General features: G+C 40.5%; 4 protein-coding genes and 1 long non-coding RNA gene across 16 annotated transcripts; 2 read left to right on the top strand and 3 right to left on the bottom strand.

Annotated features, from left to right (window-relative positions):
* Positions 1–12137: 12137 nt before the first annotated feature.
* Ccng2 (cyclin G2) lies at positions 12138–20277 on the bottom strand. Of its 2 annotated transcripts, none has more exons than XM_020186787.2 (8): positions 19968–20277; positions 18836–18973; positions 18072–18209; positions 17189–17439; positions 16928–17006; positions 16751–16849; positions 14422–14627; positions 12138–13562 (listed from the first exon to the last, which is right to left on the bottom strand). In XM_020186787.2, exons 2-8 carry the CDS (start codon positions 18971–18973, stop codon positions 13439–13441), a joined length of 1035 nt encoding a protein of 344 aa, XP_020042376.1. In that variant the 5' UTR covers positions 19968–20277; the 3' UTR covers positions 12138–13438. The 2 variants fall into 2 exon arrangements, with proteins under 2 accessions (XP_020042376.1, XP_073898035.1); XM_074041934.1 differs by lacking the exon at positions 19968–20277 and adding an exon at positions 19053–19918.
* Positions 20278–85361: 65084 nt separating this feature from the next.
* On the top strand, positions 85362–109968 carry Ccni (cyclin I). 4 transcript variants are annotated; one of them, XM_074041944.1, is made up of 8 exons: positions 85364–85890; positions 89569–89732; positions 98379–98507; positions 100526–100558; positions 101619–101693; positions 101838–101978; positions 102357–102587; positions 108478–109968. In XM_074041944.1, exons 2-8 carry the CDS (start codon positions 89619–89621, stop codon positions 108916–108918), a joined length of 1164 nt encoding a protein of 387 aa, XP_073898045.1. In that variant the 5' UTR covers positions 85364–85890; positions 89569–89618; the 3' UTR covers positions 108919–109968. The 4 variants fall into 4 exon arrangements, with proteins under 4 accessions (XP_020035184.1, XP_073898045.1, XP_073898044.1 ...); XM_074041943.1 differs by having other exon boundaries at positions 89576–89732; XM_020179595.2 differs by lacking the exons at positions 89569–89732; positions 100526–100558 and adding an exon at positions 98110–98118 and having other exon boundaries at positions 85362–85890.
* Septin11 (septin 11) lies at positions 107897–208230 on the bottom strand. Of its 8 annotated transcripts, none has more exons than XM_074041941.1 (11): positions 207964–208230; positions 164125–164239; positions 155546–155741; positions 149019–149205; positions 146245–146406; positions 135128–135224; positions 133924–134092; positions 126211–126343; positions 124459–124646; positions 118688–118752; positions 107897–108157 (listed from the first exon to the last, which is right to left on the bottom strand). In XM_074041941.1, the coding sequence occupies exons 1-10, from the start codon at positions 208213–208215 to the stop codon at positions 118731–118733; spliced, it is 1521 nt and encodes a 506-aa protein (XP_073898042.1). In that variant the 5' UTR covers positions 208216–208230; the 3' UTR covers positions 107897–108157; positions 118688–118730. The 8 variants fall into 8 exon arrangements, 7 of the variants coding, with proteins under 7 accessions (XP_073898042.1, XP_073898039.1, XP_073898041.1 ...); XM_074041938.1 differs by having other exon boundaries at positions 118688–118755; XR_012435754.1 differs by lacking the exon at positions 107897–108157 and adding an exon at positions 109152–116804 and having other exon boundaries at positions 118688–120982.
* A 15457-nt stretch (positions 208231–223687) lies between these two features.
* Positions 223688–249906, bottom strand: LOC141410946 (uncharacterized). The gene is made up of 3 exons (XR_012435756.1): positions 249615–249906; positions 225187–228196; positions 223688–224584 (listed from the first exon to the last, which is right to left on the bottom strand). It is a non-coding gene; the product is annotated as an uncharacterized lncRNA (long non-coding RNA).
* Positions 249907–249927: 21 nt separating this feature from the next.
* On the top strand, positions 249928–265962 carry Sowahb (sosondowah ankyrin repeat domain family member B). The gene has a single exon (XM_074041935.1). The coding sequence runs from the start codon at positions 250205–250207 to the stop codon at positions 252584–252586; it is 2382 nt and encodes a 793-aa protein (XP_073898036.1). The 5' UTR covers positions 249928–250204; the 3' UTR covers positions 252587–265962.
* Positions 265963–288358: the final 22396 nt, after the last annotated feature.

The raw sequence follows: 288358 nt of genomic DNA on the forward strand, positions 1-288358 counted from the left end.
GAAATCCATCCAAATGGCTAAAACACACATGAAAATATGCTTACCATCCCTTGCCATAAAGAAATTGTGAATCAAAACCACATTAAGATCGTACTGTATTCCTTTAGAATAGCTACGATCAAGAACACAAACAACAACAAATGTTGGTGAGGATTCAGGGAAAAAGGAACCCTCATATACTGCTGGTGGGAATGTAAATTAGTACAACCACTATGGAAAACAATATGGAAGCTCCTTAAAAAACTAAAAATAGACCTGCCATACAATCCAGCAATACCACCCTTAGGGATATACCTGAAGGATTGTGAGTCAACTTACAACAAAACACCTGTACACCCATGTTTATTACAGCACTATTCACAGTAGCTAAGATATGGAAATGGTCAAGATGCCCCACTACTGATGAATGGATTAAGAAAATGTGGTATTTATATACAGTGGAATTTTACTCAGCCGCAAAGGATGAAATTTTGTCATTCGCAGGTAAATGGGTGGAACTGGAAAATATCATCTTCAGTGAAGTTAGCCAGGCTCAGAAGGACAAAAGTTAGATGTTCTCCCTCATTTGCAGATTATAGACCTAAAACAAATGTAGCGATATTATAAAACACTGGTCACAAAAAGGGGAGGTCATATACAAGAAGGGTAAGGAAACTAAGAACTTGAATACGGTTAACATACCCACTATACAAGAATAAATATAGAAATCTTAAACTGACTGTAACTACCATAAGAAAGGGACTAAGGTAGAATGAAGAAAATTAGAGGAGATAAGACAAGTGGAGTTATAATACATACAAACATGGAAATATCACAAGAAAACTCCCTGTGTAGCTACCTTTATCTCAAACTAAAATGTCATGGTTTTTTTGTTTTATGTTTTCTCTTACAAAATTGGAGAACAGCAGTGCAAAACAAGTCCTGCCCAGGGTGGAGGGCTGCCCAGGGTGAGAGGAGGAAAGTGTTGAGGAAAGGGAGTAGAAGCATAAATACAGTGCAAGAGAACTTGTATGCATGTAAGTAAATGCAAAAATGACACCTGTTGATACTGCTCCAGGAATCGGGGTAAGGGCAGGAAGGAGAATGGTTGAGGAGGTGAATTCATGTATGATATATTTGGTACATTGTAATAACCTTTGTAAATGCCACAATAAAGGAAGAAAAAGAAATTGATATGTACAGAAGAACACCAACTTAACAAGACTTACTACATGGGAACTTCTATATAACTTATGGGAATGGAGCAATAAATGTGGTATCAGCTAGCTGCAAGCAATGGAAAACACAAGGCAATGCGTTAAATCATAAGAGCATCACTTTTTGTTTATTTAACAAGAAGAAAGTAGTCTCATCAATATCACCAAGGACTTATATCTTCTAACCTGTGTGCTTATGGCCTCATAGCTACAAAGTGGCTTTGCCTTTTTATTCAGCTAGCTTCAGAAACCCCATTAGCCAGAACCAGGACACGTATCCATTCCAATTGCCAGGGAGGCTGGGAAGGCTACAATCGGAATCTCCAGCCACAGTTGTATGGAATAAAAAGTTTGGAAACAGCGACTGTGAGATGAGCTACACAGATAACCCTTCAAAAAAGGACTTGGTGAGCAGTAAGTAGTGGGATTGGCTGGCAGACTATAGGTGCAGGGCCTTCAGATTATGCCATCCTCCTCCTGAGTGTCCCCACCAATATCACTTAAGCTGGGAGCACCAACGGCTGGTCATATCTGCCCATGTGAGGCTCCTCTGAAAAGCGAGCTTCTTTCCAGAGCTTGGTAGACATGTGTGTAGATCCACACACAGATTGAGGCTCTCTCTGTCCAATCCTGCTTTCTTCTTTTCTTTTTCCAGATGTCAGATCTTCATTGTGGTGTGAGGGCTTCCCTGTCCAGTCCTTTATCCTCCCCCCATGTCGTTCGTGGTCACTACGCCCTGATTAACCTCTTGTCCTCCTAACTCCATCTCAACATCTGTCTCTTAGAGATGCTGGACTGACAGCAAAGGAGATGTCATCCTACTTCCTTCCTATAAAGACATCTCTGTGGAAATCAAATGAGACTTATGCTAAGAGAATGCGGCATGGGAACACACTAAGAGGGTGGGAGACATCCTAATCCCTCTCACTGTGGTTAGGATGGTCACAATCTGGTGTGCATCTCTAACTTCAGGAAGGACCTTATGTCCCAGCCTCCCTCCACTGCCACACAGTGGCGATGTTCCTCTCACATCCTGACTCCTGATTTTCTGTTTCCACTCAAGTCAGCCCTCTTCTTCAAGTCAGCCTAGGCTGGCTTAGTCACGCTAATTCCAGAGTATGCTATAGCTGAGCTGGGTTTTCCCACCTTGGGGCCTAGAAGACATTCCATTTTGTTCCTGTTCAGTTGTTTGTTTATTTTGTGTTGCTTTAAGGATCCATCTCCAAATAGCTGTGCAAACCGCCCCCCCCCCACCATTGTTTATTGATTGCTCAATTTCAGTTCTCAGAGGAAAGGCTTTTAAAATGGCATCAATTCTGGAACACAGTGTTCCTTGGGACCGTTGAGTAGCTTCGTTTGTTTACTTGTTTATTAAGCATCTACTCTGTGACAGGCATTCAGGTAGTTGATTGGCACCCAGCAAGAAAGAGACACACATGCTCTCTCAGAAGTTCACAGAAGCTGTTTATAAGTTAAAATAAACCATGAAGTCAGAAGAGGTGAGATTTAAGCTAAAAGTAGAGTGACTCACTCATCAGCTCCTCCCTGTAACCTGTAGATTTTAACCTTTCCATCCTCCATGAAACAGCTTCAGAGATTTTCAGACCAGCATAGCCTCTCCACATGCACAAGACATCACATATGGACGTGGAATTGTCTTTCAATCTCTGCTGCTTGTCCCTGTCTGGCGCCACCCTCAGATCCCCTCTGCTGATAGCTGCCTGGCTAAGATGATGTCATTCTCAGCAAGTCCTGGAAAATAGTAGAGCTGCCTCAGAGGTGACCGCTCTGTACCAGGCACACATGCGGTGCATCTGCAAGACTGTCCGTGTTCAGGTTCAGTCTTGTCTTGATTTCAGAATGTATTTGTGCTGAATGTGCTTCTTCTCATTTATGGATGCCTGCCCTTCCATTTGCCCATTTATGCGATCATTTATCAGTTCTCGCCTCCTAAGTAAGAATTCACAAAGCTCAAGACAGACTTGCCCAGATCACAGACTGGCTGCAATCCTTAAAAAGATTACAACTGGAAATAATGACAGTCCTCTAGTCTGGCATTTAAGAAACCCTTTCCCAGAAGGCAGGGGACTTAGATGCTTTAATAGTTTTTCCTAAGTTTTGGAGTGAGAATGACAAGGCTACAGTGGGCCTCAGACCTAGCCCAAGCCCCTCGTTTATAAAGAGCAGCATGAACTCCAGCGCAGTGAAACAACTTTCTTACATCAGAAAGCTGCTGGCAGATCAGAAACTAAGTCCCAAGACCCTTCCTCGCAGCCCAGCTGTGTTTTACAACAGCTGTCCCACCCTGGGCCCACCTGCTCCCTCTGGCTCCCCAGCTAGTTTTGCCTTTGCATAAGGTAATCCCCACCATGTTCCTTTCTTTCATCCTCTGTCCCCCCAGCTTCCTTCCCTGGCCTCTTCTCCCTCTGCAGTTTTTACATTCCTGTCGGTCTGTTCCCCTTTCTGCATCCTTGTACCAAGCATACCATTTACTGTTCTCCTTTACATCCCATATTATTAAATGATGATGGATATGGAAATTCTGAACTGTCTTCAAAATTTCATTCTATGAATGTACTACTGGTTGAGTAGCCCTTATCCAAAATGCTTGGATTTGAGACTTTTTTTGGGGGGTGGAGTTTGGATTATATACATAATCATAGCTTGGAGGTGGAATAAACACCAAATCATTTATGTTCCACATACACCTTACACACACTTAAGTAATACTAATAATTTTGTGCATCAAACAAAGTTTCTTGGTGTGAAATTTTCCTCGTGTGGTGCCATATCAGCACTCAAAATGTTTTGGATTGTGGAGCATTTCAGATTTCAGATTTTGGGATTAGAATGCTCAATGTGTACAAAGTCTACTAGAAAAAACAATGCTACCAAATTCCCAGGGCTTAATACCAAAGCACTTCTGAATGGCAGAGTTTTAGAGTGGCTGCCTAAGGGCCTTCAGGACTTTAAGATGTGCAGTTTCTGGGTCATCTCTACTTTCTGCAAGTTAATAAAATAACAAGTATCTGTAGAGCTTAATTGCATGGCCTTGAATATGGCAGATATTTGCCCTCTGGGAACAGACAATCTGGTTGGCTTCAACACACCAGGGGTGGAGGACACAGATGACTAGACTGCTCCCCAGTCTGCCATTTTTCCTAATGTTTTCTCACAGCACCACGAGAGAAAGGAAAGCAGCCTTTTCTGGGCTGGGCTGGCCCTGGGTGAGCAAACCCAGTTATCTTTGTTCCTTTTTTTGGTTCATTTCATTTCTTGCTTGAGTAGCTGTGTTTTTTCTTAGGACTTGGCATCCTGAAAACTGCATAGAGGAGCTATAACATTGGACCCCAGACAGAACTCCTGTCCTAAATCCAGGCAACAGCTGTGAAGCAGCTGCACCATTGTGCTCTAAAGCTACTTTGTGTAAGACACACAGGATGGAGAGAGAAGTCCTCCAAAGCTATGTGAGAAATGCAGAGCTCTGTGACAACAGCTGGCAGGTGGCACATACATCATGAAGACATTTGTACGTTAGAATGACTGTTTAGTCATTCTAATGACCAGGTGTGCTGGTGCATCCTGCAATCCCAGCCACTCAGGAGGCAGAGGCAGGAGAATCATTAGTTCAAGACTAGTATGGGAAAAATTTAGCAAGACCCTATCTCAAAAACAAAACTAACAACAAGCGGGCTGGCAACATAGCTTAAATTGTGGAGAACTTGCAAGTACAACATCCTTGGTTCAATCCCCTGGACTACAAAAAAGAATGAATGCATAGTAGACATGATTTAGAGCAGTATTTTAAGGATTTTTCCCAATGAAAGTTACATTCTCAAAACTTTTCAATTTTTGACAAATTAATTTTTAAGCTGGGTGGCTGGAAGTGTGGCTTAGGTGGCATAACACCTGCCTAACAGAATTTGACCCTGAGTTCAAACACCAGTTCCGCCAGAAAAAAAATTTTTTCAGTTGAATGCAGTGACTCACACCCCTAATCCAAGCTACTCAGGAGATCAGGAGGATTGGGGTTCAAGGCCAGCTCAGGAAAAAAACTCAAGACGCTGTCTGAAAAATATCTAAAGCAAAAAGGGCTGAGAGCATGGATCAAGTGACAGAGTGCCTGCTTAGTAAGCAAGGGGCCCTGAGTTCAAACCCCAGTACCACCGCCATAAAAGAAAGGAAAAGAAACCAAAAAGTTAGTTTTTAATAAAGGAAAGGGAGAACTATGACTGCTAGTATAACATATCATAGCGGCAGGTAAAATGTGACTCCCTGTCATCCTCACCTCCTTCCCTTGCCTCAATGCCCCACCCAAAATAGCATGAAATATTTCCCTAGGGCAACCAAGATGAATGTCTGCTGCTGGAGCCAGGCCCCCAGTTCAGGCACAGAACCATTCCTTAGAGTTGGCAGCCTGACTAGCCTTTGATCTGCTTTCCTCGAGTCAACTTTGCTCCTGTGATGTGCAAGACAGGACAAGAGCCAGGCCAGGCAGGGATGGCTGCAGGCAGGGTTTTCTCCAATGCTGCTCAGGAAGGCTGTGGCCTGCTCAGGCTGGAGTACAGCTGCTGGCTGCAATGGCTTGTGTGCTACATCCTCTGGGAAGGAGTGTGGGTGCTCTGGTGCCATAGGATGCATGGTGACCAATAGGGGACTAAATGAAAGGCAGTCATAGGTTATTTTCTGAACCTAGCTTTTTCCTCCCATCCTTTTTAGTGACACCTTCCTCCGAGTCCTTTAGGACTCTAATGACTTCCTGTGCTTTTCTGAGCCCTCCTCCTCCATTCCTGCCACAATTCTCTGTCAGGAAAGGACCACTGATATGCATTGTTGATGAAAGCATAAATCCATATTCCTCTTCTAAAGATGTCTATGATATATAAATTTTAAATGTGCATTCTCTTACACCCAGGAATTTCACTTCTGGAAATGTATCCTAAATGATGCCACAGGTAAGCAGAAATGTATATACAAGAATATTGACTGCCACTTTGATTAAAAATATTGAACAGTTAGAAATAACAGACATCCATCAGCAGGGGATCAGTTAAACAAATGATCACATAAGCAAACCATGAAACACTCTCCATTAAAGTAGCTCCACACCTGTTGACACTAACATGTGCCTCTGGTAGATTGTATAAAGAGAAAAATAAGTTATAAAGGAGTACAGAGTGGGACCCCGCATAAGTGAAGAAAGAAAATTTAGGGATTTATACTTCCATAAAAGAGTGAAAAGATAGTCTGTTGAGAGTAATATCTGAGGAGTAACATTTTAGTCATTATCTACTTTCTCTATATTTTTGTTTTTTTACAAAGGAGCTATGCTAACAGAAAAAACATTTTGATAGGTTTTAAAATCTCTCAGGAAAACATACATGATGCCTTCACACAGAATGCATATATACAAACTTTGCAATTTTATTTTCTCCATTAAGTTGTTCATCCTTCCCAGTCCTATGGGGCAGGAAAGGAAGAGCTCAGTATTGTCAAAATAAACACAGGCTTACAATCACTAAATTGGGGATAGCAGACCTTGTTCAGTAACTACTCACAGGAGGAGGAAGAGCTGTGCTCCATTCTGATTTGTGCAGAGGTGAAGGGACCTTTTAAAAGGGGAAGCATGGCATGATGGCTCACATCTGTAATCCCAGCTGCTCTATAATCCTAGCTGCTCAGAATGAAGAGGTAGGAGGATCACAATCTGAGGCCAGCCCAGCAAAAGTGCAAGACCCTACCTAAAAAATAACCTAAAGAGCAAAAAGGGCTGGGAGCATGGCTCAAATGGTAGAGCAGTTGCCTAGTAAATACAAAGTCCTGAGTTCAAACCCTAGCACACCCAAAGAAATGTTTTTTTAAATAACCGGGAGTAAAGAGAAGAGCAAGCAAGGACTCAAGGGAATGATTACAAAGGACTGGTCAGTATAATGTGATTAAGCCAGCTATGTGTGTGAGCTGACAACCGGAAACTAGGATTTTATCCTCCCACAGAGGTTGGAGAGAGAGGCCTGTCCTTCCTGATGGTAACATTTCAAAGGAATGGCTTTTAGGTTCTTGAGAAAGACACTCATTGACAGGAGATACATATATTTCTCAAAAGGACAGAGAAAGAATTCAGTGTTAAACTCTTTTTAGTAAATGTCTTAGTAAAGGAAGGTGCTGGGCTTTCCCAGACGGGAATTCCAGGGACTAGGTCGTCTCAGGAAAACAACCTGAGGCTGCTAGAAGCCATGCTAAGGTACGGCCGAGTGTCTTTAGCATAGTTGTTTGAACAGAGTGTTAGTGCTATACTCTGTAACCCTTTTTACATTAAACATCTAGTTCTCTATCTGGCATAGGAATCACACCTATAATCCTACTACTCAGGAAGTTGAGATTAGGAATATTGTGGTTCAAGGCCAGCCTAGGCAAAAAGTTCTCAAGACCCCATCTCAACCAATGAAAATTGGCTCTCAGAGACATTCTGTAGTGTCACATGTTGGAGGTGTGTCACATGGATCAGTCTCCCACAAAGAACTTGTCAACACACTGCGAGAAGGGCAGTGGCTGACAGCCTCCAACTACAGCACCTCCAACTCCACTCAGCATTTGAGTTGCGGATAAGCTCTTCTGGGTAGGACAGAGCACGTGGGAGCCCTTCGCCTGGCCAGTTCTTCCATCCATGGATGACCCAAATGGGCAACTTGTGCTCCAAGGTCTTGTCAGCTGAACGCTTTGTTCCCATTGTTTCCCACACCTCTTTAAACTGCATCTCTTATCCAAGATTCACCTCTGTCATTGCTCCCCTTACAGGATCAACAAACTTCTTGTACTTCTGACTGTAACTCTGTATCTGCTTCCTGGGTACCAGAACTGATTTAAAAAAAAAAATAGTTTGCCCAAAACTACATTCACAGTTGATCGGTTCAAACCCTGCAGCAAACCAAAGTTTGTAGATCCCATGAAAGCGTAAATCCTGTTGGAGATACTTACACACTAACCAGGCTGAAAGTGTTTAGCTAAAAGACACACTGAGACATAAACACTTTACTTTACCCTCTGCCTGGTCAGAGAGTTAGTGGCCAGAGTCAGACTCAAATGCTGATGGCTGGTGCCAGCTGTGTTCTTCATTGTTGTGCCTTGTATTTAAATAAGGTGCACATACTTATAGCAATGAGCTGTGGCCTCCTGCATGCCCTACTGATGATGTGAAGTCCTAGCTTTGGAGGAGGGTGACTTTGTCCATGCATGCACCAAAGTTTAACTTTACAAACTACGTATCCCCACAACCAAGAATGGAAAAGACATGGTCAGGCATGATGATCAGCACATAAAAAGGTTGACATGTTTTTACCCAACATTATACAAGGCCCCTGGAAGGACATAAAGAAAGCAGAACACATGGTCTCTTCCCACAAGAAACTTACAGTTTAGGCAAGAGGATAAAGCAGACATATTAAATAATTATTGGAAGAACACTAGAGCCTAAATAAGTAAGTGTGAGATGATTGCTATATTGATAAAAGTGGAAAAAAAGGCAAAGGGCAAGCAAGCCCTGGAAAACAAAGGTCTTCTACTGTTATAAAGGTCCACTCCCATTAACGCTGAAGGACTTTAGGTCTTGGAACCCAGAATAATGATGAAGTATAAACTCCCACCTACATGTAAAAAGGACTAACTGTAGAGGCCCAGAAGGCCTACAGGCATGAGTACAAAGTTTCCAGTGCAAATTAAAATTCCCTGGAATCTCTGGCTCAGGAGTGGCTCCGTGGTAGAGTGCATGTTTAGCATGCACAAGACTCTGGGTTCCATCTCCAGCATTAAAAAAAAGTACAAAAAATTCCCCACTTTTGATGAGTCTCCCTGTCACTAGACTGCCTTGGATTTTCACATTCTGTCCTAATCTGGCTAAGTAAGGGCATTTTAACTCTCAGTCTTCGCCACTTTTTATGTGGGTGAAAGTACCTAAAAATAGAGCAGGTGAATACTGATTTATATTGAATATGATTTTCTTCATTGAAATTTCTGTTATTCAACAACTGTTTGAATATCATCAGCTTTGGAGTGTTGTTTAGCATTGTGGTTAAGAGCATAGTGTTTATCAGGAAGACTTTTACTGCAGCCCCATCACTTACTAGATCTGTGTCAAGGTAGTTAGCTTCTCTAATCCCTATCCTTTTCATAAGTAAGATGAGACTAATACCAGGACTTGCCAAATAGTATTGTGATGAGGATTAAATAATTGATGTCAAGTACCCGGGAAATAATGGTCAGTAAAGTCACTTGTTACCCAAAATAAAGAAGCAGCAGCAGCCACAGCTGGAGGAGTGTGGGCTAGATATTATACCAGACACTAAGCATTCAACAAAGAACAAGAGAGAGAAACAGCTCCCACCTTCACTGGAGAGATAGGTAAGGTAAGCAGGCAAGAAGGACAAACAAGGGAGTAACAGCTAGGATAAGAAAAAACATAGTTTTATGGAAACATGTAACACTGACAAGGAGAGAAAAGTCAGAAAGGTCCTGAAAATTTCTTGGAAGAAAACACCATCACATCCTTTAAAAGTTATGCTATTTGCTAGGAATTTTGGGGTCCCGCCAGTAGACTTAGTTCCCTAAAGGGAAGGATAGGTTTGGGGTTATGTGCTTCACACATAAGAGGCATTCAAATACCCAGTGAGTGAATGAACAAGTGAATGAATGGGTGAGGGAATTCTTAGGTGATTAGGTAGTAGTTTGCCATTTACTGGGGCGATAAGGTGTTCTGTTCAGAGGAAGGTGTGCACGAAGTTGCTGAAGTAAGCAAAAGCATACCAGTGGAAGGAGCTGAAATGCAATGAGGCCATAACATATGCCTATGTGGACATCATGAAAGGAGACTGAGAAGGGAGCAGGGACCAACCAAGAAAGGTCTGGTAAGTCATGGTAGTAAGTGTGAACTTGATACTTGCAACAGCAAGAAACAATTAAGGATTTTCAGCAAAGGAAGTATGTAATCGTGTGGTTTTTACAACTCATTCTTGCTCTGTTAAAACACCAATACTTCAAATCCATGTTAAGAAGAAACTCCAGATAGGCATTGCTTTTTTTTTAAAGAATTCTCTGTAATCTCACCACTTGACCATGAATAAGAAGTAATCTGTATCCATTTTCTAAAGCTGTGTAAAACACCCCAAAACCTAGGGGTGTGTAATGACTTATTTCTCATGTGTCTGTGGATTGACTGGGATCAGGTCTTTCCTCCATTCTGTGTGGTATAGTTGAGGAGACAGCTACCAGTTTACCTTTACAAACTATGAATTGCCACAACCAAGAATGGAAAAGACAAGGTCAGACATGATTATCAACACAGAAAAATGGTGACATTCGGGGGGGGGAAGGGTACATTTGCTGACACGATGAGGACACAATACAGAAAAATGTCTGGAAACTGACCACCCAAGTTGGTCTCTTCTACTTGAGTCTCTCCACCATGGCCTCTTTCAGTAAACCAGCCATGGACTTGTCCGTATAACCCCTAATTCTTAAGAGAAAGGACTGTACATCTCGGTTTCCACCCATCTCCTCATCCCCACCACCACTTCCTTTGTTCAGTCCTTCATTACCACTGTTGTACTTTTGCAGGACTCCTGACCAATCTCCATGTCACTCATCCCTACCTTTTCCAGTCTACCTTTCACGTAGCTGCCAGCTATCTCTCTAAATGCTTTTTTTTTTTTTTCCTCTAGGAAATGGCAAAGAATAGGCCAAAGATTATTTAGAGATTTGTATGTCATGATGTATTTTTTCCTTGAGGGGGACCTATTGAACAACTTTTCAAGGGAGTCAAATTTGCTTGTTTTTAAAGGCTATGGTAGCAAGGTAGAGATCAGAAGCCTGGAATGAGAAATCACTAAGACATGGCTGTACCCTGCTGACTGCAGGTCTGAACCAAACCACTGACAGAAAGAGACTGAAAGAATATAAATGAGGCTGGCGACTATCCTGGAAACAAGTGGAAGGAGATGAGGATATTGTCTAAGTTTCCAACTTGATAGAAGTCTTATTCAGTGAGGCAGATGTTCAGGCAGAGCAAGTTTAGGAGTAATCAGACTTCTGAGTAGGATGGACAGTGAGGAAACACGCTGGAAGCTAAGTAAAAGGGCTAGACTAGACATACTGCAAACCAGAATTGAGAACTCAGAAAGCTGTGGACAGATTCACCCAGAAATGTACAGTTAAGGAAAGCAGTATGACCTTGGAGGAACTGAAGAGGGCCACAAGATTTGGAAAGTCACAAGTAATTTCACATTTTAACAAATCAAAATGTGAAAGCTAAATTTCTTGCCCACAATTTGCCAAAATTATTCAGTAAGAGGGTCATCCCAAACAGTCTCCCCTAGGATAGGAAACCATGCCCAGATCTCCAGGGTGAAAGAGCTGGTCCATGAAAACCAGGTTTGGTAAACCTGAATTCTAAGTAAAGAAAGTAAGTCTACAAAATCAAAGTAGATAGTTTATGAAAAAAAAAAAGACGGGGGAGGGGTAGAAACCTAAAAAGCCAGAGGTTAATAGGATTCCATCACCACTAACACCCCATGCTTACTCACCAAGTAACTATTCTGATTTGAATTCGGTTCATCTCCAGAAAGTATATTCTATGTGTCAGTCTGGACATTCTAGCCGACTTTACATCTACTGCTTGCACTACAAATTAATTGGCATTCAAGTTACCACAATAGCTTCTGAGAGCTTGCTTAATATGACTCTGCCCCAGAGAGGGGTCAATTCTCATGTGACAGATTCCCTTTCAGAATTTCAGAGGCTAAGGGTCACTTTGGTGACAAACTGAGAGGACTTCTGGTAGCTAGTCACAAGGCTGTCTATGGAAGTGCTCCAGTCTCACTTCAGGGCTTCTCATTGAAATTCAGCAACAACTTTTACCAAAAGATTAAAAACTGGGATATGATTGCAAACAAGGAGAATTCATTAATGTTTTTATTTTCAATTGTAACCTATTATCCCTTCAAAAAGCTCTACCTCAGAAAACATCCCATGGATTTTGACTTACCAGTACAAACAAAAGTAAGTCATCCATGTCTGATTATAATACAGAATACACAATAAATTATATTTACATGCAATGACTAGATTATCACAAACACAAGGTAAAAAAATACAGCATTTTTATGTACATTTTTAAAGATTTACATTTTCATACACAGCTTATAAAGTTTAAAATTCTCTGTACAAAATCTTAGGTGTACAGAGTTGATACACCCCCATTCTTATGGCTGCATCACCACACAGATTTGCTTAAAACTGTAATACTACAAATACTTGAGCTCTTTTTACTTCATATTCAAGTCTTGGCACCCATGTACTAATACATTATTTTTGAAATGTGAATTACAAAGGAAGTAAAATGTAATCGTGCAGACATTTTAATATAAAAATGAGATAAAATGTGCTACTAGACCAACATCTATCAACTCCATAGTTACCTAGCTCTGTTCAACTTCCTGTACCGCTTTCATACAGGTGCATGCAAAACTACCAAATTATGGATTCTTTAAACATTCAAATAATACTATAGTCTGACAATACGTAGGCATTAATAATGCAACTAAGAGCCCTAGCCTGACAATTATTTCTGCTTTAGCAGAAACCCCAATGAAGACTTTACAAACTAAAATTCACAGAAATGTCAATATTATAATTCCTAAAGTTACAGCATCTGCATCAGAGTACACGATCATTTGAAAAGCAAAACAACAAAATAGGTGTTTGACATCCCAGAGTACTGATTAGCCTCTGTTGTGAGGATGGGGAGAGGAAATCTTGGATAAACCATTCAAGGATTACCCATTGGCCCTGCTAAGGAAGCGCTTGCACACTCCCAATCTGTTAAATAAAGACACCTGATGGCTTTATAAAATTTCAAGGTAAGCTACACTATTCATCATTAAAAATCTTCTTGAAAAGTAACAAAGGTTTCAGCACCTTCCCTTCTCCCCGAAGTAGCTAAAGATCAACGAGGAAAATAAAGTGCCAATGTCTAAAGTATTGTTAATTGTTTAAGAGGCACTAACCCATTTGATGGCTTAGGATTAAATATGAAAATAGGCCAGATCTGATCTGAATAATAAACAGAAGGCAGGTAGTCCAGTCTATGTAATTCCTGCCTACATGGAGGCTGGATCAGAAAACTACCTACTCCCCATTTATTGCTTTGAAACTGTTACACACACTTTAAATTCTGACACAGAACCTGGAGAGTTCTAAGAGGGAAAGCACAGTGTCTGCGCCACTTTGAAGTCGAAGAAGAACGTGCAGTCTTGATCACTGGGAGGAGAACTGCTCAGGCTCTCTTCTCCACAGCTCATGTCTTCACAAGAGTCCTCACTGAAGAGGAAAGAGACAAAAATGAGGCGTCACTGATTAAAACGCACAAGTGTTTATAAGCAAGATAAAAACCAAGTCTACATGAGTATCTCTAGTCTTAGGGTTTTGTATTCAGAAGCTAACCTTTATTTTACAGGGGCAAATTTAACTTCCAAGGACTTCCTAAAGTGAAGTTTATTGTAATCTTGTCAATTGACTTTTTTTTAAGAGGCTTACACAAACTACTAGTTGCCAAACTATTATGCTGTACTAAATAATAACTGCAACAGCAACTAACTGTAGAATCCTAAGTATTTTAAATCCAATAAATGTGAACTGAAAACTACCTCCCACCCCTCAGTCTTAGTCTTGTTTCAATAATTCCAGTACTGTCCCTCTCAAATACCAAAGCAAGATACAAAGGAACCACGAATATGGAACTTCTGGTCTTTATAGCATAAAACAATAAAATTTAGTAAAATTAAATAATTTGTAGATGTCTGCCCTATTACTGGTGGTGGTTCCCTTTATTTTTTCATCACCTACCCCCAGTCTCCTTCTGTAACACCTTATTAATATTAAAAAGCCCAGTTGTTACTGCTGCTGTTTTAAAAAGTGGAACTGTATTTCAAAGACCAAGGGAAATGAGAAGACAAAATGGGTTTTTTTAAGGTGGAGATTTTATCAGTCATTATCTATTTTAATGCAACTATGATTATCAATTTTCTCACCTGAAGAAGTGATGCCATGACAGTAAGGTCTTTCTTTGATGCCTTATTTTACAGTATGCCTACTATTTTGAATAAATACATGATTTTTTTGTCTAAAAATCAGTAATATTTAGTCTGCAGAAGTCTAATTAGCCAAGATCCCTGCTCACCTTTCACTTTCGTCAAAGCAGCCCCCCTCTGGGATTGTGGGCAGGTCAGGAACACTGTAGTAGCTGTTGTGGAGGTTCTGGGCTGTGCGCCTCGAAACAATCCAAACCAACTTCTTAAGATCTGGTTTGCAACACTCAGGAGAAGAGTATTCAGCCAGGCATTTAGAAACCAATTCCCTCCAGTAAAAGAACTCAGTGTCATTAATCTAAAAAAAAATAAAAACACATTTTAAGAAGCTACAGCAGTAGTTTACAAACCTTGCTGCACCTTGGAATCACCAAATGATCTATAAAAAATACTGATGGCTAAGCTCCCACATCCAGATATTTAATTGTTATGTTGTATGACCTGGGTGGCAAGAATTTTTAAAGTCCTCTAAGTGATTGTAATCTGCAGCTTAAATTTGGAAACCACTGATTTAGAACACTGTAAGTATAATTTAGATAGTATTGAACAAATGGAAAGGTTTGCCTACTTTTTAAAAAAACATACTGATCTAAATACCCCAAGTTTGTTAACAAAGCAACTACCTAATACATTCTGACAGATTTCATGACATCAATTTTCACTAAATATTTTTCCACATATCACTATCAGTATAAAGTTCAGACGAAAACTAGTAAAACTGACTGGAACAAAAGCTAGATGTTTAAAACACAATGATTTCCATCACATGTAATTCCACCACAAATGGAAGAGTTTTCTTTTTTGAGACAGTATCTTGCTTAGTCCAGGCTGGCCTCCAACTCAGTCCCCTGCCTCAGCCTCCAAATGTTTGGATTACAAAAGTGTACCACAATGCCCAGCTCCAACAAAATTATTTTATATCATCTTGGCCTCCTTTCCACCCAATCCAGCTATAGCTTATCCCCCTTGTGATCTAGCTTCAACCACTCCCTTCTCACTACTCTATCACTCCTGAGGTTTCCAATGACCTCCTTCAATTTCCATTATACTGGACCTCCTATCAAAATTCAATACTCTTGGTCACCTCTTTCTTAAAAATCTCTTTCCAACACAACAGTGTTTTTACTTACCAGGACCTGATATTCTGTCACTTGGCTCCTAAAAGGCCAATGCTAAAAACATCACAACTTCAACTAATCCCTACACAAAGGACTCCACAAGTTTCTTATGTTTTCCACAATCAATTCTTGGACTAGAAACATGGCTCAAGTGGTAGAGCACCTGCTAAGCAAGCACAAGGCCCTGAGTTCAAACCCCAACACTGCAAAACAAACAAAACAAAACCCAAACTCAACTCACACTTCTTCATGAGAAATTCCAAATCTCAACCATGGTTGCGATCTTACTGTCTCATCCATCTCTAACTATGGTTTATCGTCTGCGTTTTTATTCCAGACTGCCAAACACATGCAAGACATGTACCTGAGTATACAAGCATGTACTCTTTCATCACAAATTCACTTTTCCCAAGTGTCTGCCAATGATGCCAATATTCTCTCCATCATTGGCTCCAAATCACGGCCATGCATGATTGCTTCACTTCCAAGCCTATTGTTTGAGTTGGTTATCCTTATTCCCGCTTGTGACTATGGCCTAGACATTCCATCTGCAAGCCTGCCCTAATGACTACCCAAACCCATCCAATCCACCAGTTGCATAGCCACCAGCATTTGCTATCCAAACCTTCACTCTTGAAGATTCAAGATGGCTCCAACCAGGCTCCTAGTCACAGTGCCTCTCCTGATCTGCCCCATTTCTTTGCTAACAACTTCAAAGGACTTCTTACAGTCACTATTACCTGGCACAAAAATAAATAACACACACCATCACTCATGTCAAATTTCATATTTCACCAACTAGACTATTAGTTTAAGAAAAAGTACTGTGCCTTTGTTTCATACTCTTTTATGACTGCAAAAACACTGAGCCGGCCTGCCTAAGGGGTTTAAAAAGAAACATTGCTGATGTTATTTTAGTAATGAAACTAATGAGATAACGACTCAGCCTTACAGATGTGAGCGGATGCCTTCCTACCCCATTAGAGTACGCTTAGGTCTGCTCCTGGTATGCAGTTTAGAACAGTGTGCATGGCATGGGGCAATGTATGCGACTACCACCATCTGGCATGAATACTACAGAAGGGACACCTGCCTGCAGAAAAAAGCTGGGCTTAGTGACCAGTGTCCCCTTCCAACTAATACAGTCTGGGTCAAAGCTGCATTCTGAGAATTGTGACATTTGGGATATAAGAAATAAGTGAATTTTAGAAGTTTAGAACCTCATGAAGTATTACGTTTAAGGCACCACAGAGCAAAATGAAACTTGCTTAAAAAAAAAAAAATAAGTACTGATGATATTTACCTTGGAATGTTTTTTAACATGCAGAAGAATTTCCAGTAATTCAACAGATTTTAAAGTTTCTACTTCCAAATTGAGAAGGCACAAAGCTAATATAGATGGCTACAAAAAAAAAATGAAATTTTTTTTAAAAGTCAGAACAGAAACTGTGAGATAAACATGAACAAGAAATAGGCTTACTTTTGCTTTTGAAAAGACAAGTCGGCAGTTGCAAGCCTTCAGCTGAGCTTCCAGTTTATCAAGGCTCAGTATTTCTTTTCTATAGGATGCAAAGAAAAGACAAAGATTCATCAAATTTTCAAACCTTTAAAGATCTTAAGGACTTGACATTAAAAGTCCAAGTTGAAAATGTAAAGGAAATAAAAATGCACATTTACTAACATTCTGATGTTTTACTGTTATTTGTCACAGTGCAGAACTTTAATTTTTAATCCCACTCACCTTTCTGAAGTATGACAGAGTACAATGGTGTGGTATAAGTGCAGAAAGTTTAAGGCAGTAGTAGCTTCCAGTTCATAGTGCAATTTTTCCGAAATTATTTTTTCCATCCGTTTTATATCAGAAGCGGTACATTTACACTGACTAATCCGAATCACATCATGAATGGATGGAATATTACATTCTTCTTCAACTATTCTAGCAGCCAGCAAGAAACAACAGACTCCAATGCAAGACAAATGTTTAGGTTTCACCTAAAACAACAAAAAACAAAAGGGTTTTAAAAAAAAACTGTCACTTTGATTTAGCATAGCAGACACTTGAAAGAATGTTGCAATGATGCCCCTATTTTTTTTTCATTGCTGGGGACTGAGCCCATGGCTCTGTGCATGCTGGGCAAGTTACTCTACCACCTGGGCTATCCCCTCTGCCCCTGTTAAGACAGGGTTATACTTCTATTTCAGACCTAACAAATTCAGAATAGTATATTTTCTGTCAAAATTAATTAAGCTTTTTAATATACACAGAAAAAGCTATTACTTCTTTGGACATTAAAAAAAATACTTTCTATATCTTGTCTTTTCCTGTAAAAATCTTTAGCAACCATCCCAATTCTTTAATATATTTTGTTCAAGAGAAGTATGACATCAGTTTGCACACTGTGTGAGACATACACAAATGCTTCCACGGGCAGATGACTGCCCTTTTCTTCTCAGTGCCCTGAAAACTGACCCAGCAGCTGACAGTGATCCTATTGACTGAAGAATTTCCACTTTTTTCTAACGGTCGCTGCTGATAATAAGACTGTGTCTTCCTGCTTGGAAAAGATTTACGGGGGTCATTTTTAATACACTGCTGTACTTAATTTATAAAAATGATTAAATACCTTCATGAGAGCCAAGAATCTGTCCAGAATATTGACAGCCAGGACAAAAGTTTCAGTGCAAGATCCAAAAAAGTTAGTTAAGCTCTTTAAATCTTTTACTTTGGCATTTCTCAATCTTGAACATAAAGTGTTATCATTCTGCAACAGAAACCAACAGTCAAAGTGTATTACTTTCTAAGTATTAGATGGATAATACACATTCAAAGAATAAGGTCATTTTCCTTAATTTGCAACAATACGGGTGGAAAGAGTGGTATCAACTCCTAAAGCTATACACTTTCAGATAATATGCGTATCACTGCCTTTTAAAAATATACAACATAGAACAGCTTTACCAATTCAACATCAGGTGAGCGATTACCACATTCCAGAAAGCTACAGGAAACACAGTATAATTTGGTGCCTTAGAATAGACATACAGGATTTCTTGTTTTAGTTTTTGTAAAATTATTTAAGGTCCTACTATAAATATTTCATAAGCAGAGGGTATAATGTGAACCGTGGGCCACCATTTGAAGAGGTATTTTTCAAGCGCCAAGACTCACAGAATAACCTCTACACTTGGTATTACTTCCATTTTTGCTAAGAAACAAAAGCATAACCCTGTACAATATTAAGGTTTATCTTAGTACCCCAGGAAGACCAGTTTTCAGCTTAAGAAATTATGCAGCCTTTAGTCTTAATTCAACTGGGGTGAATAAAGAAAGTTACCTCCCCAGGCCCTATGAGCTGCTTGAGCAAATCATCTTTTCCTGCAAACTTACCTCTGGGGTGGCCTCGATCAAGCTCAGCCCTTTCTCTCGAGGTTGGAATCTCTGTTCTTGTTCCAGGTAGAAGCTCAACAACCCGAGAAGCTGGACTCCTTCATCACCTGCCAAATGCTGTGCCCCCAAATCCTTCATCTGCAGCAAACATACCACAAACGGTTAAGTGTAACCAGAGGGTGATGGGGAGTGGGGCAGAAAAGGCCGGTGGCAGTACCTCCAGAGAGGGGCGCCCCAACGCACAGCAGCGAGGAAGGGGTGAGGGGATCGGTCACGTCTGCCAGATCCCCATGGGAAACCCTCCCCCCCACCGCCAAGGAGGTGTGGCGGGGGAGGAATCTGGTCACGTCCGCTGCCCAGCGCTGGGTCAAACCGGCCAGCTCCGGCCGGCCGAGGGCTTTTCGCAAACAGGAAACTGTCCGCCCCACCTGCAGCTGCAAGGGACCGGGTGGGGGAAACGGTGGGTGGGGGGGCGCGAGGGGGTAGGATTGCCCAGGGTACGACGACTAGCAGTGACTGAAGCGGGTCTGGGGTGGGGCTTTGCACAATAGGGAGGAAGAGAGAAAAAGTCTCGCGACTGAACAAAGAACCGGAGGGAGGAGACTCCCGAGCCCCGCCCAGAACCCAGCTCGGGAGACCCTAAGGCTGGAGCCCAGCCCCCAAGCTTTCCCTGTCGACTTCCTACTCTCCAGCATCTACTCTCCACGTACCCAAGTGGCAGACACCCCTATTTGAGTGGGGGGCGTGGCCGACCTGGCTGGGGTCGGGAGACGGAAATCCTGACCCCCTGCGCCCCGGACATCCCGGCGTATCCACCAGGATAACCCGGTCCGCGACTGTGTGGAGCCCTGGGGCTGTCAATCCAAGAAGCACCAACCCAGTGAGCCCCCGGACAAAACCAGGTGGGGGCACCGAAGCGAAGAACTGCCTTTAGCTTTGTCGCCCCCGCCATCCACCCCGCCAGCATCTCTCCATTACCAGCTCCCCAGGGTCTGAGGGGTAGGACCTGGGTCGCTCCCAGAGGTGAAGGGTGGGGAGCAATCGAGGCACTCTGATCGCTCTCCCCCACCCCCCACTGCAATCCCCACCACGAACAAAGAAACCCTGAGCCTTTCCGGGGGACCCCACTCACCGTGCCGGAGATGCACCTCCACCGGCCCCAGCGTCGCGGTCCGGAGTGGACAGGCGCGGCAAGGGGGTCCGGTCCTGTCTCCGAGGTCGGGGACCTGCCGCCTCAGCGGTGATCCGGGACCAGCATCCGACTCTTCCCCTGCCACCACCGCCCCTTCGGCCTCACAGCACCGGCCTCATCCCGCTGCCCGAGCGCCCAGCCTCCGCCCGGGCCCTCCGCCGGCGCCCCAAAACGTCTGTGTTCACCCGCACCGCTGCAGCCTCAGCGATGCCCCAGTAAACCCCTTGTTTTTGTTTTGAGTTTTCGACGCCCCCAAGGGGGCGGGGCACGTGACTCCCCGCGGAGGGATCCTTCACTTCAACAGCAGACTTTGAAAAAGAGTCCCGCCTCTGAGTCTCTGTGTCCACCCTCTCTTTGGCCACCAGGGCTCTCCTTGGCTTTATTGAGCCAGCTCCTGCCCAGTTCCACGGCCACAGGATGGAACCTGGACGTCGGGCTTATTCCACGATGGACCCGGAGCGGGAAGGAAAGAGGAGCGAGTGGATTAAGTGGCGGAAGGAGATCGTTTCTGGTTGCATTGCACCTTTTAAAGGTCCCCGATTTGTTTTGTTTTCGCTGTTTTGAAAAGTCCGCCCAAAGTAGCTGACTCTGTGATTGGACACGGGTGGGGCTTGCAGGCTGCTGAGGACTTGATTCAACCCTAAATCTGGATTGGCTGGTCGATAGGCTTTTGAGCCCTCTGATTGGCTCTCAGCGTGTACTGTTCTTCCATCTTCCTCCGGGCCTTAGCAACTCCGAAGTCTTGATTGCGCATGCTTGGGTAGGTGGCTTTGATGGCATTCAGCTACCTGTCCTCGGGTTCTACACCTCTTCTTCCACGCTCTCGATGGCATCTCCCCGCCCCCCCCCGCCACCAAAGAGATGCCACATAAGCTTTGTGACAACCGCTTCTACCAAAGGAAAGTTTTCTACGTCCCTTTATTTGTCCTGCAAATCTATTTTGCAGTAGGCAATCGAGTTACAACATTTTTGGAGAGCTTACTGAAATATTCACAAGTAACATGCTATCATGCTTTGGTATTTATTTAAAATTTTTTCCTACCCATAAGATAAAAGCGAGCTAGACTCACCCAGAGGGGTAAAAAGCTGCGTAGAAGTTGGGCGATAGTTCACACGAGGTTTCGTTACACTATTGTTTCTGCCTTTGTGTACCTTAAAATTTTTCTATAATTAAAAAAGTTCAAAGGAGGGACTTTTCAAATAAAAACTTCATTGATGAGAGCATATAAACTTCTAATAATTATAATAGGGTTCCTCCACAGGTTGTAGCTATGCTGTTGTTTTAATGAAGACTCCCACAGCCTCTTGGTTCTTAGTCGCCCATAAATTACCATTTATTGTCCATTATAATTAGCGTTGTTATTAAGGTTGACACCTTTCCCGAAGCGGGGCAAAGAGCAAAACCAACTGTGTGCCTTAGACCGGAGAAACTTTCACACGGAATATCTTTGAAGGATGAAGGAGACTCCCTTAGAACATTTGTAAGTTTTTTACTTTCTACCTCCTCAATCCCTACCTCTCATCAAACATACAAATGGACATGTTCCTAAAATCAAATCGAAGTAACAGCCCCCTCTTCTTGTGTTTGTTTTCTGTGAATTATTTTGTTGCTTGTGAAATAGGGGGAGGCACATAGTGTAGTTTCAACAGCAGCTCTCTTTTTTTTCTAGAAGAGCTAAGGAATTTTAGAAATAGATCGCTTTATATATTAGCTGAAACTAGACACAGACATCTGTCTGAAACACAGAGCAACTAGAGGGGAAGGGATCCCAAAAGAGTTAGCAGGCTTTTCTTCAAAGAGGTGTGGCCTTCTTAAGGATTTGGGAAAGTGGAATGAAATTAGCACACTACTTTTAAATGATTTAATTACTCAATGCTTGTTTGATCTTTTAAGCATTATTTAAACTATTACTTTTATTTGACCAAATCATCTCACTGGAAATGCATGCTAACAAACTTTAACAGGAACATGCAACTAATTTAGAAAATAGAGCTAAGATTAGAATTTAGATGACAATTCTTGTACAAGGATAAAAAGGTCCAGTGAACAGTGTATAGATAGAAGCAGCTGGACAAAAACACACACCATGAGAGAAAAGAGAGTTTGTAACCAGAACTTACAACAGACTAGAGACTTTGTTTTAAGAAGGCAAAGGTAGAAAAGGAACCTAAGATATAAAATAATTGATATGAAAGAGGAAACGTAAAAGTAAGTGGTAGGAGATACTAAAAGTAATACAATATATAAGACAAAAGATCTAGAAGTTGTTCTTTGCTTAGACCACTAAATGGTATAAAGTTATACAAAATGTGTGCTATATTTTGTAACTGGTATTTTATGTATCTGTTTCCAGACATCCTTTTAATGATGGAAGCAGCTCTCTTAAGAGTAAAACCATAAAGCTTTGTAAATGGTGTTGAATTTCCTGCTGTTTGTAGTACCTCCTCGGCACAGAAAGACTGGTCAACATGTCCAATATGGAGCCTTTTTCCATTTAATCCACTTATCTCTATCAGATTAAAGGAGAGCAATCATTAAAAATATTGGTCCAATCATTACATCATCTTGTTTTTTTTCAAAACACCTCTTTTTAACAATGTTGGTAATTTAGGAGGAGGAAAGTATTGTGCAGGTTTTCTGTTTACTTTTTTTTGATCATTTATCCTATTTTTAATAGTCCTTCCAGACTCTCTGTGTCCTCATCACCTTGACTTTCTGTGCTACCGCCATGTTATTTATTAAAAAGATATTCTCCCTAGACGCCATGTTATTTATTAAAAAGATATTCTCCCTAGACTAATCAAGCTTTACCCATTAGCTACTTTTTAGCCTTTCCTAGACAATTTTTTTTCTCCATGCCACCGTGTTGGTGTTAAGCAATTCTTGAAGGCAACTTTTCTGCAACATACACCCCTACAAAATAAGGAACTCAAAAACTTTGTGGTCCCCAAGAAAGGCTTTGTGGGGACTTTTATCATAAGATACTTGGTCTTCTACAGACACTGACAGTGGTGTGATAGAGGTGGGTGATACTCTGCCCTCAGTGAAAGCCTGACAGAGCCTGTTGTTCTTAGAGACATCAGAGAATAGAAGGTGGGGACAAAACTGGAAATGAGCAGTGAAGCACCCACACAGAAACAATGCCTGCATTCAGGGAATCCCTGACTCTGTCAGGTGTGTCCTTCAATCCTACTCAACTTCGGCTTCCAGCTGAAAAGAAAATAGGGCATCCCCAGGGCTACTGCCACCTCCCTAACTGATTTATCTCTAGACCTCTATGGACTAAGTGACGCATCAAAACCCCACAACTTTCCAAACAGCATCTTTCTCCTCAGAAATGATTCCTTGTGACGGCAAATCCTAGATTTTTTTGTAAGAGGTTTTTTTTTTCCCCTGTGCTTTGGGTCAAACCCAGCCAGTGTTGCACATGCCAGACAAATGCACTACTTTCGAGCCACCCCAGCCCCTATGCAACAACATTTAATGAGTACACTAAGTGCTAGGCATTGTACAAGGCCTCAGGGATACCAAAATAGATTACTAAAACAATATGCCCTAGTATATCTGCAGTAGGACAGAAGTGCTGGTTGTGAGATCAGAATGGCTTTGAGCCCCAGCTTTCCTACTCACCAGAAATAGTACCTTGAATATCCTGAATGATTTGATTGTACTGAGCTCAGCTTTCTAACCTAAAAACCAACAAACGGGTTGCTATGTCTACTTCCTACGGAACAATTAAATACAAATGTTTGTGAAAGCAATTTGCTGTACAAAATAAACTGAAAGAATTTTCACATTCTGTGACTTCTTGAAGGGGAAACACTGGATCATTCTGAACCTCATTGAAAGGAAAGAGATTCAGGATCCGGGTTATAAAGCAGACAGGAGGCCACTTCCGCTCCCCTTTTCCTTACTATTCCTGGCTCCCTGTTTTCTTCCATCTGGACTGTTTTCTGTCATCGAAGGTGGTTTGCAACCCCAATTTCCTGTTTAGATTCACTCTGCTAGCAGAACCCACAAAGGAGACAAGAATGCCTGTCTCAGGGAGAGGAATGGGGAAGTTACAGCCCAACCCAGATGCCATCTTGAAGTGATTCAGATTTGTCAAATACAGCTCATATTTTTAATCTGAACTTGGGGAAATGAGGCAATCTTTATATTAGACAATTCATCCCTTTCATTAAGTGATCAGCAGAATAAATCTCTGACATTATCAAATCTGAAATCAGCAAGCCCAACATTTTATGATCTATTTAACATAGAGATATTTTGTTGTTGTTATGACAGGAGCACGCCGTATCTTTCTGGGGAATGTTTATATATGTATGCAAGGATTGCTGATAATCTCAACACAGCCAATTCCCAGATGTTGATGTGTGGGTTCCAGAATTGTAGGAATTATCCACACCTTAGAGACCATCTGAATGTCTACAACTGGAGGACCAGCTTTTCTAGCCAGCCACTTTAGCTCCTTCCAGTTCTACTAACTTACAAGTGAGTTAGCTTTGGGTAAACTATCTCTGAAACCCCAGAACTCAATGTTCATTTGACTCTGCAGCCAACATATTACTTGATTATGCAAAGATCTTTCTGCTGTACTAAAAGTCAACTGAAATAAATGAAGAAGTTTGACATGATGTGGAAAGGCTGGCAAAAGAGAGGGCAAGTAAGAATATGGTGGTTCTTGAAGTCAAAGCTGAATATTTCAAAATGGTGGGTCTGTTCCAAAGTAAATATTTTTCTTTCTTTCTTACTAAGAGATCAAGTCTCACTTTGTTGTCCAGTCTGGCACTGAACTCCTGTGCTCAAGCAGTCCTCAGGCCTTAGCTCCCCAGGTAGCTGGGATTACAAACTTGTGACACTGTGCCAACTTCCAAAGTAAATATGTATTTAAAGTGGCCCAGACTGCATTTTGGGACATCATATGTTATTGTTTACATAACACATTCTTCTTTTATAATTTGTTCCAAGAACCATAACATAAATCAGGTATTTCCTGTCTTGACATCACAGTGCTATGTGAAGTTGACACTTTCAGCAAAGAGCCATTTAGGAGACATCTGCTGAATATATCATCTTCCTCCCAAAGAAGTTGTAATGTCTGTGAAAGTAATGATCTCTTATTTTGATCTCAAATGAAAAGGCAGTTGACATTTAAAGTGATGTGAATTTTGCTTTTGTTAACATTTAAAAGTGTTTTCAAAAATGAAGGGCTTTTTCAACTTCTAAGAAGGATTGCTTTATATTAAAGATTCACAAGTCTGTTCAATTACATATATTATGTTTTCAAGCACAGTCTGCATAAGAAATTGTGGCTACATGCAGGAACGAAACCAGATTTTGGGCAGGAGGGGAGAGTTGAAGCTTGACAACTTGGAGGGGTTTTCTCTACAAAAAAAGAGGATTTACAAATACAAAATTATGTATGAAGGTGAAGATTTATTTAAAATGAATCAAGATAAGTTGTAAATTTTTAAAGGTTGGCATCTACTCACCATTCCAGCTATCTTTTGCTGTGCAATGAATCACAAATAAAGTTGGTGACTTTAAAACAATAATAGCTTTGTCATTGTGTCATTGTGTCATTGTACCCATAGATGGGGGAGGGATTGGCTGAGCTTTGGCTGAACTCAGCTGGGCAGTTTTTACTCAAGGCACCTCTCTCTCTCTCTCTCTCTCTCTCTCTCTCTCTCTCTCTCTCTCTCTCTCTCCTGAACAGGGTCTTGCTACGTAGCTAGGCCTGGAATCCATGATCCTCATGCCTCAAATTTCCAAGTGCTGGGATTACAGGCATGTAGCACCATGTCAGGCTGTCTTACGACAGTGCAGTCAAATAGTGTGTGGAGCTGCAGTACTCTGTGGCTCACTTGCTTACTGTCTAAGTCAATGCTGATTGTGGGCTGGGACCTCAGCTGAAACTGGTGGCTAGAATACTTTTATATGTGTCCTTTCCATGTGATCTTTCCACTTCCTCATGTCATGGTAACAGAGCTTGAAGAAAATCAGGTGAATGCTCTATCTCCTTTTATGAAATAGCTTTGGCAAGCACATATCATCTGTATTAACTTCACATTCTGCTGTAACAAATCACCACAAACCTGAAGGCTTAAAACAATACACACTTAGTCTCTTATAATCTAGAGGTCAGAAGTCCAAAATGGTTCTCCATGGGCTAAAATCAAGGCGCAGGCAGAGCTGTGTTCCTTCTGCAGGCTCTAGGGAGGATACCATTCCTTGCCTTCTCTGGTATGTACAGGCCATTTCCATTCCTTGGCTGGTGACCCTCTTCTCCATATTCAAAGCCAGCATTATACCACTGCATCTTGAAATCTTTCCTGACCCTGATTCTTCTACCTTGTTCCTTCACTTATGAGGCCTTTGTGGTTACACTGGGCCCGCCTGCATAATCATGAATTATCTCTACTTTAAGATTAGCTGACTAGCAGCTTTTTTGTTTGTTTGTTTGTTTGTGCCACATAACATCACAGGTTGTAGAGATTAAGACGTGGGCATTTTGAGGAGGCTTTTATTCTGCCAACTACAGAATCTTTTTAGCCACAAAATCTGCTCAGGTTCAATGAGAGGCTTATTGATCACCTTATAACAAAAGTATGGAAGATGAGGGATAATGTAGTACCCACCTATGGAAAATTAAATGTTCATACCACCAACATCAAAAAATCTGGGAAATGAACTAGCGGTGTGGCTTCAGTGGTACAGCACCTGCCTAACAAGTGCAGTACCACCCCCCAAAAAAATCTGGAAAATATTATGATTATTTTTATTAATAAATTGCCTGACACATGGCTATAAAACTTTTTGCTGATATATTTGCCTGCATACTCTCTGATCTATCTTCATATGATAATATTATAATTCCCTACAGAGAACATTTTCTAAAATGTAATTATTCTTCTAATATGGATGATCAAATTTTTGGTTTTTAAAAATTGTGTTTTAATCCACCTCACCCCTGTTAGAATAGCCATCATCAGCAACACCACAAACAACAGGTGTTGGTGAGGATGTGGGGAAAAAGGAACCCTCTTACACTGCTGGTGGGGATGTAAACTAGTACAACCACTCTGGAAAAAAATTTGGAGGCTACTTAAAAAGCTAACCATTGATCTACCATTTGATCCAGCAATACCACTCTTGGGGATATACCCAAAAGACTGTGACACAGGTTATTCCAGAGGCACCTGCACACCCATTTTTATTGCAGCACTATTCGCAATAGCCAAGTTATGGAAACAGCCAAGATGCCCCACCACTGACAAATGGATTAAGAAAATGTGGTATCTATACACAATGGAATTTTATGCAGCCATGAAGAAGAACGAAATGTTATCATTCGCTGGTAAATGGATGGAATTGGAGAACATCATTCTGAGTGAGGTTAGCCTGGCCCAAAAGACCAAAAATCGTATGTTCTCCCTCATATGTGGACATTAGATCAAGGGCAAACACAACAAGGGGATTGGACTTTGAGCACATGATAAAAGCGAGAGCACACAGGGAGGGGTGAGGAAAGGTAAGACACCTAAAAAACTAGCTAGCATTTGTTGCCCTTAACGCAGAGAAACTAAAGCAGATACCTTAAAAGCAACTGAGGCCAATAGGAAAAGGGGACCAGGAACTAGAGAAAAGGTTAGATCAAAAAGAATTAACCTAGAAGGTAACACCCACGCACAGGAAATTAATGTAAGTCAACTCCCTGTATAGCTATCCTTATCTCAACCAGCAAAAACCCTTGGTCCTTCCTACTATTGCTTATACTCTCTCTACAACAAAATTAGAGATAAGGGCAAAATAGTTTCTGCTGGGTGTTGAGGGGGTAGGAGGAAGAGGGAGGGGGTGGAGTGGGTGGTAAGGGAGGGGGTGGGGGCAAGGGGGAGAAATGACCCAAGCATTATATGCACATATGAATAATAAAACAAGAAAAGAATTGTATTTTAAAAGGTTTATCTCCATTTGGAGATTCATTATTAGTTTCATATTTTAGAGTTGATGTGTGATCTGGAAAAACCCATATTAAGGGTGTTTTTCTTGAATGAGCTATAAAAATACAAGGCATCAATGAAAACTGACCACACTCATCATTTAGCTTATCATTGGTTTCCTTGTTGCAGAAATAAATTTTGAGTTTTATGTCATTTTTGTCAATATCAGTATTTTGTATCAAATCATCAAGAAATTCTCCAATATGATCTTCTGACTTCTTCCTCTTTGTTCATTACGGTCCCAGTTGGCATGTGGTGCACACCTGCAATCCCAGCTACTCAGGAGGCTAAGGCAGGGAAGATGCTGAGTTTGAGGTCAACCCAGGCAAAGGTAGTGGTGAGACCCTGTGTCAAAAATCAAAATCAAAACCAAAAGTGCTGGAGGCATGGTTTAAGCACTACAGCACTTGCCTAGCACGTGCAAGGCCCTGAAGAATCTTAAGAACCTATCCATTACTTCTATTAAAAATTTCCCTTTTTTTAAAAAAGTCTGGTTGTGTTGCCTAGGTCAGTCCTGAGCTCCTGGGTTGAAGCAGTCCTCCCAGCTCAACCTCCCAAGTGCTGGGTGCTGGGATTACAGGCATGAGCTAACATGTCAGGTTTATCTCTTTTCTTTTTAAGGAAGTTCTGCTTTTGGCATTACCCACAAAAGCAATGGTTACAATTTATTTCTTCATGTATGAACACACGCTACCAATTTCATCATGCATTTTTATTACTTTGACTTCATAACCCATTCATTTTTACCTGCATTATCTTTTAGTTCTTTAATAAGAGTACTTGTAGATGACAAGAGGGTACTTTGGGGCAGAGGATTTGGTTCAGTGGTAGAGCACTTGCCTAACATGTATGAGGCCCTGGGTTCAATCCCCGCACCACAAAAAGAAAAGGAAAAAACCTTAGAAAAACATATTCGTGAACTATTAGTCATGTTCTCCAGTGAAACACAATCAATAGAATATATGGAGAGAAACTTGCAGAGGAAAACCTGTCGTGAGGCAATGGTGGGATCAATAGCTAAACCCAGACAGTTGGAAGCCAGCACCCTTACTTTTAATCACTATTTTACATTAGTGATTCTGGTACTCAGGAAAAAGACAAAACTTTGATTTGAACATAGCCTATTCGACTATATTGTCTATTAAATTCACTCAAAATGTTTTTGCATCTAACCAAGGTAATTTGGATTGATATTTTATTAGAAAATTTAATCAATAAACCATTTACCTACATACCTACTTATACGTGGTCTTCCTTTTTCCTTTAATTGACAATTTTAAATTTATCTCTACCAAACTAATCTGAAAATAAACTGTCTCCATTCATCAGGTCTTCCAGGATCAAGTGCCCTTGCCCTGAAGTGCTGAAGTCATGTATTTCTAACAAAGCAAGCCAATTGTTTCAGCACAGACCTAGGAAAGTCCAGAGGGGAAGAAGAGAAAGGCCCTTCTTGTCAGTATGAGGAGATGTCTAAAGACTAAGACATCATGTGAGAGGTATTATCAGTATTTTGCAAATGTTTAGGTTGAAGGAGGGAAATTGCTACTTTGCTCCAATGGGTCCTGATAAGGATTATTTTGCAGACTTTTGGGCTGTTTGCTATCTTAGGACAAGGAAGTGATTTCTAATTCTTTATAACAGAAGTCTGCAATCAGCAATTTCTCTGGTTGCCCTTCCATGGCTGGTTCTGCCATCATATGCTCTGAATCTGCATCCCATGGTTCTAAGAGGAAGTCAAGGTCCCCTGATAAAAAATAGCAAGCTTGAGTTTTACAGCCTGTCCTAGACAGTAGGAGGAGAAAGATGGTGAGGGTGGCACAAATAGAGTATGTGGAAGTCGGAAGTTACCAATGTATAATGACTATTATGTTGTGTAGTGTTTTGAAGTTTTTATAATGGACATAATATATTATCTCAAGATCTTAAATTTAGATATAATAGAAATGTATTGACTGCATGAAAATTAGCATTTTAGAATATTCAGCTTTCTCCACCATGCAGCTCCCACTACATTTGAAATCTCTATTGCTTCTTTTGTTTAGCTTAATAAACCTGTGGGTAACTATCCTACTGTAGGCACAATGTGTATCTCTGGTGGAAACAGACACAAAGTGACTATAGTTTAGACTGTGCCCTCAGAGATCTCAGAGCCTAGTGGGAAAGAATTGAGTCAACAAATAATACACCATGGGATTTGTGCAAATATGAGTATGCACAAACTATAGCAGCCAGAGAAGGAGAGCATAGTTTAATCTCAGGAGGTGAGGGAGGTTAGGTAAATCTTTAGAGAAAAGGAGATCTAAAAAACTACTTCTATTGTGTGACTTTTTCTTCTCTCTTCAACTCAGAATGTCATATTTGTTTAGGAGTGAGCAGCTTCCTCCCCCAAAACAGATTAACAGCATCCAAGCTATTCAGGAGTACTTGTTAGGACTGGGCTGAGTAGCTCAATCCTATAATCCTAGCTACTGGGGTAGGAGGCAGAGATGGGGAGGATTGTGGTTCAAGGCCCAACCAGAGGGGTGAGGATAGGTAAGACACCTAAAAAACTAGCTAGCATTTGTTGCCCTTAATGCAGAGAAACTAAAGCAGATACCTTAAAGCAACTGAGGCCAATAGGAAAAGGGGACCAGGAACTAGAGAAAAGGTTAGATCAAAAAGAATTAACCTAGAAGGTAACACCCACGCACAGGAAATCAATGTGAGTCAATGCCCTGTATAGCTATCCTTATCTCAACCAGCAAAACCCCTTGTTCCTTCCTATTATTGCTTATACTCTCTCTACAACAAAATTAGAGATAAGGGCAAAATAGTTTCTGCTGGGTATTGAGGGGGGGGAGCGGGAGGGGGTGGAGTGGGTGGTAAGGGAGAGGGTGGGGGCAGGGGGGAGAAATGAACCAAGCCTTGTATGCACATATGAATAATAAAAGAAAAATGAAAAAAAAAAAAAAAAAAAGGCCCAACCAGGCAAAAAGTTTGTGAGACCCTATCTCAACCAATGGCTGGGTGTAGTGGTGCACACCTGTCATCCCAGCTACAGCAGGAAGCATAAACAGGAGGATGGTGGTCCAGCTCAGCCCAGACATAAAGTGAAACCCTATGTCAAAAATACCCAAACCAAAAAGGGGTAGTGGTATAGCTCTTGTGGTAGAGTGCTTGCCTAGCAAGTGTGAGACCCTGAGTTCAATCCTCAGTAATGCCAAAAAGAAGAAAGAAAGAGTATATGTCTATTGACAGGTATAGTGGTGCACATCTGTAATTCCAACTACTGAGGAGGCAGAGAGCAGAAGATCACCAGCTTGAAGCCATCCAGAATTCAGCCTCTACGAAGGAAGCAGCAAGACCCTGTCTTGAAAACAAAAATAAAGGCAAAAAAGGGCTGGGAGTGTGGCTTGGGTGGTGGAATGCTTGCCTAACAAACACAGAGGTGATTCAATCCCTCCCCCCTCCCCACCACCATTAAAAAAACAGTGCATGTTGGTAGAACTTCCTCCTTCAGGATGTTTTTTCTTTCTTAGCGCTGATACTACCTAGATATTTGTGAAATTCATGGTCTTAAATAAAACTACTTAAAGTTATACTTTGTGACTTATTTAGGCTAAGTCAAAATGTTGTTTCTCTGTAAGTGGTTTACTTGTTTTTAATTATGGAAGTAATAAAATCACATTACAGAACATGTAGAAAGAGAAAAAAGAAGTCATCCATAAGCAAATAATCTATACAACTAGTGTTATTGTGGTAAATTCTGGTCTTTTTTCTAATATATTTGTTAAATGCATATTTTAAACTATAAAGCAGCATATATGATACATGTACAGTTAAAAGGCCACTAAAAACAAGAAACTGTATATCCACCAGCCAAGGTCATAAATAGTTCATAAATGCAATCTGAAACTTTTAGATGCCCTACTTGGATAACACCCTTTACTCTCACCCATAAAGGCAGCCCTGGGGATATACCCAAAAGACTGTGACACAGGTTACTCCAGAGGCACCTGCATACCCATGTTTATTGCAGCACTATTCACAATAGCCAAGTTATGGAAACAGCCAAGATGCCCCACCACTGACAAATGGATTAAGAAAATGTGGTATCTATACACAATGGAATTTTATGCAGCCATGAAGAAGAACGAAATGTTATCATTCGCTGGTAAATGGATGGAATTGGAGAACATCATTCTGAGTGAGGTTAGCCTGGCCCAAAAGACCAAAAATCATATGTTCTCCCTCATATGTGGACATTAGATCAAGGGCAAACACAACAAGGGGATTGGACTTTGAGCACATGATAAAAGTGAGAGCACACAGGGAGGGGTGAGGATAGGTAAGACACCTAAAAAATTAGCTAGCATTTGTTGCCCTCAACGCAGAGAAACTAAAGCAGATACCTTAAAAGCAACTGAGGCCAACAGGAGAAGGGGACCAGGAACTAGAGAAAAGGTTAGATCAAGAAGAATTAACCTAGAAGGTAACACACATGCACAGGAAATCAATGTGCGCCACCTCCCTGTATAGCTATCCTTATCTCAACCAGCAAAAACCCTTGTTCCTTCCTATTATTGCTTATACTCTCTCTTCAACAAAATTAGAGATAAGGGCAAAATAGTTTCTGCTGGGTATTGAGGGGTGGTGGGGAGAGGGAGGGGGCGGAGTGGGTGGTAAGGGAGGGGGTGGGGGCAGGGGGGAGAAATGACCCAAGCCTTGTATGCACATATGAATAATAAAACAATAAAAAAAAAGGCAGCCCTGGTCCAAATACCCAGTTAATCATTCCCTTCCTTTTTAAAATAGATCACGTTAGGTTGGGGATGTAGCTTAGTGGTAGAGCACATGCCTGGCACGTGCAAGGATCTGGGTTTCATTCCCTAGTACCATACAAATGAAAAAATAGATTATATGCGTACGTAATACATTACGTACTCTCTCTATATAATCTACATATAAACTATAAATCTATCTTGTATAAGTATATATAAAATGCTCAGTTTTTGAACTTTATGCAAGTGGAATCATACTGACAGTATACTCACCATATTTTTCTGGTTTTTTCCAAATTATGCTTTAGAGCTTCATTTATATTCTCCAATAGCCATAGCAATTTTTATATCTGTATAATCCCATTGTATAAAAATACCATTCTCCATTCAAACATTCTACTCTGGACTGTCTTTGGGTATTTTTCTACTTTATCGCTATTACAAAACAGAATGTTGAGTTCGTGCTTTTTCTTCTATACATTTGTATATACATCCAAGAGATTTTTAGTACATACCCAGAAACGGCACTGCTGGGTCTTGAGGCTTTTGCATCCCATGTCTTTGATAGGTAGCATCAACTGGTTTCCAGAACCATTGCACCAGTTTCCACTGTCATCAACACTCTGTGAGAGTTCCTGCACTGCTACATCCTCACCAACACATGTTGCCTATTTTTATAACACTTAAAAACAAGGGCCAGAATGGCTTCTACTCTGTATCCTCTTCATACACAGCTAAACACAGAAGAGATTAAAAATATTTTCTGGTTACTTGATTTAGGGGAATATATTCTTTTAAGTTAGAGACAACTGTATTTAGATGCACAGTGATTATTTACATATGTAGACCAAAGCTTTGATTTTGCTTTTAAGTGCATACATAGATAAACACATATTCAGACACACATATGTACATAGAAACACATGAATGCATAGTGTTTATTACCACTGAAAGTGGGAAGCAAGCATATTAATTTGTGGGGATCATAGAGCATGTATCAGTTACTTTCTCATCACTGTGACAGAATACCTGACATAAACAAAAGGAGAAAAGACTTATTGTGGCTCACAGTTTCAGAGGGTTCAGTCCATGGTTTGTTGGCCCCATGTACTTGGGCAGAACATCATGGTGTCAGGGGTGCATAGCACTCTACCTCATAGAAGACAGGAAACAGCAGCCACAGGAAGGGTCCCGGGCAAAATGTAGCCCCCCAAGGCCGTGCCGCCAGTGACCTATCTTCTCCTACCAAGCAGGAATTCCCACCACCTCCCAATAGTCCATTCAGATCTTGAGTCTGTTGATGGAAACCATTCCTTAGGTCAGAGCCCTCATGATCTAATCATCCAGGAAACACCAAGGTAGACACATCTAGGTATGTGCTACTAATCTCCCAGGTGTTTCTCACTCCCATCAGGTTGGCAATGGAGACTAGTCATCACATTTAGATACTTTGGGATTACATTGCTTGCATGTGAGTTTGCATTTGTGCCTGTGTGAATGGATATGTGCACCTCCTTGCATTTTATGTCTGTGGATAAAATGGGTTCTAAAATACTGTCATTTGAATTTAGTAATCCTTTTCACTAGCTCATCATTTGGAACCACTGACTAGAAATTCAAGATTACCAATTTGTATTAAAATCAAGTTAACCAGATATCACTTAAAGTAAGCATAAAGACTGGCTCAAGCAGTAGAGCGCCTGCCTAGCGAGCATGAAGCTCTGAGTTCAAACCCTAGTATCACCAAAAAATAAACAAAGTAACCTTAAATGTGCACCATTCAAGCAGGAATACAGCTTCAGTAAATTACTTGAAACTAATTTTTTTTTCTATAACAGATTGTCATCCTCATATTACTCCCACAAATTTAAAACCAGCTCTGGGGCTTTTTTTTTTATTGTTGCTGGGGGGAAGTCTTTTTGTTTGTTTGTTTGTTGATGAAACTGGGGTTTGAACTTAGGGCCTCTCACTTGCTAGGCAGGCCCTATACCATTTGCGCTATGCTCTGGCTGGTTGTTTTAAAATATAAAACTCTTATTTACCTGTTAAGGAAATTTCAAGACAGATTTTGGGATTTTAAGGCTAAAAAAACTGTATTTGTGTAATTTCAACAATCAGCAAAAGGTGAAAATTTAAATTATAGTTCTAAAAAATGAAAGTCATTTCTTACTAGTCAAATACATAATTTTTTATCAAAATTAAAATTGTTACTAAACTATTAATACATTAAAAAGAATATGACAAATGTATTTGTTATCTAGTAATTTTGAAGGAGAAAAAAATACTTTTCAGATAGTTCAATTGCACAATTTTGTTCCACCAATTAGAAAATGTAATGGAGTAAGTAGCAGGGAATATTAGCTTTTAAGTATCACCCCTGAGATTTTGCCTATGGATCTAATATTTAAAATATTATATTTGCTTCATTAGTAACATTTCATCCATATTTTTATTTTCATTAAGCAAAATGAAGTGGCTAAATTCTGTGGGGCCTGAGCTAATCTGGATAATTATTTTAAAAAACTACAATTTAAGCCAGGCTGGTGGCTCACACATGTAACCCTAGCTACTCAGGAGGCAGAGGTCAGGAGGATAACAGTTCAAAGCTAACCCCAGCAAGTAGTTCGTGAGACCTGATCTCAAAAAAACACTTCACAAAAACGGGCTGGTGGAGTGGCTCAAGGTGTAGGACCTGAGTTCAAAACCCAGTACAAAAAAATCTACATTTTATTTTGTACTATACAGACTTTAGCTTCATAATAAATATATATATATATTTTTTGACCTTGACTGTCTAATAATTGAGAGAGCCTTAAACCTGGCTTTCAGTGCTAGCCCAGACACCTGCTAGCTGAGTGACCTCTCAAAGCCTTCAATCCTACATTTGGAAAAATGGGGTAATAACTCCTGCCTCTCAAAAGGCCATCTGGGAAAATGAAATGGGGGAATGTACAGAAATGAAATTAGCAAACCAGGAAATGCTAAACAGATATAAATTATTATCTTGTGTTCAAATTTCAGTCATACTGTTTACTATCTATATAATTTATATGGTAAGTTATTTAACTTTTTGATGCCTATTTCCTTACCTAAAAATGGCAGTTTTATGAGGATTTGGTGGGGTTGTTTTTTTATTCTAGTGCATTAATTATATACAGATATTTGACTGTGGTATTTCCATACATATATTGTACTTAACAATTGCTCTTTCTTTCACTGCTCCCCCACCCAGTGTTTTTTAAACAGTTTTAATGGGTTTCGTTATGCCATTTCATACATAGACACAATGCACTTTGATATTATTCACCCTTCATCATTCTGTCTCCCCTTTTCACTCACCCCCAAACAGTCCCACATTAAATTCATGTTATATGCATGTATATGCATATTTATGTACATATATACATATATTATATATATTTAGGTTTAGATTCCACCTGTGAGAAAAACATGACATTTATCTTTCTGAGGCAGACTTATTTCACTTACCATGATAATCTCCAGTTCCATCCATTTTCCTACAAACAATATAATTTCATTCTTCTTTATGGCTGAATAATACTCCATTGTATCCATATACCATGTTTTCTTTATTATCTGTTGAAGAGCACTTAGGCTGATTCCACAGTAAGATTATTGTGCATAGTGCTGCAATAAACATGGGTGTGCAAGTGTCTGTACTGTATACTGGCTTATATTCTCTCAGATAGGTTCCCAAGAGTAGTATCACTCTTGGATCATATGGTAGCTCTATTTTTAGTTTTTTGATGTGCCTCAATACTAATTTCCATAGTGGCTGCACTAATGTACTCTCCCATCAACAGTGTGTAAGGGTTCCTTTTTTCCACATCCTCACTAGCAATTGTTGTGTTCCTGATGATCGCCATTCTGATTGGGGTGAGATGAAATCTCAGTGTCATTTTGATTTGCTTTTCCTTTACAGCCATGGATGCTGAACATTTCTTCATGTATTTATTGGTCATTTGTACTTCTTCAAAGAACTGTCTGTTCAATTCATTTGCCCCTTTATTAATTTGGATTATTGGCTCTTTTGGAGTTTAGTTTTTGAGCTCTTTGTAGATTCTTGTTATCAATCCCTTGTCAGATGAATAACTAACAAAGATTTTTCTCTCATTCTGCATGCTGTTTCATTATTCTAGTAACTATGTCCTTTGCTGTATAGAAGCTTTTTTGTAGGATGCAATCCCATTTGTCAAAACTTGTTCTTAATTCCTAAACTACTAAAGTCCTATTCAGGAAGTTGTTTCCTATGCCTGTATTTTCCAGGGTTTTCCCTTAATTTTCCTGTAGTAGTTTAAGAGTTTCAGGTCTTACATTAATAAAAGTTTTGATCCATTTTCAAGTGTACAGAGTGAAATACAGGGATCTAGTTTCAGTCTTCTACATATGGATATCCAGGTTTCCCAGTACCATTTGTTTCAGAGGCTATCTTTTCTCCAATGTATGCTTTTGGCTCCTTTGTCAAAAGCAGATGGCTGTAACTGTGTGGGCTTATTTTTGGGTCCTCTCATCTATTCCATTGTCTATATGTCTATTTGGGGACCAGGACCATGCTGGGTATTTTTCCCTTTACCATGGCTCTGTAGTATAATTTAAAGTCTGGTATTGTGATACCTCCAGCATCTCTCTTTTTGTTCAAGATTGCTTTGCCTATTTGCGGTCTTTTTACTTCCATATGAATTTTATGATTGAGTTTTTCTAGTTCTGTGAAGAATGTCATTGGAATTTCTATGGGGATTTCATGAAATCTGTAGATCGCTTTTGATAGTATAGTCATTTTCACAATATTGATTCTGCTGATCTGTAAATATGGGAGGTCTTTCCATCTTTGAGTGTCTCTTTGATTTCTTTCTTCAATGTTTTGTAGTTTTCATTGTACAGGCCTTTCACCTCTTTAAATAAAGTAGATGAAACAATACGTGTAGACAGCTTAAAGACAGTGTAGGTGGTAATAAGGGCTTATTCAGGGTAATTAGCTTGGTTTTGTTTTGTTTTCTGATTCTGGGGATTGAACCCAAGCCTCACACATGCTAGGCAAGCACTCTACCCAGCCCTTTTGCTTTTTTTATTTTTTAAGATAGGGTTTTGCTACCTTTACCTGGACTGGCCCTGAACTTTCAATCTTCTTGCCTCTGCCTTCCAACTAGCTGGAATTACAGATGAGCACCACCGTGCCCAGCTAGAACAACTAACTAGTATTTCTTATTGTTACTGATTATCCTTATCAAGAAAGAAACTGCTTTGAGTTGTCCCAATAATATATTCAACTATATTAAGTTATTCATACAAACAGTGACCCATGCTTGGGCAAGACCCAAATTGGATAGCATATAAGCTATAGCAAAGGGACAGATCTTTCCTCTATATATAGCTACCTAGCCAACATGGTAACTGAACCTTTCTTTGTTAGGTAACTGTGTGAACCAGCCTGGATACAAACGATCTAAACAGATTTCACATGTGAAGAATATTGCTGTAAAGCCCAAGGATTATCATCAGTACGATTTGATGAATAATACACTTGTAAAATGTTTGGATAAGAATGAATATTGCTTGTTTATTTCTTATAATGGCACTTTAGTAATGACCTACTTCTTTCTCTTTGCTTTTGTTTTTATAATGCCCTGTCCTTGCAAGCCTATACTCTGTACTTCCTCATATTTGGCTATGTTTCTATAACCAAATGGCTTTGGCCATCACCACCAAGCTGTCTTTTTTTCCATGTCATTTTGAGAGGTGGACAAAGTAGGTCACCATGGAGAAAAGCCATGTGCTACCTCTCACAGGTTTAATTCACATTCCCCTACAGCTCTTGAGGTCTGACGTCTCCGAGCTGTTGATGACCCAAATTCAGATCTGCCACATTGCAAGGAAACTAGATAGCTGTATGAGACAATTCTAGCTCAAAATGACATTAATTCTTTATGTGACTCCATTATAAAAAGAAAACTCGGTGGACAGTCATGTGAAAAGTATAGATTTTTGGTAGTATGTGGCAGGTAGAACCACAGTAATGGAAACCAAGTACTTACTACTTTATTTCTCTACAAGTGTAGAGCACTGTGCATTCTCAGAAGCTACTGAATCATGGTAACTCTGATCTTATCCCAACCTGTTGCACAAAGACTGGGAACCAAACACCTCTTTATTTGTTAATGCAACTGAGAGAACTTGATCCTTAGGTTTTAATGACTCTATAATATGCACACATATTCTATTTCAGACCAAATGATATATTTCCTTTCATATAGGTTGATTGTGATAATCAATTCCATATTTGAAAAAAATGTGATTCATATACTTTGCCTCACTATTGATAATTTACTGTTTTTGTTCTCAGGAAATAATGTAAAACTACTATATGAATATTATTGGTCAAATTTAAGTTTTAGGAATTGTACATAGTGGTGATAAATGACTTAGCATTCCTTTGAGATGCAAGACAATCATTTACATGCATTTACATCACATCACATTCTAATATAAGAACTATAATTTTAGTGCTTAGGATGATGTTCAGTGATAGAATGCCTGCCTTGCATGGGCAAGGCCCTGGGTTCCATCCCCAGCACTGCAAAAAAGCAACAAAACCAAAAAGAAATGTAATATTAGCATATACTCTATAAATTAATTATAGGCACTAATCACTCCACTTTTCACTGGGGAGAGTGTTTGGCCCAGTGCCAAATGATAGCTTTATTGAAATTTGTTAGGTACAGGGCCAGAATTCAAAATGCACTTACTAGTCTGTTGGTTACAGATCGGCTGTCACAACACCCCTTCTGGAAGTGTTTCCTAAAAGTGCACAAGAACACTGACGAAGGAAAGAACATTCACTTTAACTCAAGTAGAACTCTTAGTGAACTAAGTAGAACTCTTAGTGAGTACTACTAGTTACCACAACGGGCACTCTAGGGGGGAAAAAGTCCTTTACAGTCTAGTCAAAAAGCAAGTGCATAAATGGATCTTTCAAAGAAAACATAGTAGATACTATGATACAGCAATGCACAGAGCCCCAGAAGTATGGAGGAGGAGCTCGAATCTTCCTTTCTGAATGTCAAAATCATTAATCCAACACCCTTTGGATGTCATTCACTTTTTCAACATATTCATGACAAAACTGAAAAACTGTCCCATCCAAATAACTGAAGCAGATGTTGTTAATCTTCTCTGTCCTCCAGAGTATGTTCTGAGTGTTTGCGAGAACAGCCCTCAAATGGTAACTGACTGGTTGGATATGTAGTCCACCCTCACTCAGGTAGGATAACACAGATTGAATAATTCTATTATATATTTCACAGTTGTAGAATTGAATCTTTGCTCACAGAAGACCATTCTGGTAAAAATGAGTCAAGTGGAAGCCCTTGGAAATTTCTATTATTATCAGGATTGTAAAGCATAAACAATACTGTATCCATGCTGGAGCTTTAGAGATTAACTCCACTATCAAATATTTGACAAAAAGAAATGGTAGTGGTACTCATCACATCCCCATTCAATCTGCATGTCTGGCTTACACAGAAGGTGGATGGATTTTGGAGAATCACCGTATTATTGTAAGCTTAAATAGATGACTCCAATTGCAGCTTCTGTTCAGATATGGTCTCCTTTCTGGAACAGATCATTTGCTACTGATCTGCAAATGCTTCTTTTTCCATATTAATTTATAAAGACCACTAAAAACAATTTGCTATTATATGATATAATCTCGGACCATGGCAACTCCTGCGTTCTGCCATAACATACATAAAAGTTACGAGAAACTTGACAGTTGCCATAAAAGCACACTGGTCCACTGTATATGATAACATTATACTTGTTGGATCTGATCAGGACGTGGACAGGAAGTAGCCAGTATTTTAGAAGACTTAGTAAGATGTGAGAACCAGTGAAGGAGATAAACCCATGAAAATTCAGGGGACTCATTACCTAAGTGACGTTTCTGGAAGTCACATGATATGGAATGTCTCAAGATAGCGCTTCCCAAGGAAAACATGAGGTGTTTCACTTTCAGAGTATGCCGTCAAGGTATTCTGTCACGGCAATGAGAAAGGTAACTAATACAAGGGACTTCCTAGCCATAGGCTGGGTGTTCAGGGAAGCAGTGTATCATGAAGTAGAAATGGTATATAAGAATTTGGCATCAAGTAGCTCCAGAAGACACAGCTATATTACCTAAGCAGGCGGCTTATACTCCTTCAGTGTGACTCTGGATCATCTCCTTCTATCCGTACCTAGGCTATTATGGGGGAGTTGCTTCTTGCCAGAAGTTTTGCCTCTCATACTTTAAAGTTTCACTTCTGTTGATTATGAGGTCTTGGTTCCCAAGGACAGAATGTTTTTGCCAGGAGACACAACAATGGCTCCATTGAATTGGAAGTTGAGAAGGACATCTGACCCTTTTTTGGCTCGATGTACTACTGGTTGGGATGATTGCTCCAAATTACAGAGGAAAATTGAGTTGCTGCTACACAAGGAGGACAGGGAGGACTATGTCTGGAACCCATGGGATTCTCTGAGGAGCCTTTTAGTACTTCTGTGTACAATAATGAAACTTAATGGAAAAGTTCAGCAGTAAAAAAAGAGTCAGGACAAGCAAATATTCAGATACTCTAGTATGAAAGGCTCGATCACACTGCCAGGCCAAAAAAAAAAAAAAAAAAAACCCAACCACCTGGGGGACAATTGAAACAGAAAGAGAGAAAGAAGTACACCAATGTAGACTGTAGCAGCTTTGTACATTTTCTTCCTAGCTTACTTATATGTATTTGCGTATATATAGAAACAGGTAGATACACTGATAAATTATTTTCTTCTCTCTCCTCATTATTTTGCTGAGTAATAACTTTTTTACAACTAAATCTTCAGTAGGAGAATACTCAGTAAGACTAAATTTGAACTGGAGGGGTAGTTGATGTTGCCCAAAGAAGGATAGAATGACTGTTTCCCAGATAGGGATTCAATGATCATTAGCACTTTGTATGTTCTTATTTTGAGGGAAGATAAAAAAATGTCTTCATTCATACAAAGGGCAATGGAATCTTGTTGGGCAGAAATATAGAGTACTTTTTGTTGGTGGTTAGAAGAAGGAATTGGGCTGGTGGGTCATGCCTGTAATCCTAGCTACTCAGGAGGCTGAGATTGGGAGGAATGAGGTTTGAGGCTGGTTCAGGCAAATAAGTCTTGAGATCCCTATCTCCAAAATAACTAGAGCAAAATGGACTGTCATAGTGGCTCTAGCAGTAGAATGCCTGCTTTGCAAGTGTGAAGCCCTGAGTTCGAACCTCAGTTCAACCAAAAAAAAAAAAAGAAGATGGAATTAGTATAATAGGGCAAGTATGGCTGCCGAGTAGCTAAAAAGTAGACTGTGTCTATTACTAAGCTCTTATCTGTCAGCTGCAAGTACACCCACCCCTACCCTGTTTGGTGATGCTGGCACAGCAACCACATTTGTGTTCCAAACCACATTACACCAGCTACCTTCCTGTTAAGCACTGCTAAAGGAGTGTTCTAGAAAGACTACTGCAAAGGGAGGTTGTATGAAGGGACTTTCCATGTGTTTCCTTCTGCCCACTTTGTGTGCTTGTGAACCTTACCCTGGCATCATTTCTTCACACTAGCAGCACCATTGTTTGTCCTCCCCTAGCAGAAGTTTAATTCAGTTTGCAGTTTTTTCTATACCTGCAGAATCTCCACCTCAGAGAAAACAGCACCAGGCTGAGCAATGCCTCATCCTTTAATTGTCTGGATTTCAGCTCCATGGCTCTCTAATGTATCAAGCTTCTTTATTTTAATCATTCCAATTTCTTCTATTTATTCCACCACCTCAAAGTGGTAGCTGCTTCCTGCAACTGCTACCTCCATAATAACTTAGTATTTTCCCTTTGTCTTTTGGTAATGTAGGCGACAATCTTTTTTGTTTTGTTTTGTTTTGTTTGTGTTTTGTCAGTATTGGAGTTTGAACTCAGGGCCTCACGCATGCTAGGCAGATGCTCTACCACTTGAGCCACTCCACAAGCCCTTTTTTGTGTTGGGTATTTTTTAGACAGGGCTGGCTTCAAACCTCAATCCTCCTAATAGTCTTGCATTCAGTAAACAATTCCTTGTGTTCAGTTTTCTTAGTGTGATTCACGGTTTCTACCAAGATGCTGACTGCTGCAGACACCTTTCTAGGATCCCCTCATCTATCATGCCCCTGTCCAGGTTGGAGAGTTCTCTCCCTTTGTATTTCCTTTAACAACTCCTAGCACAACAATGATCACATACCCCACTAAATAGAGAACTCTGTAATGACAGATATATTTTTAAATTAATCATCTGTCCACTCCATTTCCCAGCATAATGCCTAGAAAACAGACATTCAATGAATATTTACTGAACAGATAAAAAAAATGATTTGGAAGTTTCCCCAGGGGCAGGTAACAGAGTTAGAGGTAGCCATGAGTCTAGTGTTTTGCCATTATTTTGATCACAGGATTCCTTTACAGAATGATATTTTGGTGTATGTTTAATAACAACTTTTTTTGAAAAGCTGACTTGCAGCATTTGCTGACCTCTGTTTAGTAAACACTTCCTCTGTGCTCAATCTCAAATCACCAGCATGATGCCCCCGAGTGCAGAGCTGGAGAGAGATGCACAAGAACTTGAGCCAGTGCCGGCCAGCCCCGGCACACACTCCTTACACTCTTTTCTACTTGATGTTATGTTATTCTATTTTATCGTTTTTACATTTACTCACACATGTATGCATTGTTTGGGCCACCCCCCCAGCCCCCCCCCCAACCTCCATCCGGCAGAACCTGTTCCATCCTCTTGTATCCAATTTTGTTGAAGAGATAACATAAGAGATAGTAAGAAAGACAGTGTTTTTGCTAGTTTGAGATAAAGATAGCTAAATAGAGAGATTCCTAGCATTGCTTCCAAGCAGTTGTGTATTGCAACCCACATTGGTTCATCTCTGCCAGACCTTTTCACTACTTCCTGGTTCCCTTCCCATAGTGATCTCTGTCAGTTTAAGATTACTTTATTTGATCCTCTACAGTGGGCACAGCAAACACTTTCAAGTTTTAGGTTTCCTTCCTTTTCCCTATTCCTTCCGTATGTGTTCTTCCTTTAGTGTGTGACCCATGTCCAATAATATTACTGCATTTGTTTTAGGTCCATAACCCACATATGAGGGAGAACATGCGATTTTTGGTCTTCTGAGCCTGGCTAACTTCGCTTAAGATAATGTTCTCCAGTTCCATCCATTTACTTGTGAATGACAAAATTTCATTTTTCTTTGTGGCTAAGTAAAATTCCACGCATATAAATACCACAATTTCTTAATCCGTTTATCGGTAGTGGGGCATCTTGGCTGTTTCCATAGCTTGGCTATTGTGAATAGTGCTGCAATAAACATGGGTGTGCAGGTGCCTTTGGAATAACCTCAGTCTCATTCCTTCAGGTATTTTATATCCCTAGGAGTGGTATTGGCTGGATCATATGGCAGATCTAGGTTTAGATTTTTAAGAAGACAGGATCTCACTATATAGCCCAGGCTGACCTAAAGCTGGCAATTCTCCTGCCTCATGCTGGGATTACAAATGTATGAGTATGAATAAAATACGTTACAGATAAATTTTTTAGTAAAGGAGGCATAGAGCCATGTGTGGTGGTGTGTACCTGTTCTCCCAGTATTCCCGAAGCAGAGGAAGGAGAATTTCAAGTTCAAGGCCAACATGGGTGACATAGTGAAACCCTGTCTCAAGAAAAAAGAAAAAAAAAGAAGCCAGGTGCTGGTGGCTCACACCTGTAACCCTGGCTCAAGCAGTAAGAATACCTGCCTAGCAAGTGTGAGGCCCTGAGTTCCAACCCCAGTGCCACCCAGAAGAAAAAAAAGAGGAACCAGTGGAGTGGCTCAAGTGGTAGAGTGCCACCAAAAAGGGCGGTGGGGGGAGGGGAAGAGATATATTTTTAGTAGCCTTTTCAGATAGTCCTGGGTATTTTTCTTTGACACCACACTAAAATTCAAAAAGTGGTATTTTGTTAAAGATTAGCTATAAATCTGAAGACATGTAATGAGCATTTAGAAACCTGTTATAACGTCTACTAGTCTATCTTGCATTTTGAGTGATCTTTTTACTCAGGCATGATCTTGTAACATATATTGCTCAGTTGTAGAATACTGGTTCACTGAGTTGTGTGGGTCTTCCAGTGTTGACATATTTCACTATATATCACCACCAATCTCATCAGCAATTTTTTTTTCTTGGTGGTACTGGGTTCAACTCAGGGCCTTCTGCTTGCTAGGCTGGCACTCTACCACTTGGGCCATACCCACATCAGCAATTCTTAAAGTAATAGGAAACTATCAATCTAACAGTGGTGTGTACAAGTTCCCTACTATTCTAATATTCACTCAACTTTTATCACTGGCAATAAGTCATTTGTTTTTCTTAACGTGACAAGTTCACTTCATGCATTTTTTTGAGGCTATGACTATCAAATATACAAGTCTGAATAGCCATGGTTTTTCTGTCATTCTCTCAAGTAAAAACAGAGTATTCCATGACAAAAACAGCTAGTTTGGCTTGTATCTCAAACAACTGCTGAGGAGTTTGCCTCAAGATAACCATTGTGCTCTTGTATGCAGCAGAAGTGCTTCAAGCATACATTCCAGAACAACCTACCCTCTGTATATTACACCCAGTCCAAGGGGCCCTGAGACCAACGAAAGGCAGGCAGACAGATCTAGTATTGCACAGAGTGCAACTTGTTTGGGCACTAATTGACAGAAGCATAGTCCCGAACAAAAACAAGACAGTTGGGTCCCTGCAATTTGGTGCAGAAAGAGGGTCAAGTGTGTGAATTAAGATAAAAGTGACTAGCTGGTATATACCTGGTTTATCTTAAATTAGTATTAAAGTCAGACACATTCCTGGGGCCAACATCTGGTTTCAAGGCTCTATATACCCATTCTAATGGCTCTGTCTATTTATAGTTGTTGGGAAACTCTGCAGAAAAGACTGACTAGGATTTTTCTAAGGCAATTCTAATGGTGATGACTCAAGATGGCTATAGTCATGTCAAGCTGAATCCATGAAGCACATTTCCCATGTTTTATGTGAAATGTTTTAAAATGTGTAGTCGAGATTGAAATAAAATAAATAACTTGTGAGTGCACTATTGAGAAAATAGAATGAATCCAGTACAGCTGAGTACCACTGCCTTGAGGTGTGCTCAGATGCCAGCAATTTTAACCACCACTAGTGAAAATGTCAGCACAGTGAAGCAATATTAAAAACCATAGCATCTTAGTATTATAACAAAAATAATTTTGACCTCGTAAACTCCAAGAAGGAACTCCCCAGACTTTCATAGACCACACTTTGAGAATTGCTGCAAAAGACAACTGAAAAAGTATCTAGCTACAAGTGGTCTCTGGGAAATTTGTGTTTATGTAAGGACCACATAAATATGAAGATTGGACATTTCTTCCCTCCTCTAGAAAGATGTTTCCCCAGGTTACTAGACTGAATTCTAAAAAAGGGAGTGGGGAGCAGTCACTGGGCACTGATGACTCAAGCCTATAATTCTAGCTACTTTGGAGGCTGAAATCAGGAGGATCACAGTTCAAGGCTAACCCAGGCAAATAGTTCTTGAGATCCCCATCTCCAAAATAACCAGAGAAAAATAGACTAGAGGTGTGGTGCAAGTGATAGAGCACTTCCTTTGCAAGCGTGAAGCCCTAAATTCAATCTCTAGTCCCACTAAAAAAAAAAAGTGGGGGGAGAAGGACTTGTTGAGAGCTGTATCAAACAAGTCAATCATGCTACAGCCTCTCTCAAGGAGGCACTCTAGACTGCCAAAAGACCATATGCATCCCACAAAACCCCCACTATTCCCATCATCACCCAGCCAGAATTTAAGACTGAGGATGTCCAATGCAAAGCCTCGTAGAAACCAGGATATTATGAGGACATTAATGCACTGAAACAGATATTAACTAGAGAAATCAGACTCCTCTCCAACAATTAAAAGGGGAAATACAAAAAAGAATTGGCCCAGTGTAAATGGCATAGAAGCTGGGAAAGGGAAAAATAACCCAGAGAGAAGGATGGAGAAGGCAAATTCAACTATGATATATTAGAAGAACTGTTGTAAATATCACAATGTAAAAAAATGATTTTTTAAAAATCAAAGAAAAGAAAACCACCCAGAAAAGAAATGGGGTAGTCAAACTATGATAGATTGGGTCAAGAACATATAATAGTTACAAGCTAACACTACAAGAAAAGAGACACAATAAGTTAGGAAAAACAGGTAGAGAAAACAGCTGAAGAAAGAGTATATGGAGGGAGGACTGTCATGGGTTGAGCGAGCAGTCGAGGCAGAAGCAATAAAAGCACAAAGAGGAGACAAGTCACCTTAATAATGGAAGGTCAGCAAACTTCTGTTACTGGATGGCTAAATCCAAGACTTAGCGTGGCTGTGCCAGTCCTCAGCTCTTTGCTGAGATTCTTTTGTCAATGTATATCTTGGAAAAACCTCAATAATTAAAAATATATATATATAACTTGAGTGAGCCTGTGTTCCCTGTATCCAATGAAACCAAATTAACTCATATTTATCCTGCTAGGTGCTTTTACATCACCTCTATTTTATTTTATTTATTTTTTGTGGTACTGGGGTTTGAACTCAGGGCCTTATGCTTGCTAAGCAGGCACTCTACCACTTGAGTCACACCCCCAATCTTTGCTTTTAGTGCTTTTGAAATAGTATCTCCCTGACTTTATGCCTGGACTGATCTTGAACTGTGATCTTTCTGTCTTCACCTCCTGAGTAGCTAGGATTACAGACAACAGCACCTCAATTTTAAAATGCTATTTCTCAATTTAGGCAAATGTACTACTAATGCTTCCAGACATCAAGTGCCATGGGAGAAAACAAAGTTGACGTGATTTTTACATCCCATAAGTCATACAGAGGCCACAAGCCCAAAGGAAATGGCCATTTGAAGAACTTGCTATTTTATTCCTGGTTTTAGGAGAGAAAAATAATTGGAGGACTATTAGAGTGATTAGAGAAAAAGTTGTATCCAGTTAGGAGTCTTTTAATTACAGAAAAACAAATCTAGTTGAATTCAGTTACACAAGCAAGGAGAAGTTATTACATAACTACAGGAGTAGACTCTAAAGGCAAAAGGAGTACGTGGGCCTGAAAAAGAGCCAGTACTGGTTTCCTTCCTTCCTGTCTGTACTTGTTTCCACGTAACATTTCTTCTCTAGGTTATGTTTTTGTTTTTTGCTCTGTTACATTATTTTGTTTTCTGCTCCCAGCTTTTATGTCACCTATACCTGGCTGATCCTTTTTTCTATTTCCCTTGTTGAACATTGGAGAGAAGTCCAATTTTTTCTGTCCACACGCCCCAGCTTACTGTTTCCCTGGATGCCTGGCATAGTAAGGCCATCCATAGCTCCTGAGTTCACGGGTCACTGGTCTACTTCATAGGAGAATTAAGTCCAATCCATCTTTCTCCTTCCCTTCCTTCTTCCTTCTCTCTATTCTTCTTCCACCTCTAATCCAATTTGTAGGGAAAGTTCTCTGATTGGTCAAACAGTCACTCTTGGTATAATTAATGGCAGCTCAAAGAACCTCTCAAGGAAGTCAAAGAACCACCTTATGCAAAATGAAAATGATGGTGGAGTAGTGTTGGGTTGGGCAGTGGTAGAGCTTGTCACCCTGAATCATCATGTGGGGGCAGTTAATTGGGGGTGGAGGAGTCATTATCAGTTGACTGATCCCAAAAGATACCCTCTGTATAGCTGGGTATAGCTCGGGGCTAGCGTACTTGCCTAGCATGCCCAAGGCCCTGTAGCTGATTCCCCAGCACCACAAAACAATAAAAATGTCTCCTGCAAGGAATGACCTTTAATCTCCACCACATTAGGCAAAACAACACTTAAGTTAGGCGCCAGTGGCTCATGCCTGTAATCCTAGTTACTCAAAAGGCAGAGATCAGTCCCAGACAAATAGTTCTTGAGACCCTTTCTTGAAAATACCCAACACAAAAAAGGGCTGGCAGAGTGGCTCAAGTGGTAGAGCACCTGCCTAGCAAGCACGAGGCCCTGAGTTCAAATCCCAGTAATACAAAAAAAAAAAAAAACACTTAAGTGATCCCAAATTGATGAGGCTCTATCTCACAACCTGGAAAGAGGATATTCCAGATCTACCTCCAGAGAGAGACAGAGAGAGAGAGAGAGAGAGAGAAACTTACTAACTAGGCTATAACGTCAAAATGTGTTTTGAGAAAGTGCTTCCTTTTCAGATCTTTTTACCATGTACTTTGTGCTTCTCAGAGTTCACTTTCATCACCCCTCCTGGGCCTGCCATCCTCCATGCAGACCTGCTCCTTTCCTTCACTTACATAAAATATATCTGTTCTATTTCACACCTTTTTCTCCATGAAACCTATGTTAGACCTTCAGTGATCTGGTACTACTGAGCATTCTAAGATGAATTTCTCATTTTATTTATTCATTTTTATTTACTTTTGAGTCAGACAATAGCCAGGATTCAAACTCCTGGGTTCAAGTGACCTCTGCCCCATCCTCCCAAGCTCTGAAAACTACAGGCATGAACCACCGTGCCCAACTTATAATTTCTTATTCAATTTAATATTACTTTGTGGTGGTGCTGGGGTTTGAATTCAGGGCCTCACACTTGCTAGGCAGGCACTCTACCACTCAAGCCACTCCATCAGCCCCTTATAATTTCTTATTCTGATGGAAGTTGCAACCTTGAGCCAATTTTTTAAAAGGATACATTAAGTTAGACTGTCCTTCATTGCATGTCAACTGACAGTGCAAACCATTTCTCCAAATGTGTAACATTTGGCCTTCTGTTTTCATTTCAAATTGGCAATCTTGTTTTCCAGATCTACATTGTAACACTGTCTCTGTGTTTGCACACTTTAACCAACATAGCATGTTCTCTTCATAATAAGCAATATTATAAATCAGAAGCAAGACATACAAAATCCTAAGCAGTCTGATTTATGCAACACCACCCAACTCCCCAAAGAATGAATAAATTTAATTTCATTTTCAGTGATCTGTAAGGGAATTTTCAAAGAGTTTTTTTTTTTAATTTCACAGTTTCTATCCTCTTAAAATGCAAATACACAAACATCCAGTAAGAACTCAGTTTTCCTAAAAAGGAAGCATTGGTGTTTACATACATTTTAATGAATAACATCCACACTTTCAACACCCTTTTCATTTAAGGGACTACAAATCATCCTAGAAACTGACCTACTTAATCTAAAATTCTGTCTTTAACTATAGTACAGTAACATGGATGAAATGATAAATTATTCTGTCAGACTCTGCAGTTCACTGTAAAAGCTATACCTTGAAAATTCCAAATTTCATTTCCACCCAAAAGGGAGGTATATCTTAGTAGTTAGACTTTACACTTTATATTCAGACTTTTTGGCTCTGAATCCTTTAGTTGCTTACAGGCTCTGTGCCTCAGTTTCCTTACCTGTAAAATGCAGATGATGTTTTTCTATCCAAATGGTCATTGTGAACATTGAACAATATTGCAAAGCTCTTAGAGCAGTAGCTAAATTAGCTATTGCTTTAACTTTGGGTGGGTGAATGGATTGTTTGTTTTGGGGGGAGTTTTCAGGTTTGTTTTTTTTTTTGCAGTACCAGGGTTTGAACTCAGGGCCTCACGCTTGCCAGTCAGGTGTTCTACCACTTGAGCCACTCCACCAGCCCTCCCAGTTGGGTATTTTTTGGGATAGTGTCTTGAGAACTATTTGCCTAGGCTGGCTTTGAACTGTGATCCTCCTGATCTTCTGCTCCTGAGTAGCTAGGACTACAGATGTGAGCCATGTGGCGGTTTGTTTCTTTTTGAGGCAGGTTCTCACTCTGTAGCCCAGGTTGGCATCAAATTTGCTACATAAGACTGGCAGGCCTTAAACTCATAATCCTGTTTTCCCCTCCTGAGTGCTAGCATTACAATTGTGCACCACCACACCTGACTCTTACTATAATTTGTAACCTCCACTGACTCTTGGTTACTGTCCTGTCTTTGTCTCTAAATAATCAATCTCTCTTAAGGGTTGGGAAAAGAGGTAGATTTAGGAGATAGCTCTGACATTTAATATTGACTCTAAAATTTTAACCTAATATATCAATATTTAAGATGATAATGGAATGTTTATGCTTTAACTACATAGGAAACTCCAAGAAGAGGGTATGATTATTTAGCAGGGACTAGCCTCTGATGGTAAGAAGAATGACAGCAGAATTACCTCTGCAAATAAGAAAATTCCCATTGATATTGCTCGTTATCAAGCAGTCACAAACTCATTTGTTGAGAAGCATGAATAAGGGACACAATAGCTGAATCTCTCTACATCTTGTTAGAACTTTACAAAGTTATGATCACGTCCACTAGAAGGCTACCAGTTCCCCCTACATAGCTTATTCTATACTTCTGTAGGTTGTATGAAACTTTTTAAAATTATTTTAATTGAAATTGTTTTCAAGGGCCACACACAATTGTACATCATACATTCATGTAGGTGTTACATATTTACTTTTCAGTTGTGTTAGTGCATTCCCAAGAGATCGTTCTTATTTTTTTCTTTCATCATTTTATTTTATTTGCATCCAAGGGATAGTTCTTAAGTACTGAAAAATTCTAACTCAGAGGTCACTTTGGAAAACTGTTCAGTCTTAAAGAGAAAAAAACAGGGTGGAGGAGGGTGTGGTGAAACTCAGTCATGTGAAATATCCTATAGATACAAGGAAATGTTGGGCTCTGTTACAACATTTACAGCCTGCATCTTGCTACTATCCTTCCCTGAACAATGTATCTAGGAGACTGCTCTGAAACCTGCAGAAACACTGGAATTGGGTTAGGTGTTGGGCAGAGCCCGAAGAAGGGTTCTGACGTGTACTGATTGAATGTTCTTTAGGAAAAATCTCTAAGGAAGGCAGAGAGCAGGATAGGAAGGAGCTGAGTAAGATACGGTTCCAGGTAAAATCTGGGGTGGAAATGATTCAGTCTTTGGTCATCTTTGGGGACAGAGAGGAATAACGTCTAAAGAGTCTTCAATGACATGGTTCTATTTAACCAAGGTCAAGTCTTGGGAGAAAGTCACAGCTATGAGCTATTAGCCAGGACACTCAGCAGCACAAAGGTGGCTGCCCAGGCCTAGAAAAGGGATTGAGGCTGGACAAAAACTATGACCACTACAGCTTCTCGGTGTTCAGTGATGATTTGGAAACTTTATTCTGTGCATCCTTTGGTACTTATCACAGTGCATAGTATATGATAGGTTTTTAATAAATTGTTTCATTCATTTAAATTATGTATTAAGAGCTGCTTGTCAATTTTACAAAACAATTTCTTAAAAGGTCATCCAAATTCTGCTTTTATTTCATGCCCATGCTAAGTAACATCGTGACATTTTCCTTTTATACCCTGTGTCGCCACCCCAGCTGCTATGTATATTTTATATTCTTCTCTGCATATCAGTTGTGAGAGAGGAAGGAAGTGCGGTCATGTGGTTTGAAGAGTAGCTCGAGGGCCCAGAGGTCCTCACCTTCCGCTCTTTTATTAGGGACCCAAAGCAAGTCGCTGGACCCTAGGAGCCTGCAGTGTTGGGAAAGGAGAATAACAAGTCCATAAACTTTCCAGTTTTCTTGAGATTAACTACACCTTTTATACTTTTTATACTAAGCCTTTTTATAGTAAACATTGTGCTTGAGAACTATCTAAGGTACCTTCCTGTTGGGGAGAAGAGTCCAGAAGTTCTGGTGTTAAAGAGAGCACGTTTGTGAGATCTTAGAATTTTTAATGCTCCTTCAAGTTTCATCAAAACTTCTCCTAGGCTTAGAGAAACTGTCAGGTAGCTACTTTCTTGCTGTCTGCCATCATTAAACCATGCATGACCACAGGGCTGAGGATTTGGGAGCTGAATTATGTACAAGAAGCCCTATTTTTTGTGGAGGGGTAGAGATTGGTTGCCCAAAATATTATGGAATTAAAATTATGTGTCCAAAAGCCAAAAAAAGAAGAAGAAGAAGAAGAAGAAGAAGAAGAAGAAGAAGAAGAAGAAGAAGAAGAAGAAGAAAAAGCTGTATCTGAAGACATTAAACCATGGGAAGTACAAAGATTGTTTTGCATAGCACATGTAAACCCAAACACTCAACACTCTGAGGGATTAATAGCCTAACTAAAACTTTGCTTATATATTACATCTTGATTAAATTATGAATTAATAAATGCTTTTATAACCACACATTATGCCTTATGAATAATCATCTGCTTTTACCACAACTGAGGAAAGTTTCACTTGGGGAGAAAAGAGTTGGAATTTTGTAGACTGATTTAGAGACGAAAGTTCTGAAGTTGACTGTGTATGTGTGTGTGTGTGTATGTTCACTTTGAGTGTAAATAACTGAGTATGTGAAATGGGAAGGAAAGCTTGAGGAAGAGGGAAGCAGAAATTTAAAAACACAGCATATTATGTAAACAAGTTGAAAGTTCATAGATCTTTAAGAGTAATCTTACCCACCCAAAAACTTATCCCACATTGTTCTCTGTTCTTCCCTTGGGGACTAGACATAAATCAGATTCCCCTCTTTGGACATTAAGGCTAAAAAGATGACATGAGTTGGTAAGGGTGTGGATAAAAGGGAACTCTTATACACTGTTGGTGGGAATGTAAATTAGTACAGACATTATAGAAAACAGGATGTAGTCTCCTCAGAAAATAAAAAATAGAATTATGCTATGACCTGGCAATTCCACTTCTAGGTACATATCCAAAGGAAATGAATCACCATCTCAAAGATACTGTACTGCCTGGTTCATTGCAGCATTATTTGCAATAGCTGAGATCTGAATACAACCCAAGTGTCCATTAACAGATAATGGATGAAAGAAAATATTACACAGTGGAATACTCTTCAGCCTTTAAAAAGAAGGAAGCTGGGCATGGTGGCTCAACATGGAGGCTGAGGCAAAAGGATTGCAAGTTCAAGGCCAGCCTGGGCTACATAGTGAGTTCTGGACCAGCCTAGATTATATAGCGAGACCCTGTCTATAAATAAATAAATAAAATTAAGGAAATTCTACTTTTTGCAACATGGACGAACATGGAGGACATTATGCTGAGTGAAATAAGCCAGTCACAAGAATGCAATCACAGTATGAGGTTACTTAAATGTAGGATCTAAAAGTCAAATTCACAGAAATAGTGGCTGGGTGGTTATAAGGGGCTTAGGGGTTGGGAAGACAGAGAGGACTTTGTCAAAGGGTACACAGGTTTAGTTACATGTGCTGAATAAGCTGGGTGACCTAACGTACAGTGTGGAGACTACAGTTACCAGTGCAGTGAGGTATACGTGAGATTTGCCTATAAGTGTTCTCACCTCACACACACAAAGTATGGACATGGTAATCAGCTTAATTACGATAATCATTTCACCACATATATGCATGTACATATATGATTTATATCTTTTCAATCATACCTCAAAAAAACGGGAGAAAAAAAGAAGTTGACAGTCATAGGACCGAAATGCACCACCACCCTCATCATGCAGAGGCAAGGCCAGATGGAGAGCTCCACTGTGCCATCTGTCATACCTTGGTAGAGCCAGATGGTACATAAATATGGAGAAAGGGAAATTAATTGTTTTGCTGGCTTCTCCTTTTTGAAACATGGGAATCTTCCCCATTCTACCCCCCCTACCACCACTATGTGAACCCTCCCCTTTCTTAGCCTCTCACCTGCCTTAGAAATCTTGCTGCTGGGATAGTCATCAGGAATGGATGTAGAGACAAACGTAGACAACAAGCTAAGGACATGTGGAGTCATCACTGCTAAATGCATGGGTTGGGGAAGAAGGGACATTGGGATGAGAGGGAATATGGTGGATCCTTAGCAATGTTCATGATAGGTTTTCCTTTCCTCCCTGAGCATACATGAAGACTTCTGAGCATTCCTTAAAGTTGAACTGGAGCCCTGTGCTGGCTGGGCTCTCTCGAGTGAACTGAGAGGAGAGGCGATAGGTGTCATGGCCAGTTTATGGCAAAGTAAATACTCATCCCCTGTTGCTGTGTCCCTACAAGTCCTGTGTTCCACAGAGAGTGGCTGGTATGATGAAATCAACGTGGATCCCTAAGTCACCACTGGGAACAGAGTTGCTCTGAAAAGCTGCCGAGCCTCCTGTGGACATTGTCCTGTGGTTAAGGGAAGTTTTATGGTTGGCTCATTGGAGCAACATAGCAGAACCTCTCCTGGTGAATACAGGGAAGACTGCAGAGAGTCGAGGTGCCTTGAGCAGGTCTTGCTTTCATCGACACTTCCTAGAACAACGAAATGGCCTCCATTCTAGAAAAGGAGGTATAAAAGTCTTCCATGAACGTAGACGTTAATATCTATATGCTTGGTATTGTCTTTTGCAATAATAATATACTTCTCATGCAATTATAAGAATTTACAAGTTAGAAATCCTTTGGGCAATTTTGAGAAAAAGTTTCATAATGATAAATTTGAAAGTCCTCCAAATGTTTCCTCCATATATTGAAAGATTTCTTTGGGTTACCGAGTGTCCCTTTCAAAAATGATTTATTAAAAACAGAGTGACCTAAGTGAATTTTGGCACAGGCTAGATTTTTTTTTTTTTCGGTAGTACTGCAGTTTGAACTCAGGGCATCATGCTTGATTGGCAGGCACTCTACCACTTGAGCTACTCTCCTACTCCTTTATGCTTTGGTTATTTTTAGGTAGGGTATTGTATTTCTGCTTGGGCCGACCTCAGACCATGATCCTTCTACCTACCACTGCCTCCCATGTTGGTGGGACCACAGGCACGGTAGCACTGTGATGGGGTCTTGTGAACCTTTTGCCTAGACTGGCCTTGAACCATGATCCTCCCTATTTCTGCCTCACAAGTAGCTGGGATTACAGGCCTAAACCACACACTCAGCTGGACTGGTTCACCCAAATGCTGGTTGTTGTCACCTCCTTAGATGACTGGGCCTCAGTCTGCTCATTTGGCAGGGTTATATAGACCACCAAATTGGTCCAGCTGGTCAACTCTGACTTTTTGATCACTTACAGTGATGAGCAACAAGTCCCCGTACTCCTTCAGCATAACAGAATGGTGTATGTTGATAAAGTGTATTTCCTGTGAACAGGCTAAAATGCTGTGTGAAAGGTGGCAAGGTACAACAGAAAATAAGATAGTGTGTAATAAGTAAGAGCTGCTGACTTGTAAGAGAAGTGGGGTGACCACTCTTGTGGAAAAAAAAAAAAAAAACCTCACAGAAATTAGAGAAGTCATCATGCTGTGTGAGAATGACCTTCATTAACCCTGTTCTGTTAGAGCTAGCAGCCGAACAAGACAATATAACAAATCAGCTCCACGAATTCTGCCTTGGCAGCACTGTAGGGCTGTAATCAAGTCTCCTGTATAAAAATACACGGACACATCTGTATGTCACCAAACATTGAGGATAAAGAGCCTCACGTGGACAAGAAGACTTTGAACTTCTCTCTTCCAATTTCCTCATTCTACTTCTGATCTGCTGCCTACACACTGTGCTCTCCCTTCTCAGAACAGTGAAGGGCTCTCTTAAGTGACTTATTCTCTGCCATTTGATTAACTGTCTATACTTGGGCAGGAATGAGTTTCCCTCCGTGAATTACCACAACTGGGAGTTTTCTTGGAAAGTCGTTTATCTTTAATTGTGGAACTATGGGCAGTTTGACTCATGAAATATATTTCACACATCAATCCCCAGGATGTTGTGGGAGATAGCCCATGGAATCACACAAGGATTATTAGTAGGGTTGGCCCAAGCTTTGAAGCTGATTGATGTTTTTGTTTTTGTTTTTTTTGGTAGGCCTGGAGTTTGAACTCAGGGCATCACACTTGCAAAGCAGGTGCTCTACCACTTGAGCCACACCTCCAGTCCATTTTGCTCTGGTTATTTTGGAGATGGGATCTTGAGAACTATTTGCCTGGGCTAGCCTTCAGCCACAATCCTCCCAATCTCAGTCTCCCAAGTAGCTAGGATCACAGGCAGCATGAGCCATTGGCTGGTCAACTGACCTTGATTCATCAAGACCATTTCATCTGGGGGTGGGTGTGAAGGTCAACAATCATAGCCCTCCCAGTCTCTCTCCTTCAAAGAGCACTTTGCCTTCCTGGATATGATATGGAAGATGGTGGTGACTTGCAGAAGGCCTGTTCTCATGAGCCCTCAGTACTGACTAAGCTTTCCCCCAGGCCTGCTACACTGCTTTATCCTCATCCAAGAACTTCCTAGAACATCTCTTCTAACTCCTGCTCCTCCCTTCTCTCAACTAGAAGTTTAAGCTCCCCTCCCTATTTCCAGATTTGAACATTTCCCCTTCTTCAGCTCTCAATAACTGAGATACAACTTTTCCTTTTTTTTTTTGTTTAGGAACATGATTTTACTTTCATTATGTAAATATATTTTGTACCACGCTTTTTCAGAAAAATTGCAATGTTATGATTTACTAAGGAATTGCCTTAAATTTGTTCAGAATTTAAGAAAATGATGTTTAAAAAAGAAAAGCCTCATCTTAGCAACCATTAATTGTTAGAGGTCCCTAGAATTCCCAAATTTTCAAACCATATGCATACAGATGTCACCACATCTTTCTCACAGGTGAGAACTCTTTCTTTAAGCCTGAATAATTATACTAAAGTTAAACTGGTCTGAAAGAACAGAAACTATGATTCCTTCAGTTCTTAAGCCCAATTTTAACTTAGTTTGATGAAACAAGTTTTAATTCTTCATTGATGGTAGTATAAAACCATAATGGGTCTTGATAACATATACAATATTGTAGATTGTATCATTTATAACCAGTACAGCATAAAGCTGTATTATTAAAATGTTTAGTGTCATAGGGAATAATACATGGAGTTTGGAAAAACTTGGCTAAACCTGAGTTTCTTCCCCTCCAAAATCATACTAAAAATGTTACTCTTTAACCAAGATATACAACAGAAGAACTGGGGGTTTATTGCCTGTTTCCCTCTCATGTCATTTGTGATTGTTGAGGGACAATGAAATGGTCAGGATGGAGAGCAGGGAGAAAATCAGAAGACACACAAAAGTTGTTTAAAAAAAAAAAAGAACCACAAATTGAATAGTCCGTCCATTAATAAATTGATAATAATGGCGCTCTCATCTGTCGATTAGCCAAACAATTGAAGGTGTGGGTGGTATGTAGGATTGAAATAACAAAGATCCACAGATAGGGTACAAAAAAATAGCAGCAATTTATTTGTCATAGTTCTGGAGTCTCTAAGTCTGAGATAAAGGTGTTGGCAGGGCTAGTTTCTTTGGAGGCCTCTTTCCTTAACTTGCAGATGGTCAGCTTCTCCTTGTTGGGTTATACAATATTCCCTCTGTTCGTGGCTGTGTGCTAATTTTCTTATGAAGACACCAGTCATATTGGATTGAGTATACCCTCATGATCTCATTTTACCTTAGTTACCTTTTTTTTTTTTCAGTACTTGGGACCGAATCCAGGTTCTTATACATGCTAGGCAAATACTAAATTAATGGCTGCATCCCCAGCCCTTAATTGCTTGTTTAAAGACCCTATCTCTAAATATAGCCACATTCTGAGATACTGGAGGCTAGAAGTTCAACATCTAAATGTTGGGGACACAATTCAGCTCATATCAGAATGTTTGTTTCCAGCAAGATAATGGATTACATACCCTGCCCAAGCCACCTGCTGAAAACCACCAAAAATTCCATTTTTAATTTGCAAAACATCTCTTAATGCATCAAAGGGCTGAGAAAAAAAAAGTGGTATATGCACAGGCTAAAAACTGAGTTGAAATGAGAACTTAGATAAATAAAGGGAGCAATTAAGCTGACTTCACTTAGTGGGCACTTGTTGAACCCCACTGAACTTAAGAACCAGGATTTTTTTGTTCATTTGCTTTGGTTTTTGGTAGTACCAGGGCTTGAACTCAGGACCGCATGCTTCCTAGGAAGGTTTTCTACCACTTGAACCACTCCCCCAGTACATTTTGATTTGGTTATTTTTGAGATAAGATCTCATTTTTTCTAGATTGTGATCCTCTTACTTATGCTTCTCATGTAGCTGTAGGCATGCACCGCTGTGCCTATCTTATTGGTTGAGAAGGGGTCTTGCTAACTTTTTGCCAGGGCTGGCCTTGAACAATGACTCTCCTCCAAGTAGCCAGGATTATAGACACGAGTCAACGTACCTGGCCTTTCTGTTTTCAGTTTTCAGGAAGCAGAAACTGGGAGATAAATCTCCAGACCTACCCAAGGTGTGGATTCTAATAGAAGCTCCTCCAAACCAAAAAGATACTCAGTGGTAAACTGGAAATAAACCTGAACCCTACTCATACCATTAAATCATGGGTCCACAAGAAAAATTGCCACGTATAAGCCATGACATTAGGTAGAGGAAAAAATAAGTAAGTGTAAGAATTCATAGTTACAAACCAGCCTCAAGCAGGTTCATAGCCTGAATTTGTACTACTTTTGCTGCCCCTAAGCCTTCAAACCTAGAATTTAATTTAACTTAAAGGATCTGATAGAAGTATCCTAATTATCAACTGCTCAGTAAAAACCTCTGCTCCCCAAAATTCAGTACAGCAAAACAATGCCCGTGCAATTGTATGCATGGAATCTGTGGACCACAAACTGGGGATGCATACAGCAAGGATAACCTGTCCATGCATCATGGTGTCTGGTGCTCATCTGAGATGTGAAGACCAGAGTGGGTGTTGGTGGAAGCTGGAATCCTCTGAGAGCTGACACATTCACATGTCTGGTGGCTGATGCCAGCTGTTGGCTTAGACTTCAGCAAAGGCCACTGGCAAGAAAACCAACATGCCTTTCTACAGGCTTTCTAACAGTATAACATCTGGTTCCAAGTGCAAAGTATCCTAAAGACCCAAGAAGAAAACTATTGCTATCTATCTCCCACCTTTGGAGGTCACACATAACCACTTCATCCCTGGTCACAAGTCTTCCCAGATAAAAGGAACAGGCAGAGAGACAACACTTCTTAATGTGAGGACAATCAGAGTCACATTATAAAAAGAGTATGTGGGATGGCAGCTGTTGGGGTCACTGTGTTTGGATAATACAATCTGCCATCCAGCCGTATATGAAAATTCTTTGAAATAGCCCATTTTCAATTCAAGCCTCAAAGTTTTTCCCCAGATAAAATCCCAAAGAATATTGACACAAGAATTACAAAATACACAAAATTCTTTTTAAGAAAAGAGCATTTTAGCCAGGCATCAGTGGCTCATGCCTGTAATCCTAGCTACTCAGGAGGTAGAGACCAGGAGGATCGTGGATAGAAGTCAGTCCAGGCAAAAAGTTTTCAAGACCCTATCTTGAAAAACCCTTCACAAAAATAGGGCTGGCAGAGTGGCTCAAACTGAAGGTCCTGAGTTCAAGCCCCAGTACTACCAAAAAAAAAAAAGAAGCATTTTATGGAAGAGGCAGCAGAAACAGCCAAGAGAAGAATCAGATCCACAAACCTTAAAATTACTTGAATTACTAAGCAAAGAAAATAAAATAATAGTTAGCTTAATATGTCCATATTTCATGTTGGGTTCTAGTGAGGGCCCGCCTCTGGGCTGCAGACTGCTGACCTATTGAGTGAGCATTCTGCAGTCCGTGAAAGCTTCACCCTATGATGTAATTACCTTCCAAAGCACCCACTCCTCATACCATTACTTTGGGAGTTATGATTTCAACACATGAATTTGGTAGGGTTATTAATATCCACTCCATAATGATGTAACAGAACAAAAGAAAAGCTTAAAATATGAACATGGAGTTGAGGGTATAGCTCAGTGGGACAGCATGTACTTAACATTTGCAAGGCCCTCGCTACAATCTCTAGCATCCAAAATAAGTGTGTGTGTGTGAGAGAGAGAGAAAGGGGAAGATTATAAAATGGCTAAGTAGATTTGAAAAAGAAACTACTAAAATTTCTAAAAATGAAAAATATAAGACTTAAAATTTAAAACTCAATGGATAAGATTAATAGCAGATTAACCATAGCTAAAGAAAAAAAAATCACAAACTGGAAGATATATCTGAGAAAATTATGTAGAATGCAGCAGAGTGTCAAAGTGATGGAAACAGACTTAAAAAACATGAAGGACAGAGGTAAAAGTCTAACATATACCTACTCGGAGTTCCAAAAAGGAGAGGAGAGAGCACAGAGAAAGAAGAGAAATATTTGGAGAAATAACATCTGATAATTCTTACAAACCAATGAAAGACATCAGTGAACAGTTCTAGAATTACCCATGAATCCCAAGCAGAACATACATAAGGAAATTCACACTTAGATACCTATAATAATAAAACCGCAACACTCTAAAAACAGAAAATATTTTAAAATCTATCCTTCCAAAAAACTGACAACCAGGCTGACAGCAGACCTCTCAAGAAATATATGAAAACCTTAAGGGCATAGAATAATATCTGTGAATATGTCAGCCTAGAATTACATACCTGGCAAAAATGTTGGTGAGTAATGAGGATGAAATAAAGACATTTTCAAAAATAAGAAAATGTATAAAGAGTTTGTCACCAATATCCTGTCAACAGAGGATATTCCGAAAGAGTGAAAAAGGGAAAATGACTTGAGGTGGAAGGTTTAAGATATGAGGATGAATGATGAACAAAGAAAAGGAAATCTAAATAAATATTAAAAATAACAAATAATACTCTGTTAGGTTAAAAATATCTAACAACAATTTTGCATGGAAGCCAGAGGAGGGGAAATGTGCGCCAAAGATTCTCCTATTGTTTACACAGAGGTTTAAGGCCACGTATTATACATTTCTTAAGTAACTACCAAAATAATAAAGATAGATTATATGGAATGAGAAATTGCACAAGTAATCAAAAAGCAACCATGATAGACGAAGAAACATATGAGACACAAAATTAGATGACAGAAGTGTACTAATCCCAATAACTGCAGTATATGGTCTAAGTGCTCCATTTAAAAGTCAAAAATGACCACTCCCACAATGGTGGTAAACTTCTTACAGTGGCCTGGCTCCTCTCCACCCTTCTCTGCCTGGCTCTTGGCCCAGGATCTGTGCTCTGCACATTCCTTCTTTGTTCTTATCTGCTGGTTGGGTTTGGCCAATAGCAGATCAGGCAGGAGACAGAAGGTGGGAGGAAAGAGAAGTAGGGATATTAGTTCCCCCAGTTTCCCTCCCTATTGGGACAACTTTTCAGAGGTTGTGTTATCTCTGGTTAAGACCATTCCTCCTGACAGGTACCTCCTCTACATAGACAGCATCAGATTTTCGGGGGCCCAGAACCATTGTTCAACTCTTGGACCCTTCAGGGTTGAGGATATAGAGACTTTTCCTTGTCACTAGCAACAATGTGTTTCACCATCTTTGATTGGTTCCCTTAATGCTGTCACTAAAGAATTCCTTCATTAAACCTCCCTTAATTAACATCTTGAATTGCATTCCCTGTTTATATACTGGGGTCCTAGATCCTTATAAAGACACTGAAAGGTTGGAAATAAAAGGGTGAAGAATGTCATACCATGCAAATTTTAACCAAAAGAAAAACAATGATTATATTAACCTGTAAGATTAAAAAAATACACTAAAGGGTGGTGGAGTGGCTCAAGTGGTAGAGCACCTGCTTTGCAAGTGTGATGCTCTGAGTTCAAACCACAGTACCACCAAAACCAAATCCTTAGAGCTAAAAGAGACTACATAATGATGAGAAATTCATTTCATTGGTATTATAACATTAATATCATGGTCTCAAATTATTTAAATTGACAAAAATTGAGAGAAGTAGATGAATCTATCAAACTAGTGGAAAGGAAAAAGATAATAACGATCTACAAATACATAATATTTTTAAGTACACTATACATTTCAGTGGCTTTATACCACTCCTTAATTTCTGTTTTCTTAGAGTAATATAGTTTAAAAACTGATCTTTCTTATGGTAAATATGACTGTAAATGTTAATATCATTAAGATACCAACATAAGAAAAATTCTAAAATGCAAATATCCAACAAAATAATTTATGAGTGGGAAGTTAAAAATGACTTAGTAAACAAACAGGAAAATATTCAAACTCACTAGCAACCAAGGAAAAGAAAACGATATTCTATTTTCATCTGTAAAATTAATAAAATTCCCTTAGAATTAGATATCATACTCAAAGATACTTAGGATAAAGTAGTGACTTTATTATGCTTGACAGAACTGAAAATTAAAATAAGTTACTTGGTTTATAACACTAGAGCCAGAATTCCATTTCTGGTAATATACAACAAGAAAAATCTGACTTAGCTGCTGTCAGAGCAGCTCAAGTGGTAGAACACCTAGCTAGCAAGCACGAGGCCCTAAGTTCAAACCCCAGTACCTGGGAGTAGAGTCACCCCAACATCATTGAGCCCACTAGTGCCCAGATCTTGCTTTCAAAACACTACTACTTTTCTCCACTAAAAATAACCAGGGCTTTTTTGGAGAAATGGCTGATTTCAGGATTGGGGCAGAAGAGGTACAATGAGGCTGGGGCATCTTATGCCAGAAAGTAAAGATGGGCTCAGAGAATAATAGGACATTTCCAAAGGACATATAAATGACTGAATAAAATAGAATGAAATTAATCTACATTCATATCTATATGATGTAAATAAATAAATGAACTGACACATTTTAGAGGAATGGCTAGTTACATAGTTTTCAAGTATTTCCTCAGCCAAAAGAAAAAAAATTGGTAGTACTGGTCACTGAACTCAGGGCCTCATGCTTGCTAGGCAGGTGCTCCACCACTTTAGCCACTCCACCAGTCCTTTTTGTATTGGTTATTTCTGAGATATCCTGCCTTATGCCTAGGGGGACCTGGACCGCAACCCTCCTACTTGCGCCTCACTGTGCAACTGGGATGACAGGCATGCATCACTGCATCCAGCCATTCACTGAGATAGGATCTTGCAAACCTTTTGCCCAGCTCTCCTTGAACTGGAATCCTCCCAATCTTTGCCTCCTGAGAAGCTAGGATTACAGGGTTGAGCCCCTGTACCTGACCAAAAAAAAAAAAATTAGGAAGAAAGAAAAAAAATAGTGACTGCACAGTACAGAAATTTAAAAGGCATCACTTTAATAAAATGATCAAAATCACCAGTAATGGAACAAAGTGAAATCAACCATCACCTGAGTTTGGATGGCACTCTACTAGGAGAATCTGTTTCCACTTTAAATGGAAAACCTGGTCCTAGTTACTGCAGAGATAGAAGGCATTTATTTTTAGAAAATCTACTTTTGCCCTTTTTTTTCTGATTACATAACATAAAGGCCTGGGTCATAAGTTAACATGGTTTTTTAATATACAAGTGTTTTTTGGGGGGGCCCATGGCTTTGGAAATTTCTAGCACAAGGTCAAAGCCTTTTTGGGAATTATACTTCCATTTCATGGACACAGTGCCCTTTATAATTTGCCTGTGCTGCCTTTACAGACTCATTTCACTATAATTTCTCCATACTCTTTCTATAGTCTAATCAAGTCTTACCAACCTGGCAAAATTCTCCTCATCCTTCAAAAGTGTTCCAATTCATTTTTCTCCTAGGAATTCAAACTCAAATTGTCCTAACGTGTTCCAGGCACTGTATAGTCACTGTGTCTTCTGCACGCTACAGAACATATACATAGAACACGTGTGAATTCCTTTAGATGAGGATGGATACTTATGTATGGAATATCAGACACTGTTCTAATGACTTCATGTCATCTAATTTTGTTGAAAACCTCAATAAGTAGTTACTATTAATATCTCTACTTGGCAAATGAGGGTACAGAGACTTAGAGAGGCTATGTCGTTCTCAGCTATTGGGGAACAGGGCCAGAAAACATATTTAGATCCAGCTACTCCAAAATGCATGTGCTAAATCATTATGCAATACAGCCTTCCAATATTGGCAATTTCAGATAATATCATAATAGTTTAGTTTACATATTTGATTGATTGATTTGTTTGATTTGATTTGATTGATTTGTTTAGTTTACATATTTGATGTCTCCTTGAATTAAACTCAATTTTAATTCAAGTTCAAAGAGCAAATCTTACCTATTTTGTATTCTCAGCACTTACACTTACTGACCTGGTAAATAAAAATTGTTCAGTATTGTCTTCTGAGAGGAATGCATGGCAATTGTAGAAATAACAGCTAAATAAAAATTGGAGTACTTCGTGATAAATATGAAAGTGAGTGTACAGACAATAAATGGTCTTGCAGAGATCCATGCATAGTGTATCATTTTGTCAAGGCTTTATTGTGGTCTGGAGCCAGACCTGAAGAGAATTTGATCTGATGATGGAAGAAAAGTTACCAGTACAAAAAAAAAAACAAAACAAAATAAACATGGTGTGTTTATGGTGCAGTGGAGACCCTGCCTTCAGTATAATGTAGAGACAAGGGAAAGCTGAGATTGGATCAGAAGGGTAGAAGCAGTTTGTGGGGCACACTGGAAGTCATATTGAGGGATTTGGCTAGCAAAGAAAAAAAGATTCAGTTCATGACTTCTGGTTTTGAGTGAAGTTTACAACCTCTAGGTGATCCTGGGAGTTTTCTTTATGTTCCACAATTCTTCCAAAGGTAGAGTGATCCAATTAATAGGATTCCTCTGCTTGAAATAATCCAGGTGAAAAGAACTTGGCACAACAGCCTGCCTCATAGCAAGCACTCAGTGAATATTAGTTGTTGATACTTAATTGTTACTAGTTGGGGCTATATTCTAAAACTACATGATATTAGCTATATTCTAGACAGATTAATCCTTGTGTAGTACTGGGAGAGCCTCATTCTGAAGACAAGTGAAGTTAGTGTTGAAATAATCTTGGTCCATAGTAAAAAGACATTGATTAGAACAGTGAAAGAAAGAACTCTGACAAATGAATTTAAGACAAAAATGATGGAATTCAGTAAGTATGTGGACTTGTGAGGCATAGAAAATGGAGGAAGTAAAAATATTTTAAACTCCTGAGCTAAAGAAAATATAGGGCCCACTGGAAAAAAAATATAGACAGCAGGAGAAAAATCTATCTGGAGGGAAGATGAGGGGAAGGATGGCATGATATTGAACTTGAGGAGATAATTGGAAATTAAAAATATGTAGGATCTGGTTAGGGAAATAAAGGCCTGGAGTTTATACTATAAGTATCTGAATAAAAGTAATAAAGTAGCAGAAATTAATAAGCCTTGTTTTCTGACATGGGGTCCTTCTATAGTCCAGGCTGGTCTTGAACTCATGATCTGCCTGCCTCAGCCTCCTGAGACCTTGGGTTAAAGGCAAGCACAATCTTGCCTAGCCTTCTGAACTAGTTCTTTGACAGAAAAGACCTAATTTAATTGATTCTCACAATAATCACTTCTAATGTTTTTGTTTTGTTTTTGTGATACTGGGGTTTTAACTTGGGGCCTTGCACTTGTTAGGCAAGTTCTCTACCACTTGAACCACACCACCAGTCCTTTTTGCTTCGGTTATTTTTGAGATCGTGGTCTCACACTTATGCTGAGCCTGCCTAGACTGCAATCCTCCTATTTAAGCTTCCCATGTAGCTAGGATGGCAGGTGCATTGCCATATCTATAGCTTTTTAATTGGTGAGATGGGAATCTCAAGAACTTTTTTTCTGGGCTGGCCTCAAACTATGATCCTCCTGATCTCCATCTCCAAAGTAGCTGAGATTACAGGCTTGAGAGACCATGACTGCACTTCTAATATTTTTAAAGATAATTCCAGGCTTTGTGGTATGTACAAATAAAACTTTTACAAACAAATGAGACTACACTGCACAAATCTGAATCACCTGAAGTTCTCTGGATATAAGCAACTTCAATCAAATCAGATTATTTTAAAATCAATTAACTGGATATTTATTGAATGCCTACAATGTACAAGGATTTCCACAACATTCAAAAAAAAAAAAAACCAGATAATCCAGGTGCTGGTGGCTCATTCCTGTAAACCTATCTACTTGGGAGGTTGAGATCAGGAGGATTTGAGATTTGAAGGCAGCCCAGGCAAATAATTCATTAGACCTTCCATCTCCAAAACAAACAGAACAAAATGGACTTTGTAAGTGTGAGGCCTTGAATTCAAATCCCATTCCCCCACACACACACATGCACAAAAGATAAAGTTTGTGATTTCATGGAATTTACATTCAAGTAGAGAGAGACAAACAAGAAGCAAATAAACAACATATTTTAGGAAGTGATTGTGCTATAAAAAATAAAATGAGGTAACCAGATAGACGTGGGAAGATAGTGCAATTGTCTACGTGAGAAATAGTGACTTGGACCAGGAAAGTAATGAAGGAGATAGCATGTAATGGTTGGATTCTGAATATATTTCAAGGAAGAGCCAACAGATTTGATGATGAGGACACATGGAGAATTCTCCTATTGCCCCTTCATCCTCTCCACTTTTTCTCTATTGCCTGAAAGTCTGACTTCCACAGACTTCAATACCTGGATTTCCATGTCCTCCTTTGGTTAGGTTCGACAACAAAATTAACTAGAAGGAGACAGAAGGACAGGAGAACAACAATGGGCTACTTTTATTCCTATCTCCTTTGCTACCAGCATATTTTTTGTCAATGGCTGCTCTCCTCTCCCTACACCCATAGCTCCTGCCAGGCAGCCATGCACAGTGGCCACAGCTCTTGCTGTGGTTCTGGCAAGCCCTCTCCACCCCTTGTACCTCTGGCCTGGGGGGCAGTAATGGTTTCCTATTGTGAGTACTTCTTAGGGGCTTCATCATCTCTTATTAGTTTCCCTTAATCTGATTACACATTTTTGAATAACACATTGAATTTTCCTCAGACTCTCCTCTAGTGTGCTATCATATATTGTCAGGACCCTGTGTAACACAGGATATTAGGAAAAAAAGGAATCAAATGTGACTCCAAGTTTCCTGGTCTGAACAACTGGAAGAATGGAGTTGTCATTTACTCAAGTGGGGGAGGGGGAGGGCTGGAGACATGGCTCAACCCATAGGGTGCCAGCCTAGCAAGTTCAAACTCTAGACCTGTTAAAAGGCACTGGTGCAGACTGTGATCAGAAGATCCCTGTTTTTGTGCTCCAAATGAAAAAAATCCAAGCAGAGCATGTGGATGGGATGAGGTAGAATAGCTTTATTGAGAGAAAGAAGTCACCTGTTCTGCCAGGTGAGGAAAGGGAAGAAGAAGGAGGAGTCCCACAGGCGCAGGTGGAGTCTGCTGGCAGAGATAGAGCTTTTCTTTTTCAGGTCCCTTTAAAACCTACACTACCCCACGGGAGGGCAGGCCCAGGAGGTTCCCACCTAATAATGAATGAGTGGGGAGGGGCATGGGTGGTTCCCAGTCAGGTGAGGATGGTTAGGACAATCCCCAGTCAAACTACATGAGCCCCAAGCTTTTCCTACTTATAGCCTGCCTCAGTACTGCCAAAAACAAAAAGAAAGAAAAAGGTTATTTTAAAACTCAGATCTCAAACTAGTGTTAGGAAACAGAAGAAAAATACTAAATTGGGGGAGACTTCAGAGAGAAAATAAATAATGCAAAATGTTACCAAAAAGTTTAGCACTTGTGTATACCTCAGTTTTTGCATCTGGCAAGAGGAGAATTTAGGCAAGATACAAAAAATAGTGAAAATGATAGTAAAGTTTACTAAAGAGTGCACTTTCAACAGACTGAAAGTGGGTGTCTCTGGAGTGAGAGAAAAGGGTGGTATCAGCATTGGAACTGGAATATTTATTGAGGAATTCTCAGCCCCAGGTTCATTTGGTTCCTGGTCCTGTATCTTTGTCTTGCTTTGTTAGAGTTACCTGTGTGAAACTCCCAGCCCCAGGACTAGCTGATGTTTAAGTGTGGCTTACTCTTGAGTAAATAAAGCATTAAGCTTTAGGAGAGTGGCTGACTTTAAAGCATCCTGATATCCCCTGGCAATAATGGGCTACACTGGCCTTAACAGAGACTGGTAACCTGTGGATTTGGGAAGTTTAGTTTCAATGATTTTTTTTCCTCTTGTGGCCATTACTTATGTACAACTGCTATCTAATAGTCCCCACTGAAGGAAACGGAATTCTTTTAGGGAATGGGAAGTCATAGTCAGTCTTTGGCTACTTCCTGCTGGTATGGTGCATAGGCCAAGTCAGTAGTCTCTTTTCCTTATTTTTCATCAATGGAGACAGCTGGGATCCCAGGTCTTAGATGATCCAGGGGGCCCCTATAGAAGGGGGCATGTCCTTTGGAGATCATAACAGTGGTGGTCATGTTTAAGGAGGAGGAACCATGCCCAGAGTTTAGTGGTTAGTTCTTGAGTTGTATCATTTGTAGTTTTGTAGCCTGGAGACCAGAGGAAACTGCCACCTGACACAAAATAAATTCATGAGGCATTGAGGTAGCTCACAGAATAGAATGAAAAGCTCAACTGTGGCTTGGACCTCCTGGCCTACTGAGAGCTTCATGGTCAGAAGTTGGAAATGATGGTTAAAGCTCCCAAAGGAAAAATGGGCTCAAAATATCCCATTCAAGGCATGGGGCCAGAGATCAGCTGACTTGAAGGTGGAAACAAATCAACAAAACTGTTGCAGGTCATTGCTGGGCTACAGCCTTTAGTAAGCCTCCAGCCTAGAGGAAACCAGAGACGCTGCCGGTCCTCCTTCATAAACAAGACAACCTTTCCAACAAAGAATTATTCAGTCCCAAACAATAAATGTGCGGCAGTTGAAACCCCTTATTCTGTATGAGAGCTACCTCATCCTGCAGTTTCTATGTCTTAAAAGACAAATCAGATTATTCTAGATCCAGGACCACATACTCTATTGAAAACCACTTTTAAAGTGATAGTGGCAAATCACTATCACTTGGTACTGTGATATGGGTACTGCCCAAAAAAGACTTTGCAGGAATTGCTACCACATTTGGACATCTTCATTTGAGAGCCTGGAGCTTAACTTTACAGCACTATGGTAATATGCAACCCCACTCAGTATAGAATGGGGTTTATTAATGGTTTAAATAGATCATCTGTATGTGCTCAAGCCTGCAACTCAAGTTAATAAGGCTGTAAATCATATTACAGTTTTAAAAACCCTTGCAGGAACCTTTCCAGGAAGCAGAGAGCCAGGATTTTGTCTAATGACAGATTCTGAAGGAGGCCTACAACAGAGCAGCATTCATGGGGCACAATGTGCTTTCTGTGTCCCCAGGATTCTCTTGGGACATACTGGCTCACCTAGAGCAGGTGGAGCGACTCACTGGAGAACACAGCCTGCACTCTTGATTTGCTTTTATTTTTCAGCTTAACAATCAGACCTGAGAAGGAGGACTTGGCAGAGGGCCAGGTAGGCACTGCTAGCAGTCAAAGAAGGGAAACTTTGCAAATGAGCTGCAGAGCCTTAGGGTTTGGACTATTCCGTTATTTCCTAACATTCTGGCAGAAAGTGACATTCTTTAAAAAGTAAGAAACACTTTCTGTGTTCCATTTTGAGGTAGAAAGTCTAAAATAAACATGATTTATGTCCCAAGAATGCTTAGGTCTAGAGAACTCTGTATCCTTGGCTGAATTCTACAGTCCTCCCTCCTTAGAGTCTGATTTCTTCTTTGCAATGCTGACATGAAAACTCAGCCCTTTATTTTCAAGGTCAGGAAGACCTGGACCCTCAGGAAGTTGCTCTGGAGCACAATCTTTGTGATAGACATTATACAGCTTAGGTTCCAAGAGTTTGGGCTACAATCAGAAAAGTAAGATAATTCTAAGGTTTTCCCCCCATCTCATTTTGCTACCTTAGGAAGTCCCCTAAATTTACTTAACGGCATTTCCCTGAAGCTATAATGTCAGGCCACTTCTTTCTTCTTAACTAAGGAATGTTTTAATCTGTGAATATGAATTCCACAGAGATTTTGCTTAAGCATTATAGTTTAGGCTGTCAAATTACCTCAGTGACTTAATACAATAAATTTTATCAAGCGGTTTTCTCCTATTACAAATTAATATGTAGATTATCTCTGTATGCATATTAGTAATCAGTTAATGTGACAAGACCATGTTGGGGTGGATTAAACTTAAAAGAGCATTCTTACCTCAAAAGACTAGCCAAAGGTTATTTATTACTATCATAAAATACTTTGTGTATGTCTATGTATGCATATATATTGCTAAATAAAATTTATGGGAGGCCGTTGTTTCAGACTGAGCTCCTGTACTAGTTCTGCACTAGTAGACAAGATCAAACCAGAATGAAGTCACTTGCTTTAGAAGCTGCATAATCAAAGTGAACTTTAAACTGGACCAGTCTTCAAAAACCATGGGATTTTCAGAGCGTGGTGGTACATGTCTATAATCCCAGCTACTTAGGAGGCAGAGGTCGGAGGATTGAGGTCCAAGGCCAGCCCAAGCAAAGTTAGCTTGAGATCCTAGCTGAAACACAAATTAAAAGCAAAACTGCTGGTGGCTTGGCTCAAGTGGTAAGAACAAGAGCAAGGCACTTAACTCAATCCCCAGTACAGCTTGAAAGGAAAGAAAAGAGAGAGAGAGAGATCCTAACCAAAACAATTTTTTGAGATCATTTTCCTCTTATGTATTTCTCACACCCTACTTTACTTTTTCTGCATAGCAACCAATCAAGAGGGACCATGGTCACCTGAGCACCATGATGAGGAAGTAAAATAATGATAGTATTTACAGTAACTTTTAAAATGTATTTTATACATTTAGTATTCATGTGTTTATTTCTTGTTTTATTGTATGGAAAAATGATAACTTTTATTCCCTAAAGAATGAAACTATCCTATGAAATATTGTGATATTCATTATTATCTTTTGAGACTTCTGTTATCCTTCATTTCATTGGCTTATTCTTTCTGTTTAAAAAAACAGCTAAATAAAAATATAACTCTATACAAATTCCATGTAGGTTTTGTATACACAATTTGTATTCCTCTCTCATCAATGATATTTGGAATTCCTATAAGTGTACCTCCCAAAAGAGAAAATATATTACTAAAATCTTTTCAGATTACTTCTGTGATCATTTAGTTTTTCTCCAAATGTGTTCAGATTGCCCAGGGCTAAATACAGATTCTAGAACTTTGCCTCATAAATTCTGCTACAGTAGATTGGGAGTAGACCCAGGAACCTGGATTTTGGTAACATTGTGATATTATTTTTATCCCCCATGAAACTGAAGAACCACTTATTTAATAGGTATTTATTATGTTTCTTTTCTCATGAATTAATTTTATATTTAATTTTAGCTTGATAATTTTATACTCCTTTTTTTAAAAAAAGAAAAGTCTACCAAAATGTATAAGCTTCAAGACCACAAAAACCTCTATTTACTCCTGCTATAGGCAAGTTTGTAATCTAAATTTTTGTATTTCTAAGTGACATTCATAGATCATGTAGTTAGGAAAAAAAGTGATGGAAAACATGGAAGATTTCAAAAGGAGATATGAAGAAGTTGTGCTCAAACTAAAGAGGAATCCTAGTACAGATGTATCACATTTCCAGGGGTGGACACCAGGACAGAAGAGTCCACAGCAACCATTTCTCAAGCATGAGTAGATGAAGGCAAAGAGCTATAAGTTATCTGGTCATGGGAGCAGAGGACTTGTAATGCCTTTGGAGGATCACGGAAGGTATTTGTGATTAGCATTTTGTAACTGACTAGTTGTTTAATTCATACTATTCCAGAACTGACTTTGCTCATCCCAAATTTGAAGTGCTGTTAAAAATATGAGTAAGTTTATGTCAGTATGAGACACATCAATCATCTTCCTATCTACACCCCAATTTAAGAGAATCTGGCCACTCTATGTAGCCCCAGTGGCCACAAATAATTGAAAGAAAGGTGGACATCTGACTCAAGATGAACATGTTCTCTTGTGAGGATTTGAATGAAAATTTGCTGTTTGTACTGTGCAGAAACCTCTGAGTTATGGGAACAATGAAACAAACCTGGGGCCATGCATCTCAAAGCCTTGGAAAGGTCAGAGTGGATGAGATAAAGAAGGAAGAACAAATGGACATACTCAGAAAAGGGAAGCAGAAATAAGAAATTACCTGATCCTAGAGAGGGTAACAGTCATGTATCTACTTCCTGAGACAGGATTCTACATTCTGAAATTAGATTTCCTGATATATGCCTAAATCCCTTCAATAAATACTCTTCCTGCCTATACCAATGGAGTTGAGTTGGAGGATGTTTTGGTTCCATCAGCAGAGATTCCCAATTAAGACAACAGTGAACTCACTAGGCACAAGTTTCAGAGTGGTGAAGAAAGGAAGCTCAAATCCTATGGAAGGTGCTCAAGTCTGCAGGGCTTCCTATGGAGTGTTGAAGCTCAAAAAGGTAGCATAAAAAAACAAAACAAAACAACAAAAACCCAGGAAGTTGAGGATCAGCAAGTCAGATACCCAGGGTGGAGAGACTTTCAAACAGGAAAGCTGCCTATTTGCAGAGTAAAGTGAAGGGCATTCAAAACTACTAAGATTTTAATTACATAGGAAAGAGACATATTCAGCTTCCTAGTCTTACTAGCATTAGCTACCATATTATGATATTCAAGATATAGTAATCAAAAAAAATCTGACTGTGACAGTATATTGGTTGCACTTTCTGCTGGGACAGTCAGCATGGGGATACCAGTGCCCAGTAGACTCACATCAGATCAAAAATCTCTGTTTTTCTTACCACCTCCATCCTCTTGCTCCTAATCCTAGTAGGAACTTCAAGGGAACCAGGATGAAGGACTACACTAGCCAAAACACTAACTGCTAGCTATTGCTTTATAAATTTTTATTTTAAGAGATACGGCTCATTTCAGTATGTGGTAGAGTTTGCTGTCTTCTCAATATTCTTTATAGCTCTTTCTATGCTACTAATAAAGCTGGATTCAGATCTGCCAAAGATTGCATAGTAGATGGAATGTAAACAGAAGTGTGCAACTTTTGAATCAGGTGCTTCGTTCATTATTTTCCCTTTAAGGGGACTGGAATGTGTTGGGAGAGCCACTTGTTTTCAGGCATAAAAATGAAGCCAACTTCCTAAGAATGGAAAAACACAATGTAGAAGGAGCTGGATCTTCTGTTATAGAGCCACCATTTGGGGAATCTTTGTATTTTCGAGTCTCTTGTTTCATCAAACTAATCAGTATACTAGGTGATACCTCGTGTCCCCAGGGTAGTGTGATACAGATGGTTCCCTCCACATATGCTGTAAACCTGACATGATTCAAAGAGAAGAACACAGCAGGTTTATAGAGAAATGGCAAATATACCACTGTACAATGAACCTAGGTTGCAGCAATAAACCGAGTTCCAAGAGATGAGATCCCCTATATCTGAATAGGATCTTAGTGTAAAGGAAAGTGCTTAAGAATACTTAGGGAAGCAGGAACTTGCTGTGAGGAGAGATATAATTGAAAATACATTCCATAAAAAGGAAAATAAAGGAGAATTAATGCACAAAATAGCTGACAAGAGATGGAGTGGTGATAATGGTGTTTTAACTTTTCCCTTTGGGAAGAAATTTTGGGGGAGGGAGGCTCCTAAAATGTAAAACCTAAGGGCTAAAATCCTAGTTTGTCTTAGTAAATTCAAGCTGCTATAACAAAATTACCATAGAATGGATCATTTAAATAACAAGTATTAATTTTTCACAGTTCTGGAAGCTGGGAAATCTGAGAGCAAGGCCCAATAGATCCAATGTCTGCTGAGAGTCTTTCTGGCTTATAGTCAGTTGCCTATTAATGGCATTCTCATATGGCCAACAGAGATCATCTCTCTCATGTCTCTTCATATAGAGCACTAATCTCCACTTACGAGGCGGCCTACCTTCTTTACTTCCCAAAGTCCCCACTTCTAAATATCATTGCCTTACGGATTAGGTTTCAACATGTGGATCTGGGGAGAGACACATTCAATCAATAGCAAAGTGATTAGGAAAGAAATAGGAGGAATTTGATTCCACTTACGTTGGAAATATTTCATTCCAGGCCGCAGATAGCGGTAGACTGCACTGTAAACTTTGGTGCATTTCCTTCCTTTCCATCTGGTCTGGCTAAATCCTGAAGAATATTAAGCACACACCCAATCCAATACTTGAATACATTAGAAAATGTCTTTTGAATTAAGTGTTCTATGACTTCATAATTTCATTCCAGAAATACACAGAAGTTTCTCAATTTGCTACAAATTTTTTTTTCACAGTTACCAATTTTCCCTGATCACTGCCTAGTTCCCAATAGGCATAATTAGTGTTTGTAAAATTATCTCTTGGCTTTGTGGTCAGCTTGGTATTTTGACTCAGGCCAAGACCTTGTACACAGCTGATGATCAACAAATATTTGAATATTTTTAATTGAATCATATAGTGTCAAACAACTCTAGATTTTACTAGGAAATCTGACTTGCAAAACTGACTAATAGCATGAGTCTGAACCATAAGCTGTTCCATGCTGTGTTTAAATAAATAAATGCCTTGGAGAATCTTTAAAAAATTGAAAGGTACCTAACAAGCATGAGACCCCAAGTTCAAACCCCAGCACCACAACCAAAAAAAAAAAAAAATTTGAAAGGTACTTAAATTTTACTTTAAAAAAGATGCCTAATCTTGGAAATAAAGACATGGGGACTTTATTGAAAAGGCATGATTTCAATACAACACAGAATGAATGATATTGCTCTCCTTGCAGCTTCTCTGTAGGTCCTACTTAGAAAAGAGGCTCAGGAGAAAAGCAGTTACTCAGACCAAGTGTAATGGCTCACGCCTATAATCCCAATACATGAGAGATGGAGTAGGACAATCTCCATCCAAGATGGCACTAGGCAGTAACACAAGACCCTATCAGAAAAATAACTAAAACAAAAAAGACTGGGGACATGGCTCAAGTGATAAGAGTGCTTACCTACCAATTGAGGCCCTGAGTTCAAACCCCAGTACCACCAAAAATACAAAATAAAATAAGACAAAAGCAATTTAAAAATCCAGTTCACTCTGAAGGAACAAGTTAGTGGATGTATTTTTTTTTAAATAAGATGTTTCTGGTAAGAAAAGTAAAATTAGAAAAATCAAGTAAAAAGATCAATCTCAAATATAATCTTTGGGTACAATGCTTTGTTCTTACCTTTTTCTTAACTAATCATATTTTTTTGTAGAGTGTATCACGTAATACACTCTACAAAGTACAAATTGGAAACTGTATCAGATTATAAGAGTCTCTAGCAGGCAGAGAGAGAGCTTTGAAACTCACAGTAGTCCCTATTGAAAGGGTAAGCATAGGGACAAGGACCATTCTTTGGGATGTCCTAAAGTGGACAGGTACTTCATTCTGAGTAGTTTTGACTGACCAGACACCGACATGGGATGATTAACTGGTGTCACATTAAATGCTATGTGACCTAGCACCATGGAAGGTGTAACAGTATCAGAGCTAGGAGCCATAAGGAAATGTGTTAAAATAAGATTTAACACTGAGCTCTATAAAATTAGAAACCAAGGCAATCCTGTTTAGAAACTCATTGAAGGGATTGTAACACTAGCAAAGAGAGGATCCTAACACCCTCCTCTCCCCTTTTACCTACAACATAAACATTGACTTCAAGGGCCATAATCCTACATCAGCTACAGGACACTGCAGCTATTGGTAGGAACAAACTATGAGCTAGTGACTCCAAATTGTCATGACAAGGACATATCAAAGATTGCCAGCAGGACACTTGTGCCACAGCAACCAACAACCAAGCACAGAACAAAGAGACAAAGAGATGGACTCCTCCTCCTTTTCTCTCTCTCTCTCTCTCTCTCTCTCTCTCTCTCTCTCTCTCTCTCTCTCTCTCGTTTTTCTTTTTGAGATAGTCTTGCTGTGGCGCCCAGGCTGGCCTTGAATTAACAATTGTCCTACCTCTGCCTCCCAAATTCTGGGCAGTGTCCTTCATACCAGCAGGAATTCTTTGACTAGCTATCAAAAAGGTAAAGGTAACTCTTTTAAGACTGACCAAGGATTGCAGGTCTGAGGATTGGGGTACCAGCACCTATACAGATAGGAACCCGAACTCCTGGTATTGTAACACCCCCAGGATATTCCCCCTTAATCTGCTATAGAAGATGGGGGTGTGTATTGATCACAGCAAATTTTACTGAATTTAAAAAAATGTAAATTGGTTGATGCTAATCTGGCAAATACTTCCTAATGTTGGCCTTTTACTTCTAACATTAGGGATAACTTTAATATGATAAAGGATCCAGGCTTTTCAGTTTAGGAAAATACATTTTATCTTTTCCTTTGTTTAAAGCAGATCAAACTTATAAAAGTCAACATGTACTATTTGACATTTTCATTTTGATAAATTCCATTTTAATTCAGCAACCAAAGGAAGCTTAATGAATAACTGCCTGGTTTTTAAACAGTAATCAACTTTAAAGGCAAAAGTAAATAGCAATATACTATGCATAAATGTAAGAATAATACTATTTCTAACATAGTTTGGGGTTTTTTTTCCATGCAGATAGGATCCAGTTTCCATGACCTAAACTGGAACCTTCTACAGTAAGGATGCATATATTATAATGTACGTGGGAGTAGTTGTCAGAGGAAGTCTGCTCTAAGTTCTGTTCAATGATAACTCTGAGTGAAAAAAAGTGACTTGGCTTTCAAACCAGTCTTTTAATATTCATTGCCTATTTATATGTACCTTATAAATTCCTGATAGCCCTCAGGAGACCAAGTTTTAGTGGGCCTATAAAAATTGATCAGTGGCTGTCTCTAAGAAGCATGGTAAAGAATATTCGATGTTTGGGGAGGAGGGGCAGATCCCACAGAATACTAGCTTCTGCCACATAAACACTGACTCCTCTCACCATATTTCTCTGCTATTATTTCTTCCTCCTTACTCAACCATATCTTTAAGTGTTCAGAAAGCGTTTTAGATTCTGAAATGGAAATTATCTTTTACTTTAGTGGATTTTGAGCTGGGCACCACAGGCCTGTAAATCCTAGTTATTCAGGAGGAAGAGATCAGAAGGATTATGGTTCAAAGCCAGACCAGGCAAATAATTCACGAGACCCTAGCTTGAAAAAACCCTTCACAAAAAAGGGCCGGTGGAGTGGTTCAAGGTGTAGGCCCTGAGTTCAAACTTCAGTACTACCAAAAAAAAGAATAGTGGATTTTGGAATATGCATCATTTGTTCCTTTAAAATGCAAGTGGTAATTAACATAAATAAGAATTAAGTAAGAATTGGCTGGTCATAGGTGGATCCAAAGAATTACTTTGTGTGGTGGAGTCACTGAGTCTTAGTTTCTGCTATCATACAGTTCAAATGAGGAGCATGCAAATAGCTTCCTAAACACAATTAAAAGGAGAACATCCGTTTGGAATCAATTATTTAGAGAATTTACAGAATACCTCTCCTGGCAATCCTGCAAGGTAAAATAATAGGAAAAACTGTATTTCCAATATGATTTACTTTTAATTCTATTAAAGAAAGATAAAGTATCAAAATCTCCTCTGTATCAATGATACAATATTTGTGTTAGAGAACAAAAGAACACTGGTTTTGGTAAAACTTTTATTTGTCCCTTCACGCTATTTATGAAGCCCTTTTCCACCTACACTACAGATGGAAATCACACTTGATTTGGGCTGATAGAATTATCAGTAGAGCAATGGAGGTAGGGGTGGGGACACAGCAGCATTAATGAATTAAATGTCCTTAACGGGAGCTGGAGGGTGTAGTTCCAGTGGTAGAGCACTTGCCTATCAAGTGTGAGACCCTGGGTTCAATCCCCAGTACTATAATCAATCAATCAATAAAATAAGTAAGTTGTCTTTTTAAAAAAAAAAAAAAAACTAGCATTCCTCTTGAGTAGTTTTTTGTAGGAGCGGGGAGACTGGAGTTTGAACTCAGAGCTTTGCACTTGCAAAGCAGGTGCTCTACCATTTGAACCACACCTCCAGTCCATTTTGCTTTGGCTACTTTGGAGCTGGAGTCTCAAGAACTATTTGACCATTTGCCTTAAATCTCAACCCTCTTGATCTCAGTCTCCCAAGTGGCTAAGATTGAGTGCGTTGGTGGTGTAGTGGTGAGTATAGCTGCTTTCTAAGTAGCTAGGATTGGTTTTAATGTCTTCTTCCCTCACCCACAAAATCTCATCTCACAGAACTCCCCAAGCCACCCAGTAGTTTGAAACTCACAAATTATATGCTATTCTTAAGAGAGAAAGTTGAAGATGGTTATTATGCTCACAAAACTAGTCCCAAGAGGACTCAAGCCATTTTGTCTACAAGCCCAGTTCTGCTTTCCTCTCCAGCTTGCTGCTCCACTGGTTTTCTAGATTTTGAGGTTTTTTTCTCATAGGATCTATCCAGACTTAAAATTCAGATCACCTTCAGGTGGCCTCACAACACTACAGTTCACTTCTGATTATGTCTTGTCCTCAATGGGGATCCAGACTGGGGTGAGTATTCCAAAACAGCAGGCTGGGGCCACTATGCCTTTAAAGTGTTTACGGTTTCCTGCTTGATGTCAGCTACAAAGCAGCAAGGTTGAAAGAGCTTTTTGCCATGCATACTCTGCAAAGAAATGAATCCAACAAACTATGTAGAATAGCATTCAAACACCCTTTGTAATCTGAACTCCAAAGTGTCACTACTATATAGGGGAGACTGATGGTTAATTGTATGTATCCACTTGGCTAGGCCAATGTACCTAGATATTTGGCCAAACATTATTCTGGATATTTCTGTGAAGTTTTTTATTTTTATTTTTTATGAGATCAACATTTAAATCAGTCTACTTTGAGTAAAGCAGATTATTCTCCATGTGGATGGGTCTCATCAGTGAATGACCACTGAACTTGGAAGCAGATTCTGCAGCCCCTCATGACATCTGTCCCAGCCAACAAACTTCATGGTAACTTTGTGAGATACTGAGCTAAAGTACTCAGCTAGGTGCCCATCAATGGACAAAGAATCAGCCATAAAGAAGAATGAAATCATGTCATTTGCAGGAAAATGGAAGGAACTGGAGATCAAGTTATGCAAAATAAGCCAGTCCCACAAAGACAAGTATCATGTTTTCTCTCATTTGTGGAAGGTGAGGGAAAAACAAAAACAAGGTCATGAAAGTAAAAGGACTACTGGGGAGGTGACAGAGAAGGCGGGGGGAGAAGGGAAAAGGAGAGAGCAATAGAGGGGATGAGTGTGATTAAAGTGCATCATAGGCATGTATGGAAATGTCACAGTGAGACCCCTCACTTTGTAAATCCATATACACTAATAATAAAAAAAGAAAAAAACGAAGGTAGTACTTCCATTTTGGATATGATGAAACTGCTGTTTAGTGAGGTGAAGTGATCCCTCTATGTCACAACACATTTTACTTTAGACTCAGACTTGATTAATTGCATAATGTTTTCTTCATTTAAACCGAGATTTTTCCATTTTAGTTCCTTCTGTTTTTCTTATAAACATAATTTTCAAAAACTGAAACATTTGTTGCTTTATGCAGCTAAGTTTTGAGGAATTTTGTTACACAGCAAATAACTAACACCTCAGTCAACTCAGATCCATAAACACCTTCAGTAACACACAATCTCCTTTCTGTTTCCCCACAGCCTTTTGTGTACATCTACTGTGATGCTTCTGTCACAGTAACGATGCTCATGTGTTTGTCTTCCAAGGTCCTGAGCTGTTTCAGGATGGGCTATTTTTAAATGTACTAAGTAAAAAAAAAAAAAACCCTAAAAACCAAACTTAAGCCTAACAACACACAAAGGCCTCTTACAATAGGTAAGCTAAAAAGTAGTATCTCCTGTGTCACTCAGTGCTCTAAGCCTTTTGCAAATATCCCATTTATTCCTCATAAAAACTTTAGGAGATACATTATTACCCCACTTTACAGGTGAACACAATGAGGTCAAGTTATAAACTGAATAACTTGCCCAAGAAGATGTTGCTGAAAAAAGAATGACTAGTTAAATTTCTTATAAGCAGGACCATATTTTATTCACCTTAGAATCTTTCACAGTGACTAACCTTGTGTGCAATTAGAACTCAAATATTTAAGCTACTGTCTCATAATAAAAGCAGCTTAGTTTTTTGAGAATGAACTCTTGGAAACTTTGATTGTAGATAATTTAAATTGATTTCCAGTTTAAATATAAGGTGAAATAAGGGTTACAGTAAACATGTGATGAGACTAAACAAATTTTGGAATGTTTTTACCTTTCTTTATACATCTCCACCATAAATGCTTAACAAGAAACAAAGGGTAACCAGGTTACATAAAATATATAAAAAATGAATTTCACTAAAGTGACTGAAATTGGTGATTCAAGATCAAGACAGTTCTTGAAAAGAGTAAGATGTTGTTTTAATCATGTATTTTTTCCCTACAAAAATAAATGAATAGAGTGTTTCTACTGAAGCCTTTCAAGATACAAAAATAAATAGGTGGTTGCTATTTAATTTCTGTGGCCACTTTAAAAAAAATTTTTTTTGGTGGGACTGGGATTTGAACTCAGGGCTTCCCACTCGCAAAACAGGCACCCCATCACTTGGTGTGACTCCTTTTAGTTAAGTCAGGAGACCTGATTGATGGAGTGGCTCAAGTGGTACAGGGCCTGTCTAGCAAGCATGAGACCCTAAATTCAAACCCAGTACCGCCAAAAATAAAAAAACAAAAACAAAACACAACCAGGAGACCAATGATCCCTCCCAGAGAGATATTTTTAGAAGTACCTAAATATAAGAAACTTAATCACTTTGTATGGAGAATTGGCCAAAGTCTGGAAAGTAGCTTGATTTTGACATGCTCTCTCTGAACATTTTTTCCTACTTCATATTATTTAGCAGGTCTTTATATTATCTGTGAATGGAGGGTGGGCGTGGGGGAACTCCCTTTCTTTTCATATCATGTAGCTTTACTCCTACTTTCTGTCTCTGCAGAAATAAATGAAAACAAGTACTTTGGAAGCTATTAATAGAATCAAGTGTAGGCAGATGCTAAAGATAAATGATTTTGATAGCAAATCATTTTCCTTGTTCTTGTAGGCTTTACTATTTCTCAAAACAGTTAAGAAAAGACCTTCTTCAATTGTCTTGTGCAATTATCACCTAAAAATTTTATTTAGGACAAAGAAGCTTAGAAATTTCAGTCATTAAAGATTAAATGGCTTGCCTTCTTCACTCATAAAAGTGTAAACGCTGCATTTCTAATTTTATTTCTTGGATAATTAAGGATAGCAAAGCACTTGTGTCCATGAATTTCATTTCCTTTTGGTGATCCTATAGTTCTGAAGGGGTCTCACTTCACATTATCTTGCATTTCAGAACAGAGCCTTTATTATAGTAGCAGTTTCTCAGGTGTTTCTTTACTTTTTTGCATTTGAAGCAAGGTATGTTTTTATTTCACAATTCATATTCCAGTCATGAAATAAAGCAAGTCTAAGAATTTTAGTAGCCCATTCTCCAAAACAGATCAACTCTTCAGAAACACAAAAAACAGCTGCTCATTTTTTCAAAACACATTTGTTCTAAGATTAAAGTCAAGACAAAAATAACCAAAGGGTATTTGTGTTCTAAAATTTAATGCAAGCCAGAAATATCCACAGGGCAAGCCAGTATAGTACTGATTGAGAGAAAGCACAACGTGCCTTGGAGTCAGTCAAGCTGTGTCTTGTGTGGCCAATGTTGGGGATTTACTTCATCTCTTTTTTCTGTAACATTGGGACAATAAAAATACCTAGTATAGAGGAGGGTTATGGAAATAAAAACGAGAGTGTAATAAAAGTGCTTGGAACACTGCATGGCACGTGATAAGTCATCAATATGTATTAGTTATGATTATTCCCCAGTGCCATATAGAATGGTACTCCCAATTTTACTATTTAGGACAAAAGGGAAACATCTCCCCCAAAAAAGTATAAATTCTTTACAAATAGATGAATACTAATGTCTCTTTATATGTCTTATTTTCTCAGGGACTTTCATAACTTTCCATTTTTACAACTGTAATTCATTGCAAAAATTAGTTATTAATTTAAAAATGTTGAGTTAAAGTCTTACAAATGAACAGTAAACAAAAAAGAGTATCCTTTCGTTTTCTTTGGATAACTGGAATTAGTTTCTTACCCATCTATTAATTACTTGTAATTATAAGTATAGTATTGTGGATTGTCACTGGCAATCCCGCAGACAGCAAGACAGTTTGAATAAACCTGAACACTTCAAAAAGAATGAATATATAATTAAATGGAAGCTCTTAAACACTCCTGGCTGCATTTTAATTGACTCAATCTGTATGTCAAATAATCTGGCAAATTAGTATTCATTAAAAATCATAAAAATGAAAATACCACTGGACCCACAAATAATCCAGAAGCGGTTATGCAAAGTGAATTTTCTTTCTTTTTTTGAGTGACATTTTTATTTATATATAATTCACATACAATTCATCCATTTAAAGTTTACAATTCACTGGTTTTTAATATATTCCAAGCAACCATCATCACAATTTTAGAACACTTTCATTGCCTAAAAAACAAACCCAACACATTGTAGTAGTCATCTACCCGTTCCACGCCTGTCCTAACCCTAAGCAACGCTAATCCACTTTGTCTCTATAGATGTGCATGTTGTGGACATGCATAGAAATGAAATTACATAATACGTGTGCTCTTTTGTGATTGGTTTTACAAAAGGTGAAGCTTCAAAGGTCATCCATGTTACATTATCAGTTCTTTCCGTTTATGGCCAAGTAATATGCAATTGTGGAGCTAACCACATTTGATTTACGTATTTATCAGCTGAAGGATGTCCAGGACTTCCCATGGGGCTTTCCATTCCTTATTGTAGCCCATAGAATCTGTCCCCTGCCTTCCTATCTGGCCCCAGCTTATTACCTCCCCCTTAATTCTCTGAGGACCAGCCACACTAGCTTCCACAAACTTAGAATGTCAACTGTATCATTCTTTGCCCACTTCTTTACCCAGTAGTTTCAAGTCTCATCTTAAATGTCACTTCTTCACAGAAACCTTCTCTGATATCCCAAACTAGTCTAGAGCTAAATGTTTCTATAGCAGCCTGCAATTTTCCATCTTAATACTTTTGATACTGATAATTGTTTATTCAGCCAGTAATCAAATATTGAGAGCCTTTTCTGTGTAGAGACACAGTAAGAAACAATGCATACAAGATCCCAGCCATCTGTGACATTATATTCTAGGGAGGGGATACATAAAGGATTAAACAAATTAATGCACTGGGTAATTTCAGATAGAGCTAATTAGCTCATTGGCTATCCTCTGTTAACTCCTTGAAGGCATAACTATTTGTCTTGGTTAGTTGGAGTTTGCTAGAGTCTGGCCGCTGAATAAGCTCAGTGCTGTATTTTCTCACCAACTGTTAAAATAGGCATAAGAAAGACAGAAATGGAAATCACAAATGAGGCGACTTCTATAAATGGTTGAGTTTAAGGTTTTCCCCATTTCCAAAAGCTTTATGTTAAGACAACATATTCCTTTTATAATTAAGACAATTAACAGATAAATAAAAATTACTATCTGGAGCAAAAGAACTCCAGATAAAACAATTTATGTAACCACACAATCATTAAGGACCTAGAAAAGAACACACAAAAAAACCCTGCCCTGTAATACACAGACGAGTTGGTTACGTGGACAGACTTCTCTGGGAGCCAAGTAGGTTCCTAGCCCTCAGCAGTCCATTCACTACTTTATTGTGGCTCTAAACTCCCAGGATACGATCCCTCCACCCACACCCCAGATTTCTGGTTTCTAAAGAGCCCTAGAATAATCTCCCTCTACCCACATAACGTAGTAGAGGGAAAAAGTCACAAATCCATTTACGCCTTATGGTAAGAAAAGAGCACCTAATCGTTAGCGAGGTCAACAAAGAATGCAAATCTTTACGCGATAAATCACCAGCCCCTCCCCAATAAATTCGTCTACAAGCTCTGCAGACAAGTTAGGTTGAAAACGCCAGCAGGCTCTTGGTTGGGTAGAGCAGCAGACGGAAGAGCACTCCTTTCTTCCCAGGGGCGCATGCGCATGCGCAGCGCACTCTCCGGCCAGCGCACGCCTCTTCATGCAGCCGAGAGGGCGCTACGTCACTGTACGGTCGGCATCGGACCCTTCCGCTTCTCCTAGCTAAACGAGTACGCGCGCCTGTGGCTTATCTTAACCAGCGGGAAATGTCATACCGGATGCTACCCTAGTGACAACGACTTCCAAAGTTGCTCTCCAACAGCCTAACATTTAACCAACATTCTCTATTCGTTCTCTCGAAGGGGAAAGAGGCGAGCGAGGAAAAGGGGGAAGGTGGGGGGTAGCGCAATGTTGTTTACAAAGAGCGAGCGAGTCGGTGATCCCTCCGCGAGGGCGGAGCCGAGGCAGCCGGTACTTCTTTTTCCCTCCCTCCCTCCCTCCCCAGCCTTCCCCGCGAGCAGACGCGGCAGCGCCTCTGTCTCGCTTTTTCTTATTTTCTTCCCCCCTTTCCTTTTTCTTTTTCTTTTTCCCCCCTCCCCCCCTTTCACCATTTCCCCTCGGAGGCGCTTCCCCCGGGCAGGGGCAGAGCCGGTCTCACCCCCCGCCTCTCCCCGGCCCCCGCCGCCCTATGGCGAGAGGGAGCCCCCTCCTCACCCGGGCACCAGCGGCGGCGGTTGGAGGAGCGGGACCGACGGTGTCGGCGGCGGCCTCAGGTCCGGGCTCATCATGGAACTAGTTCGCTGACTGACCCACCGACCGCAGCCGTGCGTCCCGCTCGAACGCCTGTGCCCGCGCCCTCCGGCCCGGTTCCCCCCCTCTTCTCCCTCCTCAGTCGGCCCGGTCCTCGTCCCGCGCGCCTGTCGCCGCGCGCTGCGGAAAATGTGGTGGTAACGGGCCCGAATGACCCCGCGTCACCACTGCGAGGCCTACAGCTCTGCCGGGGAGGAGGAAGAGGAGGAGAAGGTGAGGGGCGGGGGGCTCGGCGCGACTCCGCCCCGGGGGAGCGCCGGGGGCGCGCGCTGCTCGCGGGGACCCGCCGCCCGGGGGACCCACAGGGACCTCTCCCTTCGCCCTCGGGCCGGTTCTTGGGTCAGCGAGTAACTTTTTTGTAGCAGCAGCACACCTGCGCGAGCCCGTGTTACTGCACAAAGAAGGGGACACGCCTCCCACCCTCGGACTGCGCGGTGCAGTGCTGGCCAAGCCGAGCGGATGGGGCGAGCCGCCAGGGCTGCGGAAACGGCGGGAGGGGAGCGGTACCCGGGGCGGGTGTGGGTGGGAGGGGAGACTAAGGAGTGAGAATTAGGTTGCATCCTGCAGGGCAGACAAAAATACCGACTGTGGCCCTCTACTAAGTTAGGGATTCCATTGCAGATCATCTGGGCAGAAGTTGGAAATTGTAGCAAAATAATGACAAGTATCTGTCAGGAGGTAGGATGGATTGACCAAAGGTGTTTGAATGTTGAGGGAAAACGTCTCGGTTTTATTCTGTCAGTGAGCCACTCAGCGTTTGAGCAGCAGCACTGAGGCTTCTTACTGCCAGGCACTGTTGTTAGAGGTTTGCGATTCATTTCATCCTCACCAGGACTTATTGACGAAGGTGCTGGGGCCTGGATAACATTAACTAGCTTTTCTCTTTAAAGAACAGCTGTTTCTGTCCTGAGTAGGAATCTGTTGAAAAGATAAACAGTAGTGTTACCTGCTTCTAGTTTTTCCAGGTCATTTGTGGCAGATGAAGAGGAAAAGATGAACAAGTAGATAAAGAATGGGCAGGATTTCTGGCAGGGCACAGTAACACACACCTGTAGTCTCAGCTACTCTGGAGGTATAGATTGGGAGGATCGTAGTTTGAGGCCAGCCCTTGCTAAAAGTTAGGGGGACTCTCATCTCAACCAATAAGCCCCATGTGGTGATCTGCACCTGTCATACCAGCTGTGCAAAAGGGGATAGTTGGGGGGACCTCCTGGTCAGCTGAGGCAAAAATGTAAGACCCTGTTTTGTTTTGTTTAAAAAAAGGGGGATGGGGGGGCTGGAGATTTGACTCATGTAGCAAGCTCAAATGTCAGTACAAAAAAAAAATGCAGGATTTCAGTAGGCTAATTTGGGACCAGAGGAATGAGAGATTGTGGTATCTTGAACTAGGAGTTTCTTAATACTGATGTAAGACAGACTAATCAAACGTGTTGGGAGGTAGAGTACGTGACACCCTGGTAGATTAGAGTGAAACTACATAGAGTGTATCTTGGTCAAGATTGGACGCTGAAAGTGTTTCATGTTTTATACTGATTGGGTAATTCTTTAAAGAAAGTATTCACCTCTTTGTGCATATTTGTTCATCTTTAAAATGGATGTAAGGATAGAAGGTATGGCTCAAGCAGTAGATGCTTGCATAGGCCCCTGAGTTCAAGGAAAAAAAAAAGATTTGTAATTCCATCTTGATAAGGTTGTGTGTGAGGGTTACATAGTTAATGAAACAGCACTTTGTACAATAGCTGGCCAAATAGTAAGCACTTTTACGTGTTAAGCACCTAACAAGTGTAAGTATTTATTAGGCATGGTGCTAAAATCTGGAAATTGAGTGTTCACTGTTTGTAAAGGAGGCAGGTCTACAAATGATCCTCATACAGCAATTAAATGCAAAAGTACAATTGTGTACAAGTGCACATGTAGGAAGACAGGAAGCAACTGCACAATCCTTGCATTCTTGGTACAAAGCCCACTTGGTTAAGGTGTATAATCCCTTTTATTATTTTGCAGAATTCTGTTGGATACTATTTTATTGAGGAACTTTGCATCTATATTCAGATTTCTAATGATGTCTGGTTTTGGTATCAGGATAGTAGCTGGTCTTATAGACTGATTTGGAAAGATTTTTCCTTTTCTATTTTTCGAAAGTGTGTGTGAAGAATTGGTGGTAGGCTAGGCACAGTGGCTCATGTATGTAATCCCAACTACTTGGAGGCAGAGATCTGTAGGATTGAGGTTTGAAGCCAGCCTGGGCAAAAAGTTTGTGAGATCCCCCAGTTCAACCAGTAAAGCTGAGTGTGGTAGTGTGCCAGTCATCCACTTACCTGGTAGGCATAAACAGAAGGTTGAAGGTCCAGGGTGGCCTTGGTGAAAATTCAGGATGTCATTCAAAAAATAAAAGCAGAAAGGACTGAAGGTATGCTTCAAGTGATAGAGCACCTGCCTAGCAAGTGCAAAGGCCTTGAGTTCAAAACCCAGTACCACCAAAAAAGAAAAACAAATTGTAATTTTTCTGTAAATATTTGATAGAATTAACTAGTGAAGTCTTCTAGGTTTGGGTTTTTCTTTAACAGTACTTCTTTCCCCCTTGTTACGTGATTATTCATCTTTTAAGTCAGTTTTGGTAGGAGGCATTTCTAGGAATTTGTGCAGTTTCTTCTAAATTATATGATTTATTTGTATATAATTGCTCATAAAATTTCTGTATACTTATTTCTTTAAGGTAGGTAATAATGTCCTTTTTTTTAAATTTCTGACTTTAGTAATTTATCTTTTCTGGTCAGTCTAGCTAAAGGTTTACTGGTTTTGATCTTTCCTTTCATTTTTATATTCTCTACTTCATTATTTTCTATTCTGTTTATTTCCTTGCTTCCAGTTTGCCACAAGCCTTTGTCAACCTTCTCTCATTCTGAGAGTAATCTCATTTGTCTTGTTATTTAATACCACATTTTAAAATAACTTGTTCTACTTCTATATTTGAATATTTAGGTATTTATAGATTTCCTGCTACAAAATGTAAGGATAACTCCCATTCTACCCTCTCCTAACACCTATACTTAACATCCCCTTATCCTCCCAGCTTAGTTTTATCACAGTGTTTGTAGAAATGTTTATTGGTTGTTTTTATTATTATTTCTACATAAATATTGTGGTATGTTAATTATTACAATTACATTCTTGTATCATCGTTTTTCCAAAATTACTTGCCTTTTTTGCTTAGCTTTCAAGAAATCTGCCTGAGTTTTTTCACATCCTTCAGCAGTTTCTTAACCCAGTTTTTTTTTAAATTACAGTTAAACTTCCCAGATACGTAGTTTATTTTTTTTAAACCTAGAGAAATTTTTCTTGGACTTTCATTTGCTCTGATCTAGACTATTGCCCTTCAGAGCACCAGTGGCTTTTGAAGTGGAGCTAGTGTGTTTATTCAAGTTTAAATAGCCACATGTGTAGCTGATGGTCACTGCACTGGAAACACTGTTTTTGATAGAGATTGGACCCAAGGCCTTGTGCCTGCTAAGCACCACATGTTCTACCCTACTGAGGAACAACCCCAGCCCCAAAGCACAACTTAACATGGTTTTGTACTGAAGAAGTGGGAATGGGTAGGATTTAATGTAATTGCTACAACTTTTTTTAATGAAGAAAAAAACTAGTAGCCCTTGTTAGAGTTTTTTGGTTTTTTTGTTCGCTTTATAATTGAATTTCAGATTTAACATGAGAATGTTTTGGATAACTGATTATTATTGTGGCATTTTAATATATAATATTTTAAAGACCTGTAAAATCCTATACTAGCTTGTAACATTCTCTTGTTTCATGAATTACTTAATAACTAATAACATGTGTAAATGTAACACTACACTTATTCTATAAGTAATAGCATTATTTATATTTGAGTTTATAGGTAGCTACATCAAGCTGGGTGGCAGGCAAATTGAAAGGATATCATGAAGTTTCCAGGACCTTTGGAAAACCAGAGATTGTCTTTCCTATTGGAAAAGGCACTCTCTAGGGAAGCCCAGATGTGGAAAGTGAATGTGCCGAAAATGCCTACAAATCAGGTAATGATTTGTCTCTTCAAACAGATGAGTTTTATTTGAAGTGTACAACTGCATATATAATAGTATCTTGGTGCAGCATTTGGAGAAATATGTTTTATTAAGGACATGCTCTGTTCCTTATTTGAGAATCATCTTGATTTTTTTTCAGCTCCTTGATTTTAACAAAAACCAAAGTGAACTGTTTAAACAAAACACAAGTTTTGTTTGCATGCTTATTTGATTTACAGCTGTAAGAAGATTATGTCCATTCACTTTCCTCATAAACTAATGCTAACAACAGTAAGCCTTCTTTATTTCTAAATATATAGTTAACCATGGAAGCAGAACATCTTCATACCCCTATCTTTAGTGATCCAAAAATCATTCTTCCTTTCATCAGTATTTACAAGGAGTTCAAGTGAATAATAAGGTAATGCCAATGTTGGAAGCCCCTTGGGAGATAGCTAATTATATTATCACTAATTTTTTACAAATAACTATGAAGCTTATCTGCTCCAAAGGATTACTATAAAAGATACGTTGCATAGCTTTTATCCCTGGTACCTAACATGATGCTTAGGATATAGAATAGTGGCCAAGAAATTTTTAACATGTATGAGTGAATGAATGACAAATATTTAATTCCTCCTATGTTATTTTATGTTGTCTTTTGTTCATAGGTTGTTGAAGTGTGTATGTTTTAATTCCACCCTACTTCTATCCCACAAGCTGAAGGAATGTGTTCTGCATTTACTGTTACTTGCTTGTCATTTTGCAAATTGAAGATATGTTGACTTGAATGAGTATATTCTATGGTAGAAACATTTATATGTGCTATCATTTTATAAATCTTTTAATTCTCTGAAATAGGCAATAGTCTCATTTTGCTTAAAACTTTAGCTTTGTTTGAACTTTTCCTGTGGTAATCTCTTCTTTGTTTTTCATTTTTTATATTTTTGTGTGCATGTGTGATTTTTAGGTTTCTTTAAATGTTTATTGAGTATTTCTTATATTCCAGGCAGTATTCTACACATCAGGGATACAGCAGTAGAAAAGTCCCAAAACTCCTTCCTGTATGTTACATTTAGTAAGCCTCAAAGCCTTTCAACAGCTCCTTTTCTTTTTTTGTACATAGGGGTTTTATATTGAACATAGGGGTTTCATTGTGATATTTTCATAGTGAACTTTGATCAGATTTACCCCCTCTGTTACTCTGTCTTACCCTCCTTCCCCCCTTCAACAGCTGCTTTTAGAACCTTACCTTTATTCTTTCTGCTATCTCCTTGAGTCAGCATGTAACCAACAATAATAAACATTTACAACATAGTCTTTGAAGGTAATGTTTCACGAGGATTATTGTGTGTTGCTATATTACCACTTAATCTGGCTTGCTTCTGCAGGTGATTTAAAAAATGTTAGTGAGGTAATAGAATAGGACACTATCAATACTTTTTCAGGACTTGACTTTAGTAATGCAAGTAGAAGTTGTCCATAGTACTTAGAAAATCTGAGTGGGCTTGATCTGGTGGAGATAGGGGAGAAAATGGGATTAGAGATATTAAGAACTAAGGGGACTTGAGCTGTTTGCCAGAATAACCCCAGGATAGTTCTAATTCTGAATCTGAATTTAGCCAGGGTTCTACTCTTTACTTCCTTTTCTACTGTTGTTCCAACTTTTTTTTTTTTGAGGTAATAATGGAATATAATAATAATGATAATAATGGAAAAATAAAATGTTTTAAATCTTCCTTTTATGCTTCTGTAGTTTCCTTCCTTCCATCCCTTTCCCCACCCAAACTCTACTTCCAGGTCATTCTTGCACAGTTCTCTTTCATAATTTGCATCCCTTATCCCCAAGTGGAGCACAGTGTGGTCAGGCAAGAATATTATACACCTATCATTCTTCTTCTCTGTGCTCCTACAGAACTCTGTACTTCCCTTATGATAACACAGTATTATAATTTCTTAGTGATTGTACTGTTAGTTTCCTTGGGGTGATGTATAATTCTTTTGTACTAACATATGGTAGGCTCAGAAAATACTTGTTAAATGAATGGTGATTATCATGTCTTCATAATTCATCCAGGTGGTCAACTGTGTTCTGGTACTTGTAATACAAGTTTTTTGTTTTTTTTAACATAATGGTACTTTTAAGTTTCATAATTTTGTTATATGACTTTGTGGAAAAAATTGAAAACCAGTCAGTGACACTTTTCAGATATTCTAAATTTATTTTACTTAAATGCTTTTTATTTACAAAGATAAAACCCTGCCACAAACTATTTATAGAAAAGTGGTTTTTGTTAGAAATTTGGAACACTAAGAAATTAAAGGATATCTAAGTATGTGATTTCCAAACACAAGATATTTTTTGGTGTCTGTATTGGGGATTAAACCCAGTGCTTTGTGTGTGCTTAAGCACGCCCTGAAACATAGGTTGTTCGATCACTGGACTGCATATCACAATCACCTGAGACTTCTTAAAAATAGAGGCTCTAGTTCCCACATCTACACCTGTTGGGCTTATAGTGACAGGTGTAAGAATTTGTATTTTCAAACTGGTTCCTATTTTTATTGACATATGTTAGGTTTGGGAAGAACAGACTGATGCAACTGCACAGTAAAATTCGAATTCTCTAACATCTCTGATAATTAGTTACTGATTCTTTGTTTTTGATTCTTTGGTCCATTCTATCATGGAAAATAATTTTTAATTATTAGAAAGTTTTTTCTAAATTGAACCTCAGAACTACTTTGTAGTGGCCACTTAATTGGTTCTGGTTCCATCCACAGGAATAAGTATTTCTTATTTGGAATAAGAAATAGATACTTAAAGAGAGGTATTCCACAGAGTTACCTTTTTTTCTGACTGCATATCAGGTAAAGATTGTATCTTTCTCTTGCCTGCGTTTTGTCTTGATTTTTGTTTCTTTTTTTTTCTTTGTCATGCCTGATAAGTTTTGATTTTATGTCAAACATTATATTATGTATGAAAAATTGTAGAGACTGTTGTTTTTGTTTTTGCAGTGCTGGTAATCAAACCATAGGTATTAACATGCTAAGCAAGCCCTCTATCACTGAACTACATCCCCAGCCCTTTATGAGGAATTTATGATACCCTCTTCTATGGAAGGTTTAGTCTTCCCTCTGGTGGGCAGATTGAATGGGATCTAAGCACTTTACTCCAAAGAAGGATTGAGCTAAGGGAATCTGGATTGCAGCTGAATATGTCTTCATATTCTTAGACTGGAGCTGTGGTTTTAGCTGAGAGCATAGATTGTTCACCAGGATCCTCTTACTCCTGAAGGGTTCTGAACATGTCCCTGAACTCATTCTTGTTTTTCGGCGTCTCTGTTTACTTTTTAGATCACTGTACTATCCACCTTCAAGATTTCTTTCAGGATTGTCTTAAAGGGAAAAATCAATGTTATGATTTGAATATGAGATATCCTTCACAGGCTGTCAAGTAGAAGACTGTTCCCCAGCTGGTGATGCTATTTTGGGAGGTACTGGGAACTTTCCAGCTGGAGGAAATAGGTTATTGGGAGCAGGTATTTGGGGGTATCTTGTCCCTGGCCCCTTCCTGTCTCTGCTTGTCTGCCATGTTGTTGTGCCTTACCGTGGGCCCAGAATTGATATAGCTAAGGTCTATGGACTGAAATCTCAGAAGCCATGAGTCAAAATAAACCTTTCTTCCTTTTAAGTTGCTCTGTCAGGTATTTTGTTACAGCAGTGGGAAAAGCTAACTAATACAGTCAGCCAAGTGTCAAATTCAGATTTCTGACCTCCCCTCTGCACTAGTTTATTGGCTCCTTATGTCTCAGATTTTGTCCTTGGCCTGTAACTCTCCTAAAAGCTCTATTGGTTTACTCTCAGCCTTTACCCTACTCACAGGATGGGCAAATGTCCTGAAGGAGAAGCTTATTATGAAATGTTTATTTAACACTTGTTACCTCTTCTCCAGAATCTTGATTCCTCAAGGCCCGTTTTTCCTAGCAGTACTGGGACCTTTAAAAACAGGTTTTTGTAGCAGCTTTTCTAGTTATTCTCAGTTGGAGTGTAGGTTTTCTGCTATGTACTTAATCATTGCCAAAAGCAGAAGTAAACCCTTAAAAGTGTTGAACATAACATGTGTGACAAGATGCAGTGAAAACACAGGAAGGTACTTAGCCTTTTGAGTTATTAAGAAAAATGTCTGGTGGAGAGTGAACATTGAAATGGCTTTTGAACGATATAATGAGGAAGCTGAACTAGAGAAGGGCGTGTGTTCCTATTAGAAGAAATAGTATGAGCAAAGGAACAGTGATGTAAATTAGATGGCAGGGGCAAAGTAGAATCGCAAACTTAATTACTCGTGTTGTATGAAGTTTAATGCAGAGTGATGGAAGGCGTATGAGGCTGGAGTTGGACTGGTGTGTCATAGTGGGGACTATACTTAATCTTTTAGGTAATGGTGAACCTTTTAGATTTAAAACAGCAGAATCATTTTAATAGACTAGCAGCATGTGAAAATAATGTATATATAAAATAATAGGAATAGATGTATAGAAGCCTGTTTTTTTACCATGCTGAGTCTATTATAAAGTCCTTTTTTTTTTTTTCCTTTTTTGTGGTACTGAGGTTTGAACTCAGCCTGTGCTTGCTAGGCAGGTACTTTTCCACTTGAGCTACACCCCTCAGCCTGTTTTTACTTTAGTTATTTTTTTAGGGGCTGGCCTTAGACCTTAATCCTCTTACCTATGCCTCCAGCATAGCTTGAGATTACAGGCATGTACCACCATGCCTAGCATATTTTTGAGATGGGGTCTTGCTAACTTTTTGCTCACACTGGACTTGACCCTCCTGTAAAGCTGGTATAGCAGGCATGAAACCACACCCTGTTATAAATTTCCTTTGGGATTCAACTTAATCCTCTTAATCTTGCTTAAGCAATCCATATGAGAAAAGAATAGTTCCCGTCATGAAATTAAGAAATGCTGTATGGAGCCTGCTTTTTTCTTTTATCCTTTTATTCCAGATGAATAGGAATAGAATTACCTAGGCATGGTACTTTCTGTAAAACTATCCTTATGATATTATTTAGTATTATTTGAATTATTTTGGAAAAAAAATCTTAGAATCAGTGTTGCTTCAATGAAAGTAAGAGTGGGTCTTCTCAAACTATTATCTTCTGTGCTTCTTTGCAGTACTGGGGTTTGAACTTGGTGCTTCACACTTATAAGGCAGGTGCTCAACCACTGCCGTACCTCCAGCCCTTCTTGCTCCAGTTACTTTGAAGATAGGGTCTCGCTTTTTGTCCAGGCTGGCCTGGACTGAGATTTACTGCCTGTCACTGTGATGACAGGTGCACAACACCACACTAGTTTTGACTAGTGATGACTAAAAATTGTATCATGTTTAAAAGAATCACATTTTTTTTAGACTTTTTCTGTCATTATTATTAGGGAATCAGGTAGGTTAGAAGTGGGAAAGGAGCAAATATTTGAGTGCCATTTTCATTCTATATGTGTTTCACATAAGTTACATCACTTAGTTATCATAATTAGATATGGTAATCACCATAACTCATTTTCTATATATGGCATCTTTTGTGGTACTTGTTAAATTTTTATGTTGTGTTAGTTGTCAAACATCAAGTACTGACCTTCTTTAATGTAGTCTGTTATTCAGCAATGTTTTTTCTCCCAGCTCCCATTGTATCTTTGACCTGAAGGTGGAGTTAGCTCTCATTGCTACTGTAGGTCACTTTTGTCTCCCTGAAAGCCTGCTTAGTTTTCTCTTAGGCTATCATCACGTACATCTCCTTTTGTGAATTTATTTCCTCCTTGATTTGTTGATTTGTTGGCTGGATTTTCCTTCTCTTAAATGCTTTACTCTCCTTACCTAGAAGTTTTGTGATTGCCTTCACTTACCAGGAACCTTTAGAGGCAGAACTGGATCTTAGAGTAGTATCTTGGGGCTGCATGAAAATACAGGTTATTGTAGAACAAAGGACCATTCTAAGAGATACTTAACCAGGTCCTAGGTATAAGGCTGTGTCTGCTTTCTCTCGCCTAGAAAAGCCATAGCTCCAGACAGTGGTGTTTTAAATCTTTTCCAAACACTTTTTTTGAGAGGGTTAATTCAACTTATGGCATTAATAGCCTGATACCTGTTTCCTCTGTCAAACTGGACAATACTCTTCAGAACACAAATTCCTATTACTTTATGCAATAAGAACCCATCAGATCCACAGCTTTAGTACCATGGATTGCCTTATTCCCTTTCTGATTTATAGAATTATATGAGTGATTCTCAAGGTAACTGTTTCTGGCAGTCTCTTTTTACCTCCACCTTGATTTTATTTGCAAGTTCAAGGAGCTTAACTATTAGTTCTTGCCTTGAGGTTGACATAATTTCTATCCTTCAGAATAAAGTCATGATCTTAAGCACATTAATCTTCCTTATAGCACAAATGATCACCTTCTCCCCTCACTTTTTAACTGTTAAGGTACAGATGGGTTGGTGTCTCTTCTAAAAGCTTTCATTTTTCTGCCCAACCAGACCTTGTGCCCTTCCAGTAGCTCCCTAGAGGCCTGTGTACACTTCTATTTTAATGCTTGTTATATTTTATTAACATTTTTTTTCATTACCCCAATGTTTGGGCACAAGGTCAAGACTGAGAACATGCTTTAGAACACAGCTTGATCAAGACCCCAGATTTCTGTGCCTTGCAACTTCGTACATGATTAACATTTTTTATGGTCTGCCTTACAATAACACTTAAGTTTTGAAGTGTGAACAGGGATGTTTTTTCATTCACCAACTTAGTAGTGAGATGTTAACATGAGATTGTAACCCATCCTTTTTATGTTATCTTGTTAGTATTTCATATCCATTATTGTAGGGTCATTCCAAAAGGATTGACCAGAAGTTGGATGTATGGCAGTTAACCTTTAAAATTGGTTATACCTTGAGTTTAGATCTAGTTGTAAAAATTATGTGAATGTGATTAATTGGTTTGACTAATTCAGAATAATACTTTATTTTGTTGTGCCAAAGCTGAAAAGTGAAGTGACAGGAAGTGAAGGAGGAATCATAATAAAATGAGAAGAGAAATCAACAAATGTAGGCACAGAGATTATAAGCAGAAAGTTATATATTCTTCATAACACTAGAGAAAGCCAAGAAAAATTCCAACTGAAATTTCTGTTTGAGGAGATACATCGTCAAGATATATAGCTATTGATGTTTTAATAGCTGTCAATGCATCTTGTATAATTAAGAAATTAATTTTATTAAATTGACTAATCTGGTTACTTCTGTACCATCTAAAGAAGAAGATAAGTAACATAACATGTTTATATATAACATTTGTAAAAGATATCCATCAAAAACAGTTACAGTGAAAAACACATGGTTACAATAATAAAGACTGCGATGCTTGGATTATATTTACTTGTCTAGAACCCTCCCTTACTGAAAGTACTCTTTTCCACTAATCACAAGAGTGCAGAGTTGTTTATGTACTTTGTTGCACTTCCCTGACAGAAGTTGTGCTTCTAAGGATCTGTTTCATTTAGCATTAGTAAATTATTACCAGTTGTTGTTTAATAGGATTGAAACTGAGGAGTAAAGGTATCGAAATCATTGTTTTAAAGTGTGTACCTTCTAAAAATTAAGCTTCTCAACAATTTAAAAATAATATATGGCAAGATTAAACCAATACTTAGGCTTTGTGTTCATAGCAATCTTTCCAACCAGTAATTTTGTTAAGGTCAGTTTCCCCTTCAGTAGTTTTTCATTGTCATTTAACTATATAATTCATTTGTTGTTTGTGGTATTTTTCATTTATTACTCTTGATTTTTGTTTTATTTTTAATGGACTATCATTCTGTTACTGTAGTCTACTTATATTTCAAATTAAGCTAATGGCTATTTTCTTGCCAAGGAAATTCACTATATTTTCTTATTCTTAAAAGTTGGTAAAATTTAATTGCATAGCTGACTTAAATTTTAAACTGTTATATTAAGTTCAGTTGAACTTAAACTATAAAAAGTAAAAGAATATTGGATATTGATACTAAATGTGATAACTAGTACATAAAGTTTTATCTTCATTGAACTCATTTGATTTTGAATAACCTTAAAAACACTTTTAATATATAAATGCATTTTTCTGTGGTGTTTGGTAACTTTTTCTGAGAGAATTCTAATATATGTTTGATGATAGCTAAAACTTTATTTTAATTTTTTTTGTTTGTTTTTTATTTCTTGTTTGCTTTTTTTTTAAATTCATTTATTCACATGTGCATACATTGTTTGAGTCATTTCTCCCCCCTACCCTCCTCAGTTCCAGGCAGGTCCTGTTCTGCCTTTATCACTAGTTTTGTTGAAGAAAAGAGACAAGCATAATAAGGAAGACAGTGTTTTTGCTAGTTGAGTTAAGGATAGCTATACAGAAATATTCCTAGCATTGCGTTCATGTTATGACCCATGTTGATTCATCTCTAACTGGTCTTTACCCTGGTTACTGATCCCCTTCTCATGATGACCTTTGTAGCTTTAAGGTTTCTATATTAGCTCCTCTGGAGTGGGGACATCAAATGCTTTCATGTTTTGGGTTTTCTGCCTATTTCTATATACCTATATGTTAATTTAATTTTTTTTAATGGTTCTCTGTTTTAGAATGTTTCTCCATCCCAGAGAGATGAAGTAATTCAGTGGTTGGCCAAACTCAAGTACCAGTTCAATCTTTACCCAGAAACATTTGCTCTGGCTAGCAGTCTTTTGGACAGGTTTTTAGCTACTGTAAAGGTAAATACTTTTTAAACGTAACATTTTGCTTGAGGATTTATATGTTAAACTAGAGGCTGTTATTAGTAAATGTACTGTAAAGGAGAAAGAAATGGAGTATCTTCTGCTATTTTAAAATTTTGGAAGTATTTCTCTTTGTATTTTGTAATTTTTTTTTTTTTTTTTTTTTTTGGTGAGACTGGGGTGTGAACTCAGGGCTTTGTGCTTGCAAAGCAGGTGCTCTATAGTTTGAGCCACGCTTCCAGTTTATTTTGCTCTGATTATGTTGGAGATGGGGGTCTCACAAACTATTTGTGCAGGCTGGCCTTAAGCGGTGATCCTCCTTATCTCAGCCTCCCTTGGTGCCTGGCTGTAATTTTCATTTTGCTACAAGTACTCATACTTAGCTTATAAAATTTTTGCTCTCTGGATTTCAGTAAAAATTACATAACCTTGGCAGAGTTTTTTGGTGTACTAGAGGTAGACAGTGAATCAGACTGGAAAAGGATAAGCCTTTTACACATATTTCTCTGTCACTACTTGTTTTTTGAATATCCATGTAGTGTGGTTTTCTGGGCTACATGTAAACACTTCACTTTCCAGCACAGATGTCATAAAACAACTTTGGTGTATTTTCATTGATTGGCAGCATGCAAACATATTAATGGGTTTTATTTTGTCCTTATTGCTGTAATTATCACTGGCTATGTTCTGCCACAGAAAACCCTTTGTTATCAAGTATAAAAAAATGAAAGGCGGTGGATCTGGAGTGTTAAGAATTTGGGTAGCCATTCAGTTATCTTTTTATGTTTCAAAAATCTATCCTTTTTCTAGTTATACTGGGATTTGAGCTCAGGGCCTCATACTTGCTAAGCAGGTACTCTACCACTTGTGCCACTCCACCAGCTCTTTTTTGTGTTGTGTATTTTTGAGACAGGATCTCGTGAACTATTTGCTGCAGTTGGCCTCAAACCACGGTCCTCCTGATCTCTGTCTCCCAAGCAGATAGGATTATGAGTGTGAGCCATTGGCGCCCAGTCAAACTTCTACTCTTAAGAGACTTAATCCTCAGTTACAATGCTTGAAATTTGGCTAATCTGAAAGCCTGCTTTTATCTTAGCAATGAGCCCTTCTCCCTCTATACCATAATTACCGTTTTATAGGTAATTCCTTAAAAAGATGAGCTTAATGTTCTTCCTTCAGTTGTATATTTTTCATTTCTTATTAATTTGGTCCTGTCATGTTTATTAACATCGAATAACCTTACTTACAGACCGTTAACCTATATTGAACCAGTTAATCTAAATCTAAATAAAGGCACTTAAACCATGGAATGACAGCAGTAGGGAAAGAAGCCTCAATCCTAGCAAATGAAATCATTCTGAAGGGATGGGCTGGGGGTATTAGCTCAGTGGAAGAGTGATTGCCCAGCACATATAAAGTCCTGGGTTCAATTCCAGCACCACAAAAAGTAAAAATAAGGAACCTGTATTGGTGATGTGGCTCAGTGGAAGAGTGGTATGCACAAGGCCCTGGGTTAGATTGTCCTGCACTCCCCTCTCCCCTCCCAAAAGGAACCTTACTCCTAACTCAGACCTGTGGAGTCTAAGTCTCTAGTAGCTGATATTTGATTGTCTGTATTTAAAGAAACAAAAATAAACTGCATAGATGATTTTAATATACAGTCAGACATCTGCTGTTATTGTTACTGGTTCCTTTGATTTAGTATTGCCAACCTAAAGTTGTTAAGTGAGTTCTTTGTGTACTGAACTAAGATTGTCTTAAGAGATGTGGGTCTTTATATTATATACATGGAGAAATACAGAGCCTGGAAAACTATCCCAACAGGAAAATGGATCTTAATTTCCTAGATCACCTGTGTCATGCATGTACCTTATCCTCTGAGACTGTTTTCTCAACTGTATGATGAAGACATAATAACTGTCATACTGCTTTTGCCTTTTTAGCTATAATGCTTATTAATAATTAAAGTATTAATAGCATTGAACCAACTTCCTTTTTTTTTTTTTTTTTGGCAGTACTGGAGTTTGAACTCTCCATACATTTGCTTGGTAGGCACTCCACCACTTGAGCCATGCTCATAGCCCCCAACTTTAATTACTTATGTGAAAGAGGATCACTTATACTGAGACAGTGGCCATTGGTGTGTTTACTGTTAATTTAAGAATGAAATAAGTGTTGAAACAGGTTTCACTGTTTGTGTTGGTGTATGTTACTAATTTATCTCCATGTTGTCAAATTTGATTGAATTAAATCATTCTAATTTTGAAAACTACATTCTGATGTTATATTAACAGACACATTAAAAGTAGGCCTATCTTTTTTTTTTTTTTTAATTTTGTGCTGGTAAGAGTACATCCTGGCATTTACAAAGGTTCTTAACAATATATCATACTTGAATTCACCCTCTCCACCATTCTCCTTTAACCTAACCCCCTTTCCATGGGCCTTTCTTCTTATAGGTAGGAAAATAGATGAATTCAAGTTACTTTAGGCACATCAAATCCAATAAATATTTTTTTTTCACTCTTCGTGACTTGAATATAGGTTTGTGTTTATTTGTGGACATTTAATTAGAAAATGTCATGCATCTACTAGCAGGGTATGATTTTTTATTTTAAGCATTCGAAATATACTTCGAAATATGACTTTGATATTTTCTTGATTCCCTTTAATTTCCCTACCACCTAGTTTGTTATCTTAGTTGTATTTTGTTGGATAACTAAAGAGAATAAAATTAGCTTTACAAATAAGTATACATACATATACTTTAAAATGTGGGGAACATTCTTTCTTAAAAGAAGATATCTTTTAAAATCAAGCTCTTCACTACTAGATAGAAAGTAACTTTAACTCACTAACTTTGGGTTAAATTTCCAGCAACAGAATAATTTTATTATTTCCATAGCATGTCAAATAGCTAGGGCTGGGATGTTAAAAGTTAGCTTTGATCTAGAAAGAAATGGGTTGGAATCATAACTAACTTAATTCCACAGAATTATGTGTATTCTTGTCACATCTGCACATTTCGTTTTTAAAAAAACAGTTATGAAAACTTAAGTTCATTTTAAACAATCACTAAACTTGCCTTTTCCCTTTTCAATACTTTAGGCTCACCCAAAATATTTGAGTTGTATTGCAATCAGCTGTTTTTTCCTAGCTGCCAAGACAGTTGAAGAGGATGAGGTAATGAATCCTTTCAATATTATTTGTTTCCTTTTTTGAAAATTTGTATTTATTAACTTTTTGTTTGCTAAAACAAAAACTGAAAATGAGTTTTTGTCCTCTCCTTCCTGTCCCTGTTCCCATTCCCCTTGGCTTTGCATTTAGAAAATCCCAGCACTGAAGGTATTAGCAAGGGATAGTTTCTGTGGCTGTTCTGCTTCTGAAATTTTGAGAATGGAGAGAATTATTCTGGATAAGTTGAATTGGGATCTTCATACAGCCACACCATTGGATTTTCTTCACATTGTAAGTATATCAAGTCTTCCAGTTTCTTATTTGAGTGTGTAGTCCTGTTTCAGTTACTTTAAAAAAGAGATCATTTATTTTTCTTATTTTGGAAAAGGAAAACTCTTAAAATTAGGGGAAAATTAGAAGTTAGGAAAATGTCAAATAACTGACGCTAAAATTGCAAACTTAGAATTGGAGTAATATATAAGAAGTCATTTCGATATATAATTTCCTAGACATTTAAGAAAAACTAGCTGGCAGAGTAGCTCAAGTGGTAGATTGCCTGTCTAGCAAGTTTGAGGCCCTAAGTTCAAACCCCAGTATTGCAAAAAAAAAAAAAAAAGAAAAGAAAAGTTCTCCAAGAAATACTAAAATGGTGTTTTTTTGATTTTTCAGTTCCATGCCATTGTGGTGTCAACTAGGCCTCAGTTACTTTTCAGTTTGCCCAAATTGAGCCCATCTCAACATTTGGCAGTCCTTACCAAGCAACTACTTTACTGTATGGCCTGCAGCCAATTTCTGCAGTTCAAAGGATCCATGCTTGCTCTGGCCATGGTTAGTTTGGAAATGGAGAAACTTATTCCTGATTGGCTTCCTCTTACAATTGAACTGCTTCAGAAAGCACAGGTAGGTATCAGTCTAATGAAATAGTGTTCATTTTAAGTTTTTCTCTTACTGAAATGCATAGGGATACCAGATGTTTATAAAACAAAAAAGATACTTCTGATCTTGTAATAGCAAACCATTCTTAAAGAGTAGACAAGAGTAAAGTATTATATGCTTTAAACTTGTGGGCTAGATGTCTTTTTCTCCTCTTACAAAATTTAGATAGTATTTTCTTGAGTTTTTTCACCTTTCTCCTAGATTACTTTAAGAATTCTGAAAAATTGATTGTTGGTATGTTCTTCCATTATCATGTAAAGAAATGTCTAGCTCTATCTATAGGTTTCTTATAGTACTTTTCTACTTCACTCTTTTTACAAAGATGCCAAAAATACACACTATAAAAAGTTGCTTTTTAGACAAGTAATTTATTATTGGCTACAAAGAAAAGTGATTTGTAGTAGACTTTGGCAAGTAAAAGCTACTTTACTGAAAGTGGCTTTGTGTCTGGTAACTTCCTGTTACTGCCTGAGATTAAGTTGAAACTTACATTGACAAATTGGTATAAAGCATTATAAGTTGATAAGTTATTAACCACCTGAGTAAAATACAAAGAGTTAGTGGAGGAAATTCTCATGTAAACATGAAGTTAGTGATGCTATATGTTAGCAGTTACTTGGAGAGAAGCTTTTATAGTTCTGTTCATGTCATCTAATAGAATTCATCAGTTATATCCATAAAGGACTCAGAGACTATTAAATTCTGAGCTTAAAAATTTTTTTAAAATACAAAAACAACTAAATGTAACAAATAATTATTACTATTTTGTTTTGTAGTAGAAGAATACAATAAAGAGAAAAAGAATAATGTGTGAATTTGTTGTTTGGTAAGATAGTTAAAATTGATGATGTCATAGATGCCGGCTCTGAAAGTTAAGCACTGAAGTATTTCAGTGCTATCTCTCAGCTTCTGAGACGGTTCATGCTCTGGTTTGTGAACAAAGAAGGACCAGAGAGTCTTTTCATAAAAAGGGTGATAGAGAGCAGCTAGCCAGAGCACAGGTGTTCTCCTTTATTAAATAAATGTTCTCCATATATTAAATTTAGTGGTTTTTTCCTTCGAATTAAATGCTGTGATGGAAATAATTCCTAGGAGGTAGTTGGTTTAATGAGGACTTTTAGAAACTATTATGAGCCACCACATAAATAAATAGTATGACTCAGAAATTTTACTTTGACTACCTAAACTGTTGGAAAGGAAGTTGAATATTAATCCTTCACATTAGACTATAAAGTGAGAGGAATACATATTAATAGAAACCTCATTATTTTTTATTTGAACAAATGATGCATCTCTAAATGTCTCTTGACTTGACCAAATTTTACAGAAAAAAATTGCTGTCTGAAGTGTTTGTCACAAAGATAAACAGAAGTTTTGAAGCATAAATAAGAATGTTGTAAATAGCATTGTGTATTCTGTAGCTTTGCGAGCTTGTTCTCTATTGAAGAACACTAGAGAGTCTGCTAATACTTTTTGTATTGGTGCTAGAAGTGCCAATGAAACTTGTTTCCCCCTTAACAAAAGGAATATTATAAATATTAGAAATCCTTTCATTCAACTCTTATACTTTCAGGGAACTTGGGACTTTCTTAGGGCCACAGGAACCAGTGGGTTTTGGTTGTGGTGGTGATCATGGTAAAATATGTTTTGTTTTTGATACCACACAAACCTTAAAGATTCTTGTCCAGTGATTTTTTTCACTTCTTTTAGAAGTGGAACCCTTTCACTGCCCTCCCCCCCCACCACACACCCCCCAAAAAACCCCAAAAATATGTACACACAATCCCAGAATACTGAGTAGAAAAGTAGAGCTCTCAATTGTAATGTGTATACAAGGGAGAGACATCAGCGTGCAGAGTCCTGTTCAACAGGGCCTTTTCCCTTCCATAAGCTGTTTGGACATAGTTTGAAAACCATGGTTCCATTCTCATACACATGTACCCACAAACATTGAGAAATCTGTGATCTGTACATTGAGGAATAACAGTGATTTTTTTTTTTTTTAAGGCCTTTGGTTCCATGTAGTATTCAAGTTGCAGTGGGAAAGATAGTGAACAAAAACAAGTTCATAAAACTTGGTGTTGAGACTTTGGAACTTGATTTAGCAGTTCTTTTACTCTTAAAATGAGTTTGGACTGATGACCACTCCTTGTGGTCCCAGACATAAATGGCTCTTGATTTTTTCTGGACTCAGTTCTGACTTTTCCAAAATTCACTTGTGTTCATGTTAGCATGCAAGGTCTAGTTTCTTTTTGATTAGACCCGTAACAAGGCATGGAGTTCTAGTTCTAGTATAGGAAATTATTTTTCTTTTTTTTTTTGGATGGGGGGGTGCTGGTTGAGACAGGGTCTTACTATGAAAAGCTCAGGCTAGCCTGGAACTCAACAATCCTTCTCCAGAGTGCTGGAATTATAGGTGTGAGCCACCACAGTCAACTTAGTATACTGTTTTAGACTAGTAAGATCATGCCAGTATTTTTCCATCCCCGTTTCTCCCCTCACTACCTCCCTCCTGGTAGTAGGCATCAAATCTAACCTTGCTCATGCTAGGCAAGTACTCTGCCACTGAGTTACATTCTCAGCACAGGGCCACAGTTACTTCTAACTTGATTCTTGGTGTTTTGGTTGGTGAGAGGGTCCGTCACATGCATTCTGTGCTGTGGTAGTTCCGCCTATGCTCCCTTTGAACTTGGAATAAAATACAGTGAGTGTTCTGGTTTCCTTTTCCCTATCCAGCCCCTTCCACAAACTCTTGTACTACCCAGTGGACTCCACTCTAAGATGACTAAAAGTCTTTCCTTTCTCATCCTTTCTGTTATCCCTTGTTCTGTTTGTATGACTATATCACATCTTCCTAACCCATGTGGCCCACCCTGAATCTCAAGATGTTAACTCTACTTACAATGATGTGGTGGTCTCCCTAGGATAGTCAAGTAATATTCAAAGTAGATGCTCTGTTTTAAAACTGAGGAGTTAAAAAACAGATGCTCCTTGCCGGTCTAAAGGTGCCTAAGATCAGATTATTCTAACACGTATTTTCATTGCTTCATGCTGCTTACTAAACCTGAATCCATGTGAACCTGTCACTTAATGTCATGCTGTTCTGCTCCCCTTTCTCAGAAGTAACCTATTTGAATGTCTATTTTAATGCTACCTGCACTGTCCTGGAGTAAGAGTTAATTTTAAATGCTTTCAATAGAGATTCACTAGAGGACTTACCTAGCATCTAGAGTTGTGATAATTCTAGTATATGTATTTGCTTTTTCACTACAGTCTCAACAAGGATCAAATTGGTTTTGTTTTTATTAGAACAAATTCAGATAGCATTGGAGGTTTATTTTGATGTGCTGTTTTGGACGTAGGACTGCCTTGGAACTTGGGTGGAAGTGGTGTTCATATAGATAGATGGTATTGCTTTGAATAATTTGTAATGTCCTTTCTAGCTCTGTCATTTTCTGACAGTCTTGCCCTATAAAATATTACTTCCTATTTTTTTCACATAGAAAAATTATAGTGTTATACAACCTTCCTTTAGGTCCATATCTTTTTTTGTCAGGAGTCTACCATGGTAGATACTATGACCGTTGATCAAGGCGTTAGAATATTTGTGGCACTTTTCTAGAATGCAAAGCGTCATTTACTTGCTAAAGAAAAATTCATTAAACTAGGAACGTGTAAGAAATAATTTCTAAACCATAGCTTACTTTTCACTGCCCAATTTCTGTCTGTTGTAGTCTGCTTAAAATAAAGGCAGGAGCCCCATCCCTTCTCTGTGCTTTTGTTCCAGCTTGTAGCAAGAGTCACTTTACTACAATTACACATCCCCGGTATAATTATGAGCTCTATAGTAGTAAACTTGATAGTCGGGGAACTATCTTAAGTATTATGTAATTAAATTTTGTTTTCTCTTAAGGAAAAAATTCTGATACTAGTTAATGTCTTACCCATAGTGTGTTATCAAGTGTTTTTTGAAGCAGAAAGGAAAAATCAGCAAAATACTTAAAAAATCTGCCTGTTTTTGTATATTTCTGACAATTTCAGATAATTTTATATTTGTATTCCACGATAGCTAATAGCCTGTCATCCTTCTTTCCACTGATTCTTTCCTAATTAATATATAATGAAGACATTTAGAGATAAGTTAATTTTGTGAGCAAATATGTTCTTAGAGTGTGTTATTTTCCTTTATTTTCTCTGTGGTAGTACTGTCATGCTGTGTGCTGCAATTTATATGAGGACAATCAGACTTAGTTAAGAAATGTACAAAATAAGCCAGGTGTGGTAGCTTATCCCTATAATCCCAGCACGTGGGAAAGCTGAAGTAGAAGGATCACAAGTTCAAGGCCAGCCTGGATTACATAGTGAGACCCTGACTCAGAAAACAAACAGCAAACAAAAATGTCCAAAATAACTATAAAATGGACAAAAGTGGGAAAAAATGATTCCTGATAGTTAAATGGCCATGATAAATGTCATGAGGTAATAGCATATTGCCAGCCCTAGAGGTAATAGGTTATGCACCTTCAGGAGGTATAAATAAAATGAGCAAGGGTAAAGGTAAGAACAGGGCAAAGGTGTGTGTGAATAGACCAGGCCTGTTTGCTAGGAATATAGAACATAAATTTGAGAGTTTGCTAGGGAACAGGCTGGAAAAGGAGGTTGGCATCAGATTGTAGAGAGCCTTATTAATTCCAGGCTAAAGAGTTTAGCTTATTTCTGGCAGGCATTGTGATGATGCTGAAAAAAATCTAAGGGAGAAGTGTATATGATGCTATAGAAGATTATTTTAACAGTGCTGTAATTACAGAGAAAGTAAGACAGAGACTTGTACTGGGGATTGAACTCAGGGCCTCAAGCACTCTGCCACTTGAGCTATACCCCCAGTCTGAGAGACTCTTACATCTTACTATAGTATAGGTAAGATTTTTAAAGGCCTTCCCAGTGCAGTCATTGTGCTAGAAACTGAGGTATAACAACATAGCTATGATGTAATGCCTATAACTTGGGATCATGTAGTCTATAATGGAAAGTCATAAATGGTTAAATAGATAATTCTAATACAATGTAGTAAATTATCATGACAGGTTGATATAAAAACAGATGACCATGGAAATAGAGGTATTCAGGGGGTTGGGAAGTCAAGTCTGATTCCAAAAAAGGATTGACATCTGAACTGTCCTGAAGGAGGAAATAGCAAAACTCCCAAATTAAAAGCATTTCTTCCCAATGTGGTCAGCATTAACTACATTGTCTTAATATGTTCTACAAAAATATAACGTGCTTAAAATTCTCATTTATTTTAAAACAATAGATTTAAAATACTTAAATTGTCTTAAATTCTTAGCTAGACATGTTTTAAATTCTTAGACATACTTTCCCATCTTTGCTGAATTAATTTTTTTTTCATTGTCTCTGGGTGCTTCCTTGAATTCTTAATGAACTTTGTGTTTATCTTTCCTTTGATCTTCACTGAAGAAATTAGAAGAGGCCAAGAAGTAGGATAAAGGGCCTTACAGTAAGACAGGAAGAACAGACTGAAAAAAAAATACAGACATTGGTTATATAGCAGTGATGAAAGAGAAGTTTCTGCTGCCACGTAAATATCCAGCATACAATTGCAAATACAGAATTCAAGTTCCAAAGAGATTTATATTAGAAGGATTTGGACATGATTTAAGATGGTATTAGGCAGGCTGGAGGAATAATGAGTGTGAGGTAGAACATGGGGGCAGGGAAAAGAAGGCTGAAGAAACAGGAGTACAGGATGGAAAAGTAGCGGACAAATAGGGCAGCCTATATTAATTAGTCATTGTTGTGATTTTTGGTTTTTTTATTTGTTTTTTTCCTGGCCCAGATGGATAGCTCCCAGTTGATCCACTGTCGGGAGCTGGTGGCACATCACCTTTCTACTCTGCAGTCTTCCCTGCCTCTAAATTCCGTTTATGTCTACCGTCCCCTCAAGCACACCCTGGTGACCTGTGACAAAGGAGTGTTCAGATTACATCCCTCCTCTGTCTCAGGCCCAGATTTCGCCAAGGACAACAGCAAGCCAGAAGTGCTAGTCAAAGGTACTACCTTCTACCATCATCTCCCAGCTGCCAGTGGGTGCAAGCACACCTGTGCTAAACGCAAAGTAGAGGAAATGGAAGTAGATGACTTCTATGATGGAATCAAACGGCTCTATAATGAAGAGAATGCTTCAGAAAATGTGGGTTCTGTGTGTGGCACTGATTTGTCAAGACAAGAGGGACATGCTTCCCCTTGTCCACCTCTCCAGCCTGTATCTGTCATGTAGTTTTCAACAAGTGTTAACCATCCAGTGCAAGCTAAGGTTGACTGCTCTGAGAATGAGAACATACAAAACCAGAAAAGGCTATAGAGGAATATACACTTTATCAGGCTGATTTGAAGTGAGCCAGTGAGAAAAAACAAAAAACCCCTATTCATTTGGTGGCTAGTTATAACTCAACATTATTTAATTTAAAGATATATATAAAACCAAAAGATCCAAAATATTTTTCAAAAAAATTTTTGTAGCCTATCAGTTCCATTCTTTTTTCTGCTAAAATGTAACTTGCCCCGTCAAAAATTCATAAAGTTCCAAAATTCGTTATCAAACTTTGTTCCCAGAGTCCTGATTTAACTTTCTGTTGCTTTTGCTTGCTTCTCCAGTGAATACTTAATGAATTTTATGCATGTTGATCTGTATACTCTGACTTCCACTGAATAGTTAACCCCAGAAATTTTATTTTAGTGAGACAGCCATGTAATCTATGATTCAAGTTCCATTAGTCTGAAAAGAATACTTTGGAATTGTCCTAGGTGAATCAGAGGTGGTAATGGAAAAAGTTCTCATTTACCAGATTGATTTTTGTCTCATTTTTTTTAGACTAAATACAAAATTAGTTTTCATTTTTGTTTAAAGATGATATGTAATTAGGACACTTACATTTGTTGAAAGGATTTTTGACATTTGTATAAAAGAATTTGTGATAAAGTTAATATATCCAGGTGCTCACCAAAGAAACATGTATGTAACATATAATTAGAATTTTGTAACTGATGTTTTCACTCATTTTTAATCAGTAGGAGAGACTGTCTAGATATGGGCAGCTCCATGATTTGAGTATATAATACTTAATAACTGAACTCAGCACCCTAGTTTTATGTTATGCTATTAGGATTTTCTTGATAAAAGTTATTCCCCTTGTCTCCAACCCTACCCATATTTCTCTTCATGACTTCTGGATCTTGAGCCCCCTTTGCAGTCTGAAGAAGGTATTATAGTCAGAACTATGTACTGGTGATAAAAAAGCCTCTGGTAGCAATAAAAGGTTGTCCTTAATCTTTTTGTCTAATTTTTATTTTTCTATTTGTGGAGAGATACAGTTTCCTGATTGTCATTTCAACTAAGGAAAATAATAGAAAGTCTAAGAATATGCTAACTAAAAAAATGTGACTGAAGGATGTAGGTTCTAGACAGAAGGGATTCCCTTTATAGCATTTTCTCACTTGGTGGGCTTACAGATCTGTAAACAAATTCTCACCTTTTTTTTCTTTTTCTGGCGGTACTGGGTTTTGAACTCAGGGCCTCATGCTTGCTAGGCAAGAACTCATTACTTAAGCCACTCCACCAGCCCCAACAAAATCTCATCTTAATGGGACTGTGAGGGTAGGCTCAGACCTGTATCCAGGTAATGTCATTTTTAGCCCACTGATTGTGTTCAAACTTAGCAGAGCAAGAGTATTCTCAGGTCAGCATTTGACCTGTGGAAATTCTTGTAAATGGGGTGACTACCTGTTTTATGACCTTGAAGTCAAGTAAATAGAGTGGGGGGAGAGGTAAAGAATGAAAGGAACTGTTTGCATAGATAGCAAGGGATTGGCTTTAGAGATCCATATTTTTTAAAATCCCGTATCCTGATTTTCACCTGACTTCATTTCTTACTTTAGGAGCATTAAGAATTATAGGAAGTTTACAACATTCCCCACCCCTCCTCCACAAAACACACACACTTCACTGATGAGGACATAGTATGTTTGAAAGCTAGGGATAAAATTGAGTCTAGAGCCAGAATATTTAATTCGTAATCCAGTAGTTACAAACTGATCATCTGCTTGATCTTAAAGTTTTCTAATGTTAAAGGAAAGTTAAGCCCATGCTAAAGTGTACCTATAGTCCTGCTACCCAGGAGGCTAAGGCTAGAGGATCACTTGGGCCCAGGGGTTCAAATCCAGCCTGAATGACATAAACATTTCAAAAAAAGTAGATGGCAAATCAATTTGGAACACTGTTTTCATAGGACACTGAATCGGGTGGATGATGCTTACTTAGACTGCTACCTGACCTGCCTCAAAACTCATGTAACTTATATTCCAAGTCTCGTAGCACTTGACACATGCCCTTCTTGGGTTCCCATTTAGTACCTCCTTCCTTGGCACACTTGTAGATACCTCATGCCTCTTCCTTGTGACTTACTGTGGTCTCAGAATTTTGGCTTGAGACACAAATAGCAGATACTAAATAATGTAGAACTGTTCATTAAAGATAATCCTACTGGGTCCCAGAAGCTGTGGCTCAAAGAGTAGAGCATCTGCCTAGCCAGTGTGAGCCCTCAGTTCAAGCCCCAGTAGCACCAAATATATTTATTATACACTCTTGGTATTTGGGCTAAAACTTCTTAGCCTGCCCCAAATTATTTGGGTTAAATCTTGCTATCATAAACTCTTAAGATTGAGACTGGAGCTTTATGTATTGTTTGGTGCCTCCTAGTTGTTGAGACCTATCATTCCCCAGAAAGGCAAGAGAATAAATTTAGTAGGCATATTTATCCTCTAATCCAAAAGAGACATGGATGTAGTCCTAGGAGAAGCTATGGCCTTTGTTCTCTGATACCAAGTTGGTTACCTGTGGAGAACTGAAATGTTTTCTCCACACACACGATTGTCTTAGTGTGGCTGGAGAGCTGGGAAGTGGTGCTCCCAAACACCAATAAAGGGTTGGATATAACGGATTTAGTAGGAATGTGCCTTTGGCTCTGAGGAATAGTTTTTTACTCACCCAAACTGGCGATAACGTGCTTCGTTCTAAGAAGCACTATTTCCATGTTAGCGTCAGCCACTTTATGTATTCTGTACATACCCGTGTTGTCAAGCTTCCCAATTTATTCACTCCCGAGTCCCTGAAGCAAGGTTTGAGCACTTACTGCCCAAAGCTAAGGTACTGATGCTCAGCCAGCATGGTGGAGAGCCTAACCATCCTTAAAGTAGCTTGTGCATTCTCAACTGGAAAGGGAAGACCCTGTGTCAAATGTCCCCCCCATCATTCTGAGAGAAGCATCTACAGTTTACATTAGCAAGTTGAGGGTGAGTTGTTCAAAGCCATATAGCTAACAATTTTGAGCAAAGTTCAACTTCTAAGTCATCTCAAACCTTTATTGTACCTAACATGAAGTTTTGTTACCTCTAGGCCTCCAAAATTCTTGACATTGGTGTCTCAACCATGTTCATAAGAGACTCTCCTACAGCCATTTAAAAAAAAAAAAAAAGTTTTGAGCTTTGGCCACTAGATGGTGCTTCCAGGAAAAGACTAAAAACTTTTTTAATTCCTGGAAGAAACTGAGACATTTGGGCTTACTATGTGATTAGGAGCAGTTGGACATCCATCTTGTTATTAAGCCCCAATACAGCATCATCTTTTGTGGCTACAACTTCAAATCACTGAAGATACTGGTGGCCTGTGTATGTGAGACTGGGAGAATTTTAGCAAAATTGCTCATGGGAAGGGGCAGGCTGTGGCTAGATGCCAAGTCTCAGCCCCCCCACCCAAAAAAAGTCCAGCCATTTTACACATTAGCAACCTAATTTGTGAGTTGTGTGCAGTCCTATAAAGTAGCTTAGGAACACAGTTGAGAAGGCATGAAAACAGCCAATCACTAGGACAGAAAAGATGAAGCACACAGCCTGCCTTTTAGCACAGCTTCCATCAAGGAACTCAAACTGAATGCTCTTTCTCTCCAGATGGATGAGTTTAGTGGGTTTTGGATTTATTAATGTGTTAAGACCCAGGTGTGGGACTGAGACATAACTCCCCCTTGTGCCATATCTCAGTCACCAAGAATGTCTTATCAGCTATAGGAACGAGCTCACAACCCTAGTTTTTTTCTGAGTTAAGGGTGAAATGAGAACTCTCCCTTATCTTGTAACCTTCATAGCATATCAAATACCAGAACTATTGTATTAACACACAACAGTTAAGGCAGTAAAAGAAAAAAAAAATGAATAGCTCTAGGCGTGGTGAATTGATTTCCCAGTTCCTGGAAACAGTTCAGAACAACCAGGAAATGTGATTGGTGCTGAATGGGACACTTTCACTATTCAGAAATGACCTACCTTCAGTGGACAAGTTAGCATAGAAAGGGCTTACCTTTTCCTTTACTCTAAAAATCTCCTGTGCAAATAATAGTGTGCTTAATCCCCAGTGTAGGCTTGGTGCATTATACACAGTAAAATAACATTTGGAAAGGTGGGGTTAGAAGCAAAGAGAGCTATATCTGCACCTCTCAGATTTTTGTAAAAGCATTGTGCAGAAAATGCACAATGGAATTTTTATGGAATACTACTCCACTCTCCCTTACACACACATGCTCATTTGTTCTTTTGTGGGACAGCAGCCAACCTCATTATAATAGCCTCTGCTTCTCCTCATCTTACTGCCACAATTTTGGAAGTTTCCAGTAGACTGAAAGACTGTTAAGCTCATGGCACTGCAAATGATTTAATGCAGATGTGGAATCTTTTGTACCTCACACGATGTTCTGCTAACAACCAGAAGGACTACACTTATATACAGCTACAGCTACTCATAGGGGAGAGCAAGGCTGAAGAGGGAAGTGAATGGATACGGAGCTCACAGTTCTCTCATGTTAACACACGTTCAACCCCTTCACCAGTCCTGGGTATTGAGTTTCTTGATCTGAAAGCTAGATGGCTCACACCAGCAATTCTGCTATTGGGGAGGCAGAGATCAGGTAGACCACAGCTCGAGGCCAGTCAGGCAAAAAGTTCTTGAAATCCCATCTCAACCAATGAAAAGCTGGACATGGTGATGCACGTGGTAAGTGTAAATAGGATTGCAATTCAGGCCCAGAAAACCCTATTCGGAAAAATAACTAAAGCAAAAAAGGCTGAGGGCATAGCTCAAATGACAGAGCATCTGCCTAGCAAGCCCAAGGCCCCATTAATCTTCAGGATGGAAGGGTAAGGAAGTCTTCTCCAAAGGTCTGACCAGTCAGAATTAGGTGCTTAGCCGCTTGGACATCCAGTACGGTCTGTGCCAGTGGTAGACAAAAACCTTGATTAAGGAAGTTTGCTAAGATGTGTACTGTTGATTGCTCAAGTGTATTGGCATGAAGACCTGTTTTCATTTGTTCCAGCACTTTGGTTCAGAAGGTTGAATCTCTCCTTCATATGCTAATCTCAGAGAGACCACTAGACTACACTTGTAGAAGGCAGATCCTGTATCTGAAATCAAATAATATTCTCTTAAGATTGAATGACACATAAAAAGAATGTTGTCAGCAGAAACAGGTTCTGATGGCTCACTTCTCTCTGCTTTTCAACACTCTAGCTTGAGATAAACCAGTAACTCGTTACCACTGATAATCATTTTAGCTGGTAAGCCAGGAGAACTCAAACCTACCAGCTTTGTGAACACTCAGGAAAAGGAACCACCTGAGGTACGATGCCAGATCAATGGCACTCTGTCTTAGAAGTGAGATGGCAGAGCACTAGCCAGTGGTGTCCACAGCCAGCTTCCCTGAGAGCTCTGATCCCCATGGCAGTTTAATCAGAAAAGGGAACAGCAACATCAAACCACACATTTAGAAAAAATAGTACCCTTGCTGGTGCCGGTGACTCACACCTGTAATCCTAGCTACTCAGGAGGCAGAGATCAGGAGAATCATGTTTCCAAGCCAGCCCAGGCAAATAGTTCCACAAAACCCTGTCTCAAAAAACCCTTCACAAAAATAGGGCTGGTGGAGTGGCTCAAGGTGAAGGACGTGAGTTCAAGCCCCAGTACCGCCAAAAAAAAGAAAGAAAAAAATAGTACCTTAATTCGACTTTCAAATATTGCTCAAAAAAAGTTACAATCTAAGCCATTTTTAAAATGATAGTATAAAACTTATATTTAAATACTTAAAATAGTTTAAGAATAAAGCCAATTATACTTAGCGATTATTACAGTGTTTTTTCTAATACCTACAAAGTTTAACTTATAAGACTGATAATGTGTCATTCTGGCATCAGAGTTGCTATCCCATCCACCATGGTCACACCACTAGATTCCATCCTTACAGATTACAGTGCGGTGTGAGGGGATGACTTGACTCATGTTTTGATCATTTAATGGCTCAGATGAGTCTGACTTTATACGTTTAGTAATAGCTTCGGTCTAGAAAAAGAAAGCTGTTTGCCAACATGCTCATCCAGTTGCTGTAAACAGCCTCTTTCTAGGAGTCAAAGCAGCAGGGACTACTGCTTCATCACTTCACTACCCAGCCAAAGCATGGATTCCCTTTCATATAGAGAGGATCACTCCTGGGGCTCTTGGCCAGTGGGAAGTCATGCCAACAATAGTGACGTTTATGATCTATCAACTGTGGGGCTGCAAATAAGCAAAGCTACAGACAAGTAATAAACTTGGAAGGTAACGTAAATGTATGGCTATGCTCTGCAACAGATGACTTTGAGTGAAAACTGCTAGAGAAGGGGCTGTTTAAGTAATGACTCATCACCAACAGGTCAGCATTGGAAACCATCAGCTCACTCAACTGACAGAAGTGTGGATTTGGGTGTGGGTATATTTTAAGTAATCCCATTGGAATAATTCTATTCCCAGATGGGTTTCAGCAGACATTGTGGAGAAAGCCACCTGGGCCACTCTGAGACTATGTGAATCAGAACCACCATTAATATACTGCTGTCTGAGACGGATATGTACTGTTTTGGGGTACATTTCCCATGGCTAAGACGTGGATCCTGGCTTAAAAAACAAACATGAACATAAAGTAAAGCAGAGCTGCACAAAGAAAAAGGCAGGATGGGCCAAGAAAGTTATTTGAAGATGTCTTTAAACATAAATCCAGCCCCAGAGGCAGAAAAGTCATCTACCCAACACACTTTAAACATGATTAAGACTTGTGGGTCAAACCCCTAGAAACAAAAATGGGAATTTTAAAATTGTACCTAAGACAAGGAAAGCATATTAAACAGTTTTGTGACTTAAAATTCATTCATACTTCCTCTTGAAATGAGCTTTAAACTGGCATAATTTTGATACCCAAAGTAAGTTTGAATATCCAAAACAAAAAGCAGAACTGTCTACCTGGAATTTTTCCTCCCCAAACAGAATCCCAATCCCAAAATAACTTATATAAAGGATGCAGGTAACAGAAAAAGAGTAGAATGAAACAAAGGTTCTGAATTTAAAGGAAGGACGCCCACTTCTCTCTCAAGAGGCAGATGATCAGCTGAGTAAAAACGTTGCATCAATAGGACACTCCAAAAGAAAAAAAAAACTGCAGCCATCTCTGTTCATGCAGTATCAAATGTCAAAAAAGAAAAATCCAAAACGCCAAAACCACCCACAAAACTAACAGAAGGAAGGAAAGCGTTGCCCGGGTCTTAGGACCTGATGGTGGCTGGGGATCCTGGTGGGGCTGTTCAGAGAGGCCAGGAGCTACCAGGAGTCAAGTTTGCCCTGGGGGTGGTGGCCACCTCAGATGGGGGACATGCTCTCTTCTGTCCACAAGTTCTTGGACCAGCAGTTTCAAGAACATGACAGCTAAGCCAAGAGGATTCCAGCACCAGACTTGGGTTTGGGTGCAAGTTCTGTTTTACTGAAATTCCCTTTTCCTTGTAATTAATATTATTCAGTATTACTATTTGTGGTAGTGAAGTCATTTCTGTAGCCACTATGAGCAGTGGTTTGTAACAGACATTGACAATACAGACAGTAGTGCAGTATTTGACCCAGACTTTAAAGGAACGGGAGGCAGTGGTGGAAATGAGGTAACTCTTCCCCAACACGCGTGGACAGACAGCTCCTGCTCTTCTAATGCTCTATGTCCATTAGGAGAGAGTAGGGCTTGTCAACAGGATGGTTACATAAAGAAGAAGCTACAGAAGAGAAAAAAGAAAAGTTCAGATTCAAATTCGGTTCTTTAAGCCTTTAAAAAAAAAAAGCGTTTCTCTACAAGCTGTGAAAGAACAGCAGTGTATCAGTTAAAAGGATGTCACCAAGCACAGCTGGAGGGGTGCAGCAGCAGGGTGGGCACCACAGGCCAGGGAAGAGGCACCGAGGCTCGTGGATCCATAGGGCAGGCAGGGACAGGAATGGGTGGAGGTGGCAGTGATGGTGTGGGGGGCTATAGGGCACCACAGGACAAGTGTTGGGGAGAAGCTGGAGCTGCCCAGACAGCAGTGCTGAAGTCTACCATACAAGGCAAGAAAGCAGGAGATACCGCCACCCCTATTTCTTTTACCCCATACAACAAGCACGTGTATGTACATACGCAAATCAAGCAATGACTGAAAAGAACTCACAAAAGTGCACACACACAATGTTTGGGTAAAAATATATTTCCCCTGCTTTATGTCTTGGCACTAGTGATATATGCATAGATTACCTGTTCACCACTCTCTACCATAACAGACACCAAATTACCCAGCAGGCTGCTGAGTGAGTACTTCCATACTTGAAGAAATGATATGCTTCACATCAATACAATTATCTTAGTTCATAAAAAAGACAACTGTCTAACATGCAGTTTACATTTATGACAATTCTGCATTAACACTGAAAGTAGATTACACAACAGTTTTAGAAAACACATCGGTTATTTTCAAACAGCAAAATGACAAGGTTCTACAACTACAGTTTAAGGCATATCAGCATATTTTAAAATCAAGAAATAGACAAAGTTCTAATGCTGTTCACAGCTTAAATTTCAGTTTATTTTTTAAAAATTCCCTTCATACCTACATACAAACTAAACTTTGTAGGTCATAATTCCCACTAAGAAGTCATCACATATGTGTCCTGCCAATGGAACCAGGACTTTTGAAAACTGAGACTTGACAATTCAGACACTTGCAAATGGCAAAGCCAAGGGATCTGAATGGACAGTTCTGGTAGGACCACATAGAGACAGTAGGACGTGAGTCAACATTTGTCTGTGAAACACCTATTCATATGTCAAGAAAATGAGGAAACAAGTCTATGTATTTGAGGTGCACAAGATATGAAGAGTAAGTGTTATTGCTGGTGAGTTGCAAAGCAAGGAAGGAAGAAAACAAGAAACTCATGCCCAGAGTTACATGAAACAACTCCCCTGGTTGAGAGGTGCCTTTTTGGACAAAACCTTGACCACTTGAGCCTGAGCTGGGAAAACATTCTCTGAAATGCCAACCAGTTCTCATATATGCTCCCCCATCACACCCTGCAGGACACAGAAGTATTGTGGGTATCTACTGTCTAGAAGATACAAAAAGATGGCCATTATGTCTGAACAAAAGACGTGAGGGAGGCCAGCCAGAGCTATCAAGAAAAAAAAAAAAAAAAGTGACCACTGTGCAGTTAGCACCAGGGAAAGGCCATTAAAACTAAGATCTAAAAGATAAGTGATCGTAAAGGCGCCCTGGCATAAAAGTTTTTTCTCCTTGATCTTCTCCAGTGAAAGGTGGGAGTTTCTCATTCCAGCTTTATTTGCACTGTCAGTATCAAAGATTCTCTGGAATATCCAATGATATTCCAGAATATCTGGTGCTGTGCACCAGACTGGGATCAGTAATTTCTGTCTTCCACATTGAGATCAAGAAGTTGAAAAACATATAAATGTGGCCACTTTAGATATACTTAAGCTTTTTTTCTTTTAAAACCAATACTGCTCAAACCATGATCGCCCTACCCCCTCCAAAATAAAGAATGTATCCATCCCATTTGTTTTCTCTAATTTTAAAAAGCCAGAAAGATCTCAAAGGTTTGTTACTACTGTACTTACATGCAAAGGCGAAAGCACATCCAGTTAGATTTGAGGGTATCATTTATTCCGTGCAGAGCCAAGGACTACTGTGAAAAAAGGCATAGATACAGAAAGGAAAAGCAGCAATAACATACTCAACAGGGCTGGGGAGAAATGGGAGGAAAAAGGTTCAAAAGTAACACTTAAAAAAAAAAGCTCCTATGTGTTTCTTTTAGCTTTTTATTCCCTGACTCGACATTTGATTTATTTTGCTGTGGAAAAAAAAAAAAATCAGTAACCTTGGCATCAAAAAGTCATAAGATGCTTTTAGTTGCTAAGCTCAGCTGTTTTGGTTTTTTTTTTTTTTTTAAAAGACTTTAGGGATGCAAGAAATAGAATGTAAGAGTGTACTTTCTATCACAAGGCACAAAAATGCTCACACAAGCAGTGGCTGGAACAGGCACACAACACAATACTCAAGCTTTTGTGTGATGCCCCGCGCAGGCGCAAAGGCGGCCCATGTTAGCATCAGCATGCCTTCTAGCACTGGACAGCCCCACAGGTAGCTTCAGACTAGAAAAATGACAAAACGAAAGCAAGGACAGACATGTTGGTGTGGTGCTCCTTGATCTGTGAAGGCTGATTCCAGCTGCTTCAGCCTACGGTTTCTAGCCCAGCTTAGTTTGAGCCTCAGTGAACTGACTTCCCTACTTTGCCTAAGTCTCTTTTTTCCCTTCTTTCTCCCAACAGCATGACTAGGGATAAAGAGAAGGAAAAAAATTTTTTTCTTGGGATCAGATGGACTTAACTAACTTTTTTTGAAAAAAGTTTGCTGAGCAAGGGGAAGTGCAGCACATTCTATCCTGTTCGCCTATGGTGTAACTAGTGGTGGTCAGAAGGGAAATGCTCAGGTGAAGTAGTGGGTTCATGAAAATGTTATCCTGTCAAGTAAGAAATAGGAAATGACAGAACTAGAGAGAAAGCTGGGAGGATCTGGTTAGGAGGGGGACACCAAGCAGATGACATGATAAGCACCAGAAAAGAAAAAAATATGTCTTTCTGCACACAAACTAGGTAAGTCGGATGTGTCCTGGCACATGGGTCAGTGCTGACCCTGGATGAGGTGATGGGCCAGAGACAAAGAGCAGGGAAGCTAGTCACAGTGAGGGAACAGGTGAAGAAAGTTCCTTCAAGACAACCAGATTTGAAACACCAGCAAGGACTCTGGAAGTGAAGTTGAATTTCTACTTTCTTTTTAATTTCTACTTTCTTGATTCATGGGTTGTGCTGTATTCTTTCCCATTCTACCTTAAATTGATGAGGTCTTCTTAAATTTATGTTGATTACATAAAGTCTACAGCAAACTTTCTATTTGAAGTATTTGTGGCAATTTTTTCATGATTGACGAACACTTTTATTAGAAGTACCCATATCCTGGCATTAGTGAGAAGGCCCTGCCCCCTCCGCCCACTGAGAGCGAATGTACATGTGTTTATGAAAGATTCCTTACTGTATGCGGTTAAGTGGCTTGTGGAAGCCCAACACGCTTAGTGGAAGAGTCTTCTACTAAGCAATGTTTTCTGACTGATCCTTTGAGATCTTGATCTGACAGAGGGTCAAGGACAATGGTGGACACGAATGCAATCATTTTTTTTCTTGCACCAGTCCATGCTAACTGGGCCAAGCTTAAAAAGATGGTGTTCAGATGTAGTCTCAACCCTTAAGGGGAGACAGTGTGAACTAACCACAAGCTCAGGCCAAATAATGAGAGCAATTAAAATGAAAAACTCATACACACATAGAAGTCATCTGCTGTGCTTACCCACTGTTCTGCCTACATACAAATCTCCCTTGGTTTGAGGCAGGTGTGAAGGAGAAACAGTGAAATTCAGGGGCTGCAATCATGAAGATGAATAATCAAGAAAATGCAAGTTGTTGTCATGGCTATTCAGGGTTTTAGTTCAACTGCTGAGGCGGTGAGAAGTTTTCATGTCAGATGTACAGGAAGCACTTCGCCCCACTTTCCTTGGTCCAAAGCAACATACAAGTAACAGGCATGCTCCTGCTGCCATTCGAACAGGCATACAAGGCAAATCATTTACTTTCCAGAAACAAAGTCCAGCTGCACAGAGCATTTGCTGTTATTCCCTTGTTCTATCATTTTCCACCACCCAACAACATTCAGCAAAATGAGTTAAGAGTTATTGGTGTTTGGGGAAGGGCAAAACAATAAAATAAAACGAAAGGACACAGATGGCAGAAGTACACTACTGCTGCAAAAGCAGGTGAATGCGGGAACATCCTTGGCTTGCCAGGCTTTATGTGAAGCTTGCACTGCAAGTTAAAAAACAAAACAAAAAAGTTAGAAATAATAATAAATTAAAAAGAAAGGAAAATCAGCAGCGCGCCAGCACCGGCACTCGGTGATGGTGGATGCTCATGCAGTGGTTATGGAATTGACAGAAATTAAAACCAAAAATTTGAGGAGGCTATTCCACATGACAGGCAAAAGCAAAATTTAACATTAAATTAAAGAAACGTGGTTAGTTTTCATTTGCATGTTCTTTAGAATTCATGAGTGACTTCTTGAAACCACTGCCATGTTCCAGTGGAAGGACTGTTTGGCTTTTGTCTCTCAAATAACACAAAAGAATCATCTACTAAGTGTGGGTACCCCATTAGTGCCAATTAAGAGCTTCATCTTCCACTTCCGAGCTGCTGCAGGAGTCAGAGAATAAATATATAATGAAAGCCTTTGCAGAAATGACTTGAAGAAGAGGTCAAAAGGAGCTTGGGAATTGGGATATAGTGGGTGGAGGAGAACATGCTACTTGTCTAGTTGGGAAGGACAAAAAAAGAGAACAATTGTTACATGGTTATAGCTATAGCAATGCCAGGAGCTAGCTTTCCCCCTCTTTTAGGTACAAAGCAATGCCAAACCCAAGACCTACATGGCTAATTAGGCAAATCCAAAACATGCAACTTTATTCTTTAGCAAAAAAAAAAAAAAAAAAAAGAAAGAAAAAGTCTTAAAAAAAGTGAGCAGATGGTTGCTTAAACTGAAGCTATTACACGGCAGTTTTAAAATGATGAATTTGAAAGCTTTCTTTTGAGATAGAAGGACCAAAGCCAGCAAATACCTGCTGACAGTGGTGCAAACTGTTTTCAGGGGAGATGAACACTGTCCGCCGAACGACTTACCCTCGGGCAGTATCACCACTGTGGTGCAGCCGCAAATGAGGAAAGTGACTTGGTGGCCATGGATGGCAGAAGGTGGGGTCCAGCTAATGGCAGGGCCAGGGTTAGTTCTACTTGGTCTGTAATCTTAGGAAATGTTATATAATCTCATGCCACTACAGGTCAAGGAGAAGTGTAAAGCCTTACCTACGTTAAAAAAGGAGCGTGTCATTAGAATAGAAAAAGAGAATTTAAAACTATTAGAAAAACTAAGTTAAACTTGGAGGTGGAAGCACAGCAGGTAAATAAAAAAGCATCCCTTTGTGAATTTTCTAGCTAGAACAAAGCCAGCTCCTAAGAGGCACCTGTGGTAACTCTGGCACCTGCTTCATCTACAAGAAGGAAGAAGTCTTCCAATTTCCGTTCAAGGTGCTGGTCTCGTTGCCCTGGTTATTGTCTTTCTGTGCTCCTCTCTAACCAAAAGCCTCCTGCCACTGGCAATAAGAAGGATGATGTGAGGTTTTTTTGTTTCGTTTGGTTTTGTTTTTAATCATTTACACTTCAGGACTCTAACTAGTCTTTGCTTTCACTATACATATGGAAGTATTGAGAAGGGTAAGAACCTTGAAGCTAACACAAAAAAATACGTGCCAGAGCAGAACCTGGTGACTATTGTGAACCAAATCTAATGCCATTAATAACAAATGAGAATATATAAATAAAGCTAAAATAGAATTCACACAGAATTCATGTAAACTTGAGAAGCACTATACATTGGTAAGGCCCAGGATGGGAAGGAAATAACCTAACATGTTCACAAGGGCAAAGACAAACCTCCCTGCACTGGAAAGTTGGTTACTAAACGGGTTTTTGTTTTTAATGGAGGCACAATACTAATCAGCTCTTGCAATTTTTATTGCTTAAAGGCACATCCAGTATACATGAAATATTCTTTTAACATTGCTGGTCTTCTATAAACATTTTTAATTTTAAAAGTTGTACCTTCATGTACTTCAGTGCTGCAGGTTAAGAAAACCTAGACTTTGGGTTGCCTAAGCTGTGAGTTAGCAGATTTTTCTCTTATATTCACACCTTCCCCTATTTTTACTCTAGGTTAGTTTGGATCAAGAACTCAACGCTGACTGGATTTCCTTGTCTTGGCAGGGAGAGGCTCCCTTATTGAATGGAGAATACGTCCACACAGAGCTACAAATCATTTTCTTGAACTGTGTTGTAATCTAGGCATTTGTTTCTCTCAGAATTAATCCAGCAGAGTCAGATTTGAAGCTTTTAGAGTCCTTTGGTCACTTGGGTCTGTACTGACCCAATTAAATCCCACCTTATTTACATGGACTACTTTCGTTACTGCTTACAAAGTGTCCTTGCTTCTCTGGGCTCAACACATTTTCTACTGTCTCAGAACTTGGACAGTCAAAGTGCATAAAGCATGATTTAATCTTCTCTCGGCCTGTTGCTGCAGCAGTGCATTTTGACCTTCACACTGGCAATGTCACAAGATTCTGTAAGAGTGAGCCTGCCACATGTTAAGTGGGCAGCAGCACTGGGCTCCTCCTTCTTACAACAGTTTCAAGTTCAGATTAAGCAGAGACTCAATCCTATCTGCTACATTTCTAAAAAATGTAATTCTCTTCCTGCTTGAGTACCAACATTTTTGTTCTGTCTCTTAGCCGGCCTCTTTTTTCCTAGCACTCTGGCATCTGAGAATGAAGATCAAGAATCTTGAAGCAAACTTCAAGTGCCATACTGCGCCAGGAGCAGGGCAGCTTCAACAGACAAGGAGGGTGGCAGCCGTGAACTCCTATGGGACCCTGCAAAGGTTTTCTCCACATGCCTCCTTATCACTATGCCTACATCACCTAACAGCTACTGTCATAAAACGTCATTCTCTACTCTTTACAGTGATTCAAAGGAGAGCTTCAAATCACAGGACGATTTCAAGGAAGCTCAAATCTCATACTGGGGTCAAACAACTGCTGTTGGAGTATCATAGGAAGTAACCACTCAAGAGCAGACTCTGACCCTTTGGCATATTAAATCAAGGCCATATTTAAACATGTTTTGTGAGTGGGTACAGGTGTGGCTGGAGGGTCAGCAGGAGTGAGTTGATTTGGTGGACATTTTGATCACATGTCACTATAAGACAATTCACCATCTTGCTGAAAGGAAACCATGGCCGCTCTTGCACATGCTACAGTTGGGAACAAGACTGCAATGACTGGCTCACCACACTTACATCACAGAGTAGGAAAACCATTTTAACAATATTGATTTTAGGGTGCTCTTTACCAAAAAAAAAAAAAAAAAATCATGAGAATTATCTTCAGGGGCACTGAAGGGAAATACACCTGCCTTTTCTGAGAAGCTGCTGTGGGAGATGACAGGTTATTCCAGTCCTGATTGCTTCATCAACACGGTCAAGTTTTATAAATTAATCCTTGTGTACCCTTTAAAAATACTTTAAAAACCTTTATCACCTTCTCTATACTGTAGAAAAAATACTTGTTTTGTTTTTTTGTTAACAGACCAGTTTCCAGTCTGTAAGTAGGAAAAGTGGACATGCAAAAGGAATAAATTGTTAGAGGTCCCCAATAGAAGGGGTGACACCTGCTTACTTTTTCTTATCCTTGTCTTTCTTGGTTTGCTGGGCACCAGACTGCTGGGCCTGGGACTGGAGCAGCTGAGCTGCTGCTTTCTTCTTCTGGAAGTTGTTCACCTCCTCCTCAAGCTCCTTCTTCTTGTCTTCCACCTTCTTCTTTTCTTCTTGGTGTGTCCGCTTTAGGAGGTCAAACTTCTCGTGGAGCTAGACAGAAAATGAGGAGAAGATGCTTGGTGAAGTCCGTGAAAATCTTATGGAGGTAAGGCTATGTGCAACATACAAAACCAAAAGTTCTTCACATGGCTACACCTGCTTTAATCACAGGAGCCGTTTTGGTGGCTTGCTGGAGAAGGCTAAGATGCTGAGGAGCATTCCTCCAATTCCTAGGCTCTTTGTCACATCATCCCCTCGGGGCTGAAAATTCCTTGAACACTCTTTTTGATAATAAGATACACATCCATTCTTAAAAAGCACAAAGGAAATAAAAATGATCCATAATCCTAATAACTCTTTCCCTGAGTGCTGAAAGTGGTTCTTTACGTCTGGTCCTTTGTAGAGTGTGTGTGTGTGTGACACACATGGTGGTAGTGGGGGGGCTTTGACAAGTTGCATTTAAAAAAATCACAATCACAGGCCAAGAGTGTAGCTCACTCGTAAAGGACCAGCCTAGCAACTGTGACACCCTGGGGTTGATTCCCAGCACCAAAAAACAAACAAATAACAACAACAACAAAGAAAACCAAAGTAAAACAAAACAAATTTGCAATCAGAAACAAAAACAAGAACAAAGGAGGACATGCTTACTATAATTCTAAATTTTTATTCATCATCCACTTGATTCTCAAGGCCAATAGCAGATAAGGCTCAATTTTCCTTTCTGTGCAGCAAAACCATCTTGAGTGCTTAACTATGTAAATAACCTCCAAGCTTCAATAGTCTTTTTAAAATAAGTTAAAAGAAGATGAGAAAATTATTTGTCCTTTCATTTAGGAAAGTACTGAGCCATCGGTCAAGCACCAGAAACATTTATTATCTACCAGCAGGAACCAGTCATCTCTCTCCCTCTCCCTCTTTTTCCCTCCTCCTCCTAACTTTCTCTCTCTTAAATGTGGTAAGAGCTAGGTGTGGTGGTGCACACCTGTAATCTCAGCACTTCAGAGGCTAAGGCAGGAAGATTGCCAAGTTTGAAGCCAGCCTGGGCTACACAGCCAGATACTCTCTCAAATTAAAAAAATAAAATAAAATGGGAAGAGTACCATGGTAAAAATTGGTGCAAACCTCTGGGAAGCAGTTTGGCCAGGGGATAGATGGGGACCAAGGTAGGTTTAGAGGGATGCTGGAAAGGGAGAAGCCAGAGCACAGGCATGGAACACCAGTTGCACTTCAGGCCACCGCTCACAATACAATGCCAAAGGGCTCTCTGCTATTGAGCTCACTGAATTGGCTGAGAAACTAAGATGATAATAATAGTCCCAGAATCTCAAATCTCACATTTCAAGACTCATAACTTGAGCAGCAAAGAACATATGATCAGGTCTTGGTTTTGCTGCTAACTAGGTAGGTGACAGCCAAAAATCAGTCTACGTTTATGCCTCTCAGTTTACCATCTATAAAGTGGGGACAAGAATATCTGGCCCAGTCTTTCTGTCAGGTTGGTATGCCACTCTTATGATAAAAGGCATATAAAAGCAGTATGAAATCCTATAAAATGTGAAGTATTATAAAATAACTGTTTTGGTTCCTCTTTCTTGGAGGACAGATGGCTTACCTCTTTCTCTGCCTCTTTAAGTTCAGCCTCTTTCTCCTTCACTCTCATAACAAACATTTGTCTCATTTCTTCTTCTTTCTTCTGAAGTTCTCCTAGGAATTCATTCCTCTTGGCTTCATATGTCTCCTGAAGACTATTCAAAATCCACAAATCAAAACTAGGGTCATGAAATTGCCTAAAAAATTTCAGTTGATACCATTTCTACACCTCTACTTCCAAAAAACAGATAAAGCTGCTGTTTATCATACCAAAGCTCAAATAAGATCACAGTTTTACTTATTTTTATTTCTGTTGCAAGCATTAAGAACCAGTAATTAGTCAATAAGCACAATGCAGTCCTAAAGAGATATCAGTAGCTGGCCAAGTTTTATCTTATGTACACTCACACAGGGAAAACCTAAACTGAAGACACAATTCGTGTTGTTAGAAGATGGCCTCGTATAGGGGTTGAAATAACAGACACTAGATCAAGTCAGAGCATGGTTGGAATTCTGGCCCCACTGACTGACTAATCTTGGGAAAGGTGTGACCTCTGACGTATGAGATGCAGATACGGTACCACTTACCTTTCATGAAAGTGATTATGAGACTTAAATGTGGGAAAAGTGAGCAAAGCATTTGACATATAATTAGTGCTTAATACATGCTCCCCTTCCTCCTCTCATCTCATTCCAGCCCCCAATCTGAAAAACAGACTCAATGAACAAACTAAAGACAAGAGCACTTTTAGAGGTAGAACAGAAAACTGCCACTTTTCAAGTTACATTACCAATTCTAAATAGTGCAGGGAGGAGTTTTATTTTCATTCAAAACCCCATCCTCTTCCTGTCTACAGAACACAAGAGCCTAACATTTTACATTAAATGTCATGACTCAGCTTTATCTCTAAGTAAGAACCGTTGCTAACACAACTGAAGGAAACAGCCACTCCCCACATACACATTTTCTTAAGGTGCTATCTGTTTCTCTTTTGCAGCCCCTAAAACAACAGTCGTATAGAGACACAGGTCTGCAGTACTATCTACCTTTTTTACCCATGGACCAAACTCATTCCGGGTCAGACTACAAACTAGAAAGCCACTGGAGATGCTCCAAGGCACCCTGCAGAGCCACTCACCACAGTTACACCTGTCCACTAAGGCAGGAAAGAGGAAATTCCAGTGGGGAGAGCACAAGTGCATGAAGACACACACACATCTATAATGAACTGGACGATTACGTTGGGATTAGAGAATGTGTCAGGACGGTTATAGTTCTACCATTAATTTATGAGAAATCACCTCTGTGCCCTCAGCACAGGAACAAGCTGACATATTTAGCTTTCACATTATCTTATGAGACAAAAGCAAGTCAGGCAATTTTAGTTGGCTAATATTAATAGCAATATTTGGACTTCAAATTTAAAAGATAGCTACTGAGATACAGAACTGTGTTGACAATAGAACTATAAAATAATTCATGAATTTGTCAGCTTGTAATAAACTTTTTTTTTTTTTTTGGTGGGACTAGGGTTTAAACCCAGTGCAAAGCATTTGCAAAGCAGGCACTCTACCACTTGAGCTACACCTTCAGCCCTCTTTTCTCTAGTTATTTTGGAGATGGGGTCTTGAGAACTATTTGCCCAGGCTGGCCTCAAACTTGATCCTCCTGATCTGTCTTCCAAGTATCTAGGACTACAGGTATGAGTCACCAGTACCCAGCTGTTGCAATAAACACTTTATCACTATTATTTGTGTCATAATTGCCAGAGGAAGAGGATGACTGCTGTGAAATTGTACAGAAAACTCAGTTTCTGTTTATTTTAGTATAATGAATGGACTGTTCTCTTCTAACAAGCAATGGAACATCTTTTATAGAAAAAATAACCAACGTGTTCCAGAGGTCACTACCTAGTTTCAAAAGAGGCTCTCTCAAAAAGGGTTACCAAAGTCAAAAGAGAAGGAGAAAATGCTTGAGTGTTCTCCCTTTAGGGGATTCAGAGTGTGTAGTGGATTCCAGTCGTGGCAGCACATCAGGATCACGGGGCACGTCTTAGTTACTTTTCTAAATACAGATCCCTACACCCACTCTCGGAGATGCACATTCAGAATGTCTGGCTATAGTCAAGTCTGTTTTGAAATGCTTGCCAGGTGGTTACGTGCTAAGCTCCACTACTCTTAAATGCTGAGAATCCCTTCTATACAATAACCTATTCAACATGATTTACAGATCATTTACAGTTCCTCAGATTTGTTTACCATGGAAACCTTCTGAAGTAATTCATGGATAGACTGCACTTTTGGGTAATGACAGCCTAAATACTGAGAACGTTCAAGATGACTGCCTTATCTGGCCCCAACCACACCCTAATTTATGCTCCAGTTTTGGGAGATATATTTTTAAACTATGAAACACAACCATGGGTCTTAACCAATATGTTGAAAGAAAAAGTTTAAGAGACCAGGATTAAAAAAAAAATTTCAGAGTGCAGTACAAACAAGAAGAGTTGTCATATGGCATGAAATGTGCACAGTGGACCATGGAGGAAAACGTTTTTGCATACCGTAGTTCCATCTCAAAACCAGCATGCCCCCGTCCTACAGAAAGCCTAGGGAGCAGCTTTGCCATTGGCTAGCCTGGCCTTGGCTACAGGTCTGGTGGTAGTTTAGGCATCTGGGCCAGAACAAGAAAATGGACTAAACAAATGCTGCTTCTTAGTTATGTCGTCGTATTCCAGGAAGTGAGCCAGCTTTTGAATTCTAACATGGGGAATGATAATCATAGCAACAAATGAGAAAGATACCCTAAAACCTTACCCAAGGAATTAAAATTACCCTAAGTTACTCACAAACAATTAGGATAACCAAAATGTCCACATCATACTCCCTAGGCATCTCTGCCAACTGAGCTGTAAACCAGAAATACCAGATACCTCATGCATGTTTCCAAGCATCAAACTCCAGCTCAGAATAAAGTGGGTTTATATTATCCACTCACATTTGCAAGTTTAGTTCTTCAAACTTAATTTGTGTTTGTTTGTTTGTTTGCTTGGTGGTACTGGGAGTTGACCTCAAGGCCTTGTGCTTGACAGGTACCACTTGGCGCCGCCACTCCACCATCCCCAATCTTAATTTTTAATTACAGTTATTAACACCCTTTTCTAAATGAGAAATCTGCAATTGTTTCACAAGGTTTTAGGATGTTCTGAAATTGCTGATCTTATCTTCTAACTTTCTCTTTAGCAGCCCAGGGAAGAGAAAGGCTTTGCTTGTGCACACCAAGGGAAGGGAGAATGAACACAGACACTTTGGTTCACCTTAATTTTGGTAACTCAAACAGTCTAATTCTCTGTTTGAATCTTCTGGAACTATTTAGTGGAGGACATGCCAGAGTATGGTCATCACCACCAGGATTTTTATGGAGTAATTTATACATGCGGATTCACTGAATTCTCACAACAACCAACTAAGTAAGGTAGGCATCTACCTCTCCCTTTTTATAGATGGAGAACTGTGGGCACATGGATAGTTATTTGCCCAGGTCACATCATGAAGTGACTGAACCAGGACTGAACCTAGGCTGCCTAGCTCAGATGGGAGAGCATGGCTGGTGAACCGAGGCCTGGACACTCTAGACACAAATGGGTTTCTCAGGTCTGAGAATTTTCTATCCTTCAGAGAATGGTGGTAACCAAGCACTTTCTGTGAGCTGACTGGTGGTAAGTCAGGAGAATATGGCATTTTGAGAGGAGGAAGGAACAGTTTGGGCAGGGACTATTGTAAAAAGGGCAATGGCATTTCAAGAGAAAAATAGCTCAGGGAAACACCATCAGTCCCCTCATTCCCTTTGGTGGCCCACAACTCCACTCCTCATTTAACCTTTAAAATGCCACCCAGAAAGGGACAGGGAGAAAAAAAGAAGTGGGTCTAGGGAAGGAGCAGGTACTCTGGTGGGTGGAAGCAAGTTCTATGGCCACAGGCCAACAGGTGGGCATGTCCAGGACCAGGTGGGAAAGATGGACACAGGAAAACCAGGCTGATGCCTGGACTTCTATGTATGCTGCCAGAAGACAATAGAGACAGAGCTCCAAGTTCAGACAGGTTCAAGGACAACCCCAGGGCCACACTCCATTATTACTACCCACGGTGTGCTTGCAGGGCTTGAACTTGCCTGGCCCTGTGCAGTCCTGTCCCCCATTTTCTCTCACCATGCAACATATAGAGGTGATAGTTGTCCTAGAGCTTGCTCTCTGCTTATAAACACATGATATGAACACAAGTGGGGATCACACCACATGGTAGGCAAAAGCACAGCATGTTCAAGGGGAATGACCAACTTCACTGCATACCCACACAGGAATATTCTGCATTGAGAATATAAAAACTTTCAGTGTTTCATTTATACCCTTCCAAGAGCATCCCAAATTCATATGAAAAAAAAAATTCTTCCAAGAACATCCAGGAATGCTGATTTCAACAATGAAATTCTGGCAAGTCACTGAAATCAACTATGGCTTCTGCTTATTTTTGGCTCTGACAACCCTTCTTGTACAGTCACCTGCCTCCACTCCTCCATAGTGTGGTCCCAGGGACACAGGAAGTGTTGGGGGCCCAAGATTCCCCAAGGGAAAGACTGAGCACTTTAAAGTAATGGCTTCCAAAAAAGAGAACTCAAGTTTACTTCACACTGCTATTTACCAAGCTGTGTGCTCAAAGCCAGCTTTCGCATTCCGGGTGATCTCTCCCACTGTGGGAGGGACACTTGAGTTTGGATGGCACTCTAACAGGAGAATCTGTTTCCACTTTAAATGGAAAACCTGGTCCTAGTTACTGTGGAGATAGAAGGCATTTGTTTTTAGAAAATCTACTTTTGGCTTTTTTTTTTTCCCTATTATATAGCATAGAGTAAAGGCCTGGGTCATAAGTATATAAAATTTCCCATTTCATCATCAACAAGGAAACTTCAGGCTGGTAGAAATCAGATGAAATTGGGGGGAGGGAGACATGTTTTCTAAACATTGGGTGGCCTCAAGTGTCATCTCCCATTGATCCTGAAGCCCCCAGAGACAAGGTGAGCAGAGCGGTAGGCTGGCCCAGCAGCAACCCATACCTTGCAAAATCCCTGCTGGATCTAGCCAGTCTCACCCTCCTCCTGGCAGGAACTTACCCCCAGGCTTCAGGAGATTCCTGAACTAAAACACCAGCTACAGAGACAACAGAGCAGGCTGCTGGCTTGCTCCTGATTCTCCAAGCCCCTAGAAACCTAAGCAGTGGGGTCAACACGGTAGAAGGACTTTGCTTTCCCCTAAACAGGCTGACTTGGTTGTCTGGTCCTTCCTGGTGGTGGTAGACAGCTAACAGAGTCATCACAGACTCTTCAAATTCCAGACAGAAAAAAAAACATAGCTATGTTGAGTGGTTCTTAACATTGTGGGACCAAATTACCACTAACAAACTGTCACAAACACTAACTTTTGCAGGTGGTCCACAGGCCTCAGGTTACAATCTAGTCTCAGGTGTTGGCAAATTAGAGCCCAAGGACCAAATCTAAGCCTCCTTCTTTGGGATTATTTTTATTTTTGTTTTCTGGTGGTCCTGGGGTTTGAACTCATTGTCTCTTGAACCATGCCCCAGACCTTTGCGCTTTAGTTTGCTTTTCAGATAGGGTCTTGCACTTTTGTCAGGACCTGCCTCGGACCTCCTACATCTACCTTCTGAGTAGCAGGGATTACACATGTGTACCTATGTGTGCCACCACACCTGGCCCTCCTTTCTGTTTTTATAAATAAAGTTTTATTGGACACAGCCATACCCATTCATTTCTATTATGGTCTATGGCTGCTTTCGAATGAGAAGGGCAGAATTGAGCAGTTATGTGGAGACCATGTGGTCTGCAAAGCCAAGACTTTAACCTGGGCTCCTGACTCTTAGGCCAGGGCTCTTCAATACTGTCTGGATTTGGGTTTCTTGAGGCAGCACTGGGGTTTGAACTCAGGACTTCATGCTTGCTAGGCAGGTGCTTTTATCACCTGAGCCACTCTACCAGCCCCACTGTCTGTATTTGAATGGTCAATTAATTCAATTTCATGGCAGTTCCTTTGTTCCATCTCTGTACATGAAAATAAATACTCCTTGAAATACTAGAGATAGACTTTTCCACACACAATCATTTTAATCAGTTCTAAAAACTATAGAGTGGGCTTGGTTTTATGGGACTATTTTCTGGTAAATCCATTTCAAGGTTCAATTAGCGAAACTTAACGTCACAAAAAGTTCTGCAGTGCCTTGCCTCAGAAAGTGCTATTTCATATGGTTGACAGTTTTTCAAGCCCAAGGGCAGGATTAAATGATGCAAACTCGGCTAGAAGTTAACTTCTTGATTAGAAACCCTTCTTCTGGAGTCTGAATTTGTTCCCACCATATATACACATGCTTATGGGACTCCAGAGTAGCACCATAGCAGGCAATCAGCCCAGGCATTACTGAACTATCCTCAAAACAATTCCAAGAAAATAAACCCTCTTCTGCCACAAAGACAGCTCAGTCCCAGGAGACAAAATGTGCACACACTGTGCACACACTGCATCAGGTTCCATAGCCAGCCATCAGTTCTACAGCTTATGGACATCAGAATGTGTCACAGGGATAGCCACAAGAGAGGAAGAAAAGAGTTTTTATGAAAGCACTGGGGTCCTAATCAGAAGAGGCCAAGAGCCCAAACTTCACATTGCCTCAATTCAAGTTTCCATTAAGAAATTGCTTGGGCTTAGTCTAGTCAAATGTGCCCCTCTACCAGGAGGTGGCGACATGACCAGGCAGCCTCACTTTCCACTGTGACCCAAGGTCATCCCACCATTCACCAAGCCTGGTGTGAGCACCAGTGCCCCATGCTGCCAACACTCTCCCTACCACTGGGCACTGGCAGGGGACGAGCATCTGCCTGACACTAATCCTCCATTCACTTCTCCCCTTCACACTGTGCATCTCCACCCACTAATAATGTGGGGAAATACATGCATTTTCTAGAAGTTATTCCCTTTCCTACTCCTCTGTAGTTAGACTTGAACAAAGTGTTAACTAAATGCAAAGGGCCTTGGGAAGTTAAACCTGCTTGACAAAACCATATGGGGATGCCAGGCAGCAGTAGCTCACACCTATAACCTAAGCGACTTGGGAGGCTAAGATTGGGAGGATCTCCATTATAAGTCAGCCCTAGCAAATAGTTTTGAGACCCCCATCTCCAAACTAACCAGACCAAAGTGGACTGGAGGTGTGGCTCAAATGGTAGGTAGAGTACCTGCTTTGCAAGCATGAAGTTGAGTTCAAACCCCAGTCCTACCCCAAAAAAAATTCGTATGGGGCAAATTAATCAGCAGCCATGCCTTGGTGAGTGCATGGGTCAGGCTCTGTACTCTGCAAACATAATGGTTAGCAGCCCGGGCTCCAGAGCCACGTTGTGAGGGCTCAAAACCTACCCGTCACTTCCTGCTCACAGGACCTTAGACAGGTTGCTTACACTTTCAGTGCCTAAGACTCATGACCTGTAAAATGTGAATGATAATAATGACATTCACTACATCATTTAGTTGCAATAATACAAACAAAATGATTATGACAATGCCTGATGATTTGTGTCATTAACTCCATCACCAGTGCCTCAATGCAACAATTATTCCTACGGTGCACCACCCCTGCCACTGTCTGAAAGACACCTGGCTGCTGGGTGCCCTGGTACCTGAAGGGCTTGCTGTCAGGGTCAGTGTCCTTGAACCCCATCTCCTCAAGCTTACAACGCCGATACAATTCATAATGGCGGGTGTGTGTCTGTTCTCTCAAGTCCTCCATGTTCACACGGATCAGCATCTCCCTCAGCTTCACGAAATCACAATGGTTTTCATTCTCAACTGCAAGAGATGAGGAAGAAGGGTGGGTTATCAGGAATGAAAATCTGAAATGATGTTTCCAAGATGTGATTTTCGTTCCTAAATCTGAGGTCTCAAAAATGAAGATACCAACTCTGACAACGGTGATCATGGCGCTAATGGTGACAATACTGACTGCCAAGTTAGTGCAGGGTGCTGAGGGAGGAACTTTACAAATCTCATTTATACCCTTCATAATGATTCTGCCGTGTAGGTGTTGTAACTCTTGCCCTGCAGGCACAGAAGCCTGGCTTTGATGAGCAAACCAACCTCCCCATAGAGGTAAGGGTCTAGATTCAAATGCCATATCATCTAACTCAAAAACCAGGCCAGTTTCTACCCCTCCATGCTGTCAGGACTTGTACAAAGCAGTTTTTAAATGCACCATTATTCCCAATTACCAGATATTCACTGAAATAACATTTGCTTCGAACACGACTTTCTCAGAGATGATGGAGAAACAAGTATCCTCTTGCTTACAAGAAAATTTTTCAGCTTTCTGATACTTTGATGATACAACTGGTTCAAACTCCTAGGGATGAATTCTTTTTTCCTTTCCTAGGAATGTATACACAACCCTACACTTGTTTGGGGAGGGAAGAGGTAGGAGTGTGGTGCTGGAGATAGAACCCAGGGTCTTAGCAAGGACTCTACAATTTTAACCACTTCCCCAGACCCTTTATCTTTTTATTTTGTTTTTGGGACAGGGTCTCATTAACTTTACCCAGGCTGGCCTCTCACTCACTATCCTCTTGGCTCTGCCTTCCTAAGTGGGATTATAGGTGTACACCACCATGCCCTGCTACAACCCAACATCTTGAGGGACTGCCTCATGGCCACTAGGGATTGGTAGCTACTTTTGGCCACTGTCTACCTACCCCCATGAAGGCCAGGGGTGAAATGGTTCCATTCTCTCCTGCCTGCCGCCTGTACCTCCCTACACAAGATGGAGAGGGAAGAAATGTAGCCATTCACTGTAGGTACTAAATATAAGACCCTTTCCCATGACAAACATACCCTGCACCACACCCCAGGGGTACTGCCTGGCTTTTGCCATCTTGTTGCCAATCTTCACCTCTTCAGTACTGCCAACCACTGCAAACGGGAGATGGACCTACCAAGAAACAGAGGACAAGAGTGTTTATCTTCCCCAACTCCCAAAGATGTCTTCTCCACACACTTCTGCAGTCTGCCCCTTAGAGAGGATCTCTCTCTGCTTGGTAGCAAGAAAAGAGGCGGTACCAGGTAGAACAGGCAGGAGAGGACTCAGTGGATGCACTTTGTGCAGCCCATCCTCCACTGCATATTTGATGTAAGCTAGATTTAAAGGGAAACTGTAAGTCATGGCAACTGTACAGTAAGCTTCAGAATGTGCCATCCAACACAGTAGTGCTTTTCACTACTGAAAGATGGCTTATAGGACCAAGAAACTCATTCTAAAATTTTATTAAATTATATTTTAATTAATTTACATTTAAAATGGAAACAGTGCAAAATATTTTCCCTTTCAGCATAACTTTATTGTTTACTATGACTGCCATTTTAGAAGTCTTTCTCTTAAAACAAAGACCAGTCTACTCAAGGTAGATGCAAACCTTAAAGGAAATTATCTTCAGTATTTATTATCTCATATTAAAAAACTGTATGTTAAGAATGGCGAAGTATGAATCTACTTTTTAACTGAATTTTATGATATGTAAATACAGATCAAGTATTTCTGACAGAAATTTGAAATCTGAATTAAGAAGTAGCATCATTATAAAATATGCACTGGATTTCAAAGATCTGCTATTAAAATATCATAAAAGTTGAAACTAGGAATAGAAGGAATGTACGTCAACATAATAAAGGCTATATATAACAAATATAGCCAACATCATACTTAATGGGGAAAAACTGAAACCATTTCCCCTAACATAAGAAAAAAGACAAGGATGCCCACCTTCCCCACTCCTATTCAACATAGTCTTGGAATTCCTAGCCAGAGCAATGAGGCAAGAAGAAAAAATAAAAGGAATATAAATAGGTCAAACTATCCCTATTCACAAAGACCTTATACCTAAAAGATCACAAAAAAAAAAAAAAAAAAAAATTCCACCAAAAAACTCCTAGATACCATAAACAGCTTCATAAATTAGCAGGACACAGAATCAACTTACAAAAATCAGTAGCCTTTCTATACACCAAAAATGAATTGAAAAAGAATATAGGAAAACAATTCCACTTACAATAGCCTCAAAAAAATCAAATACCTAGGAATAACCTTAACAAAGGATGTAAATGACCTCTACAAGGAGAACTACAAACCTCTGATGAAAGAAATTGAGGAAGAGAGATCTCCCAAACTCATGAATTGGCAGAATCAACATAGTGAAAATGGCTATACTACCAAAAGCAATCTACATGTTCAACGCAATTCCCATCAAAATCCCAATGACATTCATCACAGAGATTGAACTATCTACCCTGAAGTTCATTTGAATAGCCAAGGCAATACTCAGCAAAAAGAGCAATGCTGGAGGTATCATAATACCGAACTTCAAACTATAGTACAGAACCATAACAATAAAAACAGCATGGTACTGGCACAAAAACAGATATGAAGACCAGTGGAACAGAACAGAGGACCCGAATATGAATCCATATAGCTACACTCACCTTATTTTTGACAAAGGTACCAAAAACATACGATGGAGAAAAGACAGCCTCTTCAAATGTTGCTGGGAAAAGTGGTTATCTATCTGCAGAAAACTGAAACAAGATCCATGCCTGTCACCCTGTACAAGTATGAACTCAAAGTGGATTAAACTTTAATGTCAGACCTGAAACCTTGTAGTACAGGGAAGTGCAGGGAATACTCTGGATACAATAAGCATAGGCAAGGACTTCCTCAGTAGAACTCAAGCATTCCAGCAACTTAGAGAAAGGAAAGCTTTCTTCCTTAATTTCATGGTACTACATGAAATTAAATAGCTTCTACCCACCAAAAGAAATGGTCTCTAAACTGAAGAGACCACCCACAGAGTGGGAATTAATCTTTGCTAGCTATACATCAGACAAGAGACTGATAACCAGAATATACAGGGAGCTGGAAAAACTAAACTCCCCTCCCCCGCCAAATCAATGACCCAATAAAGAAATAGGCAACTGAACTAAACAGAACTTTTTCAAAGGAAGAAATCCAAATAGCCAAAAAACACATGAAAAAATGCTCAGCATCCCTGGCCATATAGGAAATGCAAATTAAAATCACACTAAGATTCTACCTCACCCCTGTTAGAATAGCTATCATTGAGAACACCATCATGAACAAATGTTGGTGAGGATGCAGGGGAGAAAGGAACCCTCATACACTGCTGTGGGAACATAAGCTAGTACAACCACTTTGGAAAACAATATGGAAGCTTCTTAAAAATCTAAACATAGATCTGCCATATGATCCAGCAATACCACTCATTGGGATATATACTTGAAGGAATGCAACTAGGTTATTACAAAGGCACCTGCACACCCATGTTTACTGCAGCACTATTCACAATAGCCAAAGCTATGGAAACACCCAAGATGCCCCACCACTGATGAATGGATTAAGAAAATGCAGTATTTATACACAATGGGATTTTACTCAGCCACAAAGAAGAATGAAATTTTGTCATTGGCAGGTAAATGGATGGAACTGGAGACATCATCTTAAGTGAAGTTAGCCAGGTTCAGAAGTCCAAAAGCCACATGCTCTCCCTCATATGCAGATTACAGACTTAAAATAAATACAGCAATATTATGGGACACAGGTCACACTAAGGGGAGCTGTGCAAGGGAGGGACAGAGCAAGGGAAGGAAACCAAAACCTTGAATGAGGTTGATGTGCTCAGTGTACAGAAATGAATATAGAAATTAAACTGGCCGGGGCCACCATGGGAAGCAGACTAGAGAGGAGTGAAGAGGACTAAAGAGGCAAATCAACTGGAGCTGTAATACACATGCATGGGAACAACACAAGGATACTCCCCGTGTAGCTATCTTTATCTCAAACTAACAAAACGTCACGTTTCTTGTTTTATCTGTTACGTTTTTTCTTCTACAAAATTGGAGAATAGGAGGGCAGAACAGGCTCTGCTGGAGAGGAGTGGAAGGAGAGGGGGTGGGCTAGCACTAGTGGGAGTGGGAAGGTGGGGAGGTTGGGGTAGGGGGTGGGGGTTTATAAGGAAGAAAATGGTGCAAACAATGTACACACATGTATGTAAATGCAAAAATGATACCTGTTGAAACTGTTCCAGGAATCAGGGGGGTTGTAGAGAACTCAAGCATGATGTATTTAAAGCATTGTAACAACCTTTGTAAATGCTACAATGTACCCACACCCAGCACAACAATAATAAAATAAGTAAAATGAAAAAATAAAATACCACATCAGTTATTTTTAAACTGATTTACATGTTGAAATACATTTTGGGTATATTAGATTTTTTTTTTTTGTAATACTGGGGTTTGAACTTATGGCCTACATCTTGAGCCCCTCCACAAGCTCTTTCTTTGTCATGAATTTTTTTTTTTTTCCCTAAGATAGAATCTTTCCCACTATTTGTCTAGGCTGGCTTCAAACCTCCATCCTCCTGATCTATGCTTCTTAAGTAGCTAGGATTACAGGAGTGAGCCACTGGCTTAGATTGAGTTCTTAAAATTAATGCCAAGTTTCTTTCTGCTTTTTCTAACGAAGCTACTGGAAAATTCTTAATTACTTGTGTAGCTCACATAATATTTCTATTGAGCAGAACTGGTTTAGACAGTTGATCGCTGCACAAATTTCAAGTCAGAAACACACTTTTGCCAAAAATATTGGCTCAAGCCTTGCACCCAACTATATCTGAGATGGTGTCCAAGACAACTGACTTTTCACGTTGGCTTATTTGGTAGTTATGGCTACATTCTGGGGGTGGGGAGAAAAATAATTCTGTTTTCTGTCAGCATACAAGAATAAAGAGATTGAAATAGCTGCTCTTTGATCCACACTTCTTCCTGTATGGATTAAGTTGAGAAGTAAAAGACGGACTTCAAGCCAAATTCTCTCCCAAAGAGAGTGTGGCAAGACCCTTGGCTCAAGTTGCCCAAGTGATATTTTGTAAGATGCACAAGTTATTTAAATTTTCTACTTCATCCCACACTCTATAGGAAGGAAAGCACATTTGCTTTCTCAAAGTTCAAGTCTGAAACTCAAGCATGTTCCCTTAAGTTGAAGAACAAAAAGACCTTTCCAGCCAACCTTGTTAAGGACCAAGGAAAGGTCTCCTTTCACTCAATGTGACAAAAGCAACCACCAGTGGACTCCTCCTAGGCTTTCCACACATCATACAGCACAACATCAGCAAGATATTTGCAATGAAGAGCTTAAAAGAAAATTTCCTGATAAAGAGCAGGATTAATTTGGAATGTTGACGATCTTCAGTTCTATTAATTTGATAGACAGAAGAGGGCAAAAGTTCATGGGTATTTTCTTTCCAAGAAGCTTAACACAAATTTAGTTTCATAACCATGAGACATTATTTAGAAGGGTGGGGAGGGATAGAAAAGAATGGTAGTCATTCGTGATATTTCCTGAGCCCTACTACACTGACGTTTCCAAATAGCAGTACCACAGCAGAACACAAGTGGCATCTCAGCCTGGATTTTTGACCACACTACAAAAAGAGCACACCACTCTGCTTTTATTCAGTATTTTTTTGGGGGGTGGGGGGAAGTGGCAGTTCTGGGGTTTGAACTCAGAGCCTCATGATTGCAAGGCAGGTGCTCTACCACTTGAGCCACTCCAACAACCCTGCTCTGCTTTTAAATGACACTAAGAATAAAGGGCGAGAGTGTCAGCTTGAAGCCAGACTGCCTGGGTTCAAATCCCAACTCCACTATCGAGAGTATTGCAATAGTAGGTGCTGTGCTGCAGCCTCCTCACTGTGAGGCACCTACCCACAGGAATGCTGTGAGGATAAAATGGCACACGTCAAATGTTCCATCAGCCTCACAAATGCCAGCTGCTACTGCTACTCTAAAGCTCTCAATACTCACAAGCAGAGAATGCCAGCGATAGAAGAGATCCTACATATTATCCATTTCAGCCCTGTCTGAATCCCCTCCACAGCACCTCTTCTAAGTGGGTACAAACAGAATCCGTTGCAATCAACCACTTGTGATGGGAATTTGCTGCTTCAATAAGGCCTTTCTTCCATCATGATTGCTCCAATAGTGAAACATTCACTTCACACTAGACCCTCACATATCTTTTTCCACTAGTTCTGGCTCTTTTGAAGAAATCTAGTCAATGTCCTTCATGACATCCTTCTATCACAAGCCCATGCCTATTTCCCGGGAAGACCCGCTTTCCAGCCTCTCCCAGAGATTCCACAACCTTTGCTATCCTGAATTCTAACAACCATCATTGGGCATCTACTGTGTGCAAAGGCTGTTCTGACAGAGATTATGTCAGAAATGAATGAATAAAAGTATGAACCATCATGGTGACTCACATGAGCCAAGGCCAGGGGACACTTAGAGGAAGACTGGAAATGATCAGTTATCAATGAGAGTATGGAGGTTCAGCAGGAAGGACTGAATTGAAGAACACATGGTCAATTATCTCCTGACTAGCTCTTCTTTATGAGTGGACACTGTATCCTCAACTGCTAGTGTACTTAATAATTTAGGAAAATAGCAAGGAGAGGAAGGCTGGTGCCAACCACCAAAGCAAAATCGAGGTAAGCAGGAATTTCTGCCAACACTAACAGAACAGAACAGATATCCCCTACCTTTGAGCTGTTTTATGTGAAGTGGCCCTGGGCTGGGGTGTTTCTTCCAAGAAGATTTGCCATAGAAATCATAACTGTTAGAGTGGGAAGTAAATCTGAGACAATCCAGCCTAACTCTCCCACTTGACAATTAGGGAAACTGATGTGCCAGCTCCTTAAATGACTTTAAGACCTCAAGATCCCAGTGCAGACTCTTCTAGCCACTCTGAAGAAGACTTAAGAAAGCTGAAGAACTATTAATTAAACAACTCAGGACCTGTGAAAAGAAAACGCAAAAACTCACCAACTCCATCAAAAGACAAAACTTGAGAATCATGGGCATCAAAGAAGGAGAAGAGGTGCAAGCAAAGGGAATTCGTAATATATTCAACAAAATAATAACAGAAAATTTCCCAAATCTAGAGAAAGATAGTCCCATACAGATGCAGGAGGCCTCCAGAACACCAAATAGACCAGATCAAAAGAGAACTACCCCACGACATATCACCATTAAAACAACAAGTTCAAAAACTAGGGAAAGAATATTGAAGGATATAATAGAGAAAAAAACAAATAACACACAAAGGTAAACCCATCAAAATCACAGTAGACTTCTCAACAGAAACATTAAAAGCAAGAAGAGCGTGGGGTGAGATCTTCCGGGCACTGAATGAAAATAACTTAAACCCCAGGATACTCTACCCAGCAAAACTATCATTCAAAATAGATGGAGCAATAAAAGTCTTCCATGATAAGCAGAAACTAAAACAATATGTGACCACAAAGCCACCACTACAAAAGATTCTTCAAGGGATTCTGCATGCAGAAAGTGAAGCCCAACTTAACCATGAAAAGACAGGCAGCACCAAACCACAGGAAAAGAAAAAGCAAGACAGTAGAGAGTAACCTCAACTTAGGTACACACAATCAAACCTTCAAACAACTAAGACAACTAAATGGCAGGAATCACCACACACCTATCAGTACTAACACTTAATGTTAACAGACTTAATTCACCCATCAAAAGGCACCGCTTGACGAAATGGATTAAAAAGGAAGATCCAACAATTTGTTGCTTACAGGAGACCCATTCACTGACAGAAATAAGCATAGGCTTAGGATGAAAGATTGGAAGAAGATTTACCAAGCCAATGGCCCCCGAAAACAGGCAGGAGTAGAAATACTTGTCTCTGACAAAGTAGACTTCAACCTACATTGATCAAATGAGATAAAGAAAGACATTCCATACAATAAAAGGGGAAATAGACCAAAAGGAATTAATAATCAACAACCTGTATGCACCTAATGTAAATGCACCCAATTTCATCAAACATACCCTGAAAGACCTAAAAGCATATATAAACGCCAACACAGTGGTTGTGGGAGACTTTAACACCCCATTATCATCAATAGATAGGTCATCCAAACAAAAAAATCAATAAAGAAATCCAAGATCTAAAATATACAATAGATCAAATGGACCTACTTGATGTCTACAGAACATTTCATCCAACTTCTACACAATATACATTCTTCTCAGCAGCCCATGGAACCTTCTCCAAAATAGATCATATCCTAGGGCACAAAGCAAGCCTCAGCAAATATAAGAAAATAGAAATTATATCGTGCATACTATCTGATCACAATGCAGTAAAAATAGAACTCAACAACAAAAGTAAAGACAAAAAACATGCAAACAGCTGGAAACTAAATAACTCATTACTTAATGAACAATGGATCATTGATGAAATAAAAGAGGAAATTAAAAAGTTCCTGAAAGTCAATGAAAATGAAAACACAACCTACCGGAACCTATAGGACACAGCTAAGGCAATCCTGAAAGGAAAGCTTATAGACATGAGTGCATATATTAAAAAGACTGAAAGATCCCAAATCAATGACCTAATGATACATCTCAAACTCCTAGAAAAACAAGAACAAGCAAATCCCAAAACAAAGAGAAGGAGAGAAATAATAAAAATAAGAGCTGAAATCAAAGAAACAGAAACCAAAAAAACCATACAAAGAATTAATGAAACAAAAAGTTGGTTCTTTGAAAAAATAAACAAGATCGACAGACCCCTGGCAAACCTGACTAAAATGAGGAGAGAAAAAACCCAAATTAGTAGAATCAGGAATGCAAAAGGGGAGATAACAATAAACACCATGGAAGTCCAGGAAAACATCAGAGACTACTTCGAGAACCTATATTCAAATAAATTTGAAAATCTTAAAGAAATGGACAGATTTCTAGATACATATGATCATCCAAAACTGAACCAAGAGGACATTAATCACCTGAATAGATCTATAACAAAAAATGAAATTGAAGCAGCAATCAAGAGTCTCCCCAAAAAGAAAAGCCCAGAATCTGATGGATTCTCTGCTGAATTCTATCAGACCTTTAAAGAAGAACTGATACCAACCCTCCTTAAACTGTTCCACGAAATAGAAAGGGAAGGAAAACTGCCTAACACATTTATGAAGCCAGTATTACACTTATCCCAAAACCAGGCAAAGACACCTCCAGAAAGGAGAACTATAGGCCAATCTCCTTAATGAACATTGATGCAAAAATCCTCAACAAAACAATGGCAAACCAAATTCAACAACATATCAAAAAGATTATTCACCACAATCAAGTAGGCTTCATCCCAGGGATGCAGGGGTGGTTCAACATACGAAAATCAATAAACGTAATAAACCACATTAACAGAAGCAAAGACAAAAACCACTTGATCATCTCAATAGATGGAGAAAAAGCCTTTGATAAGATCCAACACCATTTCATGATAAAAGCTCTAAGAAAACTAGGAATAGAAGGAAAGTACCACAACATTATAAAAGCTATATATGACAAACCTACAGCCAGCATTATACTTAAAGGAGAAAAACTGAAACCATTCCCTCTAAAATCAGGAACCAGACAAGGATGCCCACTATCTCCACTCCTATTCAACATAGTACTGGAATTCCTAGCCAGAGCAATTAGGCAAGAAGAAGGAATAAAAGGAATACAAATAGGTAAAGAAACTGTCAAAATATCCCTATTCACAGACGACATGATCCTATACCTTAAAGACCCAAAAAACTCTACTCAGAGCTTCTAGACATTGTCAATAGCTACAGCAAGGTAGCAGGATAGAAAATCAACATAGAAAAATCATTAGCATTTCTATACACTGAGCAAACTGAAAAAGAATGTATGAAAACAATTCCATTTACAATAGCCTCAAAAAAAATCAAATACCTAGGTGTAAACCTAACAAAAGATGTGAACGACCTCTACAAGGAAAACTATACACTTCTGAAGAAAGAGATTGAGGAAGACTATAGAAAGAGGAAAGATCTCCCATGTTCATGGATTGGTAGAATCGACATAGTAAAAATGTCTATACTCCCAAAAGTAATCTACATGTTTAATGCAATTCCCATCAAAATTCCAATGACATTCATTAAAGAGACTGAAAAATCTACCGTTAAATTTAAATGGAAACACAAGAGGCCACGAATAGCCAAGGCAATACTCAGTCAAAAGAACAATGCTGGAGGCATCACGATACCTGACTTCAAACTATATTACAAAGCAGTAACAATAAAAACAGCATGGTACAAAAACACAAAAACAGACATGAAGACCAGTGGAACAGAATAGAGGATCCAGATATGAAGCCACACAACTATAACCAACTTGTCTTTGACAAAGGAGCTAAAAATATATGATGGAGAAATAGCAGCCTCTTCAACAAAAACTGCTGGGAAAACTGGTTAGCAGTCTGCAAAAAACTGAAACTAGATCCATGAATATCACCCTATACCAATATTAACTCAAAATGGATCAAGGATCTTAATATCAGAGCACAAACTCTAAAGTTGATACAGGAAAGAGTAGGAAATACTCTGGAGTTAGTAGGTATAGGTAAGAACTTTTTCAACGAAACCCCAGCAGCACAGCAAGTAAGAGATAGCATAGACAAATGGGACCTCATAAAACTAAAAAGCTTCTGTTCATCAAAAGAAATGGTCTCTAAACTGAAGAGAACACCCACAGAGTGGGAGAAAATATTTGCCAGCTACACATCAGACAAAGGACTGATAACCAGAATATATAGGGAACTTAAAAAACTAAATTCTCCCAAAACTAATGAACCAATAAAGAAATGGGCAAGAGAACTAAACAGAACTTTCTCAAAAGAAGAAATTCAAATGGCCAAAAAACACATGAAAAAATGTTCACCATCTCTAGCAATATAGGAAATGCAAATTAAAACCACACTAAGATTCCACCCCACCCCTGTTAGAATAGCCATCATTAGCAACACCACCTACAGGTGTTGGTGAGGATGTGGGGGAAAAAGGAACCCTCTTACACTGCTGGTGGGAATGTAAACTAGTACAACCACTCTGGAAAAAAATTTGGAGGCTACTTAAAAAGCTAAATATTGATCTACCATTGATCCAGCAATACCACTCTTGGGAATATACCCAAAAGACTGTGACACAGGTTACTCCAGAGGCACCTGCACACCCATGTTTATTGCGGCACTATTCACAATAGCCAAGTTATGGAAACAGCCAAGATGCCCCACTACTGACGAATGGATCAAGAAAATATGGTATCTATATACAATGGAATTTTATGCAGCCACAAAGAAGAACAAAATGTTATCATTTGCTGTTAAATGGATGGAATTGGAGAACATCATTCTGAGTGAGGTTAGCCTGGCCCAAAAGACCAAAAATCGTATGTTCTCCCTCATATGTGGACATTAGATCAAGGGCAAACACAACAAGGGGATTGGACTTTGAGCACATGATAAAAGCGAGAGCACACAAGGGAGAGGTGAGGATAGGTAAGACACCTAAAAAATTAGCTAGCATTTGTTGCCCTTAACGCAGAAAAACTAAAGCAGATACCTTAAAAGCAACTGAGGCCAATAGGAAAAGGGGACCAGGAACTAGAGAAAAGGTTAGATCAAAAAGAATTAACCTAGAAGGTAACACACACGCACAGGAAATTAATGTGAGTCAACTCCCTGTATAGCTATCCGTATCTCAACCAGCAAAAACCCTTGTTCCTTCCTATTATTGCTTATACTCTCTCTTCAACAAAATTAGAGATAAGGGCAAAATAGTTTCTGACGGGTATTGAGGGGTTGGGTGGGAGAGGGAGGGGGCGGAGTGGGTGGTAAGGGAGGGGGTGGGGGCAGGGGGGAGAAATGACCCAAATCTTGTATGCACATATGAATAATAAAACAATAAAAAAAAAAAAAAGACCTCAAGATCCCAGTGCAGACTCTTCTAGCCACTCAGCAGAAGACTTAAGAAAGCTGCTCGCTCCCATTCAACTGGAGGACTTACACTCATTGTCGCATTAATCTCTGCCACTGTTTCTTCATCTGTGGGGAACTGATATATCTGGACCCCATTGCTGACTAGCTCACTCATGATCTTACTCTTGAACTTGTGCAGTTCATTCTTGGCAATGGTGTCAGCTTTCGCAATTATTGGAATGATGTTTACCTGTAAAACAAATGTGTCCATTTTTACACAACTGTAAGAAAAGTAACTAGACAGTGAGTAGAATATAGCAAACGGATACATACAAATAGCAAAGCTTCACTATAAAAAATAAGGATAATATTGAATATCAGATTTTCTATCTAGATGAAAAATTAGGAAGACATGGAATAATCTTTTACTTCCTTCATCTCTGAGCACTTTGACTTCCTCCCAGCCTACAATGAAAGTGTACTTGTAATTTCCGCTCCTGTGCTACCTCATTCTATTTTACAGAGAAAAAGGAAGTGTTCTCATTCTATGACAATAGCAATTACAAAAGAGCCTATTCTTTGAATAACCAACCACTCCTTTTAGATACCTCCCAGCTTCTTTAGGGACTTGATTTTTGCATGTCCTAACAGTAGAACAACAAAGTTTCCATAAGTTAAACCAGCTGTATGCAGGAACATATACTTTCTTTCTTCTGATAATGTGAAAATTCCTGGGAGGGAATTTCACCTACTTTAAAATTTTTCAAACTCAGCTGCTAATTCTTTAAAAATTAGCTTCTATTAAATTATTCGTTCATGCCATACAAACCCAGTATCAAAAGCAAAGCTCACTTTGTGAGCCTCAGTTACAGAACAGGGAAGAACTCAGAATGAGATATTAATGGCAGAGAGCCCAGAACGAAAGCCAAGGCCACGTGTACACCAAACCCTAAGGTAAGACATTCTTTCCCACTCTCCCCAAGCCCTGTCCACAGGACACATTTTCTAAGATTCATGTTTTAAGATACTTTCTCTCCCCAATAGATATAGAAGTTTCAAAAAGATACTAGGATGTCTGACATCTAGGATGATGCTCTGAGCAGAGTCTTTTTAGGGAGAGTTTTCAGGTCATGTCAGCATTCCTTGGCTTTTCTTATCCCAAAGCCAAATCAGAAATCCCTGATAAACCAGAATAAGCAGGCTGATAAGGTCCTTTTCTTTAGTCTTCCTCCACATACTTCTAAGCCCCTCAGGCTTGTCTTCCTCCAGCAAGCTTCAGACTAGGAAAACATCCCTGACAACAGGGGACATGTTTAGATCTGGACCCGAGGAGCAAAATAACATCCCCATAATGCTTACTGACTATCTATCTTGTGTACGCATTTAGTACTGAATTAATAGCCACATGGACAAAATGACAGAGGTTCCTGTTTTTCTTGGCCAAACTGACCAGAGTAGATAATGACGTCAATCTATTTAGTTTTAAAATCTGTTTTCTTTCATTGGCAGGAGCTTAAAAATCTCTTCTGAAATGATGTTTACATGATTCTTCCCTTTTACTTGTATAAATGTAATTTTGATGCTACCTAGCTACCCAACTCTACAATAGTTCTTTCAAAGTTTAACCTGCTTTGTGGTTGTGTTTTTTGGTGTGTGTTGGTTGTATCTGTGTTGCCTAATTTTCTTTCTCCTCCTTTTTAAATTGCCTGTTAAATATAAAATCATTTTGTGGGCTATTATCCAGGCTGGGTCTACATTCTCAGTCCTCAGTTAGGAAGCCACCTCACTCTGCTTCCTCCAGAGTGTCTGTGACAACCAGGGAGACTGGCAAGGGATCCGCCATCCTCAGCATAATGGCAAGGCACACAGTTCCCAACAGCTGAAGTGCAGTGAATCAAATGGGGTAAAGAATGGTTTCTGTTTATTCTCCCAAGGGTACCTTGGCTGCAATCATCCTTTGAGACCATTAGAGTATTTTTCTGTAAACCACCATGTCTGTGTAGGCTGGAAGCCCATAAGCCTGGTTGGGCTTCAGCCTCTCCATCCCTTTGTGGGCTGGTGTAGAAAGAAGCCTTAGGAACAGGCTGATCCTGTGAACTTTCATTCTCTCACTGGTTTATCCCTCTGGAAAGAAAGCAGTCTTTTAAATAGTATTGTTTGAACAACCGTAACAACAAAATTACATCCAACGAAGCCCTCTAAGGCCTTTGTCATCTGATAAGAACTTTCCATGAATGCAAAAGGGAGTTAGAGTCCAGGAGAAAATACCGTGGCTTAGTTTTGTTATATTTATTTCAAGATGTATTGTCTTCTATTTATTCCAAAACAGCAAATCAAATTAACTGTAAAGCAGAGCACCAACTTTTATTAAACTTAACAAAAAGAGAACATACAAATGTGAACAGCTCAGGGGCCAACCTGAAACAAAGATTTTACTTCTTGTGAACTCGAGTATGCAGTTTTAAAACCTAACAAGCTGGACTACAGGAATTATATTCCATTCTAAACTTCAAATTAAAGCCAAACCTTTTTAAAAACAAAACACCTTTTCAAGAGAGCTATAGGGAAAGGTTTTAAAGAAAATAAACAAACTTCAAATTTACATTTCAACCTCCATTTAACTACTAAATATACTTTGCAACAAGTCATGTTTCGTGTGCTCTCTGTCTTGTTTTGACCTAACATCCAGAAGAGGTTTTTAGGCATGCATCTCACATGGCTAAACCCTGGCTCTGTAATTTAAAAAAAACAAACCAAAAAAAAAAACCAAAACATTATACTGGAAATGGAGAATGAATTGGGGCTTTGGAAGAAAGGTGATCTAAATAGAGAAGGACTGGGAATTAGAGTGGCAGCCAATACCTTGCTGTCTAGCTTCTTCATGGTGACCAGGTCCAGGGACTTCAGTGAATGGCCAGTAGGGGCAATGAAGTAGAGGCAGGCATGAATTCTTGTGTCATGGTAGTTGAAGAGAGAACGTTTAATCTTCAATTCTTCTTGCAAGTAGGCCTCAAATTGGGCATCAATATATTCCACTATCGGCTTGTAGCTAGAGTACAGAAAAGCATTTGAATACGTGTTTTTAAATCAGCATGTTTCTAGTCTCAAACCTCTTTTGCAGATGGGCAGAGTTTCCCCACTAAATGCTCTCAAGGGCTCCCTCCTCCCTGAGAGTTAGACCCAAGTTTTTAACCTTGGCATCTAAGACCTTGCATCACCTGGTTCCTGGGAGAGATGGCCCATCAATCTCTCCCTCTTTCCTGGCTGGCTTCTTCTGTCCCAGCAACAACTAACTATTTGTAATAGCCCTCAAACAGCAGTCCTCTTTTCCTTCTGGCCTCTGCTCATGCTGGCCCTCTAGCTAGAACAGTGTTCTTCCTATTATTCTCCTGGCTAATGCAAACCATCTCAAACAGAGACTATAAATATGCAACACCCACGTCCCAAGACACCCACAGAAGATCCTGCCAACAAACTGTGGCATTCTTTCTTGCTGGACCAAAATCAGCTCAAAATCCAACTCAGTAGAATGATTCTGACAGCCTTTAGAAACTGATTGGCACTGATGCACAAAATGAAACTGGTTTGTGATTTCAGGATGTGGTATCACTGGGAGCTTTTCCCTGGTCCTCTACCATGTCTCCAGAGGTGGGATGCTCTCTGTGCTCCCATCAGTCCTGTGCACATTCCATAACTTCATCTAGAAACTGAGGAGCCCGGACTGCTAATCATTCTCAAGATTCTTTCTAACTCAAAAATTTTATGATTTAAGGCTAACCTTTGCAATCCTCCCTTTTCCTTACCAAATCATAGCTCAACCCTTATTTTGGATAATTATATATAATTCTATTAACTGACCACAAACACAATCATTAATAACATATGGCAGACACATATTCAATGAACTGCATATTCAATGAACTGCTTATTCTATAGTATGTTGGGTCACAGGGAAATCCATTAACTTTTCCAGGGAGAGGGTAAGGGGAAGTTCATTTTAGAAATGGAGAAAGCTATTAGGCATACAAAGGGTTAATGCTTCCCAAACTTACTGCCTTTCTGAGGAATAATTCCACTATAAGAAAAACATGAAATCCTTCAACACCCAAATCCCAGACCCATAACTAAACTGAAGCCTGGAAAAGACTTCACAAATCTCTTACAATAAGGATGACGGCAGCCATTCTAAAGGAAGAAATCAAAACTCCCAAAGTAAACAACAAATTGATGACCAAAACTAAAAGCAGTCAGCAAACTGCTTTTTGATGGTATCTTTCTTTGGCGATCTGATTATAATCCATTGGTTCAATGTACACACATAGAATTTCTAGGTTTTTTAAAAAGGTAAAATATATCTCAGCAATTAAAACATTCCAAGTCATGACAGGCAAAATTCCAATTGAAGGATAAATTGATGTTTCTTCTGTATTTTCCAACTTTAAAATCGAGGCATGCTGGGCTGAGGGCATAGCTAAGTGGTAAAGTGCTTGCCTAGCAAGTGTGAGGCCCTATGTTCAAACCCCATCATCCCACCCCTCTTGTCTTAAAATATAGGCATTGTATTACATAACAATAATCATAATTGTGATTATGGAATAGTTATATGAGGTAGTTAGAGACATGGATTCAAGTCAGACTGCTTAACAACAAAACCTAGCCTCAAGTCACTAGCAAGTCACTAAACTGCCTTCACTTTCCTTATAGATAAATCAGGGACAAAAGTGAACAAAAATCAGAAAGCTAGAGTGACAAGTAAATGAGCTCACTAACATATGCAAAGGACTGACACATGAAAGACATAACTATTTCACAATATCATAAACAAAAACTACCATACATAAAAGTGGCTTGTATTTTTAAGATTCTCCTCCCGTCCCCCCTCAAAAAAAGGAAAAAGAAAAAAACGGAACTTTACACCACCCAGTTTGCTAGTGATCATCCAGCTGTTGAGCTCATGCCCTATAGGGAAGTGGGCCAGGCCTCTCCAAGGAGGTCCACCCATGCCTAGGAGATGATCCTTGACCTTCCCCACACTGAGGGATTAGGCTTCTCCCAGCAACCTTTAGCCTCAGGGGAGGAAAAGCATCTCAGAGCCTGCCCTGTTTTTGAGCCTGAGCTGTCCATGTCCTGTGTTCAATAGCAGTCAAGTACATCTCTGGGTTTCTATTAATTTCCCTTCTTTGGCTTTGATTCTGATCCTTCCATGCTCACAGGAGGCTAACATCTCTCCTTTCTCAGTGAGGAATGCTTTTTAGAATGAATTCAAGAAACCCTGTTGAATTCCTAGCTGCTTCTCCCTCTGTAGTCTCCTGAGGAAGCCAGTTCTTCCCATGTTTCACACTCCATCTCTCTGATGACAAGCCACAAATCTCTGCCTCCAGCCCAGATCTTTTTTCCAGAGCTTCAGGCCCAACTGCTTATCAGATATTTCCAATTACTCTTCTAACCAGCTGAACCCTTCTTCCTGCACCCACCCCCACACTTTCCCTGGATTTCTTAGCATGGTTAATGGCGCCACCAACCACACCACTGTGTGAGTCAGAAACCTGAGTTCAACCAGACCTCTTCTCTCTGACCTCACACATAGTCAAGTATGAAATCTCTTCTACCTCACTTTTTTTTCTTTTTTTTTTTCTACCTCACTTTCTACACATCATTATAAATGAACGAGAATCATACTCATGGAGAACTATTTACCAAAACTACTACTACCAACATCGAAGATTTCATTATGTAAATGAACAGTTTTCTTTAGACAAGAAACAAGCTACCCAAGTCATTTGTTTTTCAGGTCATAAACCTTGAAACAAATTCTCTTCCTCATCTTTCAACCACTCCCTTTCTATTTCTTGTTATCTGTACTCAAGGTCAAAAATACGCTTAATCCCAACTTTCCATTTTGCCCATTTCCAGTTGTAAAGATATATTGTGTGGCCAATTCAAACTTTTCTGGATTGTAGTCAAATCAGGCAAAGGAAAAGTGGGAGGGCAAATCAAATTAATCTTTACATTTTCACATAATTTCCTTTTAAAGGAGTAGTCCTTGTTAGCAAGTAATCATTTTACTCATATGCCTCCAGTCATTTAAAAAATGCAAGAAAATCACAGAGGTTGACCCTAAAAAGTGTTGGAGAAAGCTATTTTTCCATCCAACCTACCCACTGATCATTCTTGCAAAATAGCCAATGCTATTATTCAGAGACTAACTCTCCAGTTTATACATGACTTTTCTTGTTGTCTGTTAGCGAAAGACCATTTTCCTTACCCCTGCTTCTGCCAGAGTGTGATAAAAACTTAGAATTTCTAAGGCAACCAGTCCACTTCAATACTATTTTACAGCTCTGGTAAGCTTGAGGATTCTCTCTCAGTGGATTCTGATTATCTGTGCATCACAGAGCTGATGATCTTTACAGCTTGTGATGTGCCATGGGCAGCCCACCTCCCTTCTCTCAAAGGTGGGGCAAGTTAATTATAGTATTTCCAGCTAGACAATAAAGCCAGGTCCCTTCTTCTTCAGCCCCTTTCCTTCTTCTCACAAGACTACAAAATGGCCAAAGCAAGGAAGTCTTTAAACAACAAATTAAACACAACAGGAAACCCTTACCAGATCTCCCTTCCTGCCCCCTTCTAGCAAGCCTGGTCAGGGGCAGATAGTGATGCAGGAATGCTGACATGTCTAAAGGCTACATAAACAAACTGGACATTCTTAAAGTCTTGCATCTATGGCAGAAAAGCTTGCCTAATCCCCAAAATAGGCAAAAATAATCCTGGGTTAGAGAAAGAACACATCCCTTCCAATATGGCTACATATTGATACAAGAATGCATATCCCACTTCCAATTTTTTGATGGAAGTAGAGCCTGTTCAAATAACTATTTTTGAAAAAAGCTATTTGGATTTATAGTCAACAGTGTCAGCAATGCCTTTTGAGGCACAGGGTAAGAGAGTTTCAAATGACATTCAAAGAGGTTATGCAATAGCTGTCGAGAAATTTCAGAGGAAAAATATTTGGTATCTAGGTTAGGTTAATATCACACTTCCTCTCCTCTAAATCTCCTTGGAAACTATTATTTGACCCAAATGAGTCAGATCGTTTCTTAAAGAGGACTCCAGTTGCAAATGTGAGGCTCTCCACTGTACTAGCTTAATTATTTGCTGCTGGGTCTGGGAAGTAAAGCCCACCAGTTTGAGGGAAAGTCCCTGTTTAGGAGCAAGGCAAAAATCTAGAGGCAACACTGAAGCAATGACTCTGATCTGGAAAAACATATAGAATTTTAGCGGCAAGATCTAGATGGAGAACAGTTCTCATTCCTGCGGGAATCCTGGAAAAAGTCCAAGCAGAGAATGCATAAGCACCACATTCCTTAACCCCGGGGAGAAATCTGCCTGGTCTAAGAACTGGAGAACAGGCCTTGCTCTGATGTGTTCTGTGACGGTGTAATGAATAACTCTCTTCCCAGCTCCCACAATGCATCTGTGCCTTTTTTCTTTTTTTTTCTTTATTCATTTATTCATATGTGAATACATTGTTTGGGTCATTTCTGCCCCTATACCCTTTTTCTTGTCACCAGAGTTTTCTCTTCATTTACTTCATTTAGCATTACATACAGCCTTCGAGTAACAACCTCACCATCATTCCTTGGCATTGAGGGTGTAAGTTCAGAGCAACTGTGTGGCTGCAAGACTAGAGCTTAGCTGTCCCTGTCACAATACAATGTATAGATAGTCCATTCTGACCAGATATAAAGTCAAATCTTTTTCACTGTAGTTAACAACTGTTCCTGTTACCACAGGATGATGTTTGTTGAAGAGCACTCAAGGTGCTCTGGAGATGAAGCAGCTCAGTGCTCAGCTGAAGAATGAATTAAATATTTCTGTCACTGCTGGGGGCTCATACGTGTATCTGGGATTGTTACAATGTATCTACAATACACATGTGTACATAAAAATAGATCAGGTTCTTCTTTATGAAACACACACACACATATAAATATGTAACAGTATGCCACTTTGAGGAATTTTTTTTTAACTCTGGTACTAATGAGGTTTCTGGCCTTTAACCAAACACACCATAACTGTTTTCCCACATATACACAGGATTTTATAGTGTAAATTACCTAATCAGCTTAACAAATCCTCTCTTCTTAAGGGGGTAACTTTAATCCTGAATTCCTCATTCGACTTGACTGAAACACCAATCATTATTTTCAGACTCAATTTGGTGATTCTGCTCACAAAATGCTGCCCAACTTTGAGGGAGACTCACACCCATCACAGAGAGATTCACAAGTGCCTCACACCACACCCGACTATTAATGTTAAGATTGTGTGCCAACTAGAACTTTCCTAAGATTCTTCCAACAGATTATCCATAAAAGTGCTTTCTTCTCTGTAGGGCTTTTGGGGGCTCTTTATCACTTTTGCCAAAAGCCATCAAAATACAGGTTAACCCCTTATTATTACCACATTGTAACCAGTGTCCTTCCTTAGGCCCCCACATAAACACACGACTGCATAAAGTATCTCACTGGATGGCACCTAAGACAATACCTAGTGTAATTCCTCAAAGTTACCTGCATTCCTAAGGTCTATGGCTTTCACCAGCAAAACCCAGACTACAGTGAGGTCTCCTAAATCGTAGCCTGCGGCTTCTTATACAAAAGCATACTGACTCTCAGTTTCCATACAAATCTATAAGAATTTGGGGATTAAAATATCCCATTCTACCCTGGGCACTAGGGGAGTACGGCAGATGCTCATTCCAATTTCCTTTTACTTTTAAAGAGAGCTTTAAAAAAACTTGAAAACCAAATCTTCCAGACGCTCTTACAGCTGGTATTCTGAATGTGGCTTAAGCTCTGCCCAATGATGTAACTATACACAGCCTCAAAGTGGTGGAGAGCAACGCAGCAGAGGCCACACACAGCAAAGCAGTGGGAAGGCACTTGGTCAGCTGGGGTAGACTTGGTGGGGGTTCCAGAGCCTTCCCCACAGTCACAGGTACCAAGCAGTTCAAAGTGGTTGATAGTAGGTTATTTCTGCTAGCATGGTTTTATAGGGTGATTGGGTATTTTTCCAGATCACTTTTCCTAGTGGGAAACCCCAAAAACCTGACTCCAAAACCTTTCTAGAAAAATGACATAAGCTAACTTAGTCCCTCTAACAAATCCCTTTTTGATCATACCGGCTATAATCCATTTTGTTTTCTGATTCTGACCTCAAGGAAGAATATTCTTAGATAATTTCTCTGAGGACAAGAATGCCCTAGAGGACCAAGCTCCACAACTACAGAACACCAAGAACATTTACTAGTCTTTGAATTTACCTACAATGGGTTCTTCTATCTCCTCACCTATTTACATCCATCCCTGAGAAATCCGAACATGTACCTGTCGTCTTTATTTATTTGGTCTCCAAATCCCACGGTGTCAACAATGGTTAGCTTCAGCCGTACATTGCTTTCCTGAAGCTCATAACTTCTGGCTTTTAACCGCACACCTGGTTCGTTGTGAGTAGCTGGATCACTTTCAAATTTGGTGTTGAACAAAGTATCCATTAACGTGGATTTGCCGATGCCTGTCTCGCCTACATAACCACAAAGGAAACATCAGATGATGGGTCAATGTCTTTCAGACATCAGTTCAATCCAGGTTTTGATATTAATCGGTTTGTAAAGTTTAAACGCCAGTATCACTATAAACAAATCCCACTGTGAAGAGATAGTCAGTTCTTTCTATAGATGATCTATGGAACACTTTCCTAAAAATGCCTCAATGAATTTCAGAAACTATTCCACAGAAGAACTTGAACTTACAAATCAAGATGTTCTTTTTTTTTTTTCATTTTTCTTTTATTATTCATATGTGCATACAAGGCTTGGTTCATTTCTCCCCCCTGCCCCCACCCCCTAGATCAAGATGTTCTTTACCTCTGGATAGAAAAACAGTTGCTATGATTTTTTTGCCTACTGTTAGTTTGCATATTACAAGGAAAAAATACTTTTTCTCTTCTAAATGTTGGTACATTGTAACTCAAAGAGGAAAAAACTGTATTGCTGAATTCCTGTTACTTTAAAAAGAGACAGATTCCATGTTATCAAACCTTGGCAACAGTAACTACTAATGTAACTGTGTCTACTTTGTGCCAGGCCCAGTGGCAAGAACATCCAATACATTCTCCCATTTAAATTCTCTCCCCACATGACACAGGTTCTACCGTTTCCTCCACCTGGCAGATGGAACACTGAGGCTTAGATAAGGTTTAAAAGTATCTTGCATAGAGTCATATTGCAAAGTGGCAGAGCCAGGTTTCTAATCCAGTTTATATGATTCTAACATCTACATTCGATCAATACAGCATCCTCACTTTACTATTATAAGAAAACTGACTGCCTAGTACTTTCCAGTTTTGGCTGAGTCTGTATGAATCCCTCTGAATTGTCTTTATTCTTCTTTCTCTGTGCAGCTGGAGTCAAGATTGCAAACATTTGTTAATTTTCCTAGCTTCATGGAAATATTTATGACAACGAACTAAATGAGGTTAATGACCTAAAACAATACCTTTATTAATTTATACTAATAAATCAAGTCAATTAAATGCTGATTGAGCCCCTCATATGTACAAAACAGTGTAGCAAGTACCTGGAACAATACATTAATAAAAAGGTGAGATCCAAATGGGGAGCCATGATGAATTTAGCTCAATCTTCCAAATAGGACCAAGCAAAAGTTTAGCTTAACCTCAATTCTTCTGTTGAATCAAAGATAGCTAGCAATGAGATAGAACCCAGTCTTATTGTGGTGGTGGTTGAGTAGATGATGGTGGAGAGAGAAAAGTAGAAATCAAGAAACATTAGCTTTAAAAATGCCTGTTTCGTTTGAGGCTTTTTTTTTTTTTTTTTTTTTTTTTTGGTGGTACAAGGGTTTGAACTCAGGGCCTCACACTCACTAGGCAGGCACTCTATCACTTAAGTCACTCCACCAGCCTGGTTTTTTTTTGTTGTTGTTGGGTTTTTTCCTAAAAAATCTGAAAACTTTCTGTTAAGATTTCCAGTTCAATTTAAATATGCCAATACATAGCAGCCCTTCCAACAGTTCTAATTTTGATAATGTTCCCATAACATTCCCTAGTCTGATGGTTTGCTGTAATGACTTTTATAAAAGTAAAGCTCTGGAATTTATAGCCTTAGGGAGACTCTCCCACTCCCATGGACAAAAATCAACTAATTAGAAGCTCTATAGTACTATATTCGTGCTGTCCAATGTAATGGAAAAATACAGCAGAATGGAGTCTCTCTGGATTTGAGTTCTCTTTGATTAGAAGCCTTACTATAAGAATTCATTTATATGATAAAAGTTATTCAAGTCATCTGCCTTACTCTCTAATCTTTCTCATCTAAGATTTAAGATCATAAAATTTTCTACTTCATCAGCTTTCATTCAGCCAGTATTTTTCCAGGGCCTATTATGTACCAAGTTCTCTGCCAAATTCTGGGGATATAACGATGAACTAGCCTGATATGGTCTTCTCCCATGTCTTAGAATCTAGTCCAGAACAGAACTGAATACCAGACTCTAACTTATTATTATGGGAATAGCATTCTAATTGTCTTCCATAGCCATATTCCTCTTATGAGCCAAGACCATACGTTATACCCTCGTGACCTTTCAAACTGACCACAGATAACTGGACCAGGACAAAGCCCCTAACCAAAAGGCATCCTTGGACGCCTGGCTGTTATGCTATAATACTGGACTCCCCCGATCAGAACTCCCCTATTTGAACAAGAAGTGTACGATCTGCACACGACGTCACAGCATGAAAAACGGAAGGACGTTCGGAGAAAAGTAAACAAGAAGAGCTATGAGGCAGCAAGGGCTGTCCATCCATGGAGGCCACGCTACAGCACGGCACAGGAATATGGCCTGGGAACACAGGAGAAAGAGAGCAGAGCAACACAGCAGAGCAACGTATAGGAAACTCATTTGTTAAATAAATATTCGAGTACTTATTATGTGACAAGCGCAGGTGTGGGATGACATGGAGGATGAAAACAAACAAATGACATGTTTGAACTTCGGTAATGAGTGTCATTCTACACAGCTCTGAAGTCTGGCTGTGTAGTCAGACCTCAGACTGACTATGTTGTGACTGTGTCTGTCTTCTTGAATTTCCTGACCATTCTTACAACAAAACCCCATCTATAAAAGTGATATAAACCAGTTTCTGCTCCCTAATGTGATTGAGCTTACCACGCTCACAACCACCATTCATGGCTTAACAAATTACCTTAAGAGGCTTAAGATTCTGGTAGGTGATTCAACACTGGCAGTACTGAGTCATGAGCTCGTAATGCAGCGTCCGCAAGTGCAGCCAGCTTCTTTTCAGGATTTACCTATTTTCAGGACATTGGCAAAGGAACACCAGCAGAGCTCCATTACAGAAGGTTCTCCATTGTGTCAGGAGAAAATGACCTACTTAACTTTCATCTGTTTCCCTCAGGACAGCAATAAAAACTTTAATGTACATGGCAAGAATTCCAGGTTACCTGGACAAGACTGAAATTACCATCTCCTTTTACTAGGTTGAGAATTACTTAAGCACATGTGAATCTGGAACATGATATTTTTTTAAAGGCATAGTAATTTTAATGATCATTTACATGAAGGTGGAAATTAGGAACAATTAGCATTCCAGACCCTACTTAGAGCAGAGGGTTAATCAATGGGTTGGAAAAAACCACTGTTCCTCTAAATTTCAGAGTGTTTTGCCTTCCATCTCTATGCTCTGTGCTTTTCAGAGCTGTAATTAGACACGGCAATGCTAGCACCAGTGTGATTCACCAAAAGCAGTTCGGGGAAATGACAGCTTGGGAATAAAAAGAACTATAGAACCAAGGGAGCTTCCCAATACATCGGTTTCTGAGACTTCTCTCCGAACTCTGAAAACAGGGCCTTGTCTACTTTTGAAGACACACAAGAGCAAAAACATGTCTTTCTAATTGAGTAACTGACAGCCTACAGGTATAGGCGCCAGTTCAAACCAAACCAGCATAGCGATGTGTTCAGAAAATCAATGACTAACACCAGCTGTACAGCACTTCAAAACTCTGGAGCAGACAGAGTACCAGGCACAGAGGAGGCATTTGTTAAAAGCTAATTGAAAATAAAAATGATCTCAGTAATCATTTACACTGAGATTTGCCACTTTGGTGGATTTTTCAGTTTGTTGTTGATTCTACTGCCTAAATGCACAGTTGTTAGGGTAATTAGACAGTCACTCGTAAAGCGCTATCTGTGGCTTCTGTTTTTGCTGCTCCTGCCAATGCTGGTGCACGGGACGCCCACATCTCAGGGGAAAGCAGTCCTACCTCTTCCATTCTATGTGGCTCACTCATCCATAAGCACTAAGGTGGACGTGAAAACATACCACAAGGTTAGTATGATTTGTCAGAAGGCAACTGCAGACTGATCAAATTGTTCTTCTATGCGTCAGCCTGGCCACTTAGTCAGCCTGGCCACTTAGACAAGCAGCTAGCTATGCGTGAGGGTCCCCAGCCTCCTCTAAACAGTCTAGACTTCATTCTCGGATGGAGGCAGACAAGCAGCGAGCAATAAGCTGTGTTGTTATTGCTCCTCACAGACGCACTATGCTTTGGTACATACAATACCACCAGCCTACATGAGGGAGAAGCATGGGACACAGCTTTGCATCAGTCGGTCACACTTACTTAGCTGCCCCCAAACTCTGACCACTTCATCGACCACACCTCTTTTCTAAAAAATGCCTGAGAAAAAATTTTTCAAGTGTGCTCTTTTTCTGGAGCAACTATTTATTATTTTTACACTGTAGCTATTATAAACCTATTATATGTTAAACTTTTAACTTGTATGTGACACATAGTATGTACCAAATAAATACTGTTGGCAAGTATATTACCTCATAAATTAATTGCTATACAAGCCTATCGGCAGGCTTTGACCTCTGATGCTACCCTTGGTTTATTTTCTGCGGTCAATTTCACCTTCACTCATTTTTTCCTATAAGCCTCTTCATAGCCTTTCCTAGAAAAAGATAGGGCCAAAATGTTTAAGATATGATTATAAACCTCACAATTTATGTTGACACTACAGCCGTAATGAAAATGACCTTTTCAACTTGTCTGTTGTCTATTTCTTTCCTCTCATCCACTCAAAACAATTAAGCTTGAATTGTTTTTAAAAAATCATTTTCAAAATGTATTACTAATTTACTTTGACTCTCTTGTTGAACTGGTTCCTCTTCGAAAGCAGGGATGTTGCAGTATGTTATTCATCTTTGTATGTTCACAGAGACCTGGCACACAGCTGGATCAATGCTGACGACGCTTCTTAGATAGATAGCATCATTTTGAAAAATGAGTGAAAAATACATAAACTTAAAATTGTTAAGAGGGCTGGGGACGTGGCTCAAGTGGTAGAGAACTTGTCATTTGCGCCCTGGGTTCAACAACTAGCACCACAAAGAAAATAAGTAGATAGATAGATAGATAGATAGATGGATGATAAAATTAGTAAAAGAGGCTGAATACTAACTTAGCTCTAATCTAGCCTGGGTAAAACATAAGAGGCTTTACTTACACTAAAGTGCAGCTTGGGGAGTGACTGAATGTTTTGTAATGTGCTATTCAACTTAGCATCAGAAGTCTCTTCTAGGGCTAGTAAAAACTATTCTCCCTCTCTCGCTCCATTACATTTATTCAGAGGACCCAACAGAGACGGGTTCTAACAGCAGACATTTAATTCAGAGCCTCTGAAACCAGACTAAATTCATGCCAGGGTCAGTCTTTGCCTGTATTTCCTCTGCTTCCAGCCTATAAATGACTGCTACAAAACAAAATTATGATTCTACCGAATTTTAACTTTTTTTTACCCTCAGTCCTCTTTCATATTCATCATAGGAAAATAAAATAAAGCTATAAACATCACACATATACACACAGTGTAAATAATACAAATAGACAACAGGATGACAAGCAGGAAAGAAATTACATGGACACTCATGTTAAATAGACACCTACTCCTCTATGTAGCTGTCCAAATACTTTGACTGGTTAGACCACTTTTTTGTAGACTTTTGCTTTAAAAATCATTGATTGACAGTGGGAGTTTTTTCTAATACAGATATTTTGCTACAAAATGTGTGTGGTAAAAGGCTTTGATGTGTCCTATCCTCTGAAGATCAGTTAATACAGACACTCCTACCTCCCAAAGAACTGCCTCTAACCAAAGGGCTCTGTATTAATTCATTAATCTGTTATTATAATGGAAGGCTTGAGGTTGAGTGACTTTACAAAAAAAAGAGATTTACTTAGTTCACTGTTCTGGAGGTTCAAGGTCATGGTGCCAACACTAGCTCTCCTCTGCTGAGAATCTCGTGGTGGATGGCATAGCAAAGGTGGGAGCACCTGCAGGCGGGAGAGCTCACATGGACAGACAGGAAGCCAAAGAAGCTGGGGAATGGCCAGGTTTGTTTTTTTGTAACAGCCCTTGCAAAAGAACAGAGCTGGGAGGACAATGAGAACTTAACCCCTTCTAAAAGCAATTTCCCCAAAGATCTCAGGCACAACTTTTAAAGATCCCATAAACCTCTCAATACCACCAAACAGATGACCAAGTCCCCAACACATGAACTCTTGGGCGCCATATTCAAACCATAGCAGGCTCCAAAGGGTTATAGAAACCCAGAGTTGAATATACTGGCATGGAAGGACATCCAGAATTTATCATGGAGTTAAAGAAAAATGGAAGAAAGAGAGGAGGGAGAAGAGGTGAGGAGAAGAGAAGGGTGGTGGAAAGAAAGGAAGAAAGAAAGAAAGTCAGAAGAATAAAAATAGCATGATCTCATTTGTGTAGAAACAAAACAAAAAAGCACCATTGCAACCATGAGAGTGTTTGCATCTGTCCAGTGTGTGTTGGTTTCATGCTCAACCTTCTTTCTAATAATGGCTTCCTTCCAATAGGGAGTCCCTTGTGTTTTGGAGTGGACTGATCCCATCTCCCAGCCAGAGTGGGCATGTGACCCAGTCCTGGTTAGTCACAGGACTCCTATGACATGTCAGCAATGACTATTCCTTCCCTTGGGATTGCTAAACTGGTAATTGCTGGAAGCTGCTGGGAGGAAAAGGTCCAAATGTGAGGCCTGGCAGAAGCAGGCAGGATGGAGAACCAGGTACAGACCTGACAGCATGCTCTGACCCCCACTCTGAAGCAGTTGTTCAATATATTTCCTTTTCAGTGTATGCTGGGGGTGGGGTCAGCCACTGAGGCACTGCATACCACATACCCAGTGAGGGCCAACACTTCTAGCAAGTCCAATCCCACTGGAAGGCTTTCCACCACTGTCCAGGAACCAGGACATAACTCCCAGATATAGTTGTGAAGCCAATTTTCGAGACAGGGCTGGAGATGCTTAGAAGAGAAGCCAGAATAACTACCCTAAGATTACAATTTAGCACAATTTTCAATAGAAAACCAACTAATTGCCAACAAACTGCTATGCTAATGAAGACTTGCCCTGCTCTGTTAAAAGCCTGAACCGAAAAACAGCTAACTTATTTAGGCCACTCTGTACAACTAGCTGTGCCTCAGGAGGTCCCCTGCTGAATTTTAAAAGGCTTTCATGGGAGGAAAGGGAAAGAGCTGAGAGTTGGCTGCTGTGTAGTCATTCTTCTATCCAGTGCTTAGGACATAGTGCCAGAGAGCAAGCCGGTCCAGTGTGCCAGCCAACCGTGACTTTCTACATTACAGGCTTTCCTATGACCAGCACACAGACTACTTGCAATAGATTTCTGATGAAGTTCTTGAGAAAGGAAAACATCCTCTCCCCCAACTACTATAACCAACAAGCCAACGGTGCTTCTCACACTGAACGCACACCCTTGCTAAACTCACTTCATCTTGCTTGGACAAGAGAAGAAGTCTAACACACGCTGTCAAGTGCAGAGCAAGATGGTCCACTTGGCCACATACAGAATTGCTTTGGTCTGTCTCAAAAGAATCTCTTGAAGGATATTCAAAGAGGACTGTGGCATCAATATAACACAGCCCAAACCAGCCATCTCACTGCTGCTCAGCCTGGTCATTTGCCAGTGTAATAGGGAGGTATAAAGGAACTGCCTTTACCTGTCCCAGAGACATTTCTTCTTCAAACTAACAGGAGAGTTTTCTTTCGATTTTCTTCTTTTTTTTTTTTTTTCCTATCTTCTTCTCAATTTAAAAAGCATATGGCTAGAAAGAGGAAGAAAAATACCAGGGCCAGAGGCCTAAGCTGAAGTGCAACACTTAAGGGGTATGAAAAAGAATCCTGGGGTGTAAGTCAATAAGATCTTTTCAGATTTTCCATTTGTCTGTCAGGACAATTTTAAATCCCAGTTTAAGGGAGGTTAATTTATTTCTGATATAAAATAGAATTTTAGGCTGTCTTCTGCCCTAAGAGCAAAAGTTTTAAACATGGTTAGCTTATTAAAGTACTGTAGGTAATAGATCTTTAAAGACTTCAGTAGAGATTACTATTGCCCTATAGACAGAGACCCTAGAAACAAATTCTTAAAAAGCTTTTGAGTGTTTGTACTAAGGCATCTATCTCAGTTCCTTCTTTCAACTTCCTATAGTCTAGTTAGGGACCAAGTCCTTCTTCCCAATGAATAAATGCTTTAATAACAGTATTCAACTGCCTAGTTGCCTGACTTGGTGACAGAAATAAAAGTCATAATTTGAATAACAGCACAGGACTTACAAAGCATTTACCCCTATACAACTCTCATTCTTTACAATGTATGACATATGTAGAGTAAGTATGATTACCACACTTTACTGAAAAGAGTGAAAACATCATTCTACTTATTTCCCTGAAACACATACTTCTGACCCTCACCTGCCAACTCTAAGGGTCAGATGTCTTGCTAGGCAGCAGGTAATGAATCACTTACCCACACACAAGATGTTGAAACAGAATCCTTGAGAAGTGGACTTGTTGACCAGCTGGTCGGGAAGACTGTCAAATCCAACATGGCCAGAAAGGGACAAGTTTCGAAGCTCTTCATTCTGGAATGTCAGAGAAGAAACATTTGAGAGGTCATAAACTTTGCTACCTACCCATCACACGCTGCAGATGTTACCTCCTCCCTTCTCCTTTTAACATGCACAGAAAATAGACCCACTGGTATCCACACCTTCCTTTACTTCTTCACAAGGAAGGGCACTACCAACTCCAAAGCCATGTTCTTTCCACAAAATCAGTCTCTCCCCTCCCAGCAGGGTGCTCCATTTTATAAGTATACTAGCCAGATATGCATGAATCTACACTTAAAACAAAACAACACAAAAACAATAACAAAAACTCCACTCATGCTGGAGGAGTGTCTCAAATGGTAGGGTCCTACCTAGAAAAGCACAAAGCCCTGAGTTCGAACCCTAGTTTTAAAAAAAAATCCAGCTGGGCCCCGGTGGTTCATGCCTGTAATCCTAGCTACTCAGGAGGCAGTTCAGGAGGATCATGGTTTGAAGCCAGCCTGGACATATAGTTCATGAGACCCTATCTCGAAAAAACCCATCACAAAAAGGGCTGGTGGAGTGGCTCAAGGTAAAGGCCCTGAGTTCAAGCCCCAATACTGTAAAAAAAAAAAAAAAAAAAAAAAAAGAATCCACTCACACTTATTTTGATAGCTTCTACCATTCAAGAAAAAGTTTTCATTTATTTTTGACACAAAGTTAAACAAGCAAACACTCTTCCAGCTGCATAAAGGAGCTTTGAAAGCTCACAGTGGAGAAAACATATCCTTACAATCAAGGCAATGTTGTAACCATCATAATGCAACATATGTACAACTTCTCAGCATGCAAACTGGTTCCATCTCCTGCATTTACTACACAGGCTCAGTGAGACTTCTCTGCTCTCCTCTACACAGCTCCTAGCACAGGCTCTGCACGCACAGCGTCTCCTCAGACTGGACCACAGAGACTAGGGTAGGGAAGTTAGTACGTTGTATCGGTGACTTAGGCTGTGTTACGTGATAGTGCTGTCTGCTTCCACAACTTGGACCCCATCTTGATCCCAGGTGTTAAGAGATCATCTATGAAACCTTTCTCTCCTGGGAAACAGAGCTCCCCTTGGTCCTTCAATTATAATAGACTGGTTTTAGTTTGCAATTTCAGAAACTAGACATTGAATGCCTTCTCCTAGAAGACAAAATTCCTGGTGCTCTGGCTGTGGTGCCAATTAATTTCATATTCAAAATACTGGAGTTTAGGTGAGGAAACGAGCTTTAGAGTTCCTTTTTTTTTAAATAAAAAAGAAAACACTTAGCACAGGATCACTACTGATTTTACAAGACTGGCTTTCCTTATCCTCTTATTTTTATATTGTCTAATTATAAGAATGATTTAATAATAAAAAACGGAGACTCCATTTTCAAATTTTAATGCTTACTGTAGGAACAGAAATGGGACTCCATAAATGTAATTTTAATGGATTTATTTATGAATAGATTGTCTAAGGCCCGTGCCACCTCTAAAATTCTGATTCTGTACCACTAAAACTAACCCAACTGCCTGCATACCATAGTGGCAGCTGTAGGTTTGAGGTCAATGGGACAGAGAACAGATGTCTAGTCTATGAATAGTTTCCTTGAAACCTGCCAACAGTGAATATGACTCAAGAGCAGGCACTTATCCTTCAACAGGATGGCATGGTCAATAGCCCCCAAACAGCTTCAGGAGCCCACCTAGTGGAAGTCAGTCCTGGTGGGTGGACAAGCTTCCCAACACTGCGGACTTCCTGTGGTCCCAATCCTAACCTGTCCCTTCCTCCTCAGATACCTCAAAAGTTCAGGCAGCAGGTATTTTTAGGGTGTTTACCACATCCGCTAAGACTTGGGGGAGGAGGATTTGAAGTGAGTCCTGGGTTATATTTAGAACTGTTTCCATCGCAGCTGCGCGGTGGCTGATCAGGCTAGAGAAGCCATGGTGTCAGCCTTCGCTTTTGCAGCATCAGACCTGCACAGTCAGGGAGCAGCATGAAAGGAGACTAGGCAAGGCAGGACCAGGTCTCAAGTCTTAATCCCCTCTACTCTGTATCACAGTACTTCCTTTAGTTTCCAGGGCCTGAGTGTGGGTTATTGCAGTGGTTTTTAGCTTGTTGGGTTTCTAGATACCAGATATCCACCCATGACCCAATCCTAGGAAAGAATCAGTTAGTAATTATAGCTCTCATCCCAGAACCCAAAGCTCAGCATCTCATATCCTCACCATTTTCCGAAACACGAGAAACCACCCACACACCCACGGAGTATTTTTATACCCATTGAAAACCACACACAAAATGAAGGGTTATAAAACATTTTGGTCTTGAAATTTTTGAAATTTGAAGTTATGTCTCTAGAGATTGTCTTCCAACTTTGTCATAAAACATGTATATTTGGTAATACAGCTTTTAACTTCTGTAATTTGAGCCCAGTTGTCTGCCCAGTATTAAAGAAGAGTCACTGCTCATCAATGTGTCGTGGGCAAAGGAAATAGGAAATTCTTCCTTTGGTACATGAGCAGGCTTAAAAACCGGAAGCACTGGAGGAAATGAAGGAGTGGCTCTGAGCCACTTACCTGGTGACTCATGCACAGCACAGCACAGCACAGCTCAGCAGCTGAACTGAATTCCTACAACAGCATTTTGTGGCATTTGCCCTAGCATTATTATCCAAAGAATGTGGGGCCTCTTGAGTCGATAGGCCCAGTCTCAAAGAACTGGACATCTTGCCACATTGCTAACACTATCACACATCTGGAAATGACTCCTGAGCTTTACCTCCAATATTAAACTCTGCCTGAGTTCTACAATGGAATTTGAGGGGAGGCAGCTCTCTTGGGTTGTCCTATCTGTAGCTCGAGTTGATAGTGACAAAACTGAATGCATCATTCTAGGCCAAATTCACCCTTCTTCAGAGTTCCCTGCTTCAGCTAGCAGTGCTTACCTCTGCTTAAGACCATCTCCCCTGCCCCACCATCACACCTCCTTCCTCACTAACAGCCTCCAACTGGCCTCCCTGCCTTGATCTCAGCCCTCTCCAATCCTCCTGTCTTGCAACCAAAGCACTTCAGCAGTCACAGCAAACAGTGCAAATTCCTTGGCCTGCTACCTCAGGGCCTCCAAGGGCTCAACCCAAGTTCTCCATTCCTACTTGACACTGAAGTTAAAGGGAATTACTTCCTGTGTCCAGGATGTCTCTCTTTCCATTGGAGAACAAAGATTCACACTATTTCCCATCACAGAATAGAGAGTCATACTAGTTCCCTTTACTGGAAGGGCCCCATATCCAATACCGACCTTCCAAACCTTCCAGATCCCACAGAACGTTTACCTCCAAAATTATCTTTATTATGAAATCTCTGGGAAAATTTCAGTGAACACTCTCCTTGGCAATGAAAGGAATATTCTGATTAGACACGGGTGGCTTAAATTACTTGGTATTCTGTGGTTATCAATCATTGACAGCTAGCATCTACTGATCATTTCCAATGTTCCAAAAAATGCCCTAAACAAAAATGAACTAATTTATTTCACTTAACAAATATAGCAGGTAGTTATTATTATTACCCAACCTCACTTACAAATGAGAGAATTGAGGCACTAAAGTTTAGTAACTTGCTAAGTCATACAGCTAATGAGGCTGAGCAGCTGAAATCTGAATGCAGGCAGTCAACGTTCAGAGTCTTAGTCACCACTATCCACAGAGATCTAAGTTGCCAGGTAGCCTAGGACACTGACTGTTATTTTTAAAAATCCAATGTTAAAATAGAACTAAATATTCTCTAAAACTGTAATTCTTTGGCAAACATAAAGGGTGGAAGTTGAAAATTAGAATTAGAATTGATAATCCAAGGATATTTCCACTGGTCCTGGCAATGCTGACACCAGACTTTGATTTTTGCAGCTTATGGCACACCAAGCCTGTAATACAAAGCTCAGTTGTAACCATTTTTAACGCAACAGTGCCAACAGGAAGCCACTAAGTAAGTACTGTAAGACTTTAATTGGTTTGGCTTTGTTTGCTAATCTATCTGGTGAGATTTGTTATTAGATAATTTCGATAGCCCTTCCATATTAAAAAAAAGTGAAGACTAAACTCAATGGTAGAAAATGGCCAGTTTTTACATTGGATGTAATTGTTTGTGTTCAGTCAAATATGCTACCAAAAGCACTAAGGGAGCTAAAAGGTTATTTTTGTTACTAATTGATAAACATTGTTCCCACCCTTAAGTTTTACAATGTAGCAGAAGAGACAGGACATACTAAATGTAATTCTGCTGGGGATAAAACTCATAAATACCATGACCTTATCTATAGGAAGACACAGGGGAAAGGTATCTTTTGGCTATAGAAATGCAGGGGCACCTTTTAGGAAGGCTGAGCTCCCCAAATCTATCAGTGAAACAAAGGTGTGGCTTGGGAAGTCTTCTAGCTAAAAGTTATCTATGCCCAAAGGGTCACTTTACTATGAACATACACTCTAAAGTTTATAACTGACAAGTTTTTCAAAGGGTGCTCAACTGACTTCATTACTGAGATAATTATAACAAATTATATAAGAATGTTAGCCAACGCCTACATTCCGAGTCCTGCTGTAAAGTATGTTCCACAATTCCCAGTCTTGCTTTAACCAGGACAGGACAGCAGAAAGCCTGGAGTCTGACAGAATGGGTTTGAATCACAGCTTTGTCTCCTACTTGCTTTTTCCTTTGTTCTGCAACCAAAAAAAATGGAGTATTTGGCAGGGTTGCATTTAATAGGTCTTCAGGAAACTTGGGTTTCCTTTTTCCAAATTAGATGAGAGGAAGAGACAACCATAACTTGAAAATCTGAAATGAGTTCTGTTATTGCTGCTAGGCACTCCAGGAGGAGTTGCTGATTGAAAAGCTCTTACAATAAACAAGAAATTAACATCACAAAGGGAAAAACTGAGTGAACAAAAAGAAAGAGGAAGGAATGAAGAATTTACCATGAAGAAAATCCACCTTTGAATAGGAAACTCATTTACAAAACTGGAAGAAAAAAAAAAATCACATTCCTGCTTGCAGAATCAGCAATTTAACAGCATCGATATCCTCCAAGGCTGGAGACAATTCTGGGTTCCCATCCTCACTTTTGCTTCTATTTTAGTCCAGCCCAGAATCTTGAAATTAACAAGTTTAATATGCCCAGATGGATTCTATTCACCATAAACAAGGTAACACCCCCTTACTTTACTTTTAAAACTCTAATACTTCAGTATTAGATGGGATTAGGTAGCCTATAACCTCTGAGACAGCACATTACTATGGTGATGTTTTAACTGTTTAATTAAAACAAATTAAAGTTATGTTCAGATTCCAAGCAAGATAAGATTTGATTTTTACCTTTAAAGTCAGAAATTACAATTTAAGTTTAGAAAAGTTTCCCCCTTTGGGGCTGGTGGATTGGCTCAAGTGGAAAGAGCACCTGCTAAGCAAGCATGAGGCCCTGGGTTCAAATTATAATGCCACCAAAAAAGTTTCCCCTTTTAAATTTAAATCATATATATAATTTTAAAATAACTTCTTTTATGCATTCAGTTAGAGAGCCAGAGATTTTTTTTTATAAGTAATGATTACATTAGCCCCAGGTTAAGTTATGGGTAATAAATTATACTGATTCACATAACCCAGGGGCTTATGTTTCCTCATCTATAAAGTAAGGTGATTTAACCAAATGACCCTCTAAGCAAAGTCTAGTTCTAATGCCAGTTCTAAGGTTTCAATCTGGAAATCAGAGATGCATAAATCCAAACTTGTCGTTGTGCTTAAAGAAAGCCAACACAAGAGTAAATTTTCCTGGTTGCATACTTCCTTTTTCCAGATTAAGACAGCAGAATTTTTAAATGCATGGAATTTCTAGCAGCTATTCTGGGAAACTCCAAACTTAATGCAAATCTATATGTACCTCTATGTTTTCCACCTGAACATTCCAGTTCTGCTTGTTTTACTATACTAATTATGAATTTTTTTTTTAAGTTATAGGGATGGGGTTGTAGTTTAGTGGTACAGTGCTTGCCTAGTACATGATTTGATCCAGGCTTGCCTAGCCTGGATTTGATCCCCAGCACAAAAAGAAAAAAAAGGAAGGGAGGAGGGAAGAGAAGGAAAAGAAAGAAAAGGAGGGAGAGAGGCAGGGAGGAAGGAAGGAAGGAAGGTAGGAAGTTACATATCCATTCTTTACAACTGTCTGGCTAAGAGCAATTTTAAGTGGATTTATAGCCTCAAAAAATTAAGTCTAAGAATTAACTCTTCTGTGTAAGTCAGTCATCTGTTTTCAAGAAAAGTAAATCTTTATTCATGCTTTAATTCATTCAACAACTATTTACTGAGCACCAATGTGTGCTAGATGCTGTGCTAAATGCTAAGGGCGTAGTGGTGGTACTGATGAACAGACAAAGCCTTCCTAACTTGTGGAGTGTATTAGTCTAGTGGAGCCAACAGATGTCAGTCAAATAGCCACTCATGTACAATATATTATTGAGTAGCAGTATGTGCTACATACTGTGCTAAATTGTAAGGATACACAAAGTATCTCTAACTTATGGCATCCCAGGTTAATCAAATAAGCACAACTGCCTAAGACCAAACTATCCAAAACACAGGATGCTATGCAACCTAACAACTCAAGTGATTACTCAGTCTTAAGTGAATTCACTAGCCTATGGGATATAAAAATACGAATCAGTCCAGGAATTGATGGGTACTGATTTACTAGATAGCTTCTATGTAGACAATGTGCAGGTCTTATGTATTCAAATGAAAACGCAGAGTAATGCCTGATGGGAGGAGGTAGAAATGATGAACACTCAAGTCTTACAAGGACAGAAGTCCAATTTTAAAGGGAGCTGAGATGGAACCATCGGACGCAGAAGGAAAGAAGAGAGGTATAAAGCATACTCCCTTTGTTCTGTCTCCCTTTGCATCCCATAAAGATGCCCATGTGAAGAAGAGATGAGGTGTTTATCCTTTCTTCATCTTGGGCGGCGATGACTTCGAGGGCCTGCTTCAGTACAGATACCACTGAGGCAAAGAAAGGAGCATGTTGATTCTCATCTGGCATCCTTAATTAACCACAGGTGCTTTCCTAATACTTAGAGACATTCTGGCCTCCCATTCTCTCTGAAAAGTAAGTTTTACCCAAGTGCCCCGACTGACCACTTTTGTAAATACATACTGTTATCTGACTGCAATCTAGGCAGCACTGAATTGGTTTCATATTCTGCTTCAAAGAAAAGAATCTTGGTAGGAAGATGAGAAATGCCCTTAGATCCCATGCAAAAGAGAGAATGCTGGAATGCAAAGGATTGACCAAAACCACAACGATGAAGCATGCATCAGGATACTTGCAAGGCTAGGCATTGCTGGGGTGACTTCCATAATATAAAATGTCAAAAACATCTCATTACCAATGAGGGTCACATTCTTTAAGGATGATTTGGACATCTGCTACTCTGCTTGTCATCTATACCATGAAATCCCAAGGCTGGAGCCAAGAAAACCCCAAGGAAAGGATCTCACACAAGCAGAACAGAGAGCCAGAGAGAAGATGGCAACAGGGAGGAAAACCATATGTTAATGTAAGGAAAGAATAACCTCCCAGTGCAGGCCAGCTAGATGCTGGGATTGGAGAAGGGATAACTAGGGGCCAGCCCATGGTCCCAAAGCCAGGTAGATCAGCTGGTAATGTCAAACCTTGCAAAACACCACCAACTAACCAGAAAAGATTAACTGAGAAACTGCTCCAATCCCAAGTGCCATTTCTCCAAGACTTCCGGTGAAGTAACATATTACTGTGCTTTTCCAGATCCTTACAAAAAGAATCAGCGTGGAGGTTTACTTTGGGGTTGGTAGGATTATAGAGAAATTTTACTTTCTGATTATGTTTCTATAAATTTGAATTACTATGAAAGAAAAAAATCCCTTCTGCTTTTCTAATAAAAAATAAAAGATTTTAAAAATCGGGGAATGTTAACAATAGTAAATACTATAAATGCCTATTTTAAAGAGTTAAGCCTGCAATTTTTACTTCCGCTAACAGGTGGGAGATAGGATAAAATACGAGTATTTAATTACCCTAAGAGTAGAGCCAAGTCACATTGAAAGTGACAAGAGCCAGCAGAAAAGCCATTCAGAACAGTGGAAGGTGCCTGATAAGCAAAGTTCCACAAGGGCACCTTTGTCATCATGTAGCTGTATGACCTAGCATAAGTCACTTAACTCAGTTTTACTCAAAAGAATTAACCAACATAATTCTCTATCCTCAGCTCATTTTACACAATTTTCTTGGGTGATCTCAACCTTACCCAGCTCCCTGGTCATGACCCATAGCTTACTCTCCACTCCCAGGTATCAGTAACCCAACATTTCCGTGGAACTCATCCTCTTCCTCCATTCTCAATTGAAGTCTGTCCTTCCTTCTGTTTTTTCATGCCAAACATCTACTTCAAGGTGTCAGAAAGGCCTCTAGAATAACAACTTTTAGAATGCATCATATAAAATCTGTGCAAAGTTCTATGACTCCACTCTTTTACAGAAGAAAAGGCCAACCGTTGAGTCATCTTAGACCCTCCCCTCTGCTCTGAGTTGGATGGTGATGACTTCTAGAAGTCCTCAATATCAGATTAGCTTTGCTCCTCTAGGCCCAGCCCACCCACCACACCTTTTGTGGTCAAACCTTTCCTATCCTCCTTTCTTGCTGATATCACTGCAGCAGTCCACCAGCTGGCTTCTATTTCTATACACAAAAATCCAGTAATTTGAGCATTCTTTTTCCTAAACTGGTTACCCCTAGACTTCACAAGTGTCCACTGTTTTATTTCACAGAACTTGTGTTCTCCAACCTCATCTTTCGGATAAGAACACAGCAGGTACAGCTGGTTTTCCTTACATACGGAGCCTGATGGACAGAGACAGAGCCTCAGGAGAACCCATCGCCCCCGGCATGGCTCAGCCTTCTCCTCACTACACATGGGCAGCTTCACAGATAAGAATTCAAGTTGGTGCCAGTGAAGCCTGATACATGAGGCCCAAAAACATCAGATGCTGTAGTTCTCTACCACCTGAGTCTCCAACTCCTTTTGGCTTCTTTCCACCCTACCTCCAGATAAAATAGTAACTGTCCACATTTCCTGAGATCTGGCTGTTCTGACTAGAAGCTCTCCTTCATTCCATCAAAAATAGATTTCTCACATACTAAGTAGGAAAAATACCGCTGAAAAGCAGGACCCAGCAATGGGTATCTAAAGTGAACCAAGCCCCAGCTTCTGCTTACAGGAGAGGGGAAGGAAAGGGTCATTAATAAAACAGTCCCATGGCAAATAACAGCCAAGTGTTACAATCCAAAACTCATACGATGTGGGAGCATTTGCAGATGGAATGTTTTTCAAAAAGTTTGTTTAAACTCTAGAGGTTCAATCTCACTGGATGCCAAGAATTAACAACAAAAATGACATTTTTCTTAAGTTTCCAAAGACCACAGTCTTTCAATTGGAATCCAAATGACTAAGGCCTGTAAGAACCTCACAAATCTACTGATTTGTGCTGACCAGCAGAAAGGCCCATGTTTGGGAATGACAAAGTCCACGTGTGCATTCCAGGGACGCCTGCAAATTTTACAGTACTCAGAGGAAGACAGGGTAGGAGGGAAGCAGTATGACAAATAGGCAAGAAGTATTTATACAGACACAATCTTATTCGAGACAGATGCTGCAGCTGTTCCCACACCCCTCCGTCAGGGAGGTGGTGAGAAGTCTCTTGCACACAAGCCCCTAGGAAAGCTAATAGAGGTCACAAGTCATTTCAAAATCCTCTGACTTTCCAGTGGGATCCCAAATTACCCAACTCCATTTACAGTGTATCAAGTCTCTTGTGGACCAGAAAACCACCATTGTCTTAATGTCAGTATACCCCCACCTTCTGTTTTGAGACAGTCTTTTTTGGGTGGGGGACAGAATCCAGGGCTTCACACTTGCTAAGCAGGCACACTATTACTTGAGCCATTTTACCAGCCTGAGACAGGGTCTTGTTATGTAACTCCAGACAGGCCTGGAACTCACCATACTCCTGACTCAGCATCCCAAGTGCTAGGATTACAGGTGTGTACCATAACACCTGGCCATTGGGTCATTTTTGTTCTTCCTGCCCTGACTTGACCATAGTCTATATTTTTCAGATGAGCTTTTTTCCAAAACAGGATCTAACAGATCTAATGGATCTAATGGAGCAAAGGTCAAAGAGAGTTAAGATGCCTAAATCAGTGGAAGGTTTTCCCTCACCTTTTAACGCATCATTTTACTCCTCATACTCACACATCCATTCCTTAGCACTTCCCGTTGAGAAATATGTAGCTTAGTTCAGATATTTATATTGACCAAATGCATTAATCAGCAAATAGTGAAATATGGATGGGACACTTCCTTCCGCTGTTACCATTTCTATCACTGGATGTAAATTAGCCATTTCCTTTTTGAAAAGTACCTTTCTAAAAAGGCATGGGATTTTCAATTATAGTGGTGACATAATGGTTGTCTCTGAGAAGAGAAAAACAACCCCAGCCAGTTCTAAAGCAGTCATGAAAGCACCAAGGCTATATCCCTCATCACAACCTGACTGGTCACTTTCTCCAAGACATGTTTGGTTCCTAAGTCAAGCTGACCTAGAACACCTGAGTGTCACAATATACTTCTAGCACTTGAAAATTGAGGGACTATACCTAAAATATCTAAATCCATGGTAAATATGCTCTTTAGGAAATAAAGGGGGCTAGTAGAATGGCTCAAGTGGTAGAGAGAGTACCTGCCTAGAAAGTGTGGGGTCCTGAGTTCAAACCCAAATACCACCGGAAAAGAAAGAAAAAAAAAAAAAAGGAAATGTAAAATGAACATTTAACCTTGTTCTACAAAAATAGTACTAAATAATTATGGCACAAATTCAAGCTTTTCTAAGTTTCACTATGTCTTTATCTCAGCTCTGGAAAAAACACTATCAGGATACACTAGAGGTTATTCACACTATTAGCTCTAAGTTTCACAGGTCCTGAGTCTGGGTACTGGCAGGGCTAGGTTTTCAGTTCAGTAGACCACATGGATGAGAACCCAAAGTTGCGGGGTCAAGTCTATACACAAGCTCATTCAGGTTTGTGACAGATCCAAGTCCTTGAAGCTGCAGGACTAAGGGCTTTCTTCTCCTTGCTGGCTGCCAGGGACTGTGCTCAGCTTCAAAATGTCACTGACCGTTCCCAGATACGTAGCTGCCTCCATCTTCAAAGCCAGCAATGGAAAGTCCCGGTGTCCCTCTCACATTTGGAATCTACATCAAGAAGTCTAGTGTCTTTTCAGGGACCACCCAATCTGGTCAAATCCACCCAGGATAATCTCCATTTCTAAGAGTACACTGTGCCATAACTTAGTCTGCTTGTGGGAGTGGTTATCCCAAGATAGTCACAAGTTCTGGGGGAACATACGCCAAGCAGCTGGGATCTTGGGGCCATCTTAGGATTCTGCCAGAGTTGCATAATTAAAACTTCCAATTTCTCCTGTATAGCACAGGATAATGAATGTTAGCATTTCTCCAACTCAAAATATAACACAACTAAGTTGGGGGAGGGGAGCAAAATTAGTAAAAAGCAAAGTAAACTGGACTTCTCAAGTTACCAAAGCATTTCCTCCCTCTTACACTGAATTTGATAAGGGCAGAAAACCACTCACTGGCTAGAGTTCTTCTGCCTTTAGAGGAAGTCTTCCAATATTAAAAATACTTTGCAAACAGATAGGTATGGAGTATGTGACAAGAGTTCTAGGAAATGCACAGAATCTTAAGGAACTTAAGTCTTATTAGGAAGATAAGTCATTGAGATAAAATAAGAGGATGCCTTCAGATGTTTCATGATGAAACATAAAACAAAGGAAGGTTAGGGGTTAGATGAGGAAGGTTCACACTGGCCTGGGGCAAAAATAAGACTTCCTTAAAGGAGGTCAAATGTGATCAGAGCAGGGAATGAAATACATTTGGATAAGCTGCTGAAAAAGAATGGAAATTGGAGGAGAGAAGAATGTACAAGGAAAAGAGAGGTCCAACGGGCACAAAGCAATGAAATGGAAAAACTGAAGAATAACAAAGGGGATATAAGACTTTAAAATTGCCTCATATTTCAGCTAATCTGAAATGTTCCTTTAAGTAAAGCATTAATTATGAAGACACATGCAAGCAATAAAGATTTATGTGCCCAGGATCTGTCACTGCATGTTCAAGTGCTGAGTGCAGGAGAGCTCTAGAAGCAACTGAGTAGTTGCTTCATGAAAGATTTTTCTCTTTCCTATCACTCCATGCACTTACGGGCATTCTTCTCACCAGACCAGAAGAACAAGGGACCTGGAGTATACAACTGCCCTCTAGCCAAGGTTTTAACCCAGATTACTAGGCTGGGCAGCCATCCAAATAGTATACTGTCTGATGCAAACTTTCTTCAGAGCATTTTTCAAAAAAAAAAAGCACATCTTGCAGAGAACCTAACAGCTTAACTCCGTTAGTTATGGCTACAATTTCTGCCATTCTAGTCAAGCTAGAGCTTTCTTGTTTCTTTCTTACCCTGTTATCCTCCTCGGAAAAAAACAGGAACAATTAACACCTACAGAATAAATGCTCCCACTAGGGAAAGAGACAACTTTCTTCCTTACTGAGATTAACTGCCATAAAAGAAAGTTAGTTGTCGGGGTTTTCTCAAGCATATCAATGTACTTAGGAAAGCAGACCCAAGAGGTTATATTACAATTCTCCCCTTCTCTCAAAGTGTCCTATTGATGGATGATCTTAAATGCTGCCTTTCTTGCCCTGATCAGCTAATGCAAAACAAACCTTCTTTTCACAAGCTGCTGGCTCACAAGAATGTTCCCACAGTCCCCTCCTCCCTCTCCATTGTCTGCTAAAAAATGTCTGTTAAAGAGGCATTTTCATTATTATTATCAGGTTGATGTGTCTGAATAACCAAGTGGGGAACAAGCAGAACACCAGGAAAACTTTTCTACATCAGACAATCTGTTACCAAAATTCCATTGGCTCTCAAAAACAGATGCTCAAATATGTCCAAAAGCACAGGTTCCATTTTCATGCACGTTGTTACCACAAAGCGCTAAGAGGCTGAGTTGGCAGCCCTGACTCACTGAGATGGGTTCGGTTCCACCTCAACGCTCTAGATTAATAGATTAAAGAGTTAGGGAATATGTGAATGTGAATGTTTCTGACAGTCTCTGATAGCAAGATTACAGGGAAGCACTAAACTGAAATGAAAACTTGAAAGATTATAGCTTGGCAAGAAATCCTTGCTGTAATTCATACATTCTATAGGAAGAACAAACTGAGACCCAGAGTGAAAGACCAGAATTAGCAAGTCTTAGGCACTGATCCAAGTAGCTGCCATTAAATTCTTCCAAAGCCAAGTGCTTCATTAGAATAATTACTATTCACATAGCAAAAATGAAAGGCAGGTAAGGGGAAATAAGTAATAATTAACACTGGCAAAAACAAGAACTAGTGTGGCATCTGAATTTGAGAAAAATCCAAGCCTCAAAACCCTCTCCACATAGAGAAGGTTAAACCGTATGTCTTTCTGTAATCATGGCTACACAAAGTTAAACCCCTTTTGCCACAAATGTACCAAATGTACACATACGGGTCAGTTATTACCAGGAGCGGGTTATACACGATGTGGCAACTGCGACCACGAATGTAAGGCAGTAAGACTTGGCAGCTATCCCCCAGGGTGCTTCTCAGTCCAACTTCCTACCCACTCTTTGGCCAGATATTAGTAGTAACTCAGGAGCCAGTGCAACAGCCACAAGTCACATGCACGACACCTGGGGATCACAGTAAAACAGATGCATTTAAACAGAGAAACTGATGAAGCTTCAGTTTCCCCACAAAGTACAGCATAGCCTGATTCTAGGAAAGTAGATGGAAATCCTTAAGTACCAGTTCAAACTCCCTAAAGGACCTGCCTCATGAAGGCTGAAATACTCATGGAGAAGGGAAGAGGGAGACTGGGCCCTCTCATTTTTTTACCCATTGTGCAAAGTGCACAGTGCTAAGTATGGACTAGCAAAAATGAACAAGATACCAAGACTGCCATGCTCAGTGTATCCTTCATGTTCTCAACACATCCCCCTCCCACCACCACAACCATCAGGAAAATAATAACTGTTATGGTGCTTGCTTGCCAAGCACTATAACCAGCCCTTTAAAAAAAAAAAAATCTTCCCACTAACTCCCCATAACCCTGTGAAGTAGATATTATTAGCTCCATTTTACAGATGAGGAAACTAAAACTTAATTAAATGGCAGAGCTAGAGTTCAAACCAGTTTTGTCAGATTCCAGCTCTAAAACCTGTCACACTTTAAACTGAAGGCTTGAATCTTTTAAAAACTCACCTTTGTACAACCCCAAATGTCAAATCCTACACATCCTTGAAATTGCAGGCAAAATGTCACCTTCTTCATTGAGCCTTCTCTGATTCCTTGAATTAGACACATTTGTTCTATTTTACAAATGTCCACTATATTTGGGTCATTCATCACATCTTGCATCTAGAAGTACATTTAGTTTTTTACCTGTCAGACCCCCCCCCCAGAAGAATGTTTCTTAAGGATGGGAACCCTGTCTTATCTTATGTTGAACTTTACTTAACTACAATGTCACATGTAGCCAGGACTGAGTGAATGTTTACAAAGACACAGTCTTTGACCTCCCTTAACAAATGCCAGTGAGTAGCAGTACGGAGAGAGAGAACTCATAGAAGCATTCAGTCTGGGCTGAAATGCCTTGGGTATGTGTGATGGAGGAGGTGAAGTTGAAGAGGGCCCTTGGAAAAGAAAAACCATAAAGATGTCAGTGCTCTAACCGTATGCTTCCCAACCCTCGGCCCCAACCAGCTGTGGAAGACAGGGAGCTATGGTCGTTAAGAGGCCCAACACTGTAGGGAAGCTTGCCTTCAGGAGATAACTGTTCTGCTAAAGTTGAAGTTACCATGAATAAAGCTCTTATTTTATATAGGCATTGTCAGGCAGCATCCAGGGAACTCTACATGGTTCTTGTTTACTTCCTACAATCACCTCTCAGATATGTACCATTTTTATTCAAATTTTATAGTTGAAGGAAGTGAAACTTAAAAAGACTCAGCGGCTCAAGGCCAAGGCCGGTAATGGCAGGGTGAAAATTCAGAGACAAGCAGACTGCTTGTCTAATGTGTTAGGCCCAGAAGCCTAAAAAAGCACCTTCTGGCCAACCTTTTATAAAGCAGTGTTATGTGAGTGCTGGCCATCACAGGACCCCCACAGTCCCACCAAAAAGATCACACTATCTTCTGAGGCCCTATGCCACCAAGTGGGAACTCCTAAGCGGAGGAGGTGGAGACAGCAGGAAGGAAAAGGAAGAACAATGAGAAAAGACACCTACCACAACTGCTAGAATTTTTTGTATTTCTCACATAACTGGAGCAGAAAGTCTGACTTTTATAGATCAAGGCTGAGCAGCCTACCGCAACCACTCTTGGTCTCTCACTCATCTAAGAGCAAAGAGATCAGGATCCTTTCTCACCTTTGTCTAGCAAACCTGAAAGAACTAGTAGCAGAGAAAAATCAACTAAAGCTTACCCAGAAGAAGCAAACCCAGATGGGATGTAGTTAGCAGTCCTGACTGATTAAAACCACATGCCTAACACACAGAAATTTCCATTGCTTCCTCCTTAGCTTCTTATGGCCCACTGAGGAACAAACATACATATGGTTGTATTTACTGACAAAAAAGACCTCTTGGGAGTAAGAGCTGGAGAAGAAATATTTTCTATACCCCTACCTATATGTGCAAGGAACTGGTGAGCCATTTTATCAACTTAATTATTCTAAAAAACGATGAACCTTCTGGGAGGAGAGGACATCTCCAGACTCATTCCCTTACCCTGTCTAGAGTGTGAAAAAATGGTCACGGCTCAGATATTTTAAGATTAGACTAAAAAAAAAAAAAAAAATATATATATATATATATACATATATGGGCTTGCTGATGAGCTTATGTTTAAAAATAAACTTTTAAAAACTAGTAATATTTTTACTAACTCGGGAAACTAACATTTATGACTGGAAAGCCTGTCCTGAGCTGAGCATTAGCACAACTGTACTTAGGCTGTTTCACTTAATAAATACAGTATGGGATAGAGATGAGGCTCAGTGCCATAGCGCCTGCCTAGCTTGCTCAAGGCCCTGGGTTCAATCCCCAGCACTGCAAAATTAACAACTGACTAACTAAATACACACATACATACACCATCTATAAATACATAAATAAAAATTTTACTTAGATTCACATTTGTGAAGGCATTTTAATTAAATTCACATTCCTTTACATGTAATTTTTTGCAACCTGTAATTTGAAACAAATGTTTAAACTTATTGTGTTGATTTTCTAGCAATCAATGAGGTAATTACAAATAGTTTGCTCAGGCCCTCGGAAACCATATTCAGTAGTCATCTGCTTAGGTGATAATATTTCCATAAATGCAACAAGTGGTAAAGCATTCTAAAATAAAAATTTAATGAACTTAAAATCCCTTATCGTTTGCTATCATGTTCCTTCTCCAATAAAAATTGGCAGTCACTTTCTCTGAGCATTTTCCTATGGTCTAAGTTTCTCTCCCACCAAATACAGTTTGTTGGGCTGGGAGAATGCCTGTCTCAAAAGTGTTGGGCCCTAGGTTCAAACTCCAGTACTGCTAGAAAGAAAGAAGTATACTCTTAGAATACTGTACTCGGTTATGTCCTTATTCCATATTATTTGTGCAGGTGGACAAGCACACACACACACAAAGCACACACTTTGACCATTACACTCTACAGCTGCTTTCCAATCCTATTTCACTAGAGTTGGCTTCATCATCATCATTACTACTCTGCATGTGTGGTGCTGGGGATTGAACCCAGGTTCTGAGGCATGCGAGGCAAGTACTCTGCCATGAAGCTACACCCCCAGGTAGAGTCTGTTTTAAATGGCATAGATTACTTCTTCTCTGGCCCTCAGTTTCATTATCCATATACGGATGGGAGGGTCATTGAGGAAGGGTAAATAAACAATCTCTGTATCTTAAATTATTATCACTCACTATGGGTAAAAGATGGAAAACTACCAAAGCCTAAATTAGCATAGACATCAGGCTTCCACAAATCTTACTAGAGCTATTCAGTCATCAAAACAAAATGAGACAATAAGACAGAGTGGCATGGATCCAAATGCAAGTCAAACAGGGAGGTGCCCTTCCCAAAAAGCACAACTTTAGTACAGTTTGGAGATTTAAAAACAAAAAAAAAAAAAATCAGCCTATTATCGAGCAGAAAGCAAAACAACCAGCCAGGATCAACGTGACAAAGAAGACTCGGAACACTGACACCTGACATTGTCACCCGAGAGAGCTCTCATGATTCTAGCCCCATGTTTGAACTTGAGAGTCTCCAAAACTAGTCATATTCATCTGTGAGGGAACCACAAGCCTCAGACCTTATGGTAGCGTAAGTATGAGAAGTGAAAAATAACTGTGATGGGTAACTCACATGGCAAAACGGGCATTTTATAAAATGAAGTCTAGAAAGGTTCAAAATTTTTGAAAGGAAAAGAACATATTCTCAGAGTACTAAAACCCAGAGCTCTCTTTAAATGACTAGACACTCATATACTTATAAACCCTTTATAACACATCTTTATGGTGTAAAGAAAACAGAACAAACAACTACATACCCAACACCAGCACAACATTACCAAAAGCTGTGAAGTCCCAGTGTCCCCTACGTAATGGCAGCCTTGGCCCTGACCAGAAGCAATCACTGTCCTGAATTTACATTGAATCATGTTTTTGTTTTTCTTTATAGTGTCACCTTACATGTCACCAACAGCGTATAGTCACTAGAAGTTCTAACTTCCTTCTCTAAGTCATTATCAGGAAATTCAGGGCTCCTCCCTACAGGAGACTGAATGGAAATACAGAGACCGGGAGAGAGGACTGGTTCTCCAATGTGTACAGAGGAGAACCCTTCAGGGGTGTCTGAGTTCCTTCTTTTCCAAGCATGTACCCAGCTGCATCTTCTTTGTGTACTTCAGCCAAAACAACATCCTGCATCAGAAAGCATGGAATGCAGAGCTGAACACCCAGGTGGCTTCCATTAAGTCAGACAGCCAAGAGATATGAAAAACTGTAACACGAATGCAGCTCATCTCACTAAGGTTTTGGTTTGAAAAACAGCTATTTTTTCATAAAACAATGTTGTTCATGTTGACATGTAATAAACTTATTCCTGTTACTCTAAATGAATAAGCAAATATTTTTAAACTTAATGATAGAAATATATTATAAGTTGCAACAAGAACCCATGGGACTCCCTAGGGGAAGTACTTTGTTTTAGTATAAAGTATCCTAACTAACCAAAACGGTCCAAACTGACACTATCAAAGGAAACACTATGGATGGAACAGTGTTCAAATAGTGTTCTGTCTTCTTCTTTAGTCCCAGTGGAGGTGCAGACACAAGCAGCACCAATGGTAACTCAAGCTGTGTTTCATAAGACTTTTACAAGCACTCATTTTTTTTTTTTTACAAAGGGTGTGTCACCATAAATATTCAACTGCATTGAGAACCTAAGTTAAACTTGATCCATCCCATCTGCAGCCAGCCCCCAAGGAGACTCTTTTCACCATAAATGAGAAAATAAGCAGGGCCCTAAACAAAAGATCAGTGACAGTAGGTTTTCTCCACTGGGCACTGGGAAAACAGTACAGAATTTGTCTCCAAAATGCCTATGTAGAGCACCTTCATTCCACTGTCCTTGGAACTGCAGTATAAGCAAGTCAGGGGAGTTGGCTCCATTTCTGGGTCTGTGGGTTTTAAGCAGGCCATCTACTCTCCTGGGTCTTGGCTTCCTTCTCTGTAATATAAAAGAACTAAGTGAAATGACTTCTTTAGAAGTCCTTCCTGAAGCCTGGAATGTAGTGCACATCTGTAATCTCAGCTACTCAAGAGGCAGAGGTAAGGAGGAGCACAGTCCAGGCTTATCAGCCCCAGTCAAAACTGCAAAGCCTCAAAATAACTATAGCAAAAAAGGGACTAGGTTCACTGTGAAAATAGTGGACGCTATTTAAAAAAAAAAGGTTGGGGGGAGACTAGGATCTGGCTCAAGTGGTAGACCACCTGGCTATGAAGTATGAGGCCCTGAGTTCAAACTCTAGTACCACCTAAATAAATAAAAGTCCCTCTAGCACTAACACTCTGTAAAACCACAAGCAACAAAAACTTTCAGGGACCTTCAATTCACCTCCAGTTTCTAATAAAGGGCCTGGCAGCGCAACAATGTTTTAAAAAGCCCAGTAAGTACCATAGCTGAGGGGTAATTTGAAGAAGGCAGAGGACAACAGGAAGAGGAAACAGGGAGAGTCAACACAGGACATCCACGATGTGATAATCCAGATTTCAGTTGCTAGGGGCAGACCTTATGAAGCCAATACCAGAGGGGACAGGGGACCAATTCTTGAGGCATACTTAAGGGGACACGAGGGCATTGGTGAAAAAAGACAGGGCATGTCTCAAGTGGCAGAATGCTTGCCTAGTAAGTGCGAGGTCCTGAGTTCAATCCCCAGTACCATGAAATTAAAAAAAGAGAGACCCAAAGCCAGAAGCAGTACTCTGCAACTTAAATGCACTTCTCTAGAGACCACAAGGATGTTTGGACCTTTGTAGATGAAGTAAAAGAGGTATCAACTCACCAAAGTACCAGAATGAAAGTATAAAGATATCCATGAAGTGTATTGAGCTAGTAACGGACCACCACTCTGAACTAACAGCTTGCTGCTTTGAATCTATAAAACTAGCTAATACTCAGAAGGTGCTATCACATGCCAGGAACAGGTTACATGTATCATATTCGTTAAAACTTAAATTTTCACAAGGCTGTAAGATAGATATGAATATCCTCATTTTACAGATGTAGAAACTAAGAGAAAAAGATAAATAAATTTGCCCAAGGTCTCAGTGCAAATAAGTAACAAACCTAGATTCTAACTCACATTAACACTCTGAAATTATATGAGTGATTCACCTAAAAAAAATTCCACATACACAAATTTTAGTTTCTACCCTATTTGTGAGATATGCATCACACAGCAAGAGAAAAATTATCATTCACCAGTGTGGAAGGCTGTATTTGAGATGGTCCTGAGGAAACATGCTGGATTGTTCAGAGAAGGGAAGTGTGGATGGGGGTGGGAACTGAGGAGATGCCATCCTGAGCACCCAGGACCAAGCTACTTCCCTCATGCATGCTGTGTAGCTGGTCCACCATGTGTGAGTATCATGGATGCGGTGCTGACTAGCTACATCGAGTGCCCTTGCACCACAGTGATGGGTTTATAGAACACTGGAGAGCAAGGCCACAGCTCAAGAACCAGGGAGCAATCAGGATAGAAAAGCAAGGGCCCCAAGAGGGATAGGGCTTTGGCTTTCCTCACCCCTCCCCTGTAAGAACTTCTCACTTCCACTAAGAGTAATTAACTCTCAAGGCATGTCAGCAGATAGAGCATGACTTAAAGCAGAACAGGCACGCCCATGGACTTCAAGGTCTCATCACTATCTTCACAGACAGGGGTTCCATACCCTCGGACTCAACCAACAGTGGATCAAATATTTTGGGGGGGGGGGCAGAGAATGTGTCTACACTGAACATGTACAGACTCCTCTGGCTACTCCCTAAACAATACGGTGTAATAACTGTTTACATAGCATTTACACTGTATTAGGTAATGTAATCTAGACCCGATTTAAAGTATATGAAGATGTGCATAGGTTATATGCAAATACTACACCATTTTATCAAGGGACTTGTACACCTACAGATTTTGGTATTTCCTCCACAGATATCAAGGGATAACTGTATTTTTTAATTTTTTTAAGTATGTAATAATCAAATTTGACAGCTATGAGATCAGGAAAAAAAAAATGTGTTCAAATCCTAGAAAAATTTATTTGCCAGCTGTGAATGTGGGGCAAATTCTTCAGTCTTTTGAGCATTTCTCATCTGTAAAAATGGCAAAATATGATACCTACTTAGAAGACTGTTGACTACATAAGATAATGCACGTGAAGTTTTATTTTGATAATACTTCATTTTGATATGTAAACCAGGAAATACACCAATTCAAAGGAATATTAGCATGAGATCTCTGCCCCAAAACAGCAAACTTTAATGATCAAGGGCTCCCTTGCTTGCCTTCAACAGTTAATTATAAGTTGCATGTTAATTATCTCTGTAAAAGCTTCTTCAAGGCAAAGCATTCAATGCCTGCCTCCTCCAAAAAGGCTAGATTATTTTTTTTTTAGCACTGGGGTTTGCACTCAGGGCCTCATGGCGCTCTACCACTGCAGCACTCCACCAGCCCTGTTTTGTGATGGGTTTTTTTTAGAAATGGGGTCTCGAGAACTATCTGCCCAGGCTGGCTTCAAACCTCAATCATCCTGCTCTCTGCCTCCTGAGTAGCTAGGATTAAAGGCGTGAGCCACTGACACCTGGCCAAAAAGGCTCAATTCTTGAGCCTCTTCCTTTTCACTGGGTACCAGGCTCTTCCCTTATTGTCATGTCTTTGAGTTGTTTCCTACTAGTGCAGGACATCTCATAGACAAATGAACTAACTTCTTAGCAGTCACTATATTCTTATACTTTTAAATCTCTGAGCAAAAGACAAGACAGTTAAGTATAACTAAACAAACTTCAGTGAAAAGTGAACTAGATTTCTAAAAGACACCAAAAGTACAAAGAGAAAGGACGGCACACTTAATAAGACAACAAAAACAAAAATAATAAGATACCAAACACAAAAATAAAGATACATGACTGACTAGGAGATGTTATGTATACATTTAATAAAGTCTACAAAATGTAGACTTTTCCCAATAGGGAAAAGAAAAAGAAAAAAAGGTAAAACTGTGAAGAGGTTATTTACAAAGAGACAACTATAATGCCCAGTAACCATAAGAAAAGACGTCCAAGGTCTGTAAATCATGGTAGTTGGGGATCACAGCAACTTAGAGCTTGTTGTACCTTGTGGAGTCATTGGCCATCTTCAAAAATCACTTGAGAAAAATAATTTACATCTCCATTAAAAGGTCCATTTTATTTTTTTTAAGGAATGCACAGAGTGGCTAGGGCAGAGGCCCTATGACAAGTACACATGGTCCTGGCCTTACAATGGTTCAACTTAACGCTTTTTCAACCTTCTCACAGTGCGAAAGTGATCTGTATTCAGTAGCAATGTGCTTTGAATGTCGGACTTTTTCATCTCAGGCCAGTGATGTGCTGGTGATAAGGTAAGATAGTCCTGGGATGCTGAGCAGAGGCAACAAGCCCCAGCTCCCAGTCACGCAATCACAAAGGGAAGCCACCAACAGTACATATTCAGTAGGTGAGGTGTATTAAATGCGCTTAAACTTAGGATATTTCCAGCTTTAACAAAGGGTTTTTCTAGACATAAACTCATTGTAAAGTGAGGCACACCTGTATGTGGCATCTCATACCTGGACCTTCTTTTGACTCATTCTGGTCTTTCACAATAAGTAGCATATAACTCCAAGTTGTATTCATCTTAAAGTCGCTTTCTTTTTTCCACTTTCCCAAGCAAACACTACCCTTGTAAGAAAATCATGAAAGTACTGGCATATCCCTAACTATTGCATTATATCCAGACAAGATTCAAAGATCATTTTACAAGAAGCCCATGTGCTATTCTTAAATTTAGCATCCAAACTTAATATCTGAAGTGATAGATGACTTGAAAAACATCTCTCTGTAATTAATATGAAAAATAAAGGAGAATGGAACATTGTCACATCACTGACATAAAACTCCAGCTCTGCCACTTGTCAGTTGAGTAACTTCAGGGCAAGTTACTTCCAATCTTCTTTGTCTTTAATTTTAAAATGGAGATAATATCCACATATACCATAGGCTTATTACTATTTCAAATGAAATATAAAGCACCTAGTAGTCTTACCCACATTAAACAATTCTACAATAAATAGTATTTAAAATATTCTTCTCTATCAACAGTATCAACTCTGCTAGACATTGAAGTATACATTTTAGTATACATTGAAACATACATTTAACTATGTTTATATAAGATATAAATATCATATATAAACTTAAAATGTGAATACTTATTCTCCCCACGAATCCTATTGTCTCCACTTCCAAAAGCCAGACCCATGTATGAATAAGCCCTTCTCACACTATTATTTCTAGAACTTTCACCAAGCGTACTGGCAGTTCTCTGGAAGGTAACTAAACAAGGAAAATAAAGGTACTGAAAGCAGCCTATTAATTTCTATATGAAATAGCTTCAGGGCTCATTGCTATCCATATAATTTTAATTATAAGGAAAAATAAACCCAGGGGAAGACTCTGAGTATGGCATCAAAGACAACTACCTACATCATTTGCCAAGGCTGCAGTATTTTCTCATCAACAGGAGTAAATTTTATTACATAGTCAACTCCAGTTAGTTTGGTCTGAGCAGCCCAGAGCTGACAAAAATTAGGCTGAGACTAGAAAGACTTGAAATGGAAATTAAAAACTTAAACCTACTGCATATGCTCATTTCTCAGCGCTCCGAAGCCCCCTGCTGTCAGATGCTCAACCACTAAATAAATACTGGCAACTGTAAGAATTCCCGGGAAAAACTTAGCAGATTATTAAATGCTTTGTTCTCTAGTCTCCTGCAAGGATATTATGCCTCAGGAATTCTTCCCAACTAAATCCCTCTACACAGGAAGGCATGAGTCTGTAACTGCAGTTATGTCTGACACATTTACTAAATAACTCCTTTGTGCTGGCCACTCTGCATTGTGTTTAAAATACAGAAATGAATAAAGCATAAAAATGATTGCAATACAACAAGGTGTCTGCTTATTACAGGGGCCTAAGATAAATGGGAATTTAAAGACTAGTCCAAACTGCCTGGATGTGGGGGAAGCTAAGCCTCCTGGAGAGTCTTGAAGGATGAGCAGGTGTAGAGGGTTGGAAGAGGCCAGGAAAAGGCTTTTAGGTGATAGGCAAAGACAGAAAGATGTGAGAGGAGGGCACAGGCAAGGCTCTACAAATAGCCTCACAGGGAGTGTGGAAAGGAAGGCATCAAGTGATGGAAGGGCATGCATGTCACCCTGGAAGCTAAGCCTTTATGTATCCTGAAGAGAACAAGGTGAGAGGGGCATTTTTGTAGAAATAAATTCAGAGGAAAAATAGATTCCAACTCTTTCATAATCTTTTCCTCTGGAAAACCTTTCATCCGAACAAAAGGGTCTTTTAGTTCTATAGTTCATACAAAAGTATTCTGAAATTTTTTTTAAGAACTAGAGCAAAAGCCAGAAATGGTGGCCCATGCCTGTAATCCCAGCACTCGGGAAGCTGGGGGTTGGGGGGGGGGTCTCAAATCAAAGATCAACCTGGGCTACATAGGGAGGCTCTATCACAAAAGATAGATAGATAGACAGACAGATAATGAGAGAGAGAGAGAGAGAGAGAGATAAAGAGGAAGAACTAGAGTAAAGTGTTTGAATTTTTAAATAATAGAAAGGACCTGGAAATATCAGAAGTGAATTTCTAACTAGCCCTCTGGCTTAAAGTAGTAAAGCGAAATCCCACTTCCAAGTTGCTATTTGCGATCGATTTTTAGTCATGTTTATTCAGCTGTAGTATACCCAGTCTTTATGAACCATGAATTTGATAGAATTTGGCTTGCTTCTTGGATTTGGGTGAGTTTCTCTTTCCTAATTTCTTGAGAAAAACAAGCATGCATACATTTATTAATTCCCTTGATGCCTAAAGTCAAGGATTTATTTTATTTGGTCATGGGCCTAAAATATGATTCAGAGGTCACAACATCTCAAAATTTTCCATCACTCTGAAAGTCAAGCACTCAAACATCTCTTATACTTATTTTTGTAATCTCCAAAATCCTAAAATGCTACTTCTCTTACAAAAGTTGCTTTCACAAAGCAAACATTCAATGGACTCAATTTAGAAAGCTAGCGGAAGAAAAGGTCTAAAAAGTTTATGATATTGTTTTCCGTGAGCCCACTCATCCCTGCCCCAAATCAGAATTAGAAGGATACAGTTGTAATAACAAGAGTCCCAGATTCTCAGTTACAAGTTGTAGTGTTAAGTAACTGCAAGTCAAATATTATGCTCTTGACCAAGACCCAGAATGAGAGGCAATTCTATTTCCAACTTACTTCAGTTGGCCTGAAAAATCAGAAACAAATCTGGCATCTGACTTTAGCTGCAGCCTTTTCTTCAAGGCAAGAGTGGTGTTTCAAGCCAAACACAATATGTGAAAGGAAAACAGCTCCACACGTGCACACGGAACTTCAGCAACGGCACGTTCCCCAGTAAAAATGCTCCAGCCTGACAGTGTTTAAGTGGACAAGTGGAGGGCCAGAGTGATCCATGGCCTTATCAACACCAAGGATATCTTCAAGAATAGGAAGATACCCGGATACCCCTTATTGCCCTTTTACTCAAGCTACTATCTCGAATCATAAGAAACTACCATTTTTGTAGTTGAGAAGTGGTTAATATCAACGATCTTGTGTGGTTCAACCCACACAAAATTCAGGGCAATTATATATATATATATACCAAGATCCTCCTGCCTCAGTCTCCCAAGTGCTGAGATTACAGGCATCTGCCACCATGCTTAAGCATTGCCACGTTTTTACTGTTGAGAACTGAATTTTTCCTTCATAGAAACACTATAAAAAGAGTAGGCTTTTGGAAAACGTTATCAGTGGAAATGTTTAATAATTAGAATGATGGCCTAAATCAACCTCTTAGGAAGATGTTTTGTAAATAGGCTATTTTCTAAACATCTGTCTTTTTGGTTTTCCCAAGATTCTGTAGTTGTCACCAACAGTTCCTGAAGGCTACATTTTTCTATAGGCAGAAAGAAGACAGGGATAGAAGGGAGAGTGCTGGGTCCCTGCTGGTCAGGAAAGGGTTAACAAGATGTTTAGGCTTCTTCTTAACTCTCAGGCCATAGTTTCTTCATCTTGTTGTTTGTGGTATTATGGAGCCCTGAAGTTCACCCAGGGCCTCACTCATTCTAGGCAAGCTTTCCACTACTTGAGGCATACACCTAGCTCTTTTGATTTTAGTTTGTCTTGAACTCTTGATCCTCCCGCCTCTGTCTTCCAAGTAGCTGAAATTATAGATGTGTATCACCATGCCCACTTTGTTTCTTTGTCTTAAAGGAGGCCCTGGATTAGGCAACCTCTAAAGTCCTTCCTGGTTTTATCAGTACCAATTTACTGGAATTTGGTAACAGGCCTTATCCTACCTATGTTCACTATATTTTATGCCATCCTGCTGCCAAATTCATAAATAATTTACAGGCTGTAGGAACATCCATTAACTGTCTTTGGACCTCAACTGAAAATAAAAAATCCACCCCCTCACTAAATATAGCCCATGTTTTTCCAGGAGCACAGTTGCTGGCCTGTCACACAGTCTGGAAGCTCCCATTTTCTCTGCTCCAGGCCCACCCAGCCACATCTCAACTGTGCTTCTGTTCCCTTCTCCCAGTCTGATCTCCTTCAGCCCATGCCTGTTTGAGAGATCCTGCTAAGAAAACAATTTAAACAGTTTTGGGGTTTTGGTTTTTTTGCAGTCCTGGGGCTTGAACTCAGGGCCTTCACCTTGAGCCACTCCACCAGCCATTTTTGTGAAGGGTTTTTTTGAGATGGGATCAAGAAGTATTTGCCCAGGTTGAATTCAAACCTCAACCTTCCTGATCTCTGCCTCCTAAATAGCTAAGATTACAGGCATGAGCCACTGGCACCTGGCTCAATTTAAAGGTTTTCATGCTGCTCTCAATGAGTTCAGGCACTTGCCTCACTTCTATTTTAAAGACAGGCACATTTTTCGTGCAAAAAAAAAAAAATTGCTTTAATTGATCAAATTTTAAAGCATTCTAAAAAACATACCAAAAAATTTTAATGGTTTCTTCATTCAAACACAACAAAAATTATTTTTTCCAATGGAAATCAGACTGCAAATTGGCAGACTCTATCACAAACATGTTTGTGTGACCTACACAATATTTTTCAAATATTTTACTAAATGTTGCCAAATTTTTGTGACAAGGAAATTTCACCTCCAATTTTAAATGTCCATTTTCTCTGGAAAAATTGAAAACTGTGGCACCAACAGCCTTCGTTTCTCCAGCCAGAACCAGGTGCAGTGTGTTTGTGCAGTTAGGGCAGTTTAATGAAATAATGTGACTTATCCTTTCTGGTACCTTTTTCTCCCTCAAATAAGTGAGCTAAAAAATATAGCTTACCTTCGTCAAACAGTTACATTTTTTAACTCCCTTACTACCTTATCATCAAACCACCAATAATTTAATTCAGAATCAAGTAAGCTGGTGAAAACTGTGATAAACCATTGATCATTAATGATTTTCAAGAAAATACATGAATAATATCTATTTCTCCTGAATATCATGGCAATATTAAGTTAAGCATCTTGAGAACAACCATGGAGATGCATGGCTGTAATTTCAGCTACTCGGAAGACAGAGACAGGCACACCCTGGTTCATGGTCAGGAGGAGAGCCTAACTGAAAAACAAGCTAAAAAGCCAAAAACTGAGCAGGGGGCCCTGACAAAACCAACCCTCCCCCCCCAAAACAGATAAACATTTTGTTAATTATAACATTATGTTAATTCAACTCTAAACCACACTCAAAATGTGGTATAGTTAGGTTTAAATCTGATTTATTATAAGAGCATTTCAAAATCTATAAACTTATTACAAAAAAAAAAAAACACAAAACTACTACTCATACTAATCTTGTGCCCTCTTTGCTGAAAATAGTTGCTATATTTGCCAAATCAGGTCATAGTCCTTTTAAAAGCCATGGAACTTTCTTGTCTGTACCCTTCATGAGGACAGCATGACTGATTTTGTCAAGAAGAGATAAAGTCTCATTTTATGAGAGCTTATCTGCAAAAACAACAGTGTGGTAGCATTAATATATATGGCATATTATTGTTTGAATCTGTTTTTTCTCTCTTTTTTTCCCTTAAGATTTCTGAGCTAGGTTCTTGCTATTTAACCAAGGCTAGCCTCAAACTCATGAACTTCTTCTCTCCTAGTGTTAGGATGACAGGCGCACACCACTGTGCCTGGCTACATTTTGAATCTTAGATGTCCTCCAAACGTCTATGTGTTAAAGGCTTCATCCCCAGCTGGGCACTATTAGGAGGTGGCAGAGACCTTAAAAGTTAGAGCCTAGTGGGAGGCCTTAGGTCACTGGGGACAAGACCTTGAAGGGATAGTGGGATACAAGCTCCTTCCTCTTCCTCTCTTAAATGGCCATGAAGTCGGCAGCTTTGCTCCCCACCATGATGTGCTGCCTCACCACAGGCCCAAAAGTAATGGAGCCAATTGATCATGGATTGGAGCCTCCAAAACCATGCCCCACAGTCAGTCTTTTCTCTTTGTAAGTTGATTACCTCAGGTATTTGTCACAGAAAGAAAAGCTGACTAATACAAGGCACTCTCCACTATTCACTATCTCCACTAACCACAGAATTAAAAAAACTGAACTAAATGGCAACATAGATAATGAGATTAGACACAGAGATTCTCTATCTTCCAGAAACCCAACTTCCAACAGACTAAGAGAACCCAAAGGGCAAACTCTACTTAAGATGTAACTATGTAAAAGAAAACAGCACCTGCTTACTGTTTAAGCTTGCAGTGGTCCAGAATGTGCTGAAATTGTCAATATAGCTCTTCTTCTAAAGCATATTATCTTTTCCATCAATAGGAGAGCTTAGCCAAGGCCTGGGAGCATTGCTGATGATACAAGATCCTCTGCTCCTGAGACCCTAAGTACAGGGCTCCAAATTTGGAATATACATATTCTGCACTCTATTCTAAGGATGAAAATCATTATTACCTCCTAAATTCAATGACAAAAGCATGGCTACAATTCTAGCTTTATGCTGTAAGGAGAAATGAATTTTTTAAACATCATTGAGGCTTGTTTTATTTCCTTCAGTGTTCATATGACTAAAAATGTCTTTGCTACAAGGGCTTCTTTTATAAACAGAAAACAAAAAGGCATTTCCTATAACCTCTACAGTAACAGGCATAAATAAATTCTCAGTCCAATAGACACTGTCCCATAAATGACTCCTTTATACTGACAATGACAAAAACATCTCTCCCCAAAGAGTACATACAAGTAGACTTTGGTGAAACATCTCTGCTCAAGAGGTGGTAAGAATCTGCCATTGAAAAACCTAGGTAGAAGTGACTTAGCACTGCAAGCTTTAACACAGCAAATCAGCCAGTTTGGCAAGTGTGGCATGTCAGAAAGCACTGTGCGACTCATGGGGGCTCAAGTCATGCTGCTTCTCTGTAGAGCTAAGTGTTCTGAGAATGGACTAAAAATGATGATCGGTTTTTCCCCTACCTTTTAAAGTTTCCATGACACTACTGCACTTCAGGCATTCAGTAAGCTCGATGATAAATACTGCATATGAATAATGTTTAAATCTCTTAAATTATGCATAAGCCCAAAACTCAATCTAAGCACAGGTAAAAAAGGCCTGGCTCAGTAACTATTCTGAGTTCAAACTTGACTTTTTATTATGGTGATGGTGGTGGTGATGAAATAGTTCAAGCACACAAGGCTATCCATACTCACTAGAGCAAGTATATATACTTGCTATCTACTTGTCAAATCCTAACTTTCACCATCCATCCACCTTTGTTATCTTTTCTTTTCTTTTTAGTCACAGATATGCTTGAAGATCCCTGAGTACTTCTCTGTGACACCATCATTCCCCTCTTTTTCTAGGTCTCCAGCCTGGCTCTCAAAAAGAGATGGGATGGTACCTGTGATTTACTGTAAAACAATTTCACAAGGACTGGAGGAAGATGAGAAACAATGGGAAACAGATGTAATAAGATTGGCCACTAATTGATCATTGGTCTGGGCGATGGGTTAAAAGGGTCCATGATAGCTTTCTCTCTACTCTTACATATGTTTGGAATTTTCATTAATAAAAATGGTTTTCTGGGGCTGTGGATGTACCCAAGACATAGAACACTTGCCTACCATGTGCAAGGCTCTGGATTCAATCCCAAGCAGCATACACACAAAAATGTTTTTTACAGTTTCTCTGGCAGGGTGTGTTGGTGCATACCTATAATCCCAGCATGGGAGGCAGAGGCAGGAGGATCAATGTGAGTTTCTGGCCACCCTGGGCTACATAGTGAGACTCTATCTCAAATGCTTCTAGACTATTCTCCTAAAGTTGTGCTATACAGTATGGTAGCCACTAGCCCATTGTGGCTGTTTAAAAGTAAATCAAAATTAAACTAAATTAAAATTTCAGCTATACCAGCCACATTTCAAGGGTTCAATAGCCGTACATAGCTAGTGGCTATCACACTGGACAATGCAGTAGAAAGATGTTCCCCATCATCGCAGAAAGTTCTACCTGGGAGCACCGTTCTACACCCGAAGCTGGTATCTCCTTTATGGAAAGAGGATGCAAAGTACCAATCAGAAAACTTGACCTTCAGATCATCGCTATTACCTTGGGTACCTCTTTGTCCTGATCCATCAAACAGAGGTTGAAGGTGTTAGATCAAGAATATTTAGTCGACCCACTCACAAAGTTGTTTTGAAAATAAAAATTTACCTACTGAGAACTAATCACAGGAAAAGTATGTGAAATTGCATAATTCTGATGAGGAAATCACTGTACTGTGTGCAATAGGTTTAGTGGCAAAACCAATGTGCAAGATGGCAGTAACATTCCAGAAGTACATTTTCAGACACAAAACCAAAAATCTGAAAATGACTCCACATCTAGTGTGACAAATCACACATTTCAACTTCTAGTTATGCTTTCTCCTCCCACTCCCTTTATTTTGGAATAGAAAAATAACTTTCTACTTACTCATTTTAACGCTTAATTTTCTCATGGTAAGATTAAAAATTAAATGATCAGAAGACTGGGCAAGGTCGATAGCTATAATGCACCATTTGGGCCAATCAAGGAACTTGAATGAATGCAAAAATCCAGAAAGACTAACAGCTAAGATATGGTTGGTTCCAGTTTTTATCTAATATGATAAAGAAGGAGGGAACATGTGTACTAGAACACAAGTACAGGAGAACAAAAAAATGAAAGAAATGCTTTGTTAAGCAGAAGTCCCTTTATCCAAAACTATTAGGAGCAGGAGTTGAACAATCTGTCTTAAGAGGGATTTAAAGACTGGGATTTACAAACAATATTCCTAACTTGGTCCAAGCTCTGAGTTTAAACCCCAGGATGCTAAAAAAAAGATAAAATAGTCATAATTTAAACATCTGACTTTATCTCAAAACATCCAAACATGCATTTAATCACCAGTTTTCCAACAAAGGTCCAAGGCTTTTTCACCAGGAGTCAGAGTAATTCCAATAAGGGTGTCTTTCCAACACAAACAAATAAGCATCATCTATGAACGCCAACTTGTTTGAGTAAAGGATTTAAAAATACTTATTAATGCAATCTGAGTGCACACTTCTTTTAGACCTAATTTTTTCTCCAACTTTTTACTAATCTTTTACCTATATTAAACTCACAATGTTTATAAATGTTTTAGCAAAATTCTCACCTTTAACAAGACTTTCCAACACATCTAAATTAGAAGCAACTTGTTTTTCACACTTGTATTTCCTAAGTTCACAGAACATTAAAGTAGATTATGCAAGTATGGTGATTTCTACAACTGGCATAAGCAGACTTGAAAACAAACAACTGATCCAGTAAGCACACATGGGAACAGAAATACGTGTGTGCCCTAGAATAAAATACTGGGCTACTAGTAAAGGCGTTTGGCATGTGCGGGCAGTGAGAGTGTTTGTAGAGTGAATGGAGAGTGCAAATTAATCTACAGAGCTTTCAAACTTTCACTCCAGATTCTGATACAATTTATCAATTCCCTTTGTTGCAACCTTTTTATCCTTGCCTTAAATCAAAAGAATAGATTTCTAATGGTAACCTGGGAGGAAAGAAAGCTGGATCCCCTTTCAAGTACTCCTCAAATCACATTATAAAAAGGGAACAGAAAGAAAATAAAATGGGACCCACTCTTTCTGAATGTTGATCCAAGTTCCAGATTAGCCAACAAGAGAAAGGCAAAGGCTAAAAACACTGGGTAGAAAATTCTAGCAAGACAAGCCTCTCCCAGTCATGGAAGTTGAACATTATTAGAGTCTCAGGCTTTTCTAACCAACTAAATTGTATGCTTTCCAACAACAAGGAGCATGGGGCTAGAAATACAGAAAGTCCTCAAATATCAGATTGGTTGATGAAGCCCAATAATGAAGAATGAGCTAAACTGAGAGCCAGTGGCTCACACCTGCAACCCTAGCTAATTGGGAAGCTGAGATCAAGAGGTTCGAGGTTTAAGGCCAGCCTAGACAAATAGTTCCCAAGACTCCATCTCCAAAATAATCAGAGCAAAATGGACTGCAGGTGTGGCTCAAGTAGTAGCGCATCTGCATGAAGCCCTGGGTTCAAATCCTAGTCCCACACAAAAAAAGAACGTGTTAAGGCATAAAGTTGGAATGATGAGTCTGGGTAACCCATCCATGAACAGAAGCTTTATTCTAAGATTGAATCCTAGTGATAGGAAGATCTATTTGCCAAAGACTGATTAAGGTTCTGGTTTGGTGTGCTGGGAGCATGGGAAGAAAATTGGTTTTGGCTTCTTTACTTCTACATTGTGTTGGCTGGGTTCAATGTCTGTTGGCTTAATGAACAAGAAATGGGAAAAGCTACTAAGGAATAAGAACACAACTTCTTCAAGAAAGAGATTTGGCAATATTCAGCAGCATTCACAACTCCCCAATATGCCTAAATAAATTTCCATTACAGAAAGTCAGTAAGCGTTGTCATCACCTCCAACTTTGAGTGGGATAGAAAACCCATCATACACACACACAGCTTAAGTCAGCTCTGCAGCTAGTGGCAGCAAATTAGTTATTAGTAATTTCAATGGCTGACACCTTATCTTAATTTTCTGCCTTAAATTCATAAAATGTCTTGGAATTTTAGTTTCAGAATGGTGCAAATCTGATTACTAACAACTAACACTTCTTTAAAGGGCTCAGAGATAAAAGTGTGCTTTAAACCATTCAACACTCCCTCCAACATTCCCTCAGGGAGAAGTGATTAAAAGGTTGACTAAGGCTGGGAAAGACTTTGAAAACAAAGAGGTATGTAACAGATAAACAATCAAATTGTTGCAACAGTTCAAGGTACTAGTCTTGGACTGCCCATCCACACAGGAAGTCAAGGCAAACATCTCAAAGGCTAGGGGCAAAGGTGATAAATTTGGGGAGAATCTGAGACTGAACCTTCTTGGTTTATGTTGTTCACAAGAATCTCTACTACAGTCTTAGAAATTGTCTCTGGGCTAGAATCATACAAAGTGAAGAGATCATTCGAAAAATTACCCTAAAACCTCTTGGGCAGAGACACAAATTAATCAAGAGCCTTAAAATTGCTCAGTATTAGTTAATTGAGGTTGCTTCAAGAACTACCTCTATTATGGTTTAGCTCTGAAGTATCCTCCAAAAAGGCTCATACGTTGAAGCCTTGGTCTCCCCCTCAGAATTGTCAGACTTAGTGACAAAATGGAGTAAGTCTTTACCTACCAGTTTCCAAGCCCCATCAATCAAGGGTTGCCCCATGGGATGGTTCCTTTAAACATCCATTCACATGGGTTAGAACAGCTAAACAAAGCCTGGGGGGCCTGTGAGGTCTACACCTACCTGAGATTCACACAGCTAGAGATGCAAAAGGGGAACTGTGAGGATATGGGACCCACCCACATTGTATCCAATATAAGTCTTAATCAATTGATCCAAAGGATGAATTTTCACTTCCTCAGGTGAATGTTACTGGTTTGTTTGTTTTTGTTTGTTTTTTTTTGGGGGGGGCAGGAACAAGGGGAGGGGTGAATGGGTACACAACACAGTGTGCTCCCTTAAGTGTGGCAATATAGACTAAGAATGCACAAACAGGGCTGGTGGAATGGCTCAAGTGATGGAGTGCCTGCCTAGCAAGTGTGAACCCCTGAGGTCAAACCCTAGTACCACAAAAAAAAAAAAAAAAAAAATCACAAACACAGCCAAGGCTGGAAGATTATACTACTCATGGCAATGAAGGTTGGTTTGCTGTCTAACTGTCACAACAGTATTTGATAACTCATTATTTTAAAAAGATCATTTAAAGAACACCGTGGAGCTCCAGAACACTGTGCATGTGATACAGAAATGTTATAGCAATCAGTACTTTGGAAAACCACCAAAGCCCAGTTGCAGTGTGGAGCTTCTAGGCAGGAATGCATGTCACAGGCCTCAAAGATGTGCTCAGTAGAAACTGAGAAGCCTGAGCCCTGGAGTACACAGAAGGAGGGGATATGCTCAATTCTTGCTGTGGTGGGTGGGGTGGCAATCTGGATTTGAATCCAGTCTTTGGTATAAAGCTCTCAAGACTTCAGCATTCACTTCCCCTGGATAACTAACTTTTGCCCAGACCAATGCTCCAGGTATCAATCAGTACATGCACTCTGTGTACTAACTCATTTAATCTGTAACTCTTTAAGGAAAGTACTGTTACTGTGTTACTATTTTATAGAGCTTGCTAAATGGCAAAGCTGATACCCTGAAACCAAATCAGCCTGGCCTGGCCTCAGAGCTGGCATTCTTGACCAAAGTGTTACACACTGTTTCCTCTCAGTGGAGAGAAATCAGAGCAGCAGAAGGAAGAGAGCCTTCTGAGGCATCTGCATTTAGGAACAGGATGGCTGGGAAAGGTCTGATTCCGAAGCATCCCAAGGGAAATAATTTTGTCAAGCAGCTGGAAGTCCTAATGGCCTCACAATCATTTCCCAGAGAGTACATCCCAAGTCACCAGAGAGCAGCACAGGCCTTTCAAATGGTCAGCCCATGGTCAACCCATCATGTACTTGGTGATAAAGCCACTAGAATCTCAACACGGGTGAACATGAACAACAGCAGCGATCACACTCTGCCCTCCGCCCATTCTCTCTCAGCCTCTCTCTCTCTCTCTCTCTCTCTAACACATACACACACACGCACACAGACATACACACAGTTGTCGTCATTACTATACCATGTACAGCTGCAATCAGAATAGGACAAGTTGAGTAAAAAAAATCATTGCAGACATAAGGTTTTTAAATAGACCTGGAGATGTATCCCAGTGGCAGAGTGCTAACTTAGCGTGCTAGAGACCCTGGGTCAGTTCCCAGCACTACAAAAAAGTTGATTAGTTAATAATAATAATAATCATAATCATAAAGACCCTTGACTTCATAGCAGAGTACTGTATGCACTTACTCAAAATATTGGCTATCTTTCCTTAGGAGGATTTTCTTCCCATCCCATGGTTCTCAAACTTGCCAAATGACTTACAAAGCCACTCTTCACAGAAAGATCATTCATCTTCATCCTGAATTTAGGAATGACCATTTACTGTGGCCAATGGAATTCATGTGGAAGCAACCCATCAAAGTCAGTTCAGGGCCCAGCACGTCTTTTTTGTTCTGCCGTCAAGACTGGCAATGTCCAGGTAGAGGAGCCCGGCTGGGTCTTGCAGTCAACGCAGCCTGGAGCAGGCCTCAAGGATGCAACAGGTTAAGAACTACAGACGAGAAATCAACCTTTGCTGGTAAGTCACCAGACCTCAAAGCCAACTGTTACCTCCGTATAACTTAGCCTCGCTGGCTTAACACAGACAGTAGGGCTGCATGCATGTTGGTCTAAGAGCTCCAGCTTTCCCATTCACTGGCTGAATCAGACTTGGGTGACTGACAACTTCCTCATGCCTTAATTTTTCCCTATTACTTTTCAGGTACTTTGGGAGAATACAGGGACATAATTATCTCCAGACTAATTGGAATAGAATAACATAAAAATAGAGATGCTGCTGGGCATGGTGGCACACAGCTATAATTCCAGAATTCCAGCACTCAACAGGGAAGCAGAGGCAGGAGGACCATGAGTTTGAGGTCAGCCTGGGCTACTTATCAAGTTCAAAGCCAGCCTGAGAAACATGGTAAGTCCCTGTCTCAAAAACCCAAAGTACCTGAGGTATGTCCCTGTATTCTCCCAAAGTACCTGAGAAGTAAAAAAGAAACAAGATGCTAAACAGGCTTCCTATACAAAGGCATTAATCAAACTTTTTGGGTTTTTTTTTCCTTCAATAACAGGTCTGAGTAAATTTCATAGGCACCCTTAATGAGATCCACAAAATGCATACTGGTATGAAAGCAGTATGCAAAGAGATGAGAACAATGAAAAAGGCCTACGTCTTAAGGAAACTCTGCTTTTAACAATTTTTCTCCTATTCTTACAGGATCCAATAGATTTTTAATTTCCCTTTTGGATAACCCTGACTGCCAATTGAAATCCAAGGCACTACAGAGTCCAAGGGGAATCCTACCAGCCATCCCAGCCTCACCATTCAGGACTCAGTTGCTCTCAAGTCTAGAAAGTAAAAACTTCTAGATCTGTATCTTGAGGAAAGGCTCAAGGCATAACACTAGACAGGGGAAGACCTGTCGTCACATATATCATAACACTACCCTACCTATGGCCGTCCTCAGTCTTCATTTTCTCTATTCTGCTTTTGTTGTTGTTGTTTGACAGTACTGGAGTTTGAACTCAGGACCGTAGTCTTGAGAGGCAGGTGCTCTACTACTTTAGTCACCCTACCAGCTCTTTTTTGTGCTGGTTATTTTTGAGGTTTGATCTCACTTTATGACCCTGGCAGTCTGGAACACAATTCTCTATTTGTGCTTCCCTGAGTAGCTGGGGATAACAGTCACATGCCACTGCACCCAGCTGTGGGTTGAGATGGGGTCTCCCAAATTTTTTGCCCAGGCTTGAAAGAACCTCAATCATCTCAAGCTCTGCCTCCCAGGTAGCTACATTTTCTCTATTCTTTCAGGCTCAATTTGGGCAGGAAAGGCATCAACTCTCCTAAGCCTTTCTCATTCCCCTCTCCAGTAACCAATCCTGAGGAATTACTACTCTGCAGATTTTCAGTATCTTCCATCACTCAATTCCAAGAATCAGAGGTATTTTAGATTGGGAGCAAATGGCAGGTGGAATATAAAGTATTTAAAGAGTAATATGGTGAATGATTGCATGGTCTGTACCTCCTGGGCCAAACCCAAATGCTGATATCTCATCTACATTGAACTTCTTTAAGAGGCTCTCCCCCATTTCCAGAGCATTTTGCACATACTGATTCCTTGGTTTGAAACACTTTTCCACCCACAGCTACCACTGACTGGCTTTCCTTGCTCAGTCCTACTGCTTATTCATTCTTTAGAGGGATTTCATGAGAGCAGCAGGGACTGCCTGTCAAGAACACACCATCAAGGGCTGGGGGCGAGACTCAAGTGGTAGAATGGTAGGCAAGCACGAGGCCCTGAGTTCAAACCCCAGTACCACCCCCCACCAAAAAAAAAAAAAAAAGAACTCACCATCAAGTCAGGTATCTAGCTACTTGAAGGATGATAATACTTTGGTGAGACCCGTCTCCAAAATAACTAGGGCAAAAATGAACTGGATGAACTGGAGGTGTGGTAGAATACCCACTTTGCAAGGGTGAAACCCTGAGTCAAACCCTACTCCCACCAAAAGTAAACAAATAAAGTAAACAAACTCACCATCAAGTCAAGCACTAGTGGCCATGCCTACAATCCGAGCCACTTGGGAGGCTGAGGTCAGGAGGACTGAGGTTCAAGGAGACTCCTATTCCAATAACCAGAGCAAAATGAACCGGAGGTGTGGCTCAAGTGGTAGGCTGCCTTCTTTGCAAGCAGGATGCTGGGTTCAAACCTCAGTCCCACCAAAAAAAAATACTTATATATGTATATATATTCACATCACACCTGTAATCGCAGCTACTTGGTAGGCCATAGGATCAGGTCTCTGGCCAACTGATGAGAGATCCTACCTGAAAAATTACTAAAGCAAAAAAGAGCTGGGGATATGGTTCAAGTGGAAAAGCATCTGCCTAGTGAACTTGAGGTTCTGATTTCAAACCCCAGTACTGCTGAGAACCCACAGTCACAATCTCAGCTCCTACACACAGAAATAAGCAAGAAATATCTGATACACTAGATGAACTAGAAAGCTGAGAATGACTGATGTGTTCTCTCAGTGTCTAACCTGTCTGTATTATTGTGATTCTACTTCTGTGAGGGAATAAAAAAGAAAAACTAAGAACAAAAGTCCATTTGTTAGGTGCCAAAATTGTCCTTCATGGAAAATGATGTCTTTCCTACTTCTCCTCCTCAGCTTGCCCCCGCTCTCAGCCTATCACACTCCATCCCACAGAATCACAGTTCGGGAAGTGGGCAGAACCCTGGATGCACAACTGGACTTCCTGTGTTGTTTGACTTGAGCAATGTGGTCACACTGGCACTTTTCCTAAAATGAAGGTGTCTCCAGAGTCTTGGATTTGGTCTTAGGGCACGACTCTTGATCGTTAACTCAACCAGGCCTGAGAGGATGCAAACTTTATTTTAGATCAGCCAACAAATTCCTTTTAGCAGCCTGCCTGCATTACCTTAGCCCAAGTATTGTTTTTATGTTCAACAGCGGCTCCACTGATGGCTGCCAGCAGGGTCTGAATGGGTGAGGGAAATTATTGTTTGGTTGGAAGGGAGTTTCTGTCAATCTAGGTTTAAAAAGCAAAAAGAAAAAAACAGGGGAGGAGCAGTAATCATTATATTGCAAAGTAGGTCTCCTAGGGAAAAAGACCCTGCTGCTGGGTCTTTAAGTAATGGTCAATTAATTCAGGTCTAGCCAATACCAAGAAAGACATCTCAACAAAATGATAAAACCCAAAAGCAGCCTCTACCCAACCCACTGTAAGGTCCTACACCAAGAAAAAAACAGGCACAGAAAACTAGCCTGCTCTAAGAGTCTAAACCCCATGATCCTTATCAGCGTGACATCCTGCGAAGGCTTGCTCATCTTCTGGCAATCAATCAAAGTAGGCCATCCAAATCATGGAAATAGCAGAGTCTGGCGATCATTCATTCTTTTGTCTGCACACAGACATGGGGGTGGCCCACGCCCAACACTAAGCATCTGCTTCCTCCATTCTAAGAGTGTGCAAATGATCAGAAAGGGTCCATCCAGACACACAGTTCAGTTTCTAAGTAGCAGTTTACACAAGGTGAGTTACACTTGCTGAAGTAAAACTCAAAAGGTTAAAAATACACAAGCGATCTGAGAGTTGCCATATCAGGATGGATGGTGGGATGTGGGTAGCTTTTTCATTCATTAAACCAATTCCTTGGGTCTATTTTTCCTAATAGTACAGACACATCTTTTGTTTGTTTTGTTTTGTTTTTTTGGCGGTACTGAGGTGTAAACTCAGAGCCTTACACATCATTTGAAAGATTAAAAAATTAATATACAGTTTTCAAATGATCTTAAGAGGAGAGCTACTGCACTTAAAACACTTCTTGCATTCCTCAATAATTGCTTGTAAGTCCTCAATGAATATAATTTATATCATAAACTAAATGGTTCCAACTTTTTTTAATGTTTTTCCCCTCTAGGGTTCCAGCTTAACTACATGACAGCCCCTTTATCGTTTAGATGGCCCTTGCCTGGGACTTTTTTAGCTCCATTAATCTTTCTCGGGTATACTTGCTAGCACACTCATCTGTGGTCACATCCTCAAGTCATAGAAATGTCAATATTGTAACAAAGAGAAACAACATTTCATTGTCAGCACTTCCTCTTGCAGAGCCCCACTCCTAGAGCTCTCTTCAGAATCCATCTACAATGATCCCCAGGTAGCTAAGATCCTTTACCTGAATCATTACTGTTGACTCAGCAATAGGTACACAATTCCCTTTCTCCCAAATTTATAAACTCCACTGAAGTTTGTCACTTTAATACATAGGGATACTGACTCTCTCAGACACAAAAGGCTCCAGGTAAGAAGGGAATTCCTTTCTTTTCCACTGCTATATCCCCAACACCTAGGACAGAATCTGGCACATGGTAGGTGCTCAATGAATGGTTCTAAATGAGCAAATGGTGAACTTGGTCTTCCATTTGTTTGGACTCAACTGATAAAAGATCAATTAAACAAATTTCCACCACTGGAAAAACTGAAACCTACTTTTTGTAAAAAATGAGGAAATACTTCTGCACTGGGAAGGAGACTGAACCAAATAACCTCTAAAGTTCTTTTCAACAACTAGAATCTAAAAGTTAATGAATATCACACCTTAATAGAGAGTGGGATCAGCTTAATAAAAAGCCTGATCCCCAAGTAAAGCAATTACCATGTGCTGTTTGAAGCTTTGTTTTGGTTTTTGGGGTGGTTTTTTTGGCAGGGGGAAGACTGGAGTTTGAACTCAAAGCTTCACTCTTACAAAGCAAGTGACCAGTCCCTTGAGTCACGCCTCCAATCTTCATGTGCAGTTGAAATAAAGATAATAGCTGCTTTCGGACATGGATTCAAAAATAGTAACTCATTTGAAATGTAGACATATCCCTAGGAGGGAAACACTTTTGCTAATCATCAGTTTACCAGTGCTTTCAGGTCTTCTCAGAGCTAAGCCCTAAAACCAACAGTGGGGAAATAGACAAGCTAGGGATGGAGAAGCTTTTGTTTTGCAGTCAACAACAATCTACCTAAGAAGCATATCTGAATTTGGCCTTGAGGCTTTAAATGGTTGTAGGCTGAATATAACCACATCATAAGACAGAAAATACAGCATTTGATGGACTGAGGATGAAGCTCAGTGGTACAGTGCAAGAAGCAAAAGGTCCTAGGTTCAATTCCCAGCATGAGGTAAAAAAGAAAACCAGCATTTGACATACAAACATTTCTGTCCATTAAAATGCTGTCACGCCTATAATTCTAGCTACTCAGGAGGCAGAGATCATAGTTGGAAGCCAGGCCCCCAGGCAACTGTCTCAAAAATACCCAACACAAAAATAAAGGGCTGGTAAAACGGCTCAAGTGGTAAAGCACCTGCTTAGCAAGCATGAGACCCTGAGTTCAAACTAACTCCAAAAAAAAAAAAAAAAAGCAGCCATCATTTACCAAAATGTCTAAAATTGCAGGCAAGTTATTAAGACTGAACTTTTTCTCAACCTGGATGGAAGAGGTAGTTTGTAGAGAAAGGAGAAATGTTTTTGTTTTCCTAAACAGCTTTCTTGAAACTTAATTCTAAAGTAACTAGAGCAACTTCAGTCACACAACCAACGCTGGATTTATTCTTTTCCCTTCCGATCCTTTTCTTTCTTTTGTTCAAATCATAGAGAAGCAGGGAATTCTAGCATTAAAGACACTGTATAGATTCTTTAGAACTGGTTTTGGAGAATCTTAAGAAACCAATGAACAAAGTGAAACAATTCCAGGGAAATGCAGTCACTTTTTTTTCTGTAGTGTATTAAAAGCCTTTTCAACGTAGTAGTCAATTTTTGGTCACACAATACAACTCAATTTTAAGTCATTTAATCCTAATTCCAGTGACAACAGGGAATGTGCAGAAAGGTTTGTGCACACCTACTTTTACAAATCTCTGTTGTCTGAATGAGAGGAGGTCTTACACAAGAATTCTGTGGGACTAAGCTCACATATGGTTGGCAGACATGGGTTGGATATGATTATGGCCACGCAACTAAATCTTAAGTACACATATTGTTCCTATTTAACTGACATATATGAACTCACTAATTTAGAGAAAATGTGCAGCAAATTATTTCTTCCACCTCCCCCAGCCCTCAAGAATGCACCAGCAATAGGTGTTACTGAAAGACACCCCCTACACAGAATATTTGCATTCCCAGACACTAGCCAGTTTATGTAAAGCATATATTGTTATTTTAGTTCTCTGAATCTGTGTCCTGATAAGTAATGGGAGGGAGGGAAGAAATTTAACCAGATAAGCTTGATTTCTATGGAGCTCCATTTCCTCACCAGAAAAAGAGATTAGCCCAGAAACTATGCAAATTCTCTCAGTGACAACAATCTATAACCACTAATTAACAAAAGCACAATTTGTGTGAAAGAGGAAACCAGAATTCTTAAGAGTATGTCATTAAACAGTAAAGTTTAAAAGGCCTAAAAGCCCTGCAAGTTACACTTTGATATGACCACGGCACATTTTCTGACCGTGGAAAAACTCTGATAATACCCAGGCAGCCAAACCCCAAATCGAAGTAGATAGACCTCACAAAGGACCTCCTCCAACTTCCTGCTGGGCTGGGGGGGAGGGGAGCTGGGGTGCAAAAGGTGAGTGTGCCTGGGGAGGAGTAAGGGAGGAAAGAGCCAAGTGTATGAGAGCACAGCCTCGCGTATCTGGGGTTTCAAAGCTTCCAGCATCTCCCCGAGACTTCTGTCCATACTTACAAAATCTCTCAGGCCACCACCTGAAGCTGTACAGTGGTGCGAAGGGGAAAAGGAAAAGGAGGCGGTAAACAGAGAAGGACCTCACCCGAGGCACCCCCAAAGACATCAAAAGTGGACTTTTACCCCTGACAAAGAAAAGGGGAAAGAAAAAGAAAAAGAGAAAGAGGACTCCGCCTTTCCCACCGGGCTTGGCTCCTTTCAAGAAAAAGGAAAGGCCGCCACCACCCCTTCCCTCCGCCTTTCAGCCGGGGATGTCCAGCAGCCACCGATCCGTATCCTAAAAGTCCCACTCCCCTCTGGCAGGGTGGGGAGTTGCAAACAGAGTCCCTCACCCCAAGAGGCGCGTGCCAGCCAGCCCAGCCCCCTCCACACACTAGGGGCAGAAGCATCCCCTCTCTCCTCCCTCCGGGCCGGGGGACACCCGGTTCTCCAAGCACCCACCATCCCTTCCTCTTCCTCGCGTCCCCGCCTCCTCCGCCCGCCGCCCCCGGCCTTGCAGCCACAGAGCATTTCGGTACTTCCACCCACCCAAAAAGGGAGCCTTTTGAAAACTTTGTGTGCCAGTCTAGGGCACTGTCCACATCCTGGGCAGGGCCGGGTCACTCGGGTGGGTGCCCGAGGGTGTCCGGAATCTCACAATGCACGGGGGGAAGCCACCACGGAAATCCCACCCCTTTGACCCGCTTCGACAAGCGTGTGACACAGCGCTTCGGCTCGCAATTCCCATGCCCTGATCGCCCCTGGGCGCGGGGGAGCTGAGAAGAAACCCCCGCACCCGGCGCCTTGCCCGACTGTCACGAGGGAAATGGTGTGCGCGGGGAGAGGGAGGCAGCTGAGAAACGCCGCGGCTAAAAAGCACCCTTTAAAAAAGGAGCAAAGAGAGAGGGTCCTTTTTCTTCCACATCCCCGAAATAGGGCGACAGGGAGATACACTGTTGCATCAGGTAGGACCCGATCCTCTCGGCTCCTCAACCTCCCCGCAACCCCAGACTCGCGCCCAAATTCATGCACACACCCACAGCCACTGCCACCACGGTCCAGAGCCCCTGCCCGGCTCCCCCTTGTGGTCCCCACCAGAACCCGCCCAAAAGCGGAGACCACCCTGCGCCGGAGGAGCCGCGCGCTGGGGAAGCGAGGCCCGGCACTCACAGACGGTCTCCCCACGGCCACGGCCATCGTGGCTGCGGCTGCGGCTGCGGCTCCGGCTGCGCCCGGCTGCTCTCCGCCGACACTGGCTGCGGCTAGCGCTCGAGCCCCGGCTGGCCTCCCCCGCGCCTTCCTCGCGGCTGCGCCCTGCTCGCGCCCGACTCCCGCTCGCAGCCAGCAGCATCTGCTCCCCCCACGCCGCCGCCCCTCCCGCTTTATTAGAGCAACATGGCCACCCGCCTTGGGAGAGACCATTTGCTTCCCCAGGAAGGGGTGTGAGCCCGCGCTCCGGGCCAGGCAGACGGACGGAGGACGGTGGGCGGGCTCCAAGTCCGGGTCAGCTGACCCTGACCCTCTCTGAATTTAGCCACCTGCCTCCAAGCGACCCTCTCCCGTGTTACTAAGATGCCCCTAGCCTGAGCGCTGGCCGCCACCTCCCCCCACCACCAAGTGCTGGACTCCAAAAAAAAAAAAAAAAAACCCTAGGCGCGGAGGTCCCAGCCCTGAGTTCCTCCACGCGCTCCGTGGAGCTGGTAGCTGCTGCAGAAAGGGTGAAGGGAGGCTAAAGGAAGGCCGGCCGCTGGGACAGCATCTGGCACACAGTTAGCTATGGGCGAGCACACGCCACGCCGAGGACCGCTTGAAAGGCGCTGCAGCCGCCAAGAACAGCGGTGGGCGACCGAGGAGGGGCTGGGCGGGCCCCTCCAAAAGGGCGACACTTAAAAGGCAGGCAGCTGGAAGCTGTCCCTGTATAATGCAGCCGGGTAGGGGACCACATTGGAAAGGAAGAAGCTGTCGTAGTCGCTGCTTCGGGCGACCCAGCCACTGCCTGCTTACAAGAAAAAAGAAAAATGCCCTCGCTGGAGAATTAAGGCAGCTGTTGGCGGCTCTAGGGCGTAGGGACCGAGGCCTCCCACGGGTGTAACTGGAGAGGTCACACGTGAGGACTCAGCCGACTTGACATGATCGCTGGAGACACCGCGGACGACCCGGGGCCCGCGCGTTAGGGATGCGGCTGGGGGGCGCGGCGGGGGCGCCAAGCGGGCGACTGGACTGAGTGCGAGTCCAGGCGCGTGGGACCAAGAAAGTCCTCGCCGCGGGGGAGGGTTTTTCCGGCAGATGTTGGAGCGTTACTGCGTGTCTGTGCGGCTGGAGGAATGTCGCGGTCCTGGTGCGTGCGGGGTTGTGCGGCGCCTGGGACTCCGATGTGTGTCAAGTGCTGTAGGTTCCCGCGGACGGGAGAGGGGGACCCCTGACGACCAGACTACTGAGAACAACTGGACAGGGTGGGGGAACTACCACAGCGGGTGTGGTGAGGCATTGAAGGGCTGGATCTGCCGAGGGATTGCGCCCTTAGGAAAAAACAGGCCTATTGAATTAGGTAAAAACAAACCTCCTGTTTAGACTGGGGCACCTCAGAGTCCGACTTCAAACACCCAGGTTTCTGGGGGCCTTAGGGTTGCCTCTTCTCTATCCCCACCTACTATGGGCCGCAGTATTTGAACGCGGGCCCCTGCAGCCTTGGCTAAGGCTGTTCAGCTGCTGTAGAGCTAGCCCTGTTAGGTGGGCAAGGGGCTCGAGGCAGGCCAGGGTGGAACAGCGGGGGTCGGCAGAGAGCAGGGTAGACAAAGAAAGGTAAAGGATACTGACTTGGAATCTGATGTCTGCCTGACCCTGACTCACCGCACTAACCTCTTGAGTTATGATCAGTTTCTGTCCTATAGCCACCAAATCTGCTGAGGCTAGGTGAGGCGGGAGAGAAGGGGATAGTGTAGTAGATGCTCAGTGAGGGCTGAGTTAAGATTACACGGGGGTGGGTGCTGTGTAAACAGAAGAGGAAGAAGAATACTTTCATCTGCCCCTCTGATAGATGGGCATTTTGTTCTTTCTCCCGAAGGGGCAATCTCCCCGTGGACCAGAGGTCGCTGTGAAAAGAGGGTTCCACACACTGCCAACTGGATTTGGGCAATCACAAAGGAGCTCCTGCTTTGTGTTATATTGACCTGACTGCAGGAGCTTTTATTTATTGATTTATATTTTGAATTTTGCTTGTGAATGTTTGTGTTGTAAACTTAAGCTAATTAGAGTATAAGAACATGAACTCCCTACCTTGGTGAGTAGATGAGTTCATTCTAATCACAAAAGCATGCAGTCACATATTCCAATATCTCATTTGGGGAAACCCATTTAGAAGAAAATCACTGGTAGATCACCCACCCTTGACTCTTATTACTGGCTAGGAACAATGCCTTAAATTCTTTCTCCCTGGTTTTTTTTTTTTTTTTTTGGGGGGGGAGGATGGGTGAATGGAAAGCATAAATATATTTAATAAAAATACAGTATAATTACTTTTGGCCAAAGGAGCTTATTTAAGTATGTGAGCTCTCGTTTGTGAAGATATTTAACTATCATTCTAGGATCCTGGTGTGGTGGTACACGCCTGTAATCCCAGCAAAGGATTTGGGAGGCTGAGGCAGAAGGATCTCAATATCCAGTGTACTGAGATTACAAGCATGTACCACCACATGCAGTAAAAGTAATCTTGACGTTAGATTTGGAAATGACTATTGAACCAAAAGGACAAACAACAACAGGAAAAATTGATAAATTAGATTACCTCAAAATTTAAAACATTATGCTTTGGAGGACACTATCGAAAAAGCAAAATGAAAAAAGAAACAGTAAAATGACAACCTACACAATAGAAGAAAATATTTTTAGATCATATATCTGTAAGGAACTTGTACCTAGAATACATAAAGAATTCTTACGATGTGAAAAGATAACCCAATCAAAAATGGTCAAAGGATTTTAAGAAACATTTCTTCAAAGAAGTTATACAAATGGCTCTAAGTATGAAAAGATGCTTGACAGTGTTAGATGGAAATGCAAATCAAAACCACAGTGAGATAACACTGTACATTTATTAGGGTGGCTATGATAATTTTAAGAATCAGAAAATAAACAGTGTTGGTGATGATGGAGAGAAATCAAACCCTCATACACTATTGTTAAAAATGCAAAATGTCGGATGGAGGTGAGGTTCAAGTGATGTTGTGCTTGCCTAGCAAGTACAAGGCCCTCAGTTCAAACCCCAATACTGCCAAATAAAAAAACACAAAATGTTAAGGCAGGACTGGGTGACTCATGCCTGTAATCCTAGCTACTCCAGAGGCAGAGATCAGGAGGATCGAAATCCAGGCTGGCCTGGGCATAAATTCCAGATCTTATCTCAAAAATAAGGAAGCTCTGGCAGAGTGGCTCAACTAAGTGCCTTCCTAGTAAGCATGAGGCTTTGAGTTCAAACCCCAGTACCGCCAAAAAAAAAAAAACTAACCAAAATAAAAAAGGCTATAGGCCTGACTCAAATGCAAGTGTTAGAGCCCCTGCATAGCAAGCTGGAGGCCCTGAGTTCAAACCCCAGTATTATAAAAAAAATGCAAAATGTTGCAGCCACTTTGGAGAACAGCTTGGCAGTTCCTCAAAGGATTAAGCATAGTACAATATGACCTAGCAATGTTACTCCTAGTTATATATCCAAGAGAAATGAAAACATGTTCTCACAAAAACTTGTATGATAATACTCGTAACCTTATTCACAATAGCCAAAGGGTGGAAATGTCCATCAATTGATGAATAGAGACAATGTATCTATACAGTGAAGTATTCATCTACAAAAAGCATTAAATACTGATACATGAATGAACATTTTAAATACTACACTGTGGAAGGGAACAGTCACAAAAGGCTACTGATTGTATGATTTCATTTATCTAGGATCTACAGAGACAGAAAGTAGACTGTTAGTTACTCAAGACTGAGGAGGGAGGGAACAAGAACTAAAAGCTATAGGAGTTGGGACAAGAAGGTTGTTAGCATTTGTTTGGGTTTTTGGTTTTTGTTTTTAGGGTTTTTTTGTTTTTGTTTTTGTTTGCCATACAGGAGTTTGCCTCACTACGCAGGTGTTCTTTTGTACTTTCATTATTTTTCAGATGGGGGTCTCATTTTTTTTACCCAAGGCTGGCCTTAGATGGTGATCCTTCCATGTAGCTGGGATTATAGACATGCACTTGTAATCCCAGTGTTTGTTTTTTGAGGTGATAATTTCTAAAATTTACTGTGATATGTGAGATAATAGGTGCTCTACTCTCCATCAATAGTAGAGATATTCAGTTTCTTAAATGTTAGTCAGTCCAGTAGGTTGCAGGGGTACTCAATGTAGTTTAATTATGTTTTGTTAAGATTTAAGGATGTTAAACATCTTCTCATTTGCTTGTCATCCATTCACCTCTGGTGATGTGTCTTTTGCCTACAGTCTGTACAGAGATCAGGGACTTCAGGAGAGTTGAGTAGGTGTAATACAAGGGATTTTTTGTTTATTTGTTTGTTTCTTTGGTTGAGATTTGAACTCAAGGTCTCACCCTTTCTGGGCAGACGCTCTGCCACTTGAGCCATACCCTAGCCCTTTTTTGCCTGTTTTTTAATTTGATTTTCTTTTCAGCTTTGAGGATTCTTATTTATTCTACGTGCTAGATACAAGTTCTCTGATAGTTAATGTCATCTACAAATATTTGCTATCTGTCCAAGGTTTGTCATTTCTTTTTCTTAATACAGTCATTAAAAGAGCACAGATTTTTATTCTATAGAGTATAATTCATTATTTTTTCTTCTATGGATTGTGCTTTTGGTGTCCTATCTGATGAGGTGATGCCAGATCTATGGGGTTTTTTCCTGGAAGATTCGTAGTTTTTTGGTTGTAGTTGTCCGGTTGGGTTTAGGGTTTTGTTTGTTTTAGTTTTGTTTTTCTGTTGTTGTGTTGTGTTGTGTTTTGAGATAGGGGCTCCCTATGTAGCCCAGACTGACCTGAAACTCATGATCCTCCTACTTCAGCCTCCTGAGTGCTGCTGGAATTACACATGTGTACCTCCTTGCCAGCTACAGTTTTAGTTTTGTTTTTGGGGTTTTTGTTTGTTTGTTTGTTTTTTGCAGTACTGCAGTTTGAACTCAGGGCCTACAAATTGAGCCACTCCACCAGCCCTTTTTTTGTGAAGGACTATTTTTTTCTAGATAGGGTCTCTCAAACTATTTTCCCAGGCTGGCTTCAAACCTCCATCCTCCTGATTTCTGCCTCCTGAGTAGCTAGGATTACGGGCATGAGTCACCAGTGCATGGCTATAGTTTTAGTTTTTAAATTTAGGTCTCCAATTGATTTTTAGTTTATTTTTGTTTATGGTATGAAATAAGGATTGAGGTTCATATTTTGGCATTTTGATTGTTCTAGTATCATATGTAGAAAAGACTACTCTTTTTCCACTGAATTGCTTATATACTTTTTTCAAAAATTAATTGATCATATACGTGCTTCTCTGCTTCTGAACTCTGTTCTGCTTCAGTTTTGCCAACACTGCACTACCTTGATTATGGTAGATTTATATTAAGTATTGAAACAAGGAAAAATGAATTCTCTAACTTCATTCTTCCCCTTCAAAATTATTTTGGCTATTCTAGTTCCTTTGCCTTTCCATATAAATTTTATATTTGTTTATGAGGGGCTACTAAAAAATCATGCTAGAATTTTAAATTGTGCTTATGAATGCATTAAATCTATAGAATAATTAGAAGTAACATTTTTTTTTCTTCCCTGGCTCCTACATTTCTCTACCACCAGTTGGTCCCTCAAGCCCCTGCAGCCTGACTCCCACTCAACTGTGTTATTAATATGATCAGAGCCACTAATGCCCACCCAGTGACCACATCTAAGAGCCATTCTTGGTCTGCACACTCTGACTTGTGAGTGGCATTTCTCATTTTGGACAACCCCCCTTTTTTTTTTTTTTTTGCTTTTTTAAAATTTTTTTTATTCATATGTGCATACAATGTTTGCCCCCACCTTGCCTTACCACCCCTTGTTTCTCCCCCTTGCCCCCACCCTTTCCTTTACCCCCCATCCCCTCCCTCTCCCCCCACCCCCTTGATACCCAGCAGAAACTATTTTGCCCTTATCTCTAATTTTGTTGTAGAGAGAGTATAAGCAATAAAGGAACAAGGGGTTTTGCTAGTTGAGATAAGGATAGCTATCCAGGGAGTTGACTCACATTGATTCCCTGTGCATGTGTGTTACCTTCTAGGTTAATTCTTCTTAATCTAACCTTTTCTCTAGTTCCTGGTCTCCTTCTCCTATTGGCCTCAGTTGCTTTAAAGTATCTGCTTTAGTTTCTCTGCTTTGAAGGCAACAAATGCTATCTAGTTTTTTAGGTGTTTTACCTATCCTCACCCCTCCCTTGTGTGCTCTCGCTTTTATCATGTGATCAAAGTCCAATCCCCTTGTTGTGTTTGCCCTTGATCTAATGTCCACATATGAGGGAGAACATATGATTTTTGGTCTTTTGGGCCAGGCTAACCTCACTCAGAATGATGTTCTCCAATTCCATCCATTTACCAGCGAATGATAACATTTCATTCTTCTTCATGGCTGCATAAAATTCCATTGTGTATAGATACCACATTTTCTTAATCCATTCATCAGTGGTGGGGCATCTTGGCTGTTTCCATAACTTGGCTATTGTGAATAGTGCTGCAATAAACATGGGTGTGCAGGTGCCTCTGGAGTAACCTGTGTCACAGTCTTTTGGGTATATCCCCAAGAGTGGTATTGCTGGATCAAATGGTAGATCAATGTTTAGCTTTTTAAGTAGCCTCCAAATTTTTTTCCAGAGTGGTTGTACTAGTTTACTTTCCCACCAACAGTGTAAGAGGGTTCCTTTTTCCCCCCACATTCTCGCCAACACCTGTTGTTCGTGGTGTTGCTAACGATGGCTATTCTAACAGGGGTGAGGTGGAATCTTAATGTGGTTTTAATTTGCATTTCCTTTATTGCTAGAGATGGTGGGCATTTTTTTCATGTGTTTTTTGGCCATTTGAATTTCTAGAAGTAACATATTAACAATATTGAATCTTCCAGTCCATGAGCATGGTGTATTGCTTTGTTTCAATTTGGTTTTTTGCTTTTTTAAACTTTTTTTTTTTTAGATACTGGGGTTTTTTTGAACTCAGGGCCTACACCTTGAGCCACTCCACCAGCCCCTGTTTTGTGATGGTTTTTTCGAGATAGGATTTTGTGAGCTATTTGCCCAGGCTGACTTCAAACTGGGATTCTCCTGATCTCTGCCTCCTAGTAGCTAGGATTACAGGTGTGAGTCACAGGCACCCAGCTTAAACATTTTTATTGAAATACAATTCACATACCATACAATTCACCCACTGAACATACACAATTCAATGTTCATTCATATATTCACCACTCCCAATCTCACAGTTTCCTCCCCTGGTTCCTTCAGCCCTAAGAGTGGTAATAACTTCTTAATGTTCCCTATCTTGGGTGTCTTGCCACCTCTTATTCTAATTTTTCTACTCTAGTGCTTCTGAAATTTTCACTTGGAGGTCTTATTAAAGTGAGATTCTAATTCAGCAGGTCTATGCACTAACACTGCCCCACTGGTGCAATTCTGTAAGTAGTCCCTTTAGCTAAGTTTCTTCATTTGAAAAATCTGCAGTACATTCTATCTTCCACTGACACTCTGATTTAGTGATTACCTTTCTTTCTCTGTTAAAAAAAATTGTGTAAAACTCCCTGTAGAAATTTGCTAGGCAATTTTTAATTAAATTTAAGTAAAATTCACCAGTAATTCTCCACCTTTGCTCCAACCTCTTTGTGTGTGTGTGTGTGTGTGTGTGTGTGTGTGTGTGTGTGTGGTACTGGGGTTGAACTCAGGGCCTACACCTTGAGCCACTCCACCAGCCCTATTTTTGTGAAGGGTTTTTCAAGATAGGGTCTCATGACCTATTTGCTATGGCTGGCTTTGAACCGCAATCCTCCTGATCTCTGTCTCCTGAATAGCTAGGTGTGAGCCACCAATGCCTGGCTTCCTTCCACTTTTTATTCTCTTTGAAAATCAGGCCAATATTTGCCCCTCTTCAATCTTTTGGCATTTATTGTATTCACTGCCTCCTCAAAGCTAATATTGATTCTATAGTCATTTATGCAGAGTTCTTCATGGATAATTCATTTAGATTGGATAGTTTAACACCTTTTCTTTCTCTTATTATAACCTTTTTTGTTGCTGTAGGGACTTATATCCTAGGCAAGTGCTCTACCATTTAGCTACATCCTAAGCCCTTCAGACCTTTCTCATGTCTTTTTTTCCCCATTAAGACATTCTCCTCTTTGAAAGAGAAGATGAAGAAAAGTTGAGGAGCTTTGTCATCTGATAACATTATGTCATTAGCACCAAACAGTGGCTTTCATCTTGTGACAAGTATTGCTTGAAAAACAGCAAATTTTAAAACTTGTTGGTATTCTTTTTGTAGACAAAAATTAAGCTAGGCACAGTGACTCACCCCTGTAATCCTAGCTACTCAGGAGGCAGAGATCAGAGGATTGTGGTTTGAAAGCAGCTAGAGCAAATAGTTCGGGAGACCCTACCTTGAAAATATCCAACACAAAAAACAGGGTTGGTGGAGTGGCTCAAGTGGTAGAGTGCCTGCCAGCAAGCATGAAGCCCTGAGTTCAAACCCCACTACCAACAAAAAAATTAAAATAACTAAATCATAAGGAGCTGAAAGCATGGCTCAAGTGGTAGATCCCCTGCCTAGCAAGCACAAGGCCCTGATTTTAAACCTGAGTACTGCCAAAAAAAATTATGTAAATTATAAGGATGCATTAATTCTTATAGGTTTGTGCTACTCCTTTAAAATGCTCTTTAAAAATTTGGTCACAAAAAGGACTGTCCTGGGAAGCAAAACACAATCACTGGAGTATGATGATGTGGCCTGCTGGCCATCCTCCTTGACAGCCAGCCTTGGAGCAGGGTCACTTCCCTTCAGCTATGGCATTGCTCATTCTCAGAATGAGCATCCTTTTTCACTGTGGCCAGTCATTATGGGACCATTATTCCTTTTTTATGTAGTTGAAGTCCCTCTGAATGCTAGATATTAGCACTAACTTAGAAAAGAATCACATGGATCCATATATTCTGACAGCAGTATCACTTCTACGTTCTTACTTTTCTCTCATCCTGTCCATCACCCACCATTCTACCCTCACCAGTTTCTGCCAGCTACTTCCCCCACTGCACAGGGTTATCTGGAGCCCCGGCTTTCTTATTGTAGGTGTTCTCTTGAAGGAGATAAAGCTTCCTTTACTCATTTCCTTCCTTGCAGTCTCATCTACCAATATTGGGTTATACATATTTTGTTAGCTTTTCCAAATTCACTTTCTTTTGCCACTGATTCTCCCTTCCCAAGCTCAGATTTCAAAGATCATCAGCATTATATTTCAAGTTTCTTCTGTCTGCTTCATTTAGGCCCTCCTGGATCAGCAGAAGTGGATCTTAATTGGCATGATGAATACTAGCAGATTATGCTTCACGCCTTCATTTTACCTTTAGGAAGACAAAATCAGCCACTGCAAGGCTGCCTCCTTCTCCTCACTCATCTGCAGTGGAAAACATGAGCTTGGGAGTCAAGACACTTGGGTTCACAGGCCTACAGTGCAAAATATCATAAGCTATGCAAATCTTAAGTTGATGTGTTTGGATATAGTCTAAGTTGCTAAATAGAGACACCCCAAAACTCATTGGTTCAAGAAAGATAGATGTTTCTTTCTCTCTCATGAAATAGTCCAGAAGTTGGTGAGCAGTCCAGAGAGGTGTGGAAGCTGTGCTCTTGAGGTCACCCTGGAGCCCCTATGCCTTGTTGCTGTCTTATAACTTCACTAGCTTCTTACCTAATTGCATCAGAGCTGAATCAGCAGCACCATATCCATAGCCCAACCCATCAGAAGGGTGAAGAAGAGGAAGTGGAAGAAAAGCAATTTCCTTTTAAGGAAGCAGGCCTATCATGTACCACCTATCCCCACATTCTAATGGCAAAAACTCAGTCACATGAAGGTACTCAGTGACAGGCAAGGCTAGCATACACAATTTCTTATGTGGCACCAATAGGTCCTTACCAAAACTTGTGGGGAGAGTCCTGCTTATAAAAGGAAGAAATGAAAAATGGATATGAAGTAGGGGAATCAGCCAACTCATACGTAACATATTTACATGACTACAAGAATAATATAAGATGGTAGAGAATGAAGTCTCCCACCCTATTCACCTCTGTCTAGTCCCCACCTCTCTCCTCAAGAGATAAATACTTTAGTGTCTTGTGTATCTTTCCAGAGTTTTCCTAGATAACTTCAAGCAAACACATAGATAATTATTTCCTACCTTACCCTGTTTTATATAAAAAAAATATTATGCATATTATTCTGTACTGTTCTGTACTGGGGTTTGAACTCAGTACCTCACACCAAGCAGGTTCTCTATCATTTGAGCCACTCTACCAGCTCACACATTCTATACATTTTTAACTTAATATGCTTTGCAGATCCCTTTATATCAGTGCACATTTTTCTCATTCTTTTATACAGCTGCCTAGTACTTCTAAGATATATCATTGATAAATTCTGTTATTAAAGGCCCATTGATAATTCAAGATCATCTCCAGTCTTTTATCATTACAAACACTGCCACAATAATAACTTTGTGCCTATTATAATCTCAATCATTTGAATGCCTAAAACTATAAGATACATTTCCAGAGGTGGTATTAATATTGAACTAGTCTTTGGGCCCCCTTCCCTTATTATTGTTTTGTTTTGCTTGCAATGCTGGGAATTGAACCCAAGGCCTTGCACATGCTAGGCAAGGGCTGTGCCACTAAGCTACATCCCCAGCCTTCTATTGTCTTTACTAATAAAATGAAGGTTTGTTGGGGGGGGTGGTAACAAGTTCAAAACCAGCCTGACCTGCATTGCAAAACTGTGTCTCAAAAAAAAAAAAAGAAGGAAGGAAGGAATATACAAAGGAAGGAAGGAAGGAAGGAGGGAAGAAAGGAAGGGAGGGAGGGAGGGAGGGAAAATGGCTAAAGTATAATTATATAGTCCAATGGAAGAATATTGAGAGCCCAAATAGAGACACACATACAGACAATAGATTTTTTTTCTTTTTGCATTGTAAAAAATTAATATAGTTGTTATTTTTATTTTATTTTTTGGCAGCACTGGGGTTTGAACTCAGGGCCTCACACTTTTTAGGAAGGTGCCCTCCCATTTGAGCCACTCTGCCTCAGTTGTTTTTTTTTCTCTTGGTTGGTGGTTCTTTGGTTCTGGAACTGAACATAGGGCCTCAGGCATGCTAAGCACATGCTCTACCACTGAGCTACAGCCTCAGGTTTCTGGTCAAATTGGTGTTTTTTGAGGCAGTCTCTAGTCTCAAACTCATGATTCTCCTACCTCAGCCTCTCGAGTGCTGGATTACAGGTATGTGCCACTATGTACAGCATGATCAACTGATTTTTTTGACAAAAGTGCCAAGGTAGCTCCATAGAAAAAGATAGTCTTTTCAACAAATCAGCTTGGAACTACTGGATATCAATATAGAAGAAAAGACTCTTCACCCTTATTTCACCTATGCACAAAGGTTGAGTCCATATGAATCATAAACCAAAAAGTAAACAGTAAAACTTACAGAAGAAAACAGGAAAAATCTTTATGAATTTGGATTAGGCAAGGATTTCTGAGAGGAGACACCAAAAGTGCTGACTGACTAGACATCATCAAAATTGAAATTTTTGGTTCTCAAAACACACCCTTAAGAACCTAAAAAATGGGAGCCTACCGTCAGTGACTCAGGCCTATAATCCTAGTTTCTAAGGAGGCAGAGATCAGGAGGATCACAGTTCGAAGCCAGTTGGGCAACCCATCACAAAAAAGGAGGGCTGGTAGAGTGACTCAAGTGGTAGAGCGCCTGCCTAGCAAGTGTGAGGCCCTTAGTTCAAATCCCAGCACTGCAGCGGTGGGGGGGAGGAAGAAACTAAAAAAGCAAGACACAAAAATATCTGCACTATTTACAAAAAAAAAATTTTTTAATGGGCAGGCTATGTGAACATACACATCATAAAGATGATATATGTTTGATTAGATGCACAGTAGCATTCATCTTCAGGGAAATGCAAGTTACACCACAAGGATGTACCACCTGCCTTAGTGGAGACAACAGAAAGGCTTGTTAGGGAGGATGTGATTAGTGGAACTCTAATGCATTATTGGTGACAATGTGAAATGCACCATATGGCCAGGTGCTGGTGGCTCACGCCTGCACTCCTAGCCACTCAGGAGGCAGAGATCAGGAGAATCATGTTTCCAAGCCAGCCCAGGCAAATAGTTCCACAAAACCCTGTCTCAAAAAACCCTTCACAAAAATAGGGCTGGTGGAGTGGCTCAAGGTGAAGGCCCTGAGTTCAAGCCCCAGTACTGAAAAAAAAAAAAAAAAGTACCATATGACTCAATAATTATATTCAAAGATACTTATATAAGAGAAATAAAAACATGTTTCTACAAAAAAGTTCATTAAAACAATAGTTTTATTTTATTTATCTGTTATTCATAAGAGCCAAAAATGGAAACAAATCAAGAGTTCCTCAATAGTTTAATTGATAAACAAATTGTAGTATATCTATACAACCCAATACTACTCAGCACTGAAATACACTATGGATACATGCAAAATGTGAATAAGCCTCAAAAATACTCTGCTGAGTGAGAGAAGCCAGACACAGAAAAGTAGATATACTATGATTTCATTTATATGAAATTATGAAAATATAAAACAGTGGTGACCTTGGATCTTGGGCAGGTGGACTGACTTAAGAAGAGCTCCAAGCTCCAAGGACTGGCAGAGTGGCTCAAGTAGTAAAAGTGTCTGCCTAACAAGTGTGAGGCCCTGAGTTCAAATCCTAGTAAACCCCAGTACAGCCAAAAAAAAAGTTCCAAGAGGAACTTCTGGGGTGGTGAGAATGTTCTGTGTCAGAGTGGTGGTGAATATGGGAGTGAATTAATTTGTTGGACTCAGTAATCTGTATACTTAAAATGGGTTTGTACTATTGTATACAAATTATACATCAATAAATTTTATTTTTAAAATTGCTGTACCAGTATTGCTTTTGTTATATTAAAAAAAATCCTAAGAACAGGTCTCTTTAGAAATCATCACATACCATCAAAGTTTTGCTGTGATTTGTCAAGCGTTTTTTTTTTTCCCTGGTGGAACTGGGGTTAGAACTCAGGGCTTCATGATTACAAAGTAGGCACTCTACTGCTTGAACCACACCTCCAGCCCATTTTACTCTGGTTATTTTTGAGATGGAGACTCACAAACTATTTCCCCAAGTTGGCTTTGAACCCTGTCCTTCCAATCTCAGCCTTTCTATTAGATAGGATTACAGGTGTGAGCCACCAGGCCTAGCCCAAATGCTCTTTCTTTTTTTTTTTTTTTAAATTTTATTATTCATATGTGCATACAAGGCTTGGGTCATTTCTCCCCCCTGCCCCCACCCCCCTCCCTTACCACCCACTCTGCCCCCTCCCTCTACCCCCAAACCCCCTCAATACCCAGCAGAAACTATTTTGCCCTTATTTCTAATTTTGTTGTAGAGAGAGAATAAGCAATAATAGGAAGGAACAAGGGTTTTTGCTGGTTGAGGTAAGGATAGCTATACAGGGCATTGACTCACATTGATTTCCTGTGCGTGTGTGTTACCTTCTAGGTTAATTCTTTTTGATCTAACCTTTTCTCTAGTTCCTGGTCCCCTTTCCTATTGGCCTCAGTTGCTTTTAAAGTATCTGCTTTAAACCAAGCCTTGTATGCACATATGAATAATAAAAGAAAAATGAAAAAAATAAAAAAATAAAGTATCTGCTTTAGTTTCTCTGCGTTAAGGGCAACAAATGCTAGCTAGTTTTTTAGGTGTCTTACCTATCCTCACCCCTCCCTTGTGTGCTCTCGCTTTTATCATGTGCTCAAAGTCCAGTCCCCTTGTTGTGTTTGCCCTTGATCTAATGTCCACACATGAGGGACAACATACGATCCAAATGCTCTTTCTGTGTCAGGCACAAAGCAAGGTATTTGGCATCCTATCTCATTTCATCATTACAAAAATTCTCTGATATCTCTCCACTTTATAATGAGGATGCACATTACACAGAAACAGCAAGTATATGGTGCCAAAAGAGAAAAGAAAAGAAAAGGAAAAAAAAATATCATGCAAAACAGGCAGCCTAATGCACCTCTGTAATCCCAGAATTCATGAGGCTGAGGCAGGAGGTTCATGAGTTTGAGGACAGCCTGGGCTACATGTTCTGACCCTCTCTTAACACAACAATAACAAAAACCAAGCTTCAAGGCCAGGTTTGCTAGCCTCCATCATCCACAGTGCTCACCATGCTGAAGATGCCTTACTTAGCACTCCATATTAGCACAGTTCTATGGAGTTTCACTCTCCAAGTTTAAGGGAATTGTCTCCTTTTTTTTTTTTTTTTTTCTCTTACAGCACTGGGGTTTGAACTCAGGTCTCATGCTTGCTTGCTAGGCAGGTGCTCTTATTGCTTGAGCCACTCTGCCAGCCCTGCCTCCATTATTAAAGCACTAAGAAACATGTGGCATAGCATTTGAGGAAGTTTTTGTTTTCCTTTTAGGTACTGGGACTTGAACTCAGGGACTCCCACTTGCTAGGTAGGTGCTTTACCACTTGAACCATGGTGAAGAAACAGTTGACTGTGACTAGGCAGACCTAACTTGGTTCCTTTTTTTGGTACTGAGGTTTGAACTCAGTGCCTTGAGCTGCTAAGTAACCACTCGATCACTTTGTGCTTCACCCCAACTCTTTTTTGCTTTTGTTTGTTTATTTATTTATTTACTGTGGCTCTGGAATTTGAACTCACGGCCTACACCTTGAGCCACTCCACCAGCCCTTTTTTTTGTGTTAGGCATTTTCAAGATAGGGTCTCAAGAACTCTTTGCCTGGGCTGGCTTCGAACCATGATCCTCCTGATCTCTGCCCCTGACTAGCTAGGATTACAGGTGTGAGCCATCAGCACCCAGCATCTTTTGTTTTATTTTTCACATAGGGTCTTGCTTTTGACCAGCTGAGCTCAGAACGCAATCCTCCTACCTATTACCTCCCGTGTAACTGAGGTTATAGGCATGTGCCACCGTGTGCCCACACCTTTTCTTTTTATGTATGTATCTATGTATTTATTTATTTAGATAGGGTCTCACTATGTAGCTCAGGCTGACCTCAAACTTGGGATCTTCCTGTCCCAGCTACCTGAGTGCTGGGATTCTAGACCTGCACTACAAGCCTAGCATAATTTAGTTCTTACTGAGTGTGTCTTTAGCATAACATGTCCACAGGGGCATTCGGTATACACACACTGCTGTTCGTTTCTCTTCCCCTGGGATTCTTTCTTCCCACTGCCTCTGCTAGATTGGCAGCTTCTTTAATGCTCTGGCCCCATTCTAGACCAAAAACTGCTCCCTATTTCCCCCTTAGACCAACAAAAATTGCTAGAACTGAAAGAAGTGAGGAGGAGGAGGAGGAGAAAGAGGAGGAGGAGGAGGAAGAGGAGGAGGAGGAGGAGGAGGAAGAGGAGGAGGAGGAGGAGGAAAAGGAGGAGGGAAAGAGGAGGAGGAGGAGGAAGAGAAGAAGAAGGAGAAGGAGAAGGGGAAGGAGAAGGAGAAGAAGAAGAAGAAGAAAAGCTTAATGTTAGTAGCACACAAAAGGCAAACAAGCGAAGTACACAATTAGGATAAAAATCTAATTTGGCTTACTAAATTTATGCTTGTGATCTTATTCATTAATTAAGCTTTTACCAATAATGTACTGATGAAAAAATGTGTAAAATACTATGTAGATAGTATTCTGCCATTTCTATATAAAGGGCAGAAAAAGAGAGCCTTTTCAGTGAACATGCATAGATCTTTTTAGAAGGGTACAGAGGACACTGGAAACAGCATCCACCTCTGTGAAGGTCAGACCAGCAGGTGTGTGTTAAGGCTCACACCTCAACCACCTCCAGGTCACCCAAAGGCATTTGGAAAATTGACCTATTTCTCCAGGACTGGCTCCGATGGGTACAAGTGTGATTCCATTCCCTTGTTAAAGGGTGGGTATGTGACCCAATTCTGTACAGTCAAATGAAAAGAGAGGAGAGGTTTGCTAGAAGCCTCTAGGATTTGCTTTCTCTTAAAAGAAATTTCCAGGAAGTCAGTTTTTCTCTCTCCTGTGGAACACAAAGAAGCATGAAGCCCAACTGTTACCAGCCTCAGGCTGGAGCCCTTGCCCTGGAGAAAACAATAGAAAAACAGAATCAGGGTCTGGGTTCATGCTGTGAGGAGTATAATCAACTAATTCTGAACCCATCCTCCATATCTTTGATAAGTGAATGAATACATTTCCTTATCACATAAGTCAGTTGTAGTTCGGTGTCAAGTTTCTATTATTTGCACTGAAAACCATTAAAGCAGATGGAGGCTTCTTTTATAACCTTTGTGCATTTTTCTTTTTAAATCACATGCATATATATTTATTTTTAAAAATTTTAAGAGCTTACTCTGCTCCTGGCTGAATACAGACTATTCAGTGAAATCACCTTTAATCTGAAGGTTTTCTCCCCCCTCAAAATGTGGTTCTTCAGAAACTTGCTTCTTCCTCACATGTGATCTCTGCCATCCCAACCCCTCTGTAAGGAAGATGTGGCATTAACATAGGTTGAGCTATATGGAACTGATATTTTTGTAGGTCAAAGTGATCGAACACTGGCAATTTCTTACTATAAATCAGTAACTAGTGTCCACACAGAAAAATTATTCAAAATACTATCAGGAGCACCAGCCTTCCCCGCCCTGAATATTCGGGCCATTGGCAAACTTTCCCCTAATGCTGTTCTTTTTCACCAGTTCTGGATTGACAAAGACAAGAGCCCTGAAGCTCAGATCACTGTACATCACCATACAGTCATACTGCATCTTGTATCACCTGTCGTTCTCTCTAGCTGCTGTGCCATGCTTTCTACTGACAAAGAGAATCACATCTTCCCAGGAGGAGTGGCCCTGTACCACATGAACAAATTGGTACTTTTGTCTATAGCCCTAAGCATCCCTCCTCCTTCCCAAGGATCCCTCCTAGATCCACATCTTCTCAATCATCTCATATTGGAGCAGCAGATAAAGCAAGCAAGAAGACACTGACATCGTGATAGTGTATTTACCCCACAATGTAGAAGCTTAAAACAATAAATAGCAGCTCACAGTTTCCATGGGTCAGGAATCAGAAGGGGCTTACCCAGGTGGTACCGGCTCAGGGTCTCTTATGGTGCAGCAATCATGATGCTGTTTAAGACTGTGATCGTGAGCAGGCTTGACAGCAGCTGAAGAAATACTTCCAAGGTGGCTGACTTCTGGTGCCTGGCTAGCTGACACTGGTTGGTATCGAGAAGATCCAAGTCTTCGCCGTAAGGCTAAGAGAATGTCCTTATGACATGGCAGCTGACTTTCAGCACACAAGACTGTGGGAAACACTTCATATTCAAATCATAACACACACCATCAATAAGAAAGTGGTGGAGGCTGGTGAGAAGCCAGTGCACTCTGACTCTTAAGCCCAGGCACTTGCTACTGTGTCATCCTGCCTCTGGTGTGCTGGCATCCTACCCAGAAATGAATTTGAATTATTATGTTGCTATAAATTATTGTTTAATTAGTTTTGACTAACCTCATTTTATAATTTTTCCATTTTCTTGTAAGGTTGTTATATAGGATATTTGCTACTATATTTTTTAGTATAAGTTTGGATCTGGAATGTCCTGATCCTTAGTTTGTCGCATTCGGAAGTGGTGGCAACTTTAAAAGGTGGGGCCAATGGGAAATCATCTGGTTATGGGGGTGTGCCCTTGAAGAGGATTGCAGAGCCCCGGTCTTGACCTTTATTTCCTTCTTTTGCTTTCCAGCCATGAGGTGAGCAGCTTTACTCCACCATGTGCTGCCTCACCACAGGCCCAAAGGCCACAGGGCCAACAGAGCATGGCCCAAAACTATCAGCCAGACTGAAATTCTCTTTCTAAGTTGATTATCACAGGTATTCATTGCAGGAACAGAAAGCTGACTAACACAAATGCTGGGCTGTGCGTTAGACACTAATCAAACAATTATTCCTACTCAATACATCAGTTTAGAAAAGTGGAAGGGCTAAATAGCAAGCATTTGCATGTTCAGTGATACTCTTGTTTCAGTGGGAAGGAATTATATAAATAACAATAATTAAGGGAGCTGGAAGAATCAAACTGACCCTGGCTGAGGGCATTGGAGAGAGAAACTGAGGCCCAAAGCACCAATTTTTTTAGAGATAATCCCAAACTGGATCCCCAGATGGATGTGATTACTTCTCTCCCTCTCTTTCCCAATCTCTCTCAATCTTTCTCTGTTCCTCCCTCCCCCTGATTCTTCTTATCCAGATGAACTCTCTCAATCAGAAAGGTATTAGCTCTTTCTCTGATCCCATGCAATAACAGGGTTTATACTGGTGTCTGAATTTATATTTGCTTTGTTTAGATAAATTATATATGTGTACATGTTTATATGTATACATTTATTTATTTATAGGTAGGTGTCTTAGAATCTTTAATAATCTAAAGTCTCAGAGGAAAAGCATATAAGTATAATGGCATATTTTCTTCTGGAACACTGAATTTTTTCTTAGGTAATATGGTGATGTTAAAAATAGCACTTTCTCCTTTTTTCTACTTAATATTATTTTTAAGTTGTTGAAAATCCTTCAAGAACATTACTTTTTAATAGTTAACTGATTATATATATATTATGACCTCTTTGCAAGAAGTTTGGGGATTTCTGAAAAATATAAAAATAAAAATCATATAATCCTACCATTCAGATAGCAACTATCATTATTTCTGATATTCACATCTGAGTTTTTTTAAAGCATATTTACATATACAGGTATGCATACATTTGCAAAAATGAAAATGGTATTGCCATACAATCATCTTTTCGCTTAAAAGTGTGTCAGAACATCTTTCCATATTGATGAATACAAGCCTTTATTACCTTTGTTTTTTCCTCTCAGACAGGGTCTTGCTATGTAGTTCAAACTGGTCTTGAACTTGTGATCCTCCTGCGTAGGCCTCCTTAATGCCTTTGTTACCTTTTTAAATACTGTTATACCCATTGATATCTAGATTACTTGTACATTTCATTTTCATTAAGAGCTCCATGGTCAATGACTGAGCACCTGTATCTTTCAGTGCTTGTTGAATTGTTTCCTTAGGTTAAATTCCTAGAAGTGAGATTGGTGGACATTGTAGGAATTTGGGGAAAGTCCTCATTCTTTAGCTACCTCCAACTCCTTCAGTACTTATAATAACTCTTCGCTATGCTTCAGGATTGTGAGAGAAATACTTGGCTTGTTTGGATTGCTATGTATAAAGATTACAAAATAGAAAAATATCCATTAGGGTTCTTGTTCAGTTTGGGGGTCAACAGAAGCAGACATTGACTAAAGTCAGAAAAACAGACATCATAACAAGGCTCTGGGAAGCTCCCACAAGAGGGGTTGACCATCAGGCCACCTAGAGAGAGGACCCATTCCTCCAGGCATCACCAGTGACAGAGTCAGCTTCCTTCCCAGTTTCTGTCATTCAAGACTCAAGGGTCTGGATAAAAGTCTGGTTGGCCTGGCTTGAATTATGTGCCCAGCCCTTGTCCAGTGAGCAGAGGGGGGTGCACTGTTAGCTTTCCATTATTATGACAAAAATACCTGATGAAATCAATTGAAAGGAGGAAAGATGTGATTGAGCTCATGATTTCAGAGGTTTCAGTCCATGTCACCTGGCCTGCTTGCTTTTGGGCCGTGGTGAGACAGAATATCAGGGTGGAGTACATATAGAGGAGTAAAGCAGCTCACCTCATGGTGGACAGGAAGCAAGGACAAAATATATCTCTAATGGCACGCGACTATTAAAGCCACCGGTGCGGTCTGTGATCAGAAGACTTTCAGATTCTTTGTTTCCCACCAGGAAGAAACCGCGGCAGGACACGTGGGTCTAAGCGGAGTTTATTAGAAGTTAGGAAGGGAACACAAAAGGGAGCATGGTGGGTGCAGGTGGAATCTGCGGACAGAGAGTGAGCTTCTTTTCCCCAGGGGGCCTTTAAACCGGTTCTTCCTTACCCTATGGGAAGGGCAGAATCAGGTGACTCCCATCCCCTAATGAATGAGTGGGGAGGGACAAGGGCAGTTCCGGGCCAGGTGTGGGCGATCCCCGAGCCACAGCATGGTCAATCTGGAATACAATATTAAGTCATATTTTTTTAGTGAGTCCTGAACTTTCCTTAATTCTAGTCTGCCTCACCCCCACTGACCCACCTCTTCCAGAAAGGCCGCTGCCTCAGCTTCCATCACTTCCCAGTAGCCATGGAAGTGTGACTCCATCAGTGGGTCAATCCATGGATGAGGTCAGGGCCCTCTTGATCCCATCAACCTTCCAAAAGCCCCGCCTCTCAACACTGCTGCGTTAGGCACCAAGACTTTAACATGTGAACCTTTGGGGGATATGCCATATCCAAACCATAATATGCACCTTTGTCAATCCTACCAAAATCCCGAGGCACATAATTAATTCCTAAAAGAAGGGACAGTGCTTCTGGACAGGTGTCTTAGTTCTGGGTGCTAGAACAAAAAGCACAAATTGGATGGCTTATAAACAACAGTTTATTTCTCACTCCTCTGCAGGATGGAGCTTAAGGCACTAGGGTGGTGGGGTTCTGGTAAGGCTTTTCTTCCAGGTTACAGACTATCAACTTCTCCTAGTATTTGCATATGGCCAAAAGAAGAATAGCACTCTGGCTTTTTTTTTTTTTTTTTTTGAGACAATATATAGTCCAGGCTGGTCTCCTGCCTCTGGCTCCCAAGTGCTGGGATTACAGGTGTGGGCTACCACACTCAGTCCTTGTCTCTTCTTATAAGAGTTCTACCCTCACGACCTAGTTATCTTCCCAAAAATAAATACTATCACAGAGGAATTAGGATTTCAATATATGAATTCAAAGGGGACAAAAATACTCCATTGCAATCAGCAAAAGCAACTGTGAATGCTACCAGGATCCTATTTGTATTAGAATCTGTGTATGAAATAAGGATATGGGTTCATATCTTCAAAGTTCTTTAAATGAGATCACAGAGGCATTTAGGTAAATGGGTTTGAATTTTTAATCCTAATTTGGCTAGTAATGCTCAGAAGGAAATTTTCTTTAATACCAAGTAAAGCTATTGTGTCAAAATGGGTGACTCAGGGCAGGTGCAGTGGCTCACATCTGTAATCCCAGCTACTCAGAAGTCAAAGGTCAGGAGGATCACAGTTTGAGGCCAGCCTGGAGAAAAATTAGCAAGATTTCCCCCCTTCCCCATCTCAATCAATAAGATGGATATAGTGGCTGATGCCTGTCAGCCCAACTAAATAGAAAGATTGTGGTCCAGGCTGGCTCTAGGGAACACCATGAGACCCTATCTGAAAAATAAACTAGGCAAAAAAAAAAAAAAGGGGAGGGGTGGCTAAGGTGGGGATATGGCTTGAGTGGCAAACTGCCTGCCTAGCAAGTTCGAGGCCCTGAGTTCAAATCCCATAACACCGAAGTAAATAAATAAAAATAAATAAAAACAAAATGTGAGATCCAGAATTTCCTGCTACTGAGTTTCCACATTAGTGCTGTACTCAACTAAGTGCTTCAAAACCTTGAGTAAGGAAGTCCAAGATGGCAGCTTGGGGAGCTGTCCACTTAGTGTTCCATGAAGGGTGTCCGCACCATCTATTTTGTATAGCCACCTCCACTTGTTACCATCAGGACAGCTTCTTTCATCACCATGCAGGACAAGTCGTCTCCTCTTCCTCTTCTGTCTTTTCCATGCTAGGATCTAGGCTATAGCTGGGGAGAGCCCTTCTCTAGGAGCAGATGCAGAAAAATAGAGTTTGGGGTACAGATGTTTGTTAGGCATCGAACCTGTGACAGGAAGGGGAATGAAGCAGGATTGCACAGAGGGAGAATTTGATTCCTGATGCAAACCCCAAAATGCTTGAGCCAACCAGGAGGCAGCTCTGGAGGGCATATGACCAGGCCATTACACCCTTGCTCAGTCACTGGGCGTGGATTGCTTCTGAAAGGTGTGGCCTCAGGAGAGGCCTCTATCTGTCCACAGTTGAAGTGTGCCTGAAGGAGATGACAGCTGAGACCGCTGGCTGACTGCAGCACTGAGTCCTAATCCTTTGAGGAGGATTTAGGCTATGTATTTTCTGGTTACTACAAGTCACAGGTCTTTTTTCTGTTTTCCTGTTTCAAAACCTCCTTTAAATGAAAAGGCAGAGTTCCCATAGAATCCACAGTTTCCCCTACTGTTAACATCTTAAATTAGTATGACTTAATTATGACATGCAATGAACCAATATTGATATACTATTATTAACCTAAGTTCATACTTTATTCAGATTTCCTTGTTTGTTTGTTTGTTTTCTTCCAATATGGAGTTTGAACTCAGGGCCTCAAGCTTGCTATGCACGCATTCTATCACTTGAGTGACTCTAGCAGTCCTTTCTTGGATTTTTTTTTTTTTTGTGGTTCTGGGATTTGGACTCAGGCCCTACACCTTGATCCACTCCACCAGAACTTTTTGATGCATTTTATCAAGATAGGGTTTCTAGAACTATTTGCCCTGGGCTGGCTTTGAACCACAGTCCTACTGATTTCTGCCTCCTGAGTAGCTAGGATTACAGGCTTGAGCCACTGGTGCCCAGCCAGTCTTGTTTTTTGAGATAGTCTTGTTAACATTTTGCCCAGGCTGGCCTTGAACTCAACCATCTCCACCTCCTGCTTAAATGGGATTACAGGCTTCCACAATCAAGTCCCACCCGCATGTTACTATTTTACAGAAAAGCCCTGTACTTGGTAGCACTGGGTATTTTTTTTTTCACTCTTTGCCATTTTCATAATAAAAATGATAGCATGACTTTTTTTTTAAATTAACTTTATTGAGAATTAGCAATTGAATTTTAAAATGTTTATTTGGCCTTTTTTCTTTTTTCTTTCTTTGCAAATTTCTTGTTTATTTCATTTTTCTTCTATCGCCACAGAAAGAATCTGAATTCTTCAGATACTCAGCTACTCAGGAGGTGGAGATTGGGAGGATCACTGTTGGATACCAACATGGGTGAATAGTTAGGGAGACTCCATCTCAACAAAGCAAGCCAGGCCTACTGGCACATTTCTGCAATCCCAGCTGCATGGGAGGCACAGGTAGGATCAGGGTCTGAGACTGGCCTCAGGCAAAAAGCGTAAGACCCTATCTGAAAAATATCTAAAGCAAAAAAGGACTGGGGCATATTGTCGGCATACCTGCCCAGCAAGTTCAAACCGTAGTACCATCAAAAAAAAAAAGTTTTGGGCATGCAAGGAGATCAACCATTATTATAGATAAATAAAATCATCTTCATCTATAGATAAGCTCATCTTTTTATTTAATAAAAGAAGATGTATTTAATCATTTCCTGGTTATTGAATTTTAGATTAGTTCCAATTTTCTTTTTTCTCCCTTTTTCCTCTCTCCCTTCTTTTTCCTTCTTTTCTTTTTTCCTTCTTTCTTCCTTTCCTTTCACTCTTCCCTCTTGCTGTTCTAAATCACATAGTAAACACCTTTACTCTCACTCACTGGTGGATGATATCCCCCGGCACACTAAATTCCTCATACTTCTGGGCTGCATGGATTCCTATGACAGCAGAAAAAGTCCTGAGGCACCAGAGAAGATAAAGGTCGGCCTGGCAGTGGCAGGTGATGAGCCATGGGAGCTGTCCCCTCCAGCTGCGGAAGGGCTGAGTGAAGGGCTATGGAGCAAAGTGTCAAGAGTGTCTGCTATCAGAACACAAATCCTGCTTTACAGGAAGAGACTGGAACTTAGAAAAGTGCTGCCCAAGGTTATCGACAAAGAAAAAAGAACACATCTTTATTTTTATTGCCAACTTGACACACATGACATTGCAAAGGGAAAGCTGCAAAAGGGCCTCATTTCTCTCAAACAGTGTCATATGCCCGGGCCTGATGGAATCTTAAAGTTATCACCTGGGGAGTCATTTCTTTTCTTGCTGACTACTGCTTTCTCCTATGCAGTCATTTCCTAAATAAAAGTGTTATGGCTGAAATCAAATTAGCAATTAAAAATAAATGAGCTTCTTGTTCTAGTCTCTAGGAACCACTTTGGACGAACGAAAGTGTTATTCAATTAGCCAACTAAAAATTGTCTGCATAATTTTTTTCATGTTCACAATTTCCTGAAGGCTTATGAACAGACTCATGTATCTTTAAAATACTAGAAAGGTAATATCAGATGTTTTCTCTAGTGCAAAGGGAAGTCTATAAAGACCCATCATTAGACTATAATTGAGATCATTTAAAATGAGAAAAATATCACTATATCCTCTCAATTATGGTTTGATGAAGTAATTCAGTGAAGTACAGTTAAGTATTCTCATTTGAAATAACCCTAAAACCACTACTTGCTTCTAGGGTGAAAACAAGTCTTTTATTAAAATCTTAACTAATTAATGCCATATGCAGGGATTCTTATTTAGTGAGATCTAGTCACAATAAGATAATATTATTCTCAAAAGGAAGACCTTACGTCCACACACATTGGCTAGCTCTTTTTTTCTTTTTTTGCAGTACTGGGACTTGAACTCAGGGCTACACCTTGAGCCACTCCACCAGCCCTATTTTTGTGTTAGGTGTTTTCAAGATAGGGTCTCACAAACTATTTGCCTGGGCTGGCTCCGAACCAGGATCCTTCTGATCTCTGCCTTCTGAGTAGCTAGGATTACAGGTGTGAGCCACCAGCACCTGGCAAAATTCCTTTTTTTTTTTTCTTTTCAGCACTGGGGTTTGAACTCAGGGCCTCATGCTTGAAGGCAAGTGCTCTTACCGCTTGAGCTGCTCCACCAGCCCTGCCTACCTCTTTTCTTCATTACTTTTGCAGCTGCTTTAAAATTTTTTTTTAAATATTTTGGCAAATATTTAGTTTCCATTATGCCACATGGATTGCACTAAAGTATTGTCTTTGTCCCAATCTAAAAGCATGGTCCTTCTTTTGTCCACTCACTGCCCTAAGGACCTGGGAGCAATATCCTTTATTCCCTTCTTTCTGAAGTGTGTAATTTTTTTCATAAGAAACTATTTCTTGTCCCTTTAAAATCTTGAGTATTTCTACCATTTCATATGTGAATTTATAAGGATGTTCTTCCTATCTGGGGTGTGGAGTATGCCAAAAAACAAAACTACAACAATTTACTTTAAAGATCTTAATTGGCTTTATTTGTGATTCTAGAATCTGACAATACTTCATTCCATAAAACAGACCAAGTGTTCCAATGAGTTGAGTGAAGGAATTGGTTTGAAAGACAGAAAAGTGCTAGAGAAAACATACATTGATCATTTTGTAATTACTTTCCTTTTAAGTAGGAACAAGAAAACAGAATGATAGAAAAATAACTGATCATTAACATCAAGTTATTTCTCATGACTTTTTTGGGGAGGTAAGGATTAAAGCAGAGGGAACTTTGTTATCACTCCAACTAGTTTTGTTTTGTTTGGGAAATTTGACTATTATCTCTCTTTCCTGAAAGATCTGATAACAATTCGGTTTTAGTTTGTGACATAGAACTTTAGTAAAAGTGACTTTATTTTGATTTTTGAGTCCAGACTTCAGGGCCCAGCTCAGGAGCCTTGTCTAAAACAATGCCCACCTGTAATATTTAGTAAGCAGGTTTAAAAGGAGGCCACAGAGGAGAGGGGGAACAGAGCAAGGATGGAAACAATCAACTCTTCTAATGTAACAAAACCTATCTATTGAAGGAAATAAATTGGTTACATTCGTGCTTACTTAGATAGCAGTAGCTATTCTATTTCTTCAGTGGTTCTGTCAAGATCCAGAGAGACTTTGTCCTGACAAAAATCAACACAGTCATGTAAAACTGAATGCCTCAGACAGGTCTACCCCCAAGTAACTCTGGGCAAACAGGACTCATTATCTTTGATCAGGTCAAAAAGAAGAATAAGAAGAGAAAGTGGCTGTTTGTTTTTTAAAGAATACCTAGTAAACATTTGTGTGGTCAAGAATGACTCAACTCTACACATGTAAGTAAATGTAAAAACAATAAAATAAAAAGAATGATGCAACTCTAAAACGTGTCAATACTTTGATCTCACTTGAAGAACCTTCTTTCTGTCTTGTATTCAAGGTCTAGTGCTTTTGTACCAAGTTTGTCATGTTCTCAAACTTGTCAGATAATGCCCACTTAGCCAACACTGCTTTCTTCAGTACCATCCCCTCCCACCTCTCTTTGCTTCTTGGTCACCATGATGTGAGCAGCCTGCTCTGCCACGCCCACCCACCATGAGGTCCTGCCCCACCACAGGCTCAAAGGCAGTTTGGCCATCTGACTAGGGACTGAAACTCTGCAACTTTAACCCAAATGAACCTTTCCTCCTTTTAAGTCAGGTGTTAGGTCACAGTGATGGAAAGCTGACTAACACATATACTTGGGAACAGAGTTGCTGTATCACAGCATCTCTGTGTATAAGCTCTTGAAGAACTGTCATGCTATTTTCCAAAAAAGTAGCACCGTTTTATATTCTCACCAATAGTGCAATTGGCAGCACTAGATCTCATAGCCCCACTTATGAAGGAACTAAAATGATTTCCCTTACTTCAGTTTTTGAAAAACCTGGACAAAGATTTTACTTCCGATGGCTTGGGTCAGACGCTGACCTGTTTTCTTATCTGTGTAACTAGGGAAGCCAGGTCACCTCAGAAGATGGCTACCAACACAAGGTTATGGGAAGGAGTGTTCCCCTGAAAATGTGACATGCTGGCATACAACAGGAAACGCCTGCCACAGAAACTCCCCTTGGAAAGTCCAAATGTCCAGGAGCACTGGGGTTGATGCAATAATGGAGAGTGCTGGTCGCATTTAGGTAGTGTCTGGAGCCTGGAGGTATAAACGTCCTGAAGTACTCAAGTGCAGCCCATTTAAAAAAGACTTATCCTCACTGAAGGCCAAAAGGGCTGCAGTTGATAAAAATACTTCTATAATTATAAACTCCTCGTTTTTAAATTAAGAACATGCCAATCCAAAATAAAGACTTTATTTCCCAGACTTTCTTCACAACTAGATGTGACCATGAAATTACTTTCTGGCTATTGGAATGTAAGTAGCAGTGCTGTATGCAACTTTTTGTCTTTGTGGGGGGGTGGTACTGGGGTTTGAACTCAGGGTCTCACACTACCTAGGCAGGTGCTCTACCACTTGAGCCAGAGCCTGCCAGCCCTTTTTTGTTTTGGGTATTTTGGAGATAGGGTCTTGAGAACTATTTGTATAGGCTGGCTTTGAACCACTATCCTCCTGATCTCTGTCTCCCAAGTAGCTAGAATTATAGGCGTGGTTCATAGGTGCCCAGCTAGACTGCTACTTTAATGTCACTATTATTTTGGTTTCTGTCACTCTTAGCTAAGTCAATCCTAACAAATGTATACACTATGTGCCAGGCACTGTCTCTACTGTCTTGCTTGTATTCTTATTTACTACTCATACTTTTCCTGTGACTCGCCTCACAAACCAGCGTATACTCAGCTCTGCCTGTCTACAAGCCATAGTTTCCTGGGTGCAAATATGCATCACAACAAGTAGCATTTATTAAGTCCTTCCTAAATAGCAAGGATCATCCTGTGAAACCACTTTCCATGCATTAACTCCATGACTCCCTACATCAGAACAGTGACGTAAACACTCTTACTCCTACCTTTCTCTCCAGTCCTTTCCTCTCTCCTCTCCTCTCCCTTTTCCTTGTCTCCTCTCCTTTCTCCTATTCTCCTTTTCCCTCCTATCTCCCTTCCCTTTCATGGTGTAGGAATTGAACCCAGGACCCCATGCATGCTGGGCAAGCACTTCACATTGAACTATGCCCCCAGCCCTCACACCAAATTTTGAGATACAAAAATTGAAACTCAGAAAAATTAAATAACTTGCCCAACATTCACACATACTGTACACAGAAGACACTGACTCCGGAGCTCCTGGCTATAACTATCTTGCCAAGATGTCAGCAAATTAATGAAAACCAGATAAAACTAAACTAGGCAGACATGATGGCATATACCTTGTAATCCCAGCATTCAGGAGACTGAGGCAGAAGGGTTGCAAATTCAATGCTAGCCTTGGCTATATAACAAGACCCTGTCCAAAAAAATAAAAGGGAAAACAAAAAACCTAAACTAACAGTTATTTTTAATTAATAAGGAAGAAGAACTGTAATCTGAACCTCAACATAATAGACATGATGCATGGTAAGAAATTAGCCTTTTGAAATTTGGGGAAAATCCAACTATCTGCACATGTGCTCTTGCCAAGGATTTTTCTGGCTGCCAGATTTTTAAATAGAATCCTAAATTAGAATCCTTAGCACTCTTTAGATACGTGCCAATTGTAGTACATAAATACCAAATTTTAACAACACATTTAGTAGATCACTAAGAAGTAGCCCATAGCTACATGTAAAAAGGCAAGTCTGGGAAACTGCATACCCATCCCATGCAATCAATGCAACATGCATTTAATTTGCAGGCTGTCAGGAGAGCCCACAGACCACACCTTGAGGACCAGTTTTCTAAACTGCTGTATGTGAAATGAAGACTCTTGCTTTAAAGTCCTAGCCCTCTATTGCTGTTTTCTAGTTATATATCATATATAGAAGATGTATATCATATTCGTTTGAGGTTCAGGACACTGGATGTTCTACGATGATTAAATTCAGTGAACACTGATTGTATATCCACCACTGGCCTCTGCATGGTGTTAGGACAAAGGGAATGGCTAAGATTGACCTTGGCCCTCCTGAAACTCACAGTCCACTAGGGGCGACACTCACAAGGCAAGCCTTACCCAAGGGAGATGAGGCATAATAGAGGTATATTCTAGAAGGAGGAGGAAAGAGTGTTTATTGATGACTGTGGTCGTTGGGGAAGGCCTGAACAATCATTTGCATTCTGCCAAATGGAGAAGAGAGAAACCAGGCTGAGAGGAAAAGAGCAACAAAACACAAAGCAATAGAAAAAGTGTAACAGGCTCCCAGAGTGACATGTAGCCTGGGGCAGTCTATTCTAAATTCTGTGCATGTAGTACTGTACTCTTATGGCTTGGACATGAAGTATCCCCCAGAAGACTCATGTGTTGAAGGCTTGGTCCCCAGCTGGTGGTAATTTGGGATCACTTCCTAATCAATGTGTTAGGATTCATACTTAGGAATTCTTGATGGATTTATAATGGGATGTAATTACTGGAAGGTGGTGGAAATTGGAGGGTGGGATCTATTGGAGGAAGTTGGTCACAGTGGGCTGCCCTTGACCTACCTTTTCCCTGTCCATTCCTGTTTCTCTTTTAGGCTGCCATGAGGTGAGCACATGTTCTCTGGCATGAAGTTTGGCCTTGTCTTAGGTCCAAAGCGATGGATCCTAATGACCATGGGCTGAAACCTCTGAAACCATGAGCCAAAATAAATCTTTCTTCTTTTAAGCTATTTTCTCAGGTACTTATTTTGTCACCATGACAAAAAGCTGTCTAATACATGTACTAATGTTATGCATATTATAAAAGCAACTGTAAATAGAAATAATAAAAGAAAATAAGGAAAAAATAAACAATTTAAAGATATTACTAGTCATGATGGCTTCTTCTACTACAATCAGCCTACATCACAAACCCCAGTATGTACTTAAGGAGATCATCCTTAAAGATGGAGAGGGGAGCTGGGGCATGGGTCCAGGGTAGAGTACCTGCCTCCGAGTGCAGGGCCCTGAGTTCAAATTCAGTACAAAAACAAAAACAAAAAAGATGGAGAATGTACATTTCTATTTCAAATGTTTTTCTATAGTTTTGAGTTTTGGAGCCAGCTCGTCAGATGCACTTAGATGGTCATTGTTTTAAGTCTAAGGTTGCTGAAGGCGCAAACTAGGTAGAGGTGCCAATTTCTTGGGCTTGCAGCATTTTTCTCTTGGACTTGAAGCTCAGTATCATCGTTAATCTGTCCTTTCTTCCTTCCTTCCTTCCTTTCTACCATAAGTCTAATTCTTTTTTCTTAGAGACAATTTATTTTTTAAACATTTTTATTAGTATATGATGCTTTCACTGTGACATTTCCATATATACATATATTGTATCCTGGCTTGGCTCATTCCCTCCAGTGTTCTCCCTCCTTCCTCCAATCCCCTTCGTAACATGCCTTCAGCAGGTCTGTGTTCCACATTCATACACAGATAGAAAGTACCTCAGCCATATCCACCTCTTTAGCCTCTTCATTTTCCCTCCCCTCCCGCTGTCACCCTTCCCTTAACATGACCTGCTCTATGTTCCTGTCCTTCACTGTTTAAGCACCTGTTCATTGTTAGTGGGTTTTGTCTTGGTATTTTACCTGTAAATATATTATAACTTAATCAGTCTAACCTCCTCTGTTACTCTTTCTACCTTTTCTCTACCCTGTATTGTTCAACAGTTTTCAGTGTGTTCTGTTGTGTCTTGTTCCTACACAAATGGCTCCATGGGTTTTTTTACCATAATTATTTTATTTTAAATCTTCTTGGTAAAGATCAATTTACTTAAAACTAGATAATGTAATCTGGAAGCTTGCTCCACAGGCATATAAACAGCAATTCAGTTTACAGGGCATGCTGAAGGCGCATACAAGTACGAACTCCTCCCAGGGAGTGTCTCCCTAACATGGAAAGAGCTTCATTCTCTCATTTGTCAGCTCTAAAACTGTTGGCCACATGTGACCTGATAGATAAAATCCAAATTCTTAATTTGCTACTCAAAACTCTCCCTAGTTTATTGTCACTTTTTTTTATTCAGTCATTTATTCAATCTTTCACAGAGAACCTGGAGGTGCCACAGTGTGTTGTGTGTTAGGGGCAGAGAGATGAATATAAGTTGTTTTTGTTTTGTGTGTGTGTGTGTGTGTGTGTGTGTGTGTGTTACCAGGATTTGAACTTAAAGCCTTATGCTCGCTAGGCAGGTACTCTACTGCTTAAGCCACACCTCCAGCCCTTTTTAATTTTAGTTAATTTTCAAATAGGGTCTCTTGTTTTTGCTGTGGGTGGCCTTAGACACTGATCTGCCTGCCTACCTATGTATGGCATCCCATGTAGCTGGGATTACAGGTATGTACTACCATGCTGGTTTCTTTTGCCCTTTTAGCTTGTTTTCAGATAAGGTCTCATGCTAATTTTACCTGGCCTGGCCTCAAACCTCATTCCTTACATGAGTAGCTGGGATCACAGAGGCATGTACCACCACACTCTGCTTGTTTTTGAGGTAGGTTCTTGCTAACAATGGCCCATGCTGGCCTTGAACCAAGATCAGCCTCCCAAGTAGCTGGCATTATAGATGTGTACCACCATGCCCAACACAGGTAAATAGCTTTTTTTTTTTTTTGGTGGGACTCGGGTTTGAACTCAGGGTATCACGCTTACTAGGCAGGCACTCTCGCACTTGAGCCACTCCACCACCCCTTTTTTGTGTTGGGTATTTTTGAGACAAGGTCTTAAACTATTTGCCCTGGCTGGCTTTCAAACCATGATCCCTCATCTCTGTCTCCCAGATGAATAAGTCTTGATTGCTGCCCTGAGGTGATCTAGTGGGAAAAGAAAGACAACAAAACAGAGCATGAGTATTCAGTGAAATAAAGAGTAATAGAGGCAATCTGACAGGCCTGTAGCAAGAACTAAGAGAGTTTGTACACAGAAAACAGTGTGGAATATGTGACAGCTATTACATTATAGAAGGGACATCTGCTGGGACAGAGGATGTGGATGAAGGGACCACAGAGATTTCTTGAATGTCTGGTGAGGGACTCAAACTCAACTTTCCCCAGAGGACCTAGAGATACCGGGAAATAGGAAGCTCTTTTCCTCTCAGAGAGACCAGGAAAGACCTCTGGGAGAAGGTCACATGAACTAAGGAGGGGCAGGTCAAGGCAAGATGATCTTTGTCGCTTTGCAATAAGGAGATGGAAAAGGAAGATGGAGCTGGGACTGTAATCCTAGCTACTCAGGAGGCAGAGATCAGTAGGATGGTGGTTCAAAGCCAGCATGGGCAAATAGTTCATGAGACCCTATCTCGAAAAATCCCATCACAAAAGGGCTGGAAGAGTAGCTCAAGGTGAAGGCCCTGAGCTCAAGCTCCAGTACCACAAAAAAAAAAGAAAAGAAAGAAAGAAAGAAAGGGAAGATGGAGCTACAGGTGTCAGGACCCAGAGGAGGCAGAAGTGAGTTGGGGCTAAGGTAAGAAACAAAACAGGCTCAGGGTCTTGGAAGGGAAATGGGATTGACAAAAAGGGGCTGAATGATGCTGACTGCAGACTGAAACTGTCTGGCTCTAGTCCTAGCTCTGCTACTTACTTGTTGGTTATAAAACAGTAGGAAATGATAATACCTGGATGTTTACTTCAACAGAAAGTGAGGCTAATAACAGCTCCTACCACAAAGGATGTTGTTAGGAGGATAAAATATATTAATGTTTTAGCATGTAGCTCACTGTCTGGTAAAAAGTTTGCAATAAATATCCTTAGTTATTAATACTGATACTAATGCTATTAGAAATAGCAACAAGTTTAGAATCAGAATGTAAGCACAGGAAAGAATTTCAGAATCACCTAACCTTATTTCCCCATTATACAGATGGAAAAAGTGAGGCCTACAGAAGTTTTGAATGGCCAAATTTGAAGGCACAGTTACTTGCAGAGCCAAGGTGAAACAAATTACTTGAAAGTTGGCACTTTGTTTTCAGGTGTGCCACACGTACAGATTTGTGGGGTAAGACGATAGGTGATAACTGAATCCGGGAAGTAGACAAAGCTGCTCAGATAGGACTCAGAGAATGAGTTAAGAATGTGGAAATCAAAAATGGAAAGAAGACTAGCAAGGGAGACTCAGAGCTGGGCCAGGCAGGTAGGTAGGAGAAGAACCAGAAAAGAGGAATAGTTGTAGAAGCCAAGACAAAATTTTAAGGTGAAAATGGTGAACTGGGACAAACACTCAGAGAGGTGAGGAAAGATGACTGCAGTGCAAAACACTCGATTTGAAGTCAACTGGATTCAAGTATCAGTTTTATAAGATATTTGCTATGAGCTGGGTGTGGTGGTATACAGCTGTAATCTCAGCACTCAGGAGGCTGAAGCAGGAGAATCATGAGTTTGAGGCTCGTCTGGGCTACAGAGTGAGACCGTGTTTCAAAAAAAAAACAAAATCAAACAAGCAAATGAAAAATACATTTGATATTTTTTCTGAATGTTTGTGTTCTCTCAAAACTCCCACACTGCAAGGTCTGGGTGTGACACATGTGTAAGCCACCTCAGCATGACACTATTTCCTGAGTGTATCTGCCAATAAAGAGGTATTCCAGCAGAATACCATGCCACAATACCAAAGGCTTGTGTAGCTGACTCTAGGTGTCCCCTCCATCTTAGGTGACTTCACCAGTTCACCCCCCCCACACACACAATTCCACAGAACTATCATCTCCAGTGTCATACCTCCACCATGATTCATTCACACTGTCACACTCTGAACTTTGTCACCATCCCTTAAATTACTCTGCTCTTGAAGATTGATGCCCAAGACTTAAGAATATTTGGTGTTCTAGCTCTCACAGTCACTTATTCCCATTGTACCTACTCTTTAGCATCACCAAGACTTCCTCAAATGCTTACTCCCATTCTCTCAGCCCTCTTTTTTTTTTTTTCATTTTTATTATTCATATGTGCATACAAGGCTTGGTTCATTTCTCCCCCCTGCCCCCACCCCTTCCCTTACCACCCACTCCGCCCCCTCCCTCTCCCCCCACCTCAATACCCAGCAGAAACTATTTTGCCCTTATTTCTAATTTTGTTGTAGAGAGAGTATAAGCAATAATAGGAAGGAACAAGGGGTTTTGCTGGTTGAGATAAGGATAGCTATACAGGGCATTGACTCACATTGATTTCCTGTGCGTGGGTGTTACCTTCTAGGTTAATTCTTTTTGATCTAACCTTTTCTCTAGTTCCTGGTCCCCTTTTCCTATTGGCCTCAGTTGCTTTAAGGTATCTGCTTTAGTTTCTCTGCGTTAAGGGCAACAAATGCTAGCTAGATTTTTAGGTGTCTTACCTATCCTTACCCCTCCCTTGTGTGCTCTCGCTTTTATCATGTGCTCATAGTCCAATCCCCTTGTTGTGTTTGCCCTTGATCTAATGTCCACATATGAGGGAGAACATACGATTTTTGGTCTTTTGGGCCAGGCTAACCTCACTCAGAATGATGTTCTCCAATTCCATCCATTTACCAGCGAATGATAACATTTCGTTCTTCTTCATGGCTGCATAAAATTCCATTGTGTATAGATACCACATTTTCTTAATCATTCGTCAGTGCTGGGGCATCTTGGCTGTTTCCATAACTTGGCTATTGTGAATAGTGCCGCAATAAACATGGATGTGCAGGTGCCTCTGGAGTAACAGTCTTTTGGGTATATCCCCAAGAGTGGTATTGCTGGATCAAATGGTAGATCGATGTCCAGCTTTTTAAGTAGCCTCTAAATTTTTTTCCAGAGTGGTTGTACTAGTCTACAATCCCACCAACAGTGTAAGAGGGTTCCTTTTTCCCCGCATCCTCGCCAACACCTGTTGTTGGTGGTGTTGCTGATGATGGTGGAATCTTAGCGTAGTTTTAATTTGCATTTCCTTTATTGCTAGAGATGGTGAGCATTTTTTCATGTGTTTTCTGGCCATTTGAATTTCTTCTTTTGAGAAAGTTCTGTTTAGTTCACGTGCCCATTTCTTTATTGGTTCATTAGTTTTGGGAGAATTTAGTTTTTTAAGTTCCCTGTATATTCTGGTTATCAGTCCTTTGTCTGATGTATAGTTGGCAAATATTTTCTCCCACTCTGTGGGTGTTCTCTTCAGTTTAGAGACCATTTCTTTTGATGAACAGAAGCTTTTTAGTTTTATGAGGTCCCATTTATCTATGCTATCTCTTAGTTGCTGTGCTGCTGGGGTTTCATTGAGAAAGTTCTTACCTATACCTACTAACTCCAGAGTATTTCCTACTCTTTCTTGTATCAACTTAAGAGTTTGGGGTCTGATATTAAGATCCTTGATCCATTTTGAGTTAATCTTGGTATAGGGTGATATACATGGATCTAGTTTCAGTTTTTTGCAGACTGCTAACCAGTTTTCCCAGCAGTTTTTGTTGAAGAGGGTGCTATTTCTCCATCGTATATTTTTAGCTCCTTTGTCAAAGATAAGTTGCTTATAGTTGTGTGGCTTCATATCTGGATCCTCTATTCTGTTCCACTGGTCTTCATGTCTGTTTTTGTGCCAGTACCATGCTGTTTTTATTGTTATTGCTGCTTTGTAATATAGTTCGAAGTCAGGTATTGTGATACCTCCTGCATTGTTCTTTTGACTGAGTATTGCCTTGGCTATTCGTGGCCTTTTGTGTTTCCATATAAATTTAACAGTAGATTTTTCAATCTCTTTAATGAATGTCACTGGAATTTTGATGGGAATTGCATTAAACATGTAGATTACTTTGGGGAGTATCGACATTTTTACTATGTTGATTCTACCAATCCATGAGCATGGGAGATCTCTCCACTTTCTATCGTCTTCCTCAATCTCTTTCTTCAGAAGTGTATAGTTTTCCTTGTAGAGGTCTTTCACATCTTTTGTTAGGTTTACACCTAGGTATTTGATTTTTTTTTTGAGGCTATTGTAAATGGAATTGTTTTCATACATTCTTTTTCAGTTTGCTCATTGTTAGTTTATAAAAATGCTAATGATTTTTCTATGTTGATTTTATATCCTGCTACCTTGCTATAGCTATTAATGATGTCTAGAAGCTTCTGAGTAGAGTTTTTTGGGTCTTTAAGGTATAGGATCATGTCGTCTGCAAATAGGGATATTTTGACAGTTTCTTTACCTATTTGTATTCCTTTTATTCCTTCTTCTTGCCTAATTGCTCTGGCTAGGAATTCCAGTACTATGTTGAATAGGAGTGGAGATAGTGGGCATCCTTTTCTGGTTCCTGATTTTAGAGGGAATGGTTTCAGTTTTTCTCCATTAAGTATAATGCTGGCTGTAGGTTTGTCATATATAGCTTTTATAATGTTGAGGAACTTTCCTTCTATTCCTAGTTTTCTTAGAGCTTTTATCATGAAATGATGTTGGATCTTATCAAAGGCTTTTTCTGCATCTATTGAGATGATCAAGTGGTTTTTGTCTTTGCTTCTGTTAATGTGGTTTATTACGTTGATTGATTTTCGTATGTTGAACCACTCCTGCATCCCTGGGATGAAGCCTACTTGGTCGTGGTGAATAATCTTTTTGATGTGTTGCTGAATTCGGTTTGCCATTATTTTGTTGAGGATTTTTGCATCAATGTTCATTAAGGAGATTGGCCTATAGTTCTCCTTTTTGGAGGTGTCTTTGCCTGGTTTTGGGATAAGTGTAATACTGGCTTCATAAAATGTGTTTGGCAGTTTTCCTTCCCTTTCTATTTTGTTCTCAGCCCTCTTCTGAGGTGACTTCCTTGCTATCCATCCATACCACCACCTTCTTCCATAATCCTTTTTGTGACCCCACTTGCCAACCTTCAACCCTGGAGCAGTCCAGTGCCTGCCTTCCCTGTGTGTCTACCTCCTACCCCCAGGGTACTGTGCCCTAGTGGAGAAAATCAAATAGAGATTTGGTCTGGTGTCACTGCAAGCTAAAAGTAAGCTGGCTCCTTTTACCACAATGGCAATCCTATTCGCCACAAATCATACCCAAACCTTACGCTTCTTTCTCTCTCCTAAGTACTGGTGCTCAACAAATACCATCCTCTTCCACACCACGGGGAAAATGGATGTCTTCATGTATAAAATCTCTCAGCTCCTTCTCCCTCTGTGCACATGCACTGAATGTGCATCCACAGCTGTGGCAGAGATGGAGTTGTCACCACAATCTATTTCTTCCCTCCTTCTGGACCTACGGCTCTGCCACATTTCTTCATCTTCTTTGGGGTTTGGTGTGATCACGTAAATAGCTGTTTTGCCAGTGGAGTTTGAGCATTCATGGTGTATACCACTTCCATGTCTGGTCTGTAAAAATGTGCCACGTGTACATGACCATGCCCACGGTCCTTCCCTTCCTGGCCAGCTGTTCAGTGATATGGAAACCAGGCATTAAAGATGGCATAGCTTCCATCAGCCTTAGTCCCCAAACAACCGCAGTGGATGTAGTTACCTGCCTATCTGTAAAAACTGCCCGAAATATGATGTGAGAAATAAACTCTGCATTTGTGTCATTACAAGTTAGGGCTTATTTGTTATAGCAATTTAGCCTACCCTAATTAATGCCATATCTACTTTTCTTCTCTCTGGCCTTTTCTCATAGTTGTGGGTTTCAGGTTTTTTTTCCCCTTTTCTGGTGCTGGGGACTAAACCCAAGGCTTCAAGCATGCTAAGTAAGGGCTGGACTGAGCTACCCCCCCAGCTCTCTCCTGTCTGTCCTTCCTGGGGGAAAGTGGCTCTCTCCTGTCCTGTCCCACAAAATCCCTCTACCTGAACTCTGGACCCCCCCACCCCAATCCCTATCTCATCAATTATTTGCTCTCTCCCCTAGGTCTACTACTTATCCTTTCCTGGCAATTGTCCCTTGGCACATTGACAGATCAAAAAAATATTGCATTGCAGTATTCCATATTCTCTTTATCTAGATTTGCCTTGCCGCCTTTATTTCACAGGCGTGTCTTTCTTGCCCCTCTCTCTACCCCTGCTCACCCTTCACCCCTCTGTGATCTGGCCTTTGTCCCCACCACTGTTGTGAAATTGCTCCAGATCAGTGCCAGTGACCTGACAGGCTCTGGTCGGATTTCATTCCTTATCTACATGGCAGCATCTCTAGATGGCTGTTCTTCCTTCACTCCTGTGCCTCTGTGGTATGGCTATGCTTCCTTCCTCTCCAGCATCCCCTTCTGAGTCTCCTTGACACGTTTCTTTTCCTCTTTCTCTTTGGTAAGTGTGGATTCAACCTCTATCCCTTCCCTTTTCACTGCCTACGTCTCTTTCTAACCAAATTTATCCTCACCCCTGATTTTTTTTTTCTTTTTCTTTTATTATTCATATGTGCATACAAGGCTTGGGTCATTTCTCCCCCCTGCCCCCACCCCCTCCCTTACCACCCCCTCCGCCCTCTCCCGCTCCCCCCCCCCAATACCCAGCAGAAACTATTTTGCCCTTATTTCTAATTTTGTTGTAGAGAGAGTATAAGCCATAATAGGAAGGAACAAGGGTTTTTGCTAGTTGAGATCAGGATAGCTATACAGGGCATTGACTCACATTGATTTCCTGTGCGTGGGTGTTACCTTCTAGGTTAATTCTTTTTGATCTAACCTTTTCTCTAGTTCCTGGTCCCCTTCTCCTATTGGCCTCAGTTGCTTTTAAGGGATCTGCTTTAGTTTTTCTGCGTTAAGGGCAACAAATGCTAGCTAGATTTTTAGGTGTCTTACCTATCCTTACCCCTCCCTTGTGTGCTCTCGCTTTTATCATGTGCTCAAAGTCCAATCCCCTTGTTGTGTTTGCCCTTGATCTAATGTCCACATATGAGGGAGAACATACGATTTTTGGTCTTTTGGGCCAGGCTAACCTCACTCAGAATGATGTTCTCCAATTCCATCCATTTACCAGTGAATGATAACATTTCGTTCTTCTTCATGGCTGCATAAAATTCCATTGTGTATAGATACCACATTTTCTTAATCCATTCGTCAGTGCCTCACCCCTGATTTAAATGATCATCTATAGATGCTAAGGTCATATGTCCTTGGTGTCCTAAATTTATATCACCAACTGCCTTCTAAATATTTCTTTTTTTTTTCTTTTGGATGCACTGAGGTTTGAACTCAGGGCCTTACACTCACTTGGCAGGTACTCTACCACTTGTGCCAAGTCTCCAGCCCTGTGGTCAGGTTGCTACCCTCTGGAAAGCTCTCCAAAGGCTTTGCCCCTCTCCCAAGCTCTGTGTCCTCTGACTCCACCTTACTTTTTAAAAAGATTTTATTAGCATATAATAGTTGTACATTGTGATATTTACATATGTGTTTAAAATATATCTTAGCTAGATTTACCCCTTCCATCATTCTTCTTCCCACCCTTCTTAGAACAATTTCAACTGGTTTCGTTTTTCTAATTGCACATATGGATACAAAACACATTCACCACATACACCCCCAGTCCCCCTTTCCTTGTGCCCACTCCCCTTCTACTGGCACTCACTCTAGAAAAGATGTATTTTCCCTCCTGCCCGTCATGTTTTCTGCACCTTACTTTTGCAGTTTCCTGAGCATCCCTGGTCCTCTTCCTTAACACCAACAGGCGAAGCAGACCCATTTACAGTTAGTTCCCCAAAATAGCTATGCTAAGCCAGATCCCTTCACCTCTGCACCAATGTGTCTTCTGCCTTAAAATTTTTTCTCACCTTTTTTTACTCAAAGTTACCTCCTGTTGACATATTGTCCTGATCCCTCCTCCAGCAAGCTGAGCCTGAGTTCCTCCTTTATGCACCTCCTTTCAATTTCTATATACAGCACATGCCTCAGTTAAATTACATAGCACTGGGTTCATGCCATTTTCTCTTCTCTGGCTCTTAAGCACTTTCTTCTTTATACCTGTCTCCAGCAGTGCCAGGGCCACACAGTTGTCTGAAAATAGTTTTGGAAATAATGAACTAAATGTGAGGGCAGGAAAATGCTCCCTAACTACCTTTCTCTTTACTCTGGGACAAGTATAAGACAAGAAGAGGTGGATGCTAAGCCACCTGGGCACCCAAATCTAAAGTAATTGAATTTTTTTCTTTTTATGGTCTGCCTTCTACTACTGAAGACTAATTCTACCTTTCATTAAAGATAATCTGGTTTTGACAACCACACCTTTGATGGCCCCTCTCTTCCTTTCTCTCCAGTTTCCTTTGGTGTTTTAAATCCAAGTCTCGTTCTATGTCATGGCTCTTTTAAAGCAAGCTTTCTTACTTTGACACCAGATGCTTTGAAAAGTACCAAAGAGAGATTCCTTCCACTTGCCACTCTGAAGTGTCCACATATAAAGGAGAGTTGAAGTTGAATACAAAACTTTATTTTAATAGCTGTGTTGCAGGCTTGATGTTATGTAGAGATATCAGTGGAAGCCATTTCCCCCCCCCCCAACGCAGTACTGGGTTTAAATTCTAGAAAATGACCAAAATAGATTTAAAACAAATTTTCCATTTCTTCCTGACCTAGAAAGCCAATGATTCCAATTCACTCGTGGAAAAGTACCAACACACTGATGGGGATTTTAAATAAAGCACAGTGAATGTGGCCTCTGAGGCCACATTGCAAATCACTAAGATTGGTCCATGCTAAAATGTTGACAATTTGAAGACCAAGATACTTGCAGTACTTGGTAAAAAGAACAGGGGCTCATGACAAATGAGAGTGAGGAACAAAAGAAGGAAAAGTGGAAAGATGAGGGGAGTATAAGAGAGGAGTGTCGAATGACAGGGGAGGAGAAAACCGAAAATTTTTAATAGGAATCACAGGATACATGGGGCTATGACAGTTGGGGTGAGAGGCAAACAAGGATGTCCTGTCACAGAAAGAAATGGGAAGGCCATGCTAAAGAATGAGAGGGCTTGATGCTAAGATAGGTAGAATAATTTGGGTAAACAAGACTGATAAAGGACAGAAAGGGGACACAGGATCTCAGACTAGACTGCTCAACATGTAGACAGAGAAAATGAAGGGAGACAGCAGCTGTTAGGGGGAAAGGTGCCGTAATTCGATCTTCTTCAAAAAGCTAATGAAAAGTACAGTTTTATGCTACATATGATCTCTGAATTAGGGTGCAGTCCACATCCCTTCAACGGAGGAGAGTAAGCCGTCATTGTGACATTGGTTGGGAGCTGTGGGGTCAAATCAGGCTAGCCTGTCATATATTCAACTTTTTGATCATGTGGAGGAAACCTTCCATTCCCAAAGCAAAGACTACACCAACAAGCCAACATGAAACACACTGCACAGATCTCTTCTGTTCACTAATTTTAGATTAACTAAAAACAAAGTGACACGGGTATCAAATACCTTACTTGGTGAGATTTAATTCCTATTGACTTGCATTCCAGGACAATAAACCACCTAACAGTGATTTTTTTTTTCCTTCTGCACCTTAATGTGAGACAATTATGGAGGAAAAAGAAAGGCAGAAACCAACATTGGTCTATAGCTTTCAGAGTAATTTTTCTTTTCAGTACAGACTTCGGTGGGTGTATTTGGACCCCTTGAAGCTGGTGCCTGAGTGGCCTTTTCACTATCTCCATATTATGGTTTGCATGTAAAAGTGATGTCAGTACTGCTTCTAACGATTTGAAAGTACTCCCCTGAAAGGCATCTCTTGGACAGGGCGTTGGCACACACCCATAAGAGGTGAGGCAGAAATTCAAGGTCAGCCCAGGCAAAGTTATGGAGCCCCCTAACTCAGAAACACACACACACACACACACACACACACACACACACACACACAGACACACAGAGACACAGAGACACACACACACACAGACACACCGACCTTCTATTGCGTTTGTTTCCTACGTGGCGCGGACTCCAAGGAATGGCCGGTCGCCTACCTGCCTTCCACTTCCCCAGCCCGGAGTGGCCGCGCGTCCTGCGGAGCGGTTGGCTCCCGGCCTCACCTACCCGCGCTCTCCGGCTCTGACCAGCCTGACTCATCTGGGATGGGTGGCGGGAGTGGAGGAGACCTCCGAGGGCGGAGGGACAGGAGGAGGCGGGCCAGGCCCTTCCCCCACAGCCGGGGAGGAGGCGTCGCCAGCGCGCAGGTGAAACCGACTCCGACCTATCCCGGGAACTTTCGTTGCCGGGACTCGTAGCGAGAGGCCAGCGTCGCGCAGGGGCGGCCCGAGAGCCGCCCCCTCCCACCCAGCTGCGCGCTCCGGCTCAGCCCCGGGGCCGCCCCCTGGGGACCCTCGGCCCTCTGGGCGCAATCGGGGGCTGCGGCCAGCGCGGCCTCCGCAGCTGATGGAGGCGGGGTGGTGCCGCCCTAGGAGCAGGTGACACACGCCGGGCCAGGCTTTCTGCTGGAAGGAGATAGCGCTGGGAGGGCAAGACACCGTCACCCAGGGGGCAAGGGACAAGGCAGCGATGGCCCGAGAGCTGAGCCAGGAGGCACTACTGGACTTTCTGTGCCAAGCTGGGGGCCGAGTGACCAACGCCGCCTTGCTGAGCCACTTCAAAAGCTTTCTGCGAGACCCCGACGCGCCCCCCAGCCAACACCAGCACCGCCGCGAGCTCTTCAAGGGCTTCGTGAACTCGGTCGCCGCAGTGCGCCAGGACCCCGACGGCACCAAGTACGTGGTGCTCAAGAGGAGGTACAGGGACCTTTTGGGGGAGGAGGGACTGCAGCGACCCCGCGAGCCGCCCACAGCCGCCGCCCCTGCAGCGGGAGCTGCGCCCCACTCCCCGCCAGGCGCACGCCGTGGGGAGCCGCGGCCACCGCAGTCCCGGCGGCGGCGGCGAGAGAAGGAGGCGGAGGAGGAGCCGGCAGGTGCCGCAGCACCAGCCGCGGACGCAGGGTGCAATGGACTCCCGGGCAGCGGCGCCCGGGAAGATCGCGGGCGGAGGGGCAGCCCAGGCCAGAGGGTGTCGGTGCCCGCGGCTCCCGAGGCAGCTGCCCAGGTCGGAGTTAGGTGCGCGGCGGCGGAGACGCACGGCCGCTGCTGCTGGGAATGTCAACAGAACCGCCTGGGGGACTTCTCCGGAGACCCGCTGGCCCGAGCGTTCCCGGACCCTGCCACCGCCGTGGAGGAGCCGGCGCGGGCTCCTCCTGCCCAGGAGTACCGCGGGGTTTCGGGGCAGCGGCGGGAAGGCGCGCCCACTGAGCGCGCACCGGTGCCTGCAACGCCCCGCTCGCCTCCCGCCACCGTCGAGGCTGTCGGGAGCCTGGTGTCCCCGCCAGCTCTGCTGCCCCGCCCCGTTCCCTCCGGAGACCGGCCCCAGCTGTTTACCCCAGGCTCTCTGCACCATTCCACCCTTCGGCTGCAGGAGCAGCGCACTCGAGAGTGGGTGGCCAGACATCCGCAGATGTCCGAGGCCCGGGACCAGGGCCCCATTAGGGCCTGGTCAGTGCTGCCAGACAACTTCCTCCATCTATCCTCGGAACCCGGCTTCTTGGTTTTGGGGACTAACTCAGCGCTGTCAGAGTCCCCTCTTTCCTCTCATTCTCTCCTCCCTGTGATTCCCGATGAGTCCTCCGAATCCTGGCAGGGGAACCCTCCTCCAACCGTCTTTCGTAGCATTCGTTGTCAGCTGTCCCTCCAGGATATGGATGACTTTGTGGACCAGGAGAGCCATGGCAGTGAGGAGAGCAGCAGTGGGCCCAAAGAGTCCCCTGGGGGCTCTGAAGAGGGGCTGCACGAAGTCCTGGGAACCCCAGGTGGGAGAAAGCTCAGGAATCCAGCTGGGAGCCTATCTGTATCTCCAAAGGAAGTCAGCACCAGCCAGAGCCTTCAGGGTCTCAGGAACAGAGGGGATGGTCACACCTCACAGCGGGTCCCTACGGATGCTAAAGGCCCTGCAGGCCACCCCCAGGAGCCTTTGCCTTGGCCAGTACCCAGGTTACGGAGGTCCCTCAGGAGGAGTTTTAGGGCAGGGAGAGCCAAACTGTCCTCCTCAGATGAGGAGTACTTTGATGAGAACTTACTGAAAAGGAGCCGGCGCCCACTTCGGGTCAGGAAACCCTCCAAGGCAGGAGCAATGCCCAGCCCATGGGTGGATGCCGCTTTGACACAAAAACTGACAGGCGTTAAGGCTGTTGTGGCTGAGCAACATCAGTCACACAGCATGTCGGTCCCCAGCCGGAATGGACCAGCAACCTCCTTACCCCACAGATCTCCTGAGCACAAGTCATCCCTGGTCCCCCTAGAGGCCAGGGAGCATGAATGGATTGTGAAACTTGCCAGTGGCTCCTGGGTTCGGGTATTGACTTTGTTCTGGGAGGACCCCCAACTGGTTTTGCACAGAGACTTCTTGACAGGGTACACAGCCTTGCACTGGATAGCCAAACATGGCAACCTCCAGGCCCTGCAGGACTTGGTCTCTGGAGCACAGAAGGCAGGGATTGTGCTTGATGTAAACGTGAGGTCTGGTTGTGGGTATACCCCTCTACACCTGGCAGCCATTCATGGCCACCAGGCAATCATGAAATTGCTAGTGCAAAGACTGGCTTCTCGGGTGAATGTTCGAGACAGCAGTGGGAAGAAGCCATGGCAGTATCTAACCAGTAATACCTCAGGGGAAATATGGCAGCTCCTGAGAGCTCCTCGGGGCACGCCCATCTTCTCTGTATATCCCTTGGTCCAAAGCTCATCCCCCACAAGGAAGGCCAGGAGCCGGGAAATGCCTAGAAATGTCATCCGAAAGACTTCCTTGGCTGCACTATTCAAAAATCAGCACAACAAATGGAAAATGGCCAACCAGTATGAGAAACTCCATGTCCCAAGGGAAAGAGAAGAGTACAGTGACTGAGGTGGGCCACTCTGTCCAACAGGCAGCCATCTCACTGAATCTTTGAGCTTCTGGGTGAGAGAATTCAGGGGGAATAGACGCTGCTGGAAGTTGTAAAACAGAGGTCAAGTGCAATGCCTCCTTGGATTTCATGTCAACACAGTAGACCTCATGTCACCTTTTTGAAGGCTCATGTCCTTGGACAGGTGAAACCTAGACAAAGGGCAGGACAAGGCATTCCAATCCCAGCAGGTGTTCTGCCCTCTCCCATGCCAGTGTGGATCAGGGCAAAGTAAGCAACAATCCCAGGCCTTGGCTAGAGAGAGAATAGATGTCTAACAAACACAGAAGCAATTACAGGAATCCACGAAGCCACGACAAATCCCTCTCTGAGAGCTCTTTTTATGGCAAATTAAAATAACATCAGTTATACTTTCATATTATTTCAAATATTATACATTCCTAACTAAAGTGACACAAATTTCAAATGTAGAACATTAAATTCTTCCTGATGAAAGTAAAAATTTCCTAAGGGCTCTTTCTTTTCAAATCAAAAAAAGGCTAGTAGTTCTCTGGCTTCTGTTCATCTAGAGAATAAATCTTGGCTGAGAGTAGAAGGCACCAGGTTTGAAATCAGATGACTTTCTTTTTCTTTATATGCGTTTTAGCATTCAGTGAGATCAAATCATCACTGGAGAGTAGAATTTGATTTAAAGAGATTGCCCAGCCCGTGCCCAGGTCTTCTGAATTCCACCTGTGGTGACTAATGTGTGAGCTGATTAGTGCTTCCTTTGGGTGTCTTCTTCACTGAGCAGAGAAGGAGTTGGGTAAGACTCACCTGTGACTTTGACTCCACTGCCTAGACAAATGGCTGGCATTCAAGTCCTGGTTTTTGTATCAGCCCAAAGAGAACTTTCCAGGTGTAAAAACAGTGTGGCTCATTTGCATAGTGACTGAAACCATCTTTCAGGGAAAATCCCTGAGTCACACACAGAATTATCACTAGTAGTTTTCAATAGGTTTGAATGGCCAACTCACAGGAAGAGAGAAGGGGTTTCCTCAGGGGAAGTAGTAAGGGTTAAGAGGAGGATGCAGGATGCCTTCTCATCAGAACTTTCTCAGCTGCTAAATATAATTTCATTTGCACTAAGCTTCTTGCCAATTAAGATTAAATATTCGCCCTGAAGTTCTGTATGTCTAACAGGAAGTGTCCCTTTCTGTTGCTTGGAAAGGGACAGAGCATTGTGGGTTCTTGGAATGAGAGAATGGCTAGGTTAAGCTGCCACAGAACATCTGGATTTCTGAATGTAAAATCAAAGAGAGCTGGAAAATTCAATGTTCAAGTTGAAACTTAATTTTTTTATGGAAATGTTTTCATGTGCTATGGCTATGATGGTGTGTTTTTAAAGTATTTTTGTGTTCTGGTCATTTTTCTCCATTAGAAGATTGGCAGACTTTTATAATTTATCATATTGTCCTTATGTTGATTGCCATTAATGTTCTTTACAAATTTGTGTCTCAGTGAGTATTGGATATTTTGTTTCTTTGTATTTTTACTTTGTAATTTTGCTGAAATCTCTCCCTCCCCACCTCTATCTCTTTTGGAAACAAAAGCCAAAACAGAAAAAGGCAGAATAATTAAATCTGTGGGCTTTCCCCCAAAATGACTTATAAGAAGATGAAACTTTTGCAAATCAAAGCAAGAAAAGAGAAAATGACAGATGGTGGAGACATGGTTTGGGGTGATGAAAATCTAAAGGAATGCAAGATAAATATCTATGTAAATATTCTAGTAAATGTCAACTTCTTTTCCAAGCCAGTGGAGAGCCCAGGGCTGGTGGCTCACTTCTGTGATCCTAGCTACTCGGGAGGTAGCAATCAGGAGGATTTTGGTTTGAAGCCAGCCTGGAAAATAGTTTGTGAGACCTTGTCTCGAAAAATATCCAACAAAAAAATAGGGCTGGTAGAGTGCCTGACTAGCAAATGTGAGGCCCTGAGTTCAAACGTCAGTACCGCCAAAGAAAAAGTCAGTGAAGGTTTTTAACCATGTTATCGCCACTATATCAACTTATTCAACAAATATTTTGCATAGTCTATGAGATTTATAAGGGTGAACTGGAAACATAAAATCTAATATTTATTCTTTTTTTCTTTTTCGTGTGGTACTGGGGTTTGAACTCAGGGTCTACACTTTGAGACCTGCTACACTTGCTTTCTGAGTAGCTAGCATTACAGGACGGTGTGAGACATTAGTGTCCAGCTAATAATATTTATTCTTGATTGCTTTATGTTCCCAGGGTGTCTTATAAAGCTGCGTTACATCACACATAAGCTTGTAATACTAGGCAAGAGGAAGAAAAGGTGACACAGGAATGAGGACAAACAACTGTAATATAAGAAAAAAATTTCAAAGTGTCAAATACAAAATTAAATGCTCTGGAAAAGAGGGAGAGGGAAGAAGAGAGGAGAGAGAGAGAGAGAGAGAGAGAGAAAGACTGGCCTTCCCAGGAAACCAGCTTTGTTAGTTCTACCGCATTCTTGACTTCTGCTTCAGTATGAGGTTAACACAGCTCTGGTGTTGGTGTGTCCTGGAGAGAGCTCAGTCCCAGATCTCAAGTTGATTCTCCTCAGGATTCCTTCCTCATGTCCTTTTGGCCTTTGTCCATGTGTCATACCCGATCTGGTCAGCTTTCTTATGTGTTCCACATGCTGTGTTGAGGGGAGAAGAAGCTGCTGAGAGCAGAGTAAGAGTAAAACAGATCTGCTTGTATTGCTCATGTTGCAAAGTCCAGGCCAGGAGGCTGCCAGGCCCAGCACACTTCCGGCCTTCTGCTGGAAATCGCAGGGACCAGGACTTCTCCCTGCCAGGAGCCCTGCCCTGAAGTCGCCCAGCCCCATGGGGTGCTCAAGGCCTTACCCTTTCAGTGTCTGGATTCTTTCCACTTGGACACCTCTTTTTGCTCTTTTCTGGTAAACTCACTCCCATTCCTCAAGGGACTGCTCAAATACAGCCTGTAAGGACCATTCCAAGGTGAACTCCTCCAAGCCAGATGTATATATGTCCTTCGCCAGATTCCTCAGTGTGCAGACTTCACTTAGAGTTTTTGCCACATCATAGATAAGTAAATTCCATGTTTTGGTTTTTCTGAAGACTTTGAGTGTCTCAAGATTAGAAAATATATTTTGAACTCATCTAAATATACCAGGTTTGTTTGTTTGAAGAAAACGTCTCTGTGCTGCCCAGGCTGGTCTCAAAATCCTGGGCTGAAGTAACCCTCCTGCCTTTGTCTCCCAACTTGGCTGGAACTATAGGTGTGCCACTATGCCTAGCTAAATTTCCTGGCTATTTGTTGAACATCTGGTATGCCATAAAGACATGATTCCTGCCTTCCTGCCTTTAAGAGCTCATTGGTTGTGGGGGAGGGGATGTCAGCGTAGAAGCACTGAGAAGTAGATAGACAGATGCATCAAGATTTGAGAATACAGAGAAGGTGATTCTGCAGAGTATTTTCCATGTGCCAGGCTATCTGTTTGTGCAGGAGATACATCATGGACACAACACACGTGCACATTTCTGGTTCTCCTGGACAGGGGAAGTCAGGAGGTAAGAAGGAAGGCAGGTGTGCCATGAAGGGTCAAATGAAGAGGATGGGTCTCCCAGGAGAGGGAAGGAGCTGAGCAAAGCCACAAGAAATGGCTGGGAGATACTGAGTCACTTATTGGGATTGCCATGAGACTGTGGGGAAATAGATGATGGTGGAAAGGTCATTTAACACCAGATTGCAAGAGGATTTTTAATGATTTGTCCAAAATATAGCTGTTTTCTGAGAAGATAGGGATTGTGAAAGCTCATTCCAGAAAACCTTAGTGTTATTCCAAACCCACATGTTTTCCTGCAGTCTTAATTTGAAAACAAAAAATGTATCAGTAAGGTGTGGCGGCTCACACCTATAATCCCAGCTATTCAGGAGGTAGAGATTGGGAGGATCTTGGTTCAAGGCCAGCTCAGGCAACAAGTTTGTGAGAGAGACTGAATCTCAATAAATAACTGAGCATTGTGGTGCATACCTGTGATCCCAGCTACTCTGAAGGGTAGGAAGATCCTGTCCAAGTCCTCCAACCCCATGCAAAAAGTTTGAGACCCTATCCAAAAAATAAGTAAAGCAAAAAAAAAAAAAAAATTGGGGACATGGTTCAAGTGGCAGAATGCCTGCATAGCAGGCATGACGCACTGGCCTCAAACCCCAGTACCACCAAAAAACAAACACAAAAAAACCCCACCACAAAACCAAACCAAACCAAAGTATTACATAAAATATGATCACTTCTAAAATTTCACTTTCAAAGTTTTCTTAAGTCTTTGGTGTTGTTAACACTTGTTTGTTAGCACATAGTAGAAATTTAGCAATGGCTTTTTCCAGTTTTTTTCCTTGCTTTGTTTTTTGGTGGTGCTGGGGTCAAACCCAGGGCCTGGTATTTCCTTAGCAAATGCTCTACCACTGAGCTACACTCCCAGTCAAAAAAAAAATGGCCATTTAATACTAAAGACAAATATTGGAAATTGTTGAGAATTTTAGCTCCTCAGCTGCTTTTTTTTTTAAATGAAGTAGTGAATTCTAATGTTATCAATTCTCTATAAATACTAAATACATACACTATAGTCTTATTTTCTGGTAATAAAATTGCTGATCGTTCAGCATTTCAGTTTGCTATACTTAGCTCATTTTCAGGTACTTTGATTTCCCATGAATTTCTTAAATAATTTTGAGATATAATTCACATAGCATGCAATTCACTAATTTAAAATATATAGTTCAGTGGTTTTTAGAATATTCACAGAGTTACATAACCATCACCACAAAAAAATTCCTCTATAAATTTCAGAACCACTGACTCATGCAATGGGGAACCATTGACAGTTTAGTGCAGGGGAATGTCGTATAGGCTGGGGTGAACCTGAGATTCTTCTTGCTGCTGTAAAGAAAATAAACTAGAAGCAGAGATCAGTTCAACTATTGTAATATCTTAGTTTCATATTCAAAATGTTGGGAATATTGACTGAACAAGTTGGATAAGATGGTAAGATTCAATATCTATAGTGAGGAAAGAAAATTTTAGTTTGGAGGAGCTGATTTAGTTTATAAGAATGAGAAGAAGTGAGATCCAAAAGGATCGTTCCATTTCCTCTGACTACTAAAATGCCCTGGTTCTACAATTAAACCACTTTGTTTCTGTGATGACACGTAAGTTTTGGAGACCATGTGTCTGAAAGTGTAAATTTAATCTCCGTACAGGCTGTTCAGCATAGTAACACTGCTGTATGCTTGGGTTTAATCAAAATGCTTAATGAACTGGGCACAATGACCTGTAATCCAAGCTCCTCAGCAGGCAGAGATTAGGAGGATCGTGGTTCAAAGCCAACCCAGGCAAATAGACCCTATCTTAAAAAACCAATGCAAAAAAGGGCTGGCAGAGTGGCTCAAGATGTAGGCCCCGAGATCAAACCCCAACACCACACACACACACACACACACACACACACACAAAACCCACAAAGAAATGCTTAATAAAAGGTAGGATAGAGCTGGGGGTGTAGCTCACTGGCACAAGGCCCTGGGTTCCATCCCCAACACTGAAAAACAAAAAAAAAAAAAAAAAGGAAGGATAGGATAAGTACTTAACTCTTAGCAATGGACTAGATTGCCCAAGTTCCTTTCTTGGTGTGGACAAGACCTATGACTTGTCAGTTTTCTCATTTGGGAGATGGGACCAACATTCATTGTAATATGAATTTTTTTTTGAGAGGATCAAATGAATTAATGCGAAGTCTGTGGAAAATGCCTGGCATCAAAGTAAATCCTCAATAAATGTTTGCTGTTGTTCCATCTGTAGTATTTAACTCACTGGTATTCCATTTATGCAGAAGACAAGGAAATCTACTGGTTGATTAAAAAGGTGCTACAAGAGCAAAATTTCTGAGAAAGCCAAGAGCTTTTCTTGTCTCTACATAAAAAAGATCCTTGAGTTTCTCATTTCAAATGGAAAAGGCTAGTCAACTTTCTCTAGGGTGTACCAGTCATCAGTTATTATGATATATCATTAATGGAATTATGTTTGGCTGAATATAAATTAGCAACTCTAGTGTGGCCTGAAACTGAAACTTGAGCAGAGTCCTAAAGGACTGAGACTCACGGGGAGATGTGTGTGTGTGTGTGTGTGTGTGTGTGTGTGTGTGTAGAGAGACTATTGCTCATAAAGTTTGAAAAATCTAAATTCAACTATGCAGTACACTTTATCAAAATTCTACTAACTTAGTAATCATGAAGTCTCACTGAGCTGTTTTGAAAATTATTACCGCTGGCAGCATTGGCTCAAGTGATAGAGAGCCTGCGTAGCAAGCATGCGGTCCTGAGTTCAAACCCAAGTATCGCCAAAAAAGAGAACAATGTGAAGATTTCAATATAACTGAACTTTTTAAAACCAAGCATAAGGGCTGGGAATGTGGCTCAAGAGGTAGAACCTGCCTAGCAAGCATGAGGCCCTGAGTTCAAACTCCAGTGTCACCAAAAAAATAAAAAATAAAAAAAAATTTAAAAAAAAAGCATAAAAAAAAAAAGAAAATTATTACCTATTGAACTATTCCTCTTCCATGATATGAAAGTACTTCCTAATTAGGCTTGACTCCTCTTTTCTACTGTTAAGACTTCTCTCTCTCTCTCTCTCTCTCTCTCTTCTCTCTCTCTCTCAACAGTAAACACTCCCAGATCCAGCAGTGATTTCTCAATCATCACTTTCCAAAACCATAATTGTTAATCTTACAGGATTTGAAGCTTTTTGCTATTGTATTTATGTCCTCAAATACAATTCCCTTCTTGGGAACGCCTACCTCTTGGTGTCAGTTAGGGGAGTTCTACAGGGACATTAATATAGTGAACCAGCCGGTGCCGGTGACTCACACCTGTAATTCTAGCTGCTCAGGAGGCAGAAATCAGGATGATGGCGGTTCTAAGCCAGCCCAGGCAAATAGTTTGAGAGACCCTATCTCAAAAAACCCTTCACAAAAAAGGGATGGCAGAGTGGCTCAAGGTGAAGGCCCTGAGTTCAAGCCCCAGTACTGCAAAAAAAAAAAAAAAGAAAAAAAATAGTGAACCAAGTGACACACCACAATCCCATGGCAGGACTCATTGCCTAAGAAACCGAATCAGCCAATGTAGGACTAAGTCAAAGAGTTCATTGTCTGATCCTAGATTGGGCTGGAAATGGTTCCATTCTTTACTGTTTTGAGGACTAGGGGCTTTTTAAGGCTTGCGAAATTGCGTATATTATGTAGATCAGAGTATCTGGAGTTTCTGTTTAAGATGGACTTTAAAAAGTCAGCAAGAACAGATACCCATTCTGCCATGGCAATGGTTTTGCCTGCACAGATAGTCCAGGAGAGTTGCATTGACTTCCTCTCTAGAAAGGGCCACAGGAGAAGCTGTGCCTTTACAATGTTTGCATGTTGACTGAGTGTTCTTAGCTTTTCACCTGAATATGAAATCTCTGTGAGTCCTGTTTCTGTGAGGAATGGAGAGGAAGAGGAGAAAAACATACCAGCAGCATCAAGTCAAGCTCAGATGAGAACAGACGATGCTGAAATTCACAATATTACGAACATGTAACAGCAAATAGAGGAAAAGAAAAGAACCAAAGGCTGATCTTAGTTTATACTTAGGTCATGAGAGTGATTTTACCCCTCTATTCCTCAGAGGCCTCTGAGCTAAGTAACAGTTTGTAGTAACATCTAAGTAACCTAACACCTTCCTACGCATGAGGAAAGATCACAAGATATTCCCTGAATGATTTAAGCAAGATCACTGATAACTGTCATAAAATCTTGGGGAAGCTGAGATCTAGAATCACTTTTCAAATTTGAGGTAGACACATTTCTTTGAGGAAGCAGGGTGTCCAGAGTGGGTGATCTTTCACAAACATTTTTCTCTTCTGATCTTTCTTCTTATCAGCTAACTGCAGAATTCAATCAGCAAGTGAAAAGGGGTGGGAACTCAAGACTCCTGGCTATTTGTTGGAATTTTTGAGTCATTTGACATTTCAGTTGGTGATATGGATAATCCACACCACGTGCACATACCATAGCATCGGCAATGGGAAACTGAATTGGTTGCCTATGTTCTTACACCATAGATTTATTGTATTTATTTCTGAAGAGCCCCAGATTCTCTGAAAAGGAAGCAAGCATGTGAGGCAGCTGGCTCCTTGATCACTAAAATGCTTAACCCTGGGAAGAGCCTGTGATTCTTTGAGAAGGGAAAGGATTAATTCTCAAGACACAGGGCAAAGACAGACACCTGCAGGCAGAAGAAGCATTAGATGCCCCCTGGCCATAACCCTACATCCTTCCATGTGTGCTGCCTTCCTCCGGATGTGGTCTCTTGGGTCCAGGTGTTTTTCTGCTGAAAGCTTCTGCAAGACCACTTGGAAAGGCAGAGGCAGAGCAGGTGGCATTGTCACCTGGTGCCCTCAGCATGGAGGCTCAGCTTAGTGGGGGCTGGCTCATGTTTTCTCTGTTACTGTGGTACACCTGGCTCACAGCCAGGGCTGGGGACTTTGTGTGGTATTTTCTCAGGTTCAAAACTCCTTATGTCTATTCATTTTCTGAGTTGAGAATGTAAGATCTTTATCCTTTTAAGATTTAAAGTCACATTTAGATACCAGTTTATGATAGAAAATGGATTTGAAGCCATGAATTATTGGTATTCCTAAAAGGAAATGGGACATTTTTATTGGAGAAATGAAGGTGTTCCCATTATTTGGTCCATTTGGGAAATGCATTGTTTTGGTTAATAAATTAGTTAATAGAGATAGCTCACATATTCATTTACATGATAAAGTTTTAAAAACATCAAAAAACTACATTAAATAAACTGCATTTAAATTAAGCAAAAGTAATTTATGTGTTTTAAAACACAGTACAGGGTTTTGGGGTTTTTTTTGCAGTACTGAGGTTTTTTTGAGTACTGAGGTTTTAACTCAGTGTCTCACACTTGATAGGCAGGCACTCTACCATTTGAGCCACTTCTGTTTTGTGTCGGTCATTTTCCAGATAGGGTCTTGTAAACTATTTGCCTGGGCTGACTTCAAACCATGATCCTACTAATCTATCCTCCTGAGTAGCTAGGATTACAGGCATGAGTCACCAGTGACCAGTTATAGTACAGGATTCTTAAGCACTTTGTGGTTACCAATTGCAGTTGCATTTTAGATGTACAGAACTAAAGTCAGTTGATAAAAGGTTGTGCTTTATAAATTTTAGATTTTTTTTTTGACATGTGGTTTCATTATGTTGTCCAAACTGGTCTTGAACTTGTGGGCTCTCTGGCCTCAGTCTCAGTTTGGACCACAGGTGTTTGGACTACAGTTTGAGTTACATCTATTTTTATGTTTTAAAGGATTAAAAAGTTACACAAATAATACACATTTATTGTAAAGAAAGATCTATGACAAATAAAGAAAAAGAAGAAAATAGTAACTGCTCCTAATTTCATTAGCTCACCTATCACTGGCATCTTCCATTGGAAGTGGGCACTGTTATATTGAGCTGGGTAAGGTTTATGTCTCCACATGATGGAAAGTGGGAAGATGGAGAGGTGTGTAGACCACACTATGGCTTCAATGCCACTTTCCTCCTCTGCCCTCTAAGGATAATAATATAAATGTAAGTGTTGAATAATAATTATCATTATTATTATTTTGTGTGTGGTGCTGGGGATTGTATCCAGGGTCTTGTTCATGCTAGGTGTGCTCCCTGGCCTGTGCTCTACCACTGAGCTTCTGTACCCAAGTTCTTAAATTATTTGCATTCTTTGCATTCCTCTGATATGAAGCAATAATTTTATTTTCTTTCTTTCTTTTTTTTTGTGGGACTGGGGTATGAACTCAGGACTTCATGCTTGCAAAGCATGTACTCTACCACTTAAGTCACACCTCCGGTCCATTTTGTTGTGGTTATTGTTTTGGAGATGGGGGGTCTCATGAACTATTTGCCAACTATTTGCCTGGGTTGGCTGTTGATCCTCCAGGATCTCAGCCTCCCAAATAGCTAGGATTACAGCTGTGAGCCATTGGAGTCTGGCCTTTTTTTCTTTTTAAAACTAGTTGCTTTGCCAGTGTTCTGGGCCCATGACTTTTCAGGTAGGAGGTTCTTCCTCCTGGAAATGGATTGCCTGCTTCCACTCATGACAGGAAGATGAGGTAACTCCAGCTGTGACCTTTCATCCCTTAGTTTCAGCCTTTTGGCTTGCTTGTGGGGCAGTGATGATGTGGAAAGAGCTGTGGGACAGCTGGGTTTGAAGAACATTTAGTATATTTGATTTACAACTTAAAATGGGTTACGTCTACCAGTAACAATGGGTGGATTGGGAGAATATTTTAAAACTACTTTATTATTCAACATAAAGAGGAAGAAGGGAGTATAGGAATTTTATATATACCCCTGATATGGGTGTTTTAAAGGATTGCCTGAAGGTGAAGATTGATGCTAATTTTATTTTATTTTATTTTGCAGTACTGGGGCTTGAACTCAGGGTCTACACCTTAACCCACTCCACTATTTTTGTGAAGGGTTTTTTTGAGATAGCGTCTCCCAAACTATTTGCCTGGGCTGGCTTCAAACCATGATCCTTCTGATCTCTGCCTCCTGAGTAGCTAGGATTATAGGCGTGAACCACTGGCATCCGTATATGTGTGGTATCTTGCTTAACAATTCTCTTACTTTTTGATTTTGAGTCTTATCTCATTATTACAAATAGTAGTGACACAAATATCTTTGTAAAAATAATTGTGAGGTTCTTTTATGTCTTGGCTATCTTCCCAGGTGCACTTTTATGGCTTTTATTTCATTTACCAGCTTCAGAGAAATCAAATCATGTTTAAGTCCCACTAGCAAACATATCTCCTGAGAGCCCTGTTAACAGTGGGCTTTATAATTTTAACTTATTTACTCATCTTATTGGGTATGCAGAGTCACTTTTACACTGAGTTGTGTGTCTTTTTCTTTCTAGCAAAACGGTTTTGTTAGATTTTTTTTAGGGCTTTGCTATTAGGCACTGTAACATAATGTTGTAATATATTATTCACCTACTGCCATGTAATAAATTACCCCAAACTTGGTAGTTAAAATACAGCAGCCGTGTACTACCGTACAGTTTCTGCACACCAGGAACAGCTTAGCTGGGTAGTTTTGGTCGGGGATTCTCCTGAGGTCACAGTCACAGCATCAGCCAAGGCTATAAAGCTGACACATCCTCATGGCTTTTGGTAAAGACCTCAGTCCTTGCTAGCTGTTGGCAGGAGGCCTCATTTCCACCCCCCACAAGGCTGCCTGAGTGTCCTCGCTTTCTTCAGAACGAGTGATCCAAGTCAGAACTCAAGTGGGAAGTCATGGGAGTTTCATGGCACAGTCTCGGAAGTTACATACCATCACTCTGCCATACTCAGTTTGGAAGAAGAATCATTAAATCCACCACCACACTTGAGGAAAGGGGAAGAAGCACCAGCTTTTAAAAGGAGGAAGATCAAAGATTTATGAACACATTTCAAAACTGTCATGAGTTAATGGACAGAAACAGTGAGAAAGATCATCCCTCTTACTTTCCTATATTCCTGGTTTGGCTGGGGCTTGGTTACTGATTAGTGAGGTAAGGGAAATCTTGTGGCAGACAACTGTCCTGACAGCCTCCCCAGGGCATATCTTTTCAGTCTAATGATAATGACATATAGGTTCGTATTATTAAAAATAAATAAATGATGAATTGTTTGGCATATTCCTTCAAATAATCTTTCATCTGTGTGAAAACAAGATTCCTTGCATCTGACAGGGAGAATCCAAGAGGCTGTGTTGCAATTGGATAGAGGCAGGTAATGAAAGGCGTGTAAAGGCAGCATGGAGATTGGTTGTCCAGGTAGACTGGGAGGAAAGGAGCTCAGGTAGAATGGAGGTGCCAAGGGTAAAACTTCAGGATTGTTGGTTCAGAAAGCAGGCATGGTAGACTCTTTACTTGGGAGTCAAATGTCAAGGGCACAGTAACGAATCCACTTTACTCACTCAGACTCCAACAGCACAGGGGGCACCATCTCTGAGGGATTATATACTAAAAGCAGTCTCTGTTGGCTTTGGGTTGTGCATAGGAGCCATTCACAGAGGACAGGACTTCTTCCTATCGTGTATTGTGATATAATCTACTGCAAAATTACATTTTGCTTTGTAATTTAAAGATTAAAAAAACATTGCTTTTTAGGATATTACTTATATCCATATAGGTTATGCACTTCATTTAAAAGGGTCCTGAAAAACAGTCCATCTGGCAATAATGTCTTACAAATCTTTTCTTTATTGACTAGTCACAATGTGCACTGGTGATGTTGAATTAAGCCAGTAGGGATCAGGACAAATACCAATCAGCTCGTTGTTTCTGGTGAAGAAAACATTGAAGATCTTTATGTGATCTCTACTCTACCCTACGTAATCCTCCTCCTCAACAGGGTTCTGTTACACTGCTGAGAGGCTATGTCCCAAGTCCCAATCTGCACTGTCCTTGAAGCATTCTTAGTAGCTCTTCTAGCCCAAGTGGAGTGAGCCTAATTTTAAGCAGCAAACCCTTCGTTATGTGTACCTGCTTCATCTAAGGATCAGGCCATTATAAAGCTCTTTTTAAATATTTTTTTTCAGTGCTAGCTATCAAACCCAGGGCTTTGTGCATTCTATCACTGAACTATGACTTCGTCACTGAAAAACTCTTTGAACAAAACATTCTACTTCTGGAAACTTCTTTAGAGATATACATAGGTGTGAATTGCACAAAGCAGATGACTTTTTACTGTAGCATTCAAAAAATAGAAACAAGGGGGAGAAGGGATAAGGGAGATCTGTGGAAGAAGTGAATTCCAGAATGATGCATTTGATACATCGTAAGAATTTTTGTAAATGCCACAATGTACCCCTCGCCAGCACAACAATTAAAAAACAAAAAAAAAAGGAAAAGGTTCGAGGCTAGCCTGGGTTAGAGGGGATTCTGTCTCCAAAAACAATGGAAATGAGGGTTGAGTGTATAGCTCAGTGGCAGAACCCTTGCTTATGATGCATGAGGCTCAGGCTTTGCTTTCAGCACTATTTAAAAAAAATTTTTTTTTAAAAAGCTGGGTGCAGTGGCTCATTCCTATAATCCTAGCTACTTGGAACCAGAGATTGGGAGGATTACAGTTCAAGGCCAGCCTGAGCAAAAAGTTCATGAGACTCCTTCTCAACCTACGACTGGGAATGGTGGCACACATCTGTCATCCCAGCTACTATGGGATGTATAAAATAGGAGATCCCAGTCTGGGCCAGCCTGGGTATAAAGTGAGACCCAAACTCAAAAAAAAAAAAAAAACCAGAGCAAAAAAGGTTGGCAGAGTGGCTCAAGTGGTAGAGTGCCTGCCTGGCAAAGACAAGGCCCTGAGTTCAATCTCCAGTACAGTCAAAAGGAAAGGACAGGAGGAAGGAAGGAAGAGAAAGAAGTCACATAAATGTTAATCAGTAAGAAATCAATCATAAGAAAGAATGAGAATGTTCCAAGTGTGGATAAGGACGTCTCTCAAGTTATATTATGTAGAAAAAAGCAAAGCCTGCCATGATATGTGTAATACGCTATTATTTACGTAAGCATGAAGGGAAGACAGAGGAAAATAAATGTATTTTTTTATATATGAAACAAAACAAAACACCTGACAATTCTTATAAGCTAATATTCCTCTTCCTCACGGGGAGTAGTGGGTTGGCTGTCACTCAGGATACAGAGGGGACTTCTTACCGTCTCTTGGCTCCTTTTGAATTTTAAGCCATGTGAATCTTCTACTTACTGTTAAAGTTTAAATTTGAAATAAAAATTCCATATGGCCATAGATCTTCTCCTAGTACACAGAAGGAGAAATGTTTCTAGTTTTAATGTCTCTGACTATCATACTCATTTAGTGGATTAAAAATTATGTCAAATCAATGGGCAGAGCTAAAACAGTTTGAAATTAATTATGTACATAAGTCCCCACTCCTTAAGTGTGAGCTGCATGGAGTGACTCCCTTCCAGAGTACGGTACTGAAGCTGGGGGGGAGTAAGTTGACAGTAGAGAGATTTGATGGCTGTTGATATCAGCAGTGATGAGTTATGTTGATAATATGTACCTTGACTGTGGCGTTTATGGCTCTCCCCTATAATCCTAGCTACTCAGGAGGCAGAGATCAGGAGGATCGGGGTTCAAAGCCAGCCTGGACAAATAGTTCATGAGACCTTATCTCAAAAAAACCCATCATACAAAAAAAGGGCTGGCGGTGTGGCTCAAGGTGTAGGGCCTGAGTTCAAGTCCAATATGGCAAAAAAAAAAAAAAGATGTACCTTAAAATGTGGTAAGAATGGCACTTCACTTCTGCAGTCATCCTGCCCACTAAACATACCCCAAGTCTAATCATGAGGAAAACATTTGACAAATTGCAGTACAGAGGCATCCCACAGTGCACCTGCCCAGAACTCCTCAAGGTCATCAAAAACAAGGAAATGGATAGGAAGGAGAACATAGAGCAAAGATGGGAAAATGTTAATATTTGGGGAAGAGGGGTAAAAGGCAAACAGGAGTACTTTGTGCAGTTCTTGAGACTTTGAGGTTATTTCAAACTGGAAAGTTTTATTTATTTTATGAACTCTAGTCCTCATGCTTGCTAGGCAGGCACTGGAAAGTTTAAAAAGTGACCAATTGTCCCTTTCTTGAACTACATCAAGTCTAAATATCTGTCAAAACTTTATCATTTCATGTAAAAAGAAGATATTATTAAACAGGTTTAGTTTTAGCCAATGGGAACTTCAGATGGCCCATTACTAGGCAGAAGCCAGGATCCAGGCAACTGGATCAGGATAGAGCTGATCAAGAGTGGTCACAGGTGGACTGTTTCTCAGCCTGATAAATAAAGGTGCAAGTGCCATCCAAGAGGTATGTTCTGGAGCCATGCAGTTTTAAAAGGTTATATTGAGCTACTAATCCCTCTGTTGATACCACTCCAAGGGCTCCATCTTTCCTGTATCTGTTGTTCATGGCCTCCTTCCCTAACCACTACCCTTCCTCACCAATTCCCTAGAGGTGCCCTCTGGGGCAGGGAAGAGGTGGATATCCACACTGACACTAACCCCTTAGACAATGATGAGAAAAGAAAAAGGAAAGGAAGAAAGTAGGGAGGAAGGAAGACAGAAAGGAGGAAGGGAGGGAAAGAGGGAGGAAGAAGAATCAACAGAAGAACAACACAGTAGTTAAGGAAGTTTGCTGAAGCAATTTTTCCCCCAATCAAGCTATTCTTTGTGACTTGAACACTTGAGGAATCATTGCACCTTAATTAGATGTCTGAAAGAGAAGTAGAACTCTGGGCTGGCTAAGGAAAATTCCCTTAGAATTAGGCGTAAATGTCCCGTGAAGATTTCCTGCCCTTCCAGCTAGACTCCACTATAGCCATGCATTTTGGCAAGTACTGGGGTAGTGATCACCTGGAACAGTGTGGGTATCCCACTTTCTTGCCCCTGGGGCATCTGTGGATGACATCCCTGCCAGACAGTGAGACTGATAGCAGACTGCAAAAATGGTAAAATTACTGTTGAAGTGCCAGGAGATGTTATCACTGCTAACCCAACATCTATGTCCAAACAGTGACTGCATAGCAAGGTTCTTGGAATGAGGAAGTTTAAGACAGTTTTTTAGTTTGCATTTTACTTGGCTGGCCTACTAAAGGGATCCCCCCACCCCAACCTCTTGTATCATTGTCCCAAAGTGACAAGACACAAAACACTCTTTCAAACTTAAAGCATAGGCATTCTCTCTCTAATTTTTCCCATTTTTTCATAAGGACAGTCAAATTGATTTGAGGCATTCTATAATTAAACTCCCCACTTGGGTAGCTAGGCTGTAGGTCAATGGATTTTGGAGGATTCATCTTTCACAGCACGGCTCACAGTGAGCTCTGAGTTAGAGCAGTCAAGGCCTTGGAAGGTGACAGAAGGCACATTTTCTCATGTGTGCTCTGTGGCTTAGCTGTACCATTGCTTCACTCCTTAGGTAACAATGGCAGATGCCTGACCTGTGTTCTTGGACACAGTGAATCTGACTGTAGGGCTGGGACTGACATGTCTCACTTGATCCAAAGGCTCTGGAAATTGCTCCACTCACTGAGTTTGGGGACAGCCTTCTGCTCTGCATTCCCGAGGCATTGTATAACTAAGAAATGGAAATTTTTAGACAAGAGTGCCAAGCTAGCATGAGTCTTAGAGAAAGTTCTTTTTTTTTTTTTTCCAGTTAATTTGGTCTAAAGCATTTTCTGCATTCCTGGTTGCCCTGAGCACCTCCTAAGGCATTATGAACCTTTGTTTTATACTTTCCAGATGAAAGTTCTAAACAAAAAGTTTCATTGGGGACATCCATTTTAGTCATATAAGCCTTTAAAAAATTTCATGTTATTTGCTTTCAATGTTTATTATGCTTTATTTTAATGTAATAAATCACATTTAAAATGTAGAAAATGGGAAATATATACACTATCTTACCAGACACTATTACATTAGTATTTTGATATATTCCTTACCATACTTTGGGGACACTTGTCCCCTCTTTTTTTTTTTATTTTATTATTCATATGTGCATACAAGGCTTGGGTCATTTCTCCCCCCGCTCCCCCCTTACCACCCACTTCGCCCCCTCCCTCTCCCCCCCACCCCCTCAATACCCAGCAGAAATTATTTTGCCCTTATTTCTAATTTTGTTGTAGAGAGAGTATAAGCCATAATAGGAAGGAACAAGGGTTTTTGCTAGTTGAGATCAGGATAGCTATACAGGGCATTGACTCACATTGATTTCCTGTGCGTGGGTATTACCTTCTAGTTTAATTCTTTTTGATCTAACCTTTTCTCTAGTTCCTGGTCCCCTTTTCCTATTGGCCTCAGTTGCTTTTAAGGGATCTGCTTTAGTTTCTCTGCGTTAAGGGCAACAAACGCTAGCTAATTTTTTAGGTGTCTTACCTATCCTCACCCCTCCCTTGTGTGCTCTCGCTTTTATCATGTGCTCAAAGTCCAATCCCCTTGTTGTGTTTGCCCTTGATCTAATGTCCACATATGAGGGAGAACATACGATTTTTGGTCTTTTGGGACAGGCTAACCTCACTCAGAATGATGTTCTCCAATTCCATCCATTTACCAGCGAATGATAACATTTCATTCTTCTTCATTTGCCCCCTTTTTTAAATAGTTGCAGTTACAATATATTGGTTTCTATGGCATTAATCTAATTATTGTTTTTGTTTGTTTATTTGTTTTGAGACAGGATCTTTCTTTCTTTCTTTTTTTTTTTTTTTGGTGGGACTGTAGTTTGAACTCAAGGCTCCACGTTTGCAAAGTAGGTATTCTACCAGTTCAGCCACACCTCCAGCCCTTGAGACAGGACCTTGCTATGTAACCCAGGCTGACCTGGAACTCAGGGCCTTGCACGTGCTAGGCAGGTGCTCTGCCACTTGAGCCATTCCCTGGCCATGGCCTGGAACTCTTGATCCTCCTACCTCTACTTCTTGTGTGCTGGGATTACAGGTGTGCACCACCACACCTAGCTTAGTAGAGGCTTTGGTTACTTTGAGTGGAATGTGTGCTGTGATTATTCATTGTTTCTCACCCACATACCTCTCAGGTGCCAGACACTGCATGAAAGAATAAGGTACACCTGCTCCTCTCTACAGAGCTCACAGACTGGGCAAAGGGCAAGCCAAACAATATAAAATAATACGGAACGTGATGTTGTACTGCCTAGCTCAGATGAAAGCACACCTGGTTTAGACAGAAGGGGTCAGGGAACACTTCTCAAAGGATTTAATCCTGAAAGGACGAATGCTTCAGGGTAAGAACTGGCATATTCAAACTATCTCAGGGATCAATAAGAACATCCTGGAGAAGGCTGGAGGTGTGGCCCAGTACTGCTAACAGAAACAAACAACAAAACAAAAAACAAGTGGTTAAGCACCTGCTTTGTAAGCTCGAGGCCCTGAGTTCAAAACCCAGTTTCACCATAAAAAGAAAAAGAACATCTTAATCTGGATCCTGGTGGCTTATACTTGTAATCCTAGCTACTCAGGAAGCAGAGACCAGGAGGAAGCTAGCCCTAGGCAAATAGGGCTTGAAAAAACCCTTCCCAAAAAAGAGCTGGTGGAGTGATGGCTGAAGTGGTAGAGCACCTGCCTAGTAAGTGTGAGGTCCTGAGTTTAAGCCCAGTACTGCTAAAAAAAAAAAAAGAAAAGAACATCCTGGAGAGAAAACAATTGAACAATTAGGCAATTTCTCAAAAAGCTAATTGTGGTTACATATGATTCAATAATTCTACTGCTAGTGCTAGGTAGAAAGCCTGTTATGGTTTGGCTATGAAACCACCCCAAACTCACTATTGAGACATAAGGGCTGGGTTCATCAGCGGTTCATCCTTTAGTAAGTTCACAAGGAATGGGCTGCTAGGAGGCGGAGCCTGGTTGGAGGAGCAGGTCACTGGGGCTGTGCCTTGAGGATGTGTCTTGTCTCTGGCCCCCTCCTGTCTTGCTCTCCATCTCCTGTCCACTGTGAGGTAAGCCACTTTGCTCTCGCTGTGATGTTTTGCCTCACCAGAAACAATGGAGCCAAGTAACCAAGGACTGAAACCAATGAAACTGTGAGGCCAAATAAATCTTTTCTTCCTTAAGTTGTTTTCTCAGGTATTTTGTGACAATGACAAAAAGTGAATAACAGAACCAAAAAACCTGAGAAAACACATGCACCCAAAAACTTTTAAGCAAACTGAGCCAGGTGCTGGTGGCTCAACACCAGCTGAGGCTGGGAGCACTGTGGTTCCAGATTGGCCTGGGCCAAAAGGCTCACGAGACCTCCATCTCAACAGAAAAAAGCTGGGTGTGATGGTGCATGACTGTTATCCCAGCCATAGAGGGAAGTGTAAAATAGGAGGAAGGAGGTCCAGGCCCTCCTGGGCCAAAAGTGAGATCCTATCTCAAAAATAACCAGCCCCAAAAAGGGCTGGAGTTGTGGCTCAAGCAGTAGAGCGTCTGCCTAGCAAGTGGGAAGCCCTCTTCAAACCCCAGTACTGCTAAAAAGAGAAAAGAAAAAAAAAAAAAAAAAAAGAAAGCAAACCAAAAAACTTATAAACAACTTATACAGCAACATTATTTGTAATATCAAAAAAAGGGGAGATAACCCAAATGTCCACCAGTTGATGAGTGGATAAACAAAATGTAGAACACCTGTACAATACACAGACTGGGTGTGCTGGGCACAAGGGCAAGCCAATCAAGAATGTGACAGGATTGGAATATTACTCAGCCATAAAAAGATGAAATACTGACACATGCTACCACATAGATGACTCTTGAAAACATTATGTTAAGGGAGATGAGTTGGACACAAAATCACATCTTGCAGGATTCCATTTTTATGGACTCATGAGAGACAGTAGATTAGTGGTTGTTGGGAAGAGTTGGGAGTGACTGCTAATAGTGTAACATTTCTTTGGGGTATGATGGAAATGTTCTAGAATGAAATGGCTAAAATGGTGAATGTTATGTTAGGTGAATTTTCTTTCTCTCTCTCTCTGTTTTTGACAGTATGGGGTTTGAACCCAGGAACTTGTGCTTGCTAGGCAGGTACTTTATCACTTGAGAGCTATGTTGCGAGCCTTTTTATTTTTTTATAATTGAAAAAAATCCTTGGACTGAAGGTGTGGCTCAAACGGTAGAGCACTTGCTTTGCAAGCACAAAACACTGAGTTCAAACCCCAGTCCCACCAAAAAAAAAAAAAAAAAGCGAGAGAGAGAAAGAAAGAAAAACAATGTCTGAGAAAATGCAGACTCAGAACTGAGAGCACCTGAAGCACAGAGAATGAAAGGGCAGGTGAACTGAGAGGGGACCTGCCAGATCTCAAATGGTCCCAAAAACCATATGAGGGAGTTTGTCTTCAGCCTGAGGCCAAAGGGAAGCCATTGGAGAAGAGTAACTCTGTGGTCACCTGACCTGAGGATGTATGCTTCTTACAAGGGAAGGGGACAGGGACAGGGAGGTTATTTTACTCACTGGTCCATCAGTTCAGAATGACTGCAATGTGAGCCCATCCTGCACACAGCAGTTAGGCTCTTAGTGGAACATAACTGCATAACTGTACTTGCTCAAGAAGTTGAAGGGGGGGCAGCCAGCAGCCTACCACCCCTGGGCTCCAACTCAGTCATGATACATGGATAAACCGGTTGTGAAAAAAAGAGTCTTAGGTCAAATTCCCCTACACACGTTTAAAAAGAAAACTCCATTTGCAAGCAGGATACAGTTCTTACTATCTGTTCTGTGAACTTACAGTTTTCCTCATCCTCTGGTTTCTTGGGTGCTTCACTCCCTGAATAAATGTGTCACTTGAAATGCACATTTCCTCCTCAGTCTCCTCCCATGTTAGCATCTTGTATAACTATGGTGTGAAATATTGTAAAAGAGTTACAAGAATAGGAAGTGTTCAGGGGACATACATGATGTCTCTTACTAGGCCATTACTGTAATTTCTCATTTATTTTTGGTATGATTTACAGTTAACATTTAATAGCATCAAGATAATTTTAACTCTCTACAGCATTATTATTTATTGCATTATAAATCCTACTAATAAAATTTATTCCCATGTCATACTACAATTTTTATGATCTTAAAACTTGTCATAAGTGAAAAATGTAACAGAGGGTAGACACACATGTAGAGTCACCTGGAAAACAGAAGACTTTTGTTTCTATCCCAGAGCAACTCAAATTCTTTATTGATTTATTGGGGTGGCTGGTGATTTACAACATGGCAAAAGTTGAGTTATCCTAATAAAGTCACTCTTTCACTTTATAGATGAAGAAAGCCAACAGCTATTCTTTTTTTTTTTTTTTCTGTACTGAGGTTTGAACTCAGGGCCTCACTTTTGCTAGGTAGGCGCTCTACCACATGAACCATATCCCTACGCCCTTTTGCTTTTAGTTATTTTTCAGATAGGGTCTTGCATGTATGCCTGGGCTGACCGGTATTGTAATCCTCCTATTTATTTATGCCTCTTGGCATAGATAACAGAGGTGCACCAGCACGCCCAGCCTTCCCCTTTCCCCACTGGCTTCGAACTGTGATCCTTCTGATCTCAGCCTCCTGAGTAGCTGAGATTACAGGTGTGAGCCACCAAGGGTGCTCGGCTCTAACTGATACTGTAGACACCAGAAACACAGTGGTGAAAAGACATGCAAGAGTGTCTGTCCCGTTGCAGGAAAAGAGTAAACAAGATGAACAGGTAAAATATATAGCACATTTGATTTTTCTAAGGAAAATATAAAGCCTGGACAAGGGTAGAAAATGTCAGAAAGTCTGGAGGTTTCAATTTTTAAAGGAACAGTCAGGAATCTCGGGTTCCCCAATGCCATGGTCTACCCGGTCCTTATTGTGTGTGTGTGTGTGTGTGTGTGTGTGTGTGTGTGTGTGTGTGGTGTGGTGTGGTATATCCTTCCATGCTTAGCACAATGCCTGGAACACAGAAGCATCAACACGGATATGGAGTTAACTGTCTTTATATTGACACTTGAAATAAAAAGCAAGTTAAGAAACTCTTTTCTTCTCAACAGAATGCAAAGAACCACAAAATTTTCATAAGATAGGTAGGTCTTTAGTTATGGAGGACACTTTAATTATTAGTTTTTCTCCTTGCTTTTAACCTTTCTTAGGAGCTGTAGTTAACAAAAATGCCATATATATTTTTTTTGTTCAAAATTGATATTAAAGCTGGGTGCCAGTGGTTCACTCCTGTAATCCTAGCTATTTGGGAGACAGAGATCAGGAGGAGCACAGTCCAAACCCAGCCTGGGCAAATGATGAGACCCTATCTCGAAAAAAATCCATCACAAAAAAGGGCTGGCAGAGTGGTTCAAGGTGAAGGCCCTGAGTTCAAACCCCAGTCCCACAACAACAACAAAAGGAAGCGTATGCCGTAACTGGCAGCTAGCTCCTCACATAAACACAGCTTGGGTAAAGAGCTCCTCTCCAAGACTTCATAAAATCAGAAGCACTTTTCTCAGAGGTACATTTAGAATCAACCAGACACTGGGCACAGGTGCTCACACCTGTAATCCTAGCAACTTGGGAGGCAGAGATCAGGAGGATAGTGGTTAGAGGCCAGCCCAGGCAAACAGTTCATGAGACCCTGTCTTGAAAACACCCAACATAAAATGGACTGGTGGAGTTGCTCAAGTGCTAAAGCGCCTACCTAACCAGCATTGAGTGCAAACTCCAGTGCAGCCAAAAAAAAAAAAAAAAAAAAAAGAATCAACCAGAGAAGTGACACATGTGGTCAGATTTCCAACGCTCTTTCTTTCCATAATGTAATGTTCTTTCCACCAGAAGAACTGCCAACCTTCTAATTCCTTGGCAATCTTCTCATTTTCACTGAAGCATTCCTAGGGAGGATGAAAATTACCCACAAAAGAAATTTGTTTTTGTTTTTGTTTTTGTTTTTTTGAGACAGGGTCTGAATGCTGGGATTAAAAGCATGCACCACCATGCCCAGCAAAACAAGCTTCTTAAACACATCTTGCCAACAATATTTTTCTCTTGAACAAAAGGCCCACTTATTTACACAATTAGCAGTTATTTTTAAGTGCAGATGCTGTGGGGGCTTGAGAATATGAGAGCAGCTATCTAAGGACTAGAAGTGTAGCTCTGTGGCAGAGCACATACTTAGCGTGCTCCACCGAACATGAGGCCCTGGTCAATCCAGCTCTCCAAGAGCTATTCATGTCTCAAAACTACTCAAGCCAGCTGCCAGGAAGAAGAGCACCCCACTTTCTCTTTGAGTGTTTCATTAAACAGTAGCTCATGGTAGCTACAGCATTTTCTCTGGTGGAGTGGAGTGGAGAGTCCCTGATCTCACAATTGGGACACCTGCTTCTTGGCCTCTTATTTGTTTAATTTAAAATTTTTTATTGAAATAGGATCACATAATCCATCCTTTTAAAGTGTACATGTCAGTGGTTTCAGTAGAGTCATGTAGTTCTGCTACCATCTGAACACTCTAATCACCAAAAGAATCATCACATCCATTATCAGTACTGACCACTTCACCCAGCCCCTCTAACACTGGGGAGTTTCAGTCTCAATAGAGCTCCCTGTTAGGAAAGTTTCATATGAGTGACGTGACGTAATATGTGACCTTTTCTGTCTGACTCCTTTCACTATATAATGTTTCCAAGGTACATCCAGATTGTAGCAAAACTTTATTCCTTTTTATGGTTAAATAATATTCCACTTATGGATATACCACATGGTTTATTCATTCATTAGTTGAAGGACATTTGGGTTATTTCCTCTTTTTTGTTTAGATATTCTGAAAAGGTTACTGTAAACATTTGCATACAGGGTTTCATATAAATATATTTTCATTTCTTTTGAGACCTACCTAGGAATAAAAGGTGTTATCTTTACATTTTAAATGTTCCCATTCTGAACTGTTTTCCAAAGTACTTACCATTTTATATTCTCACAGCAGTGTGTGAGTGTTCTAATGTCTCCATATCCTCCATCAATGTTTGTAATTGTCCATCTTTTTTTTTTTTTTGGCAGTACTGGAGTTTGAACTCAGGCCCTCCAGCTTGCTAGGCAGCACTCTACCAATTGAGCCTCACCCCTAGCCCTTTCTGCTTCAGTTTAGTTTTTTTTTTTTGGTTTTTGTTTTGTTTTAGATAGGGCCTTGTGCCTGTTAGAAATAAGACTCAGGAATCAGTTAGCAAGGCAAAAACTTTTATTGCTGCAGAAGTGTGTGCTACCGACAAAAGTCTGGTAAGCAATATACTGAATGGGAAGTCCACTTGGGTTTTTATCCCTGACGCAACACTGCCCCCTTCTCCTATTGGTAGGAGTCAGGGTTCACAGTCTTTCTCAATTAACTATAAATGAGGTAAAGGGCAAGGTTAACATTTAACATTCCGGGAAGCCACGAGTTAAGCAAGCATAACGGGCAGCTGCTTTAAAGTGGATTTACCTGGGTTGCTATTTCTTTGAAGGAAAAGATAAGTTATCCCCACATGCCTATTCCCAGGCAGGCCTCAGATCATGATCATCTTCCAAGTAGCTGGGATTACAAACGTGTACCACCACACTGGGACCCTATTTATCCATCCTTTTGATTAGAGCTGTCTAATGGATATAGATTGCTATGTATAAATTTTGTTTTTTGTGGTACTGGGGTTTGAACTAAAGGATTTGTACTTGCTAAACAGGCACTCTACTACTTGAGGCACATCCCCAGCCATTTTTGCTTTTAGGTATTTTTTTGAATAGTGTCTCATGTTTACACTCAGGCCAACCTGGACTGTTACTCAATTTTAGCTTCCTGTGTAGTTGGATGACAGGCATGCACCACCATGCTCAGCTTTTTATTGGGTAAGATGGAATCTCATGAACTTTTTTGCCCAGGCTGGACTGGAACCTCGAGCCTCCCCATCTGACTCCCAAGTAGCTAGGATTACAAGTGTGAGCCACCAAACCAGGCTATTTATTTGTGGTGCTGGGGTCAACCCCAGAGCCTTGCCCATGCTAGATGAATGCTCTACCAGTGCTCTATCTCCAGCCCCCAGACTGATCCTTAATTGTGGTTTTAATTTGCATTTCCCTAATGATTAATGATGTTGAGTAATTTTCATGCGCTTGTCAGACATTTGTATATAGTATTTGAAAAAACCCATTCAAATCCATTGTTATTTTTAAATTGAATTTTTGAGATAGAAGCAGTTTTTTTTCCGCAGTGCTGGGGTTTGAACTCAGGACATTGCATTTGCTTTACCACTTGAGCCATGTCCCCTGTCCTATAAGCATTCTTTCTATATTCTGGACATTATATATTGCTTACAGATATATTTTTTCCTATTCTGTGGACTGTCTTCACTTTCTTGTTCAGGTCATTTAAAGATAAAAAGTTTAAAATTTTGATGAAGCACAGCATTTGCTTTTCCTTGTTTTATTCTCTTTGTGTTGTATTTAAGCAACCATTTGCTCATGAAGATTTATTCCTGTTATCTCCTAAGAGCTTTATGGTTTTGGATCTTATGTGTAGCTCTCTGATGGGCTGAGTGTTTCTTTTGCATATGGCGTGAGGTAGGGTTCCAACTGCAATCTTTTTCATGTGGATATCCAGTGGTCCCTGCACCATTTTATTGTAAATACTCTTCTTTTCCCTATTGAGTTGTCTCAGCATTATTGCCCAAATCAGTGAGCAATCTACTGATCTGGACTCTCAATTCAATTCCACTAACCTATGTATCTGTTCTTTCTTTTTTTCTGTTCATTGGAACTGGAGCCAGTATTTATTTAAAAACGTTTTTATTAGAATATGATAGTTACACTGAGGTTTCATTGTGACATTTCCATATATACATGTATCTACTTTGGTTTGGTTCATCCCGTATTTTCCCTGTTCCTCCACTCCCCTTCTTACAATGACTTCAACAGGTTTCAATACTCCATATTCATACCTGTATAGACATACCTAAACCATACTCACCCTCTTTACCCTCACTTACCCTCCCGCTCTTACCCTTCCTTAACATGACCTGTGTTGCATTCCTGTCCTTCACTGTTTTAGGGTCTGTTCGTTGTTCAGTGGGGTTTTTGCCTTGGTACATATATCTGTTCTTATGCTAGGACCTCAATGAATTGATCACTGTAGGAAACTGTGTAGTAACTTCTAGTCTAATTTTCCTTTTCAAGAATGCTTTGGCCATTCTGGGTCCTTTGCATTCTCATGTGCATTTTAGGATCAACTTCTGCATAAAGGAACCTAGGTTTTTGTTAGAGGCTGCACTGGATCTTCTTGGGAAGCATTGCTATTGAACAATGTGGAATCTTGCAGTCCATGAACACAGGATATTGCTCCACTTACTTAAATCTTTGCCAGGCCTGCGCACAGCCCTAGCATTTGCATCCTTCTAGATGTCTAGAAATGCATTGGAGCTTTGCAAATCCTCCTATAAATATTTCACCCCCAAGCTTTTCCTTTCAAGTTGTTTTGGCAGCATCTCCTTTAACTCCTTGATCACTGCCTCAGGCCGTTGTGATGTTAAACAATTGCTATTAATTATTTTTGAGGAATGTCCCTGGGGAAAGGCTGTTTTGAGTCAGGTCAAATAAAGACAAGGTTTTAGAACACAGTTTCAGGCAACTGTCTAACGTAGGATATATCAAAGACAGTTCTCTGAGAAGTGTGTTTTTGGGGGATTCCAAACCCCCCTTTTGTGGTACTGGGTTTGAACTCACGGCTTGTCGTTTCTCTCTTACACGGCAGGCATTCTACAGCTTGAGTCACACCCCCAGCCCTCCAAGCCCAATTTACCCCTTCTAGCAGCTGTTAAACTACTGGTTTTCACCATGATTGAAGGCAGGGCTGTTATCCTTCCAGGCTGCTGCAGAGTTGAGGAGAGGGGTAAGAATAGGGGACTCACTGAGACTCAGCTTTTTTTTTTTTTTCTTTTTTTGGTAAGTAAATGGAAATGCTTCTTTTCTGGTTGATTTCCAGCCTTCCCACAGGGTGTGTTTGACAGTCAGTGACAGTGTTCTTGCTGTCTTTCTGTAGGAGTGACTTTACAGAGGTCTCCATTCCTGCTAATTCCCACTCCACCTCTCTCTGCCTTTCAATTTTAAGCAAATTGTTTAACTTCTTCAGAGAATTGTAAAGATCAAAATACACACACACACACACACACGAACACACACACACACACACACGCACGCACGCACGCACGCACGCGCGCGCATGCAAACACAGAACCCCTGGAAAAACTACAGAAAATCTCCAGCTGAGAGTGCTTTGCTCTGCCCTTTAGGGAGGCCGTAAGTTCCTCTGCATTCTGCATTCTACTGATGTCGCCTGTTCCCTAACCTTTCCTGCATCTCATTATCCTGGGTTGTAGACGCTCCACCACTTCGGATATTCATCCCTCAGGCTCCTTTCTCTCACCCTAGTTTCCATGGATGGAGTTGGGAAAGCTCCTGTTTCTCCCTTGACTAAGGAATGAAGGTTGAATCAGAAATTTGAGGCCAAGATTTGTTTATTACCCAGCTGATAATTTATAGACTCGGAACTGATTCCTGATGGACTGTTTATATCATTTGGTATTCCAGAATGCCGAGAAGTGGGAGTACAGTACTTTGGGCATAACTCGTTTTCCATCCTCTGTGTTACTTCACATGCAGTGGAGAAATATGGTAATGTGACCCAAAAGCATAAGATTAAAACTAATGTTTAATGCAGAATTAAAGCATTACTAATCCCTGCTTAATAAGCATAAGCAAGAAACTTATTTGATGTCAAGAAAATTCCTGTTTTAATGCTTATTACTGCAGATTACAAGATTGAACCACCTTTACAAAGTGGAGCAGGATGTTTTGCCAGAATTCTATACTACTAAATTTCCAAGAATCACTGTTGCTTGTTTCCTTTCAAACTATAAGGCACAAATCACCGCACAAACAGCCCCGGTAAGTCATTCAGTTGTCTTTGGCACTAGTGTTACACTCGTTTACTTTTAATTCATTGGTTTCAGTGTTTGCTACTTATGTCACAACCTTTCCAGTACTGTGCTTATTTCTGTCTCCTGAGTATTCCTTAAGCTAAGTTTGTTTGTCTGTGGACTGTGCTAGTGACAGAACCTAGGACCTTACAAATGCTAAGCATATCATTCACACACTCCCACTGAGCTTCTCCTCCAGACCCTAGAATGTGTTTTCCAGGAATTGTATGAGGGCAGTTCGGTACCCTTGCGTAGTTGGAATGTGTTCCTGCTGCCTTCTGGCACAGAAGTGCCCATAGATATTTGGATCACCAATGAACAGTTCCCCTTTTAAGGTACAGAGGCACTTCTACTTTTTCACAGAGAGTCACAACATTTCCCAAGTTCCAGAGAAAGAATCTGGGTAGATTGTAAAAGGGACTGCGCAGACTCCCCAGGCCCTGGTTTGGGTGTTCTAGATTCTTCTGATGATAACCATTGGTTTCTTAAAAATCTGCTAAGGCATAGTGACTTTGTTCTGAAGGGTGTAGACAGAGGTTGGAAAAAAGATCACTTTCCAGGGCAATGTGAGTAAAGCCTTTTGAATACCCTTTGTTGCAATTTCAGGTTCAAAGGTCCCCAAAGTACAAAGATCAGAGGCCTAGCCTCCTGCCAATTACGGAAAGGCATGCAGACTGGCGCCCCAGTCAGACCGTGGAAGACAGAGGGCAAAGTTCATTAACCCTTGCTGCGGACGCTCCAAGCCAATGAATGCCAGGATTACTTACAGTCCACATCTGTTTATCTGCTTAGCCATTGCGTAAGAACCAGCTCACCACACTGCAGCAATAAAAACGCTGGCTAACGCTCTGAGTGTTTACACATATTAGTTCTTGCAAGTACCTTAGGGAGTAGTAACTACTGGAGCATTCTCATTTTACAGAAGAAAGTAAGGCAAAGAGAGGACAAATCATTTGCCTAGAGTTCCACTCTTGTCTACTCTTGATGGAGGCTGCAGCCAGAGAATCTGCTTCTTTCTATACACTGTTCAGACCTAGCATTGAAAACTTAATTGGTGTAAATGTCTCTAAAGTTTTGCTATTGTATTGCCTTACAAAAAAAGAGATTTGGGAGCCAGGCACTGGTGGGTAACGCCTGTAATCCTAGTTACTCAGGAGGCAGAGATCGGGAGGTTGAGGCTTGAAGCTAGCCCGACAAATAGTTCGTGAGACCTTATCTCAAAAATACCCACCACAAAAAAGGGCTGGTGGAGTGGCTCAAGAGGTAGAGCACCTGCCAAGCAAGAGTAAGCTCTGAGTTCAAACCCCAGAACCACCCAAAAAGAAAGGAAAGAAAGAAAGAAAAAATGCATGATGCCGTGGGTATATGGCTAGCCCCAAGAGATCAAACAGGAAGGACAACAAAACAAACAAGAAAAACCCCAGAGAAAGATTCTGATGATTCTGTCTACAAAGAATATTGTGGGCTGAAAGTATGGCTCAAGTGCTAGAGCTTCTGTCTAGCAAGCACAAAGCCCTGAGTTCAAACCCTAGTATTACCAACAAGGAATAGAATATTGTAGGAAAACGTTTAATGGGCACATTAATGGACCTATCCTTAGACTATTCTGTGCGAGATAATTGAAGCACATTCCCTTCCTTTACCTGAGCTCATCTCTGCCACAGACTGTAACACCACCTTTCACCTTTCACAGCTACTTCTGTTATGTGTAAACACAATTCTTCAAATCATATGTAGTGTTAGATGAGATAATCACTCTGATTTCTCCCAGCCCTAAAATTCTGTGATCTTGTGGGGTTAGTTGTTAAAGAAAGGTGCTATGCTTATTAAAAACCATCCAAATAAATCAAAGTGATAAGCATACACTGGATTGCTGAGAGGAAACAAATACACTCGTGTATTGTATATTTATTTAAATTTTTTCTTGAGAGCAGTGTGTGTGTGTGTGTGTGTGTATCTGTGTGCTCACACATAAGTATAACATCTGCATTTCTGCTTTTAGAGGATTATGTCAGGAATGCTTTTGGCCACAACTAACAAAAACCTGATTTAGTGGCTTCAACATATAGCGAGAGGCTTATGTTTCTGATGTAGCAAGACGTTGAGGTAGGCAGCTGTTGACATGGTGCAACAGTTCACCTGCTTAGGATGGACTTCAGGGCGCTCTTGGGTTGTCTTATTTGGTCACAAGAATGCTGCTTGTGGCAGTCATGGAAATTCACCACCCAGATCCCTCACTGTGGGGAGGGCAATGACTGACAGTCCCAGCTGTCTGGACCCATCACAGCATTCCTCCCATGCACTCCCAGCCAGTGACAGAACACAGTGGAAGTGATAGTGCAGGCCCAGGCATGCAGGATGCTCTAAGGGACCTTAGTGGGACAATTGGTAAAATTGGAACTAAATCTGTAGCTGACAATAGAGCAGTAATAATTGTACTGTGGTTGGGAAAGAGCGTGCCCTTGTTTCTAGGAAATACACACAGAATTGTTTGGGAGCAGTGGAACTTGTCTCTACAACATACTCTCAAATGGTTCAGAGGAAAGGCATCATGAGAGAGAAATAAGGAAGCCATGAGGAATGTGGACATTTAGGGAATCTGCTGGTCTGGAATTTTTTCAAAAGAAAAAGTGAAACCTAAAAATGCTCTGAGATTCACGCCTCACCATGGCTGTGAATGTCAGGCTTGGTGGCAGAAGAAACGAGGTAAAAATGGGGACATGTTACCGGTTTACCCTATCTTGTATTTTGCTTCCTTATCAGTTACAAGTATTTCTGCTAAGGAATCTAATGTCAGCAATAACTTGCTGCTCCTCAATGTAAATGAAACAAATGTAGCACTTCTTCAAGCCCCACTTTTGCAGGAGGAAAGAGCAGTAAGCAGAATTTTGCACCCCCTCCCCTGCTCAACCTCTGACCCTGTGTCCAATCTTTAGGATCCAGGGTCCCAACCACAGGACTGTCCATTGGCATCTTTGGTCTTAGGGTTTCATGTTTTCTCCAGGGTGAGGGCCCTGAAGCTCCTTTCCATTAAACTCCAGTGAGAATGGTCTCTTTGCCCAGTGTGTCTTGTTTCCCTAAATAACGTTTTTTATCTAACCCTGGACCTTGGAAGCCACCACTTCCCCTGCCTTTGGCTCAGGCAGTTTTAAGCCACACTACCCTGCCCTGCTGTCCCTCAACTGGTCAGAAGTAAAACAGCACCCATTTATTTATCCTTTCCAATACTTATTAAGGGTTTACTAAGAACCAGAAACTGTTTTAGGACCAGGGAACAAAATAAACAAAAAACCATACCCTCCTATGGAACCTATATTCTAGTAGAGGCAGATAGAAAAATATGTAATTTGATAGATAATGATAGATTGTTATCAGAAAGAAAAATAAAACTTGTCCTATGGAGACTGGGTTCATGTATGTAGTGACAGAGAGCAGAGAAGCCAGAAGGCAGAAGTTCATTGTGAATTCCAAGAGGTGACCAAAGAGCGCTGTTCTCCCAGGAGAAACAAATACTCATTATACTTCCTCAAGCTTGCACAAATTGATTGGATTCTTTCCTGGAAGAAGAATAAGCAAAATGTAATTGGACCTTCTTGGAAAATAAGTGGAGTAATCTTCTGATAGTAAAGATAAGTATCTCACTGAGAACTGGCTTCTTGATTTAAGCTGATGTGACATTAATAAGGAGATTACAGGGACTGGAAACCTTAAGGGTGTAATTTGTACTCTTCACCAAGACAGATGCCAGCTGCAGCTCACCAAAGCATTCACAGTGTCACAGGGTTAAGAGGGCGCTGATTCCCAACATTTAGGAACACGCTCAGTGCTAGAATCAGGCTGGTAGGGCTTGCTTCATGGAGTTTGGATCAGCCCTGAAAATTGGCCCTAAATATCCCAGAGCTGTGCTCAATTTCCCCCAAATCCTTCATTGTACTCTACCTTCTTCTGTAACACAATTAGCAGTGTCTACTCCAAAACTGTCCTTACTCCATTACTGATTTTTTCATTAAAAAAAAAATCCATTCTTTCATGGTAGGGAATCTCAGAATCGAAGGAAACAGATGAAACCATCTCAGCTGTTCTTGGAGCTGAGCAGATATGCCCAAGTCTGGGTAATAAAATGCTGATTCCTGGCTCCCAGGCCAGCTCTTTGAATCTCTGTAGTGGATCCGGATAGTTGGTACATTCACTGCTGTCTTCAGACCTCAGCTTGACCGAAGCCTTCACAAAGGAGGCACTTGCTTTCCTAACTTCCTGATACCTCCAGTGCCAAGATCCAACTGACTGACAAACTGATTCACAGGCCCACTGAATCCCCTGAATCAGTCTCTAAGACTGAGGCCTGGACTCTGTTCTTTAATTAGCACCATGTGTGTGTGTGTGTGTGTGTGTGTGTGTGTGTGTGTGTGTGTGTATTTAATCATCAGAGAAATCTGAGTGGGCTGCTCGGGAAGCCAACCAATCAGGGTGATTTTTAAAAATAGGACAGGGAACCTCCCTCCAACTAGCAGAACAGACAAGTCATAGATCAATCCTGCCCTGGCTACCCTGGGATTAGCACCATGTTCTCGTTCAGTCTGTTGTGGCCAGTGAGGATGGGCCCACGTGGAATAAAATAGAACCATTTTTATCGGGAAAGTAATGTCAGCAGATCTGGAATAGTAACAACAACAGCAAAAACCAAAGAGATTTCTAACTTGGTAACTTCTGAGTGGAGTGGTTCTCAATTAACTGCAAATGAAATTGGCAATCCCAATATGAACAAAGGGTGTGAAGTAAGGAGAGTCTGAGATGAAAATGCATCAGAGACACACATGTGTGACATCCTGAGCTCCATAGTGGGAGTCTTTGTGTTTACTTTTACTTGAGCTAACTTGAATGAATCTTTGATCTTTGTAACCAATAGAACTCTGCCCCTCAAACGATTTCTGAGAAGCAAAGTGTCTTAATCTGTTCAGGCTGCTGTAATAAAATACCATAAGCAATAGAAATTTTCTTCTCGCAGTTCTGGAGGTTGGGCAGATCAAAGCTCCAGCAGATTTATTGTCTGATGAGGGTCCACTTTCTGGTTCACAGATGGCACCTTCTAGTTGTGTACTCCCATGGTGGAAGGAATGAACAAATTCCCAGGGTGCATTTTATAAGGGTACTAGTGCCACTCATGAGGGGAGAGCCCTGAGGCCTAATCACAAGTTCAAAGGCCCAGCCTCCTAATGCCATCACTTTGGGGATTAGAATTTCAACACAGGAAAATCGAAGGGATATACATATTCAGAGCATTGCATAAAGGAAATGGAGAGATTATGAAAATGTTGATTCCTCACAAAATTCCTTAAAATAGTTCTGATGACATAATAATCTCTGAATATAAACTTAGAGTCCACTTCTGCCCCACTTCAGCCCATCACCTGTTATGTGCTTCTCCAGCTTTTTACTCTTATAAATTATTGGGTTGGGTGAAGGCTCAAGTGGTAGAGCTATCTGCCTAGGAAGTGTGAGGCCCTGAGTTCAAACCCCAGTACTGCCAAAAAAAAAAGCAAGAAATGAAATTATTGAAAATTCCAGAGTTTTTGTTATATGAGTTATATGTATTTATATATACTGTACTACAAATTAAAGTAGAGAAAACTTTCTCTTCTTTTGGGTGCTGGGGACGGAATCCAGGGCCTCTTCCATGCTAAACACATGCTCTGTCACTCAGCCCCAAACTGAGACATCTCTGCCATTTTTATTTACTCTTTCATTTAAAAATAATAAATGTATATTTTAACATAAATACTTTTCAAAAACATTTAATGAGTGGAGTGTCATTGTTTTACATTTTGGCAAAAACCTTTGATGTTTGGCCTAATAAGAGACAGCCGGATGTTCATATCTGCTGTGTTCCTACACACGTCATGTCATGTAGCTTCTAGAAACCCCAGCACCCATGAGAGGATGAGCACGAATGAGGCCTCATGGACCACTTCAGAGGGCTTGGGGGATTCTCCAGTGTCCCCAAACCACATAAAAATTTTTTTTTGTGATACTGGGATGTGAACTCAGGGTCTTACACTTGCTAGTCAGGAGCTCTACCACTTGAGCCACTTCACCAGCCCTTTTTTTTGTGTTGGGTATGTGCAAGATAGGGGTTAGAGAACTATTTTCCAGGGCTGGTCTTGAGCCTCTATCCTCCTGATCTCTGCCTCCCAAGTAGCAAGGATTACAGACGTGAGCTAATGGTGCCCGGCCCAAACCACCTTTTGAGAACCATGACTCTGAATGTTGCAGTTAAGTAGGAATATAGCTCAGTTCTTCTCCTCTCTTTCTCCTCTCCTTTTACCCTTTTTCTTTCCCCTCCACCTTCCCCCCTCCTTCTTATTCTTCTCCCTCTTCATTATTTTTTTGAAGCAGGTTTCATTATGTAGCCCAGCTGGTTTCAAACTCAGGAGCCTCCTGCTCAAGCCTCCTGAGTGCAGGGATTATAGGCTTGTGCCACCACACCCACTATTTTTTCTTCTTGAATGTAGATGCTCCTTTGCTTGTCTTGATGAAATCCTTTTAGTCTCAAGTTTCGCAGCCTTCTTTGTTCTCTCATCAAATTCACATTCCACTACTCTGGGCATCTTAAAATGATGAGATTGCTTCTAGTTCTATGGAGCAGGAAATATTATTGTCCCTCTTTTACTGATGAGGGAAATGAGGCACAGAGAAGGACAGTAGTATACCCCAACTCACAGAGCAAGCAAGAAACCAAGTATCCACCTCAGGACCCTGGCTTGTGATGATTGCCTCTTTCTAAATAGTAACTTTCAAACTCAGATAGAATTTTCAAAGAAAAGTTCTCATTTTTATACAGTTCATGTGTGCTTTGTTTTTGGTGTTTGTAAATGTGGTTTTTAAGTTTGTATCTGCTGGGAACCCTGCAACATGAAGTTCCCTACTTGCTTCTGGAGGTTAGAGGTCATTCTGTAGAATGCTTTGAGGCATTCCTTTGCATGTTGGCTTGGGGGAATCCTATTCTCAAATAAATATCCTTTGAAATTTTATTTATTTTGTCATCATTGTTTTCTTACTCAGTTGTTGTTTGAATAGTGTTTTCCAAAAACTCAAGTCATTATCTCATGTCATAGCACTTTGAACATGACGTGGTTGAAAATAGGGACTTTTCAGATGTCATGAAGTCACACTGGATTGGGTGGACCCTAACCCAATGACAGTGTCCTTAGAAGAGGCAGGAAAAGACATGGAGAGACATGGGGAGGCAGCATGTGAAGACAGAGAGAGACTGGCGTGAGGCTGCCACAGCCAAGGAAGGCCAGGAGCCTCCAGAAGCTGGAGGAGGCCAGGAAGGATCTTCCCTGGAGATCTCAGAGGGAGCATGGCCCCGCTCAAACCCAGAGGTCTGACTTAACCGCTGTAACCCCCTCAACTGCAATATTGACAGCACCGGTCTCAAAGTGTGATTTGCAGACACCTGGGAGTCCCCTGTGTGTGGGCCCTGCTTGCTACTTAAATAATTATAACATTCATTTAGCTGGGCATGGTTGCATGCACCTTCAATCCCAGCTACTCAGGAAGTAGAGATCAGGAGACCCCATCTTAATCAGTAACTTGAGTATTGTGGTTCACTTCTCCAGTCACAGCAACAATAGGACATATAGGTAGGAATATTAATAATGACATGCAAAATATCAGAGTATGTGAGATTCAGTTAAGAGTGCTTAGAGGGAAATTTACAGCTTTAAATACTTATATTGCAAACAATGAAAATTCCCAAACCAGCAGCTAAGCATTCTACCTCAAGAAGCTAAAAGAGAAGAGCAAAATAAGCTCAAAGAAACATAGCTAATAAACATACGAGCAGAAATTGATAATGTAATAATGAGCAAAAATAGAAAAAGCAGCTAAAACAAAAGTTGGTTCATTCAGGTTCAATAAAATTGATAAATCCGTAGCTGGACTGAATAAGAAAAAGGGGAAAAGAACACGAGTTACCAACATTAGAAATGAAAGAAGGGGGCTGGCAGAGTGGCTCAAGTGGTACAGTGCCTGCCTAGCAAGCATGAGGCCCTGAGTTCAAACCCCAATACCACCAAAAAAAAAAAAAAAAAAGAAAGAAAGAAATGAAAGAGGGGCCATCACTGCACACTTAGAGCACTTATGGCAATGCA

The sequence above is a fragment of the Castor canadensis genome, chromosome 9, assembly GCF_047511655.1.
Source record: "Castor canadensis chromosome 9, mCasCan1.hap1v2, whole genome shotgun sequence".
Classification (NCBI taxonomy): domain Eukaryota; kingdom Metazoa; phylum Chordata; class Mammalia; order Rodentia; family Castoridae; genus Castor; species Castor canadensis.

Coding starts and splice junctions, on each gene's coding strand:
- Ccng2 (XM_020186787.2), bottom strand. CDS start 18,973: ATGAAGGATTTGGGGGCACAGCATTTGGCAGGTGATGAAGGAGTCCAG. Junction 18,210..18,835: donor TGATCGAGGCCACCCCAGAG/GTAAGTTTGCAG, acceptor TTTCTGTTGCAG/AATGATAACACTTTATGTTC. Junction 16,850..16,927: donor TTGTCTTTTCAAAAGCAAAA/GTAAGCCTATTT, acceptor TTTTTTTTGTAG/CCATCTATATTAGCTTTGTG.
- Septin11 (XM_074041938.1), bottom strand. CDS start 208,215: ATGGTCTCTCCCAAGGCGGGTGGCCATGTTGCTCTAATAAAGCGGGAG. Junction 164,240..207,963: donor TGGCCGTGGGGAGACCGTCT/GTGAGTGCCGGG, acceptor CTGACATTCCAG/AATGAAGAGCTTCGAAACTT. Junction 126,344..133,923: donor CCTGACAGCAAGCCCTTCAG/GTACCAGGGCAC, acceptor GATTTTGAATAG/TCTTCAGGAGACATATGAAG.
- Sowahb (XM_074041935.1), top strand. CDS start 250,205: ATGGCCCGAGAGCTGAGCCAGGAGGCACTACTGGACTTTCTGTGCCAA.
- Ccni (XM_074041944.1), top strand. CDS start 89,619: ATGAAGTTTCCAGGACCTTTGGAAAACCAGAGATTGTCTTTCCTATTG. Junction 98,508..100,525: donor GGTTTTTAGCTACTGTAAAG/GTAAATACTTTT, acceptor TTTTTTTGGCAG/TACTGGAGTTTGAACTCTCC. Junction 101,694..101,837: donor AGACAGTTGAAGAGGATGAG/GTAATGAATCCT, acceptor CTTTGCATTTAG/AAAATCCCAGCACTGAAGGT.